Genomic DNA, 288,358 nt, shown 5'->3' with positions numbered 1-288,358 from the left:
TGGAACCCTAAGACATGACCTCACTTCCTTGGCAACCTGGTCAAACAGAACTTGGATCCCTGGTAAAGAGGCATCACAATGTAGTCAAGGCAGTCTCTTGAGCTCACTTGGCCAGAGTCAGTCAACAGAGAACATGCTGAGCAGCTTCCCCATCACCTGAGGCCACAGCCTAGGCCCCCAGGTAGGGAAGTACGTGAAAGATTAAGGAGATGCTTCAATCATCCAGATTCTACAGGCCACCATGTAGAAAAGACTTGACCATGAAGGACATACTAGGGAAAGTGTCCCCAGGAGTGACCAGGACTGATGAAGAAAATCCAACGAATCCGTGTAAAGTCTCCCCCAGGCCAAATATCAACAGCACCACAAAGGGAAAGATCCCAGAGCAGGTTTCACCAGGCCCAGAGACACCCAGTAGCTCTGGACAGGTCTCCCCAGAGCTAGTTTCAAAAATCCTAGAAAATCAAAAAAGTCTATGGCTAGAGCATGAAGTCACAGCCACCAGGCCCTGAGAAACACCGAGAAACCTAGTGTCCATCCACCCTGACACAGTCACCAATGGAAACCACTCCACAGGGAGCCATCCCAAACCATGGCCAGTGTGCTCAGTGCAGACAGGCAGGCCACAGGAATCCTAGGGCCTCTCATACCACTTTCCCCAGGCAGCCTACCCTACTATGGTCCCTTCCTCTCCAGCACTTCCATAACCCACAGTTCCATGCGACAGGCCCTGATGATTGGAAGAGGTCTCAGGACACCCCTGTCTCAAGACAGTCCTTTCGTGGACTTCCAGCCCCTTTGTGGGTCTCTGTGATGAAGTTCAAGATGTGTGGTCTTTGGACAATAAACAGCTTTTCACCACAAAGAGGGGCGAGGAGGAAGGAGAACCTTGCACTGTCACCTCAGCTGGAATCAGAAAAAGCCTTTGGGCTGTCTGAGCTAAAAGAGTACAAACTCTTAATTCATGCATCACCTTGTGTATCAGAACAGCCTAAAGTGCCTGTCTAGAAGATGTATCCATCCCCCCACAGAGCCGCAGGCCTCTGCTATTTTCACTAAAATTAGTGGTTAGAATTTTATGAGAGAATTGTCAGATACAGCATCCTATATCTGAGTATCACTTTTCATGCAAAAGACTTTAAAAGTAACCAAAATCCTCTAAATATGTTACTATGCTACAAGCCTACTATGATTTACCTGTAGGTGAGCTGTGTAGTTTCAATCTTAGAATGATTTGAAATTTGTAGAATAAAATATATTTTTATCTCTGCTGGAGATTTTATTAGGAATATCACTTTCCCAAAGCTTATAGTCATATATTGCTTTTTCTTCTAATCATTAAGCTGAAAGTAGTGAAAATATCAAAGGAAAATGTTGAGATATAGTCACATGTTCATTTGCAAGATATACGTGTTCCCTTTAATGCCTGAAACGCGTTTTAAAACAAAAAGCAGTATTCACAACATCAACTTCTGGAGAATTCTGCCTTGAGAGTAATAAGCTTGTGATCTTGCTTTAACTATTTCTTCTTCCTGTAGGACATTTCAGAATGTACAATAATCACACAGGCAGCTTGTTTAAAATGTTTATTACTGATCCCCACGGTATTGTTTTGGGCCTTTGGCCTTCATCTTGAGAAACACTTTCTTCAAGTTATTCTTTTGCTCCCTGGATAAACAGTAGAAAGCATATCTATGGCACACAATTTTAAGATGCTACAAGCAGCAATGTACAACCTTATGAACACTTTTTGAACAAATTTTAAACAAATATGTCAGACATCTTCCTTGTTCCCCCACACCAAAATCTTAAGAGTTTTCTCACAACAATACATAAACAGTGAGCATTTTTCTTTCATAAGGTTTTTAATTTTCATTCGGAGTATTCTTATACTTCTAAATTTTCTAAATAGTAAGATTTACTGTGTGTATTTTATATAAAATTGCACTATAAATTTGTTTCTGTGTTCAAGCTTTAGTCTTTAAGTGTGGTGCCAGTTCTTTTTATGCTCTAGAGAAGTTGTCTCAAAAGGCAGTGAGGCAGTTTACAGCCAGAATGGTGGGCATTTTCTTGTTCTAGGCAATAATTTCTTTGCAAAAGCCTGTAGTCATTTTATGTATATGCAGCCAGGATTAAATTTAAAATACCTTGTTCAGTGTGGGTACATTTACTCTATAGATTTGTTTTTGATTTTTGTCATGTGGAATACTACCTTGGTCATCACAATGTAACGCCTATTTCTGTATCTTGTTTTTCATATTAAAAATATTTAAATAAAAGATTTAACACATACACCAAAATATTAAAACTGTCTTTTATCAGCAGTTGACATAATCACCTGCACAGAAAGTTTAGCTCTGCAAAAGCACTAGTGAGTAAACATGCACCTACACGTTGACCCAGCCATTCCTCTTCCAGAGATTTCATCCAGAAAGATGAACATATGTCTCTCTAAGGACGTATACATGGATGTTGCTCATTTCTTTGTGATAGCCTGAGTTAAATGGTATTATTTCACATGGCCATCTGCAATGTCCTAGAGTTTCAGTGGTTCCACATCCTCATCCAGACTTGAGATGATCACTCGGTTTAATTTTAGCCATCTTGGCCATTGCATAGTGTTATTTCATTGTTTGCTTCAGTGTTATTTTTGCTATTAGTAAGAAGTCATTTTAAATTATTACTTTTGAATGAACTGCAGCAAAAGTGACTGAAAGTATGATAACAATCCAGATATCTCTGAAAGGTGAATGGAGAAACAAATTTTGTTTTATATACACATTGAAAAATCAGCAATAAAGCGCGGCGGCGAGGGCAGCGCGATGGCAGGGAAGGACTTGGAGCGATGCCAGCAGCAGGCGAATGAGGCGACGGAAATCATGCTCAACAACTTTGACAAGGTCCTGGAGCGTGACGGGAAGCTGTCGGAGCTGGAGCAGCGTTCAGATCAACTCCTGGACACGGTAGCTCTGCCTTCAGAAAGACAGCCAAGAACCTGGCCCAGAAGAAACGCTGGGAGAACAAGCGTTGCCAGATCTACCTGGGGCTGGCAGTGGCCGGCAGTCTCCTTGTCCTCCTCATTGTGCTGCTGGTCGTCTTTCTCCCACAGAACAGCTGAGAACAGTGGGGCTCCAAACATAGCCTCAAGGCCTGGGGACTGATGCAGCTGGGCCCAGCAGGGAGAGGCCTGGTTGTCACGATGGCCAGTTCTGATCTCCAGAGAACCCTGGCATTTGCTCTGGAAGGGGCCACCCCAGTGAGCACTGAAGAGCAGCCACAATGTGTGCCTGTGCATCCCCTTCATGCCACAGATTGGCCCTCAAGGGCAGCCTGCTGACTGGCCACACTTGGCCAGCCCCCCGCCCCCCCCCCCCCAGCTCAGTAAAAGCTGCTGTTTGGTTAAAACCTAAAAAAAAAAAAAAAAGAAAGAAAAAGAAAAATCAGCAATACAAAGGAAGAAACTCTGGGCCACTCAACCACAGGGATAAATCCCAAATGTCTATGTTGAGTGAAGCCGGGGTGTGGTGGTGGTATACTTTAATTTATATATAATTCCAGGAAATGTGAACTATTAATAGTGTCAAAAACACATTATTGGTTCCTGACTTAGGAAGTAGAAAGGAGAAGCCATGCAGCTTCTGGGAGGAGTACAGGGAAAGAAGCCAATTCATTCTTCCAATGAGTCAGTGGGCATGCAGGCTGGAAGACAAGACACCCCACACAAACTCCCACCTCTAACAACCAGTTGATTGAGAGGACAGGCTGAGCTGATAGCAACTGAGGTACCAAAACACCTAAATGCTTGTATTGTTTGATTGACTTTGCAGGACTAAGGCTGAAGTCTGAGCATCTATTAGGAGGATAACAGTGTGCAATACAGTATATATGGGACATTTTCTTCTGATTTATTTTTGAAATTCAATAGTGTTGTCACTGTTTTGTTTTGTTCTGATTTATGTTTTGTTTAATGTTCTGGTTTCATTGGTTTTATTCTGCTTTGTTTTTATCTGATTTCACTATGAATGATGGTGTGGACAACTATTTTGAAGATAAGACATTATAGCCATTGTTGATTTAATATTATTTAATATTCTTATTGTTTTGAAGTTCTTTATCACTTTCACTGTTGTGTTTTGATTGGCTTTACTATTTTGTTAGGTTTTATTCTCTTAAGGAGAAGCAGAAAGCAGCATATTCCCTGCTCTAAAACTTTAAAGGAAACTTTTAGAAAAATTGACGTATGATATCAAAATGTTACAGAAAAAGGTCATGCAATACACATTTGAAGAATCACAGATTTTCTATTCTGTTTGCAGAAAAATGATGGAACATGGTTTTGCAGATCTCAATGCTCTTCGAGATTACTGGTATGACAATATGGCTAATTTTCAAGGAAGATGCTGAGACCGGAGGGCCATTTCTCCTTTAGCCCTCAGCTTCTTAGGTGTAAGTGACTTCAAAGGCCAGAACCATCTCTTAACTCCCTAACAACCTGTTCCATTAATTGGCAGGAACCCTGCAGGGAAATAGCAGGTAAAGAGTCAATTCTTCCACTGTTTCTGGTCTGTGGGATGCAGTATCCAGGGAAGGCAAACCCAGATCCCTGAGAATCAGAAGTGATCAGAGTGCATGGGCCTCTTCTCGACAGATCTGGTTGCAAGGCCTCTCTCTCTCAGGACACTACTAGGCCAGGCCGCAAGCAGAGCACAGGCCCAGGAAAAGCCACCTGCATGCTCCTCCCTAAGGCCTCTGGGAAAAGATCGCCAAGTCGCCCCCGGCTGGGTCGCCTAAAGACCAGTAACCGGCCTGCGACTGGGGAAGGAAGCGTGCACTCGTCCTGCGCCGCTGCCCGCGCGCTCCGAGTAGGGAGAGGACGTGGACACCGGCGTCCTGTGCGCCCCACAAGGGTTCTGAGAAGGCGGCTCAGGCTCAGGCTCCAGAGCGAGGGGGCGGGTGGGGCGTGGGAGCTCGGGCCCGCCCTCCGGGGCACAGTAGCGGTGGCGCGGAGCGCCGTGAGAAACACTCACTTTCCTCCTCCACTCATTCAGCTGCGGCTGTCCTCGCTGTCACCTCACCTCTGCAGTTTGTGTACTGCTGCACAGAGTAGTGCTCGTTCCCCAGCTGGTCCGGGCCCACGCGCTCCTTCCCCTCCTCTGACAGCATCCTCCAGAGGGTGCAGAATAAACTCCGAGGGGAACCCCTGCTGTTGCCCCCTGCAGATGAAGGAGGAAGTCTCAGCGTGCCCGCCTATGTCCTCTAGCCTTCTAAATCATGGAGATCCCCATTGGTCACATGGAATAACACTTGGCCAATAGGAGAGTCTGTTGCAATGGCGCCTCAACCAAAGATGGTCTAGCTGAGTGTTGTCCTCAAACTACTGGAGGACAGGAGATGTTGGGCTTTCACCCATTCCACAAGTGGGTTTGGAGGACCATCCTTGCTTCCCGAGCCTTTACCTCTAGCAAGCTGGTTAAAATCTAGACCAGTTGCTAGAGCATAGAGTTTGGGGCCCGTGGTCATTGGGAAGACGTGATGTTAAAGTAAGCAGAAGCTGGATGAGCAAGACCTAGTGTACTTGGGTAAAAGCTTGAAGATGAGAATCAGGTTACAGCTCCTGGATTTGCCTTCTCCTTACAGAATGGATTGGACTTGAAACGAGAGTGGGAACCCAGTCAGGTAATTTACAGTCATCCAGGAGACAGTTGATGAAGCTTGAAGTGGGGAGGTGGCAGGTGGGATACAGAGAATGAAGAGAGTTGACAGATGTCTAAGAAATAGAAACAACTGCCCTGGAAATGGATTGCATACATGAATGATCAAAAAGGAGGAATCCATAGTAATTCCTAGATAAGTGCCTTCTACAATTTGAAAACATTCTGAGACAACAATTTCCAAAGAGGAAGCAAATTTTACTTTTAATTTTCATCATAGTGATTTTGAGAAAACTGAAGATTCTCATTTAGCAAGTGGAGGATAGACAGTAGTTGCATGTACGAATTCTATGTTCAGGGGAAGTTAGGTTTTTTTCAGTGTAAGGTACATGAAGATAAGCAGAGATAATATCATCCATACATATTAGTAAGAGAAGGAGTTTAATAGCAAAATTTTGACAAACTTTGAATACTTAAAGTTAGGCAGAAGGAGCCAGCCTCTAGCTCAGAGGTAGAGGGCTTGCCTATCACATGAATAGCCCTGGATTGGCCCTCCAGGGGTGGTAGAATAATGCTTCCTAGAAAAAGAACCTGCAAATGACAACATAAGTAACAGAGAGGTAGCAGGAAAACCATGGAGACGCCACGTCATGGATGCTAAGGGAAGCTAATGTTTGCGATGAGACCTATCAAATGTGTCAGATTGTGCCTGAAACCCTCTTTGCTTTCAGTAGTTTTCTTTTTACTCTGCTTTACTTTTTTTCATGGAATGTATTGCTATTAAAACTTTTATACATTTTCTTATGACTATTATATTCTTAGCCCTTCAAAGAACAAGAGATGTGTTATGTGATTATGCACATTCAATAATTCTGAAGAATTAAGTAGGAATTAGAAGTCTACATTGCAAGTAAATGGCAAAGTTATCACTAATGACTTTGGTAAGAGCAATGTCAGAGGAGTGGTTAGAATAAAAATAAGATTTTAGTAAGAAAGATGAAGAATGAGAGTAAAAGGGATAGGGACTTCTAACTGTAATGACTTCTTTAAGACATTTAAATTGATAGGAAGAGAAAGCATGGTATGTTTTGTTTATTGCTGCACTGATACATATGACTTGTTCTAATATTCCAAATGAATTCAGTTATGCATTGGTCATCAATACCTGAATAACAAAGTAGCACAAATTCAGCAATTTAATACAGTTGAGAGATTTATGCTTTCACAAGCTGATGTTGGCAATAATCAGTATGTCTCCTAACTGGGTCCTCTTTCGGGCTCAGTGCTTCTTATAAGGCAACCATAAAGATATTGAATGGGATAGTAGTCATCTCAAGATTAGGTAGAGGTCACTTCTACTGAAGTGACTGTAGGCACATTTAGGTCTTCAATAGCTTTTGCCTGGAGGCCTCCTTCACTTCGATCTCTGAAGAGCACAGCCCAGCAAGACAACCGACTTTCATCTGAACAAATGAGTACAAGATGGAAGGCAAACTCTAATCATTTGGGGTTTTCAACAAGCAACTATGTAACATTTTGTGTGCTAAACTATTGTATTATCTTTACATACAGTGTTACTTCTGGTGGTAAATGTTCTAAAATATTGAGTATAATTATAACTGAACAACTTACCACTGAGTCTTTTTTTAAAACCATTGTGATTTTTAAATCTGATTGGCATTGCACCTGTGACTGATCACCTCTCCCTAATCCCAGTTATTGTAGAGATGACAGGATTTTTTTTCTACTCAGTCGTCTATTAGTTTCACATATGCAGAAATTTTTATTTCATAGGCTGCAAGAAATCCCTTTTTTATGTATCCAGATTTGCCTCCTATATCTTGTTCATATCAAATAGTTTTACAATTCTTCCATTATGATCAGCAAAGTAAATGGTGAAAAATGAGTGAACTTGCCTGTTGCTTCACCTTTAGTTTCAGTGAAAGAGCTTTAACTGCTTTTGAAAAGCAACATTATTCTTTTTTCCCTGTAGTTTAATTTTAGTATGCTTAGGAATCTTGTATATCAGTGATAATTCAAATATGTGAGCCACTGGACATCTTAAATTGGGTCTTCTCATTCTAAGAGGTCCTTGCACTGAGGAAGTAACTAAGTCTAGGTCTTGACCAGTTATAAAAAGTCGGTATCCTGGTGGAGCATGGTGGTACACGCCTGTAATCCCAGCACTTGGGAGGCTGAGGCAGGAGAAATGCCGTGACTTTGAGGCCAGTGTAGGCTACAAAGTAAGTTCAACACCAGCCTGAACTCCATTGTGAAACCCTGTCTCAAAAAGATAAAAAATTAAAAATTCAGTTCCCCAAAGCCCGTTATTGACAGTTTCATTTCTTCTCCTTTTCATCTTCCTCCCCCTACTCCTCCCCCTCCTTTTTCTGCTTTAATTTTTGTGTGAGATAAGAAATATGAATGCAAAGACTTGCTATTCTTACAAAAAGGAGAGTAATTATGAAATACTCTATATAAATAAATGAATTCAGATAAAATCCTTATTTAGTTAGGTATAGCTGAGATCATTTTTATAAAAGGTGGACAGAAATAACAATATAAAACTTTGTCAGAATATTGGAATCACCTGAAGTATTTGGAAAAAATTTCATGTCGAAGATCCATCCCTAGCTTACTTTACATATTCAGACTATTGTCTAAATGTAATCATTTTTGCCTGATCTCTTTGCTGGGGATAATTATTTTGATGTTCCTCCAATTTCCATGTATCAATTCCCTTTCATTGCTGAGCAGTATTCCACTATGTGGATATACAATTTCTTTATCTTCTCATGTGTTGATAGACACCAAATTCCTAGTTGTTGGCTATTACATGTAAAGTTGTTAGGAAAAGTCATGCACTAGTCTTGGTATGGCCATATGTTTTTATTTCTCATAGGTTTGTACCTGGAATAATGGGACATAAATATGTGTTTAATTTAAGATTTAATAATTCCCCAAAAGCATTTCATACTGCCAGAAGCAGGGATGAGTGCATCAGTTATTTGTTCCATGTCTTTTACCCCCTCATACTTTCTTGTGTGTTATTTGAACATTATTTAGTACTCCATTTTAATTGACCTTGTGATTTTGATTTTATCTCTTCAGATGTGTATATATTTACATATCAATCAATTTACTAGTTGCTATAGGAATTATAAGACATGAATATAACTTTTAATTGTGTGCTTAGAATTGCTAATTTACTGCTTCATTTCATAGATAGCAAAATTGCCACCCTTAGCTTTTCTGCGTAGATGTTGTTGTCTCATCATCAGTGTCATAAGTTTTGTTTTCATTCATCAAATATATCTCAAAGAAAGAACAGCCTATTACATTAATCTAGATACTTGTATTTCTGTTGCTTTCTCTTCATTCCTGGTGTCCCAGATTTCCTTCTTATATCATGTCCCATCTGTCAAATGAGCATTGCTTCTCAATTCCTTTAGAGTAGACTTGAAGGCTCCATGTTTTAGGAAAAGAAATCTTCAGTTTTTCAGACTTTTTTTCCCTCTATCGATACTTTGACCTTTTGCTCTGAGTTGTTTAAATGTTATCTTCAGTTTTCAGCAGTTTGATTAGAATGTATCTGGTTTATTTGACTTAGGATTAGTTTTGCCTTTTTTGGTTTGTGACTTTGTTTTTCACAGCTTGGGAAATTTTAAGCCATTTTTTCTAGTATTTTCTTGGTACCAAAATCTTTTTCTCCTCTCCTTCTGAAACTCCAGAGTCATAAGAGTTTGTTTTTTCCAATTATTCCTCTGAAGCTCTGTTCTGTTCTTCACCTCATGTTTTCATTTGTTGTTAGACTGTGTAAATTTATTAGCTCTATTTGCAAGTTTCTCTGTTAACTGAAATCTACATTTAGTCCATTAAATTAAAATAATTTTATGTTGAATAGTTCTGAAATTTCTCTTGGCTTGTTATTTATTCTATTTTAAATTTCTTTCAAGTGTGTTCACAGTCTCTTGCTTATGCATTTTCTAATGCCACCTTGCAGTCTTTGTCTGATAATATGCCATCCTGTGTCAAATCAGCTTTGACCTTCATTGCCTGTCCTTGAAATAAATATTCATGGCTTTTCAGATGTAGAATAATTTTGGGTTCCATTCTAGACATTTTGACTACTCCATTAGGAAACTCAGGGTCTTGTTTCAGTCATAGGAAAAATGGTAATATTTTTATTCTAAGAGGTGATTGGCAAGATTAGGTTCAGGATGAAATACATATATCAGTTGCATTTTCAAGGACTTTTAAGATCCGTCCAGGTGTGTATGGTTCATTCTTATTTCAAACTTTTTGTGTCATATTCAAGATTACATATATGCATACTCTGCTCAGGAATGAATCTGAAAGGTTATAGACACTTCTCTGGGATCCGTGCCTGAGCTTCTTCATCTCTTCAGCTCCACTGATACTTCTAAATCTTCTTGAACTGACTGTTTTGGTTGTTTGGTCAGAAGCTTTAGGCTTTGGTTACTGTTTTCCTCCATAGCTTCCATTTTTTGGCCCTAGGTTCAGCTCAGAAGTGAAAAGGTAGATAAGAGACAGTAAGTTTTGATCCCACCTTGTTGAGATTGAAGCTCTGATAAAGAGATAACATGACTTTATTTAAAAATGCTTAATTGTTGAATCCAACCTCTCTAATTCCACCTACTACTTAAGGGAATTTTAAACAATTCTGTAATTTAATCTTTGCCCACTAGGTGTCCTCAGTTTAATTAGTTACAACTATAAATAAAGGTGAAAAGTTTCAGTCTATAAATATCTTTTTAAAAAGTTGGTAAATGCTTTAAATGAAATTTAAGCTAATACTTCAGGTGGTAAAGTATGCATAGAACTGTTACTATCTGAAAAGTTTAACAACCATTACAAATCTGTAAATACTTGTAAATGTGTAGTAGAAAACTTAAACATTACCTGAGATTTTCATACGATATGCTATCTTGCTGAAGAATTCATTTATGATAAATTATTTTCTTATTGCCAAAATTTTCATTTATCTTTATTTCTGACTTTTAATATTTAAAAAGGGCCTGGGGACTGTAATTGAACAAAGACAAAGATTTTGAAAGAATCCATGGCAGTGGAGTTAATACCCTTGACATTGAACCTGTTGAAGATAATAAATTTATTCAATATGTATTATCAGTTTTTCTTTCTGACTTGTACTATAGCCCTTCCTCAGATTAATCTTGTATAAATTTCATAAAATATCTCAGTTTTAACATTTTTCAACTCAAGACTTCATTTAAAAGAATGCCAAAACTACAAACTGTTGCCAACTGTATTCATTATGAAATAAATAAATATTGAATTTGTTTAGATGCAGAGGGGTTGTAAGGGCTGGCATATGTCTTTAGGTAGTATTTTTAAAAACAACTGCTACTTTCATGATGTCCAATGAGAAAGCACATAAGAAGCAAAACTCGGGGCTGGGGGTTTAGCTCAGTGGCGTAAGCATCTGCCTTGCAAGCAGGCAGTCTTGAGTTCGATCCCTGGTACTGATAAAAAGGAAAAAGACAAAAAAAAAAAAAAAAGAAGAAGAAGAAGCAAAACTGTATCTTTAAGAATTAAGTTTGAAGCATACAGAATATAAACAATGGTATTACAAATACTTTTATTCTTTTCAATTTTTTTCTCTTTACACTAGCCAAAGTAGTTTGAAACATGTGAATCTGAACGTACTGCCTTACTATGGCTCCTGACACTACATTGCCCTTATAAGAAAATTTAGAAACTGGAGTGTAGCTCCGTGGTCAGACATGCTTAGCATAATCAAGGTCTAGGCTTGAACACAAGTGCCAAAAAAGGAGCATTCACCATTCATCATGTGATAGTTACACATTATATAAAAGTAACTAAGACTGTCAAATTATGATACGTTTAGTATTTGTCTCAGGATTTTTATTTTATAATGAGCTATTATTATCTACATTAAATCAGGATAATTTTGATAAACTTTCATTTTTTTCTCCCAGCTTGTACCACGGTCTCATCTAATATTGCATAAGGAAAGTCAGTAAACAGAATTCTCACTTTAGCATGCAATTAAATTTAAAAGAATCCTAGCAATAATTCTTTTTTTCCCTCACTTTTCAAGGCTCAACTTAATACGCATTCAAGGACAGCTGTGGGGCTGTCATTTGTATGAAGACATGAGGAGCTAGGCTTGGGTTCTAGCCAGCCCTTTGACTTAGTGATTGGTTGTAGTTAGTTGAGTCTGAGGGAAATGGGGGAAATTATAGATTGTAGCTGTAGGAAATACGTTTGAGAAATATTGACTGAGGAGTGTGTTCATAAAACATAGGGTAAAAAGTGTAAAGACTTGCTATGGTGGTTTTCCCTATGATCACTTGGTAAAAACCTACAAATATTTATGATATTGTTTGCTAAGCCTTGTATTTTGTCTTTAAAAGAAATAAAGAAGAAAGTGTATCTTAAGAGCAATTAAATATTGTCTTTCCCTAAAGAGAATCAATGTATGTGTAACTTGCTGAAGACGTTTGTTAATGCTTCCCATGTACCATGAACTCTGAAGCGATATCCCTGAAAACATAGTGCACCGCATACATGAACCCAGCAAGGAAGGGGATCTAGAGATGAGTGGGAGAGAGAGGGAGGAATGGAAAAGGAGATGGGAAAAGGAATTTTGCTATGCTGTGTATGCATACCAACTTCCCACAAGGAATGTGAGCAGTATGTACTACACACGTACTAACATATCACAAGGTTTTGTAAAACCGGAACCAAAACCTGTTGCTGGGCCTGGCAGCACCTGCCTATAATTGTAGCTACTAGGGAGTTAAGGATAGAGGACTTATACTTCAACCCCAGTTCGGCAACTCCTCAACTCAGAGAAAAGAGGAGGAGGCAGGGGTTAGGTGGAAGAAGAAGGAGAAAATATAAAGAGAATGTGAGAAATGCATTCCCAGAGTTTACTGATACTTTCAGAAAACTACCTAAAGTTACATTTCAATAGGTTCAACTGAAAAAAGTACATTTTCATAATTACTCTGTTAAGCTTGATTTTTCACTTACATCTTCTAAATTCATTCACCTTTCATACTAATTTTTCTTGGCTATATAAAAATGTAAAGCCAGCATGGTAGTAGCCCATGCCTATTCCCATCTTGAATTTGTGTCTAAATTGGACAAATTAGCAAGACCATTTTCAAATTAAAATTTAAAAGAGCATTGGGGATATAGCTCAGGAATTAGGTGCTTGCTTTAGCATGTAATAAGCTCTGGGTTCCATGCCCAATACCACCAGAAACAAAAACTAAAAAACCTGTAAAGCCATATCTCTTACCATAGTCACTCAGATGGAAAAATATTAGCCTCACCGTTCAATAATATTACTGCCATCAGATACTTCAAATAGCAAGTGGGTTAATTTCAATAATGGTTTGAGTTTTTTCATCCACTGTATAGAATCAAAGGGAAACTTCTAGAAGCCATTCCAATATAAGCAAAGCATCTGACATTGTAAATACTATTTAAATTCAGGTAAGTATAATTACTGCATAATTAATTGTCAGTTTTACAATGATAGTGTATTCATGATGAACTAGTTTTTTTTTTAAAAAAAACTATATTACAAAGTTAAACTATGAAGCAGAAACTTTATTGGGATTGGCTGAGGCACACATTATGATAACTGTCGCGTGTGTCCAAAAATTTTATCATAAAAAATGAAAGTTCCAGTTGTTGAAATTTACACATATTTCTCCGTATATTCCATTAGAAACACAACATTTTTAATAAAGCTAATGTTGAATAGTTTTTAAAAAGCTAAGCGTTACAGCATTATGTCTTTTTCTACTGCCCACAAGGTGCCATCTTTAAGAGATTATTTTTTCTCCCCTCCCCTTTATCCCCCTCCCTCTCGCTTCCCCTCCCCTCTCCTATCCTGCCCTATCCACTCCTTGCCTCTTCTCTTTTTGCACTGCTGAGACTCTAACCTAAGCTATTAATACATAGATATATGTTCTGCTACTGAGCTATGCCCACAGCTCCAGGAACTTTTATATTAACTAATTTCACATAAACTGGACACTTTTATAAATAAATAGGTACACCTTGGGAAGATACTCATTAGTGATATAAATAAAACACATATGTGTAAACATCATGTTGTTTCATTACTGTGATATGCTGAAAGGAAAAACGTATATATATATAAAAATAGTTAAGATAGTTATATGCTGATTTCTCTGAGTTTGTTGAAAGAGAAAAATTTGTACTGATATTGTTCAGACAATTAAAAAATTGTTTAAATTTTCCTTAAGCATGTCCTCAAATCAGTATATGCTGGTAGTTCATGAATTGTTGGTGACTGATTCACAAGATAAGGAGCTTATACCAGGGGCATCTGGTACACATGGTAAATTCAAGATAATCAGTGTTTTGGTTGGGAGGCTTAGCAAGCCAGTGTGATTGCAGAAGCTGAAATTGGGAAATCAGGGCAGACCAGAATCACAGATTAAGTTTAAGGTGTTGACATGAGAACCAGAAGGAGTTAGAACGGTTTGGACCCTATAATCTCTCCAAATAGTGAATGAGTCAGAGCTCCTCCTGGGTCACACCTCTACACGGAGGAGAAGCTTCTTGGAATAGAATCCAAGTTGAGCACTACAAGAATAATAAATAGAAAAGAAAAAGTTGTGATCCTCTCTCTCCCATAAAAAATGGAACAGGAGAGGGTGAACAAAGCAGGAAATCTCTGAAAATGGGTTCTGATATTTTAGATACCTTACCAAAATAAAAAGGACTTTAAAGAATATATTCTAAAGATACAAAGTTTAAATATTATTCTAAACCAAACCCCCATTCTAAAATTTATGAAAATTAATTTTACTAAAACATGCAAAATAATTAAGGTCAGAGTCTATGCAAAATTATAAGAGTAAAGAGAAACACAAGAAGAATCCCACTAGACTCACTGCCAGGAAGTTATATCTGCCAAACAGATGAGATTGCTAACCTAATACTTCAAAACCAACCAAAAATTATTTTAAAAGTTACAATGTATGATAGAATTATGTTAGACTTAGAAAAACTCAGAAATGAGGTGAAAAAATTTTTAAAAATTACAAGTAAAAAGGTTTTTCAAAATGAAAATTAAATCATAAAGAACACAAACTAATAAACACAAGAGAGAATGCCTTAGAATTTGACACAGGTGTGGTGGCTATGTCTGTGATCCCTACACTCAAGATGAAGGCAAGAAGATCATAGCAAGTTCAAGGCCTAAGCTGAGCTACACAATGGAACATTATGTTAAGAAAAAGAAAAAAGAGAAGGGGGAAAAAAGTAACAGAAGGTGTAAAGAAGGCTAGTTTTAAAAATTAAACAGAAATGAAAATTTATAAGGTAATTATATAAAATATGAGCAAGAAGATCCCATATATATCTAATAGGAGTTTGCAGCAAAGAAAAAGCAAGAGATCCAAATAAGAATTAAACCTGTAATTAAAACTTTGAAGGGAGGCAAGGATATGGCTCAGGGGCAGAGCTCTTGCCTTACAAACACAAGGCTCTGGGTTTTGATCAGCAGAACAATGAAAGAATACAAAACAGCAAAACTCCTCATTTTTACTATTTAAATAGGATATGAAACTGTATATTTTATCACCAGACTTTGACCTTGAGCATTTTTAATCTAAGATGTCCTAGGAATCATATTTTATACCTAGAAATTATACACAGTATTGTTACATTAGCAATCTGTCAAAGATAAAATCTGGCAATCAGAATGACCAGAAGTTCAGCAGCATGAGCACTGATGGTAGGCAATTGTATTAGAAAATAGCAGTACTTTATATAAATACATGAATTTATGGATTTAACTATTCATTTGGTGCTAAAGTCACATTAAATTTTAAGTGACAGCACATGAGTTCAGTCATTGACATCCATAATGGTAATTGCAGAACAAACGATCTTGTTTTTACAACAAATAATTTATTAAATTATTTGAGCAAGGAGATGGAGGAAAAAGAGGTTGTGAAAAATGAATATAGGACATGGAAAAGATTTTAAAACAGGAAATTTTAAAGCAAAGTTAGTATTCATGGGTAAAATCTTCTACAATAACTGGTGTTTATGGATATTCTTTGAGTGATGAACTACGGACTGCACAGAAAAGAAAAGTAGTAATTGCTATAAACGTCAAGATAATGAGTTACTTTGAGGAGAGAAAGAAGGAATTATAGTTGGGAGAGATCTTAATTGGACCTTTGTGAAAAATCTTTTGATGGTACAGATAAATTTATACTTTGTGGAATAAAATTCAGATTGTCTAAGGTTTTACATTATTTAAAACTTCCAAAAGAAGCATAAAACAGAGAACCTCTTCGAGAAGAGTTATGTCTTTTTAAAAAACTGCCAAAGAAAGTGACTCTGAAAGATTTTTAAAAAATAAATAAAAAATATTCATTGTAAAAACACTTTTACATTTCAACATATGAAAGAAAAATCAAGAATGCTTCCTATGAACTTCCTGGCACACTTGACAGGCTCTGCAGGTCTTGGGCCTGCCTGCACCAACTTCCCAGCTTCTTGCCACACTCAACTGGATCCGCAGGTCTTGGGCCTGCCTGTGCCACCCCCAATGACCCTCTCTCAATAAGGGGAACTGGGTAACAGGAGTCCCAGGGCCTGAGGACATAGAAGACAATTTCCAACAGGCCCAAGGGAAGCCTTGGAACAACACTTAAAACAGGGAAATATAGGAAAATGACAAAACGAAAGATCAAACTTCCAGCCCATCTGAAGAAACCTTAGGAGCTAGGTACATAGAAGAAAATATATGCCATACACCTGAAATACCTAAAATAATAGCAACTGAAATAAAGAAGCAACTCCGGAAAGCTTTAAAGGAATTCAAACTCGAAATAATCTGCCAGATAAAAAAAGAAATGATAAAAGAAATGAAAGAGATGCTGAACACATCTAAAGAAGACACAGTTAAAAAATTAGAGGAACAAAACAAAAGATAGAATCCCTGGATGGACAATCTAAGAAACAAACAGAATACATGAAGCAGATGCACAAAGATATAGAGGAAGTCAAAAATTGCATTGAAAGTTGTCAAAACCGCCTCAATGAAAGTGAAGACAGAATTTCAGACCTTGAAGACAAGATTGCAACTAGTGAAAAGCAAAGGAAGGATCTTTTAAAAATAACAAGGAATCAGTAAATAACCATTTAACAGCTGCAAGATGATGCAAAGGAAACCAACATAAGATTGATAGGGATAAATGAAAAGAAGGGGACAACACAAAGGATATCAAGAGGATATTTAGCAAAGTAATAGCTGAAAATTTCCCAAACATGAGAAAGGAAACTGACATCAGTATCAGTGAATCATATAGAACTCCGAATAGCCATAACCAAAATAAATCTACACCCAGACAAATAATAATCACCATCTCAGAAATCCAACATAAGAATAGAATATTAAAAGCTGTTGTTAGAAAAGACAGATCACCTATAAAGGAAAACCTATCAGAATTCCAACAGACTTCTCAGCACAAACAATAAAGTCAAGAAGAGCATGGAGTGAAGTATTTCAGATCCTAAAGGAAAATGATTTCCAGCCTAGACTGATGTACCCTACAAAACTGTCCTTCAAAATGCATGGAGAAATAAGACACTTCCACAACAAAGAACAGCTAAAGAATTTCATGATCACCAAACCAACCCTGCAAAGAATACTGAAAGACAGTTTAGACACCCTTACGAAAAAATCACTAAGCAAAGCAGACAATTAAACAGAATGGAAAGATACAGATGCAACATCAGAAAGATAACATGTCAACAATAAGCCAATATATAACAGTTATAACCATCAATGTAAATGTCTCAATTAAAAGAAACAGATTGGCAGAATGGATCAAGAAACAGCATCCAACTATATGCTGTCTACAAGAAATCCATCTAACCCAAAAAGATACTCACAGACTGAAAGTCAAAAAATGGAAAACAATACTTCATGCAATAGGAACCCCCCAAAAAGTGGGGCTAGCTATTCTGTATGCAGACAATATGAACTTCTAACCAAGAATGATCCTAAGAGATAAAGAAGGTCACTACACACTGGTTAGGGGAAAACTTCAAGAGGAAGAGATAACAATCTTAAATATATATGCACCAGCTTGTTTGCGCCTCCAGGTCTCCGAACTCCTTGCCGGCCCAGTTTCTTGCTGCACTTTCCAGGTTCCCCGTAACTCCAGGCCCGCAATGGATGCCCTGCAGCTGGCAAATTTGGCTTTTGCTGTTGACCTGTTCAAACAACTGTGTGAGAAAGACCCAGCGGGCAATGTTCTTTTCTCTCCAATCTGTCTCTCCACCTCTCTGTAACTTGCTCAAATAGGTGCCAAAGGTGACACAGCAAATGAAACTGGACAGGTCCTTCATTTTAAAAATGTTAAAGATGTGCCCTTTGGATTTCAAACAGTTACCTCGGATGTAAATAAACTTAGTTCCATTTACTCTTTGAAACTAATCAAGCGGCTCTATGTAGATAAATCTACAGAACCCTTCTACAGAATTCCTCAGCTCTACAAAGAGACCATATGCAAAAGAATTGGAAACTGTTGATTTCAAAGATAAACTGGATGAAACAAAAGTTCAGATCAACAACTCCATTAAGGAGCTCACAGATGGCTACTTTGAGAACATTTTATCTGACAATAGTGTGAATGACCAGACCAAAATCCTTGTGGTTAATGCTGCCTACTTTGTTGGAAAGTGGATGAAGAAATTTCCGGAATCAGAAACGAAGGAATGCCCTTTCAGAGTCAGCAAGACACCAAACCAGTACAAATGATGAATCTGGAGGCCACATTTTGTCTGGGGAATATTGATGACATCAACTGTAAAATCATAGAGCTTCCTTTTCAAAACAAGCACCTCAGCATGCTCTTCCTGCTCCCCAAAGATGTGGATGATGAGTCCACGGGCTTGGAGAAGATTGAAAAACAACTCAACGCAGAAACCCTGTCACAGTGGACCAATCCCAGCACCATGGCCAATGCCAAAGTCAAACTCTCCCTTCCAAAGTTTAAGGTGGAAAAAATGGTTGATCCTAAGGCCAGTCTGGAAAACTTAGGGCTGAAAAATTTATTTAATGAAAACATCTGATTTCTCTGGAATGTCAGAAACAAACGGAGTGGCCTTATCAAACGTGATTCACAGGGTGTGCTTAGACATAACTGAAGATGGTGGAGATGCCATAGAGGTGCCAGGATCCCAGATCCTGCAACACAAGGATGAATTCAATGCTGACCACCCATTTGTTTACTTCATCAGGCACAACAAAACGCGAAACATCATTTTCTTTGGCAAGTTCTGTTCTCCTTAAGTGGTTGATCCCAAGTTAAGTCTTATCTGTGGATGCAGAATTTTATAAACTCTAATTGCAATAAAATTGTTAACATTGCTGCATCAGGAAGCAGCCTGTCCTTGTCATGTGTAGGCCCTTCTTTTCTAATTCTTTGATTCATTTTTTTTTACCTCTATAAAAGAAAATGACACATATTTTTAATGAAAAGGAAGCTCATTGGAGGAATACAAATATTCTTTATTGTCAAACTGTTCAGGGTTTTGGACAAAAATGGTCCTCCACACAAAGCAATTCTTATCAGGAAGATCTGGAGGAAGTTGTTCCCAGAACTTTGCTATCTTCACTAGGATATAGAATATTCTAGATATTCTGAAAATCTAAAGAAACTCTAGTGCATGGGACCCACAAAAACTGCCCCCATCCAGTGAAACATGCACATATTTCCCTCTACTGTACCAGTGCTTATGTTAAACTTTGGGAAACAAATTTTCTTTTTTCTTCAAACTCTGAAGTTTTGGGAGTTTAGGGAAATAATGTGTTGCACACACATTTCAGTGCTTTTCGTGTACTATAGAAATCCATCAGTGGGGTCTACACCAGCTCTGTGTAAGTCAGTGCCTTATTCTGTAATGAATGTTCACACAAAATAGACAAATGAGCACCATAGTACATAAATGGTCAAATTTTGCCAACTAATAAGTGTGCTATCACCTTATGAAAACACCATGAAACTGTTGTAGAATTTGGAATGCTGGATAAAGAATTATAGATCTATAGTAGTGTAAGACACCAAGGGGAAACACAGCTTTTATTTAAAAATTGATTTTCATTTCTAATAGATATCTCACCTGGTCATTTAGAGCTGGCCTGGTGTCAGGGCTTCTAACTGACTCAGAAGGTTTTGGTTGTCTGGTAAAGAGACTTATAGTACACAAAGACTCCCCCAGTAGCCAAAAATTTTTGGTGTTAAGGAAGTAGGCTTTGCTAATGTTATTGGTGAAAAAAAAAAATAAGTAACGTAAAACATTTTGAAAATATAAGTGAAACTATTAAAGTACTCAAAATGCCTTGCCACATTTGTTTTTCAGTCTGGCTGTAGTTACATTAGGCAGTGAGTTTGTAATTTATGCTAATAGTACTTTGTAAAGTGGCCCTGATAAGCTATGTGTGTTTTGGCTTATGTATTAATTCATTACCAAAAGGATGTATTCACTGAAGATTTTGTAGTATTCTTTCCCTCATTCTGCCTTGCTATTCAGTGTAAATAGGTATTCTCCTCTGAAGGTTCAATATTGAATTAGTTCTGTGCTGCTGGCAATACAATTTTGTTGACTTGTGTGTCATTTTTTTCCATTAAGTTAAATATGCTACTTGGAAATAAAATCAAGACATACATGTAAATATATATATGCACCAAATTCTAGAATACCCAGTTATAACAAAGCAAGTATTAATACAAATGAAAAATCAAATAAACAATAACACAATTATAATAGGAGACCTTAACACACCATTGACACCAAGGGACAGATCAACCAGACAGAAAATGAGCAAAGAAATAGCAGAACTGTATCTCACCTGTGAACAAATGGACCTAATAGACATAATACAGAGTGTTCCATCCAACAACATCAGAATACACATTCTTCTCAGCAGTACATGGAACATTTTCTAAAATAGACCATATACTAGCCCACAAAACATATTTAAATAAATGCAAAAGAGTTGAAATTATCCCATGCATGTTATCGCATCATAGTGCCATGAAACTAGAAGTTAATGATAAAAGAAACTGCAAAAATCCCACAAACAAATGGAAATTGAATAATATACTCTTCTGCAATCAGTGGGTCACTGGGAAAATTAAAGAAGAAATTAAACAATACCTACAAGCAAATGAAAATACAAATACCACTTACTGGAATCTATGAGATGCAATGAAAGCAGTCCTCAGAGGAAAATTTATTGCACTGAGTTTCCACATCAGGAAAGCAGAATGAATACAAATATATAACCTGATGCTATGCCTCAAACATCTGGGGGAAAAGAGCAAGTCAAGCCCAAACCCCCAAAAAAGGGAGGAAATTATAAAAATCAGGGCAGAAATTAATACAATAGAGACTAAGAAAACAATCCAAAGAATCAATGAATCAAAGAGTTGGTTCTTTGAAAGAATAAAAAAATCGATAAGCTCCTAGCCAACCTTATTTTTAAAAAGGGAAGAAAAAGCTCAAATTCACGCAAAAAGGAATGAAAAACGTGAAATCACTACAGACTCTATAGAAATACAGACAGAAGATCATCAACACCTATTTTGAAAACCTCTACCCTCACAGGTTTGATAACGCAGAAAAAATGGACAAATTCCTAGAAACATATGAAGCTGAGTCAAGAAGATGTAAAACTGCTGAATAACCCAAATTCTATTAATGAAACTGAAAATTTAATTAAGTCCTTACCTACAAAGAAGAGCCCAGGCCCAGATGGATTCACTGCAGAATTCTACAAGAAATACAAAGAAGACTTAATGCCAACACTCCTCAAACTCATCAGTGAAGTTGAAAGGGAAGCAATCCTTCCTAAGTCATTCCTGGAAACAAATATTACTATAGTACCAAAATCTGAGAAAGACGCAACTAAAAAAGAAAACTACAGGCCAATCTCCCTAATAAACACAGATGCAAAAATCCTCAATAAACTATTGCAAAATAGGATGCAACAAATCATCAAGAAGGACCAAGTGGGATTCATCCCAGGAATGCAGGGATGGTTCAGCACAAGTAAATCAATAAATGTAATCCATCACATCAATAAGGCCAAAAGTAAGAATCACATGATCATTTCTACAGATGCACAAAAAGCTTTTGATAAGGTCCAACATTCATTCATGATAAGAACCTTACAGGAAATTGGAATAGATGGTTTTTACCTCAATATTATAAGGGCCATCTATGACAAACCAACAGCCAGTCTCATACTAACTGGCCAAAAACTGAAGACCTTTACCTTAAAATCAGGCACAAGACAGGGTGTCCCTTATCACCACTCCATGGAAAATCGCCTAGATATAATAAATAAATTCAGCAATGTAGCTGGATACAAAATCAATAGTCAAAAATCAATAGCATTCCTATACAATAGCAACAAAATCACACAGAGAGAAATAAGAGAAGCCACACCCTTCACACTAGCATCCAAAAAATGCCATACTTAGTAATTAATATCACGAAAGAAGTGAAAGATGTATATAGGGAAAATTATAATACACTGAAAAAAGAAATTGAAGAGGATCTCAGAAAATGGAGACATCCTTTGCTCATGGATATGAAGAATAAATATTGTGAAAATGGCCATTCTCCCAAAACTGTTATACAGATTCAATGCAATCCCAATGAAAATACCATCAACATACCTCATAGATCTTGAGAAGTCACTCCTAAAATTCATCTGGAACCAGAAGAGACCTAGAATAGCAAAGACATTTCTATGCAGCAAAGGCAAGGCAGGAGGCATCACAATCCCTGACTTGAAGTTATACTATAAAGCAACCGTAGTAAAATCAACATGGTACTAGAATAAAAACAGAGCCAAAGAACAATGGAATAGATTAGAAGATACAACCCTAACTACAAACACACTCAACCACCTTATCTTTGATAACGGGGCCAAACATGTTCACTGGAAGAATGACAGTCTCTTTAATAAGTGGTGTTGGAAAAACTGGCTCTCCATAAGCTGAAAACTAAAACTAGACCTCTGCCTAAATTAAAATCTAAATGTACTAAATTAAAATCTAAATGCATCAAAGATCTGAATACTAAAATAGAAATACTAGATCAATTGGAAGACAAATTGGGTAAAAACCTTGAAGATATAGGGATAAGTAGAGAATTCATGAACAGGAATCAAACCGCATGGGAAATAGTTTCCAGAATAATAACTGGGATCATGTCTTATTAAAAAGTTTCTGCATGTCAAAAAAAATCTCCAGTATAGTGAAAAGAAAACCCACAAACTGGGAACAAATCTTAGTGAACCGTCCCTCAAACAAACGACTTCTGTCTTAAACATATAAAGAATTTTTTAAAATTCAGATCCCCAAATTCAAAGATCCAATCCAAAAATGGACATCTGAGATGAATACACAGTTCTGAAATGAAGAAATACAAATGGCAAATAAATACATGAAAAAATGTTCCTCACCACTACATATTAAAGAAAGGCAAATTAAAACCACACTGAGATTCCATCTCACTCCTGAAAGAATGGCCAGGATCATTCTCCCAAAACTGTTATACAGATTCAATGCAATCCCAATAAAAATACCCATCAACATACCTTATAGATCTAGAGAAATCACTCCTAAATTTCATCTGGAACCAGAAGAGACCTAGAATAGCAAAGGCAATTCTAAGCAGCAAAGACAAAGCAGGAGACATCACAATCCCTGACTTGAAGTTATACTACAAAGCAACAGTAGTAAAATCAACATGGTATTGGAATCAAAACAGAGCCGAAGATCAATGGAATAGATTAGAAGATACAACCACAACTACAAACACACTCAACCACCTTATCTTTGATAAAGGAGCCAAGAAGGTTCACTGGAAGAACGACAGTCTCTTTAATAAATGGTGCTGGAAAAACTGGCTCTCCATTTGCCGAAAACTAAAGCTAGACCCATGTCTACCACCATGTACTAAATTAAAATCTAAATGGGTCAAAGATCTGAATATCAAAACAGAAACACTAAATCTATTGGAAGACAAATTGGGTAGAAACCTTGAAGACATAGGAGTAGGTAGAGAATTCATGAACAGGACTCAAACCGCACGGGAAATACTTCCCAGAATCAATAACTGGGACCACTTCTTATTAAAAAGTTTCTGCATGTCAAAAGAAATCTCCAGCATAGTGAAAAGAAAACCCACAAACTGGGAAAAGATTTTAGTGAACTCTCTCTCAGACAAGGGCCTCTTGTCTAAAACATATAAAGAATTAAAGAAACTCAGACCTCCAAAATTCAAAGATCCAATCCAAAAATGGGCATCTGAGATGAATACGCAATTCTCAGATGAAGAAATGCAAATGGCAAACAAATACATGAAAAAATGCTCATCATCATTGGTCATTAGAGAAATGCAAATTAAAACCACACTGAGATACCATCTCACTCCTGAAAGAATGGCCAGGATCAAGAAAACCAACAACAACAAATGCTGGAGAGGCTGTGGGGAAAAAGGAACTCTCCTACACTGTTGGTGGGAGTGTAGACTGGTGCAGCCTTTGTGGAGGTCAGTCTGGAGATTTCTCAAAAAGCTGGGATTGGAAGTCCCATTTATTCCAGCTATTCCACTTCTAGGCATATTCCCAGAAGAACTGAAAGCATCATACCACAGTGATATATGTGCACCTATGTTTATAGCAGCACAATCTGTAATCGCCAGATCTTGGAAACAACCCAAGTGTCCATCAACTGAGGAATGGATAAAAAAGTTGTGGTATTTCTATACAATGGAGTATTATTCAGCTATAAAGAAGGATCACATTGTGATATTTATCAATAAATGGGCGCAGCTTGAGACCATACTCATAAGTGAAATAAATCAATCTCGCATGTATGAATACCAAATAGTTTCCCTAATGTAAATAATGATTCAAATATATAAAAATATGTGGTAATCATGATTCTCCATTATGTGGCCTTGAAGCCTTATAAAGTTTTCACTTATTAATTGGAAAGGCTTTATTCTGGGCTTCTTGATATGGAAATATTTGAAGCTATAGTATATGAAGTTTTATTCAAATATTTCAAGGAAAAATACAGACACTATGGTAACTACTATTAAGTTGAGTTATTTGGTGGTGAAGCACTAGGTTGCTGAAACAGTCATGCTTTGACCTGTATTGCTATGTTGTTATGTCCTGTTTTATCTCAATCTCTCCCTTATTCATTAAAAAATTATTTAGTTATTTTTTATGTTTTTTAATTAAGGGGAAAAATTAAAAAATTAGCAGGATATATAATAGTAACTTTTTTTGATTTCCTATTAACTTGTTTTGAAGTCCTGTAATACTCCCACTATCTTGTTTTGACTGATTAGACTCTGTTCCATTCTGTATGATAGTATCAAGTTTGAGGGTATAGGCAACTACTTTGAAGGCAATAAGATTCACTAAGATGCCTATTCTGGTTTGACTATTGTCTCCTTTGGAAGTCCTGTAATGTTTACAATGCTAAAGTTTTATTGGGCTTGTTCTCTACTGTTTCGTTCAACTTTATAATATCTAATGAGATAGACAATTCTTTTTAAGGAAACAAGAGACATCGTTGATAACCATTGTTGATAACCTTGTACTCTGTTCTACATCATGTGCTATGTCTATCCTTGGTTTTGACTGACAGCTTTGTTTTGCCATATTTGACTTTATTCTCTCCCCCCCAAAAAAGTAATAAGAACTAAGGAATAATAAAACCCAAAATGTGTAAATTTTGTTGTAAAAAAGAGAGGGGAAAAAAAAGGTCTAAAGGATACAACAGCAAGTGTGTTTAGGGGTGTTAAATAGCTGACCATATTAATGTTTTTGGTTGGATCATTGAACACAACTGTTTGCAGTCTCACTGTTTGAATGTCCACTTTGTGTGCTTCGATACTGTGATTTGAGCAACTATCTCTAAGATGATAATATGTAATCTATTAAGTGGTGATTTCTGGTTTTTTTTTTTTTTTGTAGTTCTGTATTACTTGTACCCTTACACCGCTCTGTTTTGTTTTGTTTTTTCTCTTTTTCCTTTTAAATAAAATTAAAAAAAAAAACCTAAAAAAAAAGAATGGCCAGGATCAAGAAAACCACCAACAACAAATGCTGGAGAGGCTGTGGGGAAAAAGGAATTCTCCTGCACTGTTGGTGGGAGTGTAGACTGGTGCAACCATTCTGGAGGTCAATCTGGAGATTTCTCGAAAAGCTGGGATTGTAAGTCCCATTTGTTCCAGCTGTTCCACTTCTAGGCATATTCCCAGAAGAACAGAAAACATCATACCACAGGGATATAGATGTGCACCCATGTTTATAGCAGCACAATTTGTAATAGCCAGATCTTGGAAACAACCTAAGTGTCCATCAACTGAGGAATGGATAAAAAAAAGTTGTGGTATTTTTATACAATGGAGTACTTACTCAGCTATAAAGAAGGATCACATTGAGATATTTATAAATAAATGGGTACACCTCAGACCATACTCATAAGTGAAATAAATCAAACTCACATGTATAAATACCAAATAGTCTCCCTAATGTAAGAAATGGTAAGAACATATAAAAGTATGTGATAATCTTGGCTTTGAAGCCATATAATGTTTTTATTCATTAGTTGGAATGCTTTTATTCTGGGTTATTTGATTTTATTGTCTGTAATGGTTGATTAGCTATTTTGAAGAAAACAAGACATTATAATAGCTAGTGCTGATTTAATATCATCTTGTTGAAGTCCTACAAAACTTTTGTTCTTCTGTCTCCATCGCTTTTATCATGTTGCATCTTATTGGATTTTATTATATGTGATAGGATAAACAAAAATTTTTATGGACACAGGAGATAATATAGTAACCATTGTTTGTTTTCTGTTAGTTGGTTCTGAATACCCTGTAATACTTTCATTCTCTTGAATGGTTTTATACTGTTTTGTTCTGTTTGTTACTATAGTGTATGAAGGCATACTCAAATATTTCAAAGAAAGAGACACTATGGTAGCTACTGTGATGTCGGGTTTTCTTGTAGTGAAACACTATGTTGGTTAAACTTTTCTGTTCTGAAAAAAAGAATGCTCCTCATTTTGAGGATTTGGCACTAAACTTACTATATCCTGAACCACCTATTTTTATTTGTAATGGTATATTATAGACTTCAGGGAAGTTAATGAAAGACACAATAGCTTAAAAGATGATTTCATATAATTTCATGTAAACGAACTAAGATCATTGAAAAACACATAATTTTAAAAAATACAATAAAGACAGATACAGATGAAAAACTGATTAAAGTACATGAAGTCCCAATAATAATATAGTGCAAGTTAGATTTGGCCAATGTAAAAGATTTTTGTATTCTGTATACACTTACATGTTATTTTTACTTTTTAAAATTGTTTTGCAAAGCTTTTAAATAGATGGTTCAATAGCTTCTACCAAAATAGTGGACAAGTTTCTGAGTCAGGAAATGTTTCCTCTTTCTTCCAAAAAGTTGAATGTTTTATTTTTTGGTAGCCTCTTCTACTTTAGGTTCTGAGAGCAGACTCTGGCCCCTGCTACCCTCTTCTCTCCCCACTCTTCAATATTTCTTCAGCGACCTGTTCCTTCTTTCAGTTTCTAGAATAAGCCTAGATTGGTAACTCCAATTCTTCCTTCAAACTCCAGTTTAACTGTTACAATCAAGCAAATTAACCTCGAATCCCAAAACTAGTATAAATGTTATTGTCACAGCAATCTTGATGATAACTGACAATCTCTGTGATTGTGTATCCTCCTTGTCTTTTCCTATAGACTGTAAACTTGGCAGGAACAGAGCTTCTCCTGTCCACAGCTGTATTAGCAGAGTGACTGACACACTGTTAAGTGCTCAGGTGAAGCTGAACCAATGGAATCAATACATTCGTAAGAGAAAGAAGGAAGGTGCTTAGAAGGAACTTGGCACTTTTAACATCGTATCAGCTTTGTGATTTAGGTGAAAAGACCCTCCTTTCCTGCAAATGTTGAAATATTTAGTCATGTGACACAAGATGCCCAGCTTCACATAGGTATTATGAGAAATAATTGGTCTGTCTGATTCATGTTCATTTAGCACAAATATGTTAGCACAAATATGTTCATTTAGCACAAATATAATTAACACCTAAAATAACTTGGTAATATTCTTACTTTCTTAACTAAGAATTATATTTGCTGTTTTATTTCTACCATATTTTCTTTTTCGGAATAATGATGGTAAACTTTAATGGTCACTGCTTAATTTTTTTCTGTGCTGTAAAAGTTTTAAAAAGGTTTTTATTAGTTCATGTTTGTGGTGAATGATGATTACATTTCTCATGGGGGAGTTGGTAACATGTACAGAATACATCTTAATTATTTTTGTCCTCTAGCCCTCTCTCCTTGCTCCTTCCATTACTTGGTCACATTCCCTTTTCAGAAGCTATGTTTTCATTTTTTTCTCTTTTAGTTCTTTTTTCCTCCCCTTTACCTTTGACCCTCACTATTCCATCTCATTGAAAACAAGGATGAGGTCTTATTCTATAAATATTAATAAATTTTAGTTTATTGAAGTTTTTGTGGTTTGCATTAGTGATAATTAGCTCTATACTTATTATTGAAAAGCATTTGGATGTTTAAACTTTTCATATTATACATCTTCATACATGAATAGAGTAATTAAATGTGAACATTTTTATTATCAGCATGTTATCAGATGTTTCCAATGGTGTGATCAGACTTTATGACTTTGAGAACTCCTGCAGATCTCTGACACATATAAAGCAATGTTTTCCATTGGAAAGTGTGTACTGGAAAAATGTAATTCATAAATTTGTAAACCATTGAGTATTTATGCATATAACACAAAACATGAAAATGAAGAGCAATGTTAACTAGGAATACTTAGTACAGAATAAGATATCATCTCAAATACTTTGGAAGTTGTTTTTACATTATACTTAAGCCATATACACTCACTTCTCACCCATATACACCCAGAATCTGAATTTTAAAATATAAGACAATAAAGTTAATTTAATTCATTGTCTACATTAGCAAATGATGTTAAATATTGTAAATGGCTTTTTCTGCATCTATGATTTGTGATTTTTATCCTTGCTTTTGTTTATTTGATGTATTAAATTTTATGGATTTGCCTATGTTGGGCCTTCCCTGCAACTCTGGGATGAAGCCTACATAATCATGATGTATGTTCTTTTTGATAATTTGTAGCATTCTCTTTGTCAGTATCTTAATTAGGGTTTTTGTATCTATATACATTAAAGTGTTTGAGATAGTTCTCTTTTTTTAGTTGGATCTTTGTCTGGTTTTAGATTCAGGGTAATGCTAGCTTCTAGGAGTAACTTTGAGAGTAGACCTTCCCTTTCAATTTCACTGAAGAGCTTGGGAAGCATTAGTGTTGAATCTTCCATGATATTTTCTAGAATTCAACTCTTATGTAGTGATCTTTTTTGTTTAGTTTTGACTTGAATATGGGTAGCTATACTTGCGGGGGGGTCCCATTGCATGATATCCATCCTTGTACTTTCATTTTATGAGTTTATTTTTGGGTTAAATGTGCTTTTTGTATACAATATACTGTTGGATTTTATTTCTTGTCTGTGTTTCTTAATTGGGGAATTGAGACCATTCACACTGATAGGTATTGACTTGTTCCTGTTATTGCCTTATTTTACTGTTGCTGATTCTATGTCTTTCTCATCTATTTAACTACTTACCCTACCTAGTGCTTTTGTCTCACTAGTCCTTTTGTCATTGTTAGATGTCTGTCAGGAGTTTTTAGAATGCTGGTTTGCTGGTTATGAATTTTTCTAGATGTTCTTTATTGTGCATATACCTTATTTTTCCATCAGTTTTTAAAGTTATTTTTCCAAGATATATCAGCATGAGTTGAAAATTGTTTCTTTTTAGTGTTTCAAGCACTTTATTTCAAGACTTTCTGATCTTTAAGGTTTGTGTTTTAGAAGTTTATTTACTTCTGATGGCATTATTACTATATAAGTGATTTGTTGCTAGTCTCTAAATGCTTTTAAGATTTTATTCTTGTGTTAGACTTCTGGGATTTTGACTATGACATGTGATGGAGAAGTTTTTTTCTGTTCATGGCAATTTGGGGCTCAATATGTCTTACTTTATCTGTCCTGTAAATTCTTTCCCTATTTGTAAAGTTTTCTGCTATTATTTCAGGAAACTAGTTTTTTTAGTGATACTTGTGCTGTCTTCTAATTTTTCACTATTTTCAATTAATCTTAGATTAGTCTTCTTTGTAGCATATAGGAACTATTGGGTGCATTTTTTCATGATTTCTTCTTTTTAAGGTGCCTCTTTTTAGTTGGTCAGAAGCAATAACCCTGTCCTTTAGTTTTGATACTCTGTCCTCACATTTGTCAGTTCTGTGATGTCTTCAGTTTCTGCTTAGACTTTTTAATGAAATTTTTTTTTTTGAGACAGGTCTCTATGCAGTTCAGGCTGGCCTTGAGCTCACTTTGTAACCCAGGCTGGTCTCGAACTCGCAGTGATCCTCCTGCCTCAGCCTCCCGAGTGCTGGGATTACAGGCATGAGCCACCACGCCTGGCTAAATTATTTTCAATGTTGGTCATTCATGTTCTATTTAGCTCTGCTAGCTTTTTATTAGTGTCTTCTATAGACTTTTTGATCATCTTGTTTATTTGGCTCAGTGTCTGTTTACTTATACAGTAAGTCCTTGACTTGGACAACTAGGAACAGACCATGCATTACAAACATTCATAGCAGAAGTAGGTCACAAGTGTGCCAGATGTTGTCACAGCTGTGCTGCTATGTGCTCTCTGTAAAAGGAAAACAATTTATTTTCAATATTTGTGTTTTTTTATAAATGCTTTACATTGTATATTTGTATTCAAAGTGTCAGACTTACTTTTTTGATCTTACAAATGAGTCCAACTTATATTTATAAGTTGTTCTCCTGTAATGGAACTAATTCTTAAACCAGGTACTCACTGTATCTTCTATGAGCTTGCCAAAATTTTTATCTATTTTGTATTCTGTCCTAATACCGGTTCAAATAATTTGGGTGTATGGCTTTTGGTTTTATCTCCTTCAAAGCTTAATGGATTGGCTTTGCAGAATTTGTGATTTTAAGGAGGCATTTTGTTGGTTTGTCTTCTCATGTTTCTGTTTTTTGTTTGCTTGATTTTGTTTTGAGGCTTGGAGGTTGGCTGCAGTGGAAAACTTTTTCTCTACTACAGTGACTTCCGTAGTTGTTTGGACTGCTTGTGTTATCCCATAAGTAATATGCTGTACATGAATTGTCATTTAGTTTTAGAAACTTCATTGTTTCTTCCTTGATTTCAGTGTTGTCTTCTGGGTGTGGCTAATAAACGTTTGCCTCTTTCTTAGGATACAGCCACCTCCATTTACCTGGAGTGGTGTAAGAGCAAAGCTGTGGATTAGCAAACTTATAATTATTCTATAGATGTGCTATAGTTCAAGTTAAAATCACTGACTAGCTTCTGACTATACTCTTGTTTCTTGTCACATAGTTGTCCTTGATAGCCTGTGTCCAGCTGTCTTTCCAGACAATGAGCCAAGTCAATGTAACTGTGTCCAGAAACCATATATATGTTTTTATATTTATTATTATTTTATTATTATTTATTTTTATTTATTTTATTACTTCTCACTGGCCTTAATGACTATGGTTGAGATAAAGTAACCCAGTCAAAGATACTTTTCACTCTGCTTGAACCCCCTCTCCTCAAATCTAGGATGTTCTTATGTTATGGTAAACAATTCCTTTTAAGCAAATGTATTTAGAGTTAGTTTACCTGACCATATATGACTTAATTCAATCTATGTAACCAATCATGTAATGCCTTGTACCTCCTGCTTGTAAACTGTACTTAAACTAGACTCAAAGATAACTTTTGCTAGTGATTTGGACTTGATCCTGCTAGCCACTGACATTATGATCAATAAAATATTGCTTTCTAGATTTCTCGGTGCAGAGTCTTCCATCTGAATATATATATATATATATATATATATATATATATATATATATAACATTCTGGTGCATTTGGCTGGGGAGTCACTATGGTGACCAACTGAGGTCTCTGATGTAGGCCTGCTGCTCAGTGCCTGGGCTCATCCTTCATCTGCAGATGAGAATGCATGCCCTTTGGACCTGTTTTTGGAGTCTCCTTAGGAGTCCAGGAAGGGAGCCCCTGCGTGAGAGTAGAGACATCATCGGACCCTGGGAGGAGTCAGAACACTCCTGGATCTGGCCCTTGGATAAGACAGACATGCCCCAGGGTTGTGTCCCACAGTTAGCCTATTCATCTGCTTGTTACCTGCTTGTTGGCTCCTCCTGGTCACTCCTTGAGATGGCCTTGTCGGTTACCCATTCTGGTTCCAGTTCTCATTCAGCTACAGCTACTGCTGCAGTTAGACTTGCCCTCAGGATTAAGGGAGGGAATGTGTCGCTGAAAATAGCCTGTTTTCTTGCTTGTTTGCCATCCCGACTGTGGACAAAGGAAGACCTGATCACTCCCCAACATCTACGTCTGACACCGGTTATGGATCCAGTTCTTGTTTTAGTCAAAGTAGCCAGCTGCAGCTGCTGTCCCAGTTAGATTTGCCTATGGGCTTGAGAGTTAGAAAGGTATTACCTTGTGTGTGTGTATATATATTTGTATAAAATTATATCTATAGATCTATATCTATATCTATATCTATCTATCTATCTATATCTATATGGTCTCCTGGACTCAGCTGGAAACCAAAAAGAAAACCAGTTTAATCAGTTTGAAAGCAAAAGTAATTGCAGAAATGATTTGCACTATAATGAGTAAAGACATAAAAAGCTACCTAATTTTAATACAACAGAATGTATGGGTGAGTTGATGCAGACAGACTAATAAAAAGAAAGAGAAACTATACACCTGCAAATCTAGCTGGCCCAATGGCTAAGCTATAACAGAGACACAAAGCCAAAACTTGGTCCCAACTATGCATGCTGAGATTAAAGAGACAAAACTGGAACTGTCTTTTCATTTCAAAAGAGACCAAGGGAACAAGACAAAGTTCAAGCTCTCCTCCTGACTTCAGGAGCCTCAAGATCAGCCATTGCTTAATGTTGACATCCTGGTGCTACCCGCAAGTGTCTGAAAGCTGGTGTAATTATGGTCTGAGGAAAGGGGCAAAGTCCTATCAAGCCTAAAATAGTTTATAGGAGAAGTCAAATTTTAACTAACTGGTAAATGTATTTTTGGTTTTCAGTTTGAGTTGATGTGCAGAAAGCATTTCTTGCACATTGTAAAGTTTTGAATTTCCAGTTAACTTGCTCTTTCCTCTGTTGTTGTATAATAAAACACTAATTCAAGGTCACTCAGAGGTCCACTGGCAATTGGTTTAATATCCAAGGGGAAGTTTACTATCTAAAGGAAGAAAGGGGACATTTTAAAATTCAAGAGGCTACAGGTGAATTTGTTATATAATGTTATAGTACGTGGGAGAGAAAAATGTTAAGAAAGCTATAAACATAAGAGATATACTTTTGGTATGAAAGGCTTCTGTATGCTGAAAGTCTTGTTCTGCTGAAGAGATAAAAAGAGCATAACAAGAGTACAAATCTTATGTATGTTGAGGAAAGCTTGAGGAAAACTTGTTCATTTGATGGATCTCAGGTTGTTCCTTTTAAAAACCCCTATTAGGGAAGTGGTCAAATCAACACGAGATTACCAGTCAAATAATAGCCTTTTTAAAACGTATGTGATGTACATGCTATGTTTTACTCTACTCAATACCAAAATTGACATTTAAATATGTTGCAAAAATAATGTCATGATTGTCATTCTAAAATGAAAGCTGTCTAATTGCTAGCTGTAAAACATTCTGCGGGGATTTGACTACTAGGACAACTATGGTTCATAAGAAATAACAGTCCTTTGTTAAGCTTTATATTTCAAAATGCTTGATATTTTGATAAAATTATAATAATTAAACCCACTACAGTACTAATACTACTGATCTTCTCTTCTGAGTGTTCAACAACTAAAGTTTAGGGGCCAAAACTACAAAGGTGACTAAGCTAAGAGGAAAAACGCCTCCAGTCAGTATACTTCAGTTTGTTAATTGTCCAGGTAATACCTCCTGTTCCAGGTCTGGTTGCTCTGGTCTCCTAAAAATGGCTGGTCACTGTGATATATAGCTGGCCCCTATGATGATAGATCATCAAACTGCTAAAATATACCTCTCCTGCTTATAAAGCCAGTTCAAGATCTTTGAGCTGTCAATGCCACTATGATTGCCCTCACTCTTTTGGACTGTTCTAGCTTCCATATGCTTCTTAAGATTGTTAGTCTCTGGGCAAGGCCAGTCACCTTCCCTACCTGTCTAAACATTGGACTCAATGTCAAGAAAATGGCCTCCCCATTTAAAATACTTGCTGAAACCACTCTCTTAATCAAGGAGACAAACAAATTGCCTTTGGGACACTGAGATGAGTGGTCTTGTGGCAGCTGTGGAAACAGTACTCAAGACAAGGAAAGACCCCAGGAAATGATTGCTAAGTGTCCTCATCATGGCCACCGGTAGCCATCTTCTTGGCAGCTTGGAAGGCCCCAAATGACTGAGAAACAGTCTGTTTGGAGCCCAAGGATGTCTTTCAGGCTTAAAAAACAGTTAAAACAAAATATAAGTAAAATAGAGCCTGTTTGATTGCTGTGGCTCTGGGATGATATGGCCAATAACATTCAGTGAAGCTCACAGGAGATTTCCCAAATAGCCAACATACCCAGCGCCCCCTCTGTGAAATGGGTTCTGCAGGATGTGCAGAAGACAACCCCAGAAGCAGATAAACATATTGTGATTAGTTGGTTGATGCCAGTGGCTCACCTGCTTTGAGAGATTCCAGGTGACCTGCCGGAGTAAGACACTAACTATCTAGAGATAACTGTGCTCACATGAAATGGGCATATGAAAGATGATGTTTGCACTGCAGTATCATAGCCCAGATGAGGACCTACTGATGGCATGTATAAAGGACATGATCCTGGTGAGTGGGCTTATTCAGATCAGTGGCAGCTCTTTGAGCCCCTTCAAAGATCAACCAATTCATGAAACTGTTGATGGCTTGGCCAGACAGAAAATATGGAAATGAAATGCCAAGGAGAAGAGATTTTAAGAACTGTACCGGTATATGAGAAAGAAAGGGAGACCCCTGAAGAACAGAGCTGTCCCCCAAAGACAGGTTGTGGGCAGACTGAAAGTCAGTCAGCACTAGATCTGAATGGAGTTGCTGGCTGATGCCCTAGTCACAGATAAGTTTAGATGGGCAGCCTTTAGATGTACTGCTCACTCTATAGAGGCAGTTATGCCCTGAACAGCAATACTGGCAAATCATCCCTGGTGAGGCTAAAAAAAAAAAGTGACTTTAGTTTCCTTTTATCCTGATTAGGATGCAGGCCATGCTACCCAGGTCTTGGGGATTCCAGGAGACTAGAGGCCACATGTAGAATTAACTAGTAATCTTCCCACATTTACTAAACTATTCACTATGCAATGTGTACCAATGTTAGTGGTACCAGAGCTGAGTCAGCACTAATGTATAGCAACCCAGACTGTTTTACAGGACCTGTTGCATACATAAAAAGATATAGAGATCATTATATCATGGTTCAGAAGACCCAGGTGATTTTGGATATCAGGTGCTTACCGCCATATCTCTATGATTATATTTCCCCAGCTGCTGCATACATACTGGGAGTGGATATACTGACTGGTGCTCAGACTGATACCATGCAGTGCTGACTCTCCCACAGGTGTTGTGTACATGAAGCAGTATTGGCTTCCTAGAGACTATGAGAAGATGGCACAGACTGTCTTGAAATTAAAAAGCATGCGTGACATTTCCTGCAGAGTCCTTCAGTATGGCTGGTGCAGAAGCCAGATGTGTCATGATGAATGACTATAAGTAAGAACCTAACACTGGCAATGAGGACCAATTTGCCTTCAACTGGGAGAGCAAACAGTGGATTTTGCAGATATTGCCACAAGGCTATTTGAGTAGCCCAACTTTGCCTGGCCTGGTAGCCCAGAATCTAGCCACTTGGGCCAAGCTATAGTCTGTCACATTATGGATCCAATGTGTTGTTATTTTGCTTGTAACCTGTACTTAAAATAGACTCAAAGTTGGCTCTTTGCTAGTGATTTGGACTTGGTCCTGCTAGCCCACTGGCATTATGATCAGTAAACAGTTGCCTTCTAGATCCGCAGTACAGAGTCTTTCATTTGGTTTAATATTGGTTTTTCTGTAACAATGCGAGGTTGCAGCATATTTGTTCTAGTATCTAGAGATGGGCCATCAAATTTTTAGTCACTACAGGCTGTCTAGATATTGTCATCCCAATAAAACCAACTAACAGCAATAGTCATGACACCTTGGCTATAGTGATAACATCAGAATCAAATATACTACTAAATAAAACCTGAGTATTGACAAACTCTAAAGACTAAAATAATGTACTACCTGTAATGACAGAAAGAGATTATAATTATACTATGAACAATAGGAAAAACTGAACAAAATCTATTATTGACTTATACTAAACGTCTACTAAATGGATCTTTACCTGTTCTAACAAGACAACAGTAATTAACAACAATAGTGTAAAGTTAACTAGCTGTCTAGAGAGTCATAAGCTTAATAATTATACTAGTAAAAATAGAGGTGATAGGGCTATTCATGGTTGTTTTTAAAAATTCTTAATGGGTATATGAGCAATAGAGAATTCCTTAATTTGATTCCTTATTTGAAAACATAACTGAAGCAAATATTATTACTGGTGGTAAAATACTGAAAGCTTTCCTATTCAATTATCACTTTGGTTTGCCCAGTTTGACACTGTACAAGAATCACTAGTATATGCAAGTGGCAATTGAAGAGTTTCATACAACAAAATCTTGAGGACAACTAGGGTAAATAGGGTAGAAAAAGAAACAACAAAACCTGCAAAACAAGCAAAAAGAAATGATGAGGAGTAGCCAAAGACAGTAAGAGGAAAATAAAGCACATCTGAGCATTTGAAGCTAGTTAAATTAAGAACAATGATGTAGTCAGTTGTATAGCATGTTACTGGCACATTATGATAGGGAAAATGATGAGGGGTTATCACAATGAGGTCAATAAGTAATGAAAATAAAATTGATTGTTTGTAACCGCATTGTATATCAGGGCTAAAAAATGGCCAAAATGTGAATTTGAACAAGAGAAAAGATTCAAGGCAAGTGTAGGGTGATGGTTCTCCTGAGTTATTTAACTTGGGGAGACACTTGAACTTGAGGCAGGAGAAAAGTTACGGATATTCAAGATTTAATCTGAGATTTCTGACCATGCAGTAAGGGAATTAATTTCTGAAATGGGGAAAGATCATTTTACTCCATTTAACAGGACTGAAGAAGGAACAAAGGGCAAGTAGAAGCAAATGTTTTTGCAGTTTTGTTGCTAACACGTAATAGGAATTCTATTAAATGACTCCTAATTTTTCTTTGAACTAAAGTAACCATCACTTATTTTGACTGAGTAACGATTTTTGTGGAAAATAGAGAAAATTTCAAATACCTTTAGAATATTGCAGAGAATACTGTGCTTCTAAAATAGGGAAAAGCAGGCCTGGCAGTCATTACTGAGAGCCCAGTTGAGGTGATTTTTTTTTTTTTAAAGTAACAGCGATCTACAGACTGTAAGATTTGCTCCTTCTGCATAGAAAAGGCGCTGGGCAAGTATTGCATGTGAACAAGCCCTAATACCTTTTCCGTAAATACATATATTGGAACACAAATGTGTTCACTAGTTATGTATGGTTGCCTTGATTTTACAGCAAAAATAAATATTTGGTCCTCTAACCCCCAACATTTTTACTGTTTTACCCTTTAAGCAAAATGTTTGCCACCCCTATGCAGATCAAACTGGATACAGCTGCAGAAAATACAGACATTTGTGGAGTCATTCAGGATCAAAGGCTTTCTTGACAAATGGAAAAATGATAGTAAAGAAAGACACTGGCCTGTTGAACTTGGAACTCAGGCTGGAGAGGAGATGTGGACAGAAGGAACTGATGGGGGTTTTGTGGCTTATTCTATTGCCTTGAGAGTAATTAGGGAGAGAAGTCAAAGTGGTAAGACTGTGGTTGTCATAGACAACTGAAATGCTTGATTTCAAAGCTAGGAACAGTTCTAGGTGAGGACACACTGTCCTAGGCACTGTAGCTGAGGCTGTGGGGAACCGAGCAGCAGGCAGATTGCTGGCTACATCACCCATGCTGGTGCTGAAATTCCTTAGTGTGAAGTAGAGCGAAGATAAGTGAGTCAGGTGGTTGTCTTTTCTTAATTTCTAGGATGTATTATGTTTAAGTCAAATAAATTGCTAGCATTCAATTATTAAATCGCTAGATATCTGGAGAAAAGAAAGTTTCTTGCTTTGGCTTTATCACTAGAATTTAACTTTTAAAATGTTTTTGATTCTCAGACTGCAGATGTGTTTAATTTGAGAAACAGTTTATAGTTATCATAAAGTTCCAGTTGTCATCAAGCACTGTTTGGAAGCAGGTTTGCACATGTATTCCTTTATCTTTTAACATGTCAAAAGCTTTCTCTTTTTTTAGATCTAGTTAGCTGAGATGAATAGAATTTTCTTTACACATAAATGTCATTTATATTTAGTTCAACAGATGTTTGCAAGTCAAGCTTTGTGCTAATTGCTAGGATTAAAAGATGAAAAACAACCATATCTGTTCTCTAAACAATTACCTTTAAATCACTAAATTTCCAAACTGTTTCCTGAACAAAAAGTAGAAACATTTCCAATTTGAGTTGATAAAACAAGGAAATTACTTGCATCTCTAAGATTGTAATTGGACTTAAATGGCTACTTATATGAAAGCATTTGCAACAAAAATATTTTCATATGAGGAAAAAACAGTGTATTTCTGCTATCAAGTGTCTGGTCACTGTGATTGCATTGTTTTTGTGGCTGTCTATGAATTTCTTCACCCCTCAACATCAGACAGTTGCTTTATCATTAAGAATTAGTCACTAACTTGTCTTTGAGTCCATTCAGTCTGTGTCCAGATTTTTTTGTGAATCTATGACTGTACTTAAAACTGGATGTATATCATTAACTTGGAAAACTAAGTTTTAACTTGATATGATAAAATGGCATAAAAGCATAAGACATTTTATTTTCTATATAAATACCCTGGTTTTGGTATCATGCTTCAGTTTACATGACATTTAAGACATGATCGTGAGGGGATCCCAGGTGAAGTGGGCTGGGCCTTTCTTGGTAACTTCTTACAAATCTCTAACTAGTTTAAAATTTAAAAATAACATAGTAATAGAGTTTTCTTACTACTAAATTGTAATTACTATTCAAACAATTTTTTCTAATTATAGGCATTAAAATTATTTGAAATGTATTTTTGGCATGTACTTTTCTATTTTTTAATGCATACTGTTAAATGTCATCATTTCTAGGTAGTGTGTTGTTTCCTTTTGCTGATGATTTATAGTAAATTCACATTAAATCATTTTTTATAGTTAGTGTTAGAGGACCCAAAGTACAACTTTGTGACTTAAAGTGTGGATCCTGCTATCACATTCTTCAGGATATTTTTTAAAATTGAAATGACTGCTACTTTGAGTAAACCATTTGATAGAATCATTACTAACAATGTATTCTTTGTAAGTGACATGAGTGATGTGTTTTGTGCTAGTTGTTAAAAATCAACAGGGAAAGAAAGATTCTTCTGTGCATTATTCTTATAAAATTGAACCATTGAAGAGACATTTGTATGGACAGTGGCTGTAGGGGAACTTCAAAGGAAATGAAACATAGAAGATCAAACTCAACCTTGTATTAGCTCAACGTTTAAAGGAATAATCTACTATAGAAACTTGTATCAGTACATTTGTCTGATAAACATTGTCAAATATTAGTCTGATGATTTTACTATTTAAGTGATTTTTCTTGACATAAATATTCTTTAAAAATGTTGAAATACTTTAGAAAAGGTGTACTAATTTAAATTATTTTTGCCATCCTTTTCAGTATTAAATAATTTAATTCTGAACAATGAAATGATTGAATATAATTCAAAAGTGTCCATTATTAGTCATCTCTATGAAATACAAATTATCAAGAAAAGCTGGTGCTATAGGTACTATTTTTAATGTTATTGTGAATTTCTTTTGATACCAACTAAGCAGATAAAAATTCCTAACTTGAATAGCTCATTTAGGTAAAACTGAATTAAAATGTTGAAATCATTTATGACTTTGCCACCTATGAACCTGCCACCTGTGCTTTCTAGACAGTCAACAATTGTTTTTATTGCAGCATTATGAGAAATGGGAAAATATTTTTATTTCTTTAAGCTGTTTTTATGTGTTATTCCAATGGTTCTATATTATAGAAATAACTAAGCTTGAGTTATGTTGATTGACTGACATAGACTAACATCTAAATTGTTTCAAAAAGCACAAACTTGACCTTTCCAAGAAAAACCAGTCCTCTTATATTAAAACTCCATGTGTCAAAAAAATCACCACAGACTTCACATTAGCTTTTGAACAGAAATTGTTATAAGCATGGAAAAATGATGAACATACATTTAATCACTTTATAATGCTTTCTTCGGAATAGGAAATGTTTTTGGAAGTTGATTTTTCACGTGTTTTATTTATTTATTTTAAACCGAAAAAAAAAATCACAGAAAACAAAAACAAAAATGAGACAAGCAACAACTACAACAAAAACCCACAAACAACAATATAGGCTTTCAAAACAAGGTGATAGGAATTTAACAATGATTGTTATACTGGATATGGTTATTTTCAAAAGGGTTGCTTAGATTACCAGATATAGAGATGAAAATTTGATCAGTGTATTAACTGTTCTTTTCTATGATCTAATAGGATTAGTAGTACCATTAGCTTACCTATCTTGTGTATATATATACAAATATATTTCTTTTTTCTTTTCCTTTCCTTTTCGTTTCCTCCATCACATTTGTTTTTCCCATTGAATAGTTTCTTATCCTTCACAATGTCTATTGTACATGTTAGATATGTTTCACTCTTTCAGTTTCTTACACTAGGGAGACAATATGGTATTTACACATTAGTCTGATTTATTTCACTTATGAATATGGTCCCAAGTTTCAAGTGTTTTTTTAAGAATTTAGACATAGTTGTTTTTGCAGGTCACAGACAGGAAATATTGGCAGCTTCCTGGTCACCATGATATGACTATATCCTGAAAACTTCCAGGCAAAGTATAACTTATTTGACTTTAAAATTAACATTAGTAGCTAATAATAAGCATATTGAGGTGACTATATTTATTTAAAATGCATATTTTTATAAGATGCATATTTTAGTACATTTAGTTATTAATTAGTCACTGAAAAAAGAAATATTGTTAGAGATTTTAATTCATGTCACCCTAAGAAATCTGCCTTTACATTAAGCATATCCTGAATCTAACTATCCATTTTAAAGGTTTTTACCTTTAGAACAATGAGGAAATATGAGACTATGCATATGAACTAGGACTACAAGTAAATCATTTTATTGTGTCATGTTTTAGATCCAAAAGTATAGCCTGTGTCAATTTGAAAATAATTATTTTTCTATTCATTTTCTTTAACCCAGAATTACTTTGAATCTGATAGAAAATGTCCATCTCTTCATTAATTTCAATTTATTGATATCTACTTGCTGCCTACCTTGTGCTTACTTTTGTACTAAAGGAAGTTCAAGAAATGCAGACTTAATGCCCTCAATTGTGTTTTAATAGAGTAAGACTTGATACTGTCTGAAAATATGGAAGTGAAGATGTAATTTTGAGGGGAGCTAGTAAAGATCTGGACTAGCAGATAGAATGAGAGAAGAAGCTGATTAGGAACACCCAGGATTTTTGAGTATTTGTGCTCAGTTTAATATGTTAATCAGAACTCTGTTAAGCCACAGAAAATAAAACATCAGATTACATAGATGTAACAATTTTCATTGTTCAATGGAGTATACATACCTGTGTCTGAAAATTGTTGAAGTCATGAATATTAACAAAAGAAATAAATCACAAAAAGGCCTGTAGGAGGGATAAAGGACTCAGTGAGACAGAAATAGGCATATCAGAGCAAGAAAACTACAAATTAATAATCAGAGATTACAGTATAATTTTGTATGTATGTGCTTCACATTGAACCCAGGGCCTCATGTTTACTATGCACTCTACCACTGAGCTGCTTCCCTAACCCCTATTTTGATATACATATTTTAATAAAGATTTGTGTCTGGGTTTTTTTTTAAAGGTGCCAGCCCTCATCGCGTATTGATTCCCTGAAAGCTTTTATTAACAGTTTGCAGAATATGATGTTGAAATTTATGATTTCTAAAGTATTTCAAGGGTGAGAGTGTATAGCAATAGATAGGTTGATCAGAGAGCAATGAAGATAAGGAGCTAGGTACGCAGTGTATATCCATGAGTAGATAAGTTTTTTTCTAGTTCATGCTTCATTGGTTTTCTCTAGGTCAGAGAGGAGCTGAGAGACAAGAATTAGAATTAGACCAAATACGACCAGAAAACAATGTTAAGAGTTGGATATTATCAAATCCAAATTTTTTGAGAAGACTTAAATTCTCACTTCTCCCATTGTAGAAATTTTCCTCAGTCAAAAACAAAGAAAACCCACTTGAGAAGGGGCATTCTAACTTTCTGCTGAGTATTCCCATTGGCTAGCTTTGATGGTGATTTGTAGAAGAATTCTGATTATAGCAATGAATAAGCAGTATGAGTATAATGAAAAATGGATTATAAAGAGTAATGTAATGACCTCTTATTAAACTAGTCCAAACAACCCTAGGAGTTAGAATTTTATAGAGGTCTTTGTAAAGACATGATATCATGGCTTGAACTGATTAGGAGCACATAGAATTTTTGTTTCTTTCTTTAGCAGCAGCTTAGAAATTGATGTGTGATCATTGACATATTTGCCTTTCTTTTTGCTTGCTTGAAAGAAAATGAACATAAATGTATAATTTCTAGGGGACATTAAGTGTAATTCTTATTTAACTAACAAAGGATAACTTGACTACAAGGAACTAAATGAGACTACATTGTCCTCATTTGTACCTTTCTTATTTTTTATAAAAGAAGTTAAAACACCAAGGTCATGCAAATTGATTCTTTTTTAAGTTGGTAGTGCTGGGGAATTGAACTCAGCATTTCAAGTATAGTAAGTAGGTACTTTGCCACTGAGCTATATCCCCAATCCCAAAAGATTCTTAAAGTGAAATTAGTTTAACCATCTAGACAGCATTTGACTAATAGCAATAGAAACAATATACTAATAAACTTGCTACAGTCTTGGGGGAAAAGATTCTGGTGTACTTGAAACAACATGAAGAGTAATGCAATTTTCCCTTCTGATCTTAAAAACAGAAGGTTATTTTGCCTTGTAATTTTTTCACATTTTTATTTAATTGTTGAGTGTTGAATCTTTGCTGAAAAGGCAAAAGTACAACAATCCCATTGTAGAAATACATTGGTACTTATATAATGGAACCTTTGTGAGCTGTAATGCTAGAAGAGTGGGTGAGGGGTATAGTTGCTACCCTAGTGACATCATGTCAGTGTAACATTTATTTCTTCTCAGCACTGACAATATAGTATAATTATGGGATGTGAGGATGTTTGTTTAGTCTTGTTCAATCTAATAGAGAAAAGTCACAAGCTGCTGAACCAGATAATTAGATTATGTAAATACTAAATATGGCAATAATAATATTTTTATGTTGACATTTTTAAATTGAAGCCAAATAATAAAATATACATTGACAAATTATAAATATTATATAATATAAATATTTATATAATATTTATATTTATGTATAATAATTTATATAAAATTTATATTTATATAATATTTATATAAATATAAATATAAATATTATATTTTAAGACATGATGAAATACTTAACACTCTCACTGAAAGGAAGAAGTTTATTTTGGCTTTTAGTGTCTTACAGTCCATGGTTAGGTGGCCACAAGGCAGAAATGGCATGGCAGAAAGCTTTTACCAGGTAAAAACCAGGAAACAGAGTGACAAGGGAAGATCCCTAGATGAGAAGACACCCTCTCATAGCACAACCCCAGTGACCTGACCCCAGGTTCCACCTCTTACGGAGACTTACGGAGGATAATTTAGACCTAAAACCTTAAAAGCATGTGCCATGAATCACTTTCTAAAGGACTTAAGTTAAATTCTGATGTATTTCTCCAGGATACAAGTAACAAGTGGAAGAAGGAGAAAGGAAGGGTAAAGAAGGTGGTGTAAGAAATGTAAGATGTATTATGTATGATGAATATAATCATTATATGCTGAAAACATGTATGCAAGTTTCTTTTTGCCTCCAATTTTTTAAAGAAAAACTTTTTGGATTATCTTGGATTACTAATTTTTTCCACCAATAAGGTCAACCATACAAATTCAATGCCAGGTAGGAAACCCCAATAAATTTCAGAAATTGTTAACAATATTGTCATTTTGTCAATGTAGTCATGACAGTTCAGGTTCAGCTGCATTCCCTGTAGCAATTTCAATTAGACTTAATTATGCACTAGAAATATATTAAGATGAACCACATAAAACCTGATGTTTTTTAAATTCTTTTTAAATTAATCAGGCTATTAGAAATTGCTCTTTCTCAAATGTCATTTTGAAAGGGACATAAATTTTGATTGAGAGTGCAAAAGTTGTTCTTTGTCTGCTAAACTCTTTAACAATAAGAAACACTAATATTATTGATATTTAATTGTTTATGTAGACATAGAAATAATGTATAATGAATTAAAGGTGTTTAATGTAAAATTTTAGTATTGTGTATTTAATTGAATTTGGTGGCACAGCTTACTTGCTGAAAAAATCTATTTGGTGAGATCTTTTCCCATGTTAGAGTATTCACCAAAATACTCCAACAAAAAAGTGAATGGTTTATGTTTTACAAGCGATGGGCTTCACCTCCTAACTGTTGGTACAGATAATCGAATGAGACTCTGGAATAGTTCCAATGGGGAGTATATACTAGTAAAAGTACTTTTGCGGGTGTACAGTAAAAAATAGATCTGTGATATGTTTCTCTATGTATTTAACTCCATTTATTACTTTTAAATCATCACTGTTTAAAAAAAAAACTACTTTCTCAGCATGTCCAAATAACCCACATACTACATTCCTTCCCTGTAGTGAAGAATCATTGTTTATTGTGACATGATCCCAATGGTAGCATCCCATGTAGCTCATGTATTTGGTTAAAAAACAAAAATGAAGTACTACTGATATAAACAAAAGTTAAAAGGACTTTAATTCTATAGTATAAATTATATAAGCAAAACCACAAATAAATATTATATTAGCAAAATATTGTATTTTATTTAATACTAAAATACATATACTTTGAAAGTGCTAGCTTTTTGTTTTTATTTATTTATTTTCAGTGCTGGGGATTCAAGCATTCTGTATCACTGACTTACACTTCCATCCCTAAAGTGCTACATTCTTCCACTGACAGAAATTCTAGTACTTACGATTACATGTGAAGTGGGCCTTACCAGATATATCTATGGCTTAGTAACTTTCTAAATATGCTAACAAAAGACTGTAATTTGATAGTAATAACAACTACTATTTATTGATAGCTTGCATGCAGATATAAATACTGATAATAAGTAACATACAACATATGTGCTGGAACATATATTGTCTTATTTAATTATCACATCAACACTATGGTGGTAGTTTCTGTTATAATACTCATTTTACATTACAGGCAAATGAGACATAAAATGCTTACGTAACTTTCCTACATTTACCGAACTAGAAAGCAACAGAGTTTGACTCTAGTTTCCATCTTATCATGACACTGATTCTACCCAGATCCCCTTAAAACATGTATGTAGTATTTATATTGATCATATTCCCTCATCTATTCATCCTTTTTCACTAATAACTCCTTAAAATACCCAAGATCTCATCTTGATTATTAATACAGAAAATTGTTTATATCTGTGTTATTTCAGAGTTTCATAATCCTGCATACTGTTTTCCCTACGTTACAGAAGGAACCCATGGACTCACATCTGTTAAGTAAATGCTCCACCACTGAGCTGTGCCTTCTGCCCCAACCCATCCTCATTATTTTGAGACTGCTCTCTACCATGTCTCTGACTAGATACCCAGGCATCGTGATTTACAGCTTAAGAGTCTTTCGTTCATTTTATTATGTGAGGTTCCTCAGGAGGTCCTATTATCCATCCCCCTCATTTTTAAAAGTTATTATCCATCCCCCTCATTTTTAAAAGTAAATATTTATCAACCACTTACTCATTGGAAGATAGCTTTGATAGTGGTGGCCAAAACACAGAAAAAGACTTGTCTTCAGGAGAGGATGAAAACCATCAGCTGATCAGTAGATGGACAGATGAGTAAATTATGTCAGACAGGAAGAGCATCATGAAGATAAGCAAAGCATCAAAAGCATAACAAATATTGGGAACTTGGAGCTGCTATATTTCATAGGATACTCAGGGTAGGCCTCATTCAGAAAGTGGTATTTGTCCTCAAAAAAAATGAGAGAATGACCCATCAATTATTTGGGAAAGGGCACATTCTAGATACAGAAAGGGGAAAATACAGACTGAAGTGATACCGTGCATGCAATACGCAGGGAGCAGTGGGAGGCCCTTGCGTTGGGATGTAGAGAGTGACGGGATGAAAGGCGCAGAAAGAGCAGGCTGCTGAGCCACAGGCCCTGTGCAGCTCTGTGTAAGGGCTTAAGCTTTCCTCTGGGTCACACGGAAAACCACTTTACGCTGAGTGAAAAAGCAGCCTGGCATGTTTCAAGGCTTAATGATAAATATAAATAAATACTACTGAAAATATACAAATTGTTAATGAGTTTCATTCTATTTTTATTTCCTTGTTAAAGGGAAAACATGCCCTATGGATTTTTGGCAGTGAGTCCATATCTGTCATAGTGTATTTACAATGCATGATATATTTTTCAATGAACTTGATCAAACTGAAAGCCCATCATGCAAAGATGACTGTGGTAGCCCAGAAACTACCCACCAAAGACACTTAAAGTGAAGGTGAGGAAGTACCCGGAAAGGGTCACTCTAAGAGGAAGCATATGATCTTTAAGTTTTCAAATCACTGTCAACACGAAACAAATTCCAGTTCTCCTGCCGAATTCCAGTTCTCCTTTAGTGACGGAGGATTTTGTGGCAATTTTTAAGCATTTTATTCCCTACTTTGTAAACTGAGAGTATTGTCTACCAAAGAAGTAATTATAATGATAAAATATAAGTATGCAAACAATAGTATTGTACCTGCTAATTGTAAGGCATGTTATCACAAATGGCACACTATTTTTGTAATGTATTTTGCCTTATTAACTGTATTAATTTAGTTAAACTAATTAGTTAACTTTATTAGTTTGAAAGCAGGTATAATATAATCCTAAAATATATATAAACACTACTAGTCTATATATTAAGTTTAGTTGTTTTAAAATTCCTTTTTTGGCATAAAATGAAATAGAAATAGGAAATTTCATGCTGTTTCTCACTTCTTAATGGCTTATGTAGCAAATTCTCTAGGTGAGCTACACTCTGGAGACCACTGCTTTAAAAGAATAGAACAAGTACCTTGCCAGGACAGATTACAGAGAACCAGCTTTTAGCACAGTACAAGAAAAAATAGGCACAGTAGACAGTCTGATTTTGCTATTTTAATTCTTGACACTATCATTTTGTGACTAATAGAATCAAGAAATGGGGAGTCTGTTATTCATCCATGTCATTTATGACGCTATTAAACCAACCACAAGTCTTATTAATTCTTTTGTCTCAATTTTTGTCATGTCTGGTCCTCCAGCCTCACTGCTGGGCTCATGTCTCTATTTAATTACTATTCTATCCTTCTAACTATGCTAAATGTATCTCTCTCAGTGGAAGTGTTTCACTGGTTCCTCCATGGTTTCAGATCACTAAAACTGAATGCCTTTGCCGGTGGCTTGCCAGGCTCCCATAAATTGTGCCTTCCAGCTGTGTTTCCTGCCCTTCTCCCCATTTATCCCTGTCTTAGGCATGCTAAACCACAAGGAGTTCTTTCACTATTTATTCTGTGTTCCTTTCTCTTTCATTCTGCTGCACACACTGCTGCCTTTGCTTTAGAATATTCTTCTCCTTGCTGTATAACTGCTTCTTGACTTTCAAGGTCATCTCAGGCACAAACTCTGTTTATGTCTTCTAATCTATCATAGATGCTTCCGGAACATCCAGTACTCAACCTGTATGATAGGGTGCGGTGCACCACAATACCAAACAGTGGCTTTTGACTAGTGCAATCTAGATTCGAAGTAATTCTATCATTTTACTAGCCAAGAGACCTAGATGAAATTATTTAGCTTCTCTGAATGTTCTCTTCTTGTATAATTATGCTTTCTACCTAATAGTATTGATTTAAGGAAACTTTGTATTACATTATCTAATACAGCGAATCTTGATATTCAGGAAATATTATCTGGAATTAGTAATTATTATGCTGATACCTATTTGACAATAAAATGAGTTGTGATAGAATATCCCATTAGCTTTTTAGCTAGTGACTTTAGTGTACAGTTTTCTGAGAAAACACAAGAGATTCATGAGATAGTGAGTTGATTTTGTCATTATTTTATCTCAAGTCTACAAAATCTTCCTTACCTATCAAAATTTTTTCAAAGCTTTCCTTAAATACCACATTTAAGTCATCAGAGCCAAAATTAGCCTGCTCTTCAACACTTCCATAATAGTCTATCACATGCAGCTTGCCACACTCTGCTTTTTGTTGTAAATCTTAGCACATATTAATTGTAAATCAAATAGGTTTCATTGTGGCTATACAAGCATTTATTATGCTTTCATCCAGTCCACCCCCCGGCCAACCCCGGCAAACATTCTTGTCTTTACCTGTCTTCCTCCTCTCCTTCTCTTCAGGTCATCTTTTTTCTTTGTTCTTTTGTCTCTCTCTTTCTTTCTTTCTCTTTAGTTTCACATATAAATGAAAACATGTAAAACTTATCTTTCTGTATCTGAGTTATTTCACAGCATTATGGTCTCCAGTTTCATCCGTTTTCCTGTAAATGTAATTTCATTCCTCTTCATGACTAATAAATAGTCCATTGTGTAGGTACACCTAACAGTATTTTCTTTATCCATTTGCCTGTTGATTGGCACAGAGGCTGATTCCATAGTGTGTCTATCATGCATACAGCCCCAGCAAACATGGGTGTGCAGTTTTTGCTTTTGTATACTAACTGCATTTGTTTCAGATTAGTATCTAGGAGTACAAAAGTTTGATCGTGTAGTAGTTATACTTTTAGTTTTTTGAGCAACCTTCATATTGTTTTCCATAATAACTGTACTAATTTATGTTCTCTCCAATGGTGTATAAGAGTTCTGTTTGCTCCCCATCCTTACTCTGTGTGTATGCTTGTCTTTGTGTTTGCTTGTAGCCATTGCTTTTGGGGTGAGTTGGTGTAGCCACTGAAATCTCATTGTGGTTTTGATTTGTGTTTCCTGAAGGCTTAAGATGCTGAGCATGTTTTCGCATATTTTATTAGGTATTTGTCCTTTTTTTGAGAAGTGTCCAGTAATATTATTTTTCTGTTTTGATTGAATTACTTATTCTTTTTTATATTAATTTTTTTGAGTTCTATATATATTCAGATACTAACCCTCTTGCAGATGAGGAAAATATTTTTTCTTACTCTATAAACTTTTTCATCTGTCTTTTGTTTTCTTCTCTGCGCAAAAGCTTTTTATTTTGATATAATCCCATTTGTCAATCCTTGCTTGTGTTTCTTAGGCCACTGGACTCCTATGAAGAAATATTTTGCCTTTTCCAGTATCTTAAAAAGTTTTGTCTTGAAGACACCTATGTCTTCAAGATTTCTATTTTGTCTTCCATTGAATTTAGTGTCTCTGTTTTAATATTTAAATCTTTGATGCATTTTGACTTTAGTGCATGGTGATAGACATGGGTGTACTTTTAGTCTTTATCATGTGGAAAGCCAGTTTTTCCAGCACCATGTATTAAAGAGACTAATTTTATTCCAGTTAACATATTTTGCTCCTTTGTCAAAGTAAGGTAGCAGAGTGGGTTGGTCGTGATGTCTGCATCTTCTGTCCCATTCCACTGATCCTCAGGTCTGCTCTTTTTTCTGATACTATGCTGATTTTATCATAGTAGCTTTGTAGTACAATTTCAGGTCAGAGATTGTGATGCTCCCTGACTTGTCTTAGTTGCCTGGAATTGTTTTTGCTATATTAGGTCTCTTCTAGTCACAAGTGAATTTTAGGAATTTATTTTTTTAGTTCTGTGACATATACTAATGGTATTTTGATTGGGATTGCATTAAATCTATATAATAGTTTTGGGAGTAAAGACATTTTCCCTTCATTTTCCCAGTGTTAGTTCTTTCTATACACAAAACCTAGACCACATGGGAAATACTACAAAGAATCAACAAATGTGATATCACCTTATTTATTTGCACAACAAAAGAAATCACCAATAAAGTGAAAAGACAACTCACAGAGTTGGAAAAAATTATAACCAGTTTTCTCTCAGATAATGGACTTACATCTGTAAGATACAAAAAATAGAAAAAAAATCAGGTCCCCAGAATTCAAAGACCCTGTCCAATAATGGGCATCTGAGATGAATATGCACTTCTTAGATGAAGAAATAAAAATGACAAATTCATGAAAAAAATGTCAGCATCATTGGTCATTAGAGAAATGCAAACTAAACCATCACTGAGATTCCAACCTCCAGAGAGAATGGCTATCACCAAGAAATCAAATAATAACAAATACTGGCAATTCTGTAGAGAAAAATAAACCCTTCTCCACTTTTGGTGGGAGTGTAGACTGGTGCAACCACTGTGGAAATCTGTATGGAGATTTCTAAAAAAACTAGGATTAAAGATCCCATTTGATCCAGCTATTCCCATTCTGGGTATCTTCCCAGAAGAATTAAACATATGGCAATATATGTGCACCCATGTTTATAGCCGCACAATTTGTAATAGCTAAATCTTGGAACAATCCAAATGCCTGTCAGTGGAGAAATGGATAAAAAAAATGTAGTCTTTTTATACAATTGAGTACTACTCTGCCATAAAGAAGGATAAACCTGATGTTTACACATCTGAATCTGATTTATTTCACTTATGAGTATAGTCAGGAGTTGCATCCATTTATGTATACGAAAGAGAAACTGTAATGGGGAAAAGGGGGAAAGGAGGAAGGGTAAAGGAAAAATTTTATACACACACACAAGATTATTAAGATAGTTATCCAGCTAGTTTTTTTGTAGTTCATTAAAAAGAAAGATTTGTGCTAATATTGTCTGAACAAAATTTCATGCCTGTATCTTATACTCTGAGTAACTATGTTGATGAATATATGCAATGTATTATTTTTACTCTCCAGCTAACCTGTTTTGAAACTGTTTTATTGTTATTTTCATTTTATTTTTCCTCTAAAATAAAATTTTTTTAAAAATTTCACCAATTTTTTGTTGTAGTGTCGATGTTTGGGTTTTTCATTAATGTCTTTCATCCGTTTTGAGTTGATTTTTGTATCAGGTGAGAGTTATGCATCCAGTCTCAGTCTTCTGCATGGGGGCATTTTTTTTCCCAGCACCACTTGTTGAAGATATTGTCTCTTCTCCTATATAAATTTTTGGCTCTTGTATCAAGAATCAGTTGTCGTAGATGTGTGAGTTTATTTTGGGGTCCTAAATTATAATCCATTGTTTTATAAGTCTGCTTTTATGCCAGTGCCAGTGCAGGCTGCTTTTCATGGTGAGCACTTATATTTGTAGAGTGGTGACATAGTAAGCACTTGGTGCGTGGTAGACCTCTTCCTTCCTTCCTTAATCTTTATTTGAACTTTATTTGAATCCGTAAGTGATTTCACCATAGTAATTATTTAGAAAGGTTAATATGACATAAATGACAATATCAGGAAACTAGTTTTGTATTTAAACCTGTTTGGCACATTCCAGTTTGCATGTGGGAAGGCATAGTATAGTTGATAGTGATAAGTTTTGTAGATAGAGGATAAACAAATGTGCATAGGCCCTAACCATCTACAAGTTCATAATTTTCCAAGAGAAAAAGAGAACTGCTAGTCAAGAAGTATTTTGTGTATTGTCTGTACCTCCTCCATATCATTCTATAAAGTATTGTACAAGTAGAATCAATGAATATGAATGAGGGAATGTTAAACTTTGAAACATCTAGTAATTAATAAATTTGGGCACTTAATGACTATGTCCCAGGTGCTCTCAGATGATTATTTCATTTGCTCTTTCACAATAACTATGATAATGTTATTTTCATTTAACAGATTAGGAGAATTATATGCAAAGGTTAAATCATTACTCATACTGAACCAAAAAATTAAGTTTTAAAACCCAACTCTCTGGAATGTGTAAATGTAATGTTTAACACTCGTATGTCACTACTACTAGGGGACCTAAATGCTTATACTATTTTCTATTAAATGTTAAAGGGTAGGTAGGTCAAGTCCAATACCCACAGCTTGTCACATATATCCACTTGGGGCTCAGTGTTTCTATTGCTTATACACACACACACACACATACTTCCACTCAACCTTTAGAAAAAGAGAAAAAGGCAAATCACCATTTAAAGTCTAATAGTATCCATATAAGATTTTGATGACATACAGAGTATCCATATAAGATTTTGATGACATACAGAGTATCCATATAAGATTTTGATGACATACAGAGTAGTGATTCCCAAATGATTAATTATTGGTTTTGACTACCAACCAGAAGTAAACATGTCCATTTCTTTAATTCAAAACCTCTCATTCTCCACATACAGATTGCCTGGAGATTTTGTAAAAATAAAAATTGTTCTTCAGTAATATTGAGATAAGGCCTGGAAGTCTATGTGTCTAACTGCTCCAGCAAGGGTCACCATTTCAGCTTGTAGATTGCACCAGTGCAAAAACTAAATTTTGTCCCATTTACCTAGTTATTTATATAAATTTTGAATTATAGTACACACATTGTATTTTTTATATACTTAGCCTTTATTTCTTGCAGTTTTCATAACGTGATTTCCATAAAATATAAAGTTTATATATTGTTAGAAATACACATCCATTCTCAGTTGTTTGCCTTTTTAGAAAATGCTACCTTTTTAGATAATTCCTCTGGTCAGATGACTTGATGTTGTTTAGTTATTTCCTGAAGATTAGCTTCCAGGAACAATTACTACATCGATGGATAAGAATACCTGCATTGTTCAGTGTGCACAGTTTTGTATGATAAAGAATTTTAGAGATGGACAGTGGTAATCATTGCACAACAGTGTAAATGAACCTAACACCACCGAGATGTTTTCCTAAAAATGATTAAGATGGAAAATTTTATTTTTTGCAATTAATTTTTAATGAAATGAGTAAAAGACTATTTATAATATACTCCGACCCCCAAAGCAATATCTTCATTTTGGTCCATAAGAAACTTGTATTATCCTTTTAGGAAAAATAACTAAATTATAATGCTACAAAAATATTTATGCCAGTATTAAATGTCTTATATTTCTTAAAACTTTGTCAAACCAGGGACAAAGGATGTAGTTCAGTGATAGAGCACTTGCTTAGCTTCAATTCTGAGTATCCCTTAAATTTTTATCCAAACAGTCTAAAATTATTAAGATTGCCTTAATTTACATTTTTATTTCTGATAAAATTGACATATGAACATTTGTCTTTGTGTTTTGCCCACTGTATTTCCTCTGATACAAAATGCCCATTCATATCATTGGCTCTTGTTTCTGTTAAGATATTGAACAATTTGTTTAAATTTAATGCCCTTTGTACAGAAGATTCTAACCTTTAAAGAAAGTATTTTAGTCTTTTTTAAATTTAGATTTAAGGAATGATTAACTATGATTTTCACTCCAGAGGTAAAGTATGGACAAATTTGTAACAACAGTAAAAAAGGATTGAAATTCACTGTTTCTTGGGGCTGCAGTTCAGAATTCATTTCTGCACCACATGGTAGCACCTTTCCTGTTTATACAGTTTACTCAAGAGAACAGATAACTATGCTTAAGGGACATTATAGAAGTGTTGACTGCTGTGCATTTCAGGTAAGAATGATACTTATGGGAATTTAAAATGTTTCACTAGTTAGCTTTCCAGACTGACTGTATATAAAAGGGTAAATTGTGATTTAATTCTGCAGGGTTATATTTTTAATGCACATTTCAGTGAATTTTATTTAATCGAGAATGCTATAGCCTTCACTTTAGATAGCATAAAATGTGTGCTTGGCTCAAGATAATACTGTGCATCTGGGATAAATTTTCTGTCTTTTGTGTTTGGGCTCCATTTAGCCATTGAAAATCTCAGATGAAATAAAACATTTTTATTTGAGTAAAAAATTAAATATCAGTACTTAACCTCAATGTAGTATATCCTGGCTTATATATATGTGAATGTGTCTGAAATTTTATTTTTTCCTTTTTGTCTGCCAGTTTTCTGATGAAACTATGATGCTGACTAAATGCAACTCATATATTCCTGTGGCTTTCATTTGTTTAACATTCTGAACTATGTCATATTATCAATGGAGCAGGTATTTTTTGAAATAACTTCTTATTTTTAGTGGTACGTTTGAAGTATATAATAGTTACATTTAATACGGGGAATTGATATATATATATATATATCAATTCCCTATATATTATATATATTATAAATATATATATCATATATAATGTCATATATATGACATTACTTAATTTCTTTTCCCAACCCTACTCTCCTGCTCCCTACATCTTTTGAATACTTTTTTCAGTGTATCTGTGCATACCTATATATATGTAAGTATATAAATATCATTTTTATAAATGTTTGTAGTACACAATAATCTTATTTCTTATAGGTACTTGGCACATATACATAGGACTTCACGCTCCCCCCCACCCGCCCCATCTCATTTTCCTCCCCTCTCTCTGTCTCGATTTTGGAACAAATTTTTTGAAAAAAAACTTTTGCACATATTACCTTATGTAGTCTTTTAAGTGAGTCTTAGCAAGACAGTTATTGTTTCCTCTGTTTTTGTCTACTTGTTTGTTTTGTTGTTGTTGTTGTTGTTGTTGTTTGCTTTTTGTTTTTATATCCAGAAGGAAACTCAGGACTTCATACTTGCCAGGCCAGCATCCTGCAGCTGAGCTATATCTCCAGCCCTCTTTCCTCTATCTTGTAGGTAAGGAAAATGAAGTTCATGAAAGTTAAATACTGATAGAATGAAAATTATGGCTCACTAGAGCTTTACTAGGGACTTTATCACCTGGGGTAACTCCTGTCCATTCATTCATTAATATCAGTTACCTAATTTGTTTCAGACACTGTGCTATAAGATACATAGGCCTGATTTTATAGCCAGTACACACTAGCATGACAATATTAGCATATTCAGATATTTACATACCTTACTCACTGCTAAGTACCTGTTGCAAAAGTCTCCCCCAGGTGACCTCCAGCCCCAGCCCCTGGCCTGAAATTCTTAGATCCTGCCTCAAAGAGAACCTGTTCCAACTCTGTGGTTCCAACTCTCTGATTAGTCAGCGTCCTGATGTACTAGTTGTTAAAAAATTTTAGTGCTGTTTCTGGGAAAAGATATTAATGCATGGTAGAGAATACATGACTTGCCCCAAAATTACAAATAGTTGTGGACAAACCATGATTTTTTTATTCAATGACATTCTTAAAATACTATCCCTCACTTAAAGATACATCCAAAATTTTAACCAGGATATTCTGACTAAAATTATTGCTCTCTACCAAGTCAGAGCTTTCTCTCATCTGTGCCTAACATGGACTGAAAATGTGACAAGGTATAGATTCTTCTTTGTCCCTGGAATAACTTGGACAGCCAGAGATCTGGGGCTGCTTTCCTCCTGTGAAATACCATTTCTATATGGGCTATAAATTTATTCACTGTACTACATCAAAATGTTCCTAATTCTTATCCTATTTCACATACTATGATTCTTAAAATTATTATAAATCTCAAAAGTAAGAGTAGTACTTTTGTGTGTCAGTTTAGTGGCAGACAATTTTTGCAAGTCACTTATTATATAAAACTCATTATCTAAAAATAAAATTGCAATCTATCATAAATATAAAAGTCATATGAAAATAATTATACTAATGGATTATAACCTACTGACTAAAATAGGAATCTATTAAACTATGCTCATATAAATAAATGAATGAATGAATTAAAAATTTGTCGAGGAACAGGATGTTGTGTTTATATACCCCCACAATACTGTCCTACAAAATAAGCATAAAGATTAATTTTACCTTAAAGAAGTCTGGCATATATTACCTTCACCAAATGATTAGAGTTAACAACCCAGTTAGGAGCTATCACTCCTATCATATTGCTTGTAAATATACATTATCCAGTTGTAATCGTGAAGAAACATGAGATAAGCCAAATTTGAAAGACTTTCTACTAAATAACTAATGTGTATTTTTGAAATGGTCAAGTACAAGAAAGCCCCAAAGAGACCAAAGAACTGTTCCCAAATAACAACATGAGTTATGACAACTATAATATTATGTATGATTTTTAAACTGGACGCATTTGTCATCAAGAACATTATTGGAACAATTGGATAAATACTGAATGGGTTTTAAGAATTATTACGGTTTGGGTAAAGAAAAATTATGAAGTTTTTTATAGGACAGATGTATAAAATTAAATTAGATATCAAATTTTCAAAATAAAACAAAAATCTAGAATATATTCTTACATTAATTATGAATAATGCAAAGATATGTTCAGAGGTTTGGTGTCCTTGGGTAATTTAGTTTTCCTGTGAAAGTAAGATACATGTGCAAGATAATCTGATCAGTAAGTTTACAGGACAGTTCAGAAGTACTGACACACTGAGTAGAGATAGCAGATATTCCATAGATGTTCAAGGAAAGAGCTTGGAAGAGGCAGCACTTAAGTTAAAATGGTTAACAAAGAACACTTAGAGTGATCTGAATTGGAACTTAAAGCTTTGGAGATAGATGTAGGGGTTCATATGGGAAACTGGACTTTAAAAACACCTCAAAATTTAAGTTTCAAAGATATTTTTATTCTCATGAATGCTAAACAAGTTTTTAACATGCAGTCCTACTGCCCTTGGTTAGGTCACTGTATGTTACTTGTAAAAAAGGGCACTTTCATTATAAAATAAAATCAGGTTGGACGTGGTGATGCATACCTGTAACCCCAGCACTCGACGGGCTGAGGCAGGAGGGTTGCGAGTTTATGACCAACCTGGGCTACACAGTCAGTCCAAGATCGGCCTTCAAACCCTGTCTCATAGGCCCCCAATCAGATTCCTATTGATATTTTCTTTCTTCCTTCCTTCCTTTCTTTCTCTTTCTTTCTCTCATTATTTCTTTCTCCCTCTCTCTCTCTCTCTGTCTCTCTCTGCCTCTCTCTCTGTCTCTCTGTCTCTCTCTGTCTGTCTCTCTGTCTCTCTCTTTGCCTCTCTCTCTCTCTCTCTCTCTCTCTCTCTCTCTCTCTTTTTCTCTCTCTTCCTGGTGCTGGAATTGAACCCAGGGTTTTGTACATTCTTGGCAAGCAACAAGCCTACTAAGGCATTTTTTCATTTTTCTGAAATTTTATTCACTAAGTTGGCCAGTTTGAGCAACAAATTACGATTCTCTGGTCTCAGCCTCTCCAGTATCTATGATTCATAGGCATAAACCATAGCACTCAGCGACTGTTGTAGTAAGAGTTTGCAAGGAAAACAATTTAATAAAGGACACATAGTTTATAGAATTATTTTATAAGAGTCAACTAAAGAGTCAAACAGAAAAAGTACATGAAATCTCTCCATACACTAACGACCCAAAGAATCCAGCTGAAGATCTAGAGCCCATTACAATGCCTCTTACAAGTCCAGTGAGAGGCTAGGGCCCATAACAATGACTCATGCAAGTCTACTTCACAGATCTGTGCTGGGAAGGCCCAAAGATCAGTGGTGCACGCTAGAAAGTCTGTACCAGTGGGATGAAGGTTCTGTGCCAGTAGGCTGAGGGCTTTGTACTCACTGAGTGTACTTAGTAGGCTGAGGGTTTTGCCAGGAAGCGATGCTCAAAGTAAGGACCAGAGCTCCTCAAAAAGAACTGCAGCCATCCTCAGCAATAATGAGGTCCTGAGCTCCTCCTCTGATAAGAACATCATATGAACATCATATGAACATCAGGTTCATATCAGAAAGCCAGCATGACAAGCTTCCTCAGGAGATTGAATAGCACACCATCTCCCAAGCCAAGAAATGATGCTCAAAGGACCAGAGCTTCCCCAAAGTGAACCACAGCCATTCTCAGCAACAAGGTCCTGAACTCCCCTGATGATGAGAACAGCCAAATTCCTATCAGGTCATATCAGGAAAGAAGCTCAATAAGCTCCTCCAAGAGAACCAACAGTAACAGAAGAACCACCAAACCATATCTTCCTCTCCAGTTCTCCTTTTTATATTGGCAAAATCCTTAAGTGGGCCATCCATACCCAGAACAATGCTGATTCAGCTCAGCTGGGTATTACACGTTAACTACCAGTTGTCAACCTACCACAGTCCCTGTCAGCTAATTCTTAAAACCCATTCAATATTTATCCAATTGTTCCAATAATGTTCTTGATGACAAATGGGTCCAGTTTAAAAATCATACATAATATTATACAAAGCACTCTGAGAAAGGGAAAAAGGAGGAACTATCTAAAAAAGGAAGGCAGAGGACATTGTTAATAGTGTATCAGGATTTAAAAGTCACAGTAGTCTTATCGCTCTGTTTAGTTTGACTATATTTTGTTCCGGTCTGTCTGCTCACGTTAAGTTTGAGGGCACAGACAGCTAACCCAAAAGTAGCAGGTTATACCACGGTAACTATCCTTAATTTCCTATTAACTTACACTGAAACGCTGTATTACTTACATTGTCTTACTATGACTGATCTTATTTGAAACTGGTTTGTTAGACTGCTGTTTAGCCTCAACTGATTTCATTTGAATTTGATATGTTTGATAGTATCAAGTCTGGGAGTGGACCTGAAAGAATGGCCAGGATCAAGAAAACCATCAACAACAAATGCTGGAGAGGATGTGGGGAAAAAGGAACTCTCCTGCATGCTTGGTGGGAGTGTAGACTGGTACAACCATTGTGGAGGTCAGTCTGAAGATTTCTCAAAAAGCTGGGATTGGAAGTCCCGTTCCAGCTATTTCTCTTCTAGGCATATTCCCAGAAGAACTGGAAACATCATACCACAGTGATATATATGCACCCATGTTTATAGCAGCACAATTTGTAATAGCCTGATCTTGGAAACAACCTAAGTGTCCATCAACTGAAGAATGGATAAAAAAAGTTGTGGTATTTTTATACAATGGAGTACTACTCAGCTATAATGAATGATCACATTGAGCTATTTATAAATAAATGGGCGCAGCTTGAGACCATACTCATAAGTGAAATAAATCAAACTCACATGTACAAATACCAAATAGTTTCCCTAGTGTAAGAAATGGTAAGAATACATAAAAGTATGTGGTAAACATGATTCCCCATTATGTTGCTTTGAAGCCTTATAATGTTTTCATTAATTGAAATGGTTCTATTCTGGGTTGTTTGATTTTATTGTCTGTGATGGTATGAACAGTTATTTTGAAGAAAATAAGACAATTTAATAGCTAGTGCTGATATATCATCATCCTATTTTGAAGTCCCATGAAGTTTTTGTTCTTCTGTCTCCATCAGTTTATCATGTTGTATCTTAGTGGATTTTATTATATGTGATAGTATAAACAAAATTCTTTATAGACAAGGAGATAATATAGAAACCATTGTTTGTGTTCTGTTAGTTGGTTCTAAATACCCTGTAATACTTTCATTCTCTTGAATGTTTTTACACTGTCATGTTGTGTTTGATGCTGTAATATGCGAAGTTATACTCAAATATTTCAAGGAAAGAGACACTATGGTAGTTACTGTTATGTTGGGTTATCTTGTGGTGAAACACTATGTTGCTTACAATTGTTCTGTTCTGACCTGTGTTATTATGTTGTTATGTCCTCTTTTATCTTAATCTCCTTCTTTCTTTTAATTTTTTAATAAAAAAAAAGTCTGGGAGTTGAGACAACTACTCTGAAGATGACAAGATGTAAAAGATATCCATTCTGGTTTTGATTAACTGCTTTCAAGTCCTACAATATCTTCAAAGTTGTATTTTTATTAAAATAACTGTGTAATGTTATGTTCAATTATATTATGCCTGATGATATAGAAAAAGAAAGCATAGTAACTACTGTAGATCACCTAATATTGTAGCCCTATATGTCTGTTTCATTTCATGTTTTTCTAGGAATTTATTTTGTTGTCTTTTTTTGATCTGTTTTTCCCTATGATACAGAAAGGATAGATATACATGTAGAGATTCACACATGGGAAGAATTTCTAAACTGTTTACCAGAACAGATTATATAATGCATGATGTAATGAACAGATGCTCTGAAGAAGACACTAAGAAACCCAGTGCTAATTCTGTAGCGTTATGCTATGAAATCTAGCAATACTATCATACACTATTCAGAGTGATATTAGTCTAGTCTCTTATGTTCAATTGCAGCACACATAAAGATAAAGACAGTTACTATGAGGAGACTGAGAAATATTATGGTAGACATTATTGACTTCCCCAAAATCAGATCTTGAAAACCTAAAAAGCCTTCATCATCCTATAATGATCTGATTAATATTCAGTATATATTCAATGTGTGTGAAGATAGGGACAACTATTTGGAAGAAAACTAGAGAAAATAAGATAGACAGTGAAGATCTCCAGTGGACTTGCTTTGAAATCTGTGTTTCTTTAAATTGTTTCCCTATAAACTGTTTTGTTCTGTTTTGTTACGTTTAATCTTACCCTCTTTAAGATAAAAAACAATGCGTAGGACTGATAACCATATTACTAAGTTCTTGTTGGCTCATTGAGCAGAACTGTTTGCAGTGTCATTATTTGAATATCCCTTTGTATGCTTTAATTTTGTAACTTGAGCAACTATTTCTAAGATTGACGGTGTGTAACTTATCAATTGGTGATTTCTTACTGTTTATTTTTCTGAAATTCTATATTGTTTCTACCCTTTTTATCTTTTTTTTTTAATAAAAACAAAAAAACAACAACAAAAACACTGTTCCTTCAGTTTTGTTGAAAAGGGGAAACGTTTGCCAAGAGCAAACAGCAGGTCCATGAAAAACACTGGAAGACTGTGCCTGCGCCATTTATAAAGGAAGCTCAACCAGCAGGGTCCTGGTGCTCTTTTGTTGAATAGCAGGCAATTAGGCAGAAGCAAGATAAGTAAATTTTTTGGTCCTTTTAGCTGTTTTAGAAGAAATGTATGGCTTGTTTAAAGTTTATCTCTGAAACTCGGTTACAGCAATGCAAATTTATTTATTGTATCCCTTTGCCTTTATCTCTTCTGACCCTTAAACTATATGGACACTATGATTGGTAAACTGCTAAAATGTTGAATGTTTTGTAAAAATTTCACTCCATTAGAAAGCAAAGCATTTACTATATTTTTAAAAACAAAGAAAAGAAAAAAACTTTCAGTTTAGGTGTTTTAGGGCATAGAAATAGAATTAATTTAATTAATCTAGCCTGACAATCATTTAACAAGGTTGGTATACCTTATTGGAGGTGGTACCAACTTTAGGTTGATTCACAATCTCAAACATAACAAAATAGTATAAAACATCCAAGAGAATGAAAGCATTACAGGACTTCAAAACCAAGTACAGGAAATGAACAATACTATAATATTTCATTTACCTTAAAAAATTTGTTTATACCATCACACATAATAAAATCAAATAAGATACAACAGGATAGAACCAATGAAAAAAGAAGAACAAAAGCATGGTAGGACTTCAAAACAAGATGATAGTAAATCGTCAATGGCTGCCATAAAGTCTTGTTTTCTTCAAAATAGCTGTTCATACCACCACACATAATAAAATCAGACAAAACAATAAAACCAATCAAATCAATGAATGAAAGCATTAAAAGACTTCAAAGCAATATAATAGGAAACCATGCTTACAATAAAATATTATTCCAAATAGCTGCCCTTACCATCTGACAGCATAAAATCTGACAAAACAAGACAGAACAAAGCCAAAGTTAACAAAATTGTGTAAACAATGTGAGAGTTCAAGATAAGACAAAAAAATTGGCAGTAGTTTCCACCTTTCCCTCCCAGGTGTTTCCTCTGCTTTGCTCTTACATTAACTATTTTGCTTTTGGATCCCATTAACTTCTTCTGTTTCTTATTCTAGGGTTCATGCACATGAGTTGGAACTGTTTCAGCCATGAACATGATCTCCATTTACAGGCAGGAGCCTTGAGATTATTCTACTTTATAGCTGGGTAGCCTTCCACTGCATGAAAATACTGTATCTTTCTTATCCATTCTGTGGTTGATGGGCAAGTTACTCTCTTGCTTTTCTTTTCTTTTTTCTTTTTTTTTTCTTTCTTTCTTTCTTTTTTTGGTCTCCTGTCACATGGAGCAATTGTTTTCTCTTCTTTGATTTTCAGTCCGTGAATTTCCTTTCCAGTTAGATGTGTTTCTTGTATTCAGTATATCGATGGATCTTCTTTCTTGATCCACTCTCCCTGTGTTTCTTTTTATTGCTGACCTGAGGCCATCTACATTAATGGTTACAATCGGAATGCATTAGTTTGTCTCTGCCATACTGTCCTCCTGTTGTTGGCTCTCCACTTGTCCCCTTCATTCAGTTGCCTGTCCCGTTTGGCGATCTTCCTCTGCTGCTATTCTTGGAACCATGGTCATCTTTATCACTCTCTAGAATATTCTTTAGCACTCTTTATAGAGTTGGTTTGGTAGTCATGAATTCCTTCAGTTGTTCTTTATCATGGAAGTATCTTATTTTTCATCAATTTTGAAAGATAGTTTTGCTGGTAGATCAATCTAGGTTGGAAGTTATTTTCTTTTAGGGTTTGAAACACTCCACTGAAAACTCTTCTTGACTTGATGGTTTGTGTTGACAAGTCTGCTGTGATTTTGATTGGTTTTCCTTTATAGGTGATCTATCTCTTTTCTCTAACAGATTTTGATATTCTATTCTTGTGCTAAACTTCTGGGATCTTGATTATTATATGTCTGGGTGTAGATTTGATTTGGTTATGGCTATTTGGAGTCCTATATTCCTCACTTACCTGCATGCCAGATCCATTTCCCATGTTTGGGAAGTTTTCTTCTATTCTGTAAATATCCTTTAATTTCATTTGTGTTGACCCCTGCTTCTTCACTGATACCTATCTCTCTTAAATTATGCTTCTTTGAATCATCTTGTAGACATTGAGTTATTTCCTGATTCCATATTATTTTTTTAAGAGATCGTTCCTTTCACGATCACTAGCTGCAATCCTGTCTTTAAGGTTTGAAAGTCTATCTTCAGTCTCTTTCAAGCAGTTTGCCAGCTTTCAATTGAATTTTTAATTTCCTGCATCTCTCTTTGAATCTGTTGCATGCATTGTAATTCCTTTCTACATTCATTCAAGGTTTCCATCATTTTCCTATGCTCCTCTTTATTGTCTCCGTCTTCTTTAGACCTGCTGAACAATTCTTTCAGTATGTTTGTGATTTCTTCTTGTACCTGAGACATTATTTCTGATTTGACTACTTTTACAATTTCATGAATTTGTTTCCTTACTTCAGTTGCTAGCCTCTCAGAGATTTCAGGTGTGTGACTTCCGTTTTCTTCCATGACCCTATCTCCCAGACTTATTGTGTGTGGGCTAGAGGTCTGAGTTTGCCTTTTGCTCCTTTGTCTTGACATTCTCCTGGGTTCCTCCCAACAAGCTGGTTGTGGGGTGTCAGGGACTTCCCACGTTGGCTGCCCATAGGCAGTGTAAGGGGATGGGACAGGTACCTGGGTTTCTCTAATTCCAGGTTTACAGGGATGTAGCAGGATGTGGAGTGGGCTTCTCCAGAGCTATGCAGCTACACTGGGGCCTCACTGACAATCAGGGGTGCATGTAGGTGGGGCTGCTTCTCTTAGTCTGTGTGTCTACACTGCGACTCCCACAATGGTGGCAGCCACATAGGAGTGTGTTTATGTGATTCTGCTAGTGGATGATGGCTATCTAAGGGAACCAGTGGCCTCAAATGGTGGCCTACAGATATACAGGGATTACCTGGCTATGTGTCCCTGCTCCTTCTGGCTGCCTGCAGGAAGCAGCCTTCTGGTGGCAGCTGTCTGAAGATGAAGGTGGATCTGCTGGTTCTCTCTGCCCACACTGGCCACATGTAGTATGTGGCCTTTTGTTGGTGGTGCACAGCAGGCAGAGGTGGATCTGTCTTCTTAGGCCAGTGCTGGGCATGCAGAGGAAAGTGCCTTCCGGTGGCAGCGCCCAGGAGGCAGAGGCAGATCGCCTGGTTCTCTCTGCCCATGCTGGGCACACAGGCTTCTGGTGATGGTGCCCTGCAGGCAGAGATGGGTCTTCTGGTTCTCTGATTTTTTGATAGTTTTCTAGAAGTGGAATTATCTCTTCAGGTAACATGTATTACATTTTTAAGGGTTTTTACTCACATGGTCAAATTTTACCAATTTATACTTCTCTTAGTAATCTAACATTATCAATCTGAGAGCATAAATTAGTATAAATAAGACAGTGTGAATAATAAGCAATGGTAAAAGAAAATGAATAAGACATGATCTCTGGTCTTAGGTGTTAGCCTATTTAACAAAAGTATGCCAAACAGTATTAACAGGTTATCTGAAGATGATATCTCTTTTGCCAAGAATTATTCTATTAAGCACTATTACTTATCTCCATTCATTTAAATTTCTAAGATGTAAAAAGTATAATGTTTATAGTTTTTCATGTATTTAGTTTCTTTATGAAAATAGAACAAAACACATGAAATAAAATTCCTCTGTGGTAATTGATAGTATCTAGCAGCTATTGACAAAATATATTTCATACCTTAACTTGCAACTATTATAGTTTATTATAGTGAAAAGCCTGTTAATTATTTTCTTTTGACCCTAGTCCAAATGAAAGAGAGAAAAAAACACGTGTTGATAGATCTTCAGGCAGTTTGCCAAATCCGTCTGAGTATGTCCAGATTTCATCACATGTATAATTTGGTTTGTTATGGCTTGATTAGTTTTAGCATACAGCTACTTGATTAGTTTTAGCATACAGCTATTCTTTAGTATAAAGTTTAATATTGTCAGATACTTTAGCTTAGTCATTTATTTTCTGTAATTACTTAATTAAATATCCTGATTTTGAGGGTTACTGTGTATATTACTGTGGCCCATGTTAAGAAGTATAACAATCATTTACCAAATGAAAATACTAAGAATTAATATAAAGTAAATCTACTATGATTTATTTAAAGAAAAGAATATTACAAGAAAACTACATTGCTTATCATGAAGATAGTTTGTGACTCTGAGGATTTGTCTCTTTGTTATGTAATTACACTGATAGTTTGAATTCCCCATCTGAAAGAACTTTTATGGGAGAAATTAAGCAAAAGAAGTAAAAAGTAAAATAGAGATATAGTAAAACAAAGTTGAGCTTGATATTTAAGTCTTAAAGCTTTAAAGCCTTTTATCTTAAAATTTACCATTCATATGCTTTAACAAAGCAATCATACTCATATTAACATAAAGTAATACATGTAAGTTTATTTTCATAAAACCTTAGTTTTAAAGGTCCCTATAAATGTAGGTAGAATATGCATATGACGATGATACAAATCCCAATAGTTAGGTCAATCTGCACATGAACCTGTTCCTTACATGTATATGTATATGTACACATTCACTCCCATTCAAAAATGTTTTCATCTCAACTTTCAAGTAAATGACTATTGCAGCTTCCTAGGGAAGCAACATAACATAGTACAAAACAAAACGCACACATACATTTATGTAAACCTGGATTTGAATCCTGGTTCTGAGATTTTTTACCCCGCTCTGCCATTATTATCCCAGTACAAGTTTATGGTATTTGCACATAACAGAACTGTTAAAGCTAAGTTGTTTGGAAGTTTCATTTCAAATTCATCTTCCCCACCAACTGAGATATGCTCCCTTAGAGGTGTTAAAGATGTTTCTCGTGATATCCAAATAGGATGGGGATCTAATCCTACGTAAAGAAACTGAACAATATTAGATAATAGGAGCAAGGTTTATGGCCTTTAAGCATATGTTTCATTATTTCATTTTCAGGCTGTTTTATAATATCCTGAGAGTCTGCCTTTTCTCCCTTCTACTTTCTAGGTGGTCATCATCAAATCCAGCTTATCTATGTCTCATAATCCCTTTTTTCTTGCCTGAGACTTGCAGGGCTGCTGTGACCCATGCGGCCCTTGGGTGAAGGACCCTGAAAGATTGAGTAAATAGACAAAGCTGGGGTCAGTTGGAGCCTTTACTCTCCTGATGGGAGAGAAGAAACTAGCCCCTCACTGCAGAGGTGTTTATACTTTTTAGCAGCTTAATATCACATGACATCCTTTTGTCTTAGCAATCCACTGTTTAGATTCTCTTGGGGCTAGGTGTTCTCTGGGCTGAAGCAGCTTCTTCACATGGCTTGCCCAGGGCATTCTTTGTTCTTGGGATGATGCTCCAGCCCTGCATACGTGCTCAATTTCCAGCTTCAACAGCTCCCAACACAGGTCAGATACAGTTTAAATACAGCTTCTCATCAGGAATCTTACTTTAGTTTGACAGTCATGCCATACACATCTGTTTTACTTGCCACTTGATAGGTGTATAGTCACTTGCTGATGCGGAAATCTTTGAAACTTTCCAAAAATGAGCAGTCAGAAATTAGAAAGTTACCAAGATTATCCCTGACTAATGTTCATTTTGGTTTCACTCTTCCATTTGGACCCAGACTAGGTCCCCTCTAAACTCCTTCTTCTTCGTGGGCCTTGCACAATTCTGTAAACAAGCAACCTAGTGAGGTAGAAATGCATATGTTCAAGCATAGACTGCATTTCTTCTAGTAACAAATATACAGAAAACCAAATATAGGAAGCAGTTTAACTTTTCAAGGTGTGTCCAAAAGTAATTTGTAAATGAACATTTTTACTGTAATTTAATCATAAACATGATATTTTATTTGATTGTTTAATAAAGAATAATAATTTATTATTTAATAATTTATTCTTACCTTAATGTAGTTACGATTTTGTTTTACTACTATAAATTGCAAAATTTACATAGAAAGACATTATTATTATCATCTACTTGTGTTTATTTTCTATGTTACTAAAAATACTTTATAATGAAATATAATTTTATTTCTCTATTAAGTCTTTCGTTGAAATTAAAATGCTTAGTGGGCTATATATTGGCTTTCCACTATGGAGTTAGGAGATCTGACCTTCCTGTGGCTTACCCACCCAAAGACATTTTTGTTAGATAATTAAGCCAGAATTAAAAGATTCTAAAGACAGTGGGGAAGGAGAGCCATCTAATGCCCTGTACAATGCACTGTTGAGGAAACTCTCACTGAATAACCTAACTTAGTAGTTAAGTGATCAACTCAAAAAGACAAGAAATTCAGAATACATTTAGATGAAAAAAAAAAATAAATGAACCAGAGTATACTATTCTTACATAAAAGAGAGCTACTGCTAGTAATGAGAGGGTAGTTGCCTGGGGTTTGAGCATAGTTTTGTATGTGGACATTTGGGACCAGATACAATGGAATTTTGGTTGTATGCCTAAGTGATGATAGCCAACATTAGGCTAAGTGGGGTGGGGATTTAGCTCAGCAGTGTAAAAACAAAATAAAACAAAACTTTAAAAAACCCATTAGGGTCAGTACTGTAGTCTGTTTAACATCCCTAAAGAATGACTACATTAATATTTTGTTTTCTATCTTTCCTAGCTGAGGACTCAGGAAATTTACTGGAATTCACTGACTTTTTCTACTGTTTTCATTGTTGGAGTTAGATTCTGAATCTTCACATTCATCAACAGGAAAATGAACATGTTCAGATACACAGTAGGGGTTCCCCTTAACATAAGATATTTCTGTAAGTTATAAGAAGCAATACATTTAAGATAATTTAACAGTAGCTTTTGTGCTGATGTATTATTATTGGAATTTGGATCTGAACAAGCTGACAAATGTACAAGCTGCAAAATGGGAAGCAAATTTAACTCATATGCTCCAATATCTTTAAACAATGTCACTATGTTTAAAACCATTTGGTCTTTGCCAAAGAATGAGAAGGTAACCATTCAGGTTTCCCAAACAAGTGAATTGATTTGATAATTTATAGTTAATTAAACTGCTATATAGTAATTGCTGATTACTTCTATTGTTATGACTGTAAAGTTGCGAATACTGTGACACTTTCTTGTTTTAAATAAATACTATGCAGCACATGTTGTCCTTCAGACAAATTTCCCAGGGAAAACTATGTGCTGATTATAAATTTCTGATATATTTTGCATGTGTTTTTGGAGTACTTTGCCAACTATATAACAAAAGTGAAGAAAGCTCATACTTTAATCATCAATCTTCTTTATTTTTTGGACTAGAAATGGTATTATTCAGCTTCCCTATTTCTCACATATCAGTGTTTGTACTTATACAAGTACAGTTCACCCAACAATGAAAAGTTGCCAGCATTAAATTAAACAGTTAAAGGTCGGCTGGGGATTTAGTTCAGCAGCACAAGCACCTGCCTGGCAAGCAAGAGGTTGTGAGTTCTATCCCTGGTACCAAATAAATAAATAAATAAATAAATAAATAAATAAAGTTAAAGGTGCCCAGTAAGACTCCTGACCTGGAGTCAGTCTAACTCTATGGATGTCAATGTTCTACCATCTCTAGCTAACTCCAGAAAGTTACAGCAACACCCTGAGCAACATCAGCATCACATGTATGCATTTGTGAGCTGAATACTTTGAAGCAAACAAGTTATTTGGATAAAGTCTGGTATAGCTGTTTCAAATGAAACATTATCATATATATATATATATATATATATATATATATATATGGGGTATTTCTTATAATATTCTAATTGCTATCCATCTGACATATTTCACAAGTACACTATGAGCCTAAAGTTATAAAGTAAAAAAATAAGACCTTTCCTTGTTAATTTTTTGGGGGGCTAAAACCAAGTCTGGGTTAAATCCAGCCTTACAAGATGCCTGGGGCAGCAGCAATGAGGGAGGATGACTGTCAGCCTTCAGGACCTTTGTCTCTAAGCACGAAACTTTTTAAACAGCACTGGTTGTGTGGAGGGTTTGTAGCTATTCATTCTATTCCTAAATATTAAGTTAGCCCTGAATTCAGGTGATATTTTTCAATGAGGTTTTTAAATGAGGTTAATATTTGTATGAAATCCTAAAGCAGACCTTCTGTCATTTAATCAAAACTCGTTCCCTTGGTCCCAGTTGCTATGGCCAGGCAGCCCCTATTGCTACAGTGCAATAAGGCAGCTGTCACTGACATTTTAGTGGCTGTTCTTAATGCATCTTTTTATATCTATAACTCATAGTGGTATATTCATCATGCTGTTATTATCCTAGAAACCACTTCCTTCTCACTTTAGCACCTCACTCCCCACCCCCATCCCTCTTGCCACAATCCAACTTACTAGCCTAGTATGTGTTCTCTTATATTATAGTACTATATAAGCCTATGTAGACATATGAGAATGTATTTTTATTTTACAAAAATGGGATATACATAGTTCTGTCTTGATTTTTTTCAAATGTAGCCTATATAGATCCATCTGTGTTGTGTGTTAAAAGTCTTTTTACTAACTGAATAATATTCTATCTTGTGAATATAACACTATATTTAATTAATTAATTGAGACTGGACTTGAACTCACATTGTAGGTGAGGCTGGCTTTGAACTCATGGCAATCCTCCTTCCGTGGCCTCTTGAGTGCTGTGATTACCTGCATGTGCCACCATGCCTGACTCTTTCCCATGTTTTGGGCCAAGGTATGATTTGTGCAGTTTATCTTAAAAAGTTCCATTTAAACAAGATTTTTAAAAAACTTTATAGAAAGCTCTGGACACAAATCCTTACATTATTCCAGCTATAAGATAAAAATGGCTTCACCATGATGGTTGTTCAGTAAGGGACATAGAAGCCTGCAGAGCCCACTATAGTGAAATACCAGAAAATGAAAACTTTTAGGTCTATTATTAAAGGTGTGAATGAGACAAAGATAGAAAAAATTTTATCTATAAACCAATCCTAATTTTCTTTTAAGGAAAAGTATAATTTAGAAATGGAAATAAAAGCCCTTCCATTACATATAAAGGATATACATTTCTAAATTGGAATTATTTATTGTTTAGTAATATACTTGGTTGAGTCTATAAAAATGCAACTTTGGCAGATTAGAAAAGCTAAACACATTTCAGTACATTATGTAAATTTTATATATGAATAGAATGATAAATTTTCTTTCTTTTAACTTAAATTTCTCCATATGCAGTTTCAGTAACAAACTAGTTACTGAAACTGAAGTGAAACACTCTTGAGTATCCTTAAAGTAGGAAACTCAAGATCAATTCAACCACACCAGAAATGGAATGGCCAAAAGCCTGGCATACCTGGCCCTTTACCTCTCACAAAGTATAACTGAGGGAGCCAACAAAAAGGCAAACAATCACTGTGCTATGGGTTATGATGACATTCTAGACATCTAGAGGTTAAACCTAGTGTTTGGGATACAGTTGCTTCTTCTTTCTTAATTCTGAAAAGGAGTAAATTCATAGGACATATTCAACAAAATTCAATCACAAATATATGGATTTTCTTCTTTGCAAAGAATATGTGAAATTTTGCTGTTCTTGGAATCACTGTAGTGAACCTCCTTGATGCCTGGAATTGTTGTAAGTTGTGTATTACAATAAAACATTTATCTCACTAGTTCTGTCAGCAGCTTCCTCAAATACAGAAGGCATAGTTCTTTGGCAGCCATCTAATTGTTCTCTTTACTTTTCATTTTAATTAGGCAGCTGAGAATTTGAAGCAAGACAAACTATGTTGTGACTGTCTTAGCAGTCTAAGCGTGAAAGTCTTTAAATGCACGTATTGCATCCTCTTTAGCCACTTATAAAGATAACAGGTAGATTTTATACTGTGAGTAGATACTGCTGTCCTCATTCGTATTACACAACTTGGGAAGAGTGTCATAATCCTAACCAACTTTGTTATTCCACCACCAAAGCCATAAATCGATGTGTAAGACCAGGAGTTTATATTTCTCCTATATTTAAACCTGTGTATGTTTATCGATAGTTACTACATCAGCTTTTCCAAACTTCTGTCCAAGTAGCCATAGGCCTTGGCATTGGTGGTGAGTTCTTAACAAAGGATTGACTCAAGTGATTTGCACAAATCACATCTTTTGTTTACTTCATCCTATGTTGTAAGGGGTAGCAACAACACTAAAGTTGGATCCATACACTTAGTTTATAGTTAGACAATGCGAGTGGAGCAGGAGACTGAGCATGTGACTCGTAATTAACTCTCCAGCTTCTCTTCACCCTGCAAAGGTGGTTTCATCCATGGTTGTGTTGATTTCTAAAATAAATATGCTGTTCAAAGTTGTGCTGAAATACGCTACATTCTTCATGAGTCTTTGAGAATTGATATTTTTATTATACCATTGTAATGTTTTCTGACATAATACATGCAAAATTTTATCAGTTTCAATAAGTATTATGGAAAATGTTATTAGAAATAACTCAGTAATGATCACTCCGCATTAAAGAATGGTAAGATTATTTTAAAATTATAATGATTTCATAAAGAAATAAATGATAAGCAAAAGATTAGAAGTCAGAAAACCAGGACTGTCAAGTTGATCAAGTTGTGTAAGCCACCGCATTCAGAAATCAGAAAATCTAAGCTTAATCTTAACTTTACTCACAAGTAAATGTGAAACTTGGTAAATTTTTTACCTTATTTTTTTCATGAGTTAAAAAAATGAAAGAGACAGGAACATGGAATGTAAAATTATTAAAGTTCATTCCTGCTCTAAAAGCACATATTTCAAGAATTTTTAAAATCATATTTACTGTGAAATGCATGAATGTTTATAGTGAAGAATAAAGTTCATTGAAGTTAAGGTGAATGACAAAGTTTTGTACATTGTAAAGACACAAATTCTAATGGAATAAAAATGCAATTTTGCCTAAACATAGCCATAGCTTTTTATCTAAATTATTACGGAGTCACTCTCCACTGATTAGCTGTCTGATTTTTGCAAGTTAACATCCTAAGTTAATTCTTCATTTGTGGAAGGGTAATAAAATATACCTTTCAAAGCTGTAAGAATATGTGAACCAAAGTTTTGTTGTATAAGAATCACTTACTTAGAACTCTTATTTAAAATCTCAAGATTATTGGGGTGTGAGCTCCTGTCAAAACTCTTTTAAATTTTACCTCAAAAGCAAAAGAGTGTGTTCTGTGGGGCAAAAATCTTGTCTACTTTGTTTATTGTGCTAAGACATAGAATGTTGCTTGGCAAATAGTTGATGCAAAAAAAAAAAAAAAGAATGTTCAATTAACAGTGAAAAATACTACTACTAAGTCCTTAAGTGGATAAAAATAACTATTCACAATTTATAGATGATATAGTTCTTAACTGATTGCTATTTTTGTAATTAATGGTGCATGAAATTATGTTATCAAATATTAATTGAGAGGCATTTGTGGGCAAACAGATGCAATTTGAGAACATATATTAAGTATAGTAAGTCAGAAACAAACAGGTATTGCATGGTTTCTTTTATATGAGAAGCTCAATATATACGTATGTATATACACATGCACACACAAATAAAGAGCAAAATATAAGACATATAAATAAGAAATAGAATAAATAATAAGAAATAGGGAGATTAAATAATCCCCCAAATTACCTATTTCATTGTTTCAAAAATATTTACATATGTATACTAATTTATTTAATTTATGCTGCTAGTTTCTTTTTATTCATTGGAAAGAAACTTTTGTACTATTATCTGTTTCTTTCTGAAAGTTTATTTTTGTCTATGTTTTGTAACGAGTACTACCTTTTTAAAAAAATTTACTTTAAAAAGAATAACACCAAATGAGAAAAACAAAACAAAAAAAATGGGGTCATTCAAAACAAAAGGATGGACATAGTACATAATTTAAAACAATAATACAAAGTGATCTATAATAGTTACCATGATGTCTCTTATCTGCAACAGAATTGCCCATATCATCAGGTTCAATAAAACTGAACACAGCAGTATGGAACAAAATCAATAAAAACAAAACATTGGAGACATTATAGGACTTCAAAAGAGGGTAATAGTCAGACCAGAATGAGTATCATAGTGAATCTTACTGTCTTCAGAGTAGTTGCCTGTACTCTCAGCCTTGTTCCTATCAAACATAACAGATTTGAATAAAAGTATTCAAGACAAGACAGTAATCGAACAAGACAGATTCAAATAAAATCAGTCAAACAAGACAGTGCAAGCAATACAGGGCTTCAAATTAAGTTAATAGGAAATCAAAAATGGTTACCATAATATATCCTGCTATCTTGGAGTAGCTGTCCATGCCCTCAAGTTTAATACAAGTAGACAAACTGGAACAGAGTATAACCAAGTTAAACCAAGTGATGTAAACAATATGGGTTCCAAATCATGACACAAGATTAACAATATCCTCTACCTTCCATTTTTAGACAATTCCTCCCCTTTTACTTTCACAGGGTGCACTGTACATTTTGCATCCCACTAACTCCTTTAGTTTTTTAGATTAGGGAGGCAATCCACTATTTACCTAAATGGTTCTGAACCATTTTATTCTGAGCTTGGTCTCAAGTTGTATCCATTTAACTACAAGAGCCTCAAGGTTTTCCTTCCTTATAGCTGAGTAGTTCTCCGTAAAAGTGCTATGTCTTTCCAACTGATCTGCAGCAGATGGGCAAGCTACCCCCACTTTTTTTTGGTTCCCTGTCACATAGAGCATTATTTTCTCATCTTTGACTTTCAGTCCATAAATGCTCTTTCAGGTTAAATATATTCCTTATACAGAGCATCTTGATGGACCCTATCTCCTGGTCCACTCTGCCTGTGTTTCTTTTTATTAGTGTATCAAGGCCATCCATGTTAGTGATTATGGCCAATCTTCTCTGTCTCATCTCTGCCATACTATTTTTCTGCCATTAGTTGTCTATTTATCCTACTGTCTGCCCCATTCAGTAAGCCTCCTCTGTCATTGTTCTTGAAACCATGTTTTTTTTCCTCTCTCTAGAATGTCCTTCAGTATTTTTTGTAGGGTTGGATTGGTGGTCACAAACTCCCCCAGTTTGTTTCACCATAAATTTTGAGAGATAGTTTGTCAGGGTACATCAGTCTGGGTTGAAAGTTATTTTCTGTCAGGACTTGGAATACTTCACTCCAAGCTCTTCTTGATTTAATGATTTGTGTCAAGAAGTCTGTCATAATTCTGTTAGGTTTTCCCTTTATAGGTGATCTGTTTCTTTTCTCTGACAGCATTTAGTATTATGTTCTTATGTTGAATTTCTGGGATCTTAATTATTATGTGTCTGGGTGTAGAACTATTTTGGTTATAGCTGGCTGGAGTTCTGTGTGCCTCATATATCTGGATATCATTTCCTTTTCCTTTGCTTAGGAAGTTTTCTTTAACTTTTTCTGTAAATAGCCTTTGTATTTCATTTGTGTTTACCCTCACTTCTTCACTCACATTTTTATTCTTAAATTATAGATTATCTTGTCATCTTCTAGGCTTTGTATTGTTACTTCCTGGTTCCTTGTTATTTTTAAGAGATCTTTCCTTTCATGATCACATGTTGCAAACCTGTCTTCAGACTAAAGATAGTCTATCTTTAGTTTCTGTCAAGCAATTTTGCCAGCTCTCAATGGAGTTTTTAATTTCTTGGTGGTCTCTTTGAATCTGTTTCATGTATTCTAGATTTTTAAAAAATATTCTTCATCAAAGGTTTCTCTCCTTTTTCTATGCCCTTCTATTCTTCCATCTGTGTCTTCTTGAGAGGTACTTAGCATTTCTTTTATTATTTTTCTTATATCTTCCTTTACTCATATTAGAATTTCTGTTTTTAGTTCTTTTATAATGTCATGAAGATAATTCTTTATGTCAGATGTTGCTTTTTCAGACACCACAGGTGTGCAACCCCTGATCTCTTCTGTGTTTGCCTCTCTGGGCCAGTACTGTTTGGGTTAAGGGCTGGAGACTTCCTTTTGTTTCTTCCTCTTGTCATGTTTCTGGTTTCTTCCAGATGAATGGATAATGGGGTTCCCAGCACTTCCTATATTGGCTACAATTACTCTGAAGCATGCTTGCTAGAGAATGCTACCTCCTCAGTCTGCTGATGACCACTGAAATACAAGCAGGGGCGGGACTGGTTGGTCCCTCCCTTCTGAGCTGGTCAACCACTGGGAGTCTTCACCACCACCACGTTAGTGTGTGCGGCACAAACTTGGCCACTTAGGTATAACTTCAGTGAGACCTTGTCCTTGGCTATTGGATCACACACAGGGATGTGATTCAGTCCAAGCAATTCTCACCAATCTGTGCTGCACTAGGAGTGGCTGACTGAAGCTGCTGTAATTCTGGTTCTGGGCTTGTCCGGCCTGACTCCAAAATGTTGTCCAGCCAGTCTCCTACTAGGTGGAAGGACTGAGTTCCTTGCACTCACCACAAGCTGATCTCCAAGTCAAGCCAGTGCTGTTCTCCACTCTGCCATTCCCCTCTTCGACCATGTCCTCCTGCTGAGACCCTTGTGCTCGTCAACACCTTCATTATCACCGTGCATCTTCAAATTCCAGCAGCAGCATTTCATACCCAATGGGGCCAGCTCCTGTGAAAGCATGTCTGGCTATAGTCTTCCATCCATGTTTTTCTTTTCTTTCTTTTTTTTCCCCCTTTAGTTTTTTCCTTGGTTGAGAGGATCCATCTCCATTTGTCTGGTCTTCTCCGGGATGTTTTATTCCAGCATCTGAGCTGTTTTTCTCAGGGAGGCTCTTTATTTTGCTGCCTATTGATCCACCATCTTCCAAGACCCCTTTGTGAGTACTACTTTTAAGATAATGATGTATGGTGTATTAATTATTATTTTTAGTCTATTGTTATGAAATTTCATTTTTCCATAAAATTAAAAAATACTTGACAACATACAAAAGACCAATCCAAAGTAAACATAAATAAATAATAGTTGATAAGCTAGGTAATTAAAATCTTTCTCACAAAATAGCAATGAATTTTTTTCTCAAAGTTACTATTGGCTTATGCATCTAGCATAGATTCTGCCTGTTTCTAACACTCTGGGAGGGCTTATTTATTTTACACATAGACAAGTTTTACTGTAGGACTTGCCTTGTAAATCTCAATATCTAAATAAGAGTGAAGGAACTTTATGAAACTTTAGTTCAGATTTCTTTATAGTGACTTCTGTCCAGCCCACTCTCACATGATAATGATATATTTACCCATTGAATTTGGCTGTAAATTCCTGGGTTTTCTTCTCTCGCATTTCCTCATACAGAAAAATGACAAGTTCTTCCAGAACTTTTACACACTTCAGTGCACTGATTATCTTTCAGCCCAGAAAGAGTACAGGAAAAATAAAATGAAGGCTCACAATCTCAGATGTTCACTAAAGACAGAAAGACATAGTACATGAATGAAGAAGTAAGGGTAGTAAGAATCATATAAGAATTACATTCATATTCTTAGGTTTTATTCTTCTGCGGAACAAGCATGAAATGTAATAAATATGTGCTATTAGAGAGTATATTTTCTTACATAAAGTTCATAAACTCCAATCTGAAAATAAATATTCTATTCTTGTTTCCTTCTTTAATTCATTATTTTTTATCTTCAACTGGAGAAATGTTATTTTTTAATGTATCATCTGGGGTAAATATTAATTTCATTCAAATAAATAATGCAAAAAATTTTCACAGATATGATTCTTCTAAAACAGATTCTTCACTGAATAAGTTTTTAGTACATTTACATATCTGATTTATTAAATTTAGATCAAGGTTTTTTTTTTAAACTATACTTTAGGACATCCAGGAAGATGGCAGAGCAGTAAGCTGCAGGGAAAACCACCTCTTGGAGAGTCATCATCCAGACACTGGAATATAGCACTGTGAGGAAGACAGGAAGGAGGGAAATGGGTTTCCTTGACCCAATGAAGAATCTGAAGTATGAATTTAAGCCCATAGAGAGAGTAAAAAGAAAAACTTCAACAAAGAATAAAGTGGAAGCTGGCAGCACTTTCACCCTGAGACAGAACTCACTGTGCAAAAGGAATTGTTTAAACCTGGGGAAGTATAGTCACAATGATGGAGTTGGCTGGCAACCCCACAGGCCTCCACAGAGAGTTGCAGCAGTGGAGAAGAGCAATGGAATTGCAGGGCTACACTGGCTGACACTGTTGGTCCTATTATTCCATGACTGAGATTCACTAAGGGTCATAGAAAATACTGTGGTACAGTTCCAAAGAACCAGGGACTAGGTCAAACAAGCAATATTTCTCATCTCCCAACAAACTGAAGAGTTAAGAGCTTCCAACAGATTCAAAACCCCCAAACCAGCTACCCTGGGAAAATACCTAAGAAAAGCAGTTATCACCTAAGTGTGTTCAAACTACCAAAAATAAACCCATGATAAGTAACTTACAAACATCACCATAGAAATTAATCTAAAAAAAGAGAAAAAAATAAAATGAAAAGACATTTAACCCCAGATATCCCTAGATATCCAGTTCACCAAAGGCAAATCCAGGGGGAAATGAGGTGGGACAATCCAAAAGCTCCCCCACCAGGCCTCTCTGAAGTAGTAACAACAAAGCAATTGAATGAGGCTCTGGAAAAACTGAAGTCATAAATAATCTCTCAGGTGACTACAAAGATTACCAAACCCACACCATGCTTAGTGATGTTACAGCAGGCACAGACAAGGAAATAGATGAGAGGAAGAACATAATGGAAGCTCGGCATAGGAAAGAAATGGAATACATAAAGCAGATTCCAACAGATATCCAGGAGAATAAAAACACCATTGAAAGTATTCAAAGCAAATTAGGCCAATGTGAGGATTTTAGGTATGGAAGACAGGCTTGCAGTTAGTGACCAGGAAAAGAAGGATTTCTCAAAGCTAGCAAGGGACCATGAGAAATCAATCAAGCAGCTGTTAGATGAGAAAATGAAGTTGAGGTTAATTGGAGTCAATGAACAAGCAGGAGATGCCACGAATGAGATTTAAAAACTGTTTGCAGATATCATGACCGAAAACTTTCCTGGTTGAGAAAAAGAATTTAACATACAGATAAATGAGGCACATAGAACTCCAATTAGCAATGATCAAAAAAATCTACAGCCAGGCATGTCATAGTCAAGATTCAAAAAACACACAACGATATGATTCTAAAAGCTGTTAGAGAAAAGAAACAAATCACCTGCGAAGGAAAGCCCACCAGAATCACTGCTGACTTCTCAGCACAAAAGCTTAAATCAAGGAAATCCTGGAGTAATGTACTCCAAGTTCTAAAGGAAACCAACTTTCAACTCAGATTGATGTACCCTGCAAAACTATCTTTCAAAATTGAAGGAGAAATAAGACACTTTCATGGCAAAGAACATGTGAGGAAATTTATGATCATTAAACCAGCACTCCAAAATGTTCTGAAGGACATTCTAGAAAGTGATAATAAGGACTGAAGCTCCATTAACCCTAACAGAAGGAATCCTTCAAGGAAGACAAACAGAAAGAGGGGGAAGAAAGGGGAGCCAAAAATAGAAAAATAACATGACAAGGACGAGTCAATACCTATCAATTATAACCATCAATGTTGATGGTCTTGATTCACCAATCAAAAGACATAGACTGACAGAATGGATCAAGAAGACTGACAGAACTGATCAAGAAGGAAGATCCAACAATATGCTGCATACAAGAAACATTTAATTAAAAAAGACACCCATAGAATGAAAGTCACAGGATGGAAAGCAGTACTCCATGTGACAGGAACCCAGAAAAAAGTGGCTATTCTATTTGCAGACAAAGTGAATTTCCAGCCAAGACTGATGAAGGGAGATTAAGAAAGTCACTATATCCTTGTAAAGGGAACAATCCAAAAGGAAGAAATAACAATCACAAATATAAATGCATAAGTACCAGTGCACCTAACTGCATAAAACAATTATTAACACGCATGGAAAATCAAATAAGACTTATACTCAATACTCCCTGTCACAAAAATGCAGATCAACTAGACAAAAAAATCAATAATGAAATATTAGAATTAAATCAGACTTTTGGACAAATGAACTTAGTAGATGTCTATAGAGTGTTTGCACAATATCAGAACACACATTCTTCTCAGATGCACACAGGACATTCTCCAAAATAGACCATATACTGGCTCATAGGAGATGCTTAAGTAAATGAAAATGAATTGAAATTATCCTATGCAATACTATCAGGTCACAGTGAATGCAATTGGAAATCAATGGCAGAAGAAACCACAAGAACTTCATTAACACGTGGAAATTAAGTAGCACCCTACTAAACAACCAATAGTTCACAGATGAAATTAAAGAAGAAATTAGACAGCTTTTACAGTTGAATGATAATGACAATACAACATACTAGAATGTGTGGAACACAATGAAAGCAGTCTGAAGAGTGAAATTTATAGCAGTAAATTCTTATATCAGGAAAACAGAGCAAATGCATATAACTTAATATTGAACCTCAAATTTCTAGAAAATAAAGAGCAGCCTAAGCCAACAGCTTGTACGAGAGGAAATTATAAAGACCAGAGTATAAATTAATGCACTGAAGGCTAAAAAGGCAATTCAAAGACTCAATGAATCAAAGAGTGGGGTCTTTGAAAGATTAAATAAAATTGACAAACCCTTAGCCATCTTTAGCTAATACAGGAAAGAAAATACTCAAATCCATGCAATTAGAAATGAAAAGGGATGGGCCAGGGGTTTAGCTCAGTGGCATAAGTGCCTGCCTGGCAAGCATGAGATCATGAATTTGATTTCCAGTACAAAATTAAAAAAAAAAAAAAACAGAGACACGGAGAGAGAGAAGAGAAGGGAAGAGAAGGGAAGGGAAGGGAAGGGAAGGGAAGGGAAGGGAAGGGAAGGGAAGGGAAGGGAAGGGAAGGGAAGGAAAAGGTGAAATCACAACACATGCTTCAGAAATCCAGAAGATCATCTTACCTACTTTGAAAACTTGTATCCTAATAAGATGAAAAATGCAGAAGAAATAGACAGATTCCTAGATACATATGAATTACCGAAGCTGAAGCAAGATGATATAAAACTCCTAAATAAAACATCAATCAATGAAATCAAAGATGTAATTAAAATCCTATCAACAAAAAAAAGCTCAGGCCCTGATGGATTCACTGCTGATTTCTACATGAAATTTAGAGAGAGTGTAGCACCACTACTTCTCAAATTCTTTAATGAATTTGAAAGGGAAGCAATACTTACAGATTCATTCCCAGAAGCAATCATCATCCTCATACCAAAACCAGAGAATGACCCAATTAAGAAAGAGAATTACAGACCAATTTCCCTAATAAACCTTGCTGCAAAAATCCTCAATAAGACACTAACAAGCAGACTGCAGCAAATCATCAAGAAGATCATACATCATGATCAAGTGGGATTCATCCCAGGAATGCAAGTATGGTTCAGCATATGTAAATCAATAAATATAATATACCATATTAACAGAACCAAAGACAAAAATTATATAATCGTCTCAATAGATGCAGAAAAAGATTGACAAAGTCCAGCACCCATTCATGATACAAACCATACAAGAAAATTGGAATAGATGGTCTTTATCACAGTTTGAAAAAAGCCATCTATGACAAAACCAACAGCCAACATCACACTAAATAGACAAAAACTGAAAGCTTTCTCTCTAAAATCAAGAACAAAACATGGATGTTCTCTGCCTCTATTCTTATTCGATATAGTCCTGGAAACTTTAGCTGAAGCAATTAGACAGTAGAAAGAAATAAAAGGAATAAAGATGGGAAATTAAGATGTTAAACTTTTGTTATTTGCAGATGACATAATACACTACATAGAAGATCTCAAAAACTCCACCTTCTAAAGACTTCTAATCTTAATAAGCAAATTCAGTAACATAGCTGAATATAAGGTGAGCACTAAAATTAATAGCCTTCATATGTACACAAATAACAAACTCACTGAGAGAGAAATCAGGGAAATACCACCATTTATAGTGGTATCCCAAAAAATGAAATACCTAGGAATCAATCTAATGAAGAATGTAAAGAAACCCTACCTTGAAAACCACAGTACTCTGAAAAAGGAAATTGAAGAGGATATTAGAAAATGGAGAGATATCTCATGCTTTTGTGTAGGAAGAACCAATATAATAAAAATGGCCATACTTTCAAAACTGTTACATAGATTCAGAGCAATCCCAATCAAAATTCCAAAGCATGTCTCACAGAATTAGAGAAAACATTTCTAAAATTCATCTGGCACCAGAAGAGACCTAGAACAGCAAAGGCAATCCTAGGCAATAAAGACAAGATAGGGGGCATCACAATCCCTGACTTGAAATTATACAATAATGCTAGTTTCACAAAAACTGTGATACTGGCAAAGAAACAGACCCAAAGATCAATGGGACAGGTTTGAATATGTAGAAACAACTTAGGATACATTAAGCCACCTTATCTTTGACAAAGGTACCAAACACATTCACTGGAAGAAAGAGAGCCTCTTTAATTAATGGTGTTAGAAACATTGGCTCTACACTTGCCAAAGATTACAATTTGACCCATATCTTTTGCCATGCACTAAGCTAAAATCAAAATGATCGAAGACCTTAATATTAAAACAGAAACATTAAGGATAGAGTAGGTAAAGCTTTTTAATATATAGGTGGAGGCAAAGATTTTATGAACAAAACTGCAATTGCACAGAAACTATTAGAAATAATCGAGAGCTGGGATCTCAACCCACTGAAAAGCTTTTGTTCAACAAGAGAAACTATCAACAGAGTGAAATAAATGTGGAAAACAAGATGGGAAACAATGTTTGCCAGCTGTACCTCAGACGAAGGATTACTATTAAAAACATATAAAGACCTTCAAAAAATCAGTCCTTCCAGATTTAAAGAATCAATCCAAAAGTTGGCATCTGAGATGAATACACATTTCTCAGATGAAGAAATATGAACAGTAAATAAATATGTGAAAATATGTTCAACATTACTGGTCATTCAAGAGATGCAAATGAAAACAACACTGAGATTCCATCTCATCCCAGAAACAAATTAAGCAATAACAAATGCTGGAGGGGTTGTGAGGAAAAAGGAAACTTCTCCATTGTTGATGGAAATGCAGACTGGTGCAGCCACAGTGAGAATCAGTGTGGAGATTCCTCAGAAATCTAGGACTAGAGGTCCCATTTAACATAGCTATTTTCCTGCTGGGTATCATCCTACAGAAATATATGTGCACTGATGTTTATGACAGCACAATTTATAATAGCCAGATCTTGAAAACAACCTAAATGCCCATCAACTGAGGAATGGATAAAAGGATGTGGTATTTTGATGCAAAGGAGAACTACTCAGCCATGAAGAAGGAGAAATGAGATGTTTACAGCTAAATGGATGCAACTTGACACCCTACTTGTTAGTGAAATAAGTAAAACACACATATGTAAACATCACATTGTCTCACACGTATGAGGAGCAGAAAATAACAGCATATGTATATGCATGTATATAAAAGAATAGTTAAGACAGTTGTACTACTGATTTCTCTGAGTTTAATAAAGAGAAAGATTTGCACTGGTATTTTCAGACAGTTGTAAGTAGATGTCTTGTGCTCTGGGTAAATGATTTGGGGATTACAATGTGCAATGTATGTGCCATTTTTGCCCCCTGATTGCCATGTTTTGAAATTTTGTTTTTAGTTTTTCCTCTTTTTCCTTGAAATAAAATGATTTTGAAAAAAAATAAAAGTATACATTAGTATACTGCCTTTCTTTTGGGGGGAATAAAAGCAAAATGATTTAAGTTTAATGATTTTTATAAATTTTGAAGTCAAATAACTTGTTTGAAATTTGCTATGATTTGGGTCTAGACTGTCCTCCAACAGACCACACAATAAATGATTTATCCTCATCTTGGCTGCCCTTGGAGGTTCTGAAATTCAAGAAGTAAGGCCCACTGAGAGAAAGTTAGGACTCTGGAACATGCATTTGAAGAGGTATTGAAACTCCAATTCATTCTGCCTTGCATCACAAATGCATAGAGATGAGCAACTCCATCCACTTTATGCAGCCACCACAATATACGGTGCCATACCAGAGTCAAGCAACCATGCACTGCAAACTCGGGACATTGTGAGCAACAAGAAACCTTTCCCTTTTAAACGGATTGTCTCACTTTTTTTGTCACAGTGAGTCCAATCTTAGCTCTGCAAAAAATAATCACTTAAATTTCTTGAAAATGACTTCTGCATATAAAAATAGGCCATATCTTTCCCTATGGTACAGTATGATTAGGAATTAGATGAACAAAATGATTGACTCATTTGTGTAACTAGTTGTTAATACACTTGCAGAAAAAGAGTGTATTTAATGCTATCCAAAGGCCCAATCTTTACTAAATCATCTTCTACATTTGAGAACCACGGCTAACAATTCGGTCTATACAAGACTGACATTGAACAAAGAAACTGCTAGTAAGAATGAGTCAGCCTCCTCTCAACTAATGAAAAGTATCACAAAACAAATGAACTGGAGCCAGGCATAGCAGTGCATCCCTGTAATCCCAGCACTCTTAGAGGTTGATGAAGCTTGTTAATTGATGCATTCCCATTTGTCAATTCTTCTTCTGTTTTGTGTTTGTTTGCTTTTTGCTATTGGCGTTCTATTTAGAAGTTGTTGCCTATTCTAAGATCTTGAATTATTTCTTTGATGTTTTCTTCTGGTGGGTTTATGTCTTAGAGTAAGGTATTTGATCTATTTTGAGTTAATTTTTATATAAGCTAAACACGGGGAGAATAGTTTCAATCCTCTATTTGTGGACATCAAGTTTTCCCAGTATCATTTGTTTACTTATTTATTTATTTATTGTTATTTTAAAGAGGCTAAAACCAAAGAAAATAAAACAGAATAAAACCAATCAAAATAAACTAGTATAAGTGATACAGGACTTCAAAACCTTACAAAATCAGCAGTAGTTACCATAATGCCTTTTGTTGTTTTCAAAATAGCTGCAGATACTGTTGGACATAGTAAAAATCAAACAGAACAAAATAGAGCAGAAACAATAAAAAAAATGAATGCAATAAAAGACTTCAAATAAGCTAATGGTAAGTCCAAAGTGGCTACCATAATATGTCTTGCTATCTTTTAAATAGCTGCTCATGCCATCAGATTTAACATAATCAAACAAAACAAAAGAGAACAAAACCCAACCCAGCAAAACAATGAAAATGATATGGTTACCAGGTGAGAGTCACCTTCTGGTGAGCCTGGTTCTCTCCTTCCCCAGTCCATGAATGGCACTGACTCACAGAGAGAGGCTTGGGTGTGGCTGGATGTCCCCACTTCCACAGAGAGAGCTTGGGTGTGGCTGTCCCCTCTTCGGTAGCAGCCTACACATTGTGCTGGTTTCCAGGTGGGTATAACCTCCTCCTGGGGCCTAGTTCTCTCCACCCATAGTCTGCAAATGGCCCCAGTACCATTTGTTAAAGAAGTTGTTTTTGCTTCAGCATGTTCTGAATCAAATGGCTGCTATTTTGTGGTTTGTTTCTGGGTTCTCCTTGTGATTCCATTGGCCTACGTGTCTATTTTTATGCCATATCATTTTGTTTTTGTTACAATGACTCTACAATAAATTTTAAAATTTGATTTTGTAATGCCTCCAACATTGTTCTTCTTGCTTAGCATTACTTGGGCTATTCATGGTCTTTTGTGCTTCCAATGAATTTTACGTTTTTTTCTAGTTTTACAAAGAATGATGTTGGCATTTTCATGACCACTGCATCTATAGCTTCATTAAAATACACACAGAAGAATAAAAGAATAGAAATCCAAGGCAAAAAACATTGAGTGAAATGGTATCAAGAGCCTAACACCCAAATACCTAACACCCAAAATTAAGGGGGGAAAATTTCTTTAGCTTTCAGTCCATGGTTTCAGTCCATAGTCATCTGGCTCTAAGGCAGAGGGCAGAGGAGAAACTGTTCATGGCAGGCAGAAGATAGCAATAAGTGAGGGGGTGGTGGTAAAGAGAAGCAAGTCTCTTTCTGTCCCTTATATTGTATCCAGTCTACCAGAACTAGGGTGGTACCAACCCAATTAGTGGACTGATTTAGTAATCACTCACCCTTAATCCTAGCATTTCACCATGAATCAATCATATACTCTAGATTCACCCACCTCTGGAAGGGATCCACCTATGACTGCATGAGGCTTTGGGCACAACTAGACACAAACTATAACAGCAGGACTTCAAATTAATTCAACTCTAGATGGAAGGCAAATTTGGCAACAGCTATCGATATTACAAATATATTTACCCTGCACAGCAGCAGTTCCAGTTTTAGGAATTTAACTGGTGTGTGCAAAGCAATTCATCATAGCACCGTATCCAGTGAAGAGCATAGATGTTAGAACCCAACAGCCTGGTTTTAGATCACAGTGATAACACTGACTCAAATTATGGCTGCAAGTAGATTACTAAATCTCTTTACATCCCAATTTCTTCATTAATGAAGTGGGAGTAAAAATAACATTTACGTGAGTTGCAGGCAGGATTAAGTGACTGAATAAACAGCACTACAATAGTACCTGCCCCTATGACATATGCCTTAGCTATTGTTTTTTAATATCGAAAGCCTACCATCAGCTATATGTTTATTATTTGGAGACTGGTTGACACACTATGGTAGAATCATAGAATATAGGTATAAAAGATACACAGTTTTTATGAAAGTATCTCCAAGATAGATTTAGTGAAGAAAAAAGCAAGGAACACAGTAGTGAGTGGCTCACTATTTGTACAAAAAGAGACTAGCAAAATATTTTTCTTTACTCAGGCAGAACAGAAAAATATATCTGTAAGGCTAGATAAGGCAAAAGACAATAGATTTTTTTTACTACATACATTTTGCATATGAAACACATGAATATATTGCCTGTTTAAAAATAAGAATTTTAAAAGAATTCAAGTGCATTAAAGATAGAAATGTAATAAGAAAAAAGTCATACATTTCAAAAAACAAAAAGCACAATTATGACATTAGGAAAAGGAAATGTTTCTTAAGTAAGAAACCAAAATACAAAGCATAGAAAAACACTGATAGATTTCACTACTTTAAAAACTTAATTAATTTTACTTTTTGCTGTGCTGAGAGTTGAATTACATTATTTTAATAATTTCATAGCAATTATCCTCATAAAATTAAAATATTTTGAATTTTTATGAAATTGTTTTGAGCAAGGGACTCACTATATTGTCTAGACAGGTCTCAAATTCTCAAGATCAAGTAATCTTGTTGGCTCAGCCTTGTGTGTAACTGGGACTACAGATACACACCAGGACCAAGTTCATGAAGGCAAGATATAATCCTTATATTAAAGTATTGCTACTTATGACTGGAAAAAAGTAGCACAAATCAATAAGAAAAGCAACTTTAAAATAAAGCAAATGATATGAAAAAGGAATTCAGAGGTGATACTTCAATAACTAAAAAAGTCTCACAGTACCAGATCCAGTATATGAAGTAGATGAAGACACACTATGATTTTTTTTTATTTGACAGAAATTGCAGTAAACTAGTGATGGACAAGGGGAAAATATGGTGATTGTTTAAGGTGCAGTGCATTAATTTCCCTCAAAATACTCTCACTTGCTTCAGCGCTCAGTCTTCCACCATAGTAAATTTCTTTTTGTTTAAACATTTTGTAATAAAAAGAAGCAAAGGCCCATTTTAAATCACCTTTGTATATAATAATAGCAAACAAATGAACAAATATATATGTATGTATGTGTGCCTATAGTCTGAAAACATTAAATGTTGGCAAGGATTTAGAGAAGTAACTATTGTATATAGATTGTAGTAGAATCTCAAGTCATAGAAACTAACTGGCTCGTTGTAACTGAAAAAGGAGCCTTAACAAGTAAGAAGATTCCAGAATCTCCACAAAAGCTGGGCAGCAGCCCTGTAAAAATAGGAACAAAGAATCTATGCTGACAAACCAGAGCTGACTTTGTGCCCCTGAACCAGACTGAGGAGCCACCTCCCTCACTGGCAGACACAGCTCCTTTGTGTCCTGGTTTCAGCTTCAGAATCCTGTGTGGGGACAATGAGGGTTATATCTGCTTGGCCAAGTGTCTGTGACTGTGGCTGTGTTCTCCAGTGGCCCAAAGGGCTGGCAAAGGAGGTGTTCTGCATGTGCAGCTTCTTCTCGTGGGAGGTGAGCTGGGTCACTGACTGTCTTACTCATGAGAACACCTCAAAAACAGGACGAAGGGTCAGACACGGGAGGCACAAAACAACACATGCCCTCAAAACATCTCATGACTAGCAACTCCATTTCTAAAAACAAACCCTAGAAATTTTTGTCTACATGCATGCAAAAAAAATTCCTATATTTACTGTCTCTGAAAAAGAAAAAAATTGCAAATAATGCCACTTTATTCATTATGGGCAATAGGATAAAGAGTTTAGTTATACATTACTGTACATAATTAAATGAATGAAAAAGTACTACATGAATCAAGATGAAAATAAATCTTTTTTTTTTTTTTTATTGGTACCGGGGATCAAACTCACGACCGTCTGCTTGCAAGGCAGGTGCTTATGCCACTGAGCTAAATCCCCAGCCCCAAGATGAATAAATCTTAAAAATTGAATAAAGTTACATATGAATAGATTAAGTATAACACTACTTACATAAAATGGAATCGTGTGAAATTGACATACGTGTAGTGAATTTAAAAAACATGCGCAGAAATGACACACAGCTACTTCAGGGTACCTTTAAGAGAGTAAAAGAGATTAGAGGAGGTTGGAGCTTCAGCTATCACATGTTGTAGTTAGGGTTTACAAGGGAGAAAATTCAATACAGGACATATAATTTATAGCATTATTTTATAATATTCACCCAAAAAGTCAAATGCAAAAGAGTGCTGGAGACCTGCCCACATGCCAGAGACCCAAAGAACCCGGGCAAGGTCCCGGATTCCATGGCAATGTCCTCCAAGTCCAACTGGAAGCCTAGAGCCCACGACAATGTCTCATACAAATCCATCAAGGATCTGCACTGGGAAGGCCCAAACATCAGTGGTGGAAGCTAGAAAGTGTACACCAGTAGGATAAAGGCTCAGTGCTAGCAGGTGTAGGGATCTAGGAAGCAATGTTCAAGATAAGGGCCAGAGCTTGCCCAAAGAAAACCATAGTCATCCTTAGTGACGGCAAGAATCTAGGTTCTCCCGATGGTAAGAGCAGCTGAGTTCATATCAGGAAAACCAGCATGGCAGATTTCTCCAGGAGAATCAACAGCACACCATCTTCCCCTCCAGTTCTCTTTTTATGCTGTTGGCAATAATTCTCAGGTGAGCTATCCACAACCAGAGCCACACTGACTCACTTCAGCTAGGTGTTTCACGTTGACCATCAGTTAATCCACCACGTGTCTTAAAAAATATACCAGCTTTGGAACAATATCAGTATTTGAGTAGACAATGTCATTGTTTTATCAGATTCCTTTAGAGCATTTGTTGACCTCAAAAGACCACTTGCATCAACATTTTGTCTTGTTTCCAGAACCTTCACTGAAAGACAATGTATTAGCATAAACTTCCATTCCCCATCCCAACCCGTGTGTGCCCACTCTGTTCTCTCCTTTCACTTGTGTGTGAATGTGTGCATTCAGATCTAAGCCACACTCTTCCTGTGCCCTAAATCCAGCCCATCTCACCTATTCAAGGACATCACATCAACAGAGTCTTTCTTCCAGCACCATCTTTTCTTTCTTTAATATTTTTTTTTCCAAAATGCAATAAGCCTGCTATAAAAATCTATCTTAAAATGATTCTCTAGACCTTATTTCCTCCTTTGGCCATTTACCTTATTTCTTTGCTTTTTTTTCATTACCACAAAGAATTCTTGAAAAATTTATCTAAGCTTCTGTTCTTCAGTTTCTCTTTCATCTTCTTTATTTCTCCAGAAATGTTCAAATCAAAGACCAATCTTGGTCTTTGGAACCAATGAATTCAACATTGTTAAATCAATGATCACTTTCTAATTCTCCGCTTTTCCCTTGCTGTGGTAAGAGTCCAAAGTCCTGTTCAGTAAATATTCATTTTCCTCATTGTGGGATGGATGTTTCCTATTACTTTACTATTGGATGTGGTTATTTGACATGCTTGAGCAAATGGAATATTTACCAATATGATGTGAAGCTTTCAATCTGCACATAGGTTTTGGATTGGCTTTTGCATCTCAGTGATCATTAAAAAAAAAAAAAAACTGTCCGAGCTCCAGCATAAATACACACTGAAGATCTAATCCCAACCTACAACACACAGCAGAGCATAGTTTAGGACAGCTCAATGAAACCAACCTACACACCTATGCACATGAAAACAAATACATGACCATAAGCTAGTGTGATACAAAGTGAAGATATAAAGCATTATTGTGTCAATACCTACCCAGCACACCTCCCTTCCAAAACACATCCTTCCCTGACTGACTGTTCCTCACTCCCCTGATGATTTATGACCCAAAGTCTCCCAGGACCAATTTTCAGACCTCGTCTCTTTTCTCACTCTTGGTGCCCTTAGATGCTCACATCTTTTAAATATGATCTGTACACTCAGGTCTCTTTCTTTAACTCCAGATGATGAAAGAACAAACTGCCGACCTGCCTTGGATTTCTAATAGGAATCTCAAATCCAGGGTTTCCCAAACCATTCCTACTACTCCTGTCCCAACTTTTCCCCTCACAGTCTTCCTCTTATTAAGCGGCAAGTCACACCTTCCCTACTAACCTGTCCAAGCCACCTTTATCTCTTATCTGGATTGTGAAAGAGTGTCCTAGGATTTTCGTGCTCCAGCTCTTCCTCTCATCACCCCATACTCTGCTCAAAAAGTGTTGCCTGAATTCTTACTTTCAGATGTCAGCCAGATGGTGTCAGTTCTTGACTCAAACTGCTTCTTAAAGTTTTGGCCTCCTTTTCTCTTACAATATCCCTACTCACTCCATTCAGCCACTCTTACCTTTCTGCATTTTATGAATTGTAACATGTTAGCCAGGCTGGTTCCTACTGACTCCTGGGCCATGTCGGCAGTGACTACCTGGAGAGACAAGGGCTCCCCACCTCATCTCTTTAAAATCGCCACTCAAATGGCTCCTCTTTTGGGGCCTTTACCTAACCACGGAACCACTGAAACTCAACATCTCCAAAAAATGCTCTAGCTGTCCTCCCTTCTTCTTCCGAGAACTACGTATTTTACCAACTTACTCATAATTCCATCACTTGTACAACTAAAATGAATGCACAGACCTAACCACAGGGAGTATACCTTTATTTTTCCATCTTTTGAATCTTTAGGTCAATCTGGTAGCATGTAGCAGCATTCAAATATTTGTTTAAAAAAATCTATTTGACCTGCACATTTGAAATTTCATATAGATAGACCAGTAGTTTCAGAGTTAAGTGTGGTCAAGCAAATGTTTCTAGTTCCCAATCTAGTAATCTGTTTATAATATGAAAGAAACTTTATCCAAAAGGCAAGAGAAATCTTTAGTTTCTTTGACTTCATGATTCTCTTAAATTTGAACTTTCATGTTTTGGGTTTTCCTCTTAATGACATAAGTGGAGTCTCTCAAAGTTTTATATAAAGCATGAAAACCTCCTCCTCAGTGTATTAGGATAAAGCCACCGGAAGAAAATTTAGGAGAAAAATAGGCTTCTGGCCCAGGGATTGTTCTTCTCCCACCTGCCCTACCCAGTGTTCTTGACTTTTATCCTGAGTCCATAAAACTCAAAGCGCAAGAACAGGATCCACTTCGGTGAGATGCATGGGTCACAAATGCAATTTCTCAGGCTATTTGGATGCAGGGGTCCAATTCTAGCGCTTGGTGTTGCATTATAAAACATGATCCTTGTCTATACTACTATGGTTTCTTGTTTTGGCTTCCAAATTAGAACAGCGGCCAAGAGAAACAGAATCAGACACAAGACCAAATTAACTGGGAGGAAAAACTAAACTAAACTAAACTAAAGCTTAGAGGCCCCACACTGACACTGATCCCAGGTCCACCTCCCAGTGCAACAGTAGATAAGGAGAAGTGAGTGTGCTAGACTTTGTTCCTCTCAACAGTTGGCAGTTAGTGTAGAGGGGAACAGGAAAACGGTTCATTAATATTATATACCATCTGCTCGTCATTGTTCTAAAAGTCTGCTCCCCAAATACTGGCAGCTCCACCAGTTTCTTAATAATTTAGCACGAGTGGTGCTGGCCTAAATCGGGCTCCTTCTCTGTGGGCGTCCTTGGGTCGCTGCAGCTCCTCTCGGGAGAACCAAGCCCAGCGCAGCCTCTGCGGACAGGACTCGCACGCGTTCCCTGCTCCGACTCCTTGCCCAGGTTTGCCTCTTCCGATTGTGCTCCTACACCCCATTCCCAACTGCGTTCTAAGGCTACCATTCTCCCTCGGCTGGGCTCCAGCGCTTGGGTGCACGAGCCCGGCCCGGGCGCAGGCCGCGCGAGGCCCTCCGCGGAGGTGGGCGCAGGCGGGGGCGCGCTGGGTCCCGCCCCTGCTCCGCGGCCCGCACCTGGCAGCCGGCGGCGGGCACCTGGGCGGAGGCTGCGGGCGGCGGGGCGGAGATGGCGCCGCCCTGCGTGACGCGGCGGGGTGGGCGAGCCGCAGGTGGCACCCGCCCGCCCCCCGCCGGGGCACAGCCTGGTCGTCGGCGCGGCGGCGGGCACTGCTGGCAGGCTCGGCTCCCGCGTGGTGAGTGCGGGCGCCGGGCTGGGCCGGGCCGCGCCTCTGTGGGGCGCGGAGGGCGAGGGGGCCGGCGGGAGCGAGCCGAGTGCGCCGGGGGCGGGAACGGCGGCGGGGTCCGCCAGGACGGCGGCTCCCGGGAAGTTGGGCGCCCACCCTCGCCCCGGCGTCCCCGCCATCCCGAGGTCCGGGCGGAAGCGCCTCCCCGCGGAATGGGTGAGCGGGCGAGGACCGGCAACCTTGGCGCGGAGGTCGCCGCGGGCTCGGAGTCGGCCTGGCCGGCCACCTCGTGCGCCACGAGCCCCTTTCTTTCCGCCGCCCTCCTGCCCCGCGTGCTTTTGTGTTCTCGCGGTCGGGGTGAACTCGGGGAGCTGCTCCCGGACTGGGGCGCGGTGGCTCCGGTTTCCGGAGCAGCATCTAGTCCCGGTGGCTGCCGCTGGGAGGGAGGAAGAGTGCAGAGCTGTGGAACAGGTCCTTCCGGAGATGGAAGATGGCATCTCCAAGGTGTCTTCCTTGGAGAATGGGCCTTTCCCTCCCCATCAGCCAGTGCAGACTGACACTCACGGAGGCTCCTTGTGCTCCCCGAGGAACTGGGGCTAGGACGGGTCTGAGCTCTCCTGCCAGCTCCCCTGAGATCCGGTAAACAGATCCCACAGCCCAGGGAAAAAGTGTTAGCAGCTCGGGTTCTCCCCGTGGGTTTTACTCTGTCCTGCTGAGTTAGCCTCCCCAAGCTTTTCTTCTTCCCCTCTCCTTCCTTGCCTTTACTGCTTAACTGTCCTAAGAGTCACTGACATTAGTGTCACTACCTCCTTACCGCCATTTGCGTATTAATTGCCTTAGTTTGTAATATCTGCTTCTAAGGAAATTGATCACCTCAAAGTCACTTAGAACTAAATAAAGTCTGTCCTTGTGCCATGACAGACATTTATCAAGTGCTTGTATGCTAGGTAAGCGCTGACCTAAGTGTTTATGCTAATGATGGCAATCTTCCACAATCCTGTGAGATAGATGATATTGTCATTTTGCCGATGAGGAAACTGAGGCACAGAGGACCCACACCTAGATTCCAGTAGGGGTTTCTGCTCTGGGCTCTGGCTCTTGGGCAGAAGCTGTTGTTTTCCGTGCTAAGCTCTCTCACCCCGAGTTATTTTCTTGGTCCTTGTTTTCCTGAAGTGCTGCGCTGTTTCAAGCATCAGAGACCAGGCTCTTGGCCTTTGGTCCCTTTTTCCTTCTGTGTGCCTTTCCAGGCAGTGAAGCTCTGGTGATCCAGAACAAGGATGTGTGTATACTAAACACACGCTTTGCTTGAGCACCATCCCTAGCCTCACTCCTTTTTTTTTTTTTACACATAGATTTTATGGGATTTTGCTTCCTCACTCACCTTTATTTCTCTGGCTTTAGATTTAGTGCTCCTCACATCCCATCAGTTTTAGTATAACATCTCACTGCACATTAGGCTATTCCTTTGGACTTGGCCTGCTCTCTCCCCAAGTCCATGCAAAAGATTATTTCTGTCAGGGCTCTCACTATTACCCTAGTCACCAAGGTGCACCATTTCTGTGTCATGTACCCGCACCTGAACGTGAAATCTCTGTTTCAGCTTCTGTGGGGTCATGTATAGCACTCATCAACCTCCGCCCCCACTAGATGTCGTCATGATGGTTGGATGAAGCTGCAGTCAGGCCAAGTGGGAGTCACTTCCCAAAACCCGTGTAAGGTGTTGTAGGTCTGAATTTCCCTTGGGAGGCACTGCCACTCTTCTCCAGATTCCTTCTTCCTCCCCTCATTTATCTTATACCAGTTTCTACTGTTATCTTTTCAAGTGCTTTTTAGATAAGTATCATTAACAACTTATGACATTATATCTTCAGGCCTTACACCTGTTAATAAATATTTGTAAAATATGATATGTTAGGAATTAATGTAGCAGAGATAGAGTGGGTTTCATGATGTTGGAAAGGAAGGCAGAGTGTCTAGGAGAGTGCTTACAGAGTGTTTGGGACTTTGTGTAGTAGATACAGGAGATTGTTGGTGAAAGTCACCTGCTATGCTGCTACAGGTAAGAACCTGATTGTCCTGACTAAATGTTATCTGTAGAGGTGTAATGAGCAGGAACAAGTCAGTGGGCAGTTATGAATCTTATCTTAACAAAATATGAAACTAGTCTTTTTTTAAAGCCTTCTTATTGACAAAATAGTGCACACCTAAAGTGCAAGCTAACAATGGTTACAGTGAGATTTGCTCCAGAGTGGATTCAATAGTTGGATGATATTTCAGTCAGGCCAACTAGAAGTCTTTTCAAAAGCCTGTGTAAGATATTGTGGACCTGATCTAAGTTTGAGAAGCATTGCCAGGAAAGAATTGGCTTTCCATAGGAAGATGTGAGGGGAGGAGTAAAGAAAACTGGAAATCAGCTGTAAAATAATTAGCTGGGGGAGAGGAGAAGAGGGTTCCAATCCCCTGAGCCTAATTCCACCACAATGTCTATTTTACATTTTTATGTTTGCCTCTCTCTTTTTCTATGCATCATACTTCATAGACAATTTTCATATTTTGTTTTCCGTATAACACACAGGAAGCACTTTTGATATTAAATAATTTTGAACACTGTTTGCTTTATATTCAGTAAGTACAATGTGCTTTTCATAACACACCATTGTTGGACAGGTAATCTAGCAACATTATAAACAATCTGGATTGTCATTTTTGTAGACAAATCATTTTGTAAATAGGGGATTGATTCCATAAGATAGTGTTAGTCACCTTTCTGCTCTTTGACAAAATACATGAGATAAACAACTCACAAGGAAAGATTGATTTTGGCTCACAGCTTCAGAGGCTTCGGTTCATGATTGACCAGTTCCATTGTTTTTAGGCCTGTGGCAAGGCAGGAACATCACTGTGGAAGGGTATATATAGCAGAAGAAAGCTGCTCACCTCCTGGTGGTCCCTTTTTCCTTCTGTGTGCCTTTCCAGGCAGTGAAGCTCTGGTGATCCAGAACAAGGATGTGTGTATACTAGGAGGAATCAAAGAAGGGCAGAGAGCAGTATCCCTGGTGACCTATTTCATCAGCTGTACTCGGCCTTTTAATAGCCCATGGAGCTATGAACTCATCAATGAATTAATCCGTAACCCACCATGTGTTTATGTCTTTTTATGGCCATCTTGTCAGGACATAGGTCATACTAAGTTGGGGCCCACCCTACTCCAGTGCAACCTCACCTTAATTAATTGTATCTGTATGGACCTGATTTCCACATAACATTACATGCTGAGGTACTAAGGTTAGGAGGTACTAGGGTACTGGGGTTAGGACTTCAAACTTTGTTTTTGGAAGGATCTGATTCAGTCTGTGCTAGGAAAGATACAACACAATTAAATATATATATATATATATGGTCCTATCTTCAGATAATTTCTAGTTTGTACATGTAGGACTTTTTCTGATTTAATTGTTTATGCTTCATGATGTGTTTGCAAACTGCAAATAGTTTTAGTATAGGGAAGGATGTTATTTATCAATGGCATTGGAGTCGTAAATAATGGCAGCACACTACGCTGAGAAATAATAGGAATTTGAACAATTCCTGTCATACATTATAGAAAGAAACATACCAGAAGCATAGTAGTTAGGTAAAAATATATCTTACGTATGTTTTTGTGATTGATACAATTTTGACCATTCATAAGTTATGAAAAATTTTGAAACCAATACAAACTAGGCAGTTTGTAAGACTGGTCTTTTAAATTCTTTTCCAGTTATTCTTGTTAACTGATTGGGCTATATAAAAACATGTATTATTACATTATTATATAAGATTTTTCTTTTTGTAAATCATAGAAATAGGCATACCATCTTACATTTTTCTTGATTACAGTATTATTGAAATGAGTACGTTTCCCATATAATGTTTTAAGTTTTCCAGGTTAAAGGCCAGTCAGTCAGCCTGGAGAAGCAGTTACTCAAGCCATAACCACCAGCAGCACAGTTTTTCAGTCTCCTTTGAGGCACTGAGGCAAACGTACACAAAACTGAGGAATTTCAGAGATTGCATATTTATACTTGAGTGTCAGATCTGTGTTAGGCAAAGTGCTGGCAGCATGCCAAAGCCTGTCTTTGTGGACCATAGGGAGGCAAGCAGTGACAAACTGTGTCATACACAGACAGACAGGGTGTGGGAGGCAAGCAGAGGTAAACAGAGAGGATCGCCCTGCTGAGCTGGAAAATGAGAATGGAGAGTTGAGCACTGAAGAGTGAGGTGAGGGATGGGAAATCAAATCCAGGTGGCGAGAATGCAGGTGCAGATCAGAGAACTGGGAATACCCCAGCATAACCACAGAGGAAGGTATGAGATGAGGTTGCATAGGCATGGAGGGGCCTGCTATACCTACTAAAGATTTGGATTTTATCCTCAAGTTGATGGGAGCCATTGAAGACCTATAGGGTGGGACCTGTTAAGATTTTTAAACTCATCCTTCTGGTGTCTGCCACTTACATGAAACCTCTCCTTCCATACAGGCTCCAACTCATTTCCCTGTCTGATCTGGAAAGGATAGCTGTCTTCTTGCTAACCTTAGCTATCATGTTTTTGCTTAGCTAATTCCAAACTTCAAGACTTTTGGGATAGAAGATCTACCAAATAGAAGAAGTATCCCTTGAGTGTCCTCTGTGCCTCTGTGATTATAAGGTATCAAATTTGTGTTTAAATTTATACGTCTTATTAACAAGTAGGAAGTAGAAAGTTTGGACATATTTTAGTCCAAATAATCTGTATACCGTTCTAGTGAAGCACTTTACACACATTCTGTTATGTATAATCTGAAGTCATCGTCGTGATGCACAGTGGTATGGGAAGCTTAAAGAAAACAGAAAGGGTACTTACAATATACTGCAGGAGTCATGCAGCCAGTGGGATCTGTGTACTGACTCTGTGTTGAGAAAGTGCTGGGACTGTGATGTTATATGGTAGTTTTGTGAGGACGTAAAGGAATCATAAAAGTAAATTCAGTTAAAGACTTTTTAGGGTCAGTGGTAAAAATGTGAGATTTTGAAAAAAGAGTTTGGTTTAGTAGTCCTTAACCTGAATACATTTCCTCTTTCTGTCTGTCTCAAACTTCTAGAGTATGTCCTAGTAGGAAATTGGGGATTTGTTTGGTTTTTAGAATTAAATGACATATCTAAGTGTAGAACAGGGTAAAAAGTGCTTGTTGCTTAAGAATGGCTTGTCTTAAGTCCTTCTTGTGAATTTCTGAGCAAATGTAGAGTGGGATTTTTTAAAATTAAGTTGTGAGAACCACTATTCCAAAATAGAAAAAAGATGTAGATGTTTAAACATGTTCAATTTCCATTTCTGTAGATTAATAGAACAGTTGCATGTTGTAAATTTGCATGTGGTTCATCCTAATAATAATATAATATTGTGCCAGGTGTGAGAAACACTATCTGTTCCCTGTTCCAGTTGCTGGGTAATTGGGCCAACCACAATATGTGGTATTTGTTGTTGTATTTGTAACCTACTGATGCAGGTTACACTTGTTGTTGCAGTAGATAATTTAAACAAGTGTAAACTTAGGAAACCTGAGTCCAGAAGGATAAGGTATATGTGGAAAGGAAGTTGAATTCTTTGGAAAATTTCCATACAAGTGAGCCACTGAAAAGAAGTGTCAGGGAATCTACAAAATCTTGGAAAGAACATCATAAAAGTATGGAAAGATATAATCCTGACTTACCTTGTTTCTTTGTTTTGATTTTATATTTTGTAATCAGCTAAGAAAACTAGAACGGGAAGTTGTAAAAAATAATTATCCCTAAAAAATATTTGTGAGTAGCACTTTCTTTTTCTTTCTTTCTTTCTTTCTTTTTTTTTTTTTTTTTTTTTTTTTTTTTTTTTTTTTTTTGTACCAGGGATTGGACTTAGTCTTGTGCTTACGAGGCAAGTGCTTGGAGCTACTGAGCTAAATCCTCAGCCCCAGGTAGCACTTTCTTGAAGTCTTTTTTGAAAACATGAGGAAATGAAAACATGTTTGTACACTTTAAGGCAAATGAAATGTTTATAGTAGGTACTTGACTTTTTGATATTTCACTATTAATATTTGTTTGATTAACTAGAACCAGTCAAAATTGGTGCTATTAGTCTTACTGTAGTTGTTTATGCTGTGTTATAGTCAGTAAGCAGAACTATTGTACCTGGAGTTACTACACTAAGAAAGAACAATGTTGCCAGAATCCATATAGATTTTCTTTTCTTTGCTTAATAAACTATGGTAATGGTAAACAGTCAGCTCATACTTCTTCCTATAAATTGGACTTTCGGCTTCTATAAAATGTTTAAATTAATTTTAACATGAAGCAATATATAGAATGTAGGGGTGGTTCCTGCCTGCCTTAATTAGCTTATGTAAAAATAAAAAAAAATACATACTATAGCATTAGCCATGGTTTATCAATCTTGATAAAAAAGGTTTGTGCTGTTAACAAAGCTGACAAGTTGACTGGAGCAAGATACATATATTCTAGTTCTAAGTAGTAATTATGGAAGTATGGTCACTCTTTTCTAAAGCATTAATGTTGATGTAAAAAGGTTGAACTTAAAAGACGAGAAAAGGTATATTTCATAATAATAACACCATTTATTAACCACTGGCTACATACCAGGTATTGTGCTAAATTCTGTATATGCTTTATCTCATTTAGTCTTCACAAAAGTCTTCTGAAGAACGTAATACTGTTGCCATTTGATAAATAAGGAACCATGAGGTTGAATCTCACCGAGCTATGCCTAAAAGTTATCCTACCCAAGGGTCTAATAAGTGAACTTCTGCCAGCACATGAACATGTAGATCATTTTTTAAAGAAATGTTAGAGTGTTTCAAGCTGAGGGAATTTAGAAAGGAATGTAAGGTCATTTTGGCCAACTTTGTGTGTGTGTGTGTGTGTGTGTGTGTGTGTGTGTGTGTGTGGTAGTGGGGATTGAACCCAGGGCCTTCATGATGAGCTATATTGCTAGTGAGTTTTGTTTTATTTTGTTTTCTTTTTACTTAAATACTAGGTTTTGATAAGGCATTAAATTGCCCAGGCTGATGTATAATTCGCATTCTTCCTGCCTCAGCCTCTTGAGAATGCTGGAGTTGCATGCATGTGCCATACACCCCGCTATGCCAACTTCGTTTATAGGTGAGACTGGAGAGCCAGCAAGGCCAAGTGGTTTGACCAACACCACAAGCCTAGTTAGCATCAAGGACTAGAAATAAGTTCTCACAAAGAGTTCCAGATGGTTTTCTAACATGATCATTAACTCTGAGCATGACTCTGCACTGCATTTTCGAAGCTCCAGAATTGCCCTACTTCCTCCTCATCTCCAAGGAAGAATGGTAACTACTCGAAAACTGTAGCATGTGGATGGGGCGAGGACTATGCTTCCTCTAGGTTACAGACAGGAAGACCAAAGCTAAGACAGTGCTAAACATTTCCCTGAACCATGACTGAAAGTGTTAAAGAAGAAAATACATTATTTTAGCAAAGAGGACTAAATTGTCCAGGCCAAGCCATGGGCTTTCTCTTCATCTAACTCTTCTTCCTTTCCCTGTTCTCTTTTTTTAGTGCCAATTTCCATCTTCTTTCATTGGCTTCTTGCATATTTCAGGAAGTACCATTTGTGAGGTGGAGATTAATGGAGAATTAGGTCTCCGTGCTTTCTTGTAAATCCCCTGAAATCATCTGTCAGCCCCCAACTTTTGGTTTTTCTTCATTTCCTCATTAGCCCAGAGCACTGGTGGGTTGCTAGCCATCTCCTTCATATCAAGCAAATGTGTGTTGTTGCTCAGTTCTTACTGTGTTGTGTGCACTGAATTCAGTTTTAGAGACCAGAACATGAGAGGTTCTGAGAAATTTAAGTGATTTTTCTCACAGTTATTTGTGTGGTGTGTGACAGACCTGAGTTTACAATGCAGACATTCTGCCTGTACATCCTGCTACTTAATGATATATGGTTTTAGAGTCTATTTTCTCATCTTTAAAAAAAGTTGTTAGACAAATAATTCATTTGCTTATTAAATAAGATTAAAATTTGCATATTATCATATAGAGTTTATATTTTTTTTCCAAATACGTCTTGACATGCTCAAAATAAATGTACTATGATGCAAGTATGTCATGAATGTAATGATTTTTTGTTTTCCCTTGAAGGACACAATAAAAGAAACTTATTAAGTAGATTTAATAAAGAATAAAGATTTCATCAAGAAACTGCAAGTACTCTTCAAATTCATATTAACTTTTTATTTTAATAGTACTAGGGATTGAACTCTGGGCCTTGTGCATGGTAGGCAACCACTATCCTAGAGAGCTATAACCCCAACTCTTTTAAAATTTTATTTTGACATGGGGTCACAGTGAGACACTTTGGGTGGCCTGGAATTTGTGATCTTCCTGCCTCAGCCCCAAAGTAGAGGGCTTATATATAGTACTACCATTCATGATTCAGTGTTAGTTTTTGATAACTCACTTTATAGCTGTTAATGGTGTGATAACTCATTTATGTTAATAAAGGAAGACTGTTTGAAGGAATTTCTTCAGTTTCTAAGGCTAGGTTAGTGTCTTAGTTACTTTTTACTCATCGCTGAGACAAAATACCTGATGCCCAAGTTGGGAAAGGAAAGATTTATTTCTTACAGTTTTTGGAGGTTTCAGTCCACACTCAGTTGGCTCCAAGGCAGGCGGGCATGGCTAGGCCACAGTTCATGGCAGCTGCTACCAGCAAGCAGGAACCAGCAAAGAACAAGACACACCTTCTTCCTGCCATTACATCGCATCCTGGCTCCACCCCTATGTGGGTGGAGCACTAACATCAAACATCCAAGCACTAGACAATGAACCAATCACAAATGCACAATGCAAACTCATGAGGCCTGGGGGACACAGACATAAACCATGACATTCCACCCCTGGCCCCCAGGACTCATGTAAATCCTTTATACAAAAGACATTTAGTACACCTCCAAAAGTTGCCGAAGTCCTAACAGTTTCAGCATTGCTAAAAAGTCTAGGTCCCAAGTCTCCTCCAAGATCTACGGCAAACTTAACTGTAACCCCCTGTACAAATGAAACAAGGTTAAACATTTTTGAAATGCAAAGGCACAAGATAAACATTACCATTCCAAAAGTTACAAACGGGAATAGAAAGCATTGGAAACAAAGCAAGTCCAACATCCAGCAGGATGAACATTAAGTCCTAGAGTTTTAAGCTCATCATCTGAAGCAAGCTGGTTACAAGCACCAAAAGGCTTGGGTGATTCCAGTGATGTAAGCAAACAACTGTAGCACTATAGAGAAGCGCTTCTTAACGTGAAGTTGGTCTGTGGGTGACCATGAGAAGGTCTGTAAACTTGCCATCACATCAACCTTGGGGACTCATACAGTCTCTCTCAGAAGGTCTCTCAGTTATATGCAATCAAGGTTTAAAAGCTAATGATTTAGGAAACATGAAATTATATATACATAAAAAGCCTTAAAAATTTAATTATCTCTCTTTAATTTTGTGTATTCTTTGCTTACTATGTGTCTTGCACATGAAAGTAAAATCCATAAGAACCCGGATCTTGTAGTGTCCCTAGTGTCAAGAGTGTTTGGTGCATAGTAGATGTCGGTAGTTGTTTATTAAATGAATGTGAACATAGTCACTTTTCCCAGAGATCTTACAGTTTCTGATACTTACGAGCCTTCAGTTGTGTTTGTGAACAGAGGACTTTAAGACCCTGTCAGTGAAAGCTCACATAAAGAAGAGCCAACAAGTCTTGCTCAAAATAAAATGATGTGGGTGGAAAAGGAAGGCAGAATGAGATTGGGGGCAGACAGTCAGAAACGCATTGACTGTTTTCTCCTATTTAAGAACGAAGAGAAATTTCCCTTTTTTTTTAAGAAAAGAAAAATATAGCTGTATTGGTAACCATTTATAAAGCTTAAAGTGAGCCAAGCTTAAAATGAAAATAGATGAAGATAGCATGTATCACATTTCCAGAAGTGCCTGGCTCCTCTGAACTGTCTGCTCTTTGAGGTCTCATTAAGAGCACTCACTCAGTTGCATGAGTCCAAAGGGCTGCTTGCCAAATTGAGACCTGAACCTTATCAGCCTTGTAATCATTCCAGATTGATCTCTTCCATGCTTTTTCGCAGTGACAGTTATTCTGCATCCCACTGCTAACTCACAGGTAGTTTTGTGGACCAGATAACCATAGTTCTATGGTTTTTGTATTCACAATTCTAAGTCATTTTTCATAGCAAATGGAGATAAAATAGAGTTACGACATGGACAGGTTTTCTGTGCTTACCTAAAGTCATTTCTATGTCATCAATAATTTTCTGGCTACAATACATAGTAATTGCAAAACTAGAAAACTCATTATAGAAAATGATAAAAAATATACAGAAACTTGTAACGAAAGGAAAGCTTCTCGCTTATAATCATATCAACCAAAAATAACAATTTGCAGACATTTTGGAGAATTGCTTTTTCTTGAGGAACAAATATTGAGAGATAATTTGGATGAAGAACAAGAACCAATTTTTAGTGCAATTTTACAAAACTTATACCATAAGCATATTCAGCATGCAAATTTTATTTAGTCTATAAAAACTCATTTTATGGAAATTTCTAGGCATTTATAAAATTAGAATACTGTAATAAACTGAACATATCTGTCACCCAAACTTATGACAATCTTGTTTTATCTGTAAACATTTCAGTAAAACGAATAGACCAAAAATTAAGAACTTAATACTACAATAACATTATCACACTTAAAAAGTTAAAATGATTCTTCAATGTTACCAGATACTCAAATGAATATGAAAAATTTTCAAATAAATATCAGTCAGGTCATGAATGAAAGGGAAGTAGTATAGAAACTTTTTATTAATAAGGTTATATACAGTCTACTTAAATCGAAATTACAAGGAAAAATTGAAAGTGATAGACATTCAGCTATGCTTATCTCACAGATTCCTATGAATGCATTACTAGGCAGTCTGCAGTTGGTATTTTATCTTTGCTGTTTCCTTATCTGAGTGTTTACACTTAAAGTGCAGTGTTCACCTATTCTGCGTCACTTTTTGAAAATTTTAGGTATTTTTGGAATTAGAATAGGGAAAAAATGTGAACTGGATACTTAAAAATCAGCAGTTTGCCGTGTTCCCATAAGGTCCCATAATCAATACATTTTTCTGCAAGTATAAATACTTTTCCTGGAGTAGAATAAAAGATAACATTAGGCATACGTTTCCTTAAATTAATAAAGCAGAGCTAATCCATTTATTCTTATGATTTCAGTAGTACAAATAATTTTTATACCCTTAAAAGTAATATTAAAGATAGTATGAGGAAAAAATGCAAAATCCTCAGTCTCCAAATAATTTATTCTAGTTCCAAGTATTCCAACAGTCTAATGAAAAGCAAGAACTTCACCTGTCTAAAAGACTTCTTTATGAGGAATCAGTAAGAAGCGAAGGCCGAAAGCAAAAGGAGTTGCGTTAATGTACCCACAATCAGGAATTTCATCTTGGTTCAAGACTGACTGAGTGTTCTGAAAAGAAGAAGAACTGGTCAGAGTTGCTTTGTGTGGGGGGATGTGAGTCACTAGCTGGTCAGTGTTCATGCAAGGAAACCAGCCGTGTACAGGGAGGAACTGACTCTTTGGTCCACCATGAACCCTGGACATCTATATGAAGTTAGAGTTGTCAAGACTTGCCAATAGATTGGACGTTTTTGTGACTGCAGTAGGGGCTTTCTCTCATCTTCACAGGTCCTGCATGTCTGGACAGACTGGCTGGAATCCCCTATCTACTGTTTGTCTCAAACTGTTACTTTTTTCACTTCCACCGGAGAAAAGAAACAAAGTCTTTCTTGAACATCTTACCCTTGAGCTTTGCTCCTTCTGCCTTTCTTAATCTTTTTCATCTTGCTGTACTTTATTTCCACTGTTCAGTGGACATCTCTCCATCCTGGCATCTGTTAGAGAGCTGGGAGTCTTTGGAATCTTTAGATGCCACTTGCTAAGTAGCCTTACAGTCTCTCGTCTGACTCAACTGTGATACCACCTCTACGGCACTGTAATCATCCGCTTTCATGGCCCCTCTTGGGGTTTGATCATTTGGAAAGATATAAATAACCCTCATGTACCTTCTTCAAGCCAGAGTCTTTGGCTTTTCAGCTCTTAAACTTTCTGGCCCCTCTTCACTGTAACAGTGACCTTTGTTTTCCAGTGGTCTGTCCAGTTTTGCTTATCTCACTTTCTGTCTACCTAGAGAGGCTGTAATTCCAAATTAATCCTACCATCCTTCTTTGCATAGATCCAGGCAGCTGAACAATTTGTGTAAATTTGGGTTTAAAAGGATGAGTTGATCAATTCATGGCTTTCAGCATCAGTGTCTACTAAATCCTAAATAGAATCCTAAATAGAATCATCTGGGAACATTAAAAAATCTCACGTTCCAGGCTTCCCAGGCCAATTATATCTGAAATTTCGGGTTAGGACCAATGTATCCATAGTGTTTAATATTCTTCAGGTGATCCTAATGTGCAACTAGGATTGAGAACTACATTTTAAATGTGTACTTGAAGGATTTTTTATTTCACATTTGCTTTAAAAGCTATCCCATTTTTGGCAATTCTCTAAACACCTATTTCTACATCCATTTTATAACCCTCAGCAATTAATCTCACTTCTTGACTTTCTAGATAAATTTAAGCCTTGCTAGGTGAATCCCCTTTAATTTTTTTGTTTCATTTCATCAAATGCATTTAATTAGGGCCTAGATTGTGCCAGGCATTGGTGAACAGGAAAAATACAGTCCTTGCCTCCCTGGCATTTAGAGTCAGTCTAGCGGTGCAGGCAGACAGGTCAAGTAGCAAGTACAGTTTGACAGAAACTCACAGAAAGGGCCCTAATTCACACCAGAGCCGTAATTCCTTCCCAGTTTTTCTGTAACATCCTATTTTCCCTTTTCATTTCCCAGAGGAGGAGGCCTCCTCCTGCCCCGTTGGAGAAAAAGGCCAGCTTGTAGGGCTTTCATCCTCTCTCTCGTTCAACTTGACTCTTACTGGTTGTTCTTTTTTTCACTCTACTGTTTCTTTTACTCATTATAAAAATATTCAAGATGTAACTCACCTTAAGAATGATAAAACTTTAAATAAACTATATACAAAACAAAATAAAAGAATGATAGAACTTGATTTTGTATGTCATTTTCTCTTCTGGCCTTCACATTGAGGATTTTTGCAAGAGGTCTGTTAGGGCTTCTGTTACTCTCATGCCTTTATATTGTGATTTCTCTCTCTTACCTAGTCTAATTTTCCCCTCCGGTATTCAGTGACGATTCAGTTGTATCACTGAACTCATTTTGATGCATTTGAGTATCTTCATTGCTGTCTTCTTCACAGTTTTTCTCATACCCATTTTTGTTATTCTACACATACAAAATCTGTTTCTTTTTCATTCTTCTTTTTTAAAAAACATCTTTATGAGATTCCCAGCACATTCCTGAAAAGCTGATATTCTCCAACAATCTGGCCTTAAACCACTATTTTCAATTCTTCATCAGTGTTGTGGCTTTAATTTCTGTCTAGATGTGAAATGACCAAAAGCTGCATTTTCAGCCTTGATCTTTCTCTCAGGTGCTTGCTGAACATCTACTAGATGTTCTATCAGAGTAGCATTTGCATTTGCTAATTCATCCCTCCTTATATTCTTATCTGACAGCATCATGAACTTAGGCACCAGACCAAACCTGAAACTTTTAGTCTTGCTTACCAGTTAATTCGCAATATTCTGTATTACCTCAAAAGTACTTTTTCACTTTGTGTCTGCACTGTAATTTACCAAAGTATTTTAACCTTTGTTGAGGCCTTTAATATTGCTGATTGAGATGATTGCAATTACAGTTCAGTTGATCTCAGTGCTTCTAGGCTCACTCCTATATTCATCCTTCCCACTGCCAAATTTGTACATGGCTAAGGCTGTAGACTCCATACTGAGTGTGTGGTTGCTTGGGGTTGGTTGTCAGTGTGGTAGGACTTTGGTGAACTTTGTGATTGAGAACTTTTATATATTGAGCTTCTTCTCAGTAACTCACCTTTGAAAACTTCACATTGCCTGTACAAAGATCCTTTCATACTGTTCATTTGTACCCCTTCCTCAGTGAATGTGCTCATTCCAAAAGCCAGAAGTATCTGGTTGCTACCATTATTAAGAAATATTTCAGATCTCATTTCTTCTACAAAGGCTTCTTAATATTCACATCCTTACCCATATACTCACTGATATTTATTGTACAGATATGTTGCCTAGACAGGAATCAGCATTCTTAAAAGATACAAGATATGAACACATCTGAAGGCATCAGAGTACTGTTTTTCTACTGCTGGAGCAATTGGGATGTTTCCCATTTGCCCTATTGTGGGCCAATAAGTGGATTTATTGCAGATGATGAGCATGCATTTGCACCACCAGTGACTCACCACAGAAATGCAACAACACCTGAACCAGTCTGTACCTTGTTCAACAAGAACTGCAAACTTTCATGTCACAGCAACACCAAGTTTTGTAAACATTTTGTAAAACATGCTGCACTTTCTTTGAGGACTTGACTCGTGCCAAATAAGTAATAAAACATTTGTACATCAGTACCAGTTCCCAAGCCGCCTTTGAGAATCGCTCCTGCTACAGGGTTTAAGGATGTCAAAATGGATGACTGCAGAGTTAGGAAAGTAGTTTGAGAGGTCAGTGCAGTTCAAGGTAGATGATGTGGGGTAGAAGGTAAAGTTCAGAGATTGGAGGAGGAAATAGGGGAAAGAGGACAAAAGGACTTTTTGGAGAAATACTGTTAAGGATGTATCAAGCACACAGTGGGAAGTTAGTGGCATTTAGAGCTTACTTGCATTGTATGATTTGTGACAAGGTTAGTGGTTCAGTTCATTGGGAGAGTGCATATTAGAAAATGCAGGAAGAGTCTGAGGCTGACACACCAGTTAGGTTCCTCCTCTCTGGACTTTTAGTGGTTTGTGGTAACGAACCTCTGTCATAAAACTTTCAGTGGGTTTTGTGCTTGTGAGCTTCAGGAGAAAGTGTGCCCACTTATCCATTCCAAACACTTGTCACAAGGCCTATCATGCAGAACAGACTCAATAAATGTTTCTTAAGCTAAACATAAGAACAGTGTAATAGCTTTCCACTGTACCACATGCTTAGTGAGTTAAGGCAACACCCTCCAGGTTGGCGTGGCTGTTCTCTCCACCCTGTTTCAAAATGAAGAATTGGCCAGTTGGGGTTTTATGAGGTGGCTCTGAGGAAATCCCATTTATAAGGTCACACGTGTTCTGGGCAGAAGTCAGTTCCTGGGTTGCAAGGCTAAGGTCTTTGTTTCTTTCTTGCCTATCAGATAAAAGCCATGCTTAGTTCCTAGGGGTCTCTCTCCAGCCCTTGAATGAGGGCCCCTCCATCTCAGAGCTAGCAGTACTGCACTGAATCCTCAGTTTTCAATTTCTCCACTTACTTCTTTTTCTACCTAGCTCTGGTTATTTTTGTTTGTTCTTTTTGTTTTTGTTTTTATATGGTCATGGGGATGAAACCCAGTGCCTCATACTTGTGAGGCAAGTGGTTTACCACTCAGCTACATCTTAGTCCAGTTGTTTATAAGCATTTGTGTGATTACACTGGGTCCACCGGGATAAAGTAAGATAACATTTATTTTAAAGACTGTGACCTTCATTATATTGATAGAATCTGCTTTACCGTGTAGCATAGCTACAGATTCTAGGGATTAGATCATGGGCATATTTTTAGGAAAACATTATTTTATCTAGCACAACAGTAATTATGTACCACCTTATATGGTTCTTAAACATGTATATATGCCAGCATCCTTTATTTGTGTAGGAAGCACAAGGAGGTGAGATTTGTGCAGTGTCAGAAAGGAATGGTAGCAAAGGTAGATTACATCCTTGCAATTTCCACTCTTTTTTTCTTACCATCAGTCCAATTATCCATACCATTCATCTATATATCTATTCATCACATCCACTCCATCAGTCTTGTTTGTTCATAAACATCTGAGCATGTAATTTGAGCATCTCTTCCAGATTGGGAAATGAAGAAGATAGTGAGCTACAAGGATAAATAGAGACTGATTTCTGTCAGCTTATTTTCAGTTTATTGAGGTCCACCTCTAATTGTTCAAATCCATGCTATCTTTTATTGAGTTTGGCTTGTGCTGATGTTTTCTGTTTAGTGAGTAATGTTTATAGTATTTTGTAGCTTCAAGCACTGCAACAAGTGCTCAGTAGATGTGTATAATTATATCATTACTGCTTATTTCATTTCCTTCTATGTGTAGCTGTAAAATCTAAGAACCTGTAATAATTTTATACTGTTTGAACTTTTACTTTATTCAAATATGTAAGTGATGTTATCAATTATTACTCTTCCAAGAAATAATCTGTGCCCATATAAGAAAGTTATTGTTTTATTCTTGGTGTTAATAATACATTCTTGTGATTGCTCCATAGCAGCATAGATAAAGCCACATTTATTCATTCTTATTCATGGTATGATAACCTATGATATGAATATATCATGTATTAAATCCTGTATTTTGGGCATTTGGGTTATTTCTGCTTCCTTTGCTAATAAAATAGTGTGATAGTAAAAATTTTTTGCATATATCCTTTTTGCATATATCCTTCACACAAGCATAGAAACTATTTTATAGTAGATACAAGATTGCTAAATCATTCCCACAAAGATTGTTTTTATTCAGTGTTAATAGCAATGTATGAGTGTTTGTGCTACACCTTTACTGTACCAGTGTCTTTAAAACTTCATGGAATTGGCCAACCTGATACATAAAATTGGTATTTCAATTTAAATTAGTGTTTAAGTAATGGTGAATATATTTTTCTATACAATGTATCTCAGAACTATTTCTGTAAACTCTTCCTTTCTTTTGTACATTTCTTGATTGAGTTGGGTTTTACTTTTTAATTTGTTGACAGTCTTCAATATTATAGAAAGTAAATAGCCTTTGGGTACATGAGATACATACATTTTACAACTTGATTTATCTTTTAACTCTGTACTTAGGCTTTTGATACATGCAAACATTTGATTTGGATTGGTTCTATTTAGTTAATTTTTGCATCTAGAACTTTGCATTATGTCATGGTTGGAAAAGCCTTCCTCATTCCAATATTATAAGTAATTACCTCAGATTTTGTCAGGTAATTTTTTTTCAACTTTTTGTTTTAAAAATAGTTCTGGATTTACAGGAAGTTGCAGTTTGAGTCCAAAGAGATCCATTACTCTTTTCTCAGTTTTCTCCAAACACCAGGTATATTTATGATTTTACTTTTTACATTTAAATTTTTGATCCATCTGAAGTTTATTTTGTTATAAGATGAGGTATGGTTTCTAGTTTATTTTTTCAATTGATTATCCACTAGTCCTAACACTTATTAAATAACCAGTATTTCCCTTAGTAAACTCTAATGTATATGAATAAATCATGTGCTAAATTTCTGTATACACTGGAGAATTCCTTAATTGTTTAAAGTAGCACAGCTGAGTCAGAAAGTGCCATGGCATTGTTGAAGTACATTTTGTTGTGTATCTTGTTTCAAATCTGCTATGATGCTGCCATTGGCCTATTTTTCCAGGATTGACTTTGTGGGATTGTGTATTGTGCAGGAAAGAGGTGAATAAATATTTATTCCCTGCCCTTTAGGAGTCCATCATACCTTTTTGATCCCAGTCTATTAAAGTGGTACCTTTAGATTATGCAGCACTTAAGGTGAACCACAAAATTAATCCTCAGAACCCTACTAGGGATATTTCTTTCCCCTGTTTTTCAGATAGGAAATATATACTAAAAAAAAGATGAAAGTTGTCTAGATCTCTGATCACAGAACAAGTTGGCGGAGTGCAGACTCAGGTTCTAGTCTTGTGACTGGATCATCCCACACCGTTCCAGGACATGCCTAGGTTCTGCCCAAGTTGTCTTTTTTCTCTGTTGACCTGAGATAACAGGGACCATGATGTGTAGGCTACGTATAACTCAACTGTTCTGTCTCTGCTTTAGCAAACTTAATTTTACACTGTTGTAACTTCACTTTAAAATAAATTTTACCATAAGTATTTGTGATTTGAAATATGATGTTCATTATAAGTTGTGTGATTCTGGATGTATTTTTTAAAATCTTGCTAGTGTTTTCCATAGTTTTATGTTCCTGTGCAGCTGGGAGAGAATCAAAGCATTTAAAGAATGATAGCTATTTTCATGTGAGTTATTTAGAGGGAAAACACGCTAGAAATTTATTAATCCAATTAAAATTACATTTGTTGTGGAGGTCATGTAGGGTGATTTTTTGTGTAATATAATAGTTCAATTCTCTGCATTTCCTTTCTATAATATGATCACCATTTAAAATTCCATAGTGCTTTGAATTTAAGGCTACTAGTTTATGTATTATGTAGCTTCCTCTTGCAGTTTCCTAACTATTGGGTTCAGAGTAGTTCATGTGATATTTTTCGTAGTTCACATACCATGCAATCAGTACATTCCAAGTTTGTAATACTCAGTGAATTTTAGTATATTCATCAACTTCTACAACCATCATCACAAACAACTTTAGAACATGTTCATAATCCTATAAAGAAACCCGGTAACAATCAGCAGTCATTCTTCACTCTACAGTCACTCTCCTAACCCAGGCTAGACAGCTAGCAGTGTTCTTTCTATGTCTATGGAGTTACCTTTTCTGCACATTTTATATAAAGTGAAAGTATATGTGCTATAGTGTGACTTAGTTTTTCTTTAGCATAATGGTGCAAATTCCGTCAAGGTTTTCTTATAAATCAATACTTCTTTCCCTTATATTGCTGAATAATGCTTTATTGTATGGGTGAACTGCATTCCTATTTATCACTCATTAGTGGATAAACATTCACATTTTTTCTGCCCCCCAGCCCATGCTGGGGATTGAACCCAGAGGATATTGATCTACATCTCCACTCTCTTTATATTTAGCTTTTTGCTATGTAAAAACAGAATCTTGCTACATTTCTGAGGCTCCCAACCTGACCTTCACCTTGTGATGTTTCTACTGGAGCTTTCTGAATACTGGGATTGTGGGCATGTACCTCAAACACCAGATTGTTTCTTCTTTTTGACTGTCACGAATAATGAATAGTTATATACAGGTTTGTATGGACTTATATTTTCATTTTTCTGAGATTTATGCCTCAAAATGGAATTGCGGGGTCCTATGGTAATTCTGTTTAACTTTTTGAGAAACTGCCAAATTGCTTTCCACAGTGGCTACATTTCACAATCCCATCAACTATGACTAAATGTTCCAACTTCTCTATATCCTTGCCAACACTTGGTATTATCTTTTTTAATGAGAACCATTCTACTGGGTGTAAAGTGGTTACTTGGCCCACTTTTGAATCCTCATTATAGGGCCATAATGTCAATGAGTTGCCCAAGTATGTTTCACCAACTTGTCACTCTTGCCCCTCTTCCCAGGAGGAAGCTGAGCGCTATAGTAGATGAGCAGAGACCTGAGGCCTGTTGAACACTGAACACCTGTTCTGAGACTTCCTGGAGCAAGTTCCTTAATGTCTTTGAACTTTAGTTTCTTAATTTTATAAAAAGATAATAATACCTTTTTTATAATGTTGTTAGGAAAATTGAGTGTCATCATCTGACTAGAAAACACAGCACAATACCTGATCACAGCCTTCATTAAATGGGTGCTGTTGTTATTCTCTTAGATAACTTGGATGTCAACTCACTATACTCCCATGCCTCAGGAAACTGGCAACAGCTGATTTCAGGAGAGGTGCCTAGTTGTATGTGTAGTATGCCAGATCAGGTCCTCTTCCTTCTTTAGGGAAACTCCCTGCAGATCTTCTCATGCGATCTCTTAACATCTCTTCCATATCTGAGCTACTCAGACTGGATGGCAAAATGGTCATCGGTATCTTCCTTGTGAAATTCTGCTCAAGCTTGAGCTGATACATTTCACAGACTTGGTTGCTTCCCGTAAGTCATTATTGCAATGATATTCTTTCTGAGAACTATTCATTTTTTAAAACCTTAATCTAGATAGCTTTTTAATTGTACCAATCCCTGATAATAAAGATTCCAGATGGGCATAGTTTGATCTAAGCCACTAAAAAATGTTCTTCTGACCTTGGTCAAAGAATTTGCTTGGATGGGCTTATACTTGTTGCCACCTTGCCTTTGAACCTCTTGGATAAAAAATGAAAGCAGAGGAACTGCTTTCATCTGAGCAACACAGTGGTAATGTTCCCACGGCAGGAAGTGTTTGTTTCTACAAATCTCATACACAGTGTTCACAAGAGTCCCTTTAGTATTTTGTTTCTCTTGGTTGTGCATTTTCATAATTTTATGATTGTTTCAGTTCTTTCATCTGACACCTAAAACTTTTTGTGAACAGACTGTGACATATTTACCCTTAGGGAACTACATTACTCAGCTCTAATCTGCCTATCTGGTTTTACTTCTCTTTACAAATCTTCCTGTACTAAAACCACGCCAGTGATGGTGTAACAAGAGCCTTCTGAGGTTCCAAAGGCCTCTGTTAACAGAAGAAAACAAAATGTGATAGGAACAAAATCAAACAGTTGAGGAATTTTGGGCTTGAGAGGGAGAGAAGGGGACAGGTGAGAAGTAGCTTCCTGAAGGGGGAAATGATTTTACCACTGGAAAATATTAGGGAGTGACGGGAAGTTGATTTGAATGGGAAGAGTGAGGTCAATAAAGAGAGCTGAGAACTTGGGGCTTGATATGATTTATACTAGAGAATCATTGTAGGTTATTGAGATGCAAAAAAAGAGATGGTGAATGTGTTATTTGAGGATGATATTTCTCCTGGTGATACAATTAACCCTAGTCATAGTTTTAAGAGGTGAGAGAATAGAAGCAGGAGTTATCCAAGCCCAACATCAGTAACACAGGTAGAAGGTTAAGTTCTGGTTTTAAGCAGTGAATACTGAAGGGAAAGCTTTCAGCTGAGAAATGTGTACCAGTGCTCAGGTTGGAGGGTGAAGAGCACAGTGAAAAACGATCGCTTTGCTTTGGGGCAAAAGAATATCCAGGGCATTAACATCTGGGGATGGTGGATAAAGAAGCAAGTGGTTGAAGATAGAAGTGGGACCAAACGAGTCCCTCGGGGGTTAGTAGATTTCTGTGGGGGTGGAAAATCCAAATATTTTCTGGGATTTGGGAATAATGCGCTCTGGCGTGAGAGCAAGGTAGGATCTGGCATGTAGATGTGGGAATTATTACTGTAGTATTTGGGGTGAGGAGATGAAGGGAAAGGAAAATAAGAATTGAGAAGATGCCAGACTTCCCCAGTGTAGGATACAGAGAAAACCAGCTGAACAGCTGAACAGTTCAGGAAGGGCTGAAGGGCGGAAAGGCACAAAGCAGTCAGAAGAGAGCTGCTGCGTTCTGGAAGCCCAGGTGTGTGTGGCAGGAAGGGTCAGAAGTGTAGAGCACAGGTCAGACAAGAACTGAGGAGAAGCCCTGGTGCTTTGGAAGAGGGAGGTCCCCACACTTTGTGTATAGCCCAGTGAGGAGGTCAGCCCTCCTCCAGGCAGTCCTTAAGATGTTGTGTGTCACCTGGAACCCCCACTCTGTGGAATCACAGAACTTCAGGTTTACTCAGGAGCAGCCCCCTCTCCTTATATCTTTATCATATATCTGTCCTCTATTTTTCCTATTGCAATCTTATAGCTTATCTTCTCCAGGTTGGAGGCACACAGGGCTAGGGGTGACGTGTGTTCTTGTTATTATGGTTACTGATTTAACAACATGGGTCGTATCCATTTGAATTGTTTCCTATCCCAACACCTGTTTCCTGTGAAAATTAAATACATATCAAACAATAAGTCTGACTCTCTAATAGACACCAGTGAAAATTCCTTATGTTACTTTGCACTATTTCCTTTCACCTCAAAATCTATTATTTATATTTCTCAATTTTACTGTTTGGCTAGGATTTACCTTAGATTAAAACTGAGACTAGGAAAATAGGGATGCATTCTCAATAGAAAGAAAGAAAGAAAGAGAGAAAGAAAGAAAGAGAAAAAGAAAGAAAATCTGGGGTAAGGAAGGTAGGAAAACATTAGTGATTGGGGTAAAGAACTATAGAATTAATAAAAAGAGCTTGCGTTGTTATCTTAAAATCCATAGCTCAGCAAAGAACTCCATTTATATGAGAGATAAAATATCACGCCTGACATAAGCATGAAATAGGACCATAGTATTGTATTCTATTTGGAGGAATTACAAGTTTCATTATTCATTTTTAAGGAATCCAATAAATATTAGCCTTGTGTCTGGTGGGAAAAACTAAAAAAGCAAAAGTATAATCTTAAAGTTTTAAGTGGTATTATTCAGTGTTGGAGCTGCATTCACAATGATTGGTTATCTGACATGATAAAGTCTACCAGGAAGATGACAAAAGATTGAGTCCCTTTCCTTTAGCTATGGGAACGTGAGACCCTTGGGAATTGGTTAGGTGATAATTATCTCTGCAGTAAGTTATTTATAAAGATGCTGTTAGGCCTTAATTACTCTAGAGACTTTATAATTTCTTTATATCTTTTTTTTTCGTGACTTTTAACTTAATTTTCATGACTTTTAGCTTACCCACCATTTCTAGTCCTACAAATGTATTCAGGGTATTCTCACCATATTGTCAGTCTTTCACTCTATTACCTTCTGTCTGTTTCCTCTTCTAAGTCGGGGAGTAACAGGCAGTGTAGAACGGAAAAGAGGTCCAAAGTCAGTGGAGCTGAGTGTTGAGTGTAAATCCCTCAGAACTTCAGACATGGGCTGGGAACATAGCTCAGTGGGAAAGCCCTTGCCTAGCGAGTGCAGGACCTAGGATTTGAAAGCCAGCATTGTAAAGCAGAGAAACAAATATTCCAGGCATCCTCCTGGCCAATTTCTAAGCGCTCCTCCAACTCCAGTCTTCTTCTGGGATACATTTGTATGTATTTCTTCCTTAGTATCTGCAGGGAATTTAGTCCTTTAGTTGCAGAGTATTATTCCACTGTCTGGATATTCCACAGTTTGTGTATCAGTTTATTAGTAGAACATTTGAGTTGTTATTACTTTGGGAAATTATGGATGAAATCAGTATAAACAATCATGTATAGATTTTTGTGTGAATATAATGTTCAATTCCTAGGAATGAGATTGCCGAGTAATATGCTGAAGTACAGAAAATTTTGATGGGGAATTTATTGATCAGTTTGAGGAGAATGGACATCTTAATAGTATGGAGTTATTCATGAACATGATATAATTTTCTATTTATTTAAATCTTCTTTGATATCTTTGGTATTTTTTTCTGTATAGGTATCCATCCACACACACCCCCTACCCCGCCTTATTCATTCATTTCAACCAGAATTGGTCTTGGTGTGGTTATATAAATTGTCTTGTAATCTAGTTTTTTGAGTGTATCTATCTTTAGTGAGCTAGGCGTGGTGGACACACCTGAAATCTCAGCACTTGTAAGGCTGAGGCAGGAGGATTGCTGTGAGTTTAAGGCTAGCTTGGTATATAACGTGCGTGTTTATTGATAGCCTGGGCTACATAGTAAAACTCTGTGTCAAAAAAAAGTTAGTGGAAATTTTGTAATGTGCATTTAAATATTGCTTCTTTTTCTTTTATTGAATTCTTTACTTTGGAAACATCAGTTATCTTTACATTGGGTCATACATCCTCCACAGTAGCTTTTTCTATTGTTTTAATCTTTGTCATTTTCACTGAACTATTTGAAGATTTCTTCTGTATTACATGGTCACTGTTTAGCTATGAATAAGGTGTTTCCAGTTTTAGTGCAATAATGATATTGGATCCTCAGTTTGTTTCATTAGATCTATATTCTCTCATTCTTAATTACTCTGCTTTTTAAAAAATGATTTTACAATTCATGTTTTAAACTTGGAACACTTGAGAAAATTTCTTTGTTGCTTGAGTTTCATTTTCTTCTTTTTTTGGGTTCTCTATCTGTTAAGTATCTTTCTTGTTAAGTTTTTTCATTGTAATTTATTTGTAAGGTTCTCCGGCACTATGAGCATTTGAGCACCTCCAGCAGCCACCTCTTTGCTTTAATTTACTGTGGGTATTTTCTTGTCTCTTTCTCATAGTAATACTGAGCCATCTTTATATTTCTCAGTGATCTGTAGTTTGAGGACAGATAATTTCAATTTATACTCATCTTTTTCTATATCTTAGGAAAGTCTAATGCACATAAATTTCAGAGTTGGAATCATTAATTAGTGACGAAATTATTTTGTTCCCAGTATTTAGCATTACAGTTCAATAAACTGATTTTTCTGTCATTTGGTTGAAGGAATTAGATGATTTTGTAAATAAAATATTCTCAATGAGATTAAGGCCTTGGTGGAGTGCTACAGTGGTGGATACAGAGTTGAATAGTATTCCTCCAGCATAGGATATACCCAGATGAGATTATCTGTCGGCCTATAAAAAGTGACTAAGGAGGGTGAAGGACGAGTTCAGCTCAATAAGATGTACCTGAATAGTCTCAGATTCTTTTTCTCTCCTTCCTTCAACCCTCTCCAGCCCCATCACACCCAGGACCTGAGCATAGAAGGCAGCTGATGTGCCAGGGCCCCATACCTTCAACTCAAAAATATAACTTATGTTTTTAAAAATTAGTTCTTTATTTTTTAAAAGATAGGGTCTTATGTTGCCCATGTTGGCTTCAAATTCCTGAGTTAAGCGATTCATGTGCCTCGGTGTCTCGTGTACTGGGACTGCAGGCATACAAGGTCATGCTTGGTGGTTCTCAATTTTAAAGTATCTGTAAGGATTCAAAGGCAGGAGTCATTCTACCTCACAGGGTGCATCCCCTTGCCCCGGGGCACCTATGAGGGACCTTTACTTATTCACCACTCAAGTATGGTGCCTCCTTCCCCAGAGTCTGTCCTGTTCTTTCCCAGGCCTAAAGGAAAAGGAGTAAGATCATTAGTCCATTTGTTCTCTTCAGATTTGCAGAACTTTTAAGAATTTTCAGCCTCTTTTATAACATCAGTACAGTCAAGAAGAGGCCACACTGGGTCATGAACTGTGCCGTACTGTGGATAGCCTCTGCTCCAGAGTCTGCCCTGGGCCTCAGTATTTATTTGCTACTATGCAGTTTGGTGAACCATAGCTAGGCAGGTTTACCTTGCAGGTGTTTGAGTGTTATTTCCTTGTGTTTTCCTCTGATTTCTTTTTCTGTTTCCTAAACATGAGTACTCACTGAACCTCTGGCTTTTGCTGTGTCTTTCTTGTGCTATTTCTCAGAGATTTACATTGCTCCTATGTTAATTATTACCTCTTTTTATAATTAACCATGACATAATCCATGGAACATTTTCAATTCATATATTGGTTGGCTAGGTCTACTGTCACAAACTTCCTCAAACTGGTAGCCAAAAAAACAGAAGCGTATTGTTCAGATAGTTCAATTTCAATTAAAGTGGGCATGGTGACACATGTGTGTAATCCCAGCTACTCAGGAAGCTGAGGCAAGCAATCTCAAATTCAAGGCCAGTCTAGGCAACATAGTGAGGGCCTATCTCACTTCCTCCCAAAAAAGAATTCCGGAATCAAGTGGCTTAGTAGGGCATGTTCCTTCTGAGGGTTGTGAGGAAAGGATCAGTTTCTGGTCTCTTGCCTTACCTTCTCTACATCTGTCCTTATGGTTATATCATATTCCTCTGCATGCATGTCTGGCCAGATTTCTCCTCCGATAAAGACAGAGTTGTACTGTATTAGGATCCACCCTAAAGACTTCATTTTTAACTTGATTCTATAAAGATGCTCTCTCTCAGTGAGTTTTCGTTCTATGGTACTGGAAGTTAGGACTGAATCAAACGAATTTTAATGGGACACAGTTCACTCTGTGGCACTTGGCCACCCATCATGCTGCAGATGTTCTCTGCTACATATCAGGCACAGATCTAGTTGCTGGCAATAGAGATATACTGGAGCTCAGTAACTTCCCTCTTGTTTAGTGTGAAAGATAAGGATTAATAACCAGGCATTTGCAATATTATGTAATATGTGCTCTCATAGATAAGAGATTGCTACAAGGACACCTCAGTGCTACACCTTTTCTGACCTGGTTAACTAAAGGCTGACATGTCAGAGGAAGGGATGCTTATGCAGTACCTTTCCTAGTGGGGGGCAGTCCCACAAAATTGCTTGCACTGCTTCTGCATCACACTCTCCGTCACTCAACACTTGGACCCTACCATCCAGTTCATCTTTTCAAAGCACCTCTTAGGTTAAGTGAGCATCACAACTAAAATATGTCTGTCTCATTGGTCAGACTCAGTTGGAATTAATCTGATAAGCCATGCACATATGTTTTCCAGAGGCATCTAATTCTTCATAAGTTCCTCTATTAAGGGGGAAAAGGTACTGAAAATTGAGTTGAAATAATGATGAAGCAAGGAATGGAAAGGATGGGCAAGATACTTGTTTTGAGGTCCTTCTTGACATAAAACACCTGATTGAAGGATAAGCCCTAAGCTGTTGATCCAGTGAGTGTGTTCATATTTATTCCTGTCTCATCGTTATTGGGAGGTGGGAAACATCCATTTCACTTAAATCGGCCACGTATCAGTCAAAACAATCGAGTTCCTGAAAATAGTGTAATGATAGTTAAAGTGCTAGTCCCAACTATGTTCTCTGTGCTTATATAATGTGGTATCTGTATCAAAGAGGGAGTGGCACATGAATATTCTGAAATCCAAATATGTGTCACTAGAAAGTTTTATACGATAGCTTATTAGGCATGCTGAACTTATGAATCAGACTTGATGTAGACAAAAATCAAGACTTGTTTCTCCAGAGCACAGGAAGGGTAGAGAGCATGTGGAAAGGCTCAGCTGTCAGGGCTCCTGTGTGTATCTGAAGGGGCACTGGAGGAGCATCTCTCTCCAAGTCCCTGTGGCAACCTATATAGTTTCTCAAACCCAGGCTCCTCCTTCCTTGTGGGCCAACATCATTGCTGTTTTAGGGTTCTTCTTCCTCCCTGTGGTCACAAGCCTCTCCCTGGGACTCAGGGGAGGATATGGGGATAAATGTAAGACAGAGGAACAAAGAAGCCTAGTCTTTTCCAGTGCTTTGTTCAGATGTCACCATGTTTCTGGGAAAGGGCATCTAAATGAGCTCCTGAGAGCAGGGAAAAGAGTTTCACAGCTCTTGAAAAGAGACAAAGTTGCCTTTCACTGCCCTGGAGAAAGGTGCAGAAAAATGTGGTATCTGGGTTGAGTGCTACTCATTTGCCCATAAAAACGACAAATCAGAAATTTCTCACCTCAGAGATGCCCTGCTTATCTTTGGACTTCTTTGTCCTTTGAGGCAAGACCTCCTCTCACTGGTGTCGCCATTGTAAATTGCACAGTCTGTACTGGCAGCAGAGAATCTGCCTTGATTCAGTGACAACACCATTTGAAAAGCAGAAAGCTAGGTGTTTAATGCTTTTGTCATTTGATTTAATCAGTATTGTTTGCCTAAATAACAAAGCAGTATACTAAGATAAAGTAGGTATTTTCTATCACACAGATGCTTGAAGACTTGAATCTTATTTGACACCCCAAATAAGAACTTATCCTAGGTATGCATGCTGTCTCAGACATGTTCCCCAGATTTTACATCTAAGTCCTTCTGAATCATCAGTTCACTCTTTTTCTTATCAGTTAAACCTTTTCTTCCTGATCTTCTTGATCTTCAGTCTTACCTTATTTTTGATGACCTTATTAATTACACCCTGTATTGCATATTTCATTCCTAATCCATATGTTGTAGGTGTTGTCCTAAAGGCGATTTATGTACTGTTAATAAAAGAGGTTGCCACCCTAACCCGTAATCGTAATTTTCCCTAAACAGTAACTGCCCAGTTCTCTCCCTCTGAGTGATTCTAGTTGTCAATCAGGTCTGGGAACTGCTCACATTGTTTCCCTGGTATCTATGGTAGTATCTCCTGTCTGTGTCTCTTTTTCATAGTCTAGCTAATGATTTTGTCAATTTTATCTTTTCATAAAACCAACTCTTGTTTTTCTAGTCTGTTTCATTTATTGTTGCTGTGGTCTATGCTGTTTCCTTCCTTCTGCTAACTTGGGCTTTAGTGTCTTTTCTTTTTCTAGTTTCTTAATGTATAATGTTAGATTTTTTTATTTTAGATATTTCTTCCTTTCCAGTGTAAGCATTTATTACTGTAAACTTACTTCTTAATACTGCTATATCCTATACATTTTGTAAATTGTGTTTCTACATTTGTCTGAAAGTACTTTCAAATTTCCCTTTTATTTCTTCTCTGTCCTACTAATTATTCAAGAACATTGTTTACTTTTCACGTATTTTTTTATTTTCCAGTTTTCTGGTGACTGATTTTTAGGCTCATACCAATGTGATTGGAAAAGATAATCAATATGATTTTTAAACTTCTTAACTCTTGTTTTGTGGCCTTATATGACTTATACTGGAGTACGTTGCACATGCAACTGTTGTTGAGAATGTTCTATGTATGTCTGTTAAGTATATTTAGTGTAAAATGTAGTTAAAGTTCTGTGTTTTCATATTCATTTTCTGTCTAAATCCATTGTTGAAAATGGAGTATTGTAGTCCCCTCCTCTTATTGTACCACAGTCTCTTTCTCTCTTTGGACCTGTTAATGTTTGCTGTATATAGTTATGTGCTCTAATATGAAGTGCATATCCCTGTATAATTATTACATCTTTTTTATAAATTGACTCATTCATCATTACATAATGACTTTGTCTCTTTCACAACTTTTATCGTAATGTTGAATTTTCTGTTGTGAGAACATAGTTTTTATTTCTCGGGGTGGTGAGACCCTGCCTCTTAGCTAATCTGTGAGCACGTTCTCCTCATTTCCCAGCAAGTTACAGGAAACTTGTGTTATATCAACTCAGCTGGGAGGAGAAGCCTTTCAGTCACCCATGTTCTCTGACTACATTGCCATCCCCTGAATATGCAGGGTCCCACTAGATCTTTGCCTACTTCTCCTGCACCTGTGTGAAGAGATATGTTGTAGTAGCCTGTATGATTCCTTCATTTTCTAGAGCTTTTCTGCAATACTTCATGTCTATTGGGGCACTTAAAAGTCTTTACTACCCTTGCTCTCCACTGGGGTAAAACAAAACAAAACAAAACAAAACAAAACAATTCTCTGGTTGTCCAGAGCCTTGTCAGCCACCTGTCCCAAGTTACCCCTAGGCGGTAAGGCTGACCCTTCATGCTTTCAGTCCCTGTCCTACTTTGTGCCTGCTCAGGGCTCATTGCCCCTCTCTCTGGGGTCTGCACCAAGGGCTTTCCTCTAACTTTGCCCGCTCCAAGCCTAAAGCATGTATTTCTGTATTAGGAGACGTGAAACCTCTTGTTTTTACCCCAAATTCTTCTGCATGGCTAAGTGCACAAACTTTGTAATCCCAAAGCTAGGATAAATCCTTCTGCTTATTTGCCTTCTGCTCTTCTGTTTGATTCCCAAGACAATGGGCCAAACCAATCTGTTAGAAATGGCAAAAAGGAGAGAAGGTAATAAAAGAAGTGTACAGAAGAAATATAAGCTAATATGAAACATCCAACAAAATGTGAACTTCCGTGTCGTAGGTGAATTAGATATGTGTTCTTGCTTCTGTAATGTGTGTGTAAGATAAATACCTATTATCTGTATATATTTAGCAGCACAGAGATATGCACATATTTAGTAATTGCCAACAAACTTGAAAATTTGTCACTTGAAATCATTTTTCTAGATTCACTTGCAGTAAATCAGAATTTGTATTATTAAAAAACTTTATTTTGCTTACATGTAAGTATTAAATGATTGTTATTGTGAAGATATGGACATCTATTTTGAAGAAAATAAGAGACATTATGGTAACCATTGTTGATTTTCCTATTGTTTGCTTTTGAAGGCCTGTAATGCTTTCATTCTTTTGTTTTGGTTGGTTTTATACTATTTTGTTTTATATGAACTTATTGTGTGTTGAAGATATGGACAAGTATTTCGAAGATAACAAGAGACATTATGGTAGTCAGTGTTGATTTCCTGTTGTCTAGTTTTGAAGTTCTGTGTTACTTGCATTGCTCTGTTCTGATCTGTTTTGTTCAGTGTTGTTTTGTTCTATTTTATTCTCTTTAAAATAAAAAGATAAATGTTACCTCAGAAAGAGTTACCTCAGAGTACTCTACTTAATCCACTAGTATTGCCGCACTGTTAGTATTTCTGGATTTGTTCCTTTGGAATTGTGCTCATTTATATAACAGAAGGTAAAAATGTCAGTAGTAAATTCTTTTATCATTAAATTGAGCTTCAGTCCACCTGCTGCCACCACCCTGATAAAGTTATGGCTCAGCTTGATCCATTTATCTTCAAAACCATTCTTTTTTTTTTTTATCAGTCGTGTTTGTAGTAGACATGTTTACATGTTACAGTTACGTGTTTGTAGTAGACATGCTCACATTCCTTGTGGGGTCTGGTACATGTCACCAGCTCATCTTATTTCCTTGTTCTCGTCTTTTTTTTCTTTCCTCCTTATGCTGCTATCCATTTCTTCATCCCTCTTTTTTTGTACATGTTTACAGTGCATAATGTTTCCATTTCTTGTGTGGAGCCGGGACAGATATGTAACACATCTTAATCCCTTGTTTCATCCCTTTGCCCTCTTCCCACCATGTCTCTTGATCCTCTTCTAACCATGAGAAAGATCTCCCTATTTCCTATCATCTATTTTATTTTGTTCTTTGTACTTTGGGTTCCTCATGTAAGAGAAATAATGCAATATTTAAGCTTATGTGTCTAATTTCTTTCACTTAACAATATGATCTCAAGGTGCATCCATTTTCCTAGAAATTACTCCAGTTTTATCTTTCTTTATGGCAGAATAGTACTCCATTGTGTATAAAAACCACATTTTTATAATTCGTTCATCTGTTGATACACATACAGGCTGCTTCCAAATTTTTTGAACTATGCAGCTATAAACATGGGTATACATGCATTACTGTAATATGACATCTTTAACTTGTTCATAATGATATCAAAAGGGGAATAGCTGGCTCAAATGGAATTTTTACTTTCAGTTTTTTGAGGAACCTCAATATGGATTTCCATAGTGGTCTTAAAAGTTGACATGAGCCTGATTTTTATAGAAAATAGACAAAAATTTTCTTCTCATTCATTTAAATGAAACTCTGCCAAACTTAGAAATTAGTTTATACAGAAAAGATGAAAAATTGTTTTGAAAAACAGCATCACTGAATAAGTGTACAATTGCTAAAGTGATTACTCTGAGGGAAACTACTTTCATTTGAATGAATACACGTTGCTAGAATTCTTTAAAAAGGGGGTCACAATTTGGGACAATTTTGCCATCCAGGAATTACGCAAGTTTGGGAAACAATTTTGCTTTCTCGATGGGTGAGGATGAATTCCTGACATTTAATAAACAGAATCAGGGTTGTTTCTAGACATCGTGCACGAATAAGAATCACCTGGCCCTAAATGTCAGGACTGTGAGGATAGAGAAATCTTGTTTTAAACAAATTATTACCTCATTTTACTCACACTTTAAAGTTTCTCATCTTTCTGAGTCATTGAGAAAGAATGAATCAAACACCAAAATTTTTGGTTAGTCCTCAAGGCCTCTTTGAGACTTTTTTCTGCTTAAATGGCTAGAGTGGTGTGCGAGGTTAACCCAGGTCAAGGTGGAATCAGATAGAGCATAGATACTAGAAAGCCTACAGTTTCATATGGAGGTCGTAATTTGCCTACCAATCTTAGAATTCTTAGGTTGAAGATTTTTTCTTCCCCAAAAGTAGGAGCTAAGATCCCATCTGACTTCTGATTTTCTAAAGTCAGAACCCCTAGACTGTAGGACCTTTACCCAGGAGCAGGGAAGGTTCTTCCTGTCCCCCAGCACCAGCCCCTGCCTTGTCCTGGCTCTGCTGGCCTCCTGGTGTCTTCTCAGGAGCCACCCTGGGTTACTGTCTCCTTTTGTTCTCCACAGAGTTCTTGCTGTCTTTCTCAGCAACACTTTCTGCACTTCTTTTTGACATTCATATGGTTGTTAACACTCTCTTCTCTCTTATAAACTTTGAGTCACAGTTGGAAAGGCTCTCCCCACGGCAGAGTTATAAAAGTGTGCTAGTGTGTTGCGATCTAATAGTTGTATTTTTTAAATTTAAATTCTTGATCTATGTGGAATTTGTCTTGCTTATGATATAATGTTTGGATTCAGCCCCCCAGATGTCTGTAAAGCTGTGCTGCACTGTTGATTAACTACCAGTGACTCAGTGCTCAATGGATTGAGATGTCATCATTGTCATGTCCCATTGTCTTGTTTATTTACTTACATAAATAAACTGGCTTTACTTTACAATGCTAAAGAAAAGTCTCAATTTTTCCTGTGGCAAACCTAGATTTTCAAAGTATGGTAAAATGTGCATAATGTAAAATTTATCCACTTTTAAGCCATTTGAATGTAAAATCTAATGACATTAAGAACATTTAGATTGTAGTCTTTATCACAGACATCTCTACAACTTTTTTATCTTCCCATCATATGGATTTGAATCAAATACACTATTAATTTACTTTACCCATCCATTTGTATGATGTGCCCTGATTGCAGAGATGTTAAAGTGTGGGAAAGCATACATGTTAAGTAACTAAAATGCCTTTCCAGATTCCCAAATGTATTGTTATATTTCTGGTTATTCTCTTTGCTTTTTAACATCTTTGAATATAAAATAGTCTCTCCTCACTGGTCATTTTTTAGAGACGACTTCTTTTTCCAGTTATTCTTTTCAACCTGACCAGATAAACTAAAGCAGCTTATATACTTGGCTCTTGTGGTTGTTGTGGTTTTTCTTCCTTTGTACCGCTTGCACATTCCTGGGCCTAAGGATGAGCTCTGGGCCTAGAGGCAGTGACATTCTTTGCCATTTGTGTATCTTGTAAGACTTTCTTTTCTTGGTTTTTTTCCTTCAGCATTGCCTGGTACATGGAATCCATTCCTGACCTGTTTTCTCCATAACAGGGAGATACTCCCAAAACAGTTCTTAGAATCATTTAATGCCTCTGTATCTTGTATATAGAATGTTGTCATTTTCAGCGCAGTTAGCAGTATACCTAAGAAGAGGGAGAATCTGAAATATTTGCAATGGCATCTCTTTTTAATATGGTCCACTAATGTGTTTACATTTAGTGGAAGTTTCTTGCTCTGCCAGTTTTCCTATTAAATTTTTAGCATTTTAAATATTGTATTACTAAAAGCTTATCTTTATTTGTATTTATAGATCATAAGCTGCATGCTATTTTGTTTTACTGAAGACTCCATTAGAAGAACCAATAAATCTTGTGAAAATGGTCTTTAGTGATCTTACGTCAAGGACTGTGCGTTTTTATGATAATTGGATAAAAGATGCTGGTGAGTAACTAAATTTCTTGATCAAGGTTCATCTTTTCTCTTTATGTCATACTCTGGCATGAATATTTCATTGAAACAGAATGAGAAACTTTGCAATTTCACACTCCCTTATTAGTAGATAACAATGGTTTCAGTACACATGTGTACATGGCTACAAAGACATGTATTATAATGTTTATATAGTGAAAATAGCCTAAATATGCAGTAGAGAAAACTGGTTAATAAGTAATGGAACATTCCAATTTAGTGACCATTAAAAATGATTTTGCAGTAACAGTGCTCTTCAGTTTGATTTTGTCCTAAGGGAAATTAGGGTTACTGCCAACCACAATTTTGTCCATGGTGATTCTTGACTGGGATAGCCACAGCCCTCAGGAATATCAGAAAACACAGAGAGTGTATTCTAGAACACTCTTGAGTGATTCTAAGATGCCTGCCTTCTTGCCTTACCCATTAAAAATATCATTATTTTAGAATAACATTTAATGCTATAACAAAACTTTTTAAAGATGTTGAGATAAAATAAGTTATAAAGCATCATATGTATTTGTTCTATGGAAGCTAGCAGTTATTTGTGAATGGTAAAATTAGCCTTGTTTCTTTGTTTGTTCGTGAGTGTGTGCGTGTTACTTGATTTGCTTTGTTTGGATTTTTAGTTTATTGTTGTTTTAATTGAATGCAGGGTCTTGTGCATGCCAAGCACATGTTCTGTCACTGAGCTGTACTCTCAGTAATTTTATTTGCTTATCTATGACAGTCTATATTTTCTTAAGCTGCAGCTAGTGTATGTTGTTTCTGTAACTCTTAAAAAGGTTTTAAACATAGAACACAGGTAAAAAGTATTTTTTAAATAGAAGGAATCCTACTGTATGTAGAGCTTACCTGGACTGTTAGATATCATTGACTATCTTAATATTTTACTTTATAATAAAGAAATTTAGACTCAGGAATGTGACTTTCATGATTCCTGGATGGAAGAAAAGATGAGAACCTGTTTTATTATGATTTTTTCCTGATATTTAACATAGATTTTCAGGTTATACATACTCACCACCATCTTCACCATTTTAGATTGTTTCTTACCCATTAGCTGTAATCTCATGTCCACCAGATTCAGGAGGAAAAAAAAAAAAGCCACTTCTTGTTATCTGTTAAATTATATTCCAGTTTACAAAAATGATTTCTTCAAAAATACCCTGTTCAAGGTTGACATCCTTCTCAGGAGACTGCTAAAGATGAAGTGTATTTCACTAAGCTATGTCCCAATAGTTTTGCCCTGGAGAATTTCTAATGACCTTTTTTAGCATCCAATAAATAAGCTTTACTCTGGTAGGGAGAGACAGCGACTTTTTACATATTGCCTTATTTTTTCCCTGTGTTTTTCCAGTTATATAATATAGAGACTATATAGATTTCTTTAGAGGTCATCTTTCTCTAAAGTTTTATAGGAGTCTTCATAAATTCAGTATTTAAATGCTCATATATTAATTGCTTAATTTAAATACTGATATTTAAAATCTGCTTCTCAGAGTAAAAATATATTTTGCTCACTCAATTCACTGGAGAGCCAGATAGACTTAGTTAATGGTGATTGTTATCATTGTCCCAGAAGTAGACAGTGTTATAATGTGTACTATTTCAGAATTCCACTTCCACTTTTAACCACAAATCAACTTTTTACTTTTCATTAGGAAACCTTTGATTGAAAAGCTGAATAATCCTAGATGAGAGATAAGAAAGACAAGGACTGTGAGATGGTTAAGATCAAGCATAAAGTCCTGGGTAGCTTGGCAAACAGGGCGGTGAAGATTTGCCCAAAGACAGGCAAGGAGGAAAAAGGGAGCACCACGTGTCTGAGGTTATGCTAACTGTAACCTGGCGAGAGGACAGAGGTGTGGTGATGTGGAAGGAGAAGAGACGTTTTCCTATAGTATTGTAGACGAACTAGGGGATCTTGAGCAAATTATGTGTAGCTTGTGTGTCTCAGTTTCTTAGGCAGTAAAACAAAATGAGAACAGCTCCTACCAGCTACTAGATACCATGCAGAAAGTGCTGTGTTAATCTGGAAAGTGTATGCCAGCATAAATGGTTGTGATTATTGTCACAGATGATCGAGGATTTCATCTTTAAATATTTTTAATGTAACATATCACTTAAAACCTTGATTTCTTTACATTTTTTAAAATTTCATGATATAACAGGCCTAAGAAGTTTTATGTTGAGATTTACAACTTTATTCATAACAAGAGAGGTTTTTTCCTTTTATGTAGGGTGGTATTGATCTCTGGGAATCATGTTTAATCTTTTCTGGACCTCTGGGTCCAGTTTTGCTTTGCTTCTCTTGGGAAGGTCTAAATCCATGATCAGAAGCTGAGGATTTCAATTTTATTCCTGGTTTTGGTGCTAATCTTGCACTGCTTTGAGAGAAGCTATTCACTGATTTTCTGATTACTGGATAAGTAGGGGTCATGCACAGTTTATCTCATGTGGAAAAATCCATGACTATAAACATGTAAAAAAGGACTTAATTAATACTTAAGATAAAGAGGATTAATAATGATTCATAGATACAAAGTGCCAGATTTTGAAGTAATGCTATAATAGCATTTTGGACTATGGAGAAGTTAAAAACATTTTAATGATTAAAAACAATTCTCTCTTTTGTCTTTTCTGTCTCTCTCTCTCTCTGTCTCTCTCTGTCTCTCTGTCTCTGTGTCTGTCTGTCTCTCTCTCTCTCTCTCTCTCTCTCTCTATATATATATATATATATATATATATATATATAGTGGTATAATATATATATAGTGTTATTTATAAGTACTCCCAAAGATGATGGTAAACTGTATAAACTTCAAACATGTACAAAAAATACATTAACACTAATCAGTTACAAAGAAAGATAAACCCGAAGCTTTTATAGGTAAATGGATACAACTAGAGACCATACTAATAAGTGAAATAAATCAGACTTGCACATGTAAACATCATATTGTCTTCCTTGTATTAGAAACTGAAAGAATAAATAAGATCACAATAGATGTGGTGAAGGAGAAAAAAACCGCTCAAAAGAAAAAATATCTTCAATGAGGGGAAGGAGAAAACAAGGAAGGGAAAAAATATGTATATACACACACACAAGATAGCTAAGATAATTGTACTACTCATTCTATTACTTCATTGAAAGGAGCAGTGCTTATATTGCTCGATCAGTTTTGCATGCCTACATCTAATAATGTGAATAACTATTTTCAAGACAACAATATGCAACATAATAATCATTGTTAATTTCCTAACATCTTATTATGAAATTTTGTTTCTTTTTTATTGTCTTTAAAATAAAAAAAATAAAACATTGAGCATTTCTTTTTGTACTGGGACAGCAGTAATGACTTTCCAGAAGGTTTAGTTGCAGTCTTTCCTTTGAGGAAAATGGAACATGCCATGTTGAACCTTTAATGCTTTAAAAGGTGCTTGGAGTTTCCTTTTCTGTCCAGCTTTTTATTGCCACATGGGATCTTAAATGTTCACTCTTTGATCTGGTGCATGCTACATAAGCAGAGGACACTATCTTATTAATAGTTGTTAGAAATCATATTAATACTCTGTACATATGCAGCACTCTATCCCCTGTCCTCTCCTGGGGAACACCTAGAGAAGAATAATTAAGCTAATGAATTGGAATTTTGGTCATCTCAAGCATAGAGTCTCAGCCTGCCTTCCCAGCCTCTGCTTTCATCTTGGCTCCACTTACACACTTAGATCACTTTGGATGCCAAATAGAAGACACATGAAGCTCTCCCTTCCTCATTAGTGTTTAATCCCTGGGGAAAACAGAGAGCACTCACCTCTGAGCTAATTGGATTTGTGGAATTACAAAATGAGGAAGAGTTGGCTTTCAATATCATGGCCCTGTCTATTCTGTAAAACCCATGTCGTTGTTCTGTGGCCCTGACCTGTAGGCAGCTCATGGAGAGAAGCCTGCTACCTCATATGGAAGTGGACACCCTTTCCAGAGAGGTGTAACTACCTCAGAGAGAGAAGGCAAGAAAAGTGAACAACTGCCCCAGTCTGGCACTTCATGCTAAGGCTTTGAATTTTACTTGCTCAGTGAGGCAGAGCAAATGTAGATTGAATCAAGAGGAAGGGAGAAAGCACCTAAAAGACTACTGCAGAGCGCATAGTGAGGATTCCAGCACCCCTGAATACAGGTGAAGGGAAGTTGGTCTCACACCAAAGCCCTGGTTCTTAACCCTAATAGTTGATCAGGTCATCTAAGCAGTTAGACTAGAAATTATATGTTGACAAATTCTTAGTATATACGTGAGATACAAAGTGATAATTCATTGAATGTATACATTGTAGAATGATTAAACCAAGTTCATTGACACACTTCTCATTTCAGATTCTTACCTTTTTGGCAATCAGAACATCTGAAATTTGTATTTCTAGCAATCTTATACAATATACTATTAACTGCAGTTGCCATGTCATGCAATAAATCTAAAAAAAAAAAAAAATCCTTCTACCTGAAACTTGGTGTCCTTTGACTGTCTCCTCCTTTCCATTCTCCTGTCTACTTCTGCAACCACCTTTATATGCTGCTTCAGTGAGTTCTATTGTTTTAGATTTTACACGTAGGTGAGATCATATAATATCAGCCTCCTAAGTAGCAGGGCCTATAAACACATTCCACCACACACACTACACACACACACACACAACACACACATACATTTTTTTAATCTGCTGATTAGTATATCCATGGGGTACAAAGTGATGGTTCATTGAATGTATACAGTGTAGAATGATTAAACCAAGCTCAATTGACATCTAATTCATTTTATGCCTTGGCTATTGTGAAGTATGCTTTAGTTAACCTCGGAATGCAGATACCTCTTCAGTGTACTTTGATTTACTTTGGATATATACTAGAAGTGAGACTCCTACACCATATGGTAGTTCTGTGGAACCTCCCTACAGTTTTCCATAGTGGCTGTACTCACCTACATTCCTACCACAATTGTAGAAGGCTTCCTTCCTCTTCCCACCTTCTCCAGCTCTTACTATTTTTCATCCTTTTGATAGATTTCACTAGGTGAGGTGATAGCTCCTTCTAGCTTTGAGTCACATTTCCCTGGTGATTAGTGATGTTGAGCATTTTTCATATGTCTCTTGGCCATTTGTATGTCTTCTTTTGAGAAATATGTATCCAAGTCCTTTTTCCATTTTTTTTACTGAAGAGGTTTAAAAATTTTAGATGCCTGATATACATTCCCTAGGATTCTGAATCAGTGGAAACAGGGCCATTTCTGACTTTGAAACATTCTGGATGTAATTCGGCTGTGCCATTAGGGTTGAGATTACTGGAACAACAGTTGCAAGCTTCCTCAAGCTTACTGAGCACTTGGGCTCTTGGCATGTAATCATTTAATCCTATGTGAAATGCATGTAGTTTTAGGTCCAGTTCATAGATGAGGAAACTAAGTACAGTGTAGAGAAATAAAGTCAGTTGCTGAAGGCCACTACAAGCTAGGGAGAGAACCAGGGTCACAACACGGACTCTGACTCCAGAGTTTCGCTGAAATAGGATTTTTTAAAAACCTGGATATTTGTTTTATTATTTGAAAATAGCATTCAATTGATATTAAGTAGCCTTTCCCTTAGTAATATTTTTGTCTTTAGATCTTGAAAGTCATTCACAGGATCTTAAAAAAGGGTATGTGCTGAACATGTTAAATTACAGAAGAAAAATTACGTCTTTTAAAATTAATTTCTTCTGTTTCATGATCCAGCCCTGAATGCTATTCCTAGCTTGTGTTCTTTCTATTAAAATCAGAGAAATAACAGGAATATGATCCATTTGATTCCTCTCCTTTTTTGAGTCTATGAAAGTATAAAATAAATACCTAATTAAGGAATTTTTTCCTGATGTTTAAAAATTTTTATTAGCTAAACCCAGACACATTGGCCTGTCATGAGCTTTCCCGCACTAAAAGAGACTAAAAGCATCAGCAGCCATAGAATTGTACTGAAAAGATTTTGTGTGGGAAGACAGATATTTAGGAGGGTTCCCTATTTTGGCAAGTGACTTCATCATTAGGAGTCTAAATGAGCGAGTACTGCACTCCCTAACCTTTTTTCAATTAACAAGAGTGATGATTGTAGCATCCTGAGACTCATATACCTGGAAACTTGTCCATGCTTATTCTCCTTCAAGATGTTCTATCTTCCTAAAGCCACTTAATAAAATAACAGCTAAACAAATTGAAATTGATGTGTTACGGATATGTACCAAGTTCCTGCAATGAATGTTTACAACACATGATTACATTCATTCCAAACAAGTAGTGATTAAAAAAAATAAAAACAAACAAAAAAGTATCAAATTGATCTTGAGCTGCACTTTTTAATTGATTCAGCTCTATTAGCCTGATTGTAACTGGCAGGACTAGATGGATTGCCTTTTACAGCGTTATGAGACAAATATAATTATTTTTTCTCAAAATATTGGCTACTTCATGTTTTGGACTCCTAGATCCCACACTTTAAAAACCTCAGTGATGCTGAGGTCCCTTTTAGTTCCATGATTTTATGATACAATATATGTGGAAATATGTCATTTTTAAAGGAAAGAAGGAAGCTTTGATGCCAAATTCAAAAATATTTTTATATATAAAAGAATGGATGGAAATTTCGATGTTAATACTGGTTATAGATGATGAAGCACTACTAGATATTTTTTCTTATATTTACATTGCATCCTATGCCAGACCTAGGAGACTAACCAGCAGGACCATATCCCTGGTCTAACTTGCTCCCCTGGTGAAAGAAAGGAGAATGGTATTGAGGTGTCTATTCCTCTGATTCCTCATTTCTTTTGGGTTGGTAGAATCCCTCACGTAATAGTCACACATTGTCCTAGTCTATTCAGATTGCTATAACAAATTACCATAGATTTGGATGAGTTATAAACAACAGAAATTTATTTCTTACTGTTCTGGAGGCTGGAAATCTCAGATCAGGGTGCCAGCATGGTCACATTCTGCTGAGGGCTTTCAGTCAGTAGCTGTCTGTTGCATTGTGTGCTCACATGGCAGAAAGAGGGCAGGAATGTTTCATGGAGTTTATTTTTACGATGGTACCAATCTCCTTCGAGAGGATTCCAGTCTCCTAAAAGCCCTCCTCTAGTTCAATCACATTAGGGGTTATAGTTTCAACATATCAATTTTGGGAAGACAAAGACATTCAGTTCATAACACAGTTGTTTGTTTTCTCCACATGACTGTTCCTTTAAGTTCTGGTAACTACTAAGCTTGTTCTGTGAAACCAAAGAGCGTGACAGCCCCGTGTTTTGAGTTCAGAATTGTTTTACTGTCCCGGTGATATCCAGTCACCTTCTCAAACACTACTCCTTGCTATTTTTAAAGATACTAGTGATCACTGTTCAGATTGTCCACTGTCAACAGTAGAATCTGGGTGCCCCCTAAGGCAGTGCTGGTTGCTTTCAGTTGCTTTTTGGCTGAGTGTACACTTATATATTATTTTTCCCTTAGATCCGAGAGTTGAAGATTTGTTCCTCATGTCCTCACCTCTGCCACAAACTGTCATCTTGGGACTCTATGTTTATTTTGTCACATCTCTGGGACCAAAGCTCATGGAGAATCGAAAGCCCTTTGAACTCAAGAAAGCGATGATAACGTACAATTTTTTAATAGTGCTCTTTTCTGTGTATATGTGTTATGAGGCAAGTGTCTTCATTATTCTTAATGGGAGGATTTTGCTTGAGTCTTTCTGCTTGTTTCATCATGTTTTTCATTGCAAGTATAGAGTAACTTTTTGAGAATTGAGGAATTCTGAGCTTAGTATCTTTTCTAGAATAGGTGTTTAACAACAGCAGCCAAGTTATGTCTAGACAAAATAAAAACTCCATAGAGGATCTCAGCATATTTCACAGGTATTGAGAAAAATTAACGTCTAACTCTGGGAACTTGGGTATGGTTTTCATTAGTGAATGACTGACTGAACCCATAAATGTTAGTTTTGAAGAAACACACATTCAGAGAAATTACACAACTCACAATAACATGGCTTGTCTGTGGAGGATGCTACTGGAATGCAGGTACTCCTGACATCAGAGTTCATCCTGTCTCCCTCTTGAGTTGTTATCATCACGTTGAGAACTTTGGATGTTTGTGTTCTCTGATGAGCTACACAGCAGTGCAGTGTTGGGGATTGCTTGAATTGGGCTTTGAGTAGAAAGAGAACATAGACTCACATAGAGAAATAGGTGAATGAGCCTATTCCTGGTCATTAAGCAAGATGGGGATGTTCAAGACCCAAAAGCAGATTCCTGCCCTGTTGCTTTTGCCCCCTGCTTTGAGTATGGCTCAATTCTACTCACACATCTGCTTCTCAGGGATTCTTTACTTCTTTTCTACTTCTGGCTAACTTTCTCCTCCTCTTTTTATGGCACTTCCTATCAGAACTTGCATTTAGTCATAGCTTTGGCTCAGGACAACCCACTGTGGTCCCCTGGCCTCTCTTAACATCCAAGCCTGTCTGTCAAACCCAGTTGCAGCTGCAGATTCACCTGCTCATGTCCATTGATTAAATGTACTCTGGCCTTATTGCCCACAGGCCTTTTGTAAGTCTGCTCTCACTCTGCTGCTTTCCATTTCCTGTACTTTATTTCTGAACTCACAGGCCATTCTGCTGTCCTTTCTAGAATATGATCAACTGAACAGGAAAGAGTACTAGAGTTGGGAAGAAAGAAAATATAGTTGTTTCTATGTTTTTAGATGCAAGAGGTCATATATTACATAACGTTAAGCATACACTTGGAAGCTAGGAGACCAGAACGAAGACCAAGACACTGGCCTGTTACCTTGTCAATCAGTTGATGAATTTTACTGTGTCTATTTATTTAGTGTCTAAGTAAGTTCTGGTTTGGTTACTAATTGCTTGATTTTGAGCAAGTTGCTTAACTCCTCTAGGCCTCATTTCTCTTATTGTATAAAGCCAAATTTGAACCCAATTGTCTCTCAGATCTTAGAATGCTCCAGTTCTTGGGTTCTGTGCCTAATTGTGTCATTGATTGTTATATTACATATATATATATATATATAGAGAGAGAGAGAGAGAGAGTGTAAAAGATTCCAACTATAACCAATTTTGGTTCTACTCTATTAAATACACTATAAAAGACGGTTTGGTAAATCTGAACTTAACAGTTCAGGAGGAATTCTTGTCATATATATGACAGTTTAAGAGTTTATTACCTTCCAAATAGATATTATATTTTTTTTTCTATCCTGCAGTGTGCACATGTATGTCAAAAGTTCCATAGACTATTGGAACTTAATATTAGGAAAACATTACACTGTACTTGGATTAAACAAACACTATTAATTGCCATGAAATTCCATTTGCAGATGACACATCCAAAAGCATGGTTTATTGTGGAGTTTGGCTTCATTGTACAATGAACACCTCCACTAGGATGTCCTGCCAAATAAAAACAAGGTGAAAGAGAAACATGTAGACTGAACTCATATGCCTTCCAGTGATTTTTGATTGTGCTAGACACTTGACACTGTTCAGACATTAATAAAAGGAGACCAGGAAAGACCCTGCAGAATGTCAGGTCATACAGCATCTGTTCAATGCAGCCTTTGTTTGGGTTAGGCTGGGGTGGGGAGTTAGTCATCATAGTTTGAATAAATAGCCTTGCCTTAGACTATTTCATCATTCAAAGTGAGTCTCAGCACAAGAGAAATGGCAGCAGGATCTTGTGGAACAGAACTTGTTATTTGTTTTTGTCATATTCCCTGTTCCTATGAGAAGATCTTTTGACTTGTTTTTGTGGGGCTAATATGTATCTTACGCTTTTTTGCAGCTTAATTTTAAGTATTTCCCAACTTGCTGAGTTAACTATGTGATTATACTGTGTTCTAATTCAAACTAGGAGCTAGTATCAGTATAGTATGCTATATATAGTATAGTATGTTTTAAATATCACAGTTTATGATGTTCTTCTTTGTCTCTTTTTTTGAACCATTAAAATACTCTAATAGAACCTTACAAGCTCTGTTTGGAACTTCAGAATGACACTTTGTCTTAAAAATTTAATATATTGCAAAGTCTTAGTTTTACCTTCAGTAGTAATAAAAATAAAATCGGCTTCAGTGGCAGAAAAATGATATCATCATTGTACTGAGAAACACAACTTTCAGGGAAGATGCTAGAACTTGTGAAACAGGAAATTAAAGGAAAGAATCCTTTTTTCAGTGCCCTAAGTTGAGCTAACTATTTAACATTTGCAATCTTTAAAATTAAAACCTTTTCATTTCAAATACTGTGTTTTAAAAAAAAAACAAATCTCCGGTCTTTCTACGACCAGACTGAAAGAATGTCTATAAATATTTGAAATAAAGAAAGTCAGTATAATCTTTGAATTCCAATTCAGACTCATCAACAGGCTTTTATTCTTACCACCGTTCTAAGGTCGCTTTGTGGGTGTGTTGGAATTAAGGCCTCCCTGATTGAACTGCTATTGTTAAAACATTTTCTTTTCTTGTTTTGTGAATCCAAAGCAAAGTAGTAGCTGAGTCTTGTGTGTGGTCAGTCTTATTTTAAACAAGGAGAAAGTACCAGAGTTAAAACGTCACATCACACCTATCAGCCAAGGATAAGGAAGGCTCCCTGCCTCAGCTACCTTAACAGTACTTCGAGGAATTTCACTTTCTTTAGTGACTGATTAGGAAGATTTAAAATATAGGAAAAAGGCTGGTTCAGAGCCCTGTAAAAGGATACAAATGCGTACACACACACACACACACACACAACTATTTACTATTTAAGCAAAATAATCTTAGGGGTTTTTTTCCTTCATTCTGTTACAATAATCATCCCAAGAAATGATCCATTTAGTCAGGACAGAGTTCATATAAATGATATGAGTTTATGGATTTGTAAATTCTAGATATCAACCTTTTCCGTCAGATGCGTTTTCAGTTTGTCACTGTGCCAGCTGCTTTTTCCTTTGCACTGACTGCTTACCCAGCTGATAGCGTAATGAAGACACAGTCTAATCTACCTTTGTTGTAGCTGAGAGCAAATGCTCCTTCTTCAGTGTGCATGTACTGTCTTGCAGTTTGTGATGTCTGGCTGGGGGACAGGTTATTCATTTGGATGTGATATCGTTGACTATTCACAGACACCCAAAGCTCTGAGGGTAAGTTTCTCTCTGGAAAAATTTGTAAGTCAAAAATGATGTGGGAACTCTTTGCACTCTGTGTGTAGTATTGGCTGTGAATTCAGAATGAGAATAAGTAAATGATTCATCAAGTTATGTATATGGGGAGTTAACTATTACAAGAAAGAATCAGTAAAGACTACAGTTTCCTGAAAATGAAAATTAGTGCTTTTCTTTTTTAATTTTGTGGGTTTAAGTTAATTTGAAGTCCTAAAAAACAGGATTACTATAACATCTAGCAGTTCCTAAGGGAATCAAAGGCAGGGACTCAAAGAGGTAATTGTACACTTGTGATCTTTACAGCATTACTTATAATAGCCAAAAGGCAGTAGCAACTCAAGTGTCTATGAATGCTAAATGAATAAATAAAATGTGGTTTATATGTGTTATAAAATATTTCTATATATATCCATGCCAAGAGGCAGAAAGAGGAGCATTTATTATCACTCAGCCTTTAAAAGTAAAGAAATTCTTAAAGTGTGAATCTTGAGATAATGCTAACTAAAACTGTATAGTTAGAAAAGGACAGATATCATAATAATTGGCTTATATACCTACAGTAGTCAAGAAAAGAGACAAAAAGAATGTTGGCTAAGGCTACAGTGGAGGGGGAATGAAGTTTTTGTTGTTGTTAATATTTTTTGAGAAGTTATTTTTAAATGGATAGAGTTTCAGTTTTGCAAGTTCCACGGGTAGAAGGTAGTAGTAATTCTATAGTAGTGTGAATGTGATTAATACCACTGAATTGTACATTAAAAAATAGTCAAGATCATAAGTCCTGTGTTACGCATTTACCAAAACTCTTAGGAAACTTTTCTGGTATTAAAAAATAGAATGAAATAATTTCTTCTCTATCTGTGTTTCTCTAGATGGTACACACCTGCTGGCTTTATTACTTCTCCAAATTTATTGAGCTGTTAGATACTGTGAGTATGTGGTCACTGTGTGCAGTAAATGTTTGATGTTTCAATGAAGGCAATAAACTGCTACAGTTCCATCTCTGATAACTGGTTCTCATTCCTCAAGCAAACGTACTGTTACATTTTTTGCCTTTTATTATAAGTAATTTTAGAGAGTAAGAGTTTACTTCTAGCATTTCTCAAACTCCAAAAGGTAGGTTTTTTTATAGTTACCATCTGATTAAGATGAACACAGAACTGCCATGTGTACTACAAATCTGTACATCTAGATGTAGAAGGCAGCTGTTGTTTTGTAAACAAGTTCAGAAAGCCAAGATCAGAGGCCATCGTACCATTGGTTCTTAGACCAAAGCATTCCTTTAGAGGGTAAATGTTTCAAAACTCAAGGTTATGCTAGGAGGTGAAGTTACCCCTGCATTTTTATTGTTTTAGCTGCATTTCTATCCCTGGATCTTTCTACTTCTAATCTTGGTGAGGATCAACTTTGGACTTGGATGACTGGGTCTTGGGAGAAGCAGACATCAGGGTTTTACTCTATGCAGAGAAGACAAAGCTATGAACCTTTGTTTCCAGACCAGTGTCTCTCAATGTAGTGGAAATAATGGTACTGCAAACTAAGGCAGCACATGTGAGCTCCACTGTAATTTGGTACCGAATGATCTGGGGTAGAGACCAGGAATGATTATTTGTTGAAAGTTTCCTGGGTATTGTAATATGAAATAGGGTGAGAGTACCATTGATTCAGACCAGAGCTCTCATCGTGAGAACAATGAAGACTAGGAAATAAAGTGACTTAGAAGACCGCTGCTCCTGACAGGGAGCAGGACTGCATTGTTAGGGTATCACTTGCTCTGGGCTGTGTTCTTCCGTGTGCATAAACAAATGCGTTGGGCCTCACTGACTGCTTTGCATGTTCTCAGTTGCAGCTTCCATTAGAACAGTGGCTGCCTCTTTGTCCTTTCCTGAGCTGCATTTCTCAAATACTCCATTACAGTAGTGCTTTTTGTGTTATGCTGTCTTGACTATAAGAGTCAAACTTTAGCGCTGGCATTCTGAATTTCACTTTGGAATTTTTTTTTTTTTTTTTTTTAATATACCCATCCCTCAGTTGTACTTTTGTGTCATTTACAGGGTTTCTGTAAACCTAGCGGGTGTTCAATCTGAGTGGTACTTTTCTTGCCCTGCTCATTTTTTTTATGCAGCTTTGCTTTCATTTTTATCCTGGTTTCCCAATTAACACCTAAAAAAAAATTCTCTTCTTTCTTTAATACAGTAAATTTTTGATTTGCTTTTGGCTTACCTAATTCCTTATCCAAACTGATAGGACCGAGTCTCTAGAGAGCAATGTAGAATAAAATAATTTAGTCCTGAAAGTTAAAGCCTTCCTCTCTTCCATATACTTTAAAATCTATTTTTAAATTAAAAATTTAACCATTATTATTTCTTTCATTAATTTTCTGTGTAATGCTTTTTTGTGTACTTTCAGTTTTGAAATCTGCATGAAATTTTTTTTCACCTGCATATTGGCTCTCCCCGATTAGATGTAATACCTGTGTTCCTTTTTACTAGTTGCCTTTTGAGCTGCCTGTTTGAGAATCAGCTCCTTCTACAAAGAGCAGCCCTTATTTTAAAGCAAATTATAACGCAGGCTACTTGGCTCTTTGGCAATATTTATGTAATGCTCAGTAAGGTGTTACATGATTTTTATGAACCCGATTTTCTTTATATTATTTCAGGTGTTTTTTGTTCTGCGTAAGAAGAATAGCCAAGTGACTTTCCTTCATGTCTTTCATCATACCATCATGCCATGGACCTGGTGGTTTGGAGTGAAATTTGCCGCAGGTAGCCATGTTGGAATCGTGTCATACAACCCATCACATTTTATAAGGAAACTTTTTAAAAATGAAACAATGACTTTACTTAACCTTTTGACTTCAAATTAGTAGGTCAAACATAATCAATGAACTATTAGGACACCACTCCTGTACATAACATTTTTGGGTACAGTATTCTGGACATACTCTTTAGTTTTGTTTGGATGTTTTTCTTTTCTCATAGAGCTTCCATGTCTCTGAAAATAATTAATAAACTAAATACATAAAATGGTAAAAACTTTGGCTTTATAGTAGTGATTAGTTAATATTTATCAGTGTGATTAGGTAATATTTCTTTATTGTTACCAAAGTTAAAATGTTTTTCTCAAATTTCCTGTCTTACTTGCTTACTTGCGTTCACATTCCTTATAACACCCTTAGTCCGTATTGTAATGCTGTGATAAAATATCTAAGTCTGGTTGATGTAAAAGACATCAGATTTACTTAAAAGTCGGTTCAGGCTAAAAAGAAATCTTCTGTAAGCGAAAGAGTGAGAGAGACTGGGGAGGCTCCTGCCCCACTCTTGTGTAACATCTCATTATCCAGGCAACTAATCCACTTCTGTGAGGCTGATCCACTCCAATCCAGGAAGGCAACACTGCTGCTTTTATGAGGATGATCACAGCCTGGTCACTTCCCTCTTACAGATCTTATCACCTTTCAGTGCCGGCACATTAGGAACAAAACTTCTGGCATCTGAGCCTTAAAAGATGCATCAGGTTGTGGTGACCCTGCAAAGCATTCTACCATAGTAAAAGATAAAGTGTTGCTAGTATTTTTTTTTTTAGATCAAAGATAGTTTAAATAAAGAGTTTAAGAAGCAGCTTTTTTCATATACTTGATTCTGATTTTATGCTTCCAAGCATTTAGAACTGGAGAAAACAGACAGTAATTTTGTCATACCTCTCTTCATGATGTTTGAAGTGAGCGATATCCTTGAGGACTTATCCTCATCTTTGCCAACTTTAATTGGAAAATGTATTCTAAACTCTTAACTTCAAAAATCTTCAAGTAAGCCTATAGTTTTACTATAGCATTAAGAAGTGCTTTCACATGTTTATGAATAGCTTACCTTGACTGGACATTCTGGTTCTGGTAGACTAAAAGAAGAGAGATTACAATTGAGGAACTGTTGTTTGAGTTTTAGGCATGGGTTATGAGGAGCCGTAGAAACCACATGTAGTAGAGTATGAGAGGACATGAATAAGATAGAAGGAAGGAGGAGATGCCAGAATATAAAGGTGAGAAATGTTGGTTTAAGGCTGTATCTACTAGGGCCTGGAGGCATTAGATTTTCCATTGTATAAGGTATCTTCTAGTCAGGTGTGATGGTGCACACATGTAATCCCAGCACTTGGGAGGCTGAGGCAGGAGTATCATTGCAAGTCTGAGACCAGCCTGAGCTACAAAGTGAGCTCAAGGCCATTCTGCACTGCATAGTGAAACTCTGTTTCCAAAAGACACACAGAAAGAAAGAAAAGAATGAAAGAAAGAAAGAAAGTAAGAGAGAAAAGAAAGAATAAAAGAAAGAAACAAGGCTTCTTTTTGCTCTAAATTGTCATTTATCTGTTAAGGAATTTTTTAAAGCATAGCACCTTTTTCTTACACTATGTATTAATGTAAAAATTTTACCCATAGTCATAGCTGTGTGTATTTTACAAATCTAGGATAGCTATATAATACTTAATTTTCATTTTTTTACTTATCATTAGTTTCTTATTTTTGTCTTCTCTCACATGTATATTGTGCCTCTCAGTCCTCAGTGATTATATATGTATATATATATATGTATATATATATATATATATATATATATATATATATATATATATATATGATTTTAAAGGGACTAAAACAGAGCAATAAAATGAATCAGAACAGTGATAAGACAGCAGGAAATCTACAATAGTTACTATATTGCATATTGTTGTCCTCTAAACAGTTCGACTGTAAGCTTGCAAAGTCAGTCAAACGTAGAGTCCCTTCAAATCAGCTGGATGCTCATGGGCAGTAGGGTGGTTCTCCTCTCCTTGATCCATGTTCCAGCTGGCTCACGGGCTGGAGCTTAGTTTTTTTTCCTTGTTCTCCCCAATCTACACTCCGGCTGGCTCACTGGCCAGGGCTTAGCTTCTTTTCTTCCTCACTGATACATATTGACACCATGTTGGTGAAAAACTGGAAAAATACCTAAATGTTGGCTAACAGAGTGATTATTGTTTCTCGTATGTATGTTGTCATGAAATCATACTGAGAGACATTTATTCCTTTCCATTAAACAGTCTGCCTTTAAATTATCAGACAAGGTGACTTTTATTTTTAACCACTAGTAAAGGTGCTTTCATATACTTTTTTCTTGTCTTTATTCCCTAAACTATGGATTGGAACAAAGATTTACATAACATTTACATTGCTTGGTATTATTATAAGTAATCTGAAATCACTTAAAGTATTGGGGATGGTATAAGTTATATGTAAACACTACCATTTTATAGAAAGATATTTGAATGTCCAGAAATTGATATCCTCAGGGAGTCCTGGAACTAATTTCCTTTTGTTTGTCAAAAAACAACTGCATGTACTACAACACTAATAAAAGAAAGAGAAATAAAAACAGAATAAAAAATTACAATACAGCCCTCTGGAGTAACATACAGGTGGTTTGGAGATCCTGAAACAAAAAAGTGGTTTCCCTCACCTTCGATTTAGGCTTCTCTTTACTTTCCAGGTGTTGTTTTTTTTTTTTTTTTTTTCTTCTGCATTGAATGTTTGATAGTTCTATCATGGGAATCATACATTTTTATTTAGTAGTGGAGGATTTTTTTTCCTTCTGTGTTTGACTGCATTGATAGTCTAACTTCCATTTCAAGAACAAAAAATGCTTTGAATAATGATATTGTAAGCATGATATCCTTCAGTGTTTAAGTGTTATCCTGTTTATGGACATGAGTCATTTTGTGATGGGTTCCTTGTCCACACCCTAACCTGCCGCCTTCTTTACAAAACATGCAAGGTCAGGATGTTTTCTTGTCTCCCATGCACTCCCCGTGACGCCATTCCTGCTCCTGGTACCTGTGGAGTTGGCTGAAAACTCTCTCCGCATTCCCAGGGCCCATTCAGTTGCAAATATACCAGCAGTAGCTTTTTCCTCAAGTGGGATTCTGCGTTGCTTTCCATTCCTAGAGTGAGACTGATTTAAACTGTTCTTTTCAAAAACTTGAGTATAGCTGATATCTATCTAGTGTTTAATTTCCTGTTTGCTTCTTGTACCCTTCTCTGAGATAATAACCCAACTTTTCTTTTGGATTAGATGAAAAGATTTCTGTGGCTGCTTTTTATAACATATATATCTTTTAAGGGATATGGGGAATTATGACAATTATCCATGTGATTCCTTTACTTTTCCTAAGGTAACGGAGTAAAATGTGATGCCTTTGCTTTTAATTGTGATTTACTCAGTTTGCTTTTCAAATCCATTATTGTAAAGGAATCACAATTTTAAAATACCTGACTAGAAAAACCTTCCTAACAGTAAAATAAAAAACATTACTAATTAAAATGTTATTCTGTGGAAAAAATTAAAATATCATCAGAAAAGAATCATAGAGAAAATAAGTTAATTTTATTTGGTATTTTATTTTGATGAGTAACCTTTACTAAATACTCTCTGTTACAATAAGTACTTTGTTTAATTCCTATCACAGGATCCTTGTATTAGAGTGTTTAAATGGTAAAAGTATCCACATGGAAAATGGATACTGTTTTACCAAACAAGGGAGACATGCCTGAGTGAGAAAGGCTGTGATACAGTTTCTTAGAAAGCCTTAAATAGAGTTCCTGTTTAAGTATTACATGAAACATAAAAAGACTTGAGAGATATTTGGCTTATTCCCTTGTGAAGTAGCTTAATTCCTAAACTTCCTAAGTAGAAAGCTACTATATCTTAAAATTAAATTTAAAAATATAAAATTAATCTAGAAAAAGTGTTTTCATACCACTATAATTTACTTATTCAAGTTTCTCTTGGAAGATTAATCCAATTGTAAAATAAAAGCTGAGAGGTTGTTAATAAGCTTCATTGATTCAGTTCCTTCCAAAATTTGTGATATTTCAGGGATTAGCTAAAATTTGATGCACTATCCTCAGGAGTAGAAAGGAAGTATAACTAAATGATGTTTGAGGGAAATAATTACTTAAAAATAGCTTTATGCTGGGTGTGGTAGCACATGCCTGTAACTCCAGCTCAAGGGCAGCTGAGACTTAAGGATCTTTGTAAGTTTGAGGCCAGCATGAAACACATAATGAGTTCAAGGACAGCTTGCATTTAAGTGAGACCTTGCCTCAGAAAAAAAAAAAAAAAAAGTGTACGGCCATATCCCCTGAACCCGCCCTATCTCATCTTTAAAAAAAAAGTTGTATTTAAAACAAGTTATTTGAAGGGAGTACTGTAGCTGTGGTAATATGTAGAAGGATTGAGAATCATTATTAAAAAGTAATTAATCTTTTCTCTATAACAGTTTTATGACATTTTCCCTTAGGACACTATCTTAGAAATGATAAAAGTTATATTTTCCTTTAAATGTTGTATAATTCATAGTGTTTGTGAATTCAGTCCTTCCTCTATCATAAAAATTTGTGAGGTTTGGCTTTACTTCTAGCGTCAAAGAAATCTAGAATTAAGAGAGTATTTTGGAGAAAATTTAAAATTTAAGTCAACACTCTGAAGTCAACACAGACTGTACACAAAAAGGGCAGGTTTCTATCAATATAGTGCTATGTACCTATAGTTCCGGTTATCTGGGAGGCTGAGGTGGAGTATCATTTGAGTCCAGCCTAAACACTGTAGCAAGACCTTTTTTTTTGTTTTTGTTTTTATTTTAAGAAAGAGAGAAAAGGAAAGAAAGGAAAAAAAAAAAAGGATAGATTCTTCTAGATTATGTCCTTTAGGGAAGAGATGCAAAGGAGGCGTTTCTGCCCCCCAACATCATTTAAGCACCTCACCTTTACTCACTACTGTTACAGGTGAAGACAATTGAAATGGTCTTTCTATATATTCTCAAATCTTCTTTGCTTCTTTCTTAATTGGAGATAATGAAATTAGAAGAGGAAATCTAAGATAGGAAGATATAATCAAATGGATGAACTATCTGGGGTGGTTTTACAATTAGTAGATGTTTATTTTGGAAAAATAGCAATGATACACATTTTGTGTAGTTTACTAATGAGAAAGCCATAGGTGTTACTGCTAAAATTTTATGGCATTAAAAATACTTATTACACATTCTTGAGAGTGGAGAAAAATGTATTTGATGCCATACAGTGACATGTACCAAACAGTCTCTGCAACTTTATTTATAATAGCTTACACTGGAGACAACTCAAATGTTTCCAGCTCGGGTGAGGAAAAATCCTGATGTACTCATACACTGTAATTCTGCGCAGCAGTAGGAAACCACTGTTACTATACATGTACCAACATGCATGAGTCTTAAAAACATTTTGTTGATTGACAGAACATAGGCACAAATATGTGCACTGTGTATAATTTCACTTAAATAAAGTTTAATAACAGGCAGAATTAACAGTCGGCCTTGGAGCGGGCATATTCTTATAAGTGGACATGAGAATCTTAGGAATATTTTATATCTGAATCTTGGTGGTGGTTACATACATGAATATATGTGAAAAAATTTGCACATTTAAGATTAAAATAGTTTATATAAGATAACTTTCTTAAAGTTATTTTGATTATTAAGCAATATATCATTTAAGAAATATCTCAGTTTAGTTTGTTAAAGTAAACATGAATCATAAGGCTATCTTAGTAGTAAGATATAGCTAGATATAAATAAACATAATAATTTATTTTCTAAGATTTGGGCGTTATTTTTAACTTATTACCCAGCGTCTTCTACTTTGATGGCTGTTTGGCAGAAGTGATATTTCATAATATGTTTTTATTTCTTTCTGTTGAAATTCATGAAATATGATGATACTGAAATATCAGTTAAGACAAAAAATGTATCTGATTTTAAGGTGCCCTCATGTTGCAACACTTTTTTCCAGGTGGTTTGGGAACATTCCATGCCATGGTGAATTCAGCTGTGCATGTAGTCATGTATACCTACTATGGCTTATGTGCAATGGGACCAGCCTACCAGAAGTATTTGTGGTGGAAAAAACATTTGACATCTTTACAGCTTGTGAGTAATAAATTTTCTTTAAAACCAGACATGAAATTAGAATTATTTTCACTGTGAATTAGGAAACTAAAGAAAAAAGTTTATAAAACAGTAATAAAAGTAGTGTAGTCACTATCCTTTCTATGTTATTTGAACTTTGTCAAGAAGTACATTAGCCAAACCGTATCTAAATACTTCTAAGACTTGAAAATTAAATTAGTCTTTATTTCATCTCTATACTATTATACACATTTATTTAAAAACTATGGGGTAGGTTAGCTTAGTGGTAGAGTCCTTGATTCATTCACTCCCACTCTGTCTCTCTCTCTGTGTATATATATATCTATAAAATTTATGCACACAATGCACACATAAATAATTTATATAAACATGTTTTACTCATAAATTATCATGTATGTAATGAAAATAATCTCAAAACTGTGATGATCAACAGATATAATATGAAATTAGAAGTTAGAAATTCTGGGCTAGGGATGTAGCTTTGTGGTAGAGTGCTTGTCTTACAGGCACGATCCTTCCTTTTGATGCCCAGCACTAGCTAAAAGAAAGACAAAAAGAAGTTAGAATTTCCATATTTTACTTCTAAATTACCTTGAAAAATTTATCTTTCTTCTAATAAGTAAAAAAAGAATTCTTTCACCCTCATGTTTCCAGATTTGCAGTCCATAAAAAACTGGGTTCACATTTTGCTGATGATGCCAAGGAGAATAATATGAATTTAGATATAGATAACCTGTTGAGGATTAACATTTATTAAAAATCCTATAAGTTGTTAAATGATTTAAATGTGTCACATTCATATAAGGTGCTTTCCCAGACGGATGTTTCAGTCTATAAAGATCCCAAATCAAAATCAGAGTATTGACCTTGCAGTTATTTAATGTCTGAAATTGGCAACAATCTAAACAACTAACTGTAAGGAAATGGCAAAATAAATTATTTTAACTCATACTTTGAAATACTGTAAGGTCATAATAATTATTCATTTCTATTTTCTTTTAAAATATTGAAAGATTGAGAATATTTAAAAATATATCTTTGCCCATTGCAAATAAATTAGAAAACCTAATTAGACAAAAAGAAAGAGAATAAAGACAAGGAGCAGGAATGTAGCTAAGTCATGGTGTGCTTGCCTAGTTTGTAGAAGGTGTAAAGCGCTGGGTTCAGTCCTTAATACTGCAGAGACAGGGAGAGATGGATCCATTATTTGGGGGTCATAATGCTGAAATGGTTTATCTTGTTCTGTTAGCTCTTCTTGCTGATGTCTCTGTGCATATAACCTTTAGGTGATTTGATTTACACTGCACACACAATTTTTTATTAGTCTTTTGTTCTACTTAACATTCCAAGTATTGTGAAAAGTTTTAACAAAATATAAAAAATTCTTATGTAGAAAAAGATATTGTTATTATTCTGAATAAGTCAGCAACAGTTGCACACACATATATAAGATATCGAGCACCTTGATTACCCTTTCTAAGGTTCTATCTCTTTTTCTCTAAAATTAAAGGAATAACTGCAGTTACTGTGCAGGAGGACCATGATCAGATTCAGTAAGATAAGACGAAGATGAGCTGGGATTGGGGCTCAGTGGTTGAATGCTCGCCTAGCATACACAAGGTCTTGGTTTGCTCCACAGCATCCTTCCCCCATAAAGCCTCACTCCTTACTGGTGTTTTGTTTTGTTTTGTTTTTGTTGGTGCTGGGGATTGATCCCAAGGCCTTGTGCATGCAAGGCAAGAACTCTGCCACTGAGCCACAACCCCAACCCTGGTTTCTCTTCTCCTCACTTGGAACCTTTGACTGTTTTTATCTATGATGATGGAGGGCATGAAGCAGATCTGAAGAACCAGAGATTCTTTGACTCCTATGAAATAATAAAGGCTCTAATTCAAATGTTTTTCTTTTCCAAAAATTGAAATATTTATTCTAACAGCAGGGCAAAATACTTGAAATCTAAACCATCCAGTGAACTTGGGGTCCAGGTAGTAGTACTGCATATATTTCATCAAAGCTAGGGACCCAAGTCAGATACTTCCAAAGGCAATCTCCCTGTGATTCTCTGAGTGGTAATGTGGTTGTGTGCTGTAAGACCACTTAAATAAGACCCCCTGGAGCCCTCTATTTTGGCAGAACTAAATACAGGTTTCAAACTCCTGTCTGGGGTTTTGACAGTGTATCATCTGTTTTCATTCCTAAGAGGCTAATTCAAAGTGAACTTCCCTGTACCCCCTGGATACAGGTGAGGGGTATGTAAACGTAAGTAGGCCAGGAATTGTTAAGCTGTCAGAGCAAGGAATGTAGCTTGATGCAGAACACTTGACTAGCATGCACAAGGCCCCAGGTTTGACTCTTAGCACTGCAAAAAAGAATGAATGAATACATCAATGAATAATGGAAACTCTTCATATCTAAATATTGTTTTCACTCTTTCATTTTTTTAGGTCCAGTTTGTTATTGTCACCATCCACATGGGCCACATCTTTCTCATGGAGGATTGCAAATACCAGTATCCAATCTTTATGTACATTATTATGTCATATGGGTGCATTTTTCTGCTCCTTTTTCTTCATTTTTGGTACTGTGCTTACACCAAGGGACAGAGGCCACCAAAAACTATAAGAAGTGAAAACTATAAAAACAAGTAATACTAAAATATAACATGAACCTGTGATTGAGACTGATACCTTGTCTTCCTTGACAATCAAGAAATATTTACCTATGCAATGCATTTTGTATATTTTTTCAAAATCAAGAGCTTGTATTTTTATGGTAAGTTATTGGGGTTTCTGATATTAAATAGAGTGCAACACTCCCAGACAAGTCTTCTGATTAAAGCCTAGAGCAGCTAGAATTTTTCTCAGCTGCTTTCAAACCTAATGAAAAGGTTTTTATTTAATACTTTTTGTTACAGTGAAGGGAGGATATGAAGTTGCATAGTACTCTTCAAAAATGTCCAGTAGAGATGAAAAATATTAGATATTTTGATCATGGACAGAGTTCCAGCGAGTATAGTAGATTCCTTCTGCAGGGTTATAGGCCTCCACCTGCAGGCTTTTGACTCTCACTTGTCAGCTGCACTCAGAAGATGTTGCATTTACTCTGGAGTTCAGTTCCCATTCTAAAGAGCTAACATGGGCAAGCAGTAAATGAATTTTTGATAAGTTGTGATTTAAAATCACTAACAATAAATTTTAATGGATCTTTTGAATAGCTGCCATAAGTTTTGCTGATAAGACTTTCTCACAACCCCTTTGTTGTCCAAACTGTTTTAAGGTAGCAATGCTCTCTCTGACTACACTGATATACTTGACATTAAGGTGAAGTTAACATATGTTGGAAACAAGATGATTTCTTTCGATGGGCTGTTACAGTTTTACATTTAATGTTTTATATCTCTGGAAAGAAGTGAATGTATCAATGAAACAAATATTGTGTAGTGGAAAAAGCCTGATTATGTCACTTTCTGATAGTTTAGAGGGTTATCTCATTTAAATATATGTTGGTTACACACTTAAATAGTTACATGACTAGCATACCATAGGTACATTTAAATCACAAATAATTTTAGGCCAAATATTACAGTTTCTAGACAGGATTTGAGTAGTTTATCACTCAGCAGAGGCAGGTGGTAGCATAGAGAGTATCTAGGGGAATATTTGATTTTTAAGTAAGGGCTTCTCTACTTTGAGAAACTGACAAACTACATTATAGTATAATATATCTCTAGTATTACAAATACATTGCACAAGAAAGTATTTTACAGAATTGTGAATTGGTCTGGATTTCTTTTTCCAGATGTATAAACCATGTAATGAATGGCTGAAATTCAATAGGCATAGGTTTTTATTTTTCCTCTAAAGTTGCTACTTTCCATATTTATTTGTTCTTATGTTTTCTTATTGGACAGCCAAAACTACTGATCAGTACAGTTTTGTCCTAGAAAGAGCATGGGCTGGGGATTTAGCTCAGTGGCATAAGCGCCTACCCGGCAAGTGCAAGGTCATGAGTTCGATCCCTGGTATCAAAAAAAAAAAAAAAAAAAAAGCAACATTTGGAAATTTGTGGCTCTTGACTTTTCTCCTGTTATGTTTATACTCAATTTTGAAGGGCTTATATGTGAAGGTTTTAAACAACTGGTACTTACGGCTCAGGTTATTGTGTAACACACAGTGATACTAGTTGTACAACAAAGCCTGTGTTTTTCACTAATTTTATAGTCGCTGGTTCTGTGTCTTTCTCCTACCCCATTTTTATATAACATAGCCTTATGTCTTCACACTTACCAGGTTTATAAGGCCAGTAAGTGAACTTTAGTGATTTTATTGCTTACATTACATGAAAACACAAGGGTTAATACATGGAGGAATTTTCTATTTTTACAAAATAAAGAACAGGAGAACAATTAAAAGACACAACTGCTTTATTTATTTCATTGTGAAGTTCTCAGGGTTTCTTTAGTGTTTTCCTGTTTTAGCGCCTCATGCCCAGCCTGTGCTAAAATTAGGTACGGTAGGTGCTATTATACACATGGGCAGTGTCTAAAGACCTAAGTAAGAAGAAGACCAAATGGAAACAAAAGGAAGAGATAAAACGGGAGTGTTTATTTCTTTCTGACTCAAACCACTGATAGCTCTGTGGCAGAATACTTGCCTATTATGAGTGAGGTCCTGTGTTCGATTCCCAGCCCTTCAAAGAAAGGAGGGAGGAAGGGAGGAGGCAGCGAGGCTACAGAGGGAGGGGGAGGTTTGACTTGCTGTGAACTAACAGCACATGATGAAACCACATTCTCAGTTCTATGAATAAAAGTGGAGAGGTGGCGAATTCACATGAAAGTAAATCACAAGTGACAGAGGCGCTGTCCATGTAAACATCAGTAGATCAAAATGAATGTCACTAGATACAGAATTTGTGTGGGTGGTATCAAAGGGTTTGGGTGGTCACGTAGCATTTCTCTGGGTATTCCATCCCACTTTTCTGGACTTAATGACTTCGAGTTTGCTTTCTTAACAAAAAGCCAAGCTATGAAATCTAATTTGTTATATAAAGCTTTACGAATTCTTGAGGACCTATGTCTATCTTGTAAATAAATGCCAAATAAATTTTTAAATATCTAACAGAGGCTGTCATTTTATAGTCCTAATTCTTTAAGTAGAATTCCTGAGTATGATATATTGTTTCATAATTATAAAATTTTGAGATGATATTCCCTCAATTACACCTTATTTCAGTTGGTATTTTAAAAACTGGAAATTCTATGGAGATTGTCAAAGTTTGGGTTTGTTATCTATTATAATAAATCTGTGGTGTCACATAAGTGTTTGCATGTGCATGTGTTTCATTTTAGAATATTGTCACATATGTTTACATGAGTAGGGAGTTTTGCATCTGAATATGCACCTAACTAAAGAATTTTACACATGTCTTGTATATTTACTATGCTCAGACCACTGTGCTGGACATTTGAGTGACACAAAGATGCCAAGGGCATAGTTAGGACCCCTTGGAGCTTACAGGCTGGCAGATTAAATTATGCTATAGAGTAGTATGTGATGGGTACCTAATGAGTCAAGTCCTGCCATTTAACAACTAGGGAAGACTCTATAAAAGAACTTGAATTGGATTTGTATCCTTAAAAGGTACAGAATTTCAAAGCAAGCAGTGGACTGGACTATTAGGTCTTAAATAAAAATAAATGACAAAATAAAGAGAATTTTTTTATCCCTAACTGAAATAATCATGCTAGGTAATGCCCATATGTGTTTGCTAAGATAATGAGATGAAAAGTTGGTAAGGAATAATACCATAATGGATGACTTACACTGACAAAATCTAAATCCACTTATCAATCTCAATATCATTAAAAGTGGCACAGTCAGATATATATCTTAATACAAGGTATGCTAAAACAGTGAATGTTTAGAGTTTTAAAAAATTTCTTATAGTAAAAGGTACATTACCATTTCTCCCCCTCAAAATAATGCCCCCTGTTCAGAAACACTTCTCCCATTGTTCTTTCCACTTTCTGAAGCAGGTCTGGAAGTCGTCTTTTGTGAGAGTCTTTAGATGCACCATCATAGCACCCTCAGTGTCCTGAATCAGTTCAAAATATTGACCTTCCATGGTCATTTTGCCTTTGAGGAAGAACTAGAACTTGCCTGATACCAGATAAGGCAGATGAGGACTTACACTGTTTTTACAAGCCTGCCCTCTGTTGTCAGCACTTGTAGTCACCATGTTATTATTTTTTTTTTTTTTTATCATACCTCGTGAAAGAGGACTTCTAGAACTGCTTTAGAAAGTTACAACGATGATGGGATAGGTATGTTTGAAATGAGGGAAAGTAGTTTGAAGAGGGTTAATGACAATGTCTTTTACTGTAATAAACTTTTGTGGATTTGGGGGGGGGTTATTTTGTTTTTAGTGGTACTGTTTTTAGACATGTCTTGCTATGTAGTTCAGGCTGGCCTGAACTCACTGTGAAGCCCAGCCTGGCCTAAATCATGGTAATCATCCTGACTCGGCCTCCTGAGTACAGAGATTACAGGCAAACAACAACCAGCCATGGCTACTAATAATAATTTTTAAAATTTAAGCCCTTACCATATAGTTTGATCACAACTCATATATTCTTAAAAAGCATCTTTTAAAATTTGAATCTAATCAATCATCTATATTTAAACTACCAGCTAGAAAAACTTCATCGGGTAGAGGAAGATGTTAAAAGACCTCAAGGGAATACTATCAGCCAAACCCAGGATATAGCAGTCTGTAGGACAACTTCATCAACAAAAACCAGTATTTTAAAAAGGATGGGGGCGTAACATGTTCTAAGTGATAGAACACTTTCCTGCCATGCATAAGGCTCTGGACTCAATACTTGGCACTGGAAAAAGAAAAGAAAGGTCCTGCGTTTGTACTTTACACACATGGTGTAATCAGGTGGTAGAATCAGGTAGCAGAGCACCTGATTCATGTGTGTAAAGTCTTGGATTTGATTCGCAGCATCACCAAAAAAAAAAGTTTGTGCAATGAATGTATGTTATTTTACTATATGCTTCACTCGACCTTGTATATATTTGAAATTTTCTAGCTTTTGAAAAGCCTTGTATGTATTATAAAATTCTATAAAGATGTTATTTTTAAATTTGTAGCCCAGGTTGGTCTTGAACTCAAAATTCTCCTCCCCTCAGCCTCCCAAATGCTGAAATTAAAGGTGTGTACCACTATGCCTAACAATATTATTTTTCATTCCAAGTAGTAATCAAACTAACATGATTATGGTACAATGATAGTGAGTGGAAACTGGGATCAAAAAGTTTTGCTGTCCTTAGAATGTTCTGAAGTGTCAAGGTAGTTGCTTGTATTTAAATGTGAAGAAATAAGAATGTATTACTTTGCCCCTCCCCCTCCAAGAAATCTAATAGAATTGATGTAATTATTTACTAGTGACTAGACTCTTAAGTGTTATGAGAAGCTTTAACATGTTCTTGTTGTAGTCCTTAAGTACAGGATTTTTAGAAAAATGCCAATATAAAAGTTTAGGAGAAACTGCAAAAAGTTTAGGAGAAACAGCAAAGAAAGAGATGTGTATGTACTGATCAGTGTGTATAAACACCTCTAGAAATATACCTTGTAAGTGTCTGTACCTGTTTTAATATAAACACAAGTTCATACTGATATCTCCAACACTACTACACTGCCACAAGATCTCTCCCTAGCCTTTACCCCTGGTTTCTCTGTGACTCCAACAGCGTAAAACATGGTTCCCAACACCTGCCATGTAATTATTTGTCTCTAATAATGAATGTTGTATAGTGGTTTTTTAATTATTCTATATCTCATTGTATCAACAAGAGTTCATTTTGTCAATCATCTTGGAGAGCAACGCTTGCCAAAGGTTTTTAGGTTGGTACCTTCTCATGTCCTTAATGATGTTATTTCACAAATTTGTGATATAATTCAATTATTTGGTCACACTCTGCATTTTATCCAGGGAATCTCACCTACTAGATCAGTGATGGCAAACATTTTAGAGCTTTCAATGATACAAATACCCCACTGTGGCATATGTGCATAGGTTTACCACCACTGACCTACACCATTAAAACAGTTTATACATTAGTATTGACTCTGTGCTTTGTATATCTTTGAGTTTTGATAAAAGCATAATGTACTATATCTCTCTTTAAAGTATCTTACTGAGTAGTTTCACTGATCTAAAGAACACCCATACTTTACTGCTTCCACCCATCTGCACCCTGAACACCTGGCATCCACTGATCTATTCTCTCTAGCTTTACCTTTTCCAGAATTTTATATAAATGAAATTATACAATATGTAGCTTCAGTATGCCTCACCGATCTGTATGTCAAATTCTTTTTCTATGCTTGGGAAGTTTTCTACCATTACTTCTATGAACAGTATATATATATTTGTGCTAACTCCATTTTTTCCTTGATTCTGATGAATCTTATCCTTTGTATCATCTAGAAGCTTTGTGAAACTAGTAAAAAAAAATAGAAGGGAAAGAAACAGGAACAGAGCAAAAGGAAAAAAACTCTTAGAAACATTATTCACACATTTACAAAAACCAGAACAAAAAAGGGGGAAAAAAAGTCCACTTCAGGGTGTATTTCTGCTGCTACTGTGGTTGAGTGGGTTAGACAGAGCCCAGATCCATGTTGGGTGATTCTAGCAAGCCTGCAGTAGAATTATGATATTGCAGTGGATGATCCCAGCAATCCTGTGCTTTCAACTCCCCAGAAGTTTAGGTTGTTTCTGGTTTCTAGCTGTGAGTCTGGGGCCCAAGTTGTTCAGCCCACAATGCTCCATGGGCCTCTTGAGAGCTCAGCTCTCCAAACCTGGTTGTCTTTCATGGCTGCACCTTACACTGATGCTGTATGGCACCAACCCATGGCTGCACTGAGTACCGTGTTCAGCTGGCCCCTTCCCAAAATGATGACCAACCTATTGGTCTCTCCTGGGGATATCTGAACTGCACCCCACAGTGCACCCCACTGCACCCCACAAGTGTGTAATGTTCTGCTCCACTGGTGTGTTTCTCTGTGTAGGCTTCTGGAGTCCTTTGTACACAGTGAGCCTCTGTAACTTCGAACTGCTCTCCAGCTGGGAGCTAGCATTCGGGAAGAAGGCACTGTTTGCTATTACCTTCTAAATTGAGGTCCCTATCTTTGCTCTCCCTAAGGGCTCTGGTCCTCACTTCAGATCTTGCTGGGTCCTGGGGACCCACTTCTTATGTTTCCAACATTGTTGTATTCCAGTATCTGGAGTCCAAGTTTTAGAGAGGTTGATTCACTGGTGCTCACAACGCCGTCTTCTTCCTGGAAGTTTTGTTTGTTTTTGTGCTGAGGCTTGTAAGAAAATTATATGGGTAACTTTGTTACTAGTATGGTTAATGTATACTTCGGATAATGTCCACTTTTCAGACATAGCCTCTGGCTGTTGCTAACTACAGGCCTTTACCTCTGTGTCAGGATCCAACCTACCTCTGTTTCTTTGGGAGGGGAGATTGCAGTTTGTTTGGCCCAGTAACCATTTCTTTGAGTATGGCATACAGTATTTTTTATGATCCCTAAGCAAAGCAAATGGCCAATGGAGAAAAACTATGTCACCTCGACCAAAACATTAAAATCAACAACTACAGTAGTGTCAGATATAAGCTAGACATTGATAAACACTAAGACCCAATAATATGCTACCCTCAAATGTAGGAAAGAGATCTATAGCTATAAAATAAACATTAAGACCAACCAGATAATGATCTATAGTAAATATCTACTCTATAACAACTTTACTACATTAATGGTATGACAGTATTGAACCATAAGATGAAATATTTATTTATAGATTCATAAAATATAATAGTTTATTTGTAAGTATAGAGGTGTTGGGGAATTGGAGCCTGAATTAGGGAGTAAATAAATTAGTAGTGTCAGATAAAAATAAAAAACCACAAGGAAAATGATAATTTAAAAAAATGGACAGTAAAAGAGGAAAAAACAGTAAGAGATCAAATTAAAGGAGAAAAGAGAAAAAAGAGGACCATTAATTTTTAAACAGGAAAAAGAAAATAGGAGATAAAACTCATTACTGAAAAAAATTGGATCAAAAGAAAGAAAAATTCCTATGTATTTTCAGATGAATGATTTACTTCCAGGAATCCATCGAGTCAGTCATTTGCACCTCCATGTTATAGCCTGTGATTTTGTGAGGTGACTCTTTCATCTCACCAGGTTCCCTTGTCTATAAACCTCAGTCTATGGTCACTGTCCAAGCAGGAACTCATTGCCACTCACGATACATGGGAAGCAATAAATTCCCTGGTCTCCTCTGGATGTAGGCAGTGGCATTGGTGATGGCCTCGATGCCATCACCTATAGATCTGGCCACCTCTGAATCCAGACCTACTGAATCTAGTCTCCAATCCCAGAATTCAGTTTCCATGTCCTTCCTGACCACAGCTTTAACTTTTTAGCGGATCTGTGGGGAAGGGATGCATGTCTATCCCTCGTCCTCTCCCAATCTGTCTCCTGTAGCTGGCTCTCACCATCATTTTGGTAGGGTAACTCTTTAAGGTCTTTATGGCTCAATTCCACTTGCCAAAAATGGCTTCAGTTTAATCTCTCTCTCTCAATATGACAGGCGATATACTAGATTTTTTCTCTAATTATATCCCAACATGAAGAAGTCATTCTCAGTGTAAAGCCCCACACTGTTTCTGCTTTTAGTTTATAGCAGGGTTTTTCTTGAGGCTAGCACTGTTAGCTCATCTGTTGTTTTTTGCTAGTGGAGCTGATACTTCCAGGCAGCTTTACCTCTTCTCCAAGGTGTTAATCAAGTCAGTTGTTTGACAGTCATCTGTGTGGCCTTATACTGAGGGGAACCAAGATATAGAGCATGTTAGGAGTGAAAATTTGATGCCCACAGAAAGTAGTGTTAAGGAGAATTTAATCAGCCTAAGGTACCTTGGGAGGGGTCATTTCACTTAACATTATGATATCAAGGTGTGTACATTTTCTTACAAATGGCTTGTTTATTCTTCTTTATGTACATGCCACATTGTTTTTATCCATTCATCTGTTGAAAGACATATAGTTTGCTTCCACAATTAGCTACTATGAATTGTACTGCTATAAACATGGGTGTTTATGTATCACTATAATATGGGTGATACCTAGAAGGAGAATAATAGGTCAAGTGAAATTTCTAGTTTTAGTTCACTTAAGAATCTCCATACTAACTTCCATATTGGTTGAACTAATTTTCCTTTCTACCAAGAACAAATAAGTGTTTTTTCCCCCCACAGCCTCACTAGCATTTATTATTGTTTGATCTCTTGATGATAGCGATTTTGTCCGGAGTAAAATACAATCCCAAAGTTTTAATTTGCATTTCTCTAATGACTTGTGGTAGTTACTTTCTCATTGATAGGACAAAATATCAAACATCCACAAGTTAAAGGAGGAAAGGCTTATTTTAGCTCACAATTTGTAGAGGTTACAGCACACAGTCAGCTGGGTTAAAGGCAGGGCACCACGGCAGAGGGGCACGGCAGAAAAGACAGTCCACCGAATGGCAGGCAGCAGAAAGAAGTCTTCAATCCGTTTTCTCTTTTTATTTCAACCAGAATACAAGTCTATTGATTGGTGCCACTCACATCCTCTATAGGTCTTCTATCTTCAATAAATGCATTATGTCACATCTAGAACTAAGGCAAACCAACCAGCAGACTAATCCAGTATCACACACCTGTGATTCAGTGTCACAAATTGTTATGGTTTGTGCCTGGGTGGCTCCCCAAGCTTCATGCAATAAGGGAGGTGGCTGAATCTAGCATTATGATTGGTTCATTGTCTAGCACTGGGACAGGTGGTGTGAGTGCTGCACCTTCCCAGGGTGGGTAACTGGCATACAGTATAGGGGAGGGAAGGAGGGATGCTTTTCCCCTTTTTTTGCCCTTTTCACTTTTGTCTATTGTGGCCTCCCTGAACAGCTGCCTTTTGGCCACACCGCCCTGTCTTGGAGCCAGCGGAGTATGGGCTTAAACCTCCAAAAAATTATAAGCTAAATAAACTTCTCCTTGCTTCACTTTGGGCATCAGGTATTTTGTCTCAACAATGAGAGAAAAGTAACCAAGACACATATTCATTGTCCACTCACTTCCATAAGTCCCAGCTATGAGTGCATGAGGCTTTGGGGGAACATCTAGATTTAAGCCACATGGCCAGAGACATTAAACATTTTTTCACATACTTATTGGCCATTTATACTACATCTGTGAAGTGTATTTATTTCAGTTGCTCATTTTTTGATTGGGACTTTCATTTGGGGGACTCTAATTGTTTTAATTCTTTATATAGCCTAGATATTAGTCCTCTCTTCAGGAAGTAGCTGGCAAAATGTTTTTCCTATTCTGTAGGTTATTTCTTTACCCTGTTAGTTGTTTCCTTTGCTGAATAGAAGCTTTTTAATTTGATATGATCTCATTTGTTGACTCTTCATGTTATTTCTTTTGCTATTACTCTTATGCCGTTCAGAAAGTCCTTACCTATACCTCTGTCTTCAAAAGTTTTTCTTTATCTTTCTGCTGATTAAGGGTTTCTGTTTTAAGATCAGTTCTTCAATTCATTTTGATTTTAATTTAGAAGAATATGGTAAGACATATGGGTCTAGATTCAATATTCTATATGTGGATAGCCAATTTTCTCACCACCATTTATTAAAGAGGCTATCTTTCCTCCAGTGTACATTTTAGCCCCTTTATGAAAGATCAGATAGCTGGATGTGCCTGGGATTGAAATAACAGTTTTAGGCTAATAATTACTGAAACTGTGGGTTTATTATGCTCTTCCTTACATACCACCTATGATTTGGTATGACCCTTTCAAAATTTAGGTATTGACACTTAATGGCCAATGTCATAGTGTAAAGCCCCCTTCCCCAGAAATAAGGTACCATATTGGAAGCAGAGAGAACCCCTCACTAGACAGTGAAAGTGCTAGCTCCCAGCACTTTGATTTGGGACTTCCTGACCTCCTAAACCGTAAGCAATAAATTTATGTTCTTTAGAAATTACCCAGTATATGATATTTTGTTATAACAGCAACCCTTTTATTGATGTAGAATTTTGCAATTTTTATCCAGTATATTACCTTTAATGTTAAAAATTCTTTAATACTAATCATTTAATATCTGCATATATCATTATTATTATTCAGAAAATATCATGACTATTCAAAGAATTCTATGGTTGATTTTTCTCAGACTATCTACCACTCTACAAAATTACTCCTGCACTCATCAGTGCTATAAATAGACACTCCATTTTTCTGTTAAATCTCTTGAGGACTGCTCCTTTTGAGGGCCCCCAATGGAGAAATGGCTCTCAATCTTGAACCTTGCCCTAGACTACCCACCTAACAGGTTTACATTTAGAAAATAGAATGTCACATTCTATTCTAGAGTGAGCTCTAAAGAGTTCACAGCCACTAGGACCAAATCTCTTTCCCATGTGGGGACTGCTACATCACTTTCTGTGAAAATCAAACATTCATATAAACCCCATGACTTATGACATTTCAACTGATGGAAAAACTAGACCTATGATCAGAATGACCTATTTCTACAGACTTACCAGGATTTTAATCCATGATCATAAGTCTTTTCAATGGAATAAGAACAATATTAGAAAGTTTGACTACCAGTTGAGTATTCTAAGTTCCTTGATACTTTCCTTATTTTTTTTTTTTTTTTTTTTTTTTAAGGCAGAATCTCACTGTATAACTCAGGAACTCACTGTGTGGCTCAGGCTGGCCTTGAACACGTGACAATCCTCATGCTTCAGTCTCCCAAGTACTCTGTTTATAGATGTGCACCGCCATGCCTGCTCAGTTTTTTGATTTTTAAGAACTTAAGACTCCATTAGTTTTACAAGACACAAATGAATCAATATTCTATGTGTGTGTGTGACCAGGAATTGAACTCAGGACCTTATACTTGTCAGGCAGGCACTTATGCCTCTGAACTATATCCCCAACCTATGAATTGATATTTTTGACTAGTAGTTAAAGCCAGTTTATGATACTAGAAATGTGACCATTTTTTCCAGTTATGCATTATCTATTTGTGAAACAAATGACCCTAACTTAGTAGCATTAAAATAACTTTTGCTAGGTGAAGTGGCACATGCCTATAGTGCCAGCTATTCTGGAGGCTGAGTCCGAAGGATCCCTTGAGCCTAGAAGTTTGAGGCAATATAGGAAGATTCTGTTTGAAACAAACAAAAAGCTTGCTAAAGTTCTTAGGTTCTGAAGATCAGGAATTTAGTCAGGATACAGCACATGCATCTCTACTTCACGATGTCTGGGGCCTTAGTTTGGGGTTTAAAAGTCATGTCTCAAAAGGCTAAGGGCTATAGTCATCTGGAGGCTTTTTATTTTCATGCCTGGCACCTGGGATGAAACATCTTGAAGACTGGCTCAGAAGGGACTGTTAACAGAGCACTGACAGTTGGCTTGGCCTAGTGGCTGAGCTCCCAGGGAGGAATCTGCATAGCCTTGTAAAGCCTAACTCTGGGAATCACATGGCTTCACTTCTGCTATATTCTAGTGAATGAATCTTAAGCCTTCCTGAGTCACAAAAAGGTAGAGATCGCCTCTCACGAATCCTTAATTTTGGTACCGTGAATTGAAACTGTGACCTTCCCACGGAGCTACATTCCCAAGCCTTTATGCTTTTTAAATTTTGTAACGGAGTCTCCCTAAGTCACTAAATTTCCTGGTCTAGGTTCGAATTTGTGATTCTCCTGCCTCAGTCTCCAAGAGTGCTGGCACTACAGAACATCAGAAAACTTGCTTTTTAAGACAAGTTCTGGGTAGGGTTGTGAGGTCTGGACTCCACCCTGGTCATGGTTTTGGACTGAATTTCTATGACAGGCACCAACAGACCAGGCTAACAGTCAAATGGAGGCACTTGTACTAGCCTCCTACCTCAGTAAGCTAAAACTAACTTCCCAATAAAGTGGTCAAATTTCCAATAAAGTGCATTTCAACTGATACCGTAAATGAAGTTCCCTCTGCCCAGTTCCTTACATTAAAAAGGTAACTTGAGGTAAACTGGTGTTAATCAATTATTTTTCTATTCTTCTGTCTCCTTGTACCCACAGTATGAAGAAAGTGACTTTGAAATGATCAGTTTGCTTTCTGTTTTATTTCTACTTTCTTCATACATTTTCTGACTCTCAAACTGACCTCTTCTGTTTGGCTCATTGTAACATTTACTTTTCTATGGAATGAGGTGTGCCTCATTCTAGATTAGGGGGGAAAAAACAGTTAAAATGCTTAAACAGTAGCATGCAGCCTGGTTTCAATTTCCAGCACCAACGATTCCTCTACTTCACGATGTCTGGGGCCTTAGTTTGGGGTTTAAAAGTCATGTCTCAAACCCCTCCCCCCAGAATCCCTTAAACTAAATGGTAGTTTTGTCATTTGACAATGAGTAACAAGATGAAACGAGCTGAGATGAAAAAAAGAATGGAGAGTCTGGAGAGACAAGTTCTAGGGATTGATTGCACAACAGTGTGAATGTGCTTCACATAGTCTGATGCTTCCCCTCTTCTCCCCTCCCCTCCCCTCCCCTCTCCTCTCCTCTCCTCTCCTCTCCTCTCCTCTCCTTTCCTTTCCTTTGCTTTCCTTTCCAGGAATGGGAACTAAAATCTCACACATATTAGGCAACTGTTGTGTCACTGAACTGTATCTCTAGTTCTGAACTTTATGCACTGTAAGGGAGCTGGAAAGCATGTGAATTTTTAAAAATCTGTTGGTACACTTTCACATAGTTTAGTCATTTCATGTTCCTTTTTTTTTTTTCCTTGAGATAGGATCTCGTTGTATTTCCCAGGGAGGTCTTAAATCGGTGTGCTGAAATAAGCCTGTCTCAGTTCCCTGAAAAATTGGGACTACAAGTGCACCATGACTGGATTTGTGTATACTTTTAAAGAAACATTCAGATCACTCTCTGGATTCCTAGCTTGCATTGCTAAATGTCCCCATGCCTTATATGTTACCTGCCCCATCTTGCTACAGCCTGCAGTCTTTCCTGGGCTCTTACCATCACCACTGCTCCCCACTTCAAACCCTTTCCAGTGCCAAGACAGAGTGACTTATTAGCAAAGTGACATCTTATGGTGGCAAAGGAGTAGTTTTTCTGGGAAAGGAGAGAGTGACAGTAAACATTCCCAGACACCTCTCTCTCCTCATCCTCTCTTCCTGCCTCCAAAGATCCAAGTAAGTTTCTAGCTCTTCAGTTTCCCCAGAAATCTCCAACTTACTTGTCATGGCTTTTGAAGTCTATTTGCTTAAGCCTTGTTTTCCACCTGCTCCTACTCTGACTATTGACTCCCATCTCACCACTGTATTTCTCTACTAGGGAGGGGGTTGGAATGTAGAGTTTAGGAAACAGTTTCTTAATTCTGTGTCCCATTGTCTGCAGAACCCTTTCGGCAACCATAAAATGGGTGTGTGTTTTATCAGTGACAGGAAGTGACAGTGACATTTTGCAGTCACCACCCTAAAACATGCTACTTGCCAGCTCTCCGCTCTGCTGCAAAGAGCCTTTCGGTTGGAATGCAAGCAAGAATCTTGACCCAGCCAGTCTTTTCTCTATTATCCAATATTCATTTTAAAATACAGATCTAATTATGCCTCTCCTCTTTATGCCATTTGATGACTTGTCCTTATATTAAGAAACAGAAGACAAAAGCCATTACCTTGAGCTCAGGGCCCTGTGGAGTCACATGTCCAGCCTACCAGCCAGCGTTGCTGTTCTTTTGGCTTTTGGTTTCTCAATATTTCACATTTCTCTTGTGCCTGTGTATGGAACCTGCTCAACAGACTAGCCACCTCTACATCAATCAATCTCTCAGCGTCCCCCAACCCTACACATGCTTAAATTCTTCCCATGGCTTGAGGATCTCTTATTCACTTTTCAGTACTAAATATTAGTTCTTTGTTCAGAAATGCTTCCTTCTAACAACCCAGAGAGATTCCCAGTTAGACACCTAGAATTTAGTGCACCTAGTTTTAGAGCACTTGACACTATTTTTAGTTAATTGTACAATCATCAGATTTACATTTGTCTTCTGTGGTAAAAACAGTAAGCAGCTGGGTATGGTGGTGCAAACCTGTAATCCCAACATTCTGAGAGCTGGAGACAAGAGTTCTAAACTGGCTTGGGCAACACAGTGATTTAGAGAGACTCTCACAAAATGAAAACAAACAAATAAGGAAAAGGGCTGTGGATACAGCTTAGTGAAAAGATCCAAATCTGAGTGTAAAAAGGAGAATGTCAACATTATAAAAGCCAAGAATGTGTGAATATTTTACTTAAAGTTCTATGCCCTGTGCTCAGCACACTCTTCCACAAAGATTCAAAATGTGTTTCTGAATCAGCATAGAAAAGCAAAAGGAAGATATCTTTTTTTTTGTTTTTAAATATCACACTGGATTCAGCATTGAGGAGGATCATAACACACTTTATTTTTCCCTGGTGAAGTTCATAACTTCTAATCCAATACTGGAGCCAGGAAGACAGTGATTACTATCATTACTAAAGAGAAATGAAAGAAGAAGTAACTACTATTTGCTATTAAATAGTTGGGGCATCTTAGAGATACATCTTTGATTCCAGGTTTTGAGCTTCAAAATTGTTATTGCCAAAATGAGGACTACTCAAAGACCAATGGGGATATAGCAAAAAGCTACAAGAACTAGTTTCAGAAAGAAAAATGATAGCAATGGATCATAATTCATTAAATACACAAGTAATCCAGGAGTGATAATGATATTCAGAAAACATGCATTGGAGGCCAGGGAAAGAAACCTCTGCATAACAGAGAATGCCTGTCTAAAAACATAGAAGCAGTAATCAGAAAATCAGTATTTACAACCACCGATGAACTAATTAATTCATATGAGGGTTATCAAAAATCATTGGATGAGAATTCACTGAGGAACAAGATACTTATATGCACTCACAGTATCACTCTGTCACTCAGTTCTGTATAGAAAGAGGTGTCTTCACAATGGAGAGACCTGAGGGGCACCACTCTAACCAAGGGATTAAATTTAACATCAGAGATAGTGACTAAACTGACACTAGCGTAGTACTCTTGCTGAATGTTTAACATGAATCTACCCATAAGGAAACATAATTATGAGGTGTTTTATGTACAGACAGGCTGAATTTCTCAATTTGTTGAAGTCTAGTTTGAGTATTAATTTTGATATGTTAATTTGAATGGATTAAGAAATATCTAGCAGATTAGCAAAGCACACTTGTGGGTGTTTCTGTGGCTGACTGACATGTATGTCAGCAAACTGAGAGAGGATGATTCACCCCAGTTGTGGCTGGCACCAACATAGAGGCTGTAGCCTAGATGGAATAAAAAGGGAAAGAAGAAAGAAGAAGTGTGCCTGGTTTGCAGCATTTTCATTTTCCTGAGGCAGTGTGGCCTCTGCTGCTGTCAATTTGGACACCGGTCTCCAGGTCTTCAATTTCTCCAGCCTTCAGCAGAGGCTTGGATCAACAACTCTTCAGTGAGATGCCAGGCCCCCCGTCTCCACTGGAGCTGCATCCTTGATCCCTCTTGTTCTGTAGCTTTTGGCTTCTTGGACAGAACAACTATCAGACCCTCCAGCTCTTCAGAATGTAGACGGTAACCGTGCATTCTCACACCTCTTGTTCTGCAAGCTACCTAATAAATTCATTTGCACAAGTACACATATTTTTTTCTATGGATTCCCTTCCTCTAGAGAACCCTAACTACATCTAGTGAAAAGGAGGGTCAAGATTATGGGGAATAAGGAAACCAGATAAAAAAATGCAGGGTGTAATCCTTGCAATAACTATAAGGTAAACTTCCAAGGTAAATTGGAAAAATTTAAATATAGACAATATGTTAGGTATTATTATTGATTTATTTTGTTGGTGTGCAGTACTGGGGGTTAAATCCAATGCCTGGAGCATGTTAGGCAAGTGCTCTACTACTGAGCTACACCTTTAGCCTTAAGTAACAATTACTGTATGGATGTTAAACTGTAAATGTAAGAATGGTGTTGTGGTTAAGTAGAAAAGTGCCCTTGTTCTTCGGAGATATCTGTTGAGACAGGGTTTCAGCCAAACCAAAAACCAAAGCAAAAACAGAGGGAGTAGTATGTGCATGTGAAGGAGAGGAGGGAAAAAATAATGTCTCATTGGATTATTCTTTGAACTCTTTGTAGGTTTGAGATTTTCCAAATTAAAAAGTTGAGCAAGTAAGCGTTAGGACAAGATGGCTTTAGTTTAATGATTACATCCTTCTCCCGACACTTCCTCTTACCTAAGTTAAGCAAATTGACTTTGTCATAGTCATGCCTGGACAACAAAGACTTCCCCCACTTCCTGCTTCTTCTGCTTTTGCACAATCCTATGCATATAAAATCTATGGCTCAGAATCTTGGAAGAAAAACTGGTAGACTCTGCTGGCAGGAAGATCTCACAGAGAACCCAGAAGGCTCTGAGCCATGGCTTCCTACTTTTACTTCTGAAACTCCCTAGTTAGAAAAGTTGCAGGTCCAGAAATATCCCCTTAGAACAGTAGGTCTTGATAGTATATCGCAATTGCTTGGGGATCTGATGCACCCCAGAATAATGAACTCATGCTCCAAAATAATTAGATCACGATCTGTGGAGGTGGAAGGCAGGCACGAGTAGGTCTGAAACTCCTCTAATGATTCCAATGTGCAAATTTGAGAACCACGGCTCAGAAGTTTCTCCTCGTGAAGATATGAGTAACAGAGATAGGGTGAATAAGAAAAGTAACATTCTTGGAGTCTTCACATTCAGAAAGAAAAATGTAGTTTAAGGTTCTTGAGATAGCCCTCAGCCCTCCATTTGTGCAGTCCCTGTTCTTGGCCACAGAGATGACCTACAGTTGTACACAGTGGGGAGAATCTCTCCTCTCATTTCCTAGTAGGTGGTGCTGGGGAAGAAGATACAGAGCTCTATGACTAGCTGTGGCCAAAGGAGACTACAAAACAGTTCATTGTGGTAATGATAGTCAATCATAATATCAGCAACTCAACAGACTTTTTGTTGGGGGTATTAATAATCTTTCAGTAATGGCTGATATTTTCAGATTTTATAGAAAGCATGTGTTCTAAATTCAAAAAATTACTGACAAATGAATGTTGGGAATATAATACTTTGGTATTTGGACAGTTTCTCTTCCAGTATCTTATTTGTCTATCTTTACATCAATATCACATTCTCCTGACTCCCTGATTTTATAATAAACCTTGAAATCTGATAATTCTCCAATTTTATCCTTTTCAAAGTTGTTTTGGTTATTCTAGGTCTTTTGCATTTCCTTGTAAGTTCTAGTGTTAGTTTATCATTTTCTAAAAAAGCCTGATTAGATTTTGACTGAGATTACATAGAATCAATAAGTCAATTTTTGAGAAATGACATGTTTTTTACATGAATCTTCTAATATATGGACATTTCTTATTTATTTATTTTTGTCTTAAAATTTTCTCAGCATTGTTTTATAATTTTAGTGTACATTTAGACATTTTCATGAATTTTTATCAATAGATATTGTTAGTTTTTAAACTATTGAAAATGACATTTTAAAAATTCAGTTTCTGATTGTTTATTGATAGTTTTAGGAAGTAGAGTTGATTTATACTTTTTGATCTTATATCCTGCAGCCTTGTAAAACTTTACTAGTTCTTGTAGTTATTTTATGGACATCATAGGATTTTTACATAGGCAATTGTGTTGTCTACAAATAAAAATGGCATTATTTCTAATCTGGAAACAAATTTTTGTGTTCCTGCTCTGGCTGTAACGTTTGTCACAATGTTGAATACAAATAGTTGAGGCATAGCTCTGTGGTAGAGCATGTGCTTAGCATGCAAAAGGTGCTAGGTGCAATCACATTGTAAAAAATGAAAAGAAAAAGAATCATGAGAACAGATGTGTTCGCTTTCATGGTGACTTTAGAAAGCACTCAATCTTTTCTCATTAGTTATGATTTTAGTTGTAGAATTTTCATGAAGTCTAATTATAGTTCCCAAATACTTCAAAGCTTGAACTTTATACTACTTGTACAGCAAACTTTGAAAAATATCTGTGTGATGTCCATAAGTTTGCTCAATAGTTGAGTAGAAAATTTAACTTGAAAAAACTCCAGGCTGAGTAGTCAGTCACACGTGGCCTGCTGCTGCAGACACAAAGGTGTGAACATCAGTCTAAGCGATGCTCTTATGCAGACGGCATCTAGTGCCTGTGAATGCATCACAACATGCATCACTGAGCTTTTTCTTCCTCTTTATTTGCATAAAATATTGTGACTACAGCTCCAAAGAAAGTTAGTGATACCCAGCAGCAAAGCAAGGAGGAAAACTATGAGAACCACAATAAAGTAGAAGATAGAAAGTATTGGGAATTTCATTAAAGTTGCAGAAAAATGAACTCATAAGTGTAATTTTTGGGTCTCAGAACAAATTATTTGGTTTCCATTATCTTGATTTCAATTCCTTTGGATATGTATCTCGTTGTGAGATTGCTATATTATGCAGCTATTTCTAATTTTCTCTTCTTTTCCTTCTGTTTTCTCCTTTCTCCTCTTACTTCTTCTCCTCTCCTCTTTCCCTCCTCCTCATCTCCTCATACTTCTTAAAACATAGTCTTTCTATGTTTCCCAGGGCTGGTCTTGAACTTGTGTGTTCAAGTGATCCTTCTGTCTCTGTCTCCCAAGTAGCTGGGACTGCAGGTGTGCATTGTTGTGTCTGTCCTGTTTCTAGTTGTTTTGAGGAACTCCTATACTTCTTTCCATAATGGTTGTACTAATTTCTATTCCCATCAACAGCATGTGAGAGTTCCCCTTTTTCTGTAGTTGCCAGTATTATTTCTTATCTTTTTGATGATAGCCATTCTAACTGCAGTGAAGTGATATCTCATAGTGCTTTTCACTTGTATTTTTCTATTAGTCATAGTGAACGTTTTTTCATTGTATTTGTTGGCTACTTGTATATTTTCTTTTAAGAAATGTCTATGTAGATCATTGGTTAGGTTTTCAAGTGGATTATTTGTCTTTAATTTTGTTTTGTTGTTGTTTTATTGTTAAGTCCTCATGTATTCTGTATATTAATTCCTTGTCAGATGGACAGTTTACAAATATTTTCTCCTTTTCTACAGATTACCTCTTAACTGTTGATTATCTTTATCTACAAGGGTATTTTTGATGAGTTTAGTATTTAAACTGATATACTGGGTAAAGGAGATTATTCTCCTCAACATAGATGAGCCTCGTCTTAGTTACTTTTCTCTTGCTGAGATAAAATATCTGGCTCCCAAAGCTAATGGGAAAAGGTTTGTTGTAGCTTATAGTTTATAGAGGTTACAGTTCATAGTCAGTTGGCTAAAAGGTAGTTTGGCATGGCAGAGGGGCACCACAGAGGAGAAACAGTTCAAGGCAGCAGAAGACAGCAAAAACAAGCAAGGGAAGGTGAGAAGCAAGCCTCTTCTGCCCATTTATCTTATCCAGACTTCTGGGATTAGGGTGGCACCAATCCAATTACTGGACTGATTTAGCAATCACCTACCTTTAGTCCCATCGGCCTTAATCCCAGCATTGTACCATGAATCAATCACAAACTCTAGATTCAGCTGCCTCCAAAGAAGCCCCACCTGAAAATGCATAAGGCTTTGAGGGAACATTTAGACACAAACCATAACAGGCCTCATTCAAGGCCTGAATGAAAGAGAAGGCTGACCCTCCCTGGATAATTGGGAATGATTCCTGCCTGGCTGCCTTTAAACTGGGACACTGTTTTTTTTTCCTTGCCTTTGGATTTAAATTGACACACAGGCTCTTTCTGGTCTTGAACTTGTTGCCTTTCACATTGGACCAATATCATCAGCTGTAGTTCTCAGGTCTTTGGACTGTGATTACAACTACATCATGAATTTCTCTGGGTTTTCAGTTTTTCACATATAGAACATGGATGGGAATTTTAACCTCCATATTTATAGGAGCCAGTTCCTAGTAATCTCTATCATCATCATCATCATCATCATCATCATCATCATCCTATCAGCATTTCTCTTCTCAGCCTCTCCCTTCAGTCTTCTACTATTCTTTTCAGCACTGATGTGTTACATACATTTTTATGTATTATAATTGGCTTATCATCTCTTACACTTAGGATGTCAGCCCCTGGAAAGAGAGGCTTTGTGTTATCTATTGCATTATTACCACACTAAGTTAGAACAGTGCCTGGCACAAAGAAGTGCTCACAGCATACCTGCTGAATCAGTGACTAGATCCTCTATTGCTTCATGGCATTTATTTTTTAATCTTTTGTCTTTTTGAAACAGGGTCTCTATGCAGTTCAGGCTGGCCTTGAACTCACTTTGTAGCCCAGGCTAGTCTTGAATTTGCAATGATCCTCCTGCCTTAGCCTTCTGAGAGCTGGGATTACAGGCGTGAGCTACCACGCCCGGCTGGCATTTAGTTTTTTAAATGCTGAAGTAAAAATAATATTTAGTAGTTACAGTAATGAAACAGTACAGTTTTATTCCATACATCTTTATCCTTTCTTCTATTGAATAAGGTAACCCAAATTTTAGGGGAACATTTCCAAATGGGGTGATAGCAAATGCAGATCAATGGTAGCAGAAGACAACTCAGTTTTACAAACTTTTAAGAACCTCAGCAGATGGGTCTTTCTTGATAGTTTACATACCAAAATCAGGATGGAATGACATTACAGTGCAGTTTGTAGAGCTCAAACCTAATGTAAACAGTGTGTGACTTGGGTTTCAACTGAGTTGTTCTTTCAAAATAACCCATCTGACCAGCTGGCAGACCTGAGATAGCAGCAGGGAAGTGTGTGACAGTAACACTCTGGGAGTGAAGGCAGTTCTCAGACACTCCCTGCTCAGTGTAATTGGGCAACACAACACCTAACTCAACAGTGTACTTTAGGCCAACTGCTTTCTGATCCACAGCATGCAATTTCTTAATGTCATTGACAATTAGGCCACGATGATGAAACAGCCAGTTCTAAATGTACTAATACTCATGCTATGATAATATTTGGAGAGTGAGTCAAAGTTTCTGTAGCATCCTGACGGCCTCACATTTTTAAATATGCCAGAAAAAATGGACCCAGCAATTTATTAAAGTTGCTATATTCAGAGTCTGGAGATGAATTTAATAATCTCATTGAGGCATAGCTGGGAATTAAACTTTCTGGGGGGACAATAATCTGATTAAATAATTAATATAAAATCCATCCCAATTAATATAAAAATAATAATGAGATCAAGCCAAAGTATAACCAAGGAGTTGAAAAAGAGCTCAACTTTGTGAAGTTTTAGTAAATTGCATTTCTGGTTAGGGTTATCCATAGATTTAAGACATGTTTCTATCTACTCTTTTACCCTGTTCTGAAATGTCTTTGTATAAATATATGTGAAATTCAGTTTTATATTTGAAAATTACCTATTTTTATACTTTAAAGTATTACTAAAATTAATCAAAGCAAGCAATCAAATGAAACCAAACACTGTACACAGAATTTCATAGCAAAAAGTAGAGGTTCAGATCCAACTTTTAGTAATTATTAGCTGTGGAACCCTAAATAAGGTGCTTGACATCTCTGAAGCTTATCTTCCTCAGTACGAGAGTCACTCATATCTACATATCCAATTATGAACAACATGCTATAACTTGAAAAAATTTGAAAGCTGCTTGAAAAATGTGGAGCGTAATACTTTCTTATAATAAATGTGTCTCTTTCTAAAAGAGAATTTGATGTAAATTATGAAACATTTATATAATACCATACAGCAAAATAGAAAATAAAAGTGGAGAAACAATATAACTTACCATTGCATTTTTAAATTCTTGTTAGAGATTGGCCACAAATTTGGTCAATTCTAAATTCTCACTAGATATATCACAGACATAGATAATCAGTTTAATATGTGAACCTATTAGACAAAAACAAATCAACCAGGTTCTTTTTGTGCTTATTCATCTGGGGTCCTATGGAGAAAGCCACAGGTATGTGCTATTATAGAAAGACAGAGCAAACTGTACACTCTCCCTTGCACTTAAGTTTTACTCAAAGGCAATTTAAAATATTTTAATATTGAAACAAATATACATCATTTGTTGAGTATCTTCTATGTATTAGATACTCTAGTGAGGTGCAGTAGGGAACCAAAGGTGTTGATTTTCATAGAGTTTATATTGTAGGACAGAGCAATGGTTGTTAATTGAACTACAGTTAAAATGAAATCTGCAGATAACCAACCTACACATAATTAAAAGAACATAATGTTCTTTAATATAGGGAGAAATAAAAAATAATTTATAATAAAGTGATATTCACTTAAAAATAGACATATGTATCTAAGCATGATTATGCCAGGAAGATATAAAATAGGCAAGTACTTTTATCTATCTATAAAAGAACCTGATTATTGTCATTTCTCTTTCCTTGATGTTTTGAAGTACGAGCTAGATAGGTATATAGTACCCATATGTACAATTTCCATGAATTCAACAGCTATACTCAAACACCACAGAGAGAAGCTGCCATTGCTACCATGCTTTCTGACATGGTAACTTTTGGTATAGTCCTAAATAAAACAGAGGATAATATTTGTGGATACTTTAATATGAAATAAAACTGTCCATAATGTTTAAAATTTGTATGCAAAATGCATTTAGGTTCTAGGCCCAACTAATTATAAATGTAGCTTTCACTTACCTGCACATTTAGGAGTCACTAAACAGGAGTGATTGTTGGTTGGATGGTCTGAATTAAAATTTGAAGGGCATTAGTTTCTTTGGCCTCTGTCCACAAAATACCAGCAGAGGCCCTTCAATATTTTTGAAAGCCAGAAAACATTCCTACAAAGACCAAAATTCTCAAGAAGCATTATTATTCTTTTATTGGATAACCACTATTGTAGTTGTAGAAGATAAAAAGTAAATAATGCTAAGTAGAGGTAAGTGCTATGAAAATAATAAATTAGTACAGATGTGTTTCACCATATGAGGTTTCTTTGCTGGGCAGTTTGTAGGTGTGTGTGTGTGTGTGTGTGTGTGGTTCTGGGGATGAAAACCAAGGTTTTAGGTGTGCAGAGTTAATACTCTAACACCGAGTTATGCCCCCTGCCCAGGACTGTAGGTTAGAACTCAGATTTACAAGTAAGCTTTAGGTTAGAGTTGAAAAGGACTTGTGATATAGAAAAGGCTGTACAAATTACTGGGGGCAAGAATCTGCCTTCCTGGCAGTCAATCAGTGCACAGGCTGCAAGGGAGGAACCAATAGCAAACTTAGGAGCAGAAAGAAGGCCACCTATTCTGAAGCATAGTGAGAATGGTAAGAAAGCACTGACTTTTGGGGGACATGCAGAGGGTGAGAGTTTCTAAACTGTTTTTATGTGATGCTGAAAGTCTTGTTAGGTAATCAGCAACACACACTCACAAAGACTGTTTCCTGGGTCTGAGATATGTAGATCTTGAGGAGATAATGCTTTCCCAGAAAGAGCGGGAATTAGCTATGGCTCACAGTGGACTCCTGGGAAAATGCTTAAGAAGCCAGGATGATTATTCACAAAATTTTGTTTTATTGTTGCTATATAAAGGGCACTATATTTAGCACTTTAATACATCACCTCAAATTCCTACAAACTCTGCAAGATAATCGTCAACATTTCCATTATATCAGGGAGTTACTCAGCTGGTCAGAACTGTAATTACTGAAATCCAGAGCTACCACACTTCAGCACAATGTTTATGTAAATATAAGCTGCATAATTTCATGGTGGATATGTCTTGCATTCCAGTTCGGCCACTATGGTCAGTTATGCAAAGTTCCAGATTGACAAAGCTATAAAATTCCTTTTCTCCTTCTGTCTCTTCAGCCAAGAACATAAATATCCATTGGTAGTTTTTGCCAAGAACAAGCACATCTTTTTGATACAGTTTGAGGTTAAAACAAATTATCTTTATTGCCTTTTCTGATTACATAGGTATCCTTCCTGTAAATTTGTAGGTTTTCTAAATGAGGCTAAACACACACACACACACACACACACACACACACACACGTAAGGCAGCAATTTAGGCAGAGTGGTGCTGGAGGATGTGATAAGACAAGAGTGTGATTCTTGACTCAGCTTTTTCTCTTGGTGTCTTGAGTACTCACTTAGATGACTAGATTTGAACTCTGAACTCTAGACACAGATATCTCTGTCTCTATCTTATCTACAGTGCTAACCTCATTTGTCTCTTTGAACAGTTGCAATCTGTACCAGTAATTCTCGGAGGCAGGGCATAGGAAGTTAGTTCTGATCAGAGAAAGACAGCTAATGACCCAAAATTTCCAGCTCGATGCAAACCAGAGGACTCAAAATCAAGGGAAAATACTACAACGCTCTGTCAGGAGAACAAAACAGAGGCAGAATGGGAGCTCTTTGCCAGCTCTTCATTGCTCTTTACACTCCTTGTGGCCCTGTCCATTTATCTAGTTTTTTAATGGCCCTCCACTTGTACCGGCATCAACTCGCTTCATTTTAGCACCTACTTCTCCCAATCCTAGCAGCACCTCCAGGTTCCCCATGCGCAAGGCGTGGCCCATAGAGACTTAACTACGGTCACTGGGTTACACACTTTCATTAGCTAACAGAGATAGCGTGTGTCGCGGGTGGGTGGGCCGTAGGGGAGTCTGAGAAAAGAAGTGTGCCTGGCAGCTCCGAGGAGAACAGGACCGAGTCGCCCAGTCACAGCCCATCGCACCCACCTCGAGTCTGCAGCGCCCCGCGCAGACTGCGGCCAGCCAATTTCTCCTCGCCGCAGAGCTGTCCCACTAGACGTCGAGCCCGCCCACCTGTCGAATTTCCGGTCATGTGCCGCCGCCGCCGCCCAATCAGCGTGAGGAGCCCGCACGCTCCAGATTCAAACTGGGAAGCTGCCTGCCGTGGCTACCAGCGCTGGCTCCGTTACAGGGGCGGCTGGGAGCCGGCCATGGAGCACCGCCTGGTAGGGCCCGGGCCATACCGGGCCACTAAGCTGGTGAGTGTGTGTGTGGGGGCCTGGGCAGAGCCGCCGGCGCCGCGATCCTCTGGGACAGCCTGTGGCCCTCCAGCCCGGGCCAGGGTGTGGAGACGGAGGTGTGTCGGCTGCGGCTGTTGTTTTCTGCTCGTAGCTCAGAGAAGGGCTAAAGGGGCCTAGCGCCCTGCGTGACTGGAGTGTGTGTAGATTCGTGCCCGAGACGTGGCCTGGCTTCTCAGAAATAAGCAGAGCCTCCCCACTTAAAGCGCCGCGACCAGGCCCATCCCCTACACCTTTGTCCTTTGAAACCTAACGCCTGCATCTGGGCGGGCGAAGACCCAGCCTTAACTGTAACCTTAGGGCTGCCCCACCTTTTCCCTTTCTAACGGTGCCTAACGCAGGGGTGGATCACCTTTACCCACTTTCGGCCCTTGGCGTTTCTTGAGCAGTGACCTAACTGCGGGATCTGTGGGATGATTGGAAAGAGCCTTTGCATACTCTGGTGGTCTAGGGTGTTTCCTTTTCCCCTAGAAGGAAGGCTTTGCTATTCAGAGGCATACTTCATCAACCTTACAACCTGGAACAAGTAATTTTAATGATTCCTGCCTTAAATGATTAGCACAGTGGGATGTGTGGTAACATCTTGGTATGTTCCTGGCAAGGTTTTAGAGGCCATTCTATGAATGTTTTATGGTAATTTGGGAGGAAGGCAGTTGACTGGCTTGTTAAATCCTGTTGGCTGCATTTAACTTGGAATTGAGTCTCAACATTGCTCTAGGCAGTATCTAGTATCCAGTATCCAGTACCCTAGGCAGTATCTAGGAAAAGACAGGAACTGAGTTCCAAACTCTACTAGTCTCACATGTGAGCAAAATGAAAACACTGAGTAGTGGGTGATATGTTGGTTTTGTTCGTTTGGTTCGATAGCGAGGATTGAATTTATCCAATGCTGTGCAAGTTCACCACTGACCTACTTTCTAGCCACACCCTCCTTTTCTTTCTAGAGCCCCACATACAGTGGTGAGCTAAGGGGTTAAGCCAGAACTAAGAAGGTTACCTTCTGGAAGGAGAAACTATCGCTGGGACTGAAGATACCATCCTTTTATTTTTTTAAATATTTAAATTTTTTTGGCAGGACTGTGGAGTGAACCAGGGAGTACTGAGTTACATGCCAGCTTCTTTGATTTTATTTTGAGACAGAATCTGGCAGGACTTGAACTTGTGATCTTTCCTTTGCTTCACAAGTAGCCACCATTACAGGTGCATACCACTGCATTGGCAGGCAGTTCTTTACTTTTTTGATTAGGCTTATAGATTATATTGAGAATTTGATAGAGAATACTGATCATTTTTCACAGAAAGATACACATGCCATATACTTGTGAAAATTTATACAGTTTCAGGGGATTTGGGGTGTGTGTGGTTTAACACAACCAATTATTTGCTTATAATTCCATGGGCCAGCAACCTGGACTAGACTCAGATTAGTGGTTCTTCTGATGGAGGTCACTCGTGTCACGATTTTCTGGTGTCATAGTTACTTTTCTCATTGTTGAGATAAAATAATCAACAGCCAAAGTTAAAGGAGGAAAGATTTATTTGGCTTAAAATGCATAGCAGTTTCAGTCCATGATATCTGACACTAAGGCATGGCAGAGGGACATCACAGAGGAGAAACAGTCCATGGCAAAGCTGGGCAGACAGAAGGCAGCAAATAGCAAGCAAGTGACTAGCAGGTCTTTATGTTCCTTATGTCTTGCCAAGGCTAATTCTAGCCTAATTCTTGCCTACTTCTATCATTGTAGCATGTGAATCAGTCCTTAATTCCAGCTGCACAAACCCTAGATCCAGCCACCTCTGAAAAGCCTCAGCTATGACTGCATGAGTCTTTGGGGGATCATGTAGATACAAGCCATAACATCTGATGAGTTGACTAGGATTTGGATGGTGTAAGATGTCCCCTTGATTTGGTCCTGGCTTTATTTGGGTCTAGTATGGGGCACATTAGCTCAGATATCAGCACATGGTGGTCTGATAGTTCCAGTGTACCTGAATGGTTTTTTCCTTTTTTTTTTTTTATTGGTACAGGGAATCAAACTCATTATCTCATGCTTGCCAGGCAGGTGCTGTGATGCTGCAGTATATCCCTGGCCCAGCTGAATGGTTTCAATATGTGACTTTCTGCTCAAATCTCACTAACCAAAGCAAGTAAAGCAGCTAAACCTAGATTCTAGAAATTATCTCTGCTTCATAATGGGCAGAGTGGCAAAGTCACATGACTGAGGTGCCTGTGAAGAGGGTGGGAAGAATTGCTGCATTCATCTTGGCAAATAATCTATCTATGCATACTCAAAATGACTCATTTTTTCAACAAATATAAATTTAGGTTTTCTTTTGGGCTAGCCTCTTAAGCAGTATGGGTGGTGATGGCTGGTAATGAGTAGAGTTTTTGAAAATAGTGTTTTCTTTTTTTTTCCCGACATGATGAAAAAACATTATTTGCAGGGTGTCAGGAATTTTATTAGAATAGTCAAATCTCGTGTTGTCAGCTGAGTTCTCTATAGATTCTTCCTCTTTTTTATCTTTTTCTCTGCTGCAGCAGAAGCAGAACCAGCAACATGAGCTGCAGAACTGAAGCAGCAGAGATGGATGCAGCCTACCAGCAGGCAGCTGGCAAGCGTGGCAATACCATGGGCATAGCATCTTCAGAGGTTTTCCCTTTCAGCTCCTGGTGACTTAGTTGAGCGAGTTGCCTTCCACTTTGATTCCCACACTGGCCAGCATCTTCTTGATGGCCGTCATGTTGGGGAAGATCTGTCTTCAAAGGCAGCCAGCAAGTAGGAGATGACAACCCATGTGGGTTGAGGAAATACAGATCTGATTCATGCAACCTTTAATGGTACTGGACAGTGAAGGGAAAGGGAAAAATGTAGTGTTTTCATAATTGCTTCTACTGAATAGTTGGCTCCGGCCGCAAGGCTGTTGGTAGGCCTGCCTTTTGGGATGAGATAGAGATTGTGCCTTAATACAGATTTCAAAAATTTTATCAGCAGTCTGTCCTTATCTGTGGGGAATATAACCCAAAATTGCCAGTGGGGGCTGAAACTGCAATTCATATCTATCCCTATATTTTCTGTTGTATACTATACATAGATGAAATTTGATTTATTAAGTACAGTAAGAAATTAATAGCAATAACTAATAATAAAATAGAACAGTTATAACAATACTCTAATAAAGTTGCCAGCTGTCATTACTTTTGCATCTGGTAGCCATTATTAAATAAAATAAAGGTTGGTTGAATACAAGCACCTTGCTACTTCACTAGTCACTCTGATAATCTAGATGACTAAATGACTAATGCGTGAGTAGCACATACAGTGCAAGTATGCTGGTCAGAGGGATGATTCAGACCCCAGACAGGATGGCATGAGATTTTACTGCACTACTCAGGATGGGTGTGACTAGAATCTTATGAAGTAATTATTTTTGGAGGTTTCTACTTTTAGACGATGGCTTATCATGAAACCTTGGATAACGCTTGAATTATCGTATTCTCCTATAGGGAAGTAAAATGCTGCCCTCTTCCAAAACTTATTCATAGTACTTATGCAAGGGAAATAGTAAGGTTCAGGACCTTGGCACAACTAATCCTTTTTTTAGAATAAAAAATAAATAGCACTATAACTGGAATTTTTATAAATATCACTCACAGAAGTATATGAGCTATACATCCTATTTTTATTGCCACTTTCTTTTTTATAAATTTTTAAAATTTTTATGCATGTTTGCCATGCATAATGATTACATTCATTGGGGGGATTGGTACATGTTACATAACACATCTTAATTCCTTTTACTTTCCCTTCTCTTCCCCTGTGCTCTTCATCTCTTGGTCCCCCTCACAGCTGCAAAAGATGTATGTCTCTTTTTTCTGTTCTCTCTTTTCATATATATAGAAGACGTATGTACAGACCGTTAGATTCTGAGTTACACTGAAATAATATCAAAGGAATTTGTAAAGAAGTATCTCTTCTATACATGTTTTTACTTCTTACATAATGATATTTAAGCCAGGTTTAGACTGGCCAAGTTAAAACAAAAATTACATAGATGGTTAATGAAAATGATTTTACTAAAATTTCCCAGGCACTCAGTTCAGTTTTCTGCTGTATTCCATTTGAGGAACATAATGTTAAAGTAAAATTTGTGAAACGTGGAAAACAATCGTTTTTTTATTCATTTTTTTTTTTTGACAGTGAAGATTCTTGATATTAGTTATTGCAACTATCATTAAAGGTAAAATCTGTTTTTCACCAGTATGATTCAGTTGTGTTTTTTTTTTTTTTTTTTCCTTTTCTTTTTGGTACCGGGAATCGAACTCAGGACCTTGTGCTTGCTAGGCAGGTGCTGTGCCACTGAGGTATGTCTTTGGTCCTGACTCAGTTCTGTTTTAAAGCTGGTACCAGGTAAAGCATAGTTTGTGACTAGTCAGTCCTCTCTTCACTTCCTTTTCTCCCTAGCTCACTGTCAAAGTACCTGTTCTGTTGTACTGTTGGTATACAGAGCAGGCTTTTGCTTCCTTCATAAATGGCTCACTAGATCTTCTCAGAGCCTACACTGCTCCATTTCCTAAAGTCTTATTTGAAAATAACATTTTATGGATTAGATAAATATTTATGGCAGAAATCAAATGACAGATCCAATTATGATGAATGAAGAAAGTCATTAACTACTTCATGAAAATAACTTTCAAATTTGTAGCTCATGTATAAATAATTCACTGTTTGAAGGTGAGGAGAAAGAAAATCCTTCTGAAAACTAATCTACTGATGTTGGCTGAGTGAGGTGGCGTGTGCCTATAGTCCTAGCTGCTCCGGAGGCTAAGGCAGGAGGATGAGCTTAGGAGTTGGGAGGCCAGCCCAGACAACACAGCAAGATCCTGTTTCAGAGCAGCAAAACCACCAATATAAAAACAAAAACACTAAACTAAAACCTTGTTCTTTACTACACTTTGTTTTGAATCATTCATATGGTCTAACATGATTTAATACAACTTATAAACTTTAAAAGACTTACAGTTACCCTTTGAATCTGCTAACAAGGTAAGATCACATGTCTAGTGGTGTGAAAACAAATGGATCTTGAATGTAGTTTTCTCCCTTCTCCTGTGCCAGTCTTTATAGTACTACTGCTATGAGGGTTTTTTTTTTTTTTTTGGTATTAAGAAGGAAATAAATGTCCTAGAAAAAAGACACAAAGTACATTTCAACACTAGGCATTATACCTTATAATTTGGCTTATGATATAAAGCCAAAAGTATTGTATTAGGTGAACTCTGTCTTCCTTAAACTAGCAGTGTAAATTAAATGTTAGGCAAAATATGTTTTTAAATTACAAAACAAATCAGTTATATTCCTTTAACACTTATATCTTCAAATTTAGTATGTTATGGGAAAAATCACTTGTTAAGAACTCATTTTTTAATGTAAGATTAAGGATCATTTTATTTTTATAAGTGGCTTAATGAGATATTGCTCATTAAAGATAACATAATTATTTTTCTTTCTGAGCACAGTAGCCAAATAAACACATAATTATATTTTAAAACAAGTAGGGCAGACTCTAAGGTCTTCCTTGGTCTCTGAAATTTAGAATAACTATCTCATGGGTGATGTGGATACAGTACATGGTAAATGTCATTTACAATACAAAGAAATGAATTTAAAATTGTTTTTATAAATTCTTGTTTTTAATTACTTGTAAATTTTGTTCTGTGAGACTGACATGATGTCTGCTGCACCAAGGAGTCTGATAAATTCTTGCTTTAAAAAAGTGATATGAAGGCTGGGGATGTAGCTCAGTGGCCTGAGGTTCTGAGTTTGAGCCCTTATACCCCTTACAAACAAACAAAAAAAGTAAAAAAGAAATATGAGCCTTTGATGAGAATATCTCATTAGAAATTTTGTAATATGAAATGAAAACTTGCACTCAATAGAACAGTTGAACACCCAACCAGAACCCTAATGAGATTATTTACACTGTTTGGTACTGAGGATTGAACGTGCTAATGACATGTTCTACCGTTGAGCTACGCTCTCGGTTGGGACTTTTTTTTCTCATGTAGAGAATGCAATGAGTTAAAAAGCTCATAATGAAAAGTAAAGTACAGGAATTGAAGAAAAGAAATCTAAAAAGATGCCTGTGGGGGAAATTATCCTACTGGAGCTTTAAACATAGCATGAATTGTAATCATGATAGCAAATGGAAACAGACAGTAACTTAGTGGGATGGAAAAGAATGTTCAGGAACAGAATTAAGAAAAATAATATGTAGAGTAAGTTAATAGCATTCTTCAATTCATTTAGAAAAAGGCATACTTGATTTTCTATTGAGAGGAAAAGAAAATCAAAGATCTTATCTCCTGCCAGAAAGTAGTTCTAGTTAAAGACTCATGTATCCAAAAAAGAAGCCCTATAAAAGATTAAAGAAAGTTTTGATAAATATTTTATGCATTGAATGGAGAAACTGTAAAATGGTCAACCCTGAAATGATAGAGATATTGGTTTACTTCAAACAACATATCATCAGTAATACGTATAATTTGAGATTAAATTAAGTAATTACTAGGCCAAGAGAAAATATTCCTGAGGTATGACAAAGGATTATTATTCCTTATTTATTTATTAATCCCCACATCTCCCTGTGATGGGGATCGGACCCAGGGCCTGGTGTACTCTAGCCAGCCCTCTACTGTTGAGCTATATCTCTAGCCTCACTCAGTTTGGATTAATACAAATGTGTGTATATCAGGCACTGTCTTTGGTTGTGGCTCTGCTAAACTGAACAAGATGCCCTGACTTCTGTGCTGTTAACGGTCTAGATTTGAGCATTGCTAAAACTGATTGTAAAAAAGATGAACAATCTCACAGAGACATAATGTTTCAGAAAAAATATATGTGACTGGAGATGAAGATAGGAAAATGCAAATAGAACATGAGCTTATTATTTCTTGTACATAGTTTGGAAAAAAGGAGAAGAATAATAGCATCTAATGTTAGGCGAAGTGTAAGGCCTCCAGCTGATACATTGTTGGAGTTGAATCCTCACAACCTATTTCAATATGTGATATTTTTTGGAAAATTATTTTATTAAAAATAAAGAGAAACTGGTGCTTCAATGTATAACTGAGATATAACATGTTTGTAAAACAACAAATTGGAGACCATTTTAATGCATACTACCAGATAAAAAATGGTTAATGTGGTTGTCTAACATTCATACAATGCTATTTTAAAGTGACTGTAAGAGACTCATTTGCTGTGAATGCTACAGGATATAGTAGCTCATGTGATTTCTTAAGTAAAAGGAATTGTGTCAAACTCTGTGCAAACAGTAAATAGCAACAGTTGAACCCAGGTCGACTCCATACCTCGCATTTTTCTCACTGTTTAGGAATGATTTTGTTTACTGTGTTTAACTTCAAGGTCAGGATCATTGTGCTGTGAGCATTGTTACTAGCAATGTATTATAGTGAGTTATTACGCATCTCATCTAACAATAAGGAATTTGTTGTTGTTGCTGTTAGTTTTGTTTTGTGGTGATAAGGTTTGAACTCAGGTCCCTGCATATGCCAGACAAGGTGTCTGCTACTGAGGGGTCTGCCACTGAGCTACGTCCCCAGTCCATAGGAAAAGTTATTCTTTCTTTCTTTCTTTCTTCCTTTCTTTCTTTCTTTCTTTCTTTCTTTCTTTCTTTCTTTCTTAATTGTTCTTAAATAAATTGTAAACAATGGAACGATTCTCTTAATTTTATTGAAATGGGTCAAATTAGTATATGATTCCATCTCTTAGCTATTTACAATTTGTGTCTCCTGTTTTAATTTCTGTGAAGTTTGAATTCCCCAAATTAAGATTTTCTAAGCTTTGGAGATTTTACTTTTGTTTACTACAAGTTTGTATAGCAGAGTGTGAACTGCACGAAAGGCCCTAGCTTATTGGCAGAGGGTGGACTAAACCCTGGTCAGTAGGGACTCTGTTCAGGGATCTTTCCCGTATTCTTATCAGGAAAGATGGCTAATGGCCACATCCATCCTGATGATAAATACAGGAAGGATGCTATGATGCCTAAAGTTTTTTAAGCATTTACTGTAGGACAGTCACTGCAATAAGCTTCTATCCAAGCTGTCTCTGATTGTTGAAGCAACCCTATTATTGGACCCCTGTTTTGTAACCAGAGTCACAGACTCGATTACCAAAGAGTGAGGCTGTCCTGCTGCTGGTGAGCAGCAGCCGGCCTGTGAACCCTGTGCGCTTGACTTTAAAGCTTGTACTCTGACTACCCAGTCCACTGTTCCCCCGTGCTGTCTCTGAAGAATGTGCTGTCACACATTCCTCCCTTGGAAAACCCTTAGAACCAGGAGGTGGTTTTACATTAATGTGTGTTATTTGAAGTATCTTCTAGCTAGATATTCTTTAAGCTGTCTTGTAAATAAGCAAAAAGATGTTATTTATTATGAAAGGTTTTCTTTGTGCTTTTGAGCTCTTTACCTTGAGGCATGTATTATTTTCCCTTGTTCCCCTCTATTCTCTCCCCAGGCTGCCTTTGACATAATAGACAAGTGCTGAAAGAAACAGAGTCCTGTGCCAAAATGTATAATAGATGTTGGGAAATCAGAAGAAACTGTTCAAATGGGAAGCGAACAAGGAGGGGAAGGGGAAAGTAAGGGACAATAATAATTAAAAAAAGAATTGAAGAGAAAAAATGGATACAAAGCTCTTGTAAATAAGGAAGGGTAGAGAGGTTTAAGGGAGGAGAGGAGATGGGGAAAAAAACCAAGTTATGTCATGTATAGGTATAAATTCCCTATGATGACTATGATCACTATGTATATCTAAAATGTACAATAAAATTAATTTTAGAAAGAGTCCTATGAAATGTGGGGCTTCCAGAGATGCATTTTGTATAATGAACTTACTTTTAACCTTTACTTACTGTCTTTTTTTATTGATGTGAACACTTATCACTAAGGTGACTTGATGGCTGTATCCTCAAAAAATAGTTCTTAAAGGCAAAAATGATGAGGTACCATCGATAAGCTTTATTTTCTTTAGACTTGTTTTTTTTTTTTCCTACCAGTATGTTCTATTTTTTCAATTTTGGTAAAATGTACAAAACATAAAACTGTTTCAACTTTTTCTTTTTTGTGATAGTAGGGATTAAACTCAGGATTTATGTGTGCTACAACAGTGCGCTGCCACTGAGCCGCCTCCTTAGCCTGCAATTACTTTAAATGCTTAGCTCGGTGGCATTCACGCAGCTTTGGAACTGTCACTGTCATCTATTTTACAAAATTTTTGAGAGTCCGAAAGCTGTAAATAAATTTCAATCTTTCGTCTATTATTTAAGCAATTTTTTAAAAATAAAAAATTGCGGGGCTGGGGATTTACCTCAACAGCCTAAGTGCCTTCCTTGCAAGTGTGCAGTCATGAGTTCGATCCCTGGTACCGATAAAAACGAAAAAGACAAAATAAAAATAAAAAATTGCAGTCATTGCTTTAAATATTGAGATACACTAACTTTAAAAACACATTAGTTGATTACAAATGCTTTTCTCTGTTTTTGCCCTAGTGGAATGAAACAGTGGAACTTTTTCGGACCAGGATGCCCTTACGGAAACACCGCTGCCGTTTCAAGAGTTATGAGCGTTGCTTCACAGCAGCGGAGGCTGTGGACTGGCTGCATGAGCTGCTGAGGTGCAGTCAGAATTTCGGTCCTGAAGTGACTCGAAAACAAACAGTGCAGCTGCTGAAAAAATTCCTGAAAAATCACGTTATTGAAGACATCAAGGGAAAATGGGGTCAGGAAGATTTTGAAGACAACCGTCACTTATACAGGTACAGTGTAAGCCCTGATGGAGAATACAGGAAGAATTAATGGATTTGGTCAGAGTGTGATGTGACAGAATTTATTTTGTATATTGGAACAATAGTTTTATCTGTGAATGTCTCGAACTAAATGTGTCATTAGTGTAAAACTGATCACAATCTTTTTGGTCCTCAGAGCAGTCCTTTGCTGCAGTGAGTTTTTTTGTAAGGAAAATTTTTCAATACTTTTGCTCACCAAAGGAGGAGCTTTGCAATAACTTAGCTGAAGTTCAGATTCTCTTAGAAAGTCTGAAAGTATAAAAATAAAAGCAGCTCAGAGTTCAGCCTGCTGTGCGCTGAGGGTAGGTGTCTTCAGGGAGTTGACACCACAACATGTTTGATGTTTCAGCAACTCAGCACCCAGCAGAGGACTTGCTCTAGAATTCTCTCCTAGCTCAGATGAAGCCTGATAATACAAGTGTGCTTTTCTCCCAACCTTTTTGATCACATTTCAGTGCTGTTTTATGATGTGGACACTCATTACTCTGGCAGCCCTAGCAAAATGGAGATCTCTTCCTTTAGACTTCTTTTTTACTGTATGCTCACCTGTTTCGTTACTGGTAGTGGAGATCTAACCAAGGTCCTGGCTATAAGAAAGACCAAAGAGAAACAGTCACACAAGTCCAGAAGAGGAGCTGTTGAGTTATCTGTAGAGAGGCTACCAAAGTGCTGAGACCTTGGGAGGGGTTTAAAAAAGAAATGGAGATAACAGACCTGTAATATTTGCTTTCTTTTACTACAACAGAAAAAAGAGGTATGTTGTCCCAGCCCATTAGTGAGTGTGACTCTGGGACATGTACTGCCAGCAGAGAAAATCTGGCTGTAAAACCTGAATGCTCTCTTTGTTTCCCTACTGGACTGAGTAGGCAGAGAGTATATGAAGACAGAGAGTATATGAAGGCAGCCAAGAGCAGATGATGCTGGGCCTTTAGCCTGACTCCCTTTGGGGCTCTCATCCACAGTGTCCAGAGTCCATATAGCAAGGTTGTCACCTGGGTGGTTTTTGTCTCCATCTGGTGGCTATTTCTGATTTTGCTCAACAGCTTTCAATTAGGATCCTGGGTAATCTCAGACTAATCTGAGACCTTAGTGCTTATTAGCACTGGACAGTAGAAATTCTAGCCCTGGTTCCACACGCTATTCTGCACTGGGGGTGGATTCTCTAATGTTTATTCTCTTGGACAACTTTTGGTTGCTTGTACCCTATGAAGATATAATTAAAACACTTGCGAAAGATTCTCTGAGTAATGGTCTATCCTGTTGTGCCTATTACTTGGGTACTTCTTTGTGAGTCCTATGATGCTTTGGGAGTCCCCAGGAGAGAGGAAGACAGATGCATATTCTAAGAGCTGAGCAACCAGCACTGACTGGAATGTTTCATTTTAATATTAAGACTTAATTCTATACCCCCTTTTTAAAAAATGTGATACACAAAATAGATTATATTCCTTTATTAAATACAATCATGAGTGATTAATTTCAGGACCCCTTACAGATCCAGAAGCCTATGAGGCTCAAGTCCCTTATATAAAGTGGTATATTTGAATATAACCTATGCATATCTTCATCTATACCTCAGCTCATCTCTAGGTTATTTGTAATGCCTAAAACAATGTAAATACTATGTAAGTAGTTGTTAAAACCATATTACCGAGAGAAAAATGACAAGGAAAACAGTATGCATATTTAGTATGGATGCAATCATCATAACCTTACTACATGGTTCATGAGTCTGATGTGGGCAACAATGCTTGAGCAGCAAGTGCTGGAGAGAAACTGAGGACCTGTGAAGTGGTGGGACGCTCCAGCAGGGTGTGCCTGTGTGTCGTTTCATTCACATGGCCCCGGTGTAGTACTTTGACACATGGCAAATTCAAATGTTGCTTTTTGAATCTTTCTGGAATTTAAAAAACTATTTTCTTTTTGAGATGTGGTCTTCTAGATCATGCAGGCAGGACATCTCCAACTGCCATGGTTAAATGATCTTGCCTGTTTCAGCCTCCTTAGTAGCTGGAAGCTGTAGGTGCAGCAGCCTGGAATTTTATTTTCAAATATTTCTTTTCTGGTTCTTGGTTGACTCCGGAGATGCAGAACCCATGGATATTGAGGGCCAATGGCAATCATTGTTTTATACCTCATTTCTGTAACAGAATACTTGTGAATCATAAAGGGAGCATTATTTTCCTTTGTTACTTATCACCTGAAAATTCATTCCTGGGTAGAGGTTATGTAAGTTAGCCCTTAACTTTGGCCAATAATCTAGATTATTGTGGGATGAAGTCTGTTTAGACACATGAATTATTTGAAGGTACCTCAGCCTTGCATTGATGGTCTGCTGACAATGTGCAGCAAGCTGCAGCAGTGCGGGCTTCCATGATTGGCGCTGAAGATCTTGTTGTTACATGCCAGTGCTTTGGTAGAACTGTGTGGGCTGCCCTTTGTGTCTGCCTTGTTGCCAGGTTCTCTCCTTTGAGGAATAGTCCTGGGCAAATTGTGAAGGCAGAAGAGGAAGATGTGAGCTAGAGGCAGGTTAGATTTGAAAGCAGATGGAGAATGCAGAGCATACTTGGAAAGATCCAGCTTCATAGAAGACCTAGGAAGGACACTGGAAAGGAGTTCTTGCTGGGAAGAAAGAAACTAATATTCCAGAGCATCTGTGATGTTCTAACTTAACAAATACTTCATCCTCTAATGTGGCATTTGTAGATGTAGGTGATAGTGTCCTAATTTTAAGGTTAGGATATAAATAAGGCCTAAGTTAACTGACTTGTTCACAGCCATCTGGTTAGTAGTGGGTGTCTTGACTTGAATTGAGATTTATCTCTGAATCCTGTGTTCTTGCGTGTGCCAGACTGTCTCTCTTTCCACAGATGAGGTTGACTTAGCTAACAAATAAACTAATGATGAGTAAACACAGAATAATAAACAAGAAGCATTTAATGTGGCTCACATGTGTTTATACAGCGTTCCTGTGCTGCATTAAGTACCATGCAAAACATATTAATAAGCTATCTTGTTAAAAAAGATCTCAAATAAAGGAGATAAGGGCAATGTAATTATCCTAAATAAATAAATATAGCAAGGGAGAAGTGATATCCTGGGTCTATGGAACTAGAGAAAGATATGTGAAATATAAATGCTCTGCCCCTTTTGTGTGTGTGTGTGTGTGTGTGTGTGTGTGTGTGTGTGTGTGTGTGTGCACGTGCACGTGCGTGTGTTTTGTGGTACCAGGCATTAAGCCATGGCCTTAGGCACTCTAGGCAAATGCTCTATTGCTAATGTTATATTCACAGCCCTCTATTTTACATGTGTGTGTGTGTATTTTTTTCTTTTTTTGATATCAGGGATTGAACTCATGACTTAGCACTTGCCAGGCAGGCGCTTATGCTGCTGAGCTAAATCCCCAATTTTGATTATATTTTTTAAGAGAAGGATTACATATATATATATGTATTTGATGATTTTGTAGCAAAGATAATGATTAAATTCTTTCTTTTCAAATGGATAAAAAACTATTTTTATATTTAAGAAGTATGTATTTTATTTGTTCTGTTAATACATATAAATCTGTTAGCTATGATTCTTTTTTTAAAGAACCAGAGTTAAGTGTGGAAAATAGAAGGGAAAGTGAATTTAATGCCAAGAAAAGAAAGCAATGTTAAGCGAGATGGTGCATCCCTGTAATCCCAGTACTTGGGAGACTGAGGCAGGAGCATCACCACAAGTTTGAAGCCAACCTGGGCTATATATATAGTGTATTCAAGGGCAGACTGGGCTATGTAACAAGACCCTGTCTCAAAGAAACCAAAAATAAAACAAAACAAAACACCCAGAAAGCAAAGCAAGATTCTGCTGTTTGGATGATGGTAATAAGCATATATTGTAGAGAAGAGATCAGCATTATTTCTTGGGCCACTTATTTGAGGTTCCCAATACTTGTGACTAGAAAGAGATTTGCTGCTGATAAAGACAATTTTAGATGTCTTTAACTTATATTAAACTATTTTCTGTCCTTAAAAAGCTTCAGAACCTTATGCTTCTGACTGCAAAAGAGAACCAGTTATACTGTTGTGTGTGTGTTTTTGATTTTTTGATTTTTATTTTTAGTACCAGGGATCGAATTAATGACCTTGCAGCAGGCAGGTGCTTGTGCTACTGAGCTAAATCTCCAGCCTAGAACCAGTTATACTGTTGCCTTAGTTATTTTCTCATTGCTGGAACAAAATACCTGATAACCACAAGTTACAGGTTGAAAGGTTTGTTTTAGCTCACAGTTTGTAGAGGTTTCAGTCCATGATCCATAGCTGGTTTCAAGGCAGAGTAGCATGGCATAGGACATAGCACAGGAGAAACAGCCCACGGCAGAAAATGTAGGAGGCAGCAAACTTGCCTTCCTTCTGGCTTTTTATCCTATCCAGGCTACAAGCTTAGGTGCTACCTATACCCAGGGTAGGCCTTCCCATCATGTTAAACCACTCAGTGGGCTAATTTAGTTATCACACATCCTTAATTCATATTCACACACCCTAGATCCAGGAACTCCCCACCTAAGAGTAAATGAGGCTTGGAGGAACATCTAGATATAAGCCATAACAACTATGTAATATTTTCATAAGAAATTTTATGAGGATGTGGTTCAGTGGTTGAGTTCTTATGTCAGCTGAGCAAGGCCCTGGGTTCGATTCCCAGGTCAGGAAAAAAATTTTTTTCCACATCTTTTCATGACAACCCTAGGGGATGGACAGGCTATCTGTTTCATCCTTAGAGGGGACACCACTTGTCTTTTTAAAATGTTTAAGCAAAACACTGGGAATGTCTTGTATGTAAACATATAATAATGTGGTATTACTTAAATCTAATATAATCGTTTCTATAAAAATGGAAGTGTCCTGCTTCATGCTTCCCTGAAGATAAGATCTAAAATAATCAGCCTTGAAATTTGATGTGTTGCTCAAAAAGTTTTGTCACTCACTGCAGTGATACATACCTTCAGTCCCAGGTACTCATGAGACCTACGAAAATTACTTGAAACCCAGGAGTTCCGCATCATCCAGGGCCACATTTATGAAATTCTATTTAAAAAAAAAAAGATTTCAGAATAGTTCAGATTGTGGTTTTCAGATTTGAGTTTTTTTGGATTAGAGATGCTCTACTGGTTAAGTCTTCAAATCTGGAGAACTCTTAAAAGCTGAAACACTTCTGGTTTTAAATATTTCAGATAAGGAATACTCATAGGCACACAGACCAGTGGACCAGAATGAAAAACCCAGAAACATAATCTAAACAAAAATAAATTTAAAGTGGGCCAAAGATTTACATATAAAAGGATAACACTTTTAGAAAAATAGGGTACATTTATTACTTCCTGATGTTAGGCAAAGAGTTCTTAATACATGACACCAACTGCATCAGTCATAAAATAAAACACGTGATAACAAAAGAAATTGAACAGACACTTGAGAGTACACAGATAGCAGATCGCCCTGGAAAAGATGTTTTAACGTAGTTAGCCTGTGGGAAACGCGAATTAAAACCCAAATACTGTTGCATTTCAACCAGAAGACAATGTCAGTGCTAGTGAGGATGATGTAAATAGTTTATAGAAACTGTTATATTCGATTTAAGTAATACCACAGAATGTCAAGACAATGCCACGTTGGAGCTCTCATTGCTGGTGGGAAGCCTACATCAGTAGTCAGTTTGGAACACAGCTTGCCAGTTTCTCTGAGTTAATAGGTACATAGACTGTGACTCAGCATTCCTACCCCTAGATATCTGCCATATTGCAGCAAAACTTAATGGTAAAATGGAAATTTATAAATGAATATTTATGGCAGCTTTATTAATAATTGCTAGTAAAATAACCTCAGTGTTCTTCTGTGGTTGAGTGGATAATAGCATACATGGGGGAAGAGTGTGACACTATAACAGGAGGTCAGGAAGGGGTGATCTGGAGGCGATGTAACTGTTCTGCTGCCTGATTGTGATGGTGGTCACACATTGTTAAGACTGATAAGAGTATACACCCACAGCAAAAATAAAACCAAAAAAACAACAAACAAAAACGGTTGTGTGTGCACGTGTGTGTGTACATGTGTAAATTTTACTATAATCTAATGAGCTAGAGATTTGAAAAGTGTCCCTATAGTGAAAAAAATCCAAATCTTAAATTGAAGTATATGGCCCCTCAATCATTTGTCTTATTACTGTGTGTTAATACTGTGACACAATAATTGCATCTCGGGGAATTGGTAAATGTATGTATCACATCTTGACCATTTTTACTACCCTTCTCTTTGCTCCCAGCATATGAGTACAGTATTCCTTTTTGGGGAGAAATTCATCACTGTCCTGTAGGTCTATTTGAAGGGACCTGTTAGTTCGCTTGCTCTCTCTTCAAATTAATGGGCTGCACACTCCCTCTAGTGGACATGTGTGATTTTATTTTTCTTTTGCTGTTACTCATTTCATCAAGTTCTGAGTTCTTAAACATATAAAGTTAATTGCTTAATACGTACTTTAAAAAAGTATCGTGGCATAATTCATTGAGAAAGTCAACAGTCTGTGTCATCTTGCTTCACTTGGTGTTACGGTTAGTACCTAAGTGACATCAGCACTTTCAGCCATGATGATCAGATCCTCAGGCATTGGATTTAAATGTTTGAAATATTGAAGAAATAAAGGGTGAGGGAGTAGAAACTGTCTCTTTCCACTAGATTGGGGGTCAGCAGATGTGTGTGCTGGGCCAGATAGTAAATACCTGTGGGTCATACAAGTCATACGGTTACCCTGTGGTTGTGTGGTAAATACGACCATAGGCAATACATAAGAGCACTGGCATCTCAGTTGTGTTTCTGTACATATTATTGAAACAAGTGATGGGATTCGACCTGAAGGTCATGGTTTCTAGACCCTTTTTTAAGTTTCTGAAGGGGAAAGACTTCCTAATTCGTGTAATTCTCACCTAGTGGTGTGATAGGAGGTACTTACATTTCTTGCATTGACCTGGCATCCTTATGCACAGATCATTATGAATCAATAGAAGAGTTGATAGTTTAGGTCGTCTGAGAATGAGATGCTAAGATGGATTTGATATGCAAGAGATTTAATATGGGATGGAGCAGGATTGATGGAGGAAACCTTCAGGCAAAGGGAAATATGATCTTGGTGAAAGAGAGCAAAAGAATTGGATAGGAGGAGCCTAGGACCATAGGGGGGCAGTTCTGAGAAAGACTTGGCGAAGCTGATGGGGAGTCCACAAGCAGAAGTTGCTGCCTGGCTGGGAGTGGCCTGGCTCCCATACTCTGTGCTCTGTGCTGGGCTGGAGGCAGCCTTTGGGAAGTGGGAGAAGTGCAGGAGCAGGGGCTGTCGGTTCCTGAAGGGAGAGAGGAGCTTGGACCTCTGTAGGCAGTAGTCTGTTTCTTTTTTTTTTTTTTTTAATTTTTTTTTTTTTTTTTAATTTAAGAGGAAAAAGAGAAAAACACAAAACAAAACAAAGCAGTGTAAGGTTACACATAATACATAACTACAAAAAAAAACATAACAGTAAGAAATCACCTGTTAATAGATTACATAATATCATCTTGGAAATAGTTGCTCAAATCACAGTATCAAAGAATACAAAGTAGACATTCAAACGGAGAGACTGCAAACAGCTGTGTTCAATGATCCAAAAACATTAATATAGTCAGCTATTTAACATCCCTAAACACACTTGTTGTTATATCCGTTAGAGCTCTTTTTTTTCCCCTCCCTCTCTTTTTTATAACAAAATTTATACATTTTGGATTTTATTACTCCTCAGTTCTCATTACTCTCTTGGGGGGGAGAGAATAAAGTCAAATATGGCAAAACAAAGCTGTAAGTCCAAACCAAGGATAGACATAGCACATGATGTAGAACAGAGTACAAGGTCATCAACAATGGTTATCAACATTGTCTCTTGTTTCCTTAAAAGGAATTGTCCATCTCATTAGATATTATAAAGCCGGACAAAACAGTGGAGAACAAGACCAATAAAACTTAGGCATTGTGAACATTACAGGACTTCCAAAGGAGACAATAGTCAAACCAGAATGGGCATCTTTGTGAATCTTATTGCCTTCAAATTAGTTGCCTATACCTTCAAACTTGCTACTATCGCACAGAATGGAACAGAGTCTAATCAGTCAAAACAAGATCTTGGGAGTATTACAGGACTTCAAAACAAGTTAATAGGAGATCAAAAAGAGTTACTACTATATATCCTAATTTTTTAAGTTTTCCCCTTAATTAAAATAAACATAAGAAATAGCTAAATAATTTTTTTTAAAGAATAGTAGTTACCATAGTGTCTGTCTTTTTCCTTAAAATATTTGGATAAAACTTCATATACTATAGCTTCAAATATTTCCATATCAAAAAGCCCAGAGTAAAGCCTTTCTAATTAATAAGTGAAAATTTTATAAGGCTTCAAGGCCACATAATGGGGAATCATGATTATCACATATTTTTATATATTTGAATCATTACTTACATTAGGGAAACTATTCGGTATTCATACATGCGAGATTGATTTATTTCACTTATGAGTATGGTCTCAAGCTGCGCCCATTTATTGATAAATATCTCAATGCGATCCTTCTTTATAGCTGAATAATACTCCATTGTATAGAAATACCACAACTTTTTTATCCATTCCTCAGTTGATGGACACTTGGGTTGTTTCCAAGATCTGGCGATTACAAATTGTGCTGCTATAAACATAGGTGCACATATATCCCTGTGGTATGATGCTTTCAGTTCTTCTGGGAATATGCCTAGAAGTGGAATAGCTGGAATAAATGGGATTTCCAATCCCAACTTTTTGAGAAACCTCGAGACAGATCTCCACAAAGGCTGTACCAGTCTACACTCCCACCAACAGTGCAGGAGAGTTCCTTTTTCCCCACAGCCTCTCCAGCATTTGTTGTTGTTGGTTTTCTTGATCCTGGCCATTCTTTCAGGAGTGAGATGGTATCTCAGTGTGGTTTTAATTTGCATTTCTCTAATGACCAATGATGATGAGCATTTTTTCATGTATTTATTTGCCATTTGCATTTCTTCATCTGAGAATTGCGTATTCATCTCAGATGCCCATTTTTGGATTGGATCTTTGAATTTTGAAGGTCTGAGTTTTTTTAATTCTTTATATGTTTTAGACAAGAGTCCCTTGTCTGAGAGAGAGTTCACTAAAATCTTTTCCCAGTTTGTGGGTTTTCTTTTCACTATGCTGGAGATTTCTTTTGACATGCAAAAACTTTTTAATAAGAAGTGGTCCCAGTTATTGATTCTGGGAAGTATTTCCCGTGCAGTTTGAGTCCTATTCATGAATTCTCTACCTACTCCTATGTCTCCAAGGTTTCTACCCAATTTGTCTTCCAATAGATTTAGCGTTTCTGTTTTAATATTCAGATCTTTGACCCATTTAGATTTTAATTTAGTACATGGTGATAGACATGGGTCTAGCTTTAGTTTTTGGCAAATGGGGAGCCAGTTTTTCCAGCACCATTTATTAAAGAGACTGTCGTTCTTCCAGTGAACCTGCTTGGCTCCTTTATCGAAGATAAGGTGGTTGAGTGTGTTTGTAGTTGTGGTTGTATCTTCTAATCTATTCCATTGATCTTCAGCTCTGTTTTGATTCCAATACCATGTTGATTTTACTACTGTTGCTTTGTAGTATAATTTCAAGTCAGGGATTGTGATGCCTCCTGCTTTGTCTTTGCTGCTTAGAATTGCTTTTGCGATTCTAGGTCTCTTCTGGTTCCAGATGAAATTTAGGAGTGATTTCTCTAGATCTATAAGGTATGTTGATGGTATTTCTATTGGGATTGCATTGAATCTGTATAAGAGTTTTGGGAGAATGGCCATCTTCACAATGTTTGTTCTTCCTATCCATGAGCAAGGGATGTCTTTCCATTTTCTGAGATCATCTTCAATTTCCTTTTTCAGTGTAATATAGTTTTCATTGTATAAGTCTTTCACTTCTTTCGTAAGAGTAATTCCTAAATATTTCATTTTTTTGCTTGCTAATGTGAATAGTCCAGTTTCCCTTATTTCCCTCTCTGTGGTTTTGTTGTTTGTGTATAGGAATGCTATTGATTTCTGAGTATTGATTTTGTATCCAGCCACATTCCTGAATTTATTTATTGTATCTAAGAGTCTTTCAATGGAGCTTAGGGGGTCTTCTATGTAGAGTATCATGTCATCTGCAAACAATGACAACTTAACTTCTTCTTTTCCTATCTTTACCCCTTTTATTTCTCTTTCTTGCCTAATTGCTCTGGCTAGTACTTCCAGTACTATATTAAATAGGAGTGGTGATAAAGGACATCCTTGTCTTGTGCCTGATTTTAAAGTAAAGGCTTTCAATTTTTGGCCATTTAGTATGATGCTGGCTGTTGGTTTGTCATAAATGGCCTTTATTATATTGAGGTAAAGACCATCTATTCCAATTTTCTGTAGAGTTTTTATCATGAATAAATGTTGGACCTTATCGAAGGCTTTTTCTGCATCTATAGAAATGATCATGTGATTCTTATTTTTGGCTTTATTGATATGGTGAATTACATTTATTGATTTGCGTATATTGAACCATCCTTGCATTCCTGGGATGAATCCCACTTGGTCATGGTGTATAATCTTCTTGATGATTTGCTGGATCCTATTTGCCAATATTTTATTGAGGATTTTTGCATCTGTGTTCATTAGGGAGATCGGTCTATAGTTCCCTTTTTTAGTTGGGTCTTTCTCAGGTTTTGGTACTAGAGTGATATTTGCTTCCAGGAATGACTTAGGCAGGATTGCTTCCCTTTCAATTTCATTGAATAGTTTGAGGAGTGTCGGCATTAGGTCTTCTTTGTATTTCTTGTAGAATTCTGCAGTGAATCCATCTGGGCCTGGGCTCTTCTTGGTGGGTAAGGACTTAATTACATTTTCAATTTCAGTAACCAAGATTGGGTTATTCAACAGTTTTACATCCTCTTGATCTAGCTTTGGCACTTCATATGCTTCTAAGAAACTGTCTATTTCTTCTGTGTTATCAAACTTTTGAGAGTAGAGGTTTTCAAAATAGGTGTTGATGATCTTCTGTATTTCTATTGGGTCTGTAGTGACTTCTCCTTTTTCATTTCTTATTGCATGAATTTGAGCTTTTTCTTCCCTTTTTTTAATAAGGTTGGCTAGGGGCTTATCGATTTTATTTATTCTTTCAAAGAACCAACTCTTTGATTTGTTGATCCTTTGGATTGTTTTCTTAGTCTCTATTGCATTGATTTCTGCTCTGATTTTTATAATTTCCTCTCTTCTTTTGGCTTTGGGCTTGACTTGCTCTTCCTTTTCTAGCTGTTTGAGGTGTAGCATCAAGTTATTTATTTGTATTCGTTCTGTTTTCCTGATGTGGGAACTCAGTGCAATAAATTTTCCTCTGAGGACGGCTTTCATTGCATCCCACAAATTCTGGTAAGTTGTATCTGCATTTTCATTTTCTTTTAGGTATTGTTTGATTTCTTCTTTAATTTCTTCTGTGACCCACTGATTACTCAAGAGTGTGTGATTCAGTTTCCATGTGTTTGTGGGATTTTTGCAGTATCTTTTATCATTAATTTCTAATTTCAGAGCGCTGTGATCCGATAACATGCAAGGGATGATTTCAACTCTTTTGCACTTGTTTAAATATGTTCTATGAGCTAATATATGGTCTATTTTAGAAAATGATCCATGTACTGCTGAGAAGAATGTGTATTCTGATGTTGTTGGGTGGAACATTCTGTATATGTCTATCAAACCCATTTGTTCACAGGTATGATTCAGTTCTGTTATTTCTTTACTCATTTTCTGTCTGGTCGATCTGTCCCTTGGTGTCAATGGCGTATTAAGGTCTCCCGTTACAATTGTGTTACTGATAATTTGAGTTTTCATTTCTGTTAATAATTGTTTTATATAACTGGGTGCTCTGGAGTTTGGTGCGTATATATTTAAGATAGTTATCTCTTCCTCTTGGAGTTTTCCCCTTACGAGTATGTAGTGACCTTCTTTGTCCTTTATGGTCATTGTTGGTTTAAAGTTCACGTTGTCTGCAAACAGAATGGCTACTCCTGCCTTTTTTTGGATTCCTGCTGCATGATGAATTGTTTTCCATCCTTTGACTTTCAGTCTGTGAGTATCCTTCTGGGTTAGATGGGTTTCCTGTAAACAGCATATGGTTGGATTTTGTTTCTTGATCCATTCTGCTAGTCTGTTTCTTTTGATTGGTGCATTGAGACCATTTACATTAATGGTTATTACTGTTAAATGTTGTTTAATTGTAGGATTCTTATCTCTCTGCTGTTGCATCTTTATCTTTCTGTTCTGTTTAATTATTTGCTTTGCTTAGTGGTTTTTTCCTTTGTGTATCTAAACTGTCTTTCAATATTTTTTGCAGGGTTGGTTTGGTGTTCATGAAGTTCTTCAGCTGTTCTTTGTCATGGAAGTATCGTATTTCACCATCTATTTTAAATGATAGTTTTGCAGGATATATCAGTCTAGGTTGGAAATCATTTTGCTTTAGGATCTGGAATACTTCACTCCATGCTCTTCTTGACTTTATTGTTTGTGATGAGAAGTCTGCTGTGATTCTGATAGGTTTTCCTTTATAAGTGATCTGTCTTTTCTCTCTGACAGCTTTTAATAATCTTTTCTTGTGTTGGATTTCTGGGATGGTGATTATTATATGTCTGGGTGTAGTTTTATTTTGGTTATGACTATTTGGAGTTCTATATGCTTCACTGATCCTGATGTCAGTTTCTGATCTCATGCTTGGGAAGTTTTCAGCTATTGCTTCTCTAAATATCCTCTTGATATCCTTTATGTTGTCTCCTTCTTTTTCATTAATCCCTATCATTCTTATGTTATTCTTCTTTGCATCATCTTGCAGTTGTTGAATTGTTGTTTCCTGATTCCTTGTTATTTTTAAAAGATCTTTCCTTTCCTGTTCACTTGCTGCAATCCTGTCTTCAAGGTCTGAAATTCTATCTTCACTTTCATTAAGGTGGTTTTTACAACTTTCAGTGGAGTTTTTTATTTCCTGTATATCTCTGTGCATCTGCATTATGTATTCTGTTTGTTTCTTTTATTGCTCGTCTAGGGATTCTATCTTTTTGTTTAATTCCTCCAATTTTTTATCTGTGTTTTCTTTAGATATATTTAGAATCTCTTTCATTTCTTTTATCATTTCTTCTTTTATCTGGGAAATTATTTCGAGTTTGAATTTCTTTAAAGCTTCCTGGAGTTGCTTGTCAACTTCAGTAGCTATTGTGTCTAATATATGAGGAGGATGGGATATATTTTCTTCTAAATACACTTCTCCTAGGGTTTCCTGAGATGGGCTGGAGGTTTGAGGTTGTAATTTGGTCTTTCGTTTTGTCATTTTCCTATATTTCTGTGTTTCAAGTGTTATTTGAAAGCCTCCTCAGGATCTGTTGAAAATCCCCTTCTATGTTTGCAGCTACTGAGACTCTGGCACCACTCTACCCCAGGCCATTGGGCCTGCAGAACCAATGGCCCTTCTCTGCTTGTTCAGAACTCCACGGTTCCAGACAAGCTGGGCCTCAGGGACACTGTGCGCCCACCTGCCCCTTGGTAGATCCACAGCTCTTGGATCGCAGCTGGGTTAGGGTACTCACCACAGACCGCAGTGCCTCAGGAGCCTGTGATCCCTCCCTGCTTGCAGAGATATCCACAAACCTCCAGACAAAGGAAGGGCCTCCTGCGGGCACTCCGGATCTACCCCGCTCCTCCTCTGCACGCAGATGGCTATGCGTGGCTGGGCTCAGGCCGAGGTGCCTCAGGAACCCGGGACCCCTCCTCCTCCAGACAAAGGAAGGGGCCTCTGCAGGCGGCTCCGGATCCGCGCAGCTCCTCCTCCGCACACCGATGGCCAGGCGCGGCTGGGCACGGGCCGAGGTTCCTCAGGAACCCGGGACCCCTCCTCCTCCAGACAAAGGAAGGGGCCTCTGCAGGCGGCTCCGGATCCGCGCAGCTCCTCCTCCGCACACCGACGGCCAGGCGCGGCTGGGTACGGGCCGAGGTGCCCCAGGAACCCGGGACCCCTCCTCCTCCAGACAAAGGACGGGGCCTCTGCAGGCGGCTCCGGATCCGCGCAGCTCCTCCTCCGCACACCGACGGCCAGGCGCGGCTGGGTACGGGCCGAGGTGCCCCAGGAACCCGGGACCCCTCCTCCTCCAGACAAAGGAAGGGGCCTCTGCAGGCGGCTCCGGATCCGCACAGCTCCTCCTCCGCACACCGACGGCCAGGCGCGGCTGGGTACGGGCCGAGGTGCCCCAGGAACCCGGGACCCCTCCTCCTCCAGACAAAGGAAGGGGCCTCTGCAGGCGGCTCCGGATCCGCGCAGCTCCTCCTCCGCACACCGATGGCCAGGCGCGGCTGGGTACGGGCCGAGGTGCCCCAGGAACCCGGGACCCCTCCTCCCAGTAGTCTGTTTCTTGTGTGCATCATGCTTTCTTCCTTAGGGCAGACCCCCAAGATGAAATTGCTAGGAAGACTCCAGCCATCACTGTAGCTGTTCTAGCTGTGGCTGGTGCCCATCCCTCCCTCCTTTCCGAACTATGAGTTCTTTTACCCACAGCTATCACCTTGGCAGGCTTTGGGTTCCTTGCTGCCACAGTGACTTGTGCGTGTAACCATGCATTTGTCAGACTACTGTTTCTGCACCGATCTACTTGCAGCTACAGTAGAGCAAGGAGGCACCAAGAGGTGCCATGTAGACGTCCGTTGTGCCTCAGGTATTCCCGCCTGCTCCCGTGTGTCAGTGCAGACTCAGGGAGCCTTACCCTTTTAGGGCCAAGGCCATGGAGTACAGAGCCCAGAGTTGCAGAGATGGGAAGCACGAGGTGCCTCAGGGAGTCAGTGTGGGTGGTAAGTGGGGCCCCCCTGCTTGCAGCCTTTGTTTCCGGTGCCTTGTTTCTTTGTAGTTCTAGTGGAACACAGTGCCACAGAGTCCTCTGGCTTAGTTCATGTACCGTGTAACAGCATCGTGATTACTGTACGGTTTTAATATACCTTGAAATCAGGCAGCGTGTTACCCAGACTTGCTCCTTTTCAAAATTGTTTTGATTATTTTAGTTTGTCTTTCTAAATAAATTTTACAATTAGCAAGTTTATTCCTATAAAAATTTCTCCTTGGATTTTAGATGCAATTGTTTGGAATCAGTAGAATAGTTTGAGGAGATTTAGTATTTTAACAAATTTGAGGGTTCTAAAACATGAATATGGTATATCTTTTATTAAAGTTCTTTAATCTCTGACTAGTAATTAAGTTTTAAGTTTATCCATGTTTTATTAGCTTTAGATCTAGATAGTTGATGGGTTTCGATGCTATTTAAAATAGTTGCTTTCCTTATAAATTTTAGGTCTTGTCTCCTTTTTCCTTTCCTTTCCTCTTCTTTTCTTTTTTGGAAGTCACACAGGAGATTAAACTTTGGTACTGAGATACACCTCTGACTCTTATTTTTTATTCTGAGACAGGTTATTGCTCAGTCGCAAGTTGCCCAGGGTAGGCTTGAGCTTTTGATTTTCCTGCCTCAGCTTCCTAGATTTTTGTGATGATAGGCATATACCACCCTACCCAGCTTCGCTTGCTTGCTTGTTTGCTTGCTTTCTTTCTTTCTTTCTTTGTCAAAGATGTTTTATATCATTTTTAAAGCAAAAACAAAGGAAGTCTAGTAGAGGGAGTTTTGCTCTTTCTTAAAACTTTTGTCATCAATTTTATTGAGAAATATATTTCTTCATAAGAGATGTTTTATACTATTTTTAAAGCAAAAACAAAGGAATATATATTTTACTTTGCCAGTCTGGTCTGCGTGAGATACTTTTCATTGTGATTTTTAAAAAGTTTTAAGATATTTGCGGGACATAATGATTGCATTCATTTTGAGGAGTTGGAAAATGAGTGTAATACATCTTAATTCTTTTTACTTCTCTTGCTTCTCCCTCCCCTCATTATGGTGTTAGCTTAAAGTTCTCTGATTAGTGATGTAATTTAATATACATCTTTTGTTTTGGTTTTTCTTCTTGTTTTTGAGACAGGGTCTCACCATGTAGTTCAGGCTGACCTCAAACTCACAGCGATCCTCCCGCTTCAGCCTCCTAAGTGTTGGTATAACTACAGTGCTCAGCTTGATATAGTATGGTTTTATATGTTTATTTAACTTTTTTGATTACACATCTGGAAATGCCTTTTTCTATACTTTTGTTTTTTACAGATTCTTAGTAGTTAAAACATATATATGTGTATATATGTATATATATATATATATATATATATGTGTGTGTGTGTGTGTGTGTGTGTGTGTGTGTGTGTGTGTATTCTGAATGTTAATCCTTTGTCAATTATACCAATTGCAAAGGCCTTTCATTTTCATTCTCTCTCTCTCTCTCTCTCTTTCTCTTTCTTATTGCTGAAGATGGAGCCCTTATTTTTTCTCTCTATTTATGGCATCTCTATGAACAGAAAAGTTCTTAATTTTAGAGTAATTGAATGCATCAGTGTTGTTTGTTTACTATATGGTTTGAATGTCTTAGAATCTCTTCATTGCTCAAAGTCAGAGAGGTATTTTCTCATGTTGTACAGTAGTTTCGCCCGTGATTTTTCTTAATGGTGTGAATTGGAGATTGTTTTGGTTTTCCTTTGCTGACAATGTACCCCAAACTTCAGTGGCATCTTTCTTTTTATGTAAGTGGGATTCCTTATGCTTCTTGGCTTGTCTATCAGATGTGAAGTTTTGTTCTTTAAGGCATTTCCTCATTACTCGTGCTTCTTGATGCCTGCTGGTCTTAGGATATAGTATCTATAATTATTGGGTGATGTGGTCCCAAAGGGGTGTGCCCTAGGCACAGGCATACCAAGAGCAAGTGTTTCCAGCAGACAAGGCTATGCCTGGAACTCCACAGTATCCCTTCACGTCTGCTATATTCTGTTTGTCAGAACAATTGTACTTCCCATTCATATGTTGGCGAGAACAGAGAAATCCATCTGTTGATGGGGAGTTTTGGAGTTGCATATGAGAAAGGAAGCACTTGTAGGGTGGGAAGAGCCATTAGCACTGGAGATGTTATGGCTAAATACACCCTGGCACAGTTTGCCTCTGCCCACAACAGTTTTCCTCCCATTTTGCAAATGACCTTCACCCCCTTCACATTGTGATGTCACAGTCACTTGTCCACAGACCTTCTGAAATGAAATTGCATGCATGTTTGCCATTCCTTGGTTAGAGCACACTTCTGTTCCTGGGAGTGATTCCATGTGGCTTTTGGGACTACCTCCTGGACTTTTGGCTCAGCATTGAATCATGTTTCCTTTTTATAAAAAATATGGCTCATTTTGGAATGGAATAGGCTTTCTCAGATACTTTGTGCTCATAGAAACTTGAGAGTCTTTTGTCTAGTCATTTTGTTTTGAAATGATGTGATTTGTGATTTCATCTAAACTGTTCAAGTGGATGGTGATTTTGCTAGTGCTGTTGTCTAAGGATGTTGAGCTTTTTTGTAAACTTAATTGTGGTTTGTCTACTGGACATAGTCACACACACATCTTTTTGAAACTGGCATTTTCTGTCTCAGGCCTCTTATAAATCTGTGATACACTATACTTATTAATTTGTAGAAAGCTGTGATGAAATATGTAATAGAGTTGGTTTGTGTCCTCACTTTCTGACTGTGTCATAGAGTGCCTTAAACTCCTGGACTTTCCTAAGATATAGGAGTATCTTGTTATTCATTATGTGCCCTTTAGACAAATCTTTTTTATCTTAATTAGATTACTTAGGGAAGAGTCCCTGAACAGCATAAGGAGGAAATCAGGCTACAAAAGATCCAGGGAATTGAGAGGTGGAACTTTAAGCCCTGCCTACCAAACTCTTATAGGAGACCTCCAGATGTGAAAGTGAAGAGTTCAGGGAGGCAGGACACTTGACCGCCCCTGGACTCAGAGAGGAGGAAAAATGCACCCTGCTTATTGGCAGTGGCAAGATTATACCGCAGAAAGCCATGGGGCGGCTGAACTACCTTTGGAATATAATCATCTTTGGAAAAGTGGCAGTCTGCTTCAGGGAGGCAGTTTCCTTTTTCCCAAAAGGATAAGTGTTGACCCAGTACTGTTTATTGAACATTGCATGCTTTCTCATAGACCTGTTATGTGTTCTGTCATAAATCATGTTTCTAAATTTGCCTGTGTATTTGTTTGAGATTTTCATTTAGGCCGAAGGTTCTCAACTTGGGACAATTCTGCAGGGACCATTCAGAACCATCTGGAGAAGTTTTTAATTGTCATAAATAATAAATATGTTGGGGAAGTGCTACTAGTATCCAGTGGGTAAAAGCCAGGGATGTTGCTAAACATTCTGCAATGCACAGGGCATGCTCACAACAAAGGACTGGCTCTAAATGTTGGTGATGCTGCCATCGAGAAACCTGGTTTATGCAGCAGTATAAGTGTGGCTACATTGTCTTCACTGACCTCGTATTTCTTAGGCTGGTCACTTTCCTCTGTCTGTCTTCTTTAAGCATATCTCCATTTTTTTTTTTTTTTTTATTTTAAGGAGAAAAAAGTAATAAAAACAATGATGCAAAATTTCAAAACAAGATAGTAGGAGAGTAACAATGGTTAATACATTGTATATTGTTATCTTCAAAGTAGTTGCTCAAATTATAGGATATAGGCATGAAAAATTGATCAAACAATGTAAGCACAAACCTTTTCAATGAACTAATAGAAATTAGTACCATAACTATCTTAACTATCTTGTTTATACATATATACATATATATATATATATATATATATATATATATATATATAGATGTGTGCAAATATATAGATAATAGGTTTATTTATGTTTCCTTCCTTTTTTCCTTTCCCTCATCTCTGTTTCTCTTTCTTTTGAACACTTTCTTCCCCTTCCCCAATATCTATTGTACATTTTTCATCTTACTTACTTTTTTAGCTTCTTACACTAGGGAGACAATATGATGTGTACAATTGTGAGTCTGATTTATTTCACTTACAAGTATGGTCTCAAGTTGCATCATCTACTTATAAAAGTCTCCAGTTTATCCTTCTTTATAGTTGAATAGTATTCCATTCACATGTCACATTTTTTTATCCATCCTTGGTTGATGAGCATTTGGGTTGTTTTCAAGATTTAGCTATTACAAATTGTGCTGCTGTAAACATGGTTATACATATATCGCTGTAGTATGATGTTTTTAATTTTTCTGGAAAGATACCCAGCAGGAGAGTGGCTGGGTCAAATGGGATCTCCAATAGTAGTTTTTTGAGGGATCTCCACACTGTTTTCCACAGTGATTGTATCAGTTATACTCTCACCAACAGTGGAGAAGTGTTCATTTTTCCCCACAGCCCCACTGTCATTTGTTACTGGTTGATTTCTTTATGGCAGCCATTCTTTCTGGAGATGGAATCTCAGTGTTGTTTTAATTTGCCTCTCTCAAATGACCAATGATACTGAACATTTTTTTGTATATTTATTTGCTGTTTGTATTTTTCAGCTGAGAAGTGTGTATTCATCTCAGATGTCCTTTTTTGGATTGGGTTTTGAATTTGGGGGCCTTATTTATTTATTTATTTATTTATTTTTGGTACCAGAGAGTGAACTCATGATCACGTGCTTGCCAGGCGGGTGCTTATACTGCTGAGCTAAATTCCTGGCCCTGGGGCTTGATGTTTTAAAATTTCTTTATATGTTCCAATTAGAAATCCTTTATCTGAGGGACAGTTGACTAAAATTTTTCCCATTCTGTGAGTTGTATTTTCACTCTGTTGGTGATTTCTTTTGATGTGCAAAACCTTTTTAATAAGGTGAGATGCCGTTGTTGATTCTTTGAAGTGTTTCTCATGCAGTTTGTCTTTTGTTAATGAAGTCTCTGCCTACACCTATGTCTTCAGGATTTCTACGTGACTTTTTCTACCAGTAGATTTAGTTTCTGTTTTAATGTTTAGATCTTTGACCCATTTTGACTTTAGTGCATTGAGATACACATAGGTCTAGTTTTAGTCTTTGGCATATGGAAAGCCAGTTTTCCTAGCACTATTTATTAAAGAAGCTATCTTTCTTCCAGTGAACATGTATGGCACCTTTGTCAGGTGATTGAGTGTGTTTTTAGTTGTGTATGGATCTTGTAATCTATTCCGGTATACTTTTTTTTTTTTTTTTTTGTCTTTTTGAGACAGGGTCTCACTATGCAATTCAGGCTGACCTTGGGCTCACTTTGTAGTCCAGGCTGGTCTCAAAATTGCAGTGATCCTTTCACTTCAGCCTCCCGTGCTGCCAGTATACTAGCAGGGATCATTTCTATGGTGTGTCATCTTTATTATTTTTCACGCTTTGCATTTGCATATGAATTTTGAGTCAGTTTATCATGTTTCATGAAAAACTTTGTATTTTCATTGTAATTTCATTGTAATTATGTATCTTCATGAGGAAAATTGAAATTTTATAATGTTGAATCTTATTCACCAATGTGATGTATTTCTCTATCAATTTAGCTCTTTAACATCTTTTAATATTATAATTTTCATATGAAAGAGCTTGCAAATCTTTTGTGCAAGATGGGTTTGCTTTCTTGGCCTGTTAGTTAGAAAGATTTTAATAAATCCTTTTTATCTCTTAATTTCCCTGTGTGAAAAATGTGACATTTGAATTAGATCAACTCTAAAAGACTTTCTAGCCTCAGAGTACATAATTAAAATGTTAAAATGTCGGATGAAGTTGATAACTTTCAATACACAAAACAAAAGTAGCTTACTGAACGAAGTTCTTTTTTAGGGGGGTACTGGGGATCGTATTCATGACCTTGCACTTGCCAGGCAGATGCTTGTGCTGCTGAGCTATATCCCTGGCCCTAGACGGAATTCCTCTGCATCTTATCTCAGACAAATTTGGCAGACTTCAATGAAAATAACTAACACACCTCCAAATTTCCTGTTGATAGCTGCAAATGTGACTGTGGCAAAGAGCCTGTTTTTAGAGTGGTGGGGATGGGCCTCTCTTCAATTGCCAGTCTGTGCTTAAGAAATTCTGTTTTGGTCTTTGGGTGATAGTACTTATTTTTTGGGGTGTGATAATATAAGAAACCCATGTTTGAAGACAGAATGACATTCATACGTTATCCAATTTAATTCTTTCACTGGAAAACTGAATAGATTGGGATTTAGAGATACTTGTACTTTCCAAAAGACACACTGTTTATGAGAAAGCCCAGCCTAGAATTCAGGTCCAAAAGTTTATAAGCCATAATTAAGAGAATTGAGTTGGTGAGTAAAGAGTGGATATTGGTGGTGAAGTAAGGGTAAGGATTGTGTTTAATTTTTAATGGACTGAGAGGTGCGTTAATTTGTGAATGCCTGGAATTAAACTGTGTGTGTGTGTGTGTGTGTGTGTGTGTGTGTGTGTGTGTGTTTACAAGTGTGGACATAAACACCATAGTTTAGCTGGAAATGGGACTTTTGTTGTGACTGTGGACTTTTAAGAAATTGGATTGGGTGCTAGCCTTCACTTACCAAAGTAAGGTACCATGACTGGATTTAGGGATTCATTTAGTTTATACTTTAGACTCTTTCAGGAACACTGCCTTAGTAAGTTGATTACCAGAAATTTAAGCTTTCAGTTATTTGTTTTTAACTTGATTTAATGATTTCCAGACTTCACGTTTTTTTCTTACTGACTCAAAACTGACTTTTCAAGTAAAGTCCCATTATTAGATGTTCTTTTCAGAGAAGATGAAACTCATCTTTTCTCCATTAGTCATCACTTTTCAAGTCTCTTGAGATTGTTTTCGAAATGTTTCTCTATAGTGCTCTTATTTGTGAGTCTTATGATTCACCGTCATACAAACTTTCCTTGAAAACTATAGCTCTTTTTAAAATTTTTTGTTTCTGCATTTGTCTCAAGACCAAATGTTTGGTTACTTGAATGCTTTTTCCATGGATTTTATAGGCAAGATCTTCAGCACTTACTCTGGCTTAAATAAAAGTAAAACTAAAAGTCAAAAAACTACTGACTTCTGTGTCAGTAGGAGGATGCAGAGTTCTTGCATAGCCTTTGCAATGTGCTGCAGTAGCTTCTCCCTCTTTTGGGGCAGTGTGGGGTGGGGTGTTATTGAATGCAGGACCTTGTGCCTGCTCACAAGTGCTCTGCCCACCGAGCTGCAGCCTCAGCCCTGCAATATATTGTGATGGATCCTTTCCTAGTAAGCTTACAGTGGAAGATCCTCTGAGAATGGCATATGTTTGGTTTTAGTTCTTCACTATGAGTAGTGCAGACCAGTGGAGAGAGTTTGAGTTGATGGAGATGTCTATGGTGTTGTCCACGGAACGATGCCGTTGATATGCAAGAAAGCCAGAAAGAGAGGAGATGTGTAAAAAGGCAGAATAAGGGCAATGGGCAGCTTTCTAACTCCTTCAAGGTAGACTTTGAAATTGACACTTCCTATGTGAAGCGATACTCAAAAGGAAGAGGATTAATGTTTATTAAAAATTGTTAATAAGGCAAATATTAGGCCAAGTGATTTTTGTATTAGTGTACTCTTTCTTAGCAAACATTGAGAACTTTTTAATCAATTATTTTATTTGCCATCTGTAAGTTTTGGTAGAAACTATGTGGCTATAAGGATTTCAAACTGGGTCACACAAGGGGCCTAGCATCCCATTAAGAACACTTACGAAAACCAAAGATAAGACAGGTTTTATTTATTTATTTTTGAAATGTATAACATATTCGATAACTTACTTTCTATAAATGTTATTTGATGGGCATAATGACTGTTTTTTAAAAACATTATTATTGGATATAGTGAGTGATGTTTAATAGTTTGATGAAGGCTGAGTCCATTTATTACTTGATGTCTGGGGTTATATTATAAATCCTCAAGGATACACATTATGGTAGCTCTTGTTAAAATATTTGTGTCTCCCACTGACTGCAATAATAGAACCTTTCTTCTTGACTTTTAGATTTCCTCCTTCCTCACCCCTGAAACCGTACCCAAAGAAGCCCCCATACCAAAGGGATGTTATTAAATTCCCAGAATGGAATGATTCCCCACCAGGCACTTCACAAGAAAACATCCCAGTGAGGCCGGTTGTGATGGTAAGTGCTGTGGCTAAAAGACAGAGGCCCTTCCTGGGAGGAATCATCTAGTAGCTCTCAGGCTTGAGCTGCTTCCTTCTCTTGGTCCTTCCTGACAGTAGTCTGGAGGTTCCATGAAGCAGGAGCCTGTGACCAACAGCCGAGAGACCAGTTAACAAAGATTGGCTTTTTCAGTTTTTCACTCTTGCCCATTGACATTTCGACCAAATATACGGAATCTGTTTACATATGTTCTGTCAGCAAATTTTTATTAAACTCCCTTTTCATGCCTATCCTGTGTCTTACTCTTCTTTTCTGTTTTCTTCTGAACTTTATATAATTATTATTAGTTGAGAGTGAGAGGGTAGAACATGGTATATTGCAGAATGACACAATATATGGAGAAAGGTGGTTCCTCTAGTCTTGGAAAACCTCAGCTCACTGTGAAATAGAGTCCCTCTTTTTTTCTTTTTCATACTTTTTCCTTGAAATATACCTATAGAATATTGTCAAGATTGAGATAATCGTAAAAGATATAATACAGAGAAAATTTTATAACGCAGTTTTAAAGACTCTTCTAAATACTAAGGTTTTAAGTTAATATAGTCATACAAAACTTGATGTCCAGAGCATAGTTTTGTTTGCGAAGGTATGATGAAACCATTTTTAGGTTGTGTGGTTAAAAAATAATTCTACAGAGATTGTGTTGTGTTTCAGTGTGGAGAAAATAGTTAAGAGGTTTACCCTGGAATCATCTCAAAAATGATTCAAGGACAAGAGTGCCATTGTTGATGGAAACAGAGACTACATAGGGTTGTATAGATTTGTCAGGGTTTAATTAATGATAAAGATGGGCTATATTGAATGAAGTGTCTTAACAGACAGATGGAGACGATGAGCTTGGATTTAGAGAATGCTGTATTTGAAGTCCTCTATTTACTAGAAGGGTTTGTTGAGTGTTCCTGTATGCCAGACATTGTGCCAACCTTTACAGGAACAGTAATCTCTGCCACAATTTTTACTGTAAAAGGGCTCACGGTCCAGGGAAGCACACAGTGCAAAATTAACTACTAGAAACATAGTGAAATTAACTACTAGAAACATAGTGAAAATATTCTGAATAAGTTTTATCTGAGGCCTTTGTATCTAGTCAAGAGTAGTTATTGTCTACTCGATAGCTCCTGTCTGAGAGAAAATTAAAATATAAGTTCCAAGAAATCAAGTACATTTTTTCATCATTAGAATTAAAACACCTAATATGACTATATAAGTAGAGCAGTTATTCAGTAGGCATGTTTTCATTGTAGGTTCACTTGGTATTATTTACCCACAGGGATAAAATTCCACATTACATTAATGTGCTTTTACTGGCATTGATTTACTGACTTCCCTGTTCTGTTCTCCCTGGTTCAGTGAAGTTCGATGCCAGAGTTCCACATTAGTCAACTGCTGGACTTCCTAGACCTGTTTCTTCCCTGGCCATCTGTCCCTCATTTCTTCTTTTCATGTGACTTTTGTCTTTCCTTTGCTTGTGCTCCCTCTGAAGTGGTAGGTGTTTGAGCTCCTTGCTTATTACATGCAATCACACCAAAGCCTGGTCTCATGCCTCTTGAGGATTGTCTAGGAAAGATTGGCAGAGAGGATCTGTTTTCTTTTCAGAACTGTGAGACAGTTTTTAGAACAATGAAGTTAACAGTCAATAAATTATCGGTACACCTTTCTTTTGGGCCTTGAGCTTGTCATTCTTTTTTATTGTATCTCTGTGCTTGTTTTTGTATTATCTCGTTTCTTATCTATCATTATATAAAATAAAATAAAGCAGAGCAAATACAATTATTTGTTATGTGTGCTGAATAACCATTGTAATGTGAAGAGTAAGAGCAAACTGAAAGCTAGACTGCTGGTTTGATTCTTAGGTTTTTCAGCTACTAGGATAACAGTACCCTTTAAGGTAGGGTTGCCGTGAAGATCAAGTGATTTTGTAGCCACACAATATTAATTATAGTGTTTGGAACACAAATGCTTGGAATTGTTAAGTGCTGTTGCTATTACTGATTTATTTCTTAGAGTTGGCTTAGGCAGAAAAGAAGAAAATGAATTATCCATGATATTATCTAGAGAGAATTACTATAATTAACATGTTTATTGTATGTTTTTTCCCTGCATGTTTTTAACACAAAACATATGTTCCTCTATTTTGTAGCCTCTATTCTTAATGTGTTATATCCATTTTTTTATGTTGTTAAACTTCTTTTTGTTTGTTTGGTTTTTTTTTTTGTCTTTTTCCTTTTTTATCGGTACCGGGAATCGAACTCATGACTGCCTGCGTGCAAGGCAGGCGCTTATGCCACTGAGCTAAATCCCCAGCCCCCTTGTTTGTTTTTTGAGACAGGGTCTTGTTATATATAGTTTAGGCTGGCCCACTGTGTAGCCCAGGCTGGCCTGAAACTTGTGATCTTTCTCTCTCAGCCTTTCAAGTACTAGGATTACAGTGCATAGCCATGCATCTGACATAGTTTTTTGTGTGCATCGTCTAATATAAAAGTAATATTTTTATTTATCTTTATAGGTAAATATTTAAATATACTTGTGAGGGTTTTTTTTTTTTTTGTACTGGGGATTGAACTCACAACCTCATGCTTGCCAGGCAGGCGCTTATGCAAGTGAGCTAAATCCCTGGCCCTGAGTTTTTTAGGGATGTATTTAGAAGTAGATTTGCTAGGCATATGCAACAACCTATGTGCTGAACTTGAAAAATAAACCATTGTTTTAGATATTTAAAAATGCACATACTTATGTAGCCTTTGAAGTTTTTTGTCATTCAATAATTTTTTTAAAATCAAAATCAAAATCTAAGGCAATAATACAACTTTCTTACTCCTTCCCAACCCAGATTAATAAGTTTTTTTATAATATTAACATTACTAAAAACTATTACTAGAAACTCTTTAGATATGTCTTCTAATATTTTTGCCCGTAAAGGTCAAAATTTGTCTTTGTCATTTTAAAAGCAAGTTTTATAGTTTATGTTCACTAGCGTATATGTGAGATACGAGCTGCTGAGCGCTTGGAGGTGGAGAAGCTGAGGGACCAAGCACAAGTATTTCACCACGCTGAGCTTTAGCTTTTTTCCTCTGCAGCGCAGGGTTCAGTCCCCCTGCTCCGAGCTGCTCTCAGCTGTTCTCACCTTTGCTTTTCTGTCTTTTGTAGATGCCTGGGATTGGGCTGTTTTCCAGCATTGTGCCTATTTGATATTTGCTTATAAAAATACAGAGAATTCTTGAAAGTAATACACTTCTTATTTTAAGCACTCTTTCAGTTTAGTGCAAACTTAGAAAGATATTCCTTGTCTTAATTTTGAATTATTGAAATTTTATTTTATTGCTACTTTACTGACTAGTTGGAAGTCATACCTGAAGTATTAGCGAGATGATGTCATGCTTAATGCCGTAACTCTGGTAATTCAAGAATATTCATTTATACTATCACCTAATCTTAAGAGTCATTCTTTCTATCTCTGAGGTCCATGAAAAGAACTTTAGTTTATAATTCTAATTGTTTTAAATCAAATTATGGATAGCCAAATCAAAGACATTTCTCCAAAACTCATACAGTCTTACACTGAAATATTGTCTCTCTCACTATCCCTTTTCTTCTGTCCCTTCTTGTTCCTCCCGACCCTCCCTCTGAATTAGAACTCTGAGATGTGGTTCAAGCGTCACAGTATCGCCATTGGTGAGGTGCCGGCTTGCCGTCTGGTCCACCGTACACAGCTGACTGAGGCTCACGTGGAGGAGATCTGGAAGTCGATGACCTTGTCATAGTATGTGCACTTAACATGAATGAGAAATTTTAGTCACTTCTTTCTGTTTTGCAGTTTCATTACTTTCTGCATATTTTCTGAAACTGCATATAAAAACCTCAACTTTGCACAATATGTGCCTATGTCATTTAGCCAACATAATTTAACTGAATTCTAAGAATTTTCTATTGTCTTCCTATGTAATAGTTAAAAATAGGAGTTTAATAGTTTTTATACTTTCTGGTAAGACTGGAATCCTTCACTTCATAAACAAATAGTACAAAAATGGGTCTGATATACTTGAGGCACATACATAAGGTATAATTAAATTTAGCAGTATTATACCAGTTTTTTCCCTCCACAAGATGTACTGGTTGCAGTTTCTCACTATTGGATAAGTTTGTTTTGGTTTCTATAATGTTTTTGCCTATAAAATTACTTTCTTAAAATTCAAGGTATTATGTAATTAAATCATTGAAGCAACATGTTAAAGGTGAATTTTATTGTCATATTCCATTTGTAACCATTTTGCTCACAAAGATTGAGTAAAATATGAAAATAATACATTTTAAAGATTAATCTTTTGCCATGCTATGCTTTTAGTTAAATAATGATTCTTTAAAAGCATTTAAATAATTTAGTCACTATTTATCTTTATAGTTTACAGAAAATCCTTGGCCTGGATTCCTTGGAAGAAATTTTAGACATCAAACTCATCAACGCCAAGTTCATCATCCATAATGTTTACAGTGTCAGCAAGCAGGGGGTTGTGATCCTCAATGACAAGTCCAGTAAGTGCCTGAAACCCCTTTGCCTTAGGCTGAGCCAACTCATTGGCTACACAGGTTCATCAGCTCCTATTTAACCCTTTCCTAAACCCTAAATAAGTCACACTTTCATCACATATATCCTTCTCTCACTTCCTAACACTTTGATTTGTAAAATACCTTTTAACTCATTGTTTAAATTAAGAAAATGAAATAGAAAGAGGAGTATCCCAGCGTAAGACCCTCAACAAAATCCATCTGAACACAAGTTATTATTAGTTCCCCTGGGAAATGAGTGGTTGTCTGTTGGAAACATGAATGTGTTTAACACCTAACTGAGTGCTTGAGTCAGTTTTCAGGGGGCACTGGAGTGTGACCCCAGCATTTAAGATTCCGACTTAATTTCTCATAGTACTTTTTGTCAAGTCACCTGGGATAGTCTAGAGTTATGTCACTTTATTTCCTTTTTAATAAGGTTGCTCTTTAAATGTTGATGGTACTTTAATGCTTTTTCAATCTCTTATTTATAGATCAAGCCAGTTTACAAATCAGGGGAGAAAAAGACACTTAACAGTCACCTGACCTGGTTTTTGATGTGGAGAAATATAGTCATGATGCCTATAGAGGTCCACAGTCCCCAGACTGATTTTTTTTTTTTTTTTTAACTTCCTTTGTAAGGATAAGAGATAGACCACAGTTGAATAGCACTATGATTTGTCCTTTTAGTTCAAATTCTTGAAGCTAAGAATTGGCTGGCACTAAATGACATTTGAGTGTGACAAAATGGTCTAATACTTTTCAGATTTTATAAAGTATTATTAAATTCAGGGCTGGAGGCTCCTGTGCAATAGACAGAGTATGTCAGAAGAGGGTATTTCAGACCTTGTTGCCTGACAGGAGCAGACCCTGCCTTTCAAAGTAGAAAAACTTTGCCTTTCTCAGCCCCTGAATCAGGAATAGAGGACAGTGGGAGGCAGGTAGGTTTGTAGTGACCTCCTGATTTGTCACGTTGATACCAACATACAGTGTTAAGTTCCATGTAGTGAGGGGCAATGTGGCCTTTGCAATACATCTAACCTTCCACATTTTCTGAGTGTAACAGATTAACACTTTTAGCTACAGCCAAATGACAGTCATCTTTTGTTTTATTAAGTACTTCAGGAAGAATGCAGGATTGTATAAGACTGATTCAATGTAACTCAGTTTAACAGTGTCTTCCCACCTTCACAGAGTAGAGAGGACAAGTGGAATCATGATGCTGGCCCATCTTGCAGTGTCTGGGAGACTGCTCCAAATAGTCCCACTGCAGTTCTGTGTAGCAATATTACTCCTATCATTTTAGGGTTGTCCTAATTCTAATAGCCAAATTTTATATGTTAGTGGAACTTTCTTGGCCTAAAACATTTTGAAAATAGTTAACAGATAAAACGATATTTACGTTTAACCTACAGATCTACCTTTTTTTTTTTTTTTTTTTTTTTTTTTTTTGTGGCCCTGAGTGTCAAGCCTGGACTTCACACATGTAATCATATGCCACTGCCGAACAACTCTCAACCCTTACTTTACTTTTAGTTATGTTCTGGAGGGTGGTTGATAAAATTGTTTCACAAATGCATTTGTTGATTAGTATTTTTCCTTCTTCTGTATTTTTTTCTATATTTCTAAGGTTTAATTGATTTCTCTGCTGATTTGTTTGTCTGAGACAAAATACCCAGTTTTTATTTTTACTAAATCTTTTTTTGCAGGGGTAGTACTGGGACTTAAACTCTGGACCTACGCACTGTGCCGCTGAACTAAATCCTCAGCCCATTTTTACTAAATTTTGAAAATGTGCATTTTCTCCTTAGAGAAAATTGTTACTGCTAAGGAAAGAGTTCTGTCTTAAATGTTCTGATATGTAAATTAGTGACATATTTCATGTTAGCTATATATTGAGTCTATCTATGTGTATATATATATATAATTCCTTGAGTTATGTAGAATTGAATAAAATACTCTTTTTAACTTTCACTTTTTTCCTGTAGAAGAACTTCCTCATTGGGTTCTGTCAGCTATGAAGTGTTTGGCAAATTGTAAGTACTAATTATCTGCCAGTTGTAGGAAATTAATAGAAATTAGTGCCCTGAATTAGAAAAGATTTCTGCTTAGTGACCTGAGCATTTATTTGACACCTGTGAGACTGGCAATTAATTGTTTTGGGATTATTATGCTGTTTATGATAAAAGTATGACTAAGTGAAAGGGCTGTGTGCCATAAACAGTCTTTTGTTTGTCTGCTTGCTTGTTTAAGACAAGTCTTGCTCTGTAGTCAGGCTGACTTTGAGCTTCCTGGATAGTCCAGCCTGGTCTTGAACTTGTTCCCTTGCCTCAGCCTCCTGGAGAAGAGTTCTAGTTATTTTGATTGATGGGTGCTGGTGCAATGTGGCTTAGAGAAGTTCTTTTGGATTGCACAAAACCTCAGAAGGTTAGTTCCTTCTTTTTAGGATAAAACTTGCATGTGAAAATAAGTATATAAATTCCTGTATTAGTAGACCCCAAATTATTAATTTAGCTACAGTTTTGTTTGATTATAGAATGAAACTAACTACTCAACTTAATGTGTATAATCTTAGTGGATATGAAAAATGATTATATACTATCATTTTGAATATGCACACAGCAATGTTAGTTTGTGAAAGCCCGAAGTTCTCTGGGTTTCACTATTAGAATTTTTATTAGTTTGGGTTACTATTGTAGAAACTTTGTGATGTAAAGTATTGTGGGCTTAGCATGGGGAAGTGCTTTTTATTCTTCCTGTTCAAACATTTGAAGTAAATTAAATTTAAGCTATATCTTCAGCCAAAGTTGGCAGTGATGAGATGCAAAGTATAAATAAGAAGTTAAATTGCCCATTTCTGAACTGGCAGGATTTGGCTGCAAATGAACATAGGAGGCTGGTATAATACACCTAAGCTATAATGTAACTTGTGCAAAGTTGTGTTTATGATGTTTGATTTTCAATGATCACTAAAATATAGTGAGGAATACAATTTTTTCATAAGTAAGACATACTTACATGTAAAGCCACAAAACTTCCAAAGAATGTTTAGATAAGTGAATTTCAATGGAGTGGAAAGATGTGATAGTTTAGTAATGGTTACATGTATATGAGGTGGTATTCTGTCTGGTAGAGAATGTTGAAAGTAGGAATTATGTATCAAAGGGCAAGGTCAGCCTTTGAATAGCTTTGTAAAAGTCTCTTGTTTTTCAAAATTCTTCTTGAGCCTCAAAAATTAATTTGAGGCTATCAAAGTCATAGCCTATTTCTTGTTCTGCTTATCCTTAGTAAGTCTGCATTTCCACTGTAGTCATCCAAATTGAAACAAAAAGGATAAGTTGAATGTATGACACTTTGAAGGTTGATTATTTCCTTTTTGATAAGCCTGAAACGCTCCTCTTTCCCTTTAATTCTCTGCAGTTATTGTAGTCCATGTTCACGTGAGCCTGAATACTTCAGTTGTTAGCCAGGCTTACTCATGGCCTGCCACACAGTGAGAGATTGGTGCTAAATAAATCCAAAACCAGTTTAACTGGGTTTTTCTTCTTCTGTGTAGATCACAAGAATGAAAATGAAAATTTGAACAAAACCAAAGCATTTTATTTCCAGAATTTATCAGTAATAACATGAAAAATTAGAATAAGAAAAAATAGCCTTGAAGTTCAAGGTGATTAAGAAAGGTGATTATGAAAGAAAAGATCTTTGAAAAATATTACCTCTCATAGAGCTCATTGTGTACTCGTTTTGGCTTTTGTTTTTAGGGAAACCCTATATAAAAATTTTCTCATGTTTCTAATAAGGATGAAATATTGAGGAAGGGTATAGTGGCATGGAATGAGCCACCTACTCCATCTTGGTAATGACTCATTCTGAGCAATGTGGAGACGTACCAAACTGATTATTGCAGTTGTGTAAACTTGGGCTCAGTCAATAGAAAGCAGGCAAAAATGGTGGCCATATTTGCTGCTGGTTTATGTGGTGTCACACACGTAAATATTTCATGATTTAAGCTATTATTTTTTAAGAAGAAAACAGAATTTTGAAAGATAAAAGTTTTTAGGGAGACCAGAAAAATTCACTTCATGGTGTCCCAGTGCATTGAAGGGCAAAGGCCCAGAATGCTTTACTGTGCTTTTGTTTTTGGTAACTTGATCCTTTTCTTAGTTCCAGAGATTGTGTAGAAAGCATTTCCTTCTAATATATCTTGGCCATTTCTTTTTTCACTTGGGAATAGGAGTCTATTGGGTACTGCTGTTTAATCTCCTGCTGGCTCTGAACTTGCCACGGTAGTTATTTTTCTTTCTTCCACAATGTAATGGAAATAAGGAAGGCTGGCTAAAGTGTTCCTCAGGGGACCCCTGGCCATTTATTTCAAAGCATGAGTAGGTCTGGTTTGTCAACTTGCTATAAATCTTTGCTCCTAAATGGATTGTTGGGGGCATTTGCTACCAGTTTTGCACAGAGCATTTCTTGTTTCTCTTTGGTCCCAGATACTGGTAGATGTTTCTTTTCTTTGTTGCCAGCACAGCCTATGGTAGGCTGTTTCAGTGTCCTGAACTTGGTCCAGCTTTGCATTCTGATTCTGCACAACAAGCTATCATTTAATGGTTGGTCAGGAATCAACTAGAGTTTATAATCATAATGAGTTAGTAAGACAAAATGTTTAATTTCCTTTTTGGGTTATCTTTTTAAAAAGTTTACATTTTTATTAATCTAAAATAATTTAGAGGAAGAAAACTGATCATTTTACTCAATTCTGTTTAGGACTTTTAAATATAAAAATGAAATAATGGAAACCTATAAAATTTACTTTATAACTTGTATATTGTATATATGAACTAATTGTTATGTGGGTCAGTTTTATCAAGATTGGGAAAACAAACATTTTGGAGAAAATGATCATTGTTTACATTTAATAAAAATACCTTCAAAAGAACATAAAAAAGTGGATTTATTTTAAAATGGAAGTAAGCCAGTATTTTTCCTCATTATTTTATAATAGATTTATTTATAGAAGCAAAATATATAATGCCAGTTTATATAGTGTCAATTTTCCATGACAGCTTTTCTGTGTAAGTCTCTGAATGTTTGTACATCTGTACACACAACAAGTATACACAGATTCTAATACACAGAGAATATTGTGCCATTAATTTTTCTTTCTTTCTTTCTTTCTTTCTTTTTTTTTTTTTTTTTTAACAAAATAGGGCCCAACTGTTCAGATTTGAAGCAGCCGATGTACTCGGGATTTGAAAAAGATGTGTTTAAAACTATAGCAGATTATTACAGTCACTTGAAAGAGCCACTGCTTACATTTCATCTTTTTGATGCTTTTGTCAGTGTATTAGGTAAGTGGGGTATAATGACCATACATCCATATTAGTAATATTAAATCATTTAAGTTTTTGCTGTATCGAGACTTCTATTAGCCAAAACTCAGCATTTTTCAAAGGAAAACTGTCAGGGTGCTTGGCAGAGCTTGATTCTTGATGTAGAAAGGAAAAACAGAAATAAGTTAAGCTCTGTTATGAAACTCAAAGCAAGGACCAGTGGTTTTTATTTCTTGAGAAAGAACATTATGTCATTTCCATACAAGGGTATAATGTTATTGATAGAGAAGAATATAAATTGACATTTACTATTCATGACTAAATCTATTACCCTGGGTATGACTTCATGAATAGTCAAGTGTGGGGGTGTATTTTCATTTAGAAATCTAATTTCTTTTTATAGAAGAAACAGGATTTTGTGGGACTGTTATTTGAAACATGTAAAATAAAGTAACTTTATCATTCCTCAGAACTTGTTGCTCTCCTCATATAGATGTATACTTTAGAATTTACACTGAAAGAAGCATGGTGGAATGGAAAAATAAATCAACATAATTACTATATATATTTATAATACTCATTTCTTCTTGGAAATCATAATTTTGATCTGGCTATTGTAATTGTTCAGTTAGTTTTGTGGTTTTCTTGTCAAAAGTTTTGCTGTAAAGGTCAAATGTTTTTGTGACTATCACCCTCTGATGTAGATTTGTAACAATTAGCTTGCTTTTATTTTTGAGCATCTTGGGCTTTACCACTTTTCCTCCTTCCCTTATTTGCACTTCCTTTATTTTCTCTTATATTTCTTTTCTTTGTTGTGTCTTAGTTTTTTTTTGTTTTTGTGTTTTTTTTTTTTTTTTACAAAGTATGGATGCTGTCATAGTATTTGAATAAAATGCCAGTAATACGTCAGTAAGTTATGTTGTCTCATTGTATAGTACTTTAGATTTCAAGCTTCTGTTGGCCTCTTATAGAAAATATAGTAACTATGAGTCATGCATATAAGAGTGACTGTTTTCAGACAGATCAACACTGGGAACAAATGAGAAGCCTACTTGGCTACTGCTGGGTTGGAGACAGCGAGGTATTGGCATTTTGTTTTTAACTGAAATTTATTGGGGGTTTATGCACTTGTGAACATCATGTCTAATGACAAATTCTTGGTGCTGCTTAGTATGCTTGTGAACTAACTTGGTAGATTTCCATTGTATTCACTTAACTGCCATTATACAATGGTAAAAGAAGAAGATTAGATTAAAAACCACTTTCTAAGTGGGCACATGCCTTTGATCTCAGCATTCTGGGAAGCTGAGGCAGAAGGTTACAAATTTTAGCTTAACCTGGACATCTTAGAAACTTTCAAGACTTTATCTCAAAAAAAAAAAAAAAAAAAAAAAGAAATATATATATATATATATATATATATATAAAGGGCCTGAATGTAGCTTAGTGGTTCAATCCCTGGTACCATTAAAGTACTAGTACCATTAAAGTACCAAAAGATTCTTCTTATTTTTCATTTTCTAAATATTCTATAGTGAAATTTTTTGGTTTGAATGTGGAAGGACTTAGAAAATTTTATAAAAACACAAATTCTAATTTGAATCAGTTATGCTTTTTATATCATTGGCTGCTCTATCACAATTGTTCATTTTGATCTCAGGAATTAAGCTGTACTCTATTTCCCAATTAATATCAGTTACCCTCTAAAATATCTATTGAGGGTTTCAGGTAGAGAAGAATGCAACTCATATTTCTCAATGTGTATAAATTACCCATATGAGAAACCTGTCACCATTAGGTTTCATCAAAAACATATGATTGCATGTGGTTGGTAATTATATGTTAACCTCATTTCATCTAGTCCTTCTTAGGTAATATATAAGACACTTTGCATTGTAGATTATATTTTTATATTCTCATGTAGTGAAGGAAGAAAGCTTTTTAGGGTGTGGGAGGCCATAACGTATATGATTAACAAAGATGATCTCGTATAGCAGTCCTTTTAGAGTCTGTGGGAAATGGTAAATTACATATGTAGGTTGAATTCTGATAGGGTTGACTCATTCCTTAAGCCTTTGACTTTAATTGGAATAGGTTCACATTAAAGTATTTTAAAGTAAGTATCAATCTACTTTGTATAGAAGCTAAAAATTCTACAACATTTTTAGTGGAAGTAGTTTTCCATTTAATTTGTGATCTTTTGTGGTTTATTCTTTAACTTCTAGCATAGAATGGCTTGATGCCAGAGCTTGACCTTGAGAACAGTTAGTTTTAATACGTGAAGCGGGGCATTTAAGTTTTAAAAACAAGAAACCAAAACCAAACAAACAAAAGAAAATCAAAAACAGAAGTGATGTTTTTGGAGATTTAAGACTTATTCTTTACTGACAGCTTAAAAATTATTTTAATTTGGTTCAGCATTCTTATCAAACAGCGTTATCATCCATAGTGATTGATCTCCATTTCCACTTCCTTTTGTTAGATGTGCGTGGCTGAATCTTGCATGTTATGAATGAGATAGAGATGCATCCTTCACTCACATGCCAGGGCCTAGTGGGTGGTGCAGTGCTCAGTCATTTGGTACAGACAGAAGGCAGCAAAGAAGTGGGAGCAGGGTGGGCTGTTTTGGAAATTGAGAGGCCACAGTGTTGATTTGGCTTATATAAACACCATAAACATACTTGATTTGACTTGTGTGTATTACAAAGAAAAATAATGTACAAATTCTTGTTTATGGATTTTTCAAAAATGTAAGATCTGGCAGCTGTGAGCTTGAATTTTTGGTGGCATGAACTGCTGCAGGAGTGTTATGAATGCCTCTACTAACAAGAGCAAGTGTTTCAGGATAGGAGTCCCAATTTGCCATTTCCTATTGCTTTTGAGACTCTGAGGCCAGCTTCACTTGCCTGCTATCTCTTATTTATTCCATTTGTCTGTTCTTGTTGGCAGCTGAACCTGAGACTCCTGGTTTATTTGCTAGTGGGCTGTAAAGCTGAGATAATAGCTCTTTATTATTCTCTCCTTCTTAGATGTTCAATCTGGACAATGCCTCTGATGTTCACTAGACTGTCATGCACTGAATCATCTGTCTCATTAGACAGAGATCGCTTGCTGTGTTTTTAAACCTAGAAACATCCAAAGGCTGGGTTTTCTATTCACTGGTTCTTTTTCTAGTGACATTTAGGAGAACCTATGGGGCTGTGTACCATCTTACCTTGTTATCTCTCTGTGCTTACATTTGTCAGATTATCTCAGGGCCTTTGTCCCATGGTGATTCTTTTCCAACAGAAAAGAATACATATGTCTACACAGTATGTCTACTACACAAAGACTTGTACAAGGATGGACAGCTTTATTTATATTATCAAATATTTGAGATGATCTACATATTTGTCAACAGGTGAATGGAAAAATGTTTTGTCCTATATCCTTGAATGAATAAAAATGACAAAACTACTAATATATACAACAAAAGTGAATCTTAAAAATATGCAGAGTAATAAAAGCCAAATTCAAAAGACTACATACAGTCTGATTCCATTTATATGAAACTTTAGGAAAGGGGAACTGAATTTACACAAACAGAGCTGGTCAGAAGTTTCCTGGGTATAGAGTAGTCATGGCGAAACTTTTAGAAGCCAAGTCCCCAACTACAACCCAAAACCCAGTTATTTATTGCTAGGTGCCAACACTACTGAGATTTTAGTTTAGAGAAAACAACTCATAATTAACATCTTTTGACTTAAAAAAAAAAAACACAATAGCTGAGCTTTCAGTGATTCACAGTGCTTTTTATTGAAGGGTAAAAGTTTGCATTTGACATGCTTTTGTACAATTATTGTGATCTTTTCTGTTGTATGCCTGCTAATAATTTGTCAGACCTTGGCTTGTATTTCATTAGTTTGAAAGAGAACATGCAGCACTCAGGTCATCTGTTAGTGTGCTTCTAGTATCAGGTTTGATATAATTCAAAGTTGAAAACAGCTACTCACAAACACGAGATGATCCAGCAAAGTAAGAAAAGCAATCCCAAGTGCTATCATTGACTTAACCGTATCTAGCAGAGAATTCTAAATTTTAAGGATTTCATTTTCTGAGCTACCAACTGTGTTGTCCTTTGTCATCCCTTCACATTTTCTCTGTTTGCTCACATTTTGCATGCAGGTCATGGAATGTATTTCTCCAGATAGAGCTTTCTTGAAATTCCAGTAACTCCATTTTCTGGTTTTGCAAACTAATCAGTGTAAGCAGGGAAGATCAAATTCTTTAAATTTGGCAGGATTTCATGGGTGAATATATTTAGTCATTGTACATATGTGTCATATTTTCTTTATCCATTTATCAGTAGGTGGACCCTTAGTTTTTTTCCATTTCTTGACTATTTTCAATAAATGTGGGGACACGGATGACCCTCCAGAAAGTTGGGTCATTTTAAAAAAGGTGAGGTCTTTGTGTATTGACCATGAGCATGACCATTTTATGTCTGAAATGATGGAATTAAAGCAGAGGTGGAATATAGATATGGATTCTGTTTTCTTTTAGAACAATGCTCAGAAACTAATAGCTTGCTTTGGTGTGATTAAAAGTAATGGTTGGAGGGGCCAGTGATATAACTCAGTGGCATAAGTGCCTGCCTGGCAAGCACAAGGTTCTGAGTTTGATTCCCAGTACCAAAAAAGTTTAAAAACTTAAAAAATTAAATAAAACTAACAGTTGGACTTCACCCCTCCCATTTTTAAAAGAGAAATGAAAGAAAGACTTATAAAGGTGTGAATTCCCTTAATCACTTGTAATAGAGGTATAGCATAGAATGCTTCTTTCTATAAAACTTGAAAAATGAAATTGCAGCACTGTTTGTGATTAAGTATCAATGGCCCAAGGGCTTAACTGCGATATGTCAGTAAGTAATCTCTCTGGAGGTCATGCAGGAGCTTCCACAGAGCAACTAATCCATTTATGCTGGAAATTGCAATGTTTTGAATTTTTGTAAGACGTTCATATGTGTTACCTAGAAAAAATTCAAGGAACTAGAATTTTTTTTTTTTTTCCTTTGAACCAGGCATTGAACTCAGAGACTCATGCTTGCCAGGCAGGCACAGAGCTGCTGAGTGATACCCCTGGCCCCAAGGAACAAAAATTTGAATTTTTTTAAATTGTTATGGTTGATAAACTGTGTCAACTTGAGAAATTTAGAAGTTTAACTAAGGGACTCAGCAGGGAGCCAGGGTTGACTTTATAAATATCCTCCTGTGTAAGAGGAGAACAAGGAGATTTTGTGAGTTCTATACCTGCCCTGGAGGTATACAGTGTAAGGAAAAGAGGTTTGTTTTTCCCTGCCTTTTGCTCAGGCTGCTTTTGCTGGTGGATACCTTGAAGTGTTGCCCTGGTGCTGTGCCACCTTGCCATGGAGCCAGCTGATTACAGACTGAAACATCCACAAACAATGAGCTAAATAAATCTTTTTCTTCCTTCATTTTGGGTGTTGGGTATTTTGTCCCAGAAATGAGAGAAAAGTAACCAAGACATTAGGTTCCATTTTAATGTGTATTCCACAAGTAGAACACTAGGCATAAAAGGGTTATAGCAAAAAGATGATACTACAACTGTAAACACACATATGCATATCATTCCTCTGTTAAGGGATTGATTCATGTCATTTTTGAGAAATGGTAGTTGAATGTCTTCTCTCAGAGTGTTGCCTTAAGTACTCAGATACTTTCAGAGGAAGAATAGCTCCACTTGTCAGTCTTACATTTGAATCTTTTAAGATCATTGCAAGTTGTTACTTGTGATTGTCCTTGGTGGTCTGTGGTGTCACCTGGACAAATCTCAATCATTGTCTTCCATGTTGCTTGGCTTATGGTAAGCTTTATAAGAACAAGATCTTTTCTTACTAAGTTGTCAGTTCTCAGGTCCTATCAGAGACTAGTTTATTTTAACCTCTTTAGAAATGTCCATTGGAGGATTAATGCATTAATGATTTCCAAGTATGTATTTCCAGTGTTGACCCATCTGTTAATTTCCAGTGCTGTTATCTTTCCTCTGCTATTGAATATTTCCACGAGCCTGTTTTCTATCTTCAAAAATCCAGACTGCCTACTTTCTATGACAATTCAGCAGCCCTTTCTGGCTCAAGTAGTCTTGAAGAAAGATCCTGTAAAGCTGAAGTCTTTCCGTTTTTCTGTTTATAATTGCATTATGTTAGCATCCTGTTTGAAAATGTGTTTTATTGTGCAGGTTTTATAAAGGTCACATCATGCTTTCACACTGACTTAGAGTAATACTGAAATCAAACAATGGCTTTCTCATGAGAAATGATGTCTAATGAAGACTGATAAAAGGAAAACTGCTTTTAAAACCGAGTACGCAGCTAATGCAGCACAGCAGGCTTGTTGACAGGACTGTGGGAGCTTAGAAGAGTATAACTACGAGCATAACTACATCACCTGAGTGTCGTATTGTATTGCATATCTTGCAGCTTTTTGTGGCAAGAATGGAAACTATCATTTTACCATTGATATTCATAATTTGTTCTTAGCCCACATGTGACTTTTTGTTCCCTCAGATCTTTTACCAGTTCTTTTTATATTGCATAGCAATTTCAAATTTATAAGAATGTGGTTACAAGTACCGACTAAAGAACTCTGCCCCCACCAACTAAGTCATTTTCCTACCAGACCAAAAACATGCATAAAAATCAAATTGATTATTATTAGATTCCATTTAAGTTTGTTAATTATGTCACAGTTCCTTGTTTTTGATTTGTCTGCTGTTTCCTCATGCTGAGACTCAGGTCATGCACTTCTGGCTGTATTCTTCACATTGTATCCCATCAGGTGGTGGTCAGTCTCCATTGGTCCTGTTACTGGCAATATAAAAGGATCTGTCGAGCTTCTTTTTGGCATAGTGGTGTAGTTATACCTTTGCAAAATATGTAATTTATGTCTCCCACATTAACCTTTCAACTAACTTGTTTATATCAGAATGGACATATTTTATTCATTGAGTTAGAGAGAGAGAGAGCGTGAGACTGCAAGCTTGTATATGTGCACACAGTGCTAGAGATCAAACCCTGGGCCTTATATATCTACTAGGTAAGTACCCTGAGATACATGCCTGGCCTTTGGCTATAGTTCTTTATTGATAGTCAAACTGTCCTAGATTTGACCAGGTAGGAGGCTTCTCTACTTTACTTCTGCCTCATTCTCATAACTCATAGAGCACACTTTTGCTTTCTGGAATTATAGGATTATCTTGTACCTTCTTTCTCTAGTCCTGGGATGAGCCATTTCTTCAGGAATTCTTGATCTGGGTGCTAGATGTACTTGTTATTGGCTTAGTATTCCTAGGAGGGAAATAGAATGCAAAAGCAGTACTTTAAAAAGTAATCTTGTAACTTATTTTCTAGATTTCTTCCAAAAGTACTATTTGGGTGCAGGAGTATGATTAAATTGGCAAAGCAGAGAGTAATATATCAGATAGCTGTGTGCTCATCACCTCAATTTAACACACATTTTTCACTTGTGGTGACATCGAAGTGTTTCTCTGTAGCAGCAGAATTGTTCGATTGTCTGTCCTCGTGTTTTTACCAGTTTTTAGCTGATGGTTTTACAGAGCGATTACAGCAGTTTTTACATTCATTAGTAGTTTTTACATACATTAGTAGTGTTTTTTTGTTTTTTTGGTTTTTTTTTTGATTTGAAAACATTCTTTACAATTTTTTTTTATTTTAAAGAGAATAAAACAACAAAGCAAAACAAAATAACAAAGTAAATCAGAATAAAACAATACAAGCAACACAGGACTTTACAACAAGACAACAGAAAATCAACCGTGGCCACCATAATGTCCCTTTTCTTCGAAATAGTTGTCCAATACATACAGTACAATCAAACAAAACAAAATAGTATAAAACCAAGCAGAAAAAAAAGCATGAAAGCATTATAAGACTTCAAAACAAGACATTAGGAAATCAATAATGGCTACCATAATGTCTCTTGTTCTCTTCAGAGTAGCTGTTATACCCTCATACACAATATCAAATAATAGAAAACTTACAAAAACCAGTTAAAAGAAAAGAATGAAAACATTATAGGATTTCAAAACCAGGTAACAGGAAATGAACAATGGATACTGTAATATCTCGTTTTCTTTATAAAAGCTGTTCATACCATCACACATAATAAAATTGAACAAAACAAAGCTGAATAAAACCACTTACAAGAATGAAAGCATTATAGGACTTCAAAACAAGATAATAGGAAACCTACCATGAATACTGTGTTACATCTCATTATGTTCAAAATAGCTGCCCATACTATCAGACACAGTAAAATCTGACAGAACAGAACTAAACATAACAAAATTGTGAGAACATTATAAGAGTTCAAGACAAGACAATAAGAAATTAACATTGGTTACTAACTTCTCTTAGGTGTTTCCTCCCCTATCACTCTTATATTATCTATTGTGTTTTTGGATCCCACTAACTCATTCTGTTTTTTATGCTAGTATTCACCCGTATGAATTCAAACTGTTTTGCCCATGAACATGATCTCCAGTTGTATCCATTTACCTATAAGAGCCTTGAGATTATTCTGCTTTATAGCTGGGTAGCTTTCCATTGTATGAAAATACCATATCTTTCGTATCCATTCTGTGGTTGATGGGCAAGTTACCCTTGCTTTTTTTCTGATCTCCTGTTGCATGAAACAGTTGTTTCCCCCACCCTTGATTTTTAGGCTATGAATTTCCTTTTGAGTTAAATATGTTTCTTGTATACAGTATATTAATAGACCTTATTTCTTTTTTTTTTTTTTAATTTTATTTAAGGAGAAAAGAAAAAAAAAAGCAGGGAAAGGGTACAAGTTATACAGATTTACAGAAAAAAAATGAACAGTAGGAAATCACTAGTTAATGGATTACATATTGTCATCTTAGAAATAATTGTTCAAGTCACAAAATTAAAGCTTGTAAAGTGGACATTCCATCAATGATACTGCAAACAGTTCTGTTCATTGATCCAATAAAACTCTGTGATATCATTTTCTATCTTATACACTTAAATATACATGCAGTTATATAGTTTAGAGTACTTTCTTTTCCTCTCTTTTGTACCATGACTATTACACATTTTGGGTTTCATTGCTCCCACGGTTCTTATTACTTTTTTGGAAGAGAGTAAAACCAAATGTGACATAACAGAACAGAATCGGTCAAGTCAAAAGGGTGGACATAATAGATAATGTAAAAACATAATACAGGTGATCAACAATGGTTACCATAATGTCTCCCGCTATCTCTAATAGAATTGCCTATATCATTAGTTATAATACAATTGAACAAAACAGTAAAGAATAAAACCGACAAAACCAAAACATTGGAGACATTGTAGGTCTTCAAAAGTAGCTAAAAGTCAACAAGAATGGGCGTCATAATGAATCTCATTATCTTCACAGCTGATGCCTAAACTTTCGAACCTGATACTATCCAGCAAAACAGAATAGGGGAACATCAGTTAAAAACCAGATGGTGAGAGTAATACAGGGCTTTAAATCAAGGTAATGAAAAGTCAAAATGGGTTACTATAATATATCCTGCTATTTTTTTCCTTTAATTAAAAGGATAAAGATAAAAAAATAAATAATGGAGTGGAGATTGAGATAAAAGAGGGCATAACAACGAAACAGCGCAGATCAAAACATAACCATTTAAGCAGAATAGTGTTTCACCACCAGATAATCCTAACCTAAAAGTAGTTACCATATTGTTTCTTTCTTTGAAATCCTTGAGTACAACTTCGTATACTGTAGCATTAAGTATATCAAAACAATGTAAAACCATTCAAGAGAATGACAGCATTACAGAGTATTTAGAATCGACTAAATGAACAATGGTTTCTGTATAATCTCCTTGTCTTTAAAAGGTTTTTGCTTATACTATCGTACATAATAAAATCCAATAAGATACAGCCTATTTAGGCCATTGGAGACAGAAGGACAAAAGCTAGATGAGACTTCAAAACAAGATGATACTAAATCAGTATTACCTATTAAGATGTCATTTTCTCCAAAATAGCTGTTCCTATCATCCAATCTTCTCTGCCTCATTTCTGTTAAGCTCTTTTTCTGTCAGTAGCTGTCAGTTTGTCTTCTTCATTTTGTTCTCTGCTCCATTTGTTGTGGCCTCCCCGCCACTATTTCTGGGTTCTTTGTATTTTTCTTTTTTTAGAATATCCTGCAATACTTTCTGTAGAGTTGAATTGGTGGTTGCAAATTCCCCCAGTTCCTCTTTATCCTGGAAGCACCTTGTTTTTCCATCAATTTCCAGGGACAGTTGTGCAGGATATCTCAATCTTGGCTGGAGATTATTATCTTTCAATGCTTGAATTATTTCCCCCCACGCTCTTCGTGATTTGATGGTTTGTGCAGAGAAATCTGCTGTAATTCTGATGGGTGTTCCCTTGTAAGTGGTCTGTTTCTTGTCTCTTACAGCTTTTAATATTCTGTTCTTGTATTGAATTTCTGGAATTTTTATTATTATATGCCTGGGTGTTGCTCTGTTTGGGTTGTAGGTAGCTGGGGTCCTGTATGCCTCATACATCTGAGTATCTTTACCTTTTGCTAAATTAGGAAAATTCTCCTGGATTATTTCTGTGAGTAGCTTTTGTAGTTCACTTGTTTGCATCCCTACTTCTTCTTTTATGTTCTTAATCCTTAAGTTATGGATCCTCTTATCATCTTCTTGTCTTTGTATTATTGCTGTTTGTTTCTTTGTTATTTTTAAGAAGTTTTTCATTTCATTCTCCCATATTACAAGTCTGCCCTCCAGTTCAGATAGTCTGTCCTTAGTTTCTTTCAAGCTGTTATGCCAGTCTTCGATAGACTTCTTAGTATCTTGGTAGTCCCTTTGAACCTGCTTCACGTATTCTATGCTTTCTCTGTTTTCTCCATCAAACAATTCTCCCCTTTTTTTCTGTTCTTCCATTCCATCACCTGTTTTTTTCTTGGGTGGTGCTTAGCATTTCTCTAACTATTCTGCATACTTCTAGCTTCAGGTCGTTGATAACTTCATTCCTGAATTGGTCTATGAGGCTCTCTATATGGTGCCTTATGTGTATTGGTGCGGTGTCTGCTATTGCCTGTTTCTCAGAATTGGGGGCCGAGGAGACTTTCTTGTTGCTGCCTCTTCCCATGCTGCCTCTTCTTCTCTGTTCCTTATATATGCAAGCTTATATAAGAGGCCCAGCTTCTCTCCCAGTCAACCACAGCCTGATCGAATTGCGCCAGTTAGGTGTTCCCGCTCACCGCTGCGCACCAGGGAGTTACGGACCAGGCAGCCTACGCGTCTCCCCTCCCGGCCACCGTCAGGCTCTGGGATCTGGGTTGGGACAGTCTACCAGGTCCGCCGGCAGCGTCACGCAGGCCAGGCACTTTTCACCAATCCCGCCCGAGAGGGGGATGTGTGGCTGGAGTCGCCACCGCGCCCTGCTCCCGCAGGACTGCTCGGGCCCAGAAAGTCCTCTGCTGGAGTCAAACTGTGGTAGAGTGTCAGTTTCTCTCACTCACCTCACCATAAGTCAGTGCACGCCTCCCTGCCGTTCGCAGATTACCGTTCTCAGAGCTTCTGCACGTCTCTCCCCTTGCCGAGCCGCTGTAGAGGCAGCCAGCCGCTGCGCGGCGGGAAACCCAAATCGCGGCTTACAATGGCGCGGTTCCAGCCTCCACACCGAGTCTTTTCTGTTCCTGTTTTAGCACCAGGACTGCATTCCAAGTTGGCTTCTCTCAGCCCAGTTCGTTCCTGAGTCAGCAGAGCATATCTCCACCTGCTTATGTCTCCTTAGTCCGCACCATTCCTGGCTTCTGAGCCGAGTCTTTCAGAGAGCCGCCGGTAGTTGCTGTTATCTGTCCGCCATGTTCTCCCGGAAGAGTCAAATGGCAACTTAATTGTGTGTACTGAGCAATTGGCTAGATCTTACATCTTTGACATCCTCCATAATATATTAAAAGATCACTGTGTGTCTTTCCGGTCTGTAAGAGTCCTTCCATGAGGCCTGTAGGCCGTAGAAGTCTCAGTAAGCAGTCTAGCCGGGACAGAAATTCTCAGCACTACGTTGTGGTCAGGGCAGCCATGACCTAGACCTTATTTCTTGATCCACTCTCCCTGTGTTTCTTTTTATTGCTGAATTGAAGCCATCTACATTAATGGTTATAACCAACATACGTCGGTTTGTCTCTGCCATGCTCTCCTCCTGTTGTTGGCCTTCCATTTTCCCACTTTATTCAACTGCTTGTCCCCTTTGGCAGTCCTCCTCTGCTGCTGTTCCTGGAACCATGATCATCTTTATTTCTCTCTACAATATCCTTTAGCATTCTCTATAGGGTTTGTTTGGTGGTCATGAATTCCTTCAGTTGTTCTTTATCAATGGAAATATTTTATTTTTCCATCAATTTTGAAAGATAGTTTTGCAGGGTACATCAATCTGGGTTGGAAGTTGTTTTCTTTCAGGATTTCAAACACTTCACTCCAAACTCTTTTTGACTTGATGGTTTTTGTTGACAAGTCTCCTGTGATTCTGATTGCTTTTCTTTTATAGGTGATCTGTTGCTTTTTTCTAACAGCTTTTACTATTCTGTTCTTGTGCTGAATTTCTGGGATCTTGATTATTACATGTCTGTGTGTAGATTTACTTTGTTTATGGCTAGTTCTAGTCCTGTATTCCTCACTTATCTGCATGCCACATCGTTTCCCCATGTTTGGGATGTTTTCTATTATTACTTCCTGTAAATAGCCTTTTTATTTCATTTGTGTTGTCCCCTGCTTCTTTATTGATACCTATCACTCTTAAATTATTTCTCTTTGTATCATTTTACAGCTGTTGAATTGTTATTTCCTGGTTCCTTGTTATTTTTAAAAGATCTTTCCTTTCATGATTGTTAGCTGCAATACTGTTTTCAAGGTCTGAAAGTCTATCTTGAGCCTCTTTTAAGCATTTTTGCCAGTTTTCAATTGACTTTTTGATTTCCTGAATGTTTTTGAATCTGTCTCATGCATTGTAATGTCTTTCTGTATTGTTCATTCAAGGTTTCCATCATTTTTCTATGTTCCTCTTTTTTTATCTTATGTTTTCTTTAGATATGCAATTCTTTCATTATGTTTGTGATTTCTTCATTTACGTGAGACATTATTTCTGATTTGACTGCTTTTCCAATCTCATGAAGTTGTTTCCTTACTTCAGTTCCTATGCTTTCTGAGATTTCAGGTGTGTGACTTCTATTTTCTTTCATGACTATATCTCCAAGACTTGTTCTGTGTGGACTAAAGGTCTGAAATTGCCTTTTGCTCCATCATCTTGACATTCTCATGGGTTCCTCCCATCAAGCTAGTTGTAGGGTCCAGGCACTTCCCATGTTGGCTGCCCCACTGTAGTATATGGGAATCCATTAGTAGTAGTCTTGTGTGACTGTTGCCTTACTAGTACTTGCTTTTCTCATCAGGGTTTTTACTTTTTCTAATCTGATCCATGTGACAAGGAATCTTACTATTTTTATTGGTTATATGGATTTCTTGGGTGGAATAATTTGTCTGTCATTTACCCATGTGATTCTTTTGGTTTTTCTTTCTTGTAATTCTAAAAATTATATTTTAAATATCTAATCCTTTGTCTCTTATGTCTTAGAAATAGCATTTGCTGGACTGTGGTTTGTCTTTAAATTTTAATGAAAAGGTAAAGAATTTTTACTTTTTATTCTAATTAATTTAAAAACATTTGTCTATCACAAAGAATTGTGTATTTCTTTTTAACTTATTTTTAAAAAAAATTTCCTTTATTGAAGTATAGTTAGTATGTGATTAAATGCACTTATTTCAAGTATGCTTCACTGAGTTTTAACAAATATACTTGTCTAATTACTATCCCAATTCATGTATGGATCATTTCCATTACTCCTAATGTTTCTCTTGTGGTTTTTCTTGTTTATTCCCAAACCCAAGTCACTGGCCCCAGATAACTGGGAATGGAAACTTACTGTATACTAGATTTTATTTTTTAGAGGTTCACACAAGTAGAATTATACAATTCAGTGTGTATTTTATATCCGTTTGTTTTTGCACAGCATAATGTTTTTGACATTTATCCATACTGTTTCATACAAGAGTGTTGTGTTTCATTTTCTTGCTGCGTTGTTTATCACATGTATATACAAGACAGTTTGTTTAGCTGTTCACCTGTTGAGGAACATACTATATTAGTTATTGCTAGGTGTGAGATATTGTGAATAAAACTTCTGTGAATATTTATGTGCAAGGTTTTATATAAACATGTATCTTCATTTCCTTTGGATAAATAACTAAGAGTAGGATTATATGATAATTGTACATTTATTTTTGTATGAAAGTAACAAACTGTTTTGAAAGTAATTTTGCCATTTTATGCCCCACTGGTGATATGTGTGAGTTCCAATTACTTTAGATTCTTGTTAAAATTTGATGTTGTTTATTTAAAAAATGTTAGCCACTCTAGTGAAATGGTAGTGTTACAGCTTTATGGTTTAAATTTTCACTTTTCTGATGATTTTTGATATTAACCTATATTAGTCCAATGATTATTCATAAATTTCCTTTTGTAAGATGTTTGTTTGAATCTTCTGCCCATTTCTTTTAATTAGTTGGTTTGTTCCCTTAGTGAGCAAAAGGCATTTTTATATCTTTTGTAAACCATTTGAGAAATATTTTGAAGTAAATATTTTCTCCTGTTGTGCTTTATTTTTCATGTTCATAAAATGTCTTTTGAAAAGCATATGTTCTAGGTTTTGATTCCATTTCATTTTGATCTATGCTTTTTTGTATCTCATGAAACCTTCTAAAAAATATTTTGCTACTTCATATACGATGTTACAATATTTATTTTCTCCTTTCTGAACTTTGTGCTATTTGTTGTCAGTTATTTTATTCATGAAGATACTTGTCTTCTACTTTCTAGTTGTGGGGACAAAATACCTGACCCCACAAATTAAAAGTGGAAAAATTTATTTTGGCTTGAAGTTTATAAAGGTTTCAATCCATAGTTTTCTGATTCCAAAGCAGGGTGCTATGGCACAGAAGAAACAGTCCATGGCAGAGTAGACAGGAAAAAAAGGAGAAGGAGGGGGAGAAAGAAGGAAGGAAGGAAGGAAGGAAGGAAGGAAGGAAGGAAACAAAGAAAGAAAGAAAAGGAAGAGAACGAATGAACACCAGCAGCAGCAAGCCTCCCTTACTCTTTTTATTCTGTTCAGGCTATAAACCTCCCACACCCAGGTTAGAGTTCTATTTTTAGTAAATACATTCAGCTATACCCAGAATTACGTTAATTTGATCGGTGGACTGGTCCACTTATCCCACACTCATGACACAATATCACATATTATGATGTAGTCACTCCCCAAAACTCTCCAGGGGACACATATGGCTTTGGGAAATATGTCAGATATAAACCAGAACAATATTATAAACTCAACTATCCATTGCTATTATTTTTTCTTTAAGAAGACTAATTTCTTTTTAAGTAAATTGAGAACAAGGTTTATCTACTGCATATCTTTTCACATATTTATTACATACTCTTTTCTATTCTCTTTGTTCCTTTGTGTAGACCTGCTTTCCATCTTTCCACCTTTCTTACACTTGTAAAACATCCTTTAATGTTTTTAGTTAACAGTTGGCAACAAATTTATTTATTTATTAGTTAGTGGGAAATCAGATTTTTTTAATTAAATTTGGAAAGATATTTTAACTGAGTATAGAATTCTAAATTGAGAATTCTCTTTCTAGTACTTTCAGGTGCTTTCTTTTGTTTTGTTTTGCTTGACTAATTTCTGGTGAAAAGTCTGTAGTTTAATTTTTGTTTCACTGTACATGTCTTTTAATATCTGACTAGATTTGAGATTTTTTTTCATCACTCAATTTTAGGAATTTGATTGTAATGTGTTCTTACGTGAGTTTCTTTGTGTTTATTGCTCTGATTTTGTTGCTTTGGCCTTGTGATTAATAAATTTCATAAATTTGAAAATTTTTTGGCCATTTTTTTCTGTGCCTCCTTTCCATTTTCTAATTATTTATATGACACATCACTTGGAAACTTCCCATAGCTGGCTACAGTCTACTTAGTTTTTCTCCACTTTCCCCCATCTGTTTGCTTCTGTTTTGGTTAATTTACTAGTGTGTTATTTTATATTCAAGTGTTACGGGTTTTTCTTGCTTTCTTTTAAATTCACTGAAGTTCTCCTCGATAAATGTTGTATTTGGGGCTTAGCATATTTACTCACTAGAAATTTTGCTTAGCTGTCTTTTAATTTTCTATTTTTCTCCTCGCTATGTTTGTATTTCTTTTACATAGATGAACACAGAATACCCTTTGTAATATCTTTTTCTGCTAATTCCTTTTTCTCTGTCATTTTTGAAACTATTGACTTTCTATTAATTTATCTACTGGATATTGGTATATTTGTCTGCTTCTTTATATACTTAGTAATTTTGAGTATATTAAAATGTTTTCAAGGCTCGTGAGTTCAGAGGTGGGACTTTTGGAGGGTGACTGGATCATGAAATTGCTAATCTCATCAATGGATTAATCTATTGATGAGTCCTTAGCTAAATGGGCTTTTAGAAGTAGGGCCAAGCCAGGCGTGATAGTGCACACCTGTAACACCAACACTCCAGAGACTGACGGAGGAGGATCACTGTGAATTTGAGGCCAGCCTAGAGCCACATAGCAAGTCCTTGTCTCAAGGAAAAAAAAAATGTCCAGTTAAAAAGCAAAACAAAACAAAAAAGACTAACAAAAGAGAGAAAAAAAAAAAGAAGTAGGGCCCATTGGAGGAAGTGGGCCATTGGGGGTATATATGCCTTTGAAGCATGTATCTTTTGTCTGACCCTTCCCAGTTCTTTCTGGCTTCTAGCTGCCATGAGGTGAGCTTCTTCCCTCTACCACACTGTTATACAATTATGTTGCTTCCTTGGATCCAGCTGACCATGAAAATTTCAGTTTTACCTGTAAAACTGTGATCTAAAAAAAACTTTCTTGCTTTAAGTTGTATATGTTAGGTATTTTGTCTCAGTATGGAAAAGTCACTTAAGATGTACTTGAACACTGAAGTTTTCATTGTCAAGTGCTGAGTTTTGTTGGCTTTCTTTAAAGTGAATTAGTGTTTGTTCTGTTAGGCTATTGATTTACTTGGGTTTCTGCTTGCCTGTTTGTGTCTTAGTTTTAAAGATGATGTTAAGGGAGGATTGATTAGCCTTTATTGAAGGGATAGTTTGCTCTCACTAATAAAGCCCTTCTAAGCTTTCTCCTTTTGCCTTCAGTGATTTGTAGGATTTTTTTTACTGTGTGAGACCTAAGAACTGTTTGGTTTATGGTTCACTATGGTTGTTGTTTGTGTGACTCTACCGAGGTCATGTTTTATATATATATATATACATGTAGACATGTATTCGTATTTTAGTATTCCTCAAAATCTCAAGGGATTCCTATGTAGATTTTATGGAGCCTCCTTTTTGAATATTCCCTCCACTTGATGCTCTGTTGGGAATGTTCCGCTGACACAGCCTCCTCATACTCCAGTCTTTAGCTCTTCTGCTCAGAAAGATGTCCATGCTTTGTTTGAGACCCCCAAGTCTGACTCAGGGATTGGAATGTGATAGGATGATATTAGTGCTCATTTGTTTTGTTCCATTTCTCAGGACTCTGGTCCTGTACTATCCTTTGTCTTAAAGATAGTGTTTCATAAAATTTGTCTAGTTTTCTAGTTGGTTTTAGAGGAAATTAGTCTAGTTCTTGTTATTCCATTTTTGGTGGAAACAAAATTAACTCTTGGAAAAATAAAACAAGACTTTGCCATTTAAATTTTCTAACATATTCTTATCAAATTGTTTCAACATTGTTTTTTAAACTGATAAGAATGAATATTACACTTGATCTTAGCCAAAAGGCCGAAAAACAATTCAACCTCACTTTTTGAACAGATTATCCTATCTTACTAATTTATAATGATGGCTTTGTTATATATGTAATATGTGTGCATGTGTGTGTATGCATGTGTGTTATATAGGCTTGTTTCTATATTTTCTCCTTTGTCCCATTGATCTTTTGCCTGTTTTTATATTTAATTTCTACAGTTTGGTGGCAATTCTTGATATATAGAGTGAGTTCATACTCCTAACTTCTGTCATTTGTGAACATTGCATAATTCCTTGTATGTTTTTCCAGTGAACTTTCTGTTTGAGTCAGTTATATTGGAGCAAGAAATTAAAACAAGTCAAAATTTTGTTTTGTCCTTGAAATCTTGTATTTGCCAAGCATTTACTTTTTAGTGAGCAGGCAAAAGTTGTTAAATATAATGCTTTGTTTGTTAGTATAACTGCCAAAGTATTGTTTGTTAGTATAACTTTAGGAATTTAGTATTTACTCTAAGTCAGACTCTGTAATATATTATTTCCTTTAACTTTGATAACTTTTAATGATTTTCTCCATTTTATGGGAGCTCAGATTAGTGCTTACAGATCTCACAGCTAGTTAAGTTGTAAAGTGTATATAGGAAGCCTGGTACTGGAGGCTCCAGATGGCCCTAACTGTTATGCCAACCTGCCGGGCAGACCTTATGTACATTCACAGAACAGAGCATATGTTCTCTATTCTAAATATGGCTGCATATAGCAAATTTATTTATCAGTTTGTTAATTTATTTTTGCCATGTTGGGAATTGAGCCCAGGGCCTCACATGTGCTAGGCAGATACTTTGTCCTTGAGCTACATCACTAGCTGTTGGCAAAATTTTTTTATCTCAGTAGTTTCTCAATGGAAAGTATGATTGAAAACAAAATTATTTTCCCCTAAGTTTTAAGAAAATAACCTTGTACATTATGCACAAATAGGCAATTCCAACAAAGTCTTCTCTAATCTTTAGCTTAACAAAGGGCCAACTACCAAATATTTCTGTTACTGTGATAATTCTATCTTGCTGAGGCTGATAAAGGACCCAGAATTTCACACTAAAATATCAAGCAAAGTTTGAGTTGTTATAGGAATTTCTAGCATCAGGGAGTTAGATATATCTTTTGTCACATAGTTTTAGCAATGAAAGTCTTTCAGTGAATCACAAATAATTGTGAGAGAGGTTTTCTTAGTTATGCATGATAAACTTCATAAAATCATATGCAAATAATGTTTATGTAGGTTTTATATTGTCTTTTATACTATGTAATATGGTTGTGCATCTGTTTAGGGAGTTAGAGTTTAGAAGGACAGACTTATGCTATATTGGTAATATAACAGTGTTAGAACATTGTGGAGTTTTACCTGCCTTCTCATTACAGAGGCTCAGAGTCAAATTTGCTTCTCTGTATCAGTACACAATATATTTCTTTCCTTTTTCTTTTCTTTTTTTTTTTTTTTTTTTTATCTTTTTGAGACAGGGTCACACTATGCAGTTCAGGCTGGCCTTGAGCTCACTTAGCCCAGGCTGCCCTGGAACTTGCAATGATTCTCCTGCCTCAGTCTCCTGAGTGCTGGGATTAAAGGGGTACACTACCACACCCAGTTTTTTCACAGAATACGTCCTAACCAGACTTTAAAGTTACTTTGGGTTCATGTAACATGTCTGATGTTAGTTTTACAATTTTGATGTAATAAAGCTATGATTGTTAAAGTGATTGAAGCTTTTAATTCACTTGAGCTTCCCCCTTGCAGGCCATGGGCCCCCTAGTGTGTGCATTGATTTGATTTTACAACTGTTCCCAGTGTTTCACAGATTTATGGAGGTTTAATGACTTGCTCAAGGAAACAGTCCAGGAGAGCTGAGGTATAACTCAGATACTCTTGGTCAGCTCTCAGCAAGGGTGGCTGATTTGCATTTCTTCCTTCCTTCCTTCCTTCCTTCCTTCCTTTCTTCCTTTATTCATTAATTTACAAAATATTTCATTGGGGCCTATGATGTGCTGTGTGCTCTTCTAGCCACTGGGTGGGAGGTATATAAACAAAGCTGATAAAGTTTTATCTCTCCTTGTGGTGCTTACATTCCAGTGGGATGGAGGGGAGACCAAGGTAGATAACATGTGAATTCTGTAGTAAGATGAGGAAAAAAAAATTGAGCAGATAAAGGCAGTAGAAGTATAATTTCAATTTTTTTGGGATGAAGACAGAAATTGTTTTTCACATTTGACTGATGAATTATGTCAAGATAGTATGCTTTATCCTAAACCTTTTCTAAGTTGATACCTCTGAACAGTATTCTTGTCTTTCTGCTTGTCCAAGAATCAATGCTATAAAGGGTGATTATATCCTAATATCAATTTATGAATCCTACTTAATGTATTATGCAGCTTAACTATGGTTCAGAGCCAATAGTGTTATAGACCTGTCTTTTTCTCAATGCTGAGATAAAATACTTGATGCAAAGTCAAGGAGGATGGATTTAGTTTGTATCTGTTATGGTTGGTACATTGTATCAACTTGAGAAGTGTAGAAGTTTAAGAGACTCAGCAGGGAGCCAGGATCCTTACTTTGTAAACATCCTCATCCTTAGCAAGAAGAGGGCAAGGAGATTTTATGAGTGCCACACTAGCCTTGGAAACAAGGGTGGGGGGTGGTTGCCTGTATATAATATAGGGGAGAAAAAGAGGCTTGTTCTTCCCCCACCCTTTTTGCTCTTACTATTTTGCTGTCTTCTGCTGCCTTGAAGTGGTGCCCCAGTACCATGCCACCCTGCTTTGGAGCCAGCTGACTGTAGACTGAGACCTCCACAAACAGTGAGCTAAGTAAACCTTTCCTTCCTAGATTTTGGGTGTCAGGTATTTTGTCTCAGCAATGAGAAAAAAGTGACCAAGACAGAATCATAGTTTGTAGAGGTTTCAGTCCATAGTTGGCTGACTCCAGGGAAAGGCAACATGGCAGGCAGCACTGCAGAGGAGAAAGAGTCCATGGCAGGATTAGGGAGAGGCAGCAAGCAGCAGCTGCAGCAACAGCAAATCTTCCTTTAAATTCCATCTAGGCCACACCACACCCAGGGTGGGCCTGCCCATTATCCACACCCAAAACTATGCTAAACCGATTCAGTTATCAAATACCCTTAATCCATGTTCATACACCTTAGATCCAGCCACCTCTGAAAAGCCTTGCCTGTAGCATTTGAGGCTTTGGGGGGAGACATCTAGATACAAACCAGAAGACCTAAGCAGTTTTTTCCCCACTCTGGTAAGATGAGGGTGTCTTGAATCTCATCTTTATCTGCTGCTGTTTTAGTTTTGGGAGGTAACCAGTCCGTTCTCCCTACCCCCATTATCCAATATTGGGCAACAGAGACTTTCTTCCATCTTAGATTACTGTCTGTTCCTTCATTGCCAGAGACAGGGACATAGTCTGGGAGAAAGGGATTATTAGCCTGGCTTTTTTTCTCACAGGAAGTGGGAAGATTGGCAGTTGGGAAGAATTATAGAGGTCCTTGGGTGAGATTAGTGGAAAAGAGGAAAAGGGAGTCTCCATAGCACAGGAAGACCACTATGCATTATTGGGGTGTTTGTAAGTCTAGTATGACCTTTCCTCACCTAGTAGGTGACTTTATATAGATATATTCCAGAGGTAGGTTTCCTTGTGCCTTCTCATTTAATGTTCATAAAGTCTGAAATCATGGCATACTCCACATTTGACTTTTTCCATGGAAGCAATTTGACATGTAGAATTTAGTATTAAAAAAATTAAATTATAGTTGTAATTTTTATATATTTATCTAATAGTATTCCATGAAATAAGTTCATAAATAAAAAATGGTTGATTATTTTACAACTCTCTTCTTTTTTATATATTCCTTTTCAATATAAAATTAAAATTTGTTAAAATATATTATCCTAAAGTTTTTGTGAACAGTATATTTATAATTTATTACTGCAATTATTTCCTTAAGATTGTACTGTAATTATTATTTCATAACTTCAGAAGTTATTGCTTTTAATAGCCATGTAATACTCTGTTGATGAATAGGATTTGAGTTTATGTCTTGTATCCTACTAGGAATCTTAGCTTGCCATCTCATTCATATAGCAATATATTGTATGTACAAGAAATACAATAAGATGAAATCTGACTCTCCAAATGTGTTTATAACTTGGAAAAAGGAAAGAATTTGCAGACTAATAAGATAGAAGGTGTTAAGGAAAAACCAGGCAGCTTAAAAATAGAAGGGGAATTTAACTTACGGTAAAACCTGAAGTCTTTCGTGGTATCTGTGTGGATTTGCATGGTCTAGCTCTTGGTCTCTCCCCATATCTCTGGCTGGTTCTTTTCTTTCACACTGGCCTAATTCTGCCCTCAGATACTCTGAGCATAGGCTCATGTCACCTGTTTTGTCATTGCTGTCTCCTCCCCTGGTGCATTTCTTCCACATTTCCCTGACCAACGCCCATTCCTTCTGGGCTCTGCTTGTGAATCACCTTTTTAGAGGGGTCTTTTCTGAAATGATGGAATTGTTTTTAATGTATCCCTTTACCTCCCAGCTCTGTTCCCACTTTACTTTTCCTCCGGTATCTTTCCACCTGCTGTCATGTTTCTACCTTTGCTATTTTATCATCTATGGAGAACAAACTTGGGATCCAGACAAAGATCCTGATTTACTTTTACTGTACGTTATTTCCTAAAATAGTTCCTGGGGAGATATATATATACATATATATATATTTTAATAACACTTGTGGGGTAAATGAATGACTGAATTAAAACATAGAGGCCTTATTTCTCCCCTTGGATTTGATTACATAGAATTGAAGGTTGATAATGATAATGATCAGCAGGGGCATCTATGCACATCTAGAATCAGAACCTTTGCTTGAAGCTCTTGGGTTGGGGATAGAGCACAGCGGGACAGCATTTGCCTCACATGCCCAAGGCTCTAGAAACACCAGGTTTGATCCTCAGCACTGCAAACAAACACTCAAAACAAACTCTCCCCCTTGCTCCCCTTTCCCTTCCATATACAATCAGTTTGTATCTATCGTTTTAGGGATTAAGCCAAAGCTGTTTAGTCTGGCATTCAAAATCCTGCAAGCCTTCTTGTATGTTGACCTTTCAAAAATTTTTTTGGTGGTATGGGGGATTGATCCCAGGACCTTTATACTTAGCTGAGTTCCTGGCCTCCTCCGTTTTTAGAGACAGGGGAACTAAGTCACTAAGTTGCCCAGGCAGAGCTTGAACTTAAAGTCCTTCTGCTTTAGCCTCTCAATCTGCTGACTTTTCTAAGTTCACTTCTACTAAGCTATTGCTGTTACAGCCTGTGCTGCAGTGGTACTGAATGACTTCAGATTCTGTAACATGTCCCTAGAGGTCTCTATGGTGGTCTCTCACATTTTGTCACTTACTGGTTTAGGGACTTTTCTTTTTGTGGCTCTTAACAGGAAGACACCAGGTATATCTCTGCATTTCTAAGACCTGTCACAGTTTCCAGGATTGACATCACAGATGGCAGCACATATTCACTCACTGGAAGATGGTTTTCAACTTAAGGTCAAAGACTAATGGGAACCTGAAATAGTAAAGAAGAAGCCCTTTATTAAAGGCCTTAGGTTTGAGTATTCAAGGACAAATATGGTTTAAAAGAAGTCAGTTTTAAAATACCATTTTTTTTTTTTTTTGAAGTACTGGATATTAAACCTAGGGCCCTCCCACTGTATTACATTCCCAGTCCTTTCTTTATCTTTGAGCAAGGTCTCACTGATTTGCCCAGGCTGGGCTCAAACTTGTGAACCTCCTCGCTCAGTCTCCTAGAGGGATTCCAGGGTGTGAGCCACCATCCCTGGCTCTAAATAGCCCAAGTTTTTAACAAAATCAAATTTAAAGTGAGGATTATTGGCATATGAATGGGGGATGAATGTTTGAATTGTATTACATTTAACTGCAAAACAGTGAATACGGAGAAAGCATTATTTGTGCAGTGTTATCAGAAAGAAGCAAAGCCACTTTGGGAGCATTCGCCTCATTGTTTTATTTAATCTGTGAGATTCATGTGAGCTGGTGAACCTGCTGGTCATGGAGAAAGAGTACCCACAAGCCTGCAGGGCAGCCTTGGTGGACCATGTTCTTGCTCCTGTGACCTTGGACCTTAACAGTGTGACTGTTGAGGACGAGGTGTGTGGGAAAGTGCCTTGAATATTTAATTCTATCTGTATAGTGTCTGGGAGGGTCAAGTGGTTGCATTTGTGGATGTATAGTCAACTGGCAAGGTATAGTTGAATATGTGAAAATGTTGTACATTGTTTTGGGAATATGCGTTTCCTAAAAATATGAACATACAGTCTGGTAGACTATAGGTGTTAAAAGATGAAACTTCTTTTTTGAATCAGGTTTGTTACAGAAAGAGACAATGGCAGTTGAAGCATTTCAGATTTGTTGCCTCCTTCTGCCTCCTGAGAATAGGAGAAAGTTACAGCTCCTAATGAGAATGATGGCAAGGATCTGCTTAAATAAAGAAATGCCACCACTGTGCGATGGTTTTGGCACTCGGACTCTGGTAGGTTGATTGTAAACATCTACTGTGACCTGAATTTTTCGAATGAAAGTCAACTGAGTCAAGTGTACTTGTTTATGGATCAGAGGAAGGGGCAAGACAGGCTGGCGTGAAGAGTTACATCCAGCTCTCCAGCTGGACTAGTAATATGCTTCTGGCCTCAAGGTCTTAAAGAACATAATGGAAACGAAAGAGGGGGTAAGAATGACTGTGAGTGTGAAAATACCTGTTGCCTCCTGCCTTAGCACTTTGTAGGCTCATCACTACTGTCAATAACAATAGAATGAAGAGTGAACAGAAAGGAAAGTGATCTATCAAGAACAAAGTCTTTTCCACTCCACACAGAAAGCATTGTAAAGATTTTATAGCCAGCAAGAAGAGATGCAGTGTATACAATGGTTTAAAAAGGGAAGAAGTAAAATACACAATTGGATTAGACAACTAGGGTGGAGAGAGGACATGCATCTCTTGGTGTGGTCTAAGTTCATTGAAATATGATATTTTGTGGGTTTGATTAAAAACACCTGACAATTTTTGAATTGTACTTTGTGATATCAGCATATGATTTTATTCATACTGACTTATATTTTTTATTATTGTTTTCGTTGACAAACTGTTGTATGCTTTAGGGGATACAGTGTGATGTTTTGGAATTCATTGTCTAAAGATTAAATCAAGCTAAGCAACATGTCCACTACCACATCTAGTTTTGTGGTGAGATGCACTTTCTATCCTTTGATCAGCAGCTCTCCTTTCTCCATTTCCCCTTACTAGCCAGGAGTAAGTCCTGTTAGATTCTACTTTTAATCTGCATGTGTTTTGAAATAATTTATGTTTAGAATTTACATGCTAAATCTCTTTATTTTCCTCAGAAAAAAGCCTTGGAGCAAAATAGGTGCTTCGGTGAATCTGTGTCTTTTCCATGCCCTCATAAACCACTGGCACAACTAGGGGGTCCCCTGGCTGAGCCTTGGAGAACCCTTACTGAGATCTGGGGAACACTTCATGCTCAGAGGAGTGATTTTTACCTCTTTTGGGTGTGCATGGGCGTGGAGCTAATGCGCCTTTTGAGCAGTTGAAAAAAAAATCGCACCTGTTTCCCATGGGCATACGTGTGCAAGTGTCTGATTACAACTTCAGGTTATTCACAGATCCCTTAAGATTCATGGTTTTTACACATAAAATTCTCTGCCTGTCTGTCTCTTTGTATGTGTAAGTGTGAGTGAAGATGAAAGTATTTGCAGTGTGCTGATAGAATTCAGTTGTGTTAGTCAGCCTTCCTGGCGCTGTGACAGCATACCTGACACCATGGCCCTGTGGCATGGCGTGACAGAAGGACTTAGCAGAAGAAAGCTGCTCAATCCATGGCAACTGGACTCAGAGAGAGAGGGGAGCATCTGAGTAAGAGATATGTCTGCCAGTGCCACACCCCAGCGGCCTACCTCCTCCATCTGGTCCCATTTCCTGATGGTCTTTCAGCCAGGTACTTGATGGGCTGACAGTTCCATAGATGAGCATACAGCCCCCACGACTTCACCTTTCAGAGAGTCCACTTCTGAGCCTATGTGACTGTAGGGGATATTTTAGAACTAAAAGGTAGTATGTCTTATTAAGCAAAATTACATGATTTCATGCTTGCAATTTTTGAAGTTAGATTGTCAGCAATAAAATTTGAAAAAAGAGAAAGAAGTCTGTCTAGAGGATATATAAAGAATGGCTTGGTTAATATGAATTCTATGGAAATTATGTTAATTATATATTCCATATTTCTGGTTACTGTAAAGGGAACCCAGTCACTTAATGCACTTCTTGTAAAGTCCAATGCTTTGTTTAAAGATGCTTGTGAAATATATATCCCAAATCCTGCAGAAAATGGTTAACTAGGAAAAGATGTAACAGTTGAGACACGTAGACTGTTACCAGGTTTAAAAAAAATAATAATGAAATTAGGATATTATATGACCAAATATCTGTAAAGTAAATTAAATGTAACAGTGCTCCATGAAGGTGTGTGGTGTTGCTCTCCTGTAATTGTAGCATCCTAGGAGCTGAGGCAAGAGCCAAGCCTAAGCAGCTTACAAGACTCTGTCTTAAAAACAAACAAACAAAAAACACCACACACACACACACACACACACACACACAAAATCCAAAACAGCAACAAGAACAACAACAAACACATCAAGGCTGGGGATATAGATTCATGTGAAGCCTCTGAGCTCCATCCCCAATACTGCCATAGAGGTGGGGGTAGGAGTATAGCATGACCCAAGTCCTGGTGATAGATTTTCAGGATTGGTGTGTATGTGTTTAAATTCCCTCTTACGTAAAAACGGAAGTTAATAAGTTCCTAAGAAAAACATCTTTCTATTACGTATCTTAACCAAGAGGTAGACATTTCCTTCTTACGGGTCTTGAGACCATCAGTCTATCTAAGATTACCAGTTACCTGGGAAGATATGCACCCTGCAATTTAGGCCATTTCTCGCTGACTATTGACTTTTACTTTTTACAAATTAGATTGGATCCAGTTCAGAAGGGGGAAAAAACAAACTAAAACAAAGAAACCCAACTTAATCTGTATTTACCTCTTTGCCTTTTTTTAGATGGTTCAGACATTTTCCCATTGCATCTTGTGTTCCAAGGATGAAGTAGACTTGGATGAGTTATTAGCTGCTAGGTTAGTGACATTTTTGATGGACAATTGCCAGGAAATTCTGAAAGTTCCTCTGGCCTTGCAGACTTCTATAGAAGAGCGTGTGGCTCACCTACGAAGAGTCCAGGTAATGGAAGAGATATTATCAGTCCCGTAAATTGACAGTGTAAAGTTATGTAAGCTTACTAGGCTTTGGGGGACTTTCTGTTATGAGGATCGGGTTAATTATGTACCAAGTGCATGTAACAGCTGTTGGCACACAGAACTACAGGTGTGTGCTGTAATCATAGAAAATCTTATGGAATGAATACTTTGTTATGTTGATCAGTGCTATGTGACTACCAATCTAGTAAATTGATGGAATTCATAAAATGTAGACTATACACGCTTCAATATCTGAGTTACATCAAAATGTTCATAGTATTATCATCCATTCATTAAGAATTTTTTTCTTTCCCTCCTCTTTCCCTTCTTTCCTTTTCCCTTCCTCCTTTTCTCTCCCCTCCTCTGTTTCTTGCAACTTCTCTTGTTTAACCATACGTGAAAAAAATTTCCCACATCTTCAAATATTCCTGGTTGACATGACATTGATAAGAGCAGAGACCATGTAGCTAAAAGGTGTTTGCATTTATGGTATGCCCTTTATTAGCTGTTTGACCTTAGGCATGTTATACAATGCCACTCTGCTTCAACATCTGCCCCAAACTTTCCTCCTCTGCAAAATGGGAATTATAGCAGAGTTACTCCATAGGATCATCAAGGAGTTCAGATGGCTTAGTATACATAAAGTAGATGCTGCCATTGCTAATATTTTTGTATCATTAATGTCATTAGTGACAACATAGTATTCCGTAATAGAGGCATAGCACAACTTATCCGAGTGATACCCTCTGGTTGACATTGAAGTATGGATGGTATATTGCCAAACTTTCTTTTAATCTGATTGTTTCACTTTACATTTGGGTCAGTTTTATAAGAAAGTGGATATTCATTTCCTTTCACCTTTTCCTACTTTGAAAATTATTAAAATATACTCATATCTCAGCCTTACACTTTATTTTAATAGTTTTCCCCCTGATTTTTTTCTGAGCCAAACTTTTGAAAAGTAAAATTGAAGCTGGGCATGGTGGCTCACCCCTGTAATCCCAGCACTCGGGAGGCTGAGGCAGGAGGATCGTTGTGAGTTTGAGACTAGCCTGGGCTACAAAAGTGAATCAAGGCCAGCCTGAACTGCGTAGTGAGACCTTGTCTCAAAAAGACACACAAAAAAAGTAAAATTGAAAAGAAACTTTCCATTGGGTTTTCATGAAGAATCATTTCAGCAGTGTTGCTGTCTGTTAGGTTTGTGCAGTCGCGCACACCGCTCGGGTGTGCAGTGCTGCGGCAGGACCCTGTGAGCCCTTTGCTATCACTTGAGGACTAGGAGGCTGAGCCAGAATGATTAATTTAACTGCAGATGAACATGATGTGTGAAGAGGCACTGCAGTGCGCACTGAATAAAATTGGTAACTTCTCAATTGTCCCATTACCTTTTCTCTTTTAGAAATACTCAGAAGAATAGCTGAGCAATTGTTCATTTTAGCTCTCAGAGCCTAAAGATATGTATTCTTGTGATGAGGCTCCTGAGCCCCACACGGTATCACAGCTGAATGGTGCTTGTCTGAAAATGTGACGTCACATGGATTACCGCAAAAATGGTTTGGGGGCACTTTCAGAGCTGACCCTGGGGTAATTTGTGAAGTAGGCAATATTTTTTGAGTCTAGCTTTCTAATGACTTTGTCTGCAACCCTGTTCCTATGCCCTTCAAATCCGTGTGTCTGGTGTTTTTCTCATGCCCCTAGCTTTTGGCTAGCTTCTGGCTGTTGTACCCTACCTAGACCTCACTCTTTATCTAGGCCCTTTTCAGTTTTTGATGCCTTTCTTCAAGACAAAAGAAGGTGCCAGTAGGCCTCTTTCCCTGTGATTCGGATCTGTCTCTCTTTAAATCATCTTTAATTGATCTGATGAGAATGACATTGAGCATAGAATGTGCTTCATGTAATCTCCTCTCTTGACAGCAGAATTATTTTTTACCTGTAGCTCCTGTGATGAGGGATCTTAAACCAAAGTAGGAAGTGCAGAAGAGGGAATTTTACCCACTGTAGCGCAATAAGGCGCTGTGTTTTTGAGAAAAATGCTGGACTCTGAAATTAAGTAATTTTTATTTGACATGTAATCTGGTCTGGCCTCAATTCTCAGCCCTTCTTCCTCAGCCTCCCAATTCTGAGATTCCAGGCATGTGCTACCATCCTCAGATTGAAATGAAGTATTTTTAAGGAATGTTATTTTATTCACAGACCTTCGTTTCCTGTTTCTTTCTTCTTCCACCTCTTGCTTTTTACCAGTGCAGTTTGGCACACCGTTATTTTTTCTTTTCCCTTGATTCTCACTAGGAACACGTATCACAGGGGTACCTGTGCGTAACTGTGCACATAGACCTGAGCCTGTGTCTGTCCCTGCCGAGGAGGGAGAATCAGACTCTGCAGATGTGTGATTCATATTATAAGATTCAACACTGTACCTGTTTTGAACTTTATTTTTCTATACCAATAAGTTTATGTGTATATTTCAGATCTTTAAAGAGGCATACAATTTTTTGTTTGTTGGCTTATCTTGGTTAAGAAGATAGAAATATCATATTTAAAACTAGTTTGACATGGTATTCCTTAGAGATTGTGGAAACTCTTTTGCTTTTCAATATAGCTTTTACCGTCAAATTGAGGAATGCTGTTCTGACTAGGAGACACAGCATATTCGATCTAAAACAATGTTTGTCCTTCATTCACAGATAAAATACCCAGGAGCTGATATGGATATCACTTTATCTGCCCCTTCATTTTGCCGTCAAATTAGTCCTGAGGAATTTGAATACCAAAGAACACATGGCTCTCAGGAGGCTCTGGCGGCCTTGTTGGAGGAAGTTATAACAGATACCAAACTCTCTAATAAAGAAAAGAAGAAAAAATTGAAGCAGGTAATAAAAAAATTCTTCATAAATCATTTACCCTCCTCTCTATTGTTCTTATGTTATATCTTCTTTTTATTTTCTATTTTAATACATTCCATATAGTTTTTAAATTCTGAGACGCAGAAGTTTAGAAAGTGTACTATTCAGTCCCTATATTCCAGAAGCTTTGATTTACATAATTCTGGGCAGTTTCCAAGATCTCCATCTTCCAGTGTCGTTTTTTTGTCATCATCAAGCCCTTGTTATAGAGCCACTCTCTAATATTTGTACTTCATTTTAATATGTAACATGAAGTAAATCAGCAGAGCAATTCCTTCAAAGAAGCAAGCAGTGAGGGCAGATTGCTTTTGATTTTTAAAAAAGTTAAATTAGATTGAATTCATAAAATATAAAAAGAGTCTAGAGTTTAAAAACCATTGGTGCTGGATAGCTAGTGTCAAATTGGTCTCTTGTCCTCAGGTATTCTTAAATTTTTGTGTCCCATGATTTAGGCATACATAGGATTATACATATAGCACTAATGTTCTAGACTTCATGTTTTTCTTTCAATAATTTTGGGAAAGAGTTCATTGGTAAAGTTCAAAGGAAGAATATATTGCCTCCTTAGCTTTCTATAAAACAATATATCAGAGCATTCTCTCTTCTATTTGGGCAGAAGTTAGCAAGACTGATTTGGAGAATCAGGGGGATGATAAAACATATTTGGTTCAAAGTTTTCTTTAACTATATAGAACATGTTTTACATCAGAGTTACTTGTGAATATAGTTAGCATCAGGGATAATTTTAAGAAATATGATTTTTAAAAGGACTTTACTTAAACGTTAGATTAAATGAAAGATAAATTGGATCTGTAGACATTGGAATCAAATGTTTTGGCAAGAATAATCAAAGACGGAAGTATGGGATTATCAACTCTTATATTAAAATTTGACTGACCTACCTGGGTGTTGTGTTACACTGTATACCTGCAATCCTAGCACCTTGGGAGCTGAGGATCACAAGTTCAAGCTCAACATGGGTAGTTTAGTAGCTTAGCAGAATCCTATCTCAAACTAAAAAATCAAAACTGGGCTGGGACTGTAGCTTAGTGCAAGGCCTTTAATTCAATCTCTACTACTATAAACAAAGAAAGAAAGAAACAAACAAAATTTAGCACAACCCCCTCCCCCATTTTCTTGACTCTTAAATGTCTTTTTGACTTTTGTTGGATCTCTTAGTTTCAGAAATCGTATCCTGAAGTCTACCAAGAACGATTTCCTACCCCAGGAAGTGAAGCACTTCTGTTTGCTGAAAAACCCAAACCCAAACCACAGCTGTTCACATGGGCACTGAAAAACCCTTTCCAGCCATTTCAAAGAACTCGGAGTTTTCGGATGTGAGGCTTGTATGGCGACAGAGTTTAGAGACTTCTGTGATGATTGTTGCTTTGAGTGAATAGTGGTAGAAGAAAAAAAAGCATAAAATACGGACTACTGTAACATAGATACAGACGATCTCACTTTTTAAAATATTGAGCCATTGTCAGTATTTTTGTAAGACTGTGATATTTAAAGTTGTACAGATCAGTAATAAATTGAGTTAACAGTTTGAATTGTTAAAAAAATCTAAAGGTATAAAATATTTTTAAAAAATGTTTTTGTTTGTTGTTTCTCATGTGTTTATAAAACAGTTATGTATGTATCCTAGTTACTGATGTCTTTGTTTTAAATCCAAGTCTTAAGAATAGTCTAATAAGTACTTAAATAAGAAAGACACTGGGTTCTGTAAACTGTGATGCTATTGACTTAGTAGCCAGTTGTGATTTCTCCTGTGTAAATTCCATTTTTCAGTTTTGCGTAAAAGACTCTGAACGTCCTGTATTGTGGTGATTGTCTTTTTGTTGCAGATTTGTTAGATGCTATGGACAAATTTTACTGAAGTTGATTCTTGTATATAATAGTTAACATTTATCTGTGAGTAGATTTTCAACTATCTACAATTTCAGTTTCAGCTAAAGATGGAAGATTGAACTGGATAGATTCTTTGGGTCTCTTGAGACTTGTAATTGTAAGTTAAATATTTGTTGTTTTTGTGAAAAAATTATAAATTAAGTAAAATGAGACTACTTTCACAAATATTTTTCAGCTTCTTCATCCTTTGAAAGTAAATAAAATGTAAATAAATGGTTTATATATTTTTTTACATACCATACCTAGTGTTTTGCTTTTCTTCGTATTTATTTAGATCGGTTAGAAGCATTTTCGAATGACTTTGCCATTATTCTCACATCCGCCGTTTACTTCTGTAAGAAAATAAGAGGTGAGATTTTAGACCTTGTATAGGCTTAAAGTAAAAGCACTTTATTAGGTATTTTCTTTGGTTTGTCCTTTTGCAAGATAGTGAAGCAGTTGGGTTATGGAGGAGCTGGGAGGCTTCTTCTGAGTTTATGGGGTACCTGGGAGGCTTCTTTTGAGAGCAGTTTTGCAACACCCACAAACTGATTATGGTGCTCTCTGCGCTGAGTTTTCTTGCACTGCAGATCTGCCCCTGCTGTAGCCGAATGCCCTCTACAAGTGCCAGATTTTGCTCACTGTACTTAAAAATGGATTGAAGTATTCCTATTAGTTTGAGCATCCCTCTCAATTCCAAATAAGTAATGAAATGATGATTTTTACTGTTTGAGGATTTATTCTTAGATTTTGGCATTCTGTTTGGAGAACAAGTGTACTTTTTGTTCCTCTTTGCCCTCAGGGTAGGGTTTGTTTTCCAGAATTTTTCTCTCCCATGGCTACATCTTTGAAAGAATAATAAAGGAAGATATTTTCTTTCATTCTTTTCATTTTTTGCTATTACTTTTTAGAAAAACGTATGTCATAAGAAGGTCAAAAGCAGTCACCCCTCCAGTGTAAAACTGATTATAGGTGACAGCAATTTCCCAAAATAATTGCACCTATTAATACTTCCATTATCAGTGCAGGAGTTTCTTTTGTTTAACATCCTCATCAAAACTTGCTATTACCAGTTTGAAGTTTTGTCCATGTGTTTTTATGTGATGGTGTCTGATTATGATTTTACTTTAGTTTTATTAATATGGGTGAACACTTTTCCATGTGAACTTTTTTTACTTTTGTGCAACTTGTGTGTGTGTGTGTATGTGTGTGTGTGTGTGTGTGTAGCTTGTCTCACACACACACACACATCCTTTTGCGATTTTTTTGATTTGGGTTGCGCTGATTCAATAAATCAATTTGGAAAAGAATTGCTACCTTTACAGTATTAAGCCTATCAGTTTATGTAGATAGTTTACAGTGATAAAAACTAAATTTCTCTGAAAAGGTTTATAAATATTATGTTATACTTATTCCTAAGTGTTTTATACTTTTAAAAAACATTACTATTAACGCTTTCATTCCTCTCTATATATACACACATCTTCCAGCTTCAGCAGCTATGATTCAGTGGATAAATGGCCTGATACTTGTTCCTATTGTAAATGTTGTTTAAAATTTGTTTGTTGCTTGTATATACTATGAAACCAATTTTGACTTTGTGTCCAGTAACATTGTTAGACTTTCCTGTTAGTTCTAAACATTTAATATGCTCCCCCCCTACATTTGATGTATGTCCTTAAATAATGACAATTTTTGTTTTTCCTTTCCATGGTAGATAGCATCTGAAAGTTCCCATTGGTTCTCCTTCCAGGTAATGATGCCCTGTGTAATCCTTTTACCTTGAGTGTGGACTGGGCCCAGTGAGACACTTGTACGAAACAAAATATGACAAAAGTGATGGAATACTGATTGTGGTATTAGGTTCCAAAGAGACCCTGGCTTCCCTTCTTGCTTGTCTTCTGACTTGCTCTGAGGGAAGCCGTCTGTGATGTGAGTTGCTCTGTGGCAAGACCAACAGCAAGGAACTAATATCTCTGACTTGTGGTAGATGATACTATGCTGCCCGCCAGCAGCTGTGTGAGTGACCTTGAAAGTGGTCACTGGTTGAGCTTTGAGGTAACCCCAATCATAGTTCACATTTTGATCGCAACCTTTTGTAAAACTCTGAGCCAGAGGAGTCAGCTCAGCTCTTCCTGGATTCCTAAAGCATAAAATAAGATAAAGATGTTGTTTTAGGTCACTTAATTATAGGGTAATTTATAATGAACTGGTAGATGCAGTATAGTGTTCAATCCTTAAACCATTCTCCCCTCCCCTCCTCACCGCAGCCTTTCCTTCTTCTCCCTTCTATGCTCCCCTCCCCTCCCCTCTCTTCTCCTTCTCTCCTCTCCTCTCTTCTCCTCTCTCCTCTCCTTTCCCCTTCCCTCCCGTATCCCCTCCCCTCTTCTCCCCAGCCCTTCCTTCTTCTCCCCTCTATGCTCCTGCCCCTCCACTCCCTTCCCTCTCCTCTTCTCTTGCCCCACCCCTCCTCACACTGCACTGCCTCCCCTCCTCTTCTCCCTCTGTCACAACAGTTGTTCATTATCCTGTGAAGCCAGCTGATTACTGAAGTGCTTCCAATGCTTATACATCTGCCCCCACCTGCCTATGTCTCCTGGCGCTGGAAGCCTTCAATATGATACTGAATAGATATAACTGCAGCCATCATCTTGCGCCACGTCATGGTAGTTCGTACAGATACATGACATATTTTTCCCCCTTTTTTACATCTTCTTCCCCTCTCTCTTCCCTCCTTTTTAATCATGTTAAAGTTGTTTTCTATTTCTAGATTGCTGAGATATTTTTGTTTACTTTGATGCCACGACACTTTTGTTTATTAGATTGCCAAAGCATTTTGATTATGTTTCAACCATAAGTTGATGTGAAATCTAATTAAGATGCCTTTTTTCTTTTTTTTAAACTTTTTATCGGTACCAGGGATCAAACTCATGACCGCCTGCTTGCAAGGCAGGTGCTTATGCCGCTGAGCTAAATCCCCAGCCCCTAAGATGCCTTTTCTGCATTTATAGAGGATTTTGTAGAGTTGGTCCTTTAACTGTCAGTAGGGTAAATTGATTTCTAATATTAAACACTGCATTTGGCCTGGGGTGTTTGTCATGATGTAGTATAATTTTAATGCATACTTGACTTCTGTTGTTAATATGCAAACTGTTGTTTTTGTGTCTATGTTTATGAGTGAACTTGGCCTGAAACTTCCTTTTTTATTATCCTTTTTTTGATTGTCACATTTGATCTTGAATGTCCCCCAAAGGCCTATATCTAGAGCCTGGTAGCCAGCCTGGGATGCTGTAATTATGTGGTATACCTTCTAAAAGGTGGTGCCTGGCTAAAGAAAGTGAGGTCACTGTGGTTGTGCTTCGTAAGGTAACATGGAAATCCTGTTTGCTTCTGTTTCTTTGTTGCTTTCGCTCTTTGCACCTGTGGTGAACAGACTCCTCCAGAGTGTACCCCCACTGTGTTATCTTGCCGCCGTAGCCCCACATAGCCATGGAATGAAACCACTGAAACCATGAGTCACAGTGCATCTTAACTTTAAATTGATTTAAGATGTTGAGACGTGTGATTGTTGTGACACTGATCACAATCATAAACTGATCTGGAAACTATTCTTTTTTTCTGTATGAGGTTAGAATTTTTTTTTCTTTTTTAATTTTATTTAAAGAGAAAGAAAAGTAAGACAAAAAACAATAGAAATAATACAATTCAAAAATAAACACTAGAAATCACTAGTTGATAAATTATATATGTCATCTTAGAAATAGTTGTTCAAATTACAAATTAAAGCATAAAAAGTAGACATTCAAACAGTGTACAAACAGTTCTGTCCAATGATCTAACAAAAACTTAGTAATATGTCATCTATCTTACGCACTTTAACATGCATGCAGCTATATTCTTTAGAGCACTTTCTTTCCCTTTCTTTTTTACAATAGCAATTAGAAATTTTGTGTTTTATTACTTCCACAGTTCTTATTACTTTTTACACTAGAGTCACAATATAATATCTATAAATATGATTCTTATTTCACTTATGAGGATAGTTTCAAGTTGCCTCCATTTACCTAGGAAGGCCGCAAGCTCATCCTTTTTTATAGCTGAGTAATATTCCATAGTATAAAAATACCACATCTTTTTCATTCATTCTGTGGTTGATGGGCATTTTGGTTGTTTCCAAGATTGAGTTATTATAAATTGTGCTGCTATGAACATGGGTGCACATATATCACTGTGATGTAACTTTTTCAGTTTTTCTGGGAAAATACCCAGGCAAGGAATAGCTGAATTGAATGGAACTTCCAATCCTACTCTTTTGAGAAATCTCCATAGTGATTTCCATATTGGCTGCACCAGTCTACACTCCCACCAACAGTGGAGCAGTGTTCCTTTTTCCCCTCAGCTTTGCCAACATTTGTTGTCAGTTGATTTCTTCAAGGCTGCTATTCTTTCTGGACTGAGATGAAATCTCAATGCTGTTTTAATTTGCATTTCTCTACTGACCATTTCTTCATGTATTTATTTGCCATTTGTATATCTTCATCTGAGAAATGTGTGTTCATCTCAGATGCCCATTTTTGGAGAGGGTCTTTGAATTTGGGGTGTGTGTGTGTGATGTTTTTCAACTCTTTATATGTTCTAGACATAAGTCTTTTGAGGGTTGCTGGTTAAAATTTTTCCCCATTCTGCGGGTTTCTTTTCACTGTGTTGGTGATTTTTTGAAGTGCAAAAACTTTTTAATAATAATAATATAAGGTCCAAATTGTTGATTCTTTGTGTTTCCCATGTGCTTGGTTTTTTGTTCATGAATTCTCTGCCTACCCCTATGTCTCCAAGACTTCTACCTACCTTGTCTTAGGTTGGAGATTTAGTGTTTCTGTTTTAATATTTAGATATTTGATCCATTTTGAGTTTAGTTTAGTACATGATGATAGGCATGGGGCTAGTTTGAGTCTTCAGCATGTGGAGAGCCAATTTTTCCAACACTTTATTAAAGAGGTTATCCTTCCAGTGAACATGTTTAGTCCCTTTGTCAAGTATAAGGTGGCTAAGTCTTTGTAGTTGTGTTTGCATCTTTTAATCTGTTCTATTGATCCTCAGGTCTATTTCTTTGCCAGTACCATGCTGATTTTATAACTGTGGCTTGGTAGTATAGTTTCAAGACAGGAATTGAGATGTCTCCTGTCTTGCCTTTATTGCCCAGAATTGCCTTTGCTATTCTAGGTTTCTTCTGTTTCCAAATGAATTTTAGGAGGGTTTTCTTTAGATCAGTAAGGTATTTTAGTGGTGTTTTGATTGGGATTGCATTAAATCTGTATAACAGTTTTGGGAGTGTGCCCATTTTTACCCTGTTGGTTCTTCCTTGCCAAGAGCAAAGAATATCCTTCCATTTTCTAATATCCTCTTCAATCTCCTTTTTATTATTATTATTAATTATTTTCAGCATATAGGTCTTTTACATTCTTAGGTTGATTCTTATGTATTTCATTTTTTTAGATGCTATTGTGAAGGGCGATATTTCCATAATTTCTCTCTTGGTGAGTTTTTGTTTGTACAGGAGGGTTTGTTTGTACAGGAATGCTATTGATTTTTGAGCATTAACTTTGTATCCAGCTACACCGCTGTATTTTTTTAGTACCTCTACTAATCTTTTAATGTAGTTTTCGGGTTTTCTATATAGAGTATCATGTCATCTGCATATCATGTCATCTGTGATAGTTTAACTTCTCCCTTACCTATCTTTATTCCTTTTATTTTTCTTTCTTGTCTGATTGCCCTGGCTAATATTTCCAGAACTATATTGAATAGGAGTGGTGATAGTGGACATCTTTGTCTTGTTCCTGATTTTAGAGTGAAAGCTTTTAGTTGTTGTCCATTTATATAATGTTGCCTGTTGGTTTGTCATAGATGGCCTTTATCAAATGAGGTAGGCACCATGTAGTCAAATTTCTGAAGGATTTTTGTCATGAAGAAGTGTCGGACTTTATAGAAAGCTTTTTCTGCATCTATTGAGATGACCCTATGGTTTTTATTTTTGGCTCTGTTGATCTGGTGTATTACATTTATTGATTTGCATATGTTAAATCATCCCTGCATTCCTAGAATGAATCCCACTTGGTCGTGTGTATAATCTTGATGATTTGTTGCATTCTATTTGCCAGTATTTTATTGAGAATCTTTGCATCAGCCTACATTAATGAGGTTGTCCTATTGTTCTCCTTTACGGTTGGGTCTTTCTCTGATTTTGGTATCAGAGTAATACTTACCTCCAGGAATGATTTAGGAAGGATTGCTTCCTTTTCAATTTTATTGAAGAGTTTAAGGAGTCTTGGTATCAAATCTTCTCTAAATTTCTTGTAGAATTCAGCTGTGAATCCATCAGGACCTGGGCTTTTCTTTGTTGGTAAGATTTTAATTACGTTTTCAATTTCAATAGCTGATATTGGGTTGTTCAAAATTGCTATATCTTCTTGGTTGAGCTATGGTAGCTCATATGTTTCTAGAAATCTGTCCATTTCCTCTGTTTTCCACTCTTGGTGAGTAGAGATTTTCAAAGTGGGTATTCATGATCTTTTGAATTTCCATGGGATCTGTACTAATTTCCCTGTTCTCAGTCCTTATTGCATGAATTTGGAATTTTTCTTTCTTTTTCCTGACCAAGGTTAGTTAGAAGTTTGTCAATTGTGTTTATTCTCTCAAAACAAAACAAAACAAAACAAAAAAAACCAGCTTTTTGATTCATTAATTCTTTTTTTTTAAGTTTCATTTGCTTTAATTTCTGCTCTGATCTTTACAATTTCCTCTCTTCTATGAGCTTTGGGTTTACCTTGCTCTTCTTTTTCTAGAAGCTTGAGATGAAGCATTAGGTTGTTTATTTGGGCTTTTGTGTTCTCTTGATAAGACAGTTTATTGCTATATTTTTACCTCTTTAAGACCGCTTTCATTGTACCCAACAGATTACGATATGTTGCTTTTGCATTTTCATTGAATTGTAGGTATTGCTTTATTTCTTCTTTAATTTCATCTGTAGCCTACTGGTTGTTCAGAAGGTTGTTATTTAAGTTCCATGTATTTATGCAGGTTTTGCAATTTCGTTTGCCATTAATTTCCAGTTTCAGTGTACTATGGTCATATATTATGCGTGGGATAATTTTAATACCTTTGCACTTATTTAAGAATGTTTTATGATTTAACATATGGTCTGTTTTGGAGATTGTCCCATGCACAACTGAGAATAATGTGCATTCTGCTATTCTGTAAACATCTACTAAGTCCAATTGCTCACAGGGATGATTAAGTTCTATTATTTCTTTGCTGACTTTTCGTCTAGTTTGTCTGTCTCTTTGTGACACTGGGCTGTTAAGATCCCCTGTTATAATTGTGTGCTTGTATATTTGGCTTTTCATGTCCATTAGTATTTGTCTTATATAGTTTGGTGCTCCTGTATTTGGTGCATATATATTTATAATTGGTCTTCCTCTTTAATTTTTTCACTAACGAGTATGTAGTGACCTTCTTTATCTCTTTTAATCATTTTAGGTTGGAAGTTCTCATTGTCTGTATATAAAATAGTTAGCCCTGCTTTTTTCTGGGTTCCTGTTGCATGGAATAGTTTTCTATCCTTTGACTTTTAACCTATGAGTTTCCTTTTAGGTCAGATGTGTTTCTTATATACAGCATATTGTGGGATCCTGTTTCTTGATCCATTCTGCCAATCTATTTCTTTTGATAGGTGAATTGAGGCCATTTACATTTATGGATATGTACTGGCTCGACTTTTATCATGTTATGTTCCAGTTGTTTGCTTTCTGCTTTTGCCCCTTGTTTAATTGCTTGTCCTGCCTGATTTCTTTCTGTTGTTCTGGAGATCATGGTCATTTTTATCTCTATCTAGTATATCTTTCAATACTCTTTCTAGGATTGGTTTGGTGGACATGAATTTCTTCAGTTGTTCTTTGTCATGGAAGTATCTTGTTTCTCCATTAAATTTGAATGGAAGTTTTCCTGGGTACATCAAACTGGATTGAAAGTTGTTTTCTCTCAGGGCTTGAAATACCTCACTCCAAGCTTGTCTTGACTTGAGGGTTTGTGCTGAAAAGTCTGCTGTGATTCTAATGGGCTTTCCTTGATAGGTGAGTTGTATCTTTTCTCTTACAGCTTCTAGTATTCTGTTCTTATGCCGCATGTCTGGGATCTTAATTATTATATGTCTGGGTGTAGATTTATATTGGTTGAGACTGTTTGGCATTCTGTGTACCTCACTTACCTGCATATCAGATTTTTTCCCCATGTTTGGGAAATTTTCTGCTATTAACTTCTGTGTGTAGTTTACCTATATCATTTACCTTGACTCTTGCATCTTCACTGATGCCTATTAGTCTTATATTGTTTCTCTTGGCATCATCTTGATGCAGCTGGATTGTCATTTCATGCTGCTTTGTTATTTTCAAAAGTTCTATCCTTTCATGATCACTAATTGTGATCCTGTCTTCAAGTTCTAAATTCTATCCTCAGCTCCATTTAAATGGTTTTGCTGACTTTCAATAGAATTTTTTGTTTCTTGGATGTCTCTTTGAGTTTGTTTCATGAATTCTGCCTGTTTTCTATATTTTTCATTCACAGTTTCAATCAGTTTCCCCTGCTCCTATACTTTTTTTTGTCTATTTCTTCTCTAGCTGTGCTCAGCAACTCCTTTACTAAGGTTGTTATTTCTGTCTTTACATGAGAGATTATGTCTAATTTGATTTCCTCTATAGCCTCATGGATTTGTTTTTTCATTTCACTAGCTGTCTTTTCAGAGATTTCCAGTGTGTGACTTTTGAAGTCTCTATTTCAGTGTCTCCTGTACTTGCTCCTGGTGGACTAGATGTTTGACATTGCATTTTGCTTTTTCATTTTGCCGTTTTCCCCTTTCAGGTTAATATTTGGTCTTTCAGTCCCACTAGTCCCAACTGTTGGTAGTGTATATCTTAGGGTCCTACTGTAAGGTTGATGTTTATCCAATTGTTGAGTCCCACAATGAAGAGATGGGCCAGTCACCTAAATTGCCCCCCAAAGAGCCTGTTGGGTGAGTCCTATATTCTTCTTGGGCTGATAAGCTTAGGAGTACTGATGGAAATCAACCCCTAGATCCTGCTGTTATTATGTCTTCAGGTTGTTCAGAGTCACCAGATCTCCCTGTTTATGGTGTTTGTCTCAGCTGGGACTCCACTGTGTCTCTGGGTGTCCCATAGGCCCCCTTAATTTTCTCCAGGTTGGGGGAGGCCTTATATTGGCACCCTCCTGATATTCTCTGTGTGGAGGAAGGACTCACCCACCCTCTTGCCAAGCTGGTCAATGGCCTACTTCTGGAAGGGGCTTTGCTATTGCTCCTGTTTACTCACTGAAGGTGGCAAACTCTATTCCTATTTTAGGGGCAAACCCACTTCACTGATGGAAGTTCTTCTGTTTGGATGAGGGGTTACTGAGTCTCTCCTAGATACAGCATGGTTAATCCACTTGAGTCCAAGTTCTGGGGGATTAGTGGGAGCCAAAGATCAACAGCAATACTAAGTCTAGGAGGTGGGGGGTCCCCTATAGCAGCAGTGGGACTGCAGGGGCATGTGCTGCTGGCTGGAGTTCCTGGGTCCTGAGAGTTGGTTGGCCTGGACTGTGGGAGCACGGGAAGGGCCCAGCTCTGGGCCGGCCCTGTGCATACTGTTGGCTGGAGTACCTGGGTCCTGCGAGGTAGTCAGCAGGGAAGGTGGGGGTCACAGTAGGGACCCGGCTTTGGCCCACCCTGTGTGCACTGCTGGCTGGAGTTCTCAGAATTATTTTTTTCTTACATCTCAGGGAGAACTTGGTGTTGAAGTCATACTGAAATTTTTTAGTTAACATTTTAATAACCTATGTCACTGAGTTTTAAAGTAAGTATAATGAAATCAGAAAAATGACATTTCAGTCTTTGAAATTTGTTGAGGTTTGTTGCATTGCCTAGCATGTGGTTAATTTTTGTTAATATACTGTGTATATTTGAAAATAATGTGAATTTTATAGTTATTAGAGTTAGTTTTTTTCTATTTAGAATTGTTCAAATCATTTATATTCCTACTGATTTTATGCTGTTTGTATTTATTGCTAGGAGAATCACATACTTCTGCTGAACTTCATTATTTGTATTTAAGCATGAAATGCCACTCTATCTTTAGTATTGCATTTATCTGCACTTTTTCTATACTTTTATATTTTGATGTTTTCCTTATAAAGAGACTTTTTAAAGAAGCCAACTATGCAATCACTATAGCATTCAGGCAATTTATATTTAATATAATTATTCTGTATTTGGGTATAATTCTTTTGACATTATTGATGCTTTTTAATGAATTGTCTTTAGTATCTTGCCTTTGCTTGGATTTAAAAAAACACATTCATCTTCTACTAAATTGGAACTACAGCACTGGATTTCTATTTTTCTTGGGCTTTGTAGAAATTACATGTTATATACTCACTTGGCAAAACTTAAAGTTAGTCAATACCTTTTTACACTCCTAGACAACTCAGGACCCTAAAAGCATGAGGAAAAATCTCCCAGTTAGATTTTGCAATGTATATTATTGCTGTTATACCTCAGAATACATTATTATTTTATATCATCTTCATTTATTAGATTTACTTATTTTATCAATTTTTACGTTCTTAAAGTACATTTTTAGAATTTATTCCTAGTAAGGACATGCTGGGTTTTCTTTGAAAACTTTTTAAATTTTGCTCTTACTCTTTTTTTTTTTAAATCAGATTTATAGGGATATAGTTCATATACAACTCACTCAAAGTTTATAGTTTAATGACTTCTGGTCCATAATTTTCAAAAGTTGAGTTGGGACATATATAATTTGTCATCTTAGTTATGTTAAAAAATACATATATATATATATATATATATATATATATATATATATATAAAACTCAGTGTGAAGAATAACCTTACTCATTAAAGATATTTTCATTAGGATGGACTAAATGTTCCCACCAAACTCTGTGTTGAAATTCTAACTTGATGTGATGGAACTAGGATGTGGGTCTTTGCAGAGGCATTTAAATTGTAAAGATGGAGCCCTTATGAATGAAATTAGTACCATAAATTAGTGCCTCTTTTATAAAAAGAGGCAACAGATGGTTCTCTTGCCCTCTTTTTGCCTTGCGAGGATACAACGAAAAATTAATTGAAGACAACTCAGAAGAGGCCATTCTTATAACTGGACTCTGCTGGTAACTTGATCTGAGATTTTTGTTTTCCAAGACTATGAAGAATAAGTTTCTGTTCTTTATGAGCCACCCAACCATTGGTATTTTGTTGTAGCAGACTGAACTGACTACACAGGGTATGTAGATGTTGTATTCTCTCCCAGAAAGCAGTGTTTTAACCCATTTTGGATATTTAGACATGATATGGTGTAGCCTGTATTTTCAAAACCTTAACCTATCATATTTTTGATTAGCTGTGTTTTTTCTATCCTAACAAGATTTGCCAAATTTATTTCCAATTTCTTCTTGTCACTTTCTACAAATATATGCTGAGGAATTTTCACTGAGCTTTCCCCATACTGCAACAATGATAAAACAAAGACTATCTTTGAAGCTCTAAAGGATGTATTGGCTTCATTTTTAGGTGTGATTTTTAAATTATTTTTTATTCTCATGTATAATTGTATCCTCATATCTTTCCTTAATAAGTACAAATAAAAAATAGAATAAACCAAAAATGAATAGAAGAAAATAATAAGGATCAGAAAACACAATCCCTTATCAAACTGCTAACTTTATTTTTCATAAAGATTAACATTTTGATTCTTACATTTCTGTAAAATAGAAAAGACTCAGAATAGTCTAAACAATTTTGATAAAGGATCAGAATTAGAGCTCCAATCTTCCCGAATCCCATGACTTATCACAAAGTTAAACCAATCGTGACAAAACGGCATTGCATAATCTGTAGTATCATAAGGATTATCATTGGTCTGGGAAACTGGTAAGGAATTTATCAAATGAATAATGAATGCTCCATATAAAAAAAGATTATAGTGTAGTGGCTTTTCAAGGCTGAGTACACTGTATATGAACAGGTGGTAGTATTAAGGTGTTTGTTATTGTGATTTATCACGCATTTTTGTGTTCTTGCCTAAGCCTTCAGAAGAGTCTGGCATCATGGCAAATTATTAATAGACGTGTATTATGACTCTGCACTTACATTATACAGTAGTATGACTGATTCCCTGTGACTAACTTATACACATTTTTACAGGAAATATAATTTTAAAAGATCCTGTATTATGATTACTTATGTAGTACTTGGAACATCACAAAAATTGTTTACTGTGATTAAAACAAGAATCAGTTAAAGTGGTCATTTATTGTATGAGTGTTACTGTAGTAAATCATATGTTTATTTTTATTCTTAAGAACAAAATGTTAAAAACCTGAAGTAAAAGTATTATTACCTTTTAAAATCAGTATTAAGGAGAGCTTTATTTATATCCATCCTGATAGTATTTTTGATGTACTCTTGCTATGGTTTAGATCTAGACAGTCCCCTCAAAAGCTTGTGTGTTCAGTGATGGTATCATGGGGTTGCTATACCCATCTGTTTTAATCCACCGCAGACGTTAGAGCTGAATGTACTGTTAGGAGGTGGGGTCTAATCAGAAGAGGGTAGGACCTAAAAGTGTATATCTGACTCCCTAGCCCCTCCCTTCTCTCTGTGAGTCTCACATAATTTCAGCTGCTTTAACACAGACCCTTCCAGCATGTCTTGGCTCCCCCGAGTCAGTCTATGATGGACCGAATCTTCTAAACACTGAGCCAGAATAAGTTGTGGGTGTTGGGAGTTCTGTCCCAATGATGAGAAAGTTACTAAGCCAACTCACTTTGGAATGAGATGTGGGCATTTTTAATTTTATGGCATTTGTAATCATTTCGGCATTTCTTTGCTTAAGATAATACCTGAGAAAGTATACTACATGGACATCATTACATACTAAGTCTAAGGAAATGATTTACTGTAAAACATAAAGACTATTGGATTATAAATATATGTGCTTATATAGGTACCCAAGTGTTTGGAATTCGTGTTCACACTAATAAACAGTTTGCTAGTTTGGACCAACTTGGAAATATATTCATTACTTAATTTTGTAGAACAAGTACTGTACACTTTCTGTGATACGTATATTCATTAATTTAACAGTATATTGAATACCTTCTAATGACTTTTTATGCTTCAGTGTCTAGTTAACATTTTATCTTTCAATTTGGAGGAGTCAAATGGGAATAATAATGGGACAATAGTGTGCTAACCCAATAAAAATGTCATTTTTATTTATAGTACATATTTTTGTTGCTGTCAGAATTTCATAATTTCTTAGTGGAACTAAGATTCTGTTAAAGTTTCTTAACAGTATTTACAAATTTTTACTTTGGAGAATTGATGAGTAAATTATTTCATTGAGGATGTAGAGCAAACTCTATTCTCCATAAAATGTCTTCACTAGACCTATTTCCAAAATAAAAAAAAAACACGTATTTTGCTAGTTCTAATCATTTATAATACCTCCTTAGAACTTCTGTTCAACTGAGAAAATGTATAGTATCTATAATCCTTTCTAGAGAATGTAAAGAAAATTTTTTCTCTTCAGTTTCTTCAAATTTTACAGGTTTCTGTCAGCGTTCTCTAGTTATAATAACAAAGTCTTTCTTGAGTGGTATATAAATGGCTCTCTATGTTTAGTAAAACAAAGTTTATTTTTTTAAAAAAGAGTCTAAAGATTATTTTCATGAGAAATAATTGAAATTTAAAACTGAAGACTTTTATTTTGATTGCTATAGTCTAACCCAACATGGGAGTGTAGAGGACTTTCACTCAGTGTTTCCCTTGAGAGCTCATGACCTTTGAAGTGTTTTGGCAACAAACATTTCAATGAAAATTGACCAAGATAGCAGAACTGTTTGCTGCTAAAAATAGTTATGCAAGAGAAAATGCAAAATCTCTCATTTCTGAGAGCCCATGATTTCAGAGTGTCTGTGGTCACTGATGTTTTAAATTCATGTGTTTTAGGTTCAGAAACTATTAAATAAAGTCAAAAGACTATAGGAATGGTCTACAGATTAGAACATGTGTCTAGTAATTATATCACATGAAATCTTAAACCATGATGAGAAACATAGAGGAAATATGACATAAGCTGTTTTGCCTAATAATTCTGCATAACTATTTAAATTTTTTGTCCCTAGGTAAATTTTTTGTAAAGTACCCAAACTTTTAAAAGCTTTCTGATACTTAGAAAAAAGTTTAAGATATTTCAAATAAAATGTACAGAATGGTCCATCTGATTGGATTGAACTGCTTCAAGCATTCTAGATGCTTTAATAATTACCTGAAGCAATAACATTTAAAACACATACTGATACTAAATTTCTACTTTTTAGCCTATCAAAATATCAATATAATTAGACATAATTACTTCTGAAATATTATGAAGGTTTTTATTTCAGGAAGTCCCTCACTTTTTCGCAGAGATTGATATGATGATATATTAAGCCCTAGAAAGTATCTGGTTTAGCCTTTTTGATTATTCGTGTCATGATCCATCCAACATGCATAGATGTTCCCAGTAGAGGTCAGTGTTGTCTCGGTAACTGTTTCATCACACTGAAAGAATGAGGGGTTTTCTTCAAAAGGCCAATACATTCTGGTCAGTAAGGCATTGTTTGTGGAAAAACAAAATAAAAAGTTGGTCATGTTTACTACAATCACAGTAACTGTGAGTAGTATTTTGGTTCCTCCATTAACCGTATTTTCCCTTCAATACCCTTAGATGGCTCTATTGATTATTATGTGCTCTTAAAAAGTGGCTTATAGATGGTAGAAATGAACAATTACTTGTACATTGGTAGCAGACAGTTTGGGATAAATTTATTATTAGATGTTTTAAAATAGAAGAAAAATCTGCAAATTGTAGTTTGAGAAGAAGCACAACAGAAGGAAAGATGTGCTAGTACCAGTGCCTATGCCATGGTGGAGCTTGAACCATTTTATATAAACACAAGTACAGCTATTTGCTTTGCCAAGACCTGAAATGGTCGATTTGATTCCCTTTTTTTCCACCTAAATTATTTTCCACAGATCTTTCACAGTAGCATTTACAGCATTGATACTGGTTTGGGACAGAACATTCGAACTTTAATTTGTAGCCCTGCCAGTAAGCATCTGGGCAAGGGACCTCAAGTGTGGGTCACAGCTTTGTAATTTGGCTTTTTCTTGAGTAAAATGAAGGGACTGGAGTGTGGAGGTTACTGAATAGTGTTTTGCCAGGACCAAGAGGGTATTAGCTGATAACAGAGGGGCCAGTGGAGAAATGGAGCTTGGAGGTTTTTTATATATCATAGGAAACTTCTCCCAGAAGACTAGTTAGTTCTCCCAGTAGCCAGCCATTCGATTTGTTGCAGAGCCTTAATTATGCTAGGCCAAGACTGGACCAAGATGGAGAAAGAAAAACAGCTCTAACTGCAGGTGCCTCAGTCCACTGAGGGAGCCAGACGTGTGTCTCCGTGTAACCACAGACAGAAATCAGTGCCATAGACTGCTGTGAAGTCTGCAGGGCAGAGAGTGGAATGCAAGGTTGTTTTTTCAGGGCAACTGGAGAGCTATAGAATTCAGCACTGAGGAACTAATGTTGGGATCTGTACCAAGACTCCAAATCCCCCAAATGGGTGCATGGCAAAGGCTCAAAGGAATGAGACACACTGCATGGTCTTTAGGGCTGCAGGAGGAATGACATCCTCGGTAGAGCTTGTAACTGCTAGCAGCCGACTGATGCTAGGCAGCCCGTATTTAATCAGAACAGGCAAGGAGTTGAGTGAACAACGGAGGAAACCTGAACAGGATCTTGGGAGGGGTACAAGGACCCTTGAGAGCAACAGGTAATGCTGATTAAGAAAAACTATCCCTAGAAAGGTCTCTAGGTGTGTGGCCTACCTTGCTCCCTGAGGTGTCACCTCTTTCTCAGTTCAATCATGCCTGGGCCATGCCACAGCCCTACATGTGTTAATTAAGCTTCAGCGCCCTCCAACAGCTCATATTTCGGCCAAGCCCTGGACCACCAAGGAAGGCAGGGCAAAGGTATCTTCTCAGAGGGAATGGTAGGGAGTAAGTCTCTGGTGACAAGTAGAAGTGACATGCCATTTCATATTGTCCAAGTAGTACACGGTAGAAAATTTTCAGGTAAAACAGTGGTGACATAGGGACTTCATAGACTGACAGGGCAGGCAAGGGAGTTACCGAGGACTTGCTTGACATGTCTCTTAATTGTGCACCCATTTTTTGCATATTCCAGCCCAGTCTGTCCTAGTCCTGGTGCTCACTGGAATTCACTCATGGATCCCTTTTAGCTTGTGGCTCCACCAGGGTTTCTTTCTCCAGGTTTTTAGAGTGTGCCTACGTTCGTTTACACAGATGTGCTCACGGCGGTTGCAATACATCGCTGGTTGATGAGCCTTGCCTGTGTTTAATTCCGAATGAGGTATCCTTTTATTGTCACTTTTGATTTGCTTTTCCATGGATAGCCTGATATTCCTTGCCGCTGGGTCTATACTGTTCCATTTCATAACACTTAATGAATGCTAGTACTCGCTCTTCGGATGCTTTGCCTTACTCTTGTTGTCTGCAGTGAGTGGCTTTTAATATTTCCTCCACATGTGAACTCAGCATTTTCCTTTAGCTTTTCCTTAATTTCCATGTGATTAATCCTCTTCTATTGCAGGAATTCTCTCTCCCTCAGTCTCTCTCTCTCTCTCTCTCTCTCTCTCTCTCTCCCTCCCTCCCTCTCTATTTGTATATTCTCTTTCACTGTATTTTCAATTATTTGCTTTTTGCATTCAGTGAACACTTTCTTCACAATGAATGGTCTTTCCCCCATTTGTATTGACTTGCATTTATAAAAATTAGACTCCTTTTTATATCATTATTAATGTTCATGGTAATTTTCAGGAGCTTGGAAAGCTAAAACTGGATATTAGAGCTGGCATAGATCTAAATTGTCCCATTAGCTGAAATGACTCATGTCATGATGCCTGGTTTCAGGTTTGATCATTAAGTCAAGCCCGTGGCTTTGTGGGTTTTTCCTCCTTAATTGGCTCAGTATAAAATAAGAGTATTAAACATCTCTGTGGTGTTTCCCATTTTATTAAAATGTTCCTTATTTGGTAGCTCTTTTGTGCACTGAAAGATACAAACTGCTTCCATTAGCAATGTTGAATAGTTTTGTTATCAGCAGTCCATGAATGCTTGCATAAATGGTTAATCCTGGTCATACATAGATACTAGTGCTTTCTGATAACTCAGTTTATTTTAACAGTCTAGAATGATGGTGTTTTAAAATTCCTACTTTCATACCTCACTGATATCCTATTAATGTAGGTGAGTTTTTTTATCTCTAGGAATATCGTTAGTTTGTAGATGGTAAGCACTGCTGTACCTAGCAGGACTTAACACTACTATTGTTTTGGTAAAAGCAAACTGAGTTTAGAGATTTTCAAACTTTTTGTAGTTCATGAAAGGTGCTTCAGAAAAAAGGTTTCAGACTACCAATCCTGGAACTGGTTGTTCTGATGTATAATAGTCTGAGACTCTCCTACTACTAACTGTTTGGATTATTTGGCAACCTTTTCAGATATTAGTGACATTTCCGTGATTCCAGTTATATATGCTTATTTATTAATTTATATTTGTTTCTCATGGTACCAGGGATCAAACTCATAACTATGTGCTTGCCAGGCAAGTGCTTATGCCGCTGAGCTAAACCCCTAGCCCTGCTTTTTCATTTTTTAACTGTACCACTTGACTATTGTGACATTTTGGGAACATTAAATATTTGCTTCAAAACGTCACATCTCTGTGACATTTTTCTACAGTAAATTATGAAAGTTAGAGGTTATATATATGTTTATATATTATATATAAAATTAATACTGGAAGCTCTTGTTTCAATATTTTACAACTTTTTATATCTTCAATATAATTGAAAGTAATCAGGCATTTTTGTTGTTAGGACTCACTCATCTCTACTTTGATATTTATTATTTCTGAGAAATACCTTTGTCCTCCATATTGCAGGATCTCTGAAAAGAGAACTTGTTTTTCAATCGAGAATGTATCACAGTTTAATTGGTAGCATTTCTTCTTTTAGTGGCGCAAAGTTAATGGTGTCCTACGTTTTATAAAATGCAGCATTTTTATAATTTTCTAAGGGCAGATAATGGAAGGTGTTTTTATGGGATCAGCAGCTTTGTTTCTGCAGTGAGTAAGATTTCCTTTTTATTCCCTGAGCTGCTGCTTTTCTACCCAATCCTTTCCTAGCCAAGTTTGTCTTTCATATTTATTTATTCAGTCTCTTTAATTAGTGGGATTTATGTTTTTAATGAAAAGTAAATGTTTTTGAAATATAATATGTACTCTCCTCTCCTCTTCAGAATTTCTATGTATATGATTTTATGCTTGATCAGACCAAGGCATCTTTTTATAGCAAGTGATGAGGAAATGGGAAATTATGGAAATACTTCAATAAAAAGAAAAAAAATCAGTATTCAGTTTTTTATTACCCCTGGCAGGGGTTTTTAACTGTGCTGGCAAGGTAGAAAATTGGACTTTGTCAAGAAAAGGAAGGATTCTCTAAATTTCTGCAAAGTTCAGGAACTTAGTAAAAGAAAAATTTGAAAAGTTTTCTTTCAGAATCTAGAATGTTTGGTTCCTCATGGAAGCAGGGGTTGAATTATAGCAAATTATAGCCCTCTCTTCTTGTCCAATGGGATAAGGGATTCTGTGTTTTCCTTAAGGTCCTTGCTTCCCTGCTTCACAGGGCTCTAGCTCAAATGGAGACAGTATAGAAACATCAGAAAAGTTATATAAGAGGTTGAGGGCACGTGAACTAGTAGTCTGGTCCTTTGCCAGATCTTGGGAGAGGCTAGTTATAGGCCAGCTTCTGCCTTTAGCTCTGGGCCATGACCTATGTAGTAAGAGAACAATGAATGGAAAAAGCTAGAAGGATCAAAATTAAGGCCATGGTTTCAGATTTTTTTTCCCCATTCCTAGAGATTTCCCCACAGTATCAGAGATGCTGTCAGGTCTGATGGATCAGAAAGGGTCTGAGCAGATAAAGGAGATTAGAGAAAAGTCTTTAAAAGCAGAAGCTAAGATCACATTTCCATGAGACAGCATTTTCTACCAAAAACTAGGTGTGACCACTTTTCACACTGCAACCATTTCAGAGAGAGGGGATCAAGATACCTTTTTGCCATAGAATGCAACAATGATCCAGAGAACATCTCTTGATTCTGTCTTCTTTCACCCTTCCTCCAAAGGGCATAACGTCCTCCAAATGGCATAAAGTGGCATATAAGCCACTTCATATGCTATCTTTGGGAGGAAGAGGGGGTTAGAGAAAGAACTTTGAAACAGCAGAGTACCACTTTGGTCTAATCAAAGGACGTGACAAAGGGACAGCACTTTCTGGACCACTGACTGGAATGAACAGCTTGGATCCTCACACAGAACGTGGCACCTCTGTGCAGTAGTTAGGAGAATCTTCTTCTATGCCCCTATCCCACAGAGGAGCTGCACTTAAAGGACTTCTGCACACTACAGAGACTGTCTTACATGGTGAATTTGGAGCCAAGAGGCTATAAATCACAAGGCTTTACTTTGCTGAGACCATCATCCAAAAGATACATTGAGAGTTGACACTATCTTAATGGACTACCAATTACCAGTTATTGGACTGACTAATTACCTGGGTGTCCTGTGTAAACCTGTATGCAGATTTATGCCTACTCCGTGGTGTTGTGTCATAGGTCGTGGAGATCTAGTACATTATCTTCCACACCATTTGGTAATTTTATTTATACACAAATCTGTTTATACTAGTTGTATTAGATATCCATTTCCAAACCTATTAATGCTGAACATTTATTATATCACAGTTTCTGTGGGTCTGGAATTCTGGTCAGCATAATCTCAGTAGTTTTGACTTCATGGTCCCTCAGAAGTTGCACACAAGTTGTTGACTGGGTATGCAGTTCTTAGAAGCCTTGACTGGGGCTGCAGGGAGTGGTACAAAAATGACTCATTCATGTGGTTGGCAAGCTCATGGTGACTGTTAACAGCAGGCCTTAATTTATCATGGAAACATCTCCATAAACTGGCCAAGTGCCTTCCACATGACAGTTGGCTTATTCAAAAGTGAGCGATCCTAGAGACAGCAGGACAAAAGCCACAATGCCTCTTATGTCACCCTAAGGAACAGCTCTATCATTTTTGCAATATTCTGCTGATTACCTAAATTAACTCTATTCAGTGCAGAAGAAGTCAAAGGTCTTTATACCAACTTGGAGAATGGCTACTGCATCAATTATGCCTTAATCATTCCATAAAACTTAATCAAATGTTGTACAAACCATAAAATATGAATGCAAACATACTTTTTCTATGAAAACTAACTGCTTTGCAAAAACTTGCTAAAGATGAGTGCTAAAGATGAGTGGCCTTAAAAATAAGGCCACTAAGAAATTAAAGAAATTTCATAAGAACGTGGATGAATTCTGTGGCCAAAAAACTTTACAAATGACATGAATTTTTTATTCCACTTAAAAAAACTTAAGTAATGGTGCAAAAATTTCAGACTAGCAGCTGGCTTAAGAGTTAGCAAAGTATAGTGGTATGTATCTAAATGTTCCTCTAAGCCTCATATACTCAATGGTGTGGCTTTTAGGAGGTGGCAGGATATAGGGTGTGTGAATGTGGATTAAGGATATGTGATAACTAAATTGGTTTGGCATAGTTCTGGGTGTGAATGATAGAAGTACTACCCTGGATGTGGATGGCACCAACCAATAGGATGGTAGTCTGGATAGCATATAAAGGGACAGAAGAAGACATGCGGCTGCTGTTTATTGCTGCTGCCTCTTACCTGCCACGCCATGGACCATTTCTTCTCTGCCATGCTCCTCTGACATGTCCTGGGGCCAGCTGACTGGACTGAAGCCTGTACATATTGTGAGCTGAAATATATCTTTCTTCCTTTAACTTATGGATATCAGCTGGTATTTTGTATCAGCAATGAGAAAGTAAGACAACAACAACAAAACCAACCAACCAAACAAAAAAAAGTCAAGAAAAAAAAAAAAAACCTACCCAGCATGATATTCATGTACTAAACACTATTAGGGAGAATTTATATTGCTGTTCTAAAAGATAATGAGAGTATCAGTTTATGACAGTTAATATTTGAGGAAAAAGCCTCTGGTACTATATTATATTATCTACAAAATTAAAGAACATAACAAGAGTTTTTTAAAAAGCCATGAGGCATTTTATTATGAAAAATTGGCCCTCATGCATAAATTAATAGGAACCAAAAATTCGTCATATATTTACTTCATTTTTTAGCCTAACCTATTAAAACTGTAGCTTCATTGATTTTGACTGCTATAAATGAAGATCTTCCTTTGAGTGATTTAAAAGCATAACTGGTCAATGAGCATCTCTTACTTTTATGGGCAGTAAAGTGCACACCTAGTATTAATGTTGCTCCTCTTACACTGTGGGTTCAAATTCACCTCTGTAATAGCCCTCATTATAGGCCTACAAATTCTGCAGCAATAGGCCAGCGGTTCCTACTGTCCTTAAGTAGGGAGCCACGACTTGGGCTTGGCTCTCCTGCCTCCACAAGGAGCCTGAGCATCACTGCTACCAACCCTGCACCTTTTCCAGGAAGTGATGAAGTCACCTCCAGGACAGACAAAATCCAAGAAGCAAATTTTTTGAAGGCCACAGTAATGTCTATAGTGATGTAACCAAAATAAAAAAATTGCTTTTTGTTATTGGTAAATCAATAAATGATAGAGTTTTTAGAAAATTTTTCCCCAAATCAATTTCAATGGATCCTGAAATTTTTGTGTATAATGATACATTGTGAGAGGGAACCCTACTCAAAATCATTCCACCTATATCAGCTTTCTGTTGTCAATTAACACCTCATCGTAAAACAAAATTGTGATGATTATTATCTCTCCTGCTTCTGTGAGTGAGGAGTTTGAACACAGCACAGCTGTGGCTGATTATTTTTGCATCTAGTCTGGAACCTCATCTTTAAGACTTGCAGGTTTCAAGTGAGTCAACAGCTGGGGTCTGTCATCATCTGGAGGAATCTAGTCAGATGCATAGCAGTTGGTACTGACAGTCATTTTGCAATATCAGCTATGCTAAAGAAACTCACATGTGGGCTTTCCACGCGATCTCTATGACTGTGTTGCTTTGGGTTTCCTTAAAGCATGAAGACTGCCTTCCAAGTATAATTATTATGGAGAAAACCAGAAAAAAGGGTGTAGTACCATTCAACACTGAACTATTGGAGTCCATAGCTTTCTTTCCTTTGTAGGTATAAGATAGTTCAGATGCAAGGGGAAACACTATACATCCCAACTTTTGATGGGAAGGGAGTATCAAAGTCACAGTGTGAATAAGAATGGGAGGAGTATTATAGCCCTCTTGGAATATGCAACCTGTACATCTGCATGCTTACGCATACTCACTAAGCTCGATCTTGCTTCCAAATTGTGTGAGATTTAAGGATGGAGACCTGTGAAGGCCATAGTTTTACCATGGATATTATGAGAAAGTATTTAATATCATTTTTGAAAGATGGAATACAAGGACACTAGTTTTCCAAAATTGAGAAAAAGTTTCACTAAATAGTCACTGATTATAGTGCAGTACTGAAGTCAGATGTGTTTTAAAAGAGAAATCCCAAACTTGGAAATGGCCATATTTGGAGAAATGTGTAACAGAGTCATCTATGGATTATTAATTCTCTAGGGTTATTAACTTTCATTTAACTCATTAGGTGTTATTAGTTGGGATATTAGAACTTTATAGGTAAATGTTGACTTACAGAAAACTGATTATGATCCTGGAAATTCTGTCCAGTAGAAGATTCTAGAAGTCACAGTTCTTGTAGGATATCAGCCAACTTTACATCTGTCTCGGCACTCTTATTTCCGCTTTTTTCAATAACTAAGTACTCTGCATCTTTTTTGATTCCCCTTCACTAACTGGTTCTCACATTAATGAACTACATAAGTCTTTCATACATTCTTTGCATTTGTGTGAGAATTAGGCTTTTGACTTTTTGAAAATTATACTTTGACAAATGAAAGTCCCAGGTAGCCATGTATTAAAGCTTGAAGGAAATAATAATCCATAGCAGATGATACTATATAAGAACTGGCAAACTACGGTCCATGGGCCAAATAGACTTGTAATGAAGTTTTATTGGAGCACACACACTCATTGATTATGTCTTGTCTGTGGCTGTTTTTTGCACTAACATTGCAGAATTGAATAGCTGTGACTGTTCATCTAGCTCTCAAGTCCTAAAATACTTACAATCTGGCCATCTGTGGAAAAGTTTTGTTGGCTCCTGCTACAGGGAATTTTGAATTGTAAAACTAATCATGAGTATAATTTATAATACACTCCTGGGAAACTGAAGTCATTAATAATTTATTGCAAGACATAAAATAATGGAATATTTAGTTTGATAACTTACTGGAAGCAACAATGATGAATAATGCATAATTTATATATACTGTAAATTAAAAGGATTTATCTCAACTTGGAAAAGAAAAAATGATCGATAGCATCAAATTCAGAAACTCACATATTAAAAAGACTAAATCATTTATCAACATTGTTATAATAATAAACAAATGGAATGAATATGTTGTGAAAATTATACATCATCCTAACACAAAAGAGCTCCTTTTATTAAACACTTGTGTATAGCATTTAAATGATAATTATTGCAGTAATGATATATATATATATATATATATATATATAATTCCTCTCTTCAACTAATTTTTAAAACAAGCACTAGTCTTGACTTCATCAGATAAGGAGGTACCTATGTATTCAAATTATGTAATGGACAAATCCTAACTTTCTTATTTCCCGGCAGAATAGAGAGGCTGGTTGTGAAGATTAGACCCATCACTGTAAATTAATTTGCCTTTCTTTCCCTCTGTCCTCTTGCCATCACTGTAGGGTCAATAAATTTTTCACTTTCAAAGTCATACATACTGTGTCAAGCATAACAACCACGGGATATTTTGTGGAAAGCTTGAAAAAGGAATGTCTGTTTGATTTCTTCTTTCAGTTTGTTGAATAACTCTGAAAATACTAAAAAACAAAAAAAACCCCACTGAGTAGTACATTTCAATGGATAAGTAGTACAGTGTATAAAATACTACAATAAACCAGTCCCCTTTGCCCCAAAAAATTACAAAAGGGAAAAAAAGTAATTCCTAATTTGCGGCATAGAACTAAAATGAAAAATTTATGGTTCCACACTATAATGTGCTAAAAACTTACAAACAGATACGAGTATCACATGCAAGCAAGCATAGCAAACTAAAAAAAAAATGTCAAACCTTTGCTTCTTCTAAAGATCATTAAAATGCCACTTCAAGGTAGTTTTTAGTTGGGTATGGTGGCACACACCTATGAACACAGCATTCTGGGAGCCTGAGACAGGAGAATCTAGAGTGACCTCAGCTTGGGAAAGTTAGCAAGACTTTGCCTCAAAATAAAAAAACAGGCTGGAAATGAGCTCAGTGTGAAGGCCGTGGCTTCAATCTTTATTATGTGGGGGTGTGTAGAAGATAATATTTTTATGTTGGTTTAGTAGAACAAAATTATTTTGTTATCAAAGTGTAAAGAATACAATTTTAGGTAGAACAAATGGTTGTATTCACTGGGCTATAAGTAATTAAATTATGGATTTACAAGAATATTTTTTCTCATTAATTGCACAGTATTCGTATGGCCACCATGAGGTCCTATTATGCCCAGTCTCTTGTAAACAGTAATGAGACTGATTTTAATTGAATAATCAAATTAATGCCATCTTTTTAAAGAGCAAAATTAAGAAATGTTAAAATGCAGTCAGTTTAACAATATTTTCATTGTTCACAACATTTTTTGGCACTTTCATCTCATTTAGATAGGAAAAGTAGTATCAAACCTAGGTTATTCACATCTTTGTGTGTGTAAGTATGTATCCATGTGTAACATTAATATCATCACATTTCTAAATGCCTTTTGGCTATTTCAAAATTCCAACCTATCCTAAAAGGAGAAAAAAAAATACCACCAGTGAGAATACTCCAATGAATGCGCTAAATGAGGCTCACAGGACGGGATGGAGACTATGACTGAAGAAGAGGCTCAAGAAATTGGCAGAGGCATAGGTGGGAGGGGACATGGAGGGATCACAGCCCAAAGCAGTCTAGGGCAAGGCATCCCTGAAAGTATGGCCACCAAGACATTCAACTTCACTGGTACCAACTGACAATCTTGTAGTACTTCTTTTAAGTGCCAACTTTCCAGGTGAAGGTCTGTATGCAGGCCAGCTATGTGCCACGGTGCAGATACCAGTGTGCTGGGATGTGTGACTCCTTAGGAGGCAGGACAAGGGTTCCCACTGAAATTCACACAATGGAGGGTTTCCCTGCAAATGCCCATTACAAACTTATCTACATTAAACGTTACTTGTAAATACCTCTTTGAATTCATGTATTACTTAAAATAAACACATATCGCTATTATAATTTTAGAAGTAGAATACATAATGATTATATAAAAAAGATTTTTCTTTCAAAGTTAGCACTGGTACCACAACATAGAGCAGACACTTAAGAGGGCTGATTTCTCCTCACCTCCCGGTGTTGGGGGGGGAGGTCTCCCGGAAGAAAGGATAGAGACTTTGCTTCCCGAGCTACTGCTTAATAGAAAAGTGACTACATAATAGAGGAAGGGAGGTGGACAGAGAGGAGAAAGCAAGAAGACACAGCAGAGAGGATAGATATAATTAAGTAATATATGTGCATGCATGGAAACATAAGTTAAATCTTTTTGTATAATTGATATGAATTCATTTTATAATCGAAAAAATTCTTAGTGGCATAATAACCTATACCTTGTGCAAGGGGCGTGGTGGTGGAAGAAATCAAGAAGAAAGCGATAGTACAATGTGTGTATCTTTTTCTTTAAACCTCTAATCTTGGAACTCCATCCAGCACTTGACTTCAACTCATTAATCTTATATCTGATTTGAAAAGGTAAGACTTTTATGTTAAAAATAAAGACAAAACAAACACAGGCAGGCAGGTGTTCTGGCTCTACTTTGTCAAGGGCTCCCGTCTGCTGAGCTCAGGTGGGACTTCTGGTTTTTGACAGCATTGCTCTAGGGTGAGCTTTGGAAACTAAAAGGAAACATTTGCCTTTATTTTCCTCTCAGTTGCAGGAATGAGGCGAGGGATAATATAGACCTCATCACCTTGGGATAATTGGTGATAAAGTACCAGTGCATCTTATTATCATCCTGTCAAATCATTTTCTAATTGGGTGTCCTTGAAACAGTGGCTCTCTGCTTGTGCCTTCACTTCCGTTTTCCCATTATTATCCTTTTTCAGAGGCAGGGCAGATCCACCCTGGAGAATGATCAAATGCGCAGGCAAGTATATCTTAGTGTTGTAAGCTCATTATTTCTTGTCATTCCTTGCGGTACGCTGGGAAGTGCTGATTATGGCCCATTTTTGCAATGTAGAACTTGTCTTCTGTGAGAGCCCCAGAAGTTCCTCCTTTGATAATTAGTCTCCTGCTTTAGTTGAAGCCTTTAAATACTCTGTATAAGCTGCCAACACTTAAGAAGGTGCTGAGCCCCAGCTTAGAGAGTTTCCTATTGATGCTGCTGCTGCAGGTGAAACTTTGAAATTCTTCCAAGGTCTTAGCAAACTGACTTGGGGCAGCTGTTCACAGACTTCTGCCTGTACTAGGATCACTGGGCTGGCAGGTTAAAACGTTGAGCTCTTCCTCAAGAGTACCATTCACTGAGTCTGGGGTAGAGTCTGAGGATCTGCAAGTTGAATAGTTCTCAAGAGGTGGGATGCTGCTGGAAGTGAGACTTCCGAGACCCTCTGTCTTGGGGAGCTGTTCTCAAGTGAATACGTGAACCCTAGAATAAATGGAGAAACTAGGGCAATAAAACATTGAATCAATATTTATGAAATGTCACAGGGTGCATAGTATTATGTGAGGAACTTGGGGAATATTTCAAGTAAGTGTGAGAACTCTTGTCACTGAGAAGTGTGTGTGGGGAGTGGGGTGGTGATTGAATCCAGGGCCTCACACCTGCTAAGTAGATAAATGCTCTAGCACTGAGCTATATCCCCAGCCGGTAGGCCCTTAATAGTAATTACAAGATGGTGTGTTTGCTTTCTAAGTAACTAACAATCTCATAGGTTATTGTTGATTATAAAAATGATTTTCACATAAGCAGCTACTACTTTTGCAAGTTTTCTCCATAATTTGAGAATTATCTTAAAAATAGAAATGACGCGGACTTCAAAAGGAGTTGTAGGTGTGTTACGATAACAAGAATGAAATTACAGTTGAAATTCAATTGTAAAAGCAAGTTTTGTCTCTGTTTTAGGTCATCTCTTTGATAAATGATCAGAGCTGCTTTACTTAATATGGACTTCAGGGGCTTTAGGACCTGGTGAAGTTATGTGTAGCCATTTAGACTGAAGCCTACAAACCTAGCTTAGGAAGAGAGATAACTTTGTGTTTTATATCTGCGTTTTATCATTTAGGCAAATTACTTATCCAATATGAAGAACCAGTCTTAGGCTTTGTTGATCTCTTTATTGTAAATGTATTTTCCATTTTAGAAAACTTTGTTTTACTGTCTTTATCTTCTTCAAGGCTATTTTCTCCGACTTAAAGATATTATTTGTCTTTGAGCTTTGTGAGATCAGTGGTTACCAGAACTCTGGCTTTTCAAATATGTGTGTATAGTGCTATAAGTTTTCCTCTTAAGCACAGCTTTAGTAGCCCTCAGTGAATCTTGATGTGAATTGTTACTCAAAAGTAGTTTGAAATATATTATAACTGCAGTTCAATGATTTCTTGAACCTGTGAATTATGTAACAGTATATTTCTAGCTTTGTAAACATCTGGGGATCATTTAATATTGTTGGGCTTCAGGTTTTTTATTAAAATACAGAAGAGTTATTGGAAGGACTAAATGAACTAATGTAACTAAATTGCTTGGCACAGTGTCTAGCAGTGTTTCATGTTAGTAGTTATTGCTATTGTTTTTCTCTTTTTTTCCCTGGGATTCAAAGTAGAAAACTTAGCTGGCTTACTGTCTTATACAATAATTTGGGTTGAAAACTAATTTTTCTTAAGTTTTTAAGACAGGGCCTCATTGTGTAGTCCTGGCTGGTCTTGAACTCATTATATAGTCCAGGTTCGCCTCGCTCTGCTGGCAATCCTGCTTCAGCTTCCCTAGTGCTAGGTTATAGGTGAGCACCACCATGCCCAGTAAAAACTGATTTCTGTCTGCAACATTTGCAAAACAGTCACAAGCATTATACTTTACTAGTTCACTCTATAGAAGTTTTCTGACTTTGGATTTAACTAGTGGTTTTTTTTTGTTTTTTTTTTTTTGTTTTTTTTGTATTCACTTTTCCACTGATATAGTAAAGGCCATGTGAAAGTTTGATTTTATATTCTGAAGTCTAACAGGTTACATTTTTAATTTTTAAAATTTAAAATACAGCTATATTCTATGGGTAACTCAGTGTTGTATTCTAACCCACAGTACTTTGGTAAATCAGTGTATTTTAACAATGCTGTGTCTTGTTTAGGGCACAACACAAATTATATTTTTCAGGACATATAAATTATATTTTTCAGGACATATTATTATACTGTCATATTGGTATTTTTCCCATGAGTGAATAATTCAAATGGTTATGAGTATTTTCAGATACTTTTCCTAAGGACATTTCTCATCTATCATCTTCCCCAAGCTGGAGGAGATGCTACCCACAGAAGAGGGTTAAATTTGTCCCAGACCTTGATTGCAAGGGCTTTGTTTGGTTGGTGGTTGGGAAAGACATTAGTAGCCTACTTGTCACACCTCGCCCTCTGTCCTGCATAAGACTTTCTTCAAGTGTTTTGCTATTACTGGGAAGAAAAATTGCTCAGGTGATTGTGATATGCAATTACAGTGGAAAGAGACTAGATATTTTTCCCCCTTTATCATTTTCTTGGGCAGCCTCTTCCTAAAATAACTGTATCCCACATAACCACGTTAAAAGAAATTGCTTTTAATTCTGCATTTAGAGATATGGCTTCCACCACAAAAATCCTTGGGAGGTTGTAAACAAATTAAACGTAGAATGGGCATATGAACCAGAAGCTTCACGCCTAGTTACATGAGGTGTGGTTGAACTATGTGGTGAAAGTTCAGATAAAAGCAGTACAGTGAAAGACACATTGTTATTAATTGCCTTCAAAATACTCCTTTTCACTTGAGATACAGTTAGCCCATTGTTCTCAACATTTTTCTAAAGCAGTGCTGGAAAACCTTTCATCAGTGTCCATGTAAAATCTGATTAAAAAATATATGATTGCTGCATCAACATTCGTCCAGTGCAAAGGCAGCATCTTACAACATGACAGTGTGTCCTCACTTGCCTTATTTATCAGATCTGGCATGGTGGGACTTCTCACTCTTCCCTAAAGTTGAAATAACCATGGAAGGTAAATGCTTTGAATCAAATCATAACAGCATGAAAGCCATGACAGTGCAACTAAGGCATAAACCAAGATTTCCACAACTGCCACAGAACGTGGCCAGAATGGTGGGATAAGAGTGTTCGAAGTAAGCAGGGCCTGGGGGCACACCCCAGCACTTGGGAGGGAGGCTGAGGCAGGAGGGTCACTGTGAACTTGAGGTCAGCCTGGTTTACAAAGTGAGTTCAAAGCCAGCCTGAGTCATATAGGGGAATCCTACTTCAAAAAAGACAGTGTTTGAAGTGAAGGCATATGTTTTGAGGGCAATTAACAATAATGTGATTTTTAACATAACAATTTTAAAAATGTATTCATATTTGTATGTATTTTATGAAAAAATGAAATTTTATAACAAAACAGATTAACTGTAGTTAACATATTGTGTATCATTATGTTCAAAGTAGTTAGTATAAGACAGATGAAACATTGTTATATAGCGAAGAAATAAACAGGTAAGAACACAATACTTCCTTTTCAAGGAACCAAGAGAAACTAGTAATATAAATGAAATAAATTAGCATTTATATTAAAATTTTCAAAGCAACAGAGTGAGAAATTTCTGGAATTATTTGCTTCTCCCTGTTTCCTATTCATCTGTCTTCTATTTTGCTCTTTGTGTGTGTATGTATTAAGATTCTTATTTAGGAGAAACCATGTAATATTTAATCTTGTGTGTCTCACTTATTTCACTTAATATTATCTTCTCAGGTTGCATCCACTTACCTACAAATGACTCATTTATCTCTCTTTATGTCATAACAGTATCCTATTGTATATAAATACCACATTTTCCTTATCCAGTCATCTGTTGATGAACATACACAGTTTCCAAGATCTAGCTAATATAAATTATGCTGCTATAAACATGGGTACATGCTGTGTATCCATGTGCTATGCTAATTTTAATGCTTTGGGAAAGATACCAGAAGGAGGATAGCTGGGTCAAAAAGAATTTCTGCTGTCAGTTTTCTGAGGAAACTCCACAGTGATTTTCACAGCAATTGTGCTAGTTTATATACTCACCAACAGTTTATATACTCACCCACATCCTCTCCAGCATTTATTAGAATTTTTGATGGTAGCCATTCTTTCTGGGGTAAGCTGGTATCTCAAAGTAGTTTTAATGTGCATTTCTCTATTGGATAATAATGCTGAACATTTTTTCATGGATTTATTGGCCATTTGTATTTCTGAGAAGAGTCTATTCATTTTAGTTGTCTATTCTTGGGGTCTTTTATTTGGGGGACTCTAATTTTTTGAGTACTTTATATATTTTAGATGTTAGTCCTCTGTTTGAGGAATAGCTGGCAATCCCCTCCTCCATTTTGTAGGTTGTCTTTTCACTCTGTTGGTTGTTTCTTTTGCTGTGCAGAAGATGTTTAATTTTATATGATCACATTTGTTGATTCTCAGTATTTCTTGTGTCATTGGATTCTATTCAAAACATCCTAGCCCAAATCTGTATCTTTAGTTTTCCCAATTTTATCTTTTAGGGGATTGTTTCTGTTTTAACATTTAGATCTTTGATTTATTTTGATTTTAATTTAGTACATGGTAAGATGTCGATCTAGACTTAATGTCCTACAACATGTGGATATGCAATTTATTTTTTTAAAAAACACATTTTGTGAGCTTGGATTATTTATTTCTTATGTCTGTGGCAATAAATGAGATCTCAGTGGTAGTAGGGATTCAACTGATCTCTGCAAGAAGCCTAGAAAATGATAACCAGATCCCAGTAAGGGGAGGGAGAGCCCATATGACAGACATTTGGGCTGTGCTATGGTTTGTGTCTAGGTGGTCCCCCAAGCCTCATGCAGTCATGGAGGGGGCTGAATCTAGCATTTGTGATTGATTTATTGTCTAGTTCTGGGATTGGTGGTGTGAGTGTCCCACCTGCCCAGGGGTGGAGCCAGCATACAATATACAGGAGGGAAGAAGGCATATGTTTCCCCCTCTTTTGCCTTTTTGCTCTTGCTGTTGCATCCACCATGAATAATTGCCCCTTTGCCACGCCACCCTGCCTAGGAGCCAGCTGAATATGGACAGAAACCTCCAAAAAAACAAAAAACCCACACCCTGTAAGATAAATAAACTTCCTTAATTTTGTGCATCAGATATTTTGTCTCAACAATGAGAAAAAAGTAACTAAGACAGGCTGCTAGAGACATTACATCCTAGCAGGAGCAAGAGCATCTTGAGGAGACAAGCCCATCGTCCTGTTCACTCCCATTTGCATCCTTTCCTACTCCCACTGTGAACTTTATTATATGTCTCTGAAGTTGATAGGCCAAAGGCTGAAAAGATTCTTGGTTATAAGTGACCAGTCTCAAGCCAGCTTTGTCAGAAATATGTATCAAATTAGAAGTGTGGGGAGAACGGACACGACTATCTCTTCTTTCACTTTCCATTAGTTGTAAAAACGACAGACCTCTCTTTCCTGATTCCTTCTGAAACTATGAGAGGGGAGGTAGGAGGGAAAGAGCAGGGCCATGTGCTCTTCTGTATCCTCAGGCAAGGACTAAAAATCAGGATTATATAACTGCACATATGGATGAGCTCTAAGCCAGGATTAATGAGCACAGCTGGGGTGAAATGGTCTGAAATCTGACTGGGACCCTGGCAGTGAAAGCTGGGACTGTCAGACACTGAATTTAAGTGTCTGGGACCCATTTGGAGCAAGCAGGGGGCCAAGATTCATACCTGGATCCCAAGACAGGCAGTTTGGCAGTGAGAACAAAGGGAAGAGATTGGGACCAAGATCCTAGATCCCTGGCAGGGTGGAAACTGGGAGAAGTGAGGACTGGAGGAACCCAGAGGTCTGAGTTCTGGAAAAACAGCAAGTCAGAATTCCGGGCATGGATCTTTATCCATCCTCCTCCTCCTCTTTCATCTATCGGGCAGAGGAGAGGGAAAAGATGGACCAGAAAAGGGATTAAGCCACAGGTTTAGTGCCCAGGTAGCCTCCTGGATACATTCAGGGCCAGACAGACCCAGGAATGGCAAAGAAGAGAGATACTCAGTGCTGCATTGGCCCTGGAGGGGCTGGAGGGGTCAGGAGGCTGGGGTGGCGTGGTGGGGTTGGTCCTGGGGCTGCCTGCTGCCATCCTTTGTGGTGTCCCTGTACACAGCGCGTGTGTGTGTGTGTGTGTGTGTGTGTGTGTGTGTGTGTGTGTGTGACCACAGCCTATGTCTTCTTCCTCTCTACTCTTAGTGGAGCTCTCACCGAAGCTCCAAGGTTTCTCATAAGTTTAGCACATTTTGATGAGCAGCACCCCATGTGCTCATTGTCCACAGTGCCATACATCCATTTCATTTTATCCTCTGGCTTCCATTTCTGAAATTTGATGATAAGGCTCCAGTTCTCCTTACCCACGCATTACTAACATCTCAGCATGTTGGCATCTCTTGTAGAAATTATTGTTAAACTACTAAGCCACCTTTAGTCGATGACTACTAAACCCCATACAACTGACTCTCTTTGAAAAAATTATTTATTTTTTAAAATTTTTAAAATTTCTTTTAATTAAGGGAAAAAATAAAAAAAGCAGGATATATTATAGTAACTTTTTTGATTTCCTATTAACTTGATTTGAAGCCCTGTGTTACTCCCACTATCTTGTTTTGACTGGTTAGACTCTGTTCTGTTCTGTTTTGATAGTATCAAGTTTGAGGGTATAGGCAACTACTTTGAAGGCAATAAGATTCACTATGATGCCCATTCTTGTTTGACTATTATCTTCTTTTGAAGTCCTGTAATGTTTCCAATGTTTAGGTTTTATTGGTCTTGTTCTGTACTGTTTTGTTCAATTTTATTATACCTAATGATATTGGCAATTCTTTTTAAGGAAGCAAGAGGCATTATGGTAACCATTGTTGATAACCTTGAATTCTGTTTTTACATAATGTGCTATGTCCATCCTTTGTTTTGACTGACTGCTTTGTTTTGTCATATTTGATTTTATTCTCTTCCAAAAAAGTAATAAAAACTATGGGAGTAATAAAACCCAAAATGTGTAAATTTTGTTGTAAAAAAGAGAGGAAAAAAAAGTGCTCTAAAGGATACACCTGCAAGTGTGTTTAGGTGTATTAAGATAGATGACCATATTACTGAGTTTTTGTTGGATCATTGAACACAACCGTTTGCAGTCTCATTATTTGAATGTCCACTTTGTATGTTTTAATCCTGTAACTTGAACAACTGTTTCTAAGCTGACAATATATAATCTATTAACTAGTGATTTCTTACCTTTTTTTTGTAATTCTGTATTACTTGTACCCTTATACTGTTTTTTTCCTTTAAATAAAAAATTTTTAAAAAAGAATTTCAGGATATTCAATTTTCCTAGCATCATTTAGTAAAGAGGCTACTTTCCTGAAGTGTACGTTTTTTGCCTCTTTGTCAAAGATAAAATAGCTGGACACGCCTGCAGTTCTTTCAGTTTTTGTGCCAACACAATGCTGTTTTAATCACTGTTGCTTTATAGCATAACTTCAAGTATAGGATTTGGATATCATCATGTTTGCTTTTGCACTCTGGGTCTCTTGTTCCACATGAATTTTAGAAATGTTTTCTTAAGATCTGTGAGAAATGCCATTGGTATTTTGGTTGGAATTGCATAAATCTGTACCAGTTATGGAAGTATAGTTATTTTGATTATGTTGATGGTGCCCATCCAGGGATAAGGGATACTTCTCTATTTTCTGACATCTTCCTCAACGTCCTCTTTCAGAGTGATGTGATTTCATTGTAGAGGTTTTTAACTTCTTTTTATCATATGTTTTGATTGCATTTTGTACACTCAGCCAATCTGAAACACACACAGTGTTCATAACTGCATCTTTCTATCAACAAGTGGAAACAAGTCAGTCTAGCAGAAGCAAATACCAAAGCTTTCGTATTGTATTCTAATATAAACTAACAATTGATGGTTAAAATTGTAAAGGAAAGCGTCAAGATAACCAATAAACATAATACATAAAGTCAGAAAATATTTTTATGAGAACCAAGTCTCTAATAGGATATGAAAAGGCACAAAAAAGTTGAAATTGCAATGAAGAAAAACTTAATTTGTACAGTCAACAGAAGAAATGTAAGATCAACAATGGCTATTTTCTACAAAACCATTTATTTTGATAAGTACTGTCATCTTTTGTTGTGATTTGCTCTGATGAGCTTTATTTCATTCAATAATGTTAATGACTTTTTAAAATGAATGACCCCATAGTATTTACTGAGAATCAAATAATACACAAAAGACAAGAGATCCTTCTTAATTAGATATTTTAGAGAAGTAAAGTCATTGTCATATGACAAGGCAACCAAAGAATCTTCAGCTGGAACTGTGGGATAGTGTTTTAGAATGTGTCAAGTAGCTAATTAACAAAATATTTAATCTTTCCTAGATCTTTAAACATCAATTTTTGAAGGTTTATATTTTCAATTTTTTCATTTTAAATACTCCTTTTGCATCTAATATGATTGTATATAATTGCATCAAATATTCTATATGTGTTTTTATATTAATTTCATATGATTTTATATAAACATTTACAATTTTATACTACTCAGATGAAGGCTAAATCTCTGGTTGGCTTTTTATTTTGTCGGCAGGAGATTTTAATACATTGAATATGTGACCATTTCACATACCTAGTACAATAAATGAGGTGAATTTTGAGGGACTACATTGTTTTAAAATTCTTTGAGCAAAATCTAGCTTACAATTCACTTAAGTGAACATAAATTGGTTAAGAAATTTCTAAAATCTTGAGGTGTCATCACCATGATTTAAATGTGAGATTAATGTATGTAGCTATTAGAATTAATTTAGCTTGTATATTTGAAGTTATGTTGGAAACTTATGGAGACTCTCATTATACACCAAAAGAAATACAAGAACAAAAGCAGAATTGCCTTTTCCTGCATTTTTCCTAGTGCAGTGCATTGTAAGATCCTCAGGGACAGAAAGAATAGATGAAAACTGCATAAGGGATTTAATCATTTTCTTTCAACCTAGAATAACCACAGAAGCTTTTCTTAAAACAAGAGTTCTTACTATTCTTGGGAAAGATGGCAATAAATACATTTAATAACAATTTCATTACCTTACGCAAGCTCCTAAGCCTGAGAAGTCAGCTGGTTTGAATACCAGCTGGCCTCTGCTTTGCTCCCATCAGTCACCTAAGGAATGTTGGCACTGGTGACTCCTGAGGGACTGTGCTCCTGGGCATATACGATGACCACTGATGTCATTCTTTACTATTTCTTGTCAAATTTAGACTTTCATTTGTAAAATATGCTTGGGCTTCATTCATTCTTACTTTCATCCTGGAAAAGAATATTAGTACTTGCATAACAGAATCTTCAGCTCACAGGATTTAGAGTTACAGTGATCCTCAGAGACCATCTGCTTCAACACCCAGATTTTCCCACGGAGGACAGAACTGAGAGAGACAAGGAACCTTCTGAAGCTCTGGATCCTGTTTGCAGACTTGGAATGTGAAGGGCAGCACTTAACCTTCCCCACTACCCTTTCCTTCTCATTAGCTCCCGTGAGCTTGTATTAAACTTGATTTAGAATCCTTGCACATTACATCACACTCAACATGGCACACTCTGTAGTTAGTCTAATGTAACAGCCTATTATAGCAGCACTGCAAAAACTGTCCACTAGCCTTTCAGCGATTTCTCAAAACAAGTTTCTATTAAAGGCAAATAAAATGAAGCAGGAATAGTCAAAAAAGCTTTTGAAAATAAAGATTTTTATGACTCATTGGGTTGAAATCTTGGTTTTATTTTAGCACTACTTGGATACATTTCATGAACTATAGAAGCAGAACTAAAACCACTTTTAAAAGGCAATTTACAGCTTTATGAAAATGTAATTCACATACATTTAAATGTTTGGAGTATACAGTTCACTCAATTTAATATATTCATAGTATTGTCCAAACATTACCACGCTCTAATTCTAGAACATGTTTCTTATCCCCAAAGAAACACTGTATCAATTAGCAGCCTTCCCCATTCTTCCCCTGTCTGTTCCTCATTTTGCAATCCTTTACCCTCCAGGCTTAGGCAATCAATATATGATTTATGTCTCTATGGATCCCATGTGTTCCAGACAGTTCCTATAAATGGAAGCATGTGATGTGTGGTCTTTTGGGAGTGCCTCTGGCTTCTTTCACTTAGCATAAGATTCATCTAGGATAAAGAATATATGTCTTTCTTTTTATGGCTGAACATCATCCCATGTATACATAATAACTACATTTTATTTATTCAGTCATTACATGACTATTTGAATGGTTACCACCTTTTGGCTGTCATGAGTAATGCTGCTCTAAACAATTGTGAACAAGTTCTTGCATAGTTTATATTTTTATTTCTCTTGGGTATGTATCTGGAAGTAGAGTTGTTAGATCAGGGTAACTCCATGGTTACCATTTTGAAGAACTCTCAGATTTTCCCAACTTCAGCAGCCATGTATGAGTGTTCTTTTTCACAAACTTTTAAAATGCAAATTTTACAATAATTGTTTGGCAGGGATCCAACACATTATCTGTTGAGCATTAATGTTGTAAAAGATCCTGCTTACCGGTATACTTTGTTAGCACTGTCAATTCAGTCGTGGAAAAAAAATTAGAACTTTTTTAATGCTAGTTTTTCCCCAAAGGCCCCTGTGTCATTCAGTGTTTAGTGAGGAGAAAAATCATAACAGCAATTTGAACAGGGAGAATTTAACAAAATTATTAACTAGTAAAGTCTGATTAATTGCAAAAGAGGTAAAAACTTAAAAACTAACCACACATCTATTGATTTCTCTGTCAGCCAGGAAAGATGTTGGTACAGAGGACAGGAATTTATATAGAAGAAATATAACTCCCAAGCTGTTAGGTATTGGCTGTGTTGAGTCTGTGTCCCTTGAAGTCAAAGAATGAATTTTAAGAAACAATGAAAGTTAAGAGTAGGAAAGAGTCGGTTTCCTGAGAGAAAGCTCTTGAGACACAGGAGGGCTCCTGAGTGGGTTGCCTCCGAGGCCCTTTGTCAGGGGTAATTTATAAAGCAAAGTCATAATGTGGGTCCAACATGGGTCAAAGTATAATCAATCTGTAGGGTTAACAAATATAGCTGTTTAGCTTATATTGATCTCATAGGGAAGCGGGTCACATATGTACATGGAAAGAACAAAGACATTTTTGGAGGGATCAGTCTGGATGTTCTGGTCACCCCTCTGGGCAACTAATAGCTATCTGGAGTTTTTGGTGTTAACTGTAGTATGATTTTAGTGATGTTAATTGTAGTATGATTGTAAGTCACTGCTTACTTCTTAGGGAGACATGTAGGCCTGGCCATTGTATCTCTATCTAAAGACCTGGTTTTAAAAAAAAAAAATACCTTTGGCCACAATTTTGATGTATTCTCTGATTATATGTTTTTATTTAACCTATCTTCCTATAGTAATCTTCTGAAGAGTTATCTGTAACTGCAGTTAAGGGAGAATCAGCAAAGCTTTAGCGAAGCTCTTTTGAGCTGAGAAGGGTCACTTTAGGGGAGATGGCACTCAGGGGCCTTTCTAGAGAGCTTATCTATAGGGCCTTGGACAGAAGTCATATTGTAGTTTAGTAGTTATGACCTCCCTTAACAAAGTTAATCTAGTGGATCCTGGTAGAAAGAGACCAGGATATTTATTGTTGGTTTTATCTGTGTGATTATTTGGCATTTGGTAGCTTCGAGGTGAGAATAAAGAACTTTTTCTAAGAGATTAAAGTACATTATGACCAATGTATGAGTATTAGAATGGACAGACAGTTTGGGAAAAGGAGCTACATTTATAGGGACTGGAATAGTGTTCTAACTGTCTGGCTCTTAGACCTAATAATGAAGATTATTTGTAAGTCTGATTTTTTTAAAAAGATTTTTTAGTAGATCTAAATTATCTAAAGACAACAGATTTTCCTTATGAAAATACAAACTTCTCTAGTTTTGGATGTAAGAAGAAGGAGAGTTTTGTGGTTTTGAAGAACAGTTTTAGCTAAGGAATTTAAAGATAATTACTGAGATCTTTCAGCTTTCTCTGTAGATTTTTAGCTTCACTGAACCATAATAATGCTCAGTTACAGGTATAGCTGGAAGCTGACAGCAGAGGTCAGTAATAAGAGCCTCCTTTTATTTTTAAATATCTAGTCTTTATTATTATGATACTTACACATCTTTTGGTTAAATTTTTTTGTTGAGTTTTAAGAACAAATTAAAGTGAGAACTGTGTTAACTAAAATTAACCTTTTGTTATCTGTTGTTAAGGCTCTTTAGGGGTTACTTTTGGAACCATGTATAGAGTCTCTCAATTCTTTTGTCCATGTCAGCCACTAGAATGAATCATGGTGTAGCTTGCCATATGACTTCTCATGGGAGCATGGAAGGCATTT

The 288,358-nt window shown here is 36.7% G+C and overlaps 2 protein-coding genes, 1 long non-coding RNA gene and 3 pseudogenes across 7 annotated transcripts; 5 read left to right on the top strand and 1 right to left on the bottom strand.

Moving 5' to 3' along the window:
* Nucleotides 1-2,804: 2,804 nt before the first annotated feature.
* On the top strand, nucleotides 2,805-3,355 carry LOC111756963 (vesicle-associated membrane protein 5-like; annotated as a pseudogene).
* A 14,545-nt stretch (nucleotides 3,356-17,900) lies between these two features.
* On the top strand, nucleotides 17,901-19,063 carry LOC100734255 (serpin B5-like; annotated as a pseudogene).
* Nucleotides 19,064-31,919: 12,856 nt separating this feature from the next.
* LOC101787671 (DNA excision repair protein ERCC-8-like) lies at nucleotides 31,920-54,522 on the top strand (annotated as a pseudogene).
* Nucleotides 54,523-91,724: 37,202 nt separating this feature from the next.
* Elovl7 (ELOVL fatty acid elongase 7) lies at nucleotides 91,725-151,236 on the top strand. 5 transcript variants are annotated; one of them, XM_063258205.1, is made up of 9 exons: nucleotides 92,001-92,112; nucleotides 96,624-96,792; nucleotides 125,541-125,671; nucleotides 133,225-133,415; nucleotides 136,824-136,904; nucleotides 137,795-137,851; nucleotides 139,582-139,687; nucleotides 145,783-145,919; nucleotides 148,364-151,236. In XM_063258205.1, exons 3-9 carry the CDS (start codon nucleotides 125,608-125,610, stop codon nucleotides 148,565-148,567), a joined length of 840 nt encoding a protein of 279 aa, XP_063114275.1. In that variant the 5' UTR covers nucleotides 92,001-92,112; nucleotides 96,624-96,792; nucleotides 125,541-125,607; the 3' UTR covers nucleotides 148,568-151,236. The 5 variants fall into 5 exon arrangements, with proteins under 5 accessions (XP_063114279.1, XP_063114277.1, XP_063114275.1 ...); XM_063258208.1 differs by having other exon boundaries at nucleotides 92,067-92,112; nucleotides 96,702-96,792; XM_063258209.1 differs by lacking the exons at nucleotides 92,001-92,112; nucleotides 96,624-96,792 and adding an exon at nucleotides 91,725-91,745.
* LOC134478101 (uncharacterized) lies at nucleotides 146,315-173,891 on the bottom strand. The gene is made up of 3 exons (XR_010050494.1): nucleotides 173,811-173,891; nucleotides 168,591-168,675; nucleotides 146,315-146,457 (listed from the first exon to the last, which is right to left on the bottom strand). It is a non-coding gene; the product is annotated as an uncharacterized LOC134478101 (long non-coding RNA).
* An 83-nt stretch (nucleotides 173,892-173,974) lies between these two features.
* On the top strand, nucleotides 173,975-249,458 carry Depdc1b (DEP domain containing 1B). The gene is made up of 11 exons (XM_003470214.4): nucleotides 173,975-174,082; nucleotides 183,692-183,957; nucleotides 207,032-207,167; nucleotides 210,842-210,969; nucleotides 211,609-211,739; nucleotides 213,740-213,787; nucleotides 216,959-217,099; nucleotides 241,442-241,608; nucleotides 244,212-244,388; nucleotides 247,090-247,275; nucleotides 248,488-249,458. The coding sequence occupies exons 1-11, from the start codon at nucleotides 174,035-174,037 to the stop codon at nucleotides 248,647-248,649; spliced, it is 1,590 nt and encodes a 529-aa protein (XP_003470262.1). The 5' UTR covers nucleotides 173,975-174,034; the 3' UTR covers nucleotides 248,650-249,458.
* The last annotated feature ends 38,900 nt before the right edge of the window (nucleotides 249,459-288,358 follow it).

The sequence above is a fragment of the Cavia porcellus genome, unplaced genomic scaffold (assembly GCF_034190915.1).
Source record: "Cavia porcellus strain 051 isolate PalLab524CR breed Dunkin Hartley unplaced genomic scaffold, mCavPor4.1 scaffold_11, whole genome shotgun sequence".
In the NCBI taxonomy this organism is placed as follows: Eukaryota; Metazoa; Chordata; class Mammalia; order Rodentia; family Caviidae; genus Cavia; species Cavia porcellus.
This window is presented reverse-complemented; position numbering and strand designations above follow the sequence as displayed.

Bases quoted from the DNA above. Each gene is read 5' to 3' on its own strand.
- Elovl7 (XM_063258209.1), top strand. From the start codon at position 125,608: ATGGTCTTTAGTGATCTTACGTCAAGGACTGTGCGTTTTTATGATAAT. The intron at 125,672-133,224 runs GTGAGTAACTAA...TTTTTCCCTTAG, and splicing joins TAATTGGATAAAAGATGCTG to ATCCGAGAGTTGAAGATTTG. The intron at 145,920-148,363 runs GTGAGTAATAAA...TCATTTTTTTAG, and splicing joins ATTTGACATCTTTACAGCTT to GTCCAGTTTGTTATTGTCAC.
- Depdc1b (XM_003470214.4), top strand. From the start codon at position 174,035: ATGGAGCACCGCCTGGTAGGGCCCGGGCCATACCGGGCCACTAAGCTG. The intron at 210,970-211,608 runs GTATGTGCACTT...TTATCTTTATAG, and splicing joins AAGTCGATGACCTTGTCATA to TTTACAGAAAATCCTTGGCC. The intron at 213,788-216,958 runs GTAAGTACTAAT...TTAACAAAATAG, and splicing joins TATGAAGTGTTTGGCAAATT to GGCCCAACTGTTCAGATTTG.